This window comes from Drosophila suzukii, chromosome 2L, assembly GCF_043229965.1.
Source record: "Drosophila suzukii chromosome 2L, CBGP_Dsuzu_IsoJpt1.0, whole genome shotgun sequence".
Lineage (NCBI taxonomy): Eukaryota > Metazoa > Arthropoda > Insecta > Diptera > Drosophilidae > Drosophila > Drosophila suzukii.
Genome location: NC_092080.1, coordinates 22,379,063 through 22,610,076, shown reverse-complemented (window position 1 = coordinate 22,610,076; position 231,014 = coordinate 22,379,063). Strand labels below are relative to the sequence as shown.

At 42.0% G+C, this 231,014-nt stretch overlaps 40 protein-coding genes, 1 long non-coding RNA gene and 1 pseudogene across 45 annotated transcripts; 19 read left to right on the top strand and 23 right to left on the bottom strand.

Moving 5' to 3' along the window:
- Positions 1–4,810: 4,810 nt before the first annotated feature.
- On the bottom strand, positions 4,811–5,723 carry LOC108021171 (trypsin). Its single transcript, XM_017089752.4, has one exon. It carries the CDS (start codon positions 5,692–5,694, stop codon positions 4,873–4,875), a length of 822 nt encoding a protein of 273 aa, XP_016945241.4. The 5' UTR covers positions 5,695–5,723; the 3' UTR covers positions 4,811–4,872.
- Positions 5,724–6,366: 643 nt separating this feature from the next.
- Positions 6,367–7,480, bottom strand: Phae1 (Phaedra 1). The gene has a single exon (XM_017089753.4). The coding sequence runs from the start codon at positions 7,288–7,290 to the stop codon at positions 6,478–6,480; it is 813 nt and encodes a 270-aa protein (XP_016945242.4). The 5' UTR covers positions 7,291–7,480; the 3' UTR covers positions 6,367–6,477.
- A 349-nt stretch (positions 7,481–7,829) lies between these two features.
- On the top strand, positions 7,830–9,665 carry Rab6 (RAS oncogene family member Rab6). Its single transcript, XM_017089755.4, has one exon. It carries the CDS (start codon positions 8,171–8,173, stop codon positions 8,795–8,797), a length of 627 nt encoding a protein of 208 aa, XP_016945244.1. The 5' UTR covers positions 7,830–8,170; the 3' UTR covers positions 8,798–9,665.
- Positions 9,666–10,272: 607 nt separating this feature from the next.
- On the bottom strand, positions 10,273–13,677 carry ThrRS (threonine--tRNA ligase). Of its 2 annotated transcripts, none has more exons than XM_017090093.4 (4): positions 13,530–13,677; positions 12,834–12,894; positions 12,049–12,482; positions 10,273–11,991 (listed from the first exon to the last, which is right to left on the bottom strand). In XM_017090093.4, exons 1-4 carry the CDS (start codon positions 13,581–13,583, stop codon positions 10,405–10,407), a joined length of 2,136 nt encoding a protein of 711 aa, XP_016945582.3. In that variant the 5' UTR covers positions 13,584–13,677; the 3' UTR covers positions 10,273–10,404. The 2 variants fall into 2 exon arrangements, with proteins under 2 accessions (XP_016945582.3, XP_016945581.3); XM_017090092.4 differs by having other exon boundaries at positions 13,323–13,574.
- A 682-nt stretch (positions 13,678–14,359) lies between these two features.
- On the top strand, positions 14,360–17,603 carry Patsas (palmitoyltransferase Patsas). The gene is made up of 2 exons (XM_017089692.4): positions 14,360–16,113; positions 16,169–17,603. Exons 1-2 carry the CDS (start codon positions 14,548–14,550, stop codon positions 16,358–16,360), a joined length of 1,758 nt encoding a protein of 585 aa, XP_016945181.1. The 5' UTR covers positions 14,360–14,547; the 3' UTR covers positions 16,361–17,603.
- Ced-12 (engulfment and cell motility Ced-12) lies at positions 16,828–19,831 on the bottom strand. Its single transcript, XM_017089691.4, has 4 exons — positions 19,591–19,831; positions 18,284–19,294; positions 17,673–18,224; positions 16,828–17,610 (listed from the first exon to the last, which is right to left on the bottom strand). Exons 1-4 carry the CDS (start codon positions 19,700–19,702, stop codon positions 17,111–17,113), a joined length of 2,175 nt encoding a protein of 724 aa, XP_016945180.1. The 5' UTR covers positions 19,703–19,831; the 3' UTR covers positions 16,828–17,110.
- A 232-nt stretch (positions 19,832–20,063) lies between these two features.
- On the bottom strand, positions 20,064–21,265 carry Mt2 (methyltransferase 2). The gene is made up of 2 exons (XM_017074023.4): positions 21,123–21,265; positions 20,064–21,058 (listed from the first exon to the last, which is right to left on the bottom strand). The coding sequence occupies exons 1-2, from the start codon at positions 21,181–21,183 to the stop codon at positions 20,082–20,084; spliced, it is 1,038 nt and encodes a 345-aa protein (XP_016929512.3). The 5' UTR covers positions 21,184–21,265; the 3' UTR covers positions 20,064–20,081.
- Positions 21,266–21,277: 12 nt separating this feature from the next.
- Positions 21,278–22,604, top strand: LOC108021212 (probable ribosome production factor 1). Its single transcript, XM_017089814.4, has one exon. It carries the CDS (start codon positions 21,360–21,362, stop codon positions 22,536–22,538), a length of 1,179 nt encoding a protein of 392 aa, XP_016945303.3. The 5' UTR covers positions 21,278–21,359; the 3' UTR covers positions 22,539–22,604.
- On the bottom strand, positions 22,539–24,007 carry Pex19 (peroxin 19). Of its 2 annotated transcripts, none has more exons than XM_017089826.4 (5): positions 23,852–24,007; positions 23,651–23,768; positions 23,281–23,584; positions 23,057–23,223; positions 22,539–23,000 (listed from the first exon to the last, which is right to left on the bottom strand). In XM_017089826.4, exons 1-5 carry the CDS (start codon positions 23,898–23,900, stop codon positions 22,757–22,759), a joined length of 882 nt encoding a protein of 293 aa, XP_016945315.1. In that variant the 5' UTR covers positions 23,901–24,007; the 3' UTR covers positions 22,539–22,756. The 2 variants fall into 2 exon arrangements, with proteins under 2 accessions (XP_016945315.1, XP_016945324.1); XM_017089835.4 differs by having other exon boundaries at positions 23,057–23,220; positions 23,852–24,006.
- Positions 24,008–33,777: 9,770 nt separating this feature from the next.
- prd (paired) lies at positions 33,778–37,018 on the top strand. The gene is made up of 2 exons (XM_017071418.4): positions 33,778–34,362; positions 34,944–37,018. The coding sequence occupies exons 1-2, from the start codon at positions 34,296–34,298 to the stop codon at positions 36,728–36,730; spliced, it is 1,854 nt and encodes a 617-aa protein (XP_016926907.3). The 5' UTR covers positions 33,778–34,295; the 3' UTR covers positions 36,731–37,018.
- Positions 37,019–43,082: 6,064 nt separating this feature from the next.
- On the bottom strand, positions 43,083–43,795 carry LOC108021723 (uncharacterized). Its single transcript, XM_017090559.4, has one exon. The coding sequence runs from the start codon at positions 43,793–43,795 to the stop codon at positions 43,175–43,177; it is 621 nt and encodes a 206-aa protein (XP_016946048.3). The 3' UTR covers positions 43,083–43,174.
- A 3,810-nt stretch (positions 43,796–47,605) lies between these two features.
- firl (firelighter) lies at positions 47,606–51,065 on the top strand. The gene is made up of 6 exons (XM_017069078.4): positions 47,606–47,731; positions 49,012–49,134; positions 49,855–50,008; positions 50,070–50,224; positions 50,283–50,643; positions 50,698–51,065. The coding sequence occupies exons 2-6, from the start codon at positions 49,112–49,114 to the stop codon at positions 50,959–50,961; spliced, it is 957 nt and encodes a 318-aa protein (XP_016924567.3). The 5' UTR covers positions 47,606–47,731; positions 49,012–49,111; the 3' UTR covers positions 50,962–51,065.
- A 370-nt stretch (positions 51,066–51,435) lies between these two features.
- On the top strand, positions 51,436–56,647 carry Rab3-GAP (Rab3 GTPase activating protein). The gene is made up of 8 exons (XM_017089886.4): positions 51,436–51,594; positions 51,656–51,965; positions 52,017–53,810; positions 53,876–54,092; positions 54,148–54,275; positions 54,333–55,458; positions 55,836–56,033; positions 56,101–56,647. Exons 1-8 carry the CDS (start codon positions 51,519–51,521, stop codon positions 56,275–56,277), a joined length of 4,026 nt encoding a protein of 1,341 aa, XP_016945375.3. The 5' UTR covers positions 51,436–51,518; the 3' UTR covers positions 56,278–56,647.
- A 280-nt stretch (positions 56,648–56,927) lies between these two features.
- On the bottom strand, positions 56,928–57,875 carry LOC108006609 (WD repeat-containing protein on Y chromosome). Its single transcript, XM_017070133.4, has one exon. It carries the CDS (start codon positions 57,499–57,501, stop codon positions 57,181–57,183), a length of 321 nt encoding a protein of 106 aa, XP_016925622.3. The 5' UTR covers positions 57,502–57,875; the 3' UTR covers positions 56,928–57,180.
- Positions 57,876–58,010: 135 nt separating this feature from the next.
- Positions 58,011–59,141, bottom strand: RpL7-like (Ribosomal protein L7-like). Its single transcript, XM_017070122.4, has 3 exons — positions 58,988–59,141; positions 58,274–58,922; positions 58,011–58,214 (listed from the first exon to the last, which is right to left on the bottom strand). The coding sequence occupies exons 1-3, from the start codon at positions 58,996–58,998 to the stop codon at positions 58,101–58,103; spliced, it is 774 nt and encodes a 257-aa protein (XP_016925611.3). The 5' UTR covers positions 58,999–59,141; the 3' UTR covers positions 58,011–58,100.
- Positions 59,142–59,338: 197 nt separating this feature from the next.
- On the top strand, positions 59,339–64,817 carry JhI-21 (Juvenile hormone Inducible-21). Of its 2 annotated transcripts, none has more exons than XM_017089670.4 (8): positions 59,339–59,488; positions 59,998–60,262; positions 61,411–61,606; positions 61,856–61,958; positions 62,013–62,280; positions 63,156–63,480; positions 63,572–63,696; positions 64,068–64,817. In XM_017089670.4, the coding sequence occupies exons 2-8, from the start codon at positions 60,051–60,053 to the stop codon at positions 64,339–64,341; spliced, it is 1,503 nt and encodes a 500-aa protein (XP_016945159.3). In that variant the 5' UTR covers positions 59,339–59,488; positions 59,998–60,050; the 3' UTR covers positions 64,342–64,817. The 2 variants fall into 2 exon arrangements, with proteins under 2 accessions (XP_016945159.3, XP_036668773.3); XM_036812878.3 differs by lacking the exon at positions 59,339–59,488 and adding an exon at positions 59,670–59,862.
- Positions 64,520–67,245, bottom strand: PLCXD (Phosphatidylinositol-specific phospholipase C X domain containing). The gene is made up of 3 exons (XM_017089671.4): positions 65,597–67,245; positions 65,171–65,444; positions 64,520–65,109 (listed from the first exon to the last, which is right to left on the bottom strand). Exons 1-3 carry the CDS (start codon positions 66,519–66,521, stop codon positions 64,872–64,874), a joined length of 1,437 nt encoding a protein of 478 aa, XP_016945160.3. The 5' UTR covers positions 66,522–67,245; the 3' UTR covers positions 64,520–64,871.
- Positions 67,246–67,875: 630 nt separating this feature from the next.
- On the top strand, positions 67,876–70,573 carry Plzf (Promyelocytic leukemia zinc finger). Its single transcript, XM_017071120.4, has 2 exons — positions 67,876–68,463; positions 68,522–70,573. The coding sequence occupies exons 1-2, from the start codon at positions 67,951–67,953 to the stop codon at positions 69,422–69,424; spliced, it is 1,416 nt and encodes a 471-aa protein (XP_016926609.3). The 5' UTR covers positions 67,876–67,950; the 3' UTR covers positions 69,425–70,573.
- A 254-nt stretch (positions 70,574–70,827) lies between these two features.
- On the top strand, positions 70,828–71,640 carry LOC108006966 (nuclear protein 1). Its single transcript, XM_017070575.4, has one exon. It carries the CDS (start codon positions 70,977–70,979, stop codon positions 71,184–71,186), a length of 210 nt encoding a protein of 69 aa, XP_016926064.1. The 5' UTR covers positions 70,828–70,976; the 3' UTR covers positions 71,187–71,640.
- Positions 71,641–71,791: 151 nt separating this feature from the next.
- On the top strand, positions 71,792–78,351 carry LOC108021719 (nucleolar protein 58). Of its 2 annotated transcripts, none has more exons than XM_065863879.2 (3): positions 71,792–71,933; positions 76,534–77,251; positions 77,968–78,351. In XM_065863879.2, exons 2-3 carry the CDS (start codon positions 76,574–76,576, stop codon positions 78,292–78,294), a joined length of 1,005 nt encoding a protein of 334 aa, XP_065719951.2. In that variant the 5' UTR covers positions 71,792–71,933; positions 76,534–76,573; the 3' UTR covers positions 78,295–78,351. The 2 variants fall into 2 exon arrangements, with proteins under 2 accessions (XP_065719951.2, XP_016946045.3); XM_017090556.4 differs by lacking the exon at positions 71,792–71,933 and adding an exon at positions 74,738–76,069.
- Positions 78,352–79,130: 779 nt separating this feature from the next.
- Positions 79,131–81,080, top strand: LOC108004945 (endoplasmic reticulum lectin 1). Its single transcript, XM_017068047.4, has 4 exons — positions 79,131–79,418; positions 79,477–79,591; positions 79,655–80,481; positions 80,538–81,080. The coding sequence occupies exons 1-4, from the start codon at positions 79,275–79,277 to the stop codon at positions 81,024–81,026; spliced, it is 1,575 nt and encodes a 524-aa protein (XP_016923536.3). The 5' UTR covers positions 79,131–79,274; the 3' UTR covers positions 81,027–81,080.
- A 448-nt stretch (positions 81,081–81,528) lies between these two features.
- Tom70 (translocase of outer membrane 70) lies at positions 81,529–84,443 on the top strand. Its single transcript, XM_017090282.4, has 3 exons — positions 81,529–81,687; positions 81,888–82,903; positions 83,385–84,443. Exons 2-3 carry the CDS (start codon positions 81,925–81,927, stop codon positions 84,176–84,178), a joined length of 1,773 nt encoding a protein of 590 aa, XP_016945771.2. The 5' UTR covers positions 81,529–81,687; positions 81,888–81,924; the 3' UTR covers positions 84,179–84,443.
- On the bottom strand, positions 84,174–87,090 carry LOC108021524 (sialin). The gene is made up of 3 exons (XM_017090283.4): positions 86,970–87,090; positions 86,102–86,901; positions 84,174–85,253 (listed from the first exon to the last, which is right to left on the bottom strand). Exons 1-3 carry the CDS (start codon positions 87,010–87,012, stop codon positions 84,450–84,452), a joined length of 1,647 nt encoding a protein of 548 aa, XP_016945772.3. The 5' UTR covers positions 87,013–87,090; the 3' UTR covers positions 84,174–84,449.
- Positions 87,091–88,517: 1,427 nt separating this feature from the next.
- Positions 88,518–96,249, bottom strand: dmGlut (Dietary and metabolic glutamate transporter). Its single transcript, XM_017090212.4, has 5 exons — positions 95,848–96,249; positions 91,270–91,451; positions 90,468–90,914; positions 89,781–90,404; positions 88,518–89,245 (listed from the first exon to the last, which is right to left on the bottom strand). The coding sequence occupies exons 1-5, from the start codon at positions 95,885–95,887 to the stop codon at positions 89,045–89,047; spliced, it is 1,494 nt and encodes a 497-aa protein (XP_016945701.3). The 5' UTR covers positions 95,888–96,249; the 3' UTR covers positions 88,518–89,044.
- A 7,742-nt stretch (positions 96,250–103,991) lies between these two features.
- Positions 103,992–110,852, top strand: Wdr81 (WD repeat domain 81). The gene is made up of 4 exons (XM_017089385.4): positions 103,992–105,854; positions 106,042–108,449; positions 108,512–110,093; positions 110,156–110,852. Exons 1-4 carry the CDS (start codon positions 104,215–104,217, stop codon positions 110,388–110,390), a joined length of 5,865 nt encoding a protein of 1,954 aa, XP_016944874.3. The 5' UTR covers positions 103,992–104,214; the 3' UTR covers positions 110,391–110,852.
- Positions 110,853–117,512: 6,660 nt separating this feature from the next.
- Rh5 (Rhodopsin 5) lies at positions 117,513–119,044 on the bottom strand. The gene is made up of 3 exons (XM_017090176.4): positions 118,724–119,044; positions 118,321–118,667; positions 117,513–118,226 (listed from the first exon to the last, which is right to left on the bottom strand). The coding sequence occupies exons 1-3, from the start codon at positions 118,957–118,959 to the stop codon at positions 117,661–117,663; spliced, it is 1,149 nt and encodes a 382-aa protein (XP_016945665.3). The 5' UTR covers positions 118,960–119,044; the 3' UTR covers positions 117,513–117,660.
- Positions 119,045–128,109: 9,065 nt separating this feature from the next.
- Hacd1 (3-hydroxyacyl-CoA dehydratase 1) lies at positions 128,110–129,139 on the top strand. The gene has a single exon (XM_017089860.4). It carries the CDS (start codon positions 128,224–128,226, stop codon positions 128,953–128,955), a length of 732 nt encoding a protein of 243 aa, XP_016945349.2. The 5' UTR covers positions 128,110–128,223; the 3' UTR covers positions 128,956–129,139.
- Nfs1 (Nfs1 cysteine desulfurase) lies at positions 129,125–130,746 on the bottom strand. The gene is made up of 2 exons (XM_017089859.4): positions 130,513–130,746; positions 129,125–130,456 (listed from the first exon to the last, which is right to left on the bottom strand). The coding sequence occupies exons 1-2, from the start codon at positions 130,640–130,642 to the stop codon at positions 129,198–129,200; spliced, it is 1,389 nt and encodes a 462-aa protein (XP_016945348.2). The 5' UTR covers positions 130,643–130,746; the 3' UTR covers positions 129,125–129,197.
- Positions 130,747–130,965: 219 nt separating this feature from the next.
- On the top strand, positions 130,966–132,367 carry LOC108021747 (uncharacterized). The gene is made up of 2 exons (XM_017090577.4): positions 130,966–131,133; positions 131,194–132,367. The coding sequence occupies exons 1-2, from the start codon at positions 131,057–131,059 to the stop codon at positions 132,284–132,286; spliced, it is 1,170 nt and encodes a 389-aa protein (XP_016946066.3). The 5' UTR covers positions 130,966–131,056; the 3' UTR covers positions 132,287–132,367.
- Positions 132,279–133,451, bottom strand: Ada1-1 (transcriptional Adaptor 1-1). Its single transcript, XM_017090579.4, has 2 exons — positions 132,577–133,451; positions 132,279–132,480 (listed from the first exon to the last, which is right to left on the bottom strand). The coding sequence occupies exons 1-2, from the start codon at positions 133,371–133,373 to the stop codon at positions 132,354–132,356; spliced, it is 924 nt and encodes a 307-aa protein (XP_016946068.1). The 5' UTR covers positions 133,374–133,451; the 3' UTR covers positions 132,279–132,353.
- A 1,324-nt stretch (positions 133,452–134,775) lies between these two features.
- LOC108019744 (uncharacterized) lies at positions 134,776–136,306 on the top strand (annotated as a pseudogene).
- escl (embryonic ectoderm development protein escl) lies at positions 136,251–138,632 on the bottom strand. The gene is made up of 3 exons (XM_017090058.4): positions 138,219–138,632; positions 137,972–138,161; positions 136,251–137,573 (listed from the first exon to the last, which is right to left on the bottom strand). Exons 1-3 carry the CDS (start codon positions 138,515–138,517, stop codon positions 136,674–136,676), a joined length of 1,389 nt encoding a protein of 462 aa, XP_016945547.3. The 5' UTR covers positions 138,518–138,632; the 3' UTR covers positions 136,251–136,673.
- A 33-nt stretch (positions 138,633–138,665) lies between these two features.
- dgt2 (dim gamma-tubulin 2) lies at positions 138,666–139,552 on the bottom strand. Its single transcript, XM_017090060.4, has 2 exons — positions 139,249–139,552; positions 138,666–139,190 (listed from the first exon to the last, which is right to left on the bottom strand). The coding sequence occupies exons 1-2, from the start codon at positions 139,478–139,480 to the stop codon at positions 138,724–138,726; spliced, it is 699 nt and encodes a 232-aa protein (XP_016945549.3). The 5' UTR covers positions 139,481–139,552; the 3' UTR covers positions 138,666–138,723.
- A 64-nt stretch (positions 139,553–139,616) lies between these two features.
- Positions 139,617–141,045, top strand: zuc (Mitochondrial cardiolipin hydrolase zuc). The gene has a single exon (XM_017090059.4). The coding sequence runs from the start codon at positions 139,664–139,666 to the stop codon at positions 140,423–140,425; it is 762 nt and encodes a 253-aa protein (XP_016945548.3). The 5' UTR covers positions 139,617–139,663; the 3' UTR covers positions 140,426–141,045.
- LOC108021370 (uncharacterized) lies at positions 140,933–141,499 on the bottom strand. The gene is made up of 2 exons (XM_017090061.4): positions 141,349–141,499; positions 140,933–141,294 (listed from the first exon to the last, which is right to left on the bottom strand). The coding sequence occupies exons 1-2, from the start codon at positions 141,361–141,363 to the stop codon at positions 141,043–141,045; spliced, it is 267 nt and encodes an 88-aa protein (XP_016945550.2). The 5' UTR covers positions 141,364–141,499; the 3' UTR covers positions 140,933–141,042.
- A 314-nt stretch (positions 141,500–141,813) lies between these two features.
- LOC108020998 (U4/U6.U5 tri-snRNP-associated protein 1) lies at positions 141,814–145,534 on the top strand. Its single transcript, XM_036817323.3, has 6 exons — positions 141,814–142,168; positions 142,470–143,428; positions 143,492–144,039; positions 144,098–144,853; positions 144,915–145,140; positions 145,203–145,534. The coding sequence occupies exons 1-6, from the start codon at positions 141,901–141,903 to the stop codon at positions 145,356–145,358; spliced, it is 2,913 nt and encodes a 970-aa protein (XP_036673218.3). The 5' UTR covers positions 141,814–141,900; the 3' UTR covers positions 145,359–145,534.
- LOC108019665 (protein-glucosylgalactosylhydroxylysine glucosidase) lies at positions 145,452–148,755 on the bottom strand. The gene is made up of 6 exons (XM_070999241.1): positions 148,600–148,755; positions 147,780–148,156; positions 146,769–147,456; positions 146,193–146,711; positions 145,637–146,130; positions 145,452–145,573 (listed from the first exon to the last, which is right to left on the bottom strand). The coding sequence occupies exons 1-6, from the start codon at positions 148,689–148,691 to the stop codon at positions 145,524–145,526; spliced, it is 2,220 nt and encodes a 739-aa protein (XP_070855342.1). The 5' UTR covers positions 148,692–148,755; the 3' UTR covers positions 145,452–145,523.
- Positions 148,756–161,217: 12,462 nt separating this feature from the next.
- Positions 161,218–176,523, top strand: LOC118879772 (uncharacterized). Its single transcript, XR_005016114.3, has 3 exons — positions 161,218–161,976; positions 170,084–170,235; positions 173,753–176,523. It is a non-coding gene; the product is annotated as an uncharacterized lncRNA (long non-coding RNA).
- A 10,949-nt stretch (positions 176,524–187,472) lies between these two features.
- Crys (Crystallin) lies at positions 187,473–190,399 on the bottom strand. The gene is made up of 2 exons (XM_017070652.4): positions 190,297–190,399; positions 187,473–189,249 (listed from the first exon to the last, which is right to left on the bottom strand). Exons 1-2 carry the CDS (start codon positions 190,303–190,305, stop codon positions 187,858–187,860), a joined length of 1,401 nt encoding a protein of 466 aa, XP_016926141.3. The 5' UTR covers positions 190,306–190,399; the 3' UTR covers positions 187,473–187,857.
- Positions 190,400–196,500: 6,101 nt separating this feature from the next.
- Positions 196,501–198,491, bottom strand: Or33c (Odorant receptor 33c). The gene is given in 2 exon segments (NM_001328603.1): positions 196,501–196,924; positions 197,749–198,491. Coding segments are annotated over 2 exon segments (1,167 nt in total).
- Positions 198,492–198,846: 355 nt separating this feature from the next.
- On the bottom strand, positions 198,847–201,032 carry Or33b (Odorant receptor 33b). Its single transcript, XM_017078454.3, has 2 exons — positions 200,305–201,032; positions 198,847–199,416 (listed from the first exon to the last, which is right to left on the bottom strand). Exons 1-2 carry the CDS (start codon positions 201,030–201,032, stop codon positions 199,005–199,007), a joined length of 1,140 nt encoding a protein of 379 aa, XP_016933943.3. The 3' UTR covers positions 198,847–199,004.
- Positions 201,033–201,277: 245 nt separating this feature from the next.
- On the bottom strand, positions 201,278–203,560 carry Or33a (Odorant receptor 33a). Its single transcript, XM_017087358.4, has 2 exons — positions 203,209–203,560; positions 201,278–201,902 (listed from the first exon to the last, which is right to left on the bottom strand). The coding sequence occupies exons 1-2, from the start codon at positions 203,475–203,477 to the stop codon at positions 201,488–201,490; spliced, it is 684 nt and encodes a 227-aa protein (XP_016942847.3). The 5' UTR covers positions 203,478–203,560; the 3' UTR covers positions 201,278–201,487.
- Between the last annotated feature and the right edge of the window lie 27,454 nt (positions 203,561–231,014).

The following is a 231,014-nucleotide window of genomic DNA, read 5'->3' as shown; positions in this document are numbered from 1 at the left end:
TCGCGGAACGATTGCAGAGATAGATGTATCAGGGCTTTTTCTGTTGGAAAAAACTACCAATTATTAAAGGGTTGAATGAACTAGAAAGTAAAGTTAATTTACTAATAGTCCGTGAAATATGAACGTATTCCTTGCTCTCATAACATTATTAAGTATGTTAAGCACTTTAAGAGCAAGCATTCCAAAATGTTCTGGAAAATGATATTTATACGTAAGATTCTTATTAAACTTCCATATTTTTTTATATTGTTACAAATTCATAAATTATATAAATTCAATAAAAATTTAATCTGGTGTTCCTTCTTCATGGCCTTCTCATATCTTACTCATTTCCATAATCCATAATCTTCTCTTTACCAATTACAAAACCATTTTCAGTTTCCCAAGCACAGAAAGCAGGCAAGAAAAATATAATAATAAATATACACACACATTTGTGTGTATATATAAAAGACCATAAAGCACAGACATTCATTCCGATGCCAAATGCCGACGCCAATAAAGCCCCCAAGTAAACAATTCCAGGCATTACTCCATTACTCATAATGGCGCAGCCAAATGTCGCGGTCGCATCCTCATCCTCTCCAGCGGAGAAAGGGACAACCCCATTGGGGGAGCAGGGATTCTGGAGACGGAGGAGCACCCGCCCATGTTGTTCGCCAGGTTGCATAAATCTGTTCGATTCATAACACGAAGATTGCGAAGGAAGCAAAGAGATCTGGCCTTGCCCTGACTTTGGTCCGACTCTTTTTTTCTTGTTCTGGACGGAGATGTAATCGTGATTGCATAAAATAAAACACCTCTGGGTAATATAAAGCTTGCCTTCTTATTTTTTTATCATTCTAGGTAGTAAGTTGTTTCCAACTTAAGAAATTTATGTAAATTCTTTAAGTTCCTCATATAAATTCAACAATTTGAATCCTTTATTATTTAAAAATGCAATATCAAGGAAATTTTTAAATTTAAAGAAGTTATTAGGTTCAGTGTTACTCTTAATTTATGGCCAATACGGATAATACTTAAAAACCAGATTTATATTGAATAAAACAGAACAATCAATAAAAATTTGTTTTTACGTGCGACTTAAATTTATATTCATTAAAGAAAGGGTAGAAAAAATGATCTTTCTGTTTCTCTCTCTCAGCAATTTAAAAGAAATCAATTGGATCACTCTCTAAAATATCAAGAAATATTTATAAGCATCATGTTCAACGATCAACCTCACGTTATATGCTTTATTTGTATTTTCTTTAAAATAACATGATTTTGGTACTGAAATCCTCCACTCCTTGAGATCCATTTCTCTGTGAAATTGGTAAAAACATTGGTAATTTTACGTTAGATATATTTATACTTTTGGCCCAGTTGTGGAGTCACTGTGGCATCTCTAGTCCCCCAGTCGGGTTCCTTTATCAGCCTTGTCTTCATCGATCGCGTCGGAGATTCTGTCTGTCTGATCGCAGGTCCGTCCGACGGTCTGTTGTTCAGGTCCCTTGTTCTGGGCCTGTTCCTCTCGATCTCCCTGTTGGTTCCCGTTGAGTCGTCGCTTTGTCTTGACTCCTGGCAGGCAGCTTCGTCGGGGCTCGGAGGCGTGCCTGGCCGGGGCGAATAAAAACAGAATAATATAGAATGAAATATTTATCGCCATTAGAGCCTGATTAGCTGCGGGCGTGTTCTGGCCATCGTTCTCCCGACCACGTTCCTGGCTCTTGGCCGCTTTCCCCACTCCGTGATCAGATGTTCTGGGCCGCGAAGCTCTTTTGAGGGCACTTAATAAGCTTTTCTGGTGTGATTGTGATGGGAAATTGATATGTTCATTCAATTATGTGCTCTGGTCGTGTCAATAAACTGATTGCGATCGTGTCCAGCAACTTGCCGACCAATTAGTTTCCCAACGAGACCTGCCCGATCAATTTGATTGATAAAACGGCGGCCTGCTTAGGAGGAGTGTCTGGGATGAAATGAAATCTGGACGTGCTGAAGCCCACACCAAAATGAGCAGAACTTAAAAGCAAGAGTCATCTTATGTGCTAAGCTCCATGGGGAGAAGTGTTCTACGAACGGTTGTGCAATAAGGAAATGGAAAGTTGATCCGAAACTGGTGTGCCAAAGATAAGAGGTTAAAATTCTTTAAGTCCCTGTTAAGATGCTAACTACAATAGTCTATTTATTTTTGTTTCCGGTAAGTAGATATGTATGTTATCGGTTGTAATAACTAAAATTAAGCAAAACCGAGTTGGTTAAAAAAAGAAAAAATTTATTTTCAGTTAACACAAAATATCTTTAATTTTTGAAGATAATATAATTTAAAGTTATTAAAAATAACAAGGAAAAACACTATAGTCGAGTACCTCGACTATCAGATACCCGTTACTCAGCTAAAGGGACCAAAGGGAAATGGAGATATACAAGCAGCAATGCGAGATTAAAATACGCCACCTACCGGCGGTAGACAGTTTTAAGCGTTATGGGCGTTAGAGTGGGCGTGGCAAATTTTTTTGGATCAATCGATAGGTATTGACGAGACCAATACATTTCAGTTACAATTTTTATTCTAGCATCAAAACTGTAGGAGCCACAGTTTTGGGCGGTTTGTGGGCGTAAGAGTGGGCGTGGCACATTGCTGAAACAAACTTGCGCTGCGTTAGAAGCTCAGGAATCTGCACGCCAAATCTCAATAGCCTAGCTCTTATAGTTTCCAAAATCTCAGCGTTCATCCGGACGGACAGACAGACGTACAGACGGACAGACGGACATGGCTAGATCGACTCGACTAGTGATCCTGATCAAGAATATATATACTTTATTGGATCGGAAACGCTTCCTTCTGCCTGTTACATACTTTCCGACGAATCTAGTATATACTTTTACTCTACGAGAACGGGTATAACAAAAGAAAACGTTATAGTCTTTGGCCTGGACTATTAGATACCCGTTACCCAGCTTAAGGGAGTGCGAGAGGGATGGAGATATGCTTAAAGCAACTCTGCTTTTTTAACTAACACGCCTAGCCCATAGCGCCACCTATATTCTTCTTCTATAGCACCACCAAGCCTATAGCGCCAACTAGCCTATAGCGCCCCTAGCGGCTTGGTGGCGTATTAGTGAAAACGGCTGATTTGCTGCATGTGGTGTGGAATCTCGTTAAAAATTTGGACACTAGGCAGACCTTGCGCTGAAGAAGAAATATAAATCTAAAATCCCAGTTCTTACATTTTGTGCATATCCAAACTCTATTTTAAGACAAATAAATTGTGTTAAAAAGCTTCATATAGGATACTTAAGTTTTACCACTTTGAAAAAAAACAGTATGTTTACTGGGAAAATAGCTTTAAACTGATAAATTTCGAAAGAGCGTATCCTATGATCCACTAAAGCGTTATACTTGCTCTATATGTCGTTGAAAAGGTTTTTTAAATCATATGGAACCTTTTCAATTCAGTTTATTTAAGTAATATTGTATAAAAATAAATGAAAAAATTAACCAAGATCGTCTTAAAATTATTTATTTTAAATGTAGCTTTATGAACTGCATATTAAATCGCAGTGACTACTTGTAAAACGGCTTGGGATCCTCTTCGGGATAGTCTTAAGTTCAGCATTTAAAATGCGAGAGCGATAGTGGAGTACCAATATTTGGGAAACAAGCGGGGCGTTTGCAATGGACATGTCCTTTTTGCCAGGTCTTTTAACTCAAAGAAAGTGAGGCACCTATTTTTGCTTTTCCCTATGATATTTATACCCTTGTAGAGGGTATTATGATTTCAGCCAGAAGTTTGCAACGCAGTGAAGGACACTTTTCCGACCCCATAAAATATACATACTCTTCATCTTGATTTCCCTGAAAACTGAAAAAATTTACTTTTTATAATATTTAACTACTTTTAAGGGCATTTTTATGTTTAAATATTTCGCAAGGAAAACATACGATTTGTTTGCACCTTTTATATAAAATCTCTTTATTGCAATCTAACAAGAAGATAAAAACCCAAAGAGGGCGAAAAAATGTTCAATTAACTATTAATAAATCAACATGGAAAAATCGTACGTTCGCGACCCGTACGTTAGCGACCGTTTCTTAATTCAATAAAAAAAAAACAAATGAGATATTTTCTTGGAACACACTCTATAGAAAGCTACATGAATCCATTTTAAAAGTAAAGTTATTGCTTTAAAATATTTTGTCCCAATTCGCAGATTTTTGCATTTTACTAGATAAGCCAAAGTCGACTTCCATTTTGTGTACGTTCGCGACCGCATGTTTTTTCCCAATATTATGAAAAAGATAGCTCAATAAACCCCATTATGAACACTAAGCAAAGAGCTAACAAAATGGTATCGTATAGCAAAAAAAAAATTTAGAAAACGTTTATTTTCTATTTTTTATTTGCACTAAGTGCGTACGAACGTACGTTCGTGACCTCTGGAAATGCCCATATGTAATATGTAATGTGTAATATCGATACCTTTTTTTATAACCCCTTTCACAACCAAATTCTGGATCCGCCACTGATAACATTTAAATATAGTTGTCACAAAGTATCTTTAATTTCTGATAAGTTGGCTCGATAGGTCTTCATGCCTTGGAAACATCATTAATCTTATCACAGTTATTTTGTTGTAACACTTACGCAGTAATAGACATCGTGTACAATTTTTAGTTAAACACAAAGCCAAGGAATTAAAAGATATGATAAAGGGGAAATTCAAATGTATTAAACACTTAGCGATTCTTAGTTTTCTAAATGTAACCAATTTTTATATTTAAAATAATTTTAAAATAAATACGAATTTTTCTTGATCATTTATTTAATCTACGTGCCTTTGCTCTTTAATAAACAGTTCTTTATTGAATTTACATTTCACAATAATTCATATCTTCTGGTTCGCAGCTATCCAGGAAGTGAATGAGGACACTTGCACATAAACAGACGGCGAGTTGGGCTGACCGCATGGCAGCTTTCCCCAGGACACGATGCCGATGAGGACATTTCCCTGAACCAGAGGACCTCCCGAATCCGAAGTGCAAAAGCTGGTGCCGCCGGTGAGAGGACCCGTGCACAAATTCGTGGTGTGGACATCCTGGCCCTTGGTGCCCAATGCCGTCGCACAAGAGTTAAGGCTTATGATGGGAATGTTCTTCACCTCCTGGAGGGTCTTGGGATACGAGGGGGTGTTAGTTTTGCTGGTGCTGCCCCAGCCGAAGAGGTCAGCAGAGCCAGTGGGCCTCACTCCGGAGGAGGGTAGCTTGACAGGTGCCACTGCAGCGGTCCAAACGAAGGCGGTGGGTGTGTAGATCAGTCCGATGTCATAGGGTACTGTTCCTCCAGTGTAAAGATCATTGATCACAAAGTGGGTGATTTTCCGCTTTTGGGTGGTGCTCGCTGTCCCGGCCACTGCAATGCTTCCCGCAACGAGGGTACTTCCCAGAACCTGGTTTCTATTGGCCAGACAGTGAGCAGCAGTTACCAACCAGTTGGTATTCAGGATGCTGGCAGCACAATAATGGGTTCCACCATACTGCATGGACACTATATAGGGAGCACTGTTCGCCGCCGCCTCTTTACCACCCACCACGCGTCCTTCGGGCTGCGCAAAAGCTAGCTCCGATCCTTGGCAAAGTCCCACAGCCAGGAGAAGGAAACTGGCCAGGGATCGATGGCACCAACTTGTTTGTTGTCTATTCGCAATCATAGTCTTCGCGGAACTGTTTACATCGGCTGTATCGACGCCTTTTTAAATTAATTCGTGATACAGAATTTCGTGCGAGCCAGCCAAGAAAATGATAAGAACTTTCAATCACGGCCCTTGTCTTACAGATAAGAACTTAATATAATTTAATATGAGAGGGTATTTTATTTATATTCTCTTGGTTTGATAAACAGTGTTTACAAGAGGGGGGGATGCGGGAACTACAATATGTCAAGTCTGTCATTTCATAATTTCATTCTAGACTCGAAAGGGATTCCCCTTTAGAACGGTAAGATTACTTAATGAAATGAAAGCAGTCAGTTTTATTACCACTAAAACAAATGAACTTGAAAAAGTAGAACCAATAAAACGCAATTACACCATAATGTGAGCAAATATACACTTAGAAAAAGGAATGAATTTTCAGCGCGGGCTTCATTCGGGCAATTCTTGAAACCCAATCGTTTCAAATATTTCTATTGCTAATAAATGATCTGAAATTAAGAAAGAGAAGAAAAGTTCTTGAAATAAGATCTTCTGAAACATATCAAGTCATTCATCAACGAATCAGTCAAACTATGTGAATAATTCTTCTGAGCCCGAAAATATGTGATCTGTTTGACCCCAACGCTCACCTTCTCCCATTGGAATGATAAGATAAACTTTACAAACAGCTTTTTGTGATATAGTCGATGCAGTGTGAGGGTAAGTCCCACACTTAAGTCGCCAGCCACTAAGGGCACAACTTTGATTGCTTTTATTGAAAAATAGGAGTAAGTTCGGAACTTAGGGCACCTGTTGGTTGGCGGATATCCAGGATATGAACGAGGAGACCTGCACATAGACCGAGGGCGAGTTGGCCTGGCCGCAGGGTAACTTTCCCCAGGACACGATGCCGATGAGGACGTTGCCCTGCACGAGTGGACCTCCCGAATCCGAGGTGCAAATGCTGATGCCACCGGTCAGGGGGCCGGTGCACAAGTTGGTCGAGTGGACATCGCTGCCCTTGGTGCCCAGAGCGCTTTCGCAGGAGCTCAGCGAGATGATGGGCACATCGGTAGCCACCTGGAGGGTCGACGGATAGGAGGCGGTGTTCGTGGTGCTGGTGCTGCCCCACCCGTAGAGATTGGCGGTGCCAGTAGGCACCACTCCCGACGAGGGAAGCGTTACAGCCGCCACGGCAGCGGTCCAAACGAAGGCGGTGGGCGTGTAGATCAGTCCGATGTCGTAGGGAACCGTGCCCCCGGTGTACAGATCGTTGATCACGAAGTAGGTGATGCTGCGCGTCTGCGTGGTGCTGGCAGTTCCGGCCACCTCAATGCTGCCCGCCACGAGGGTACTGGCCAGCACCTGGTTACTGTTGGTCAGGCAGTGGGCAGCAGTTACCAGCCAGTTGGCATTGAGGATGCTGGCAGCGCAGTAGTGGGTTCCTCCGTACTGCATGGACACCGCGTAGGGAGCACTATTAACCGCCGCCGCACTCCCGCCCACCACACGCCCCTCGGGCCGGGCAATGGCCACTCCGGACACCTGGCACAGGCCCAGGACCAGCAGCAGCACACTGGCCAGCGACTTTGTTTGCTGTCCGTTTGCTATCATAGTTTTCGCGGAACTGTTTACATCGGCCTTTATCGCCGACCGTTTAAATTAATTCGCGATACCGAAATTCGCCAGCACCGGGAGATAAGGCTTTCAATTAGCGCCCGTATGTTCTTCAGATAACCGCTTAATATAATTCAAGATTAAGCGGCGCCCCAGCAGTGATTCCTTGGCAAAAGTACGTCAACTTGCAGCGATTGGATGGGCAAGTAACGACGTAAATATCTCAAGAATGCCCATTCACCTTTTGAAGCTTTCAAATTTGAAAATAACCGTTCTCCTTTTTAGTATTTCGTATTCACAGTCACCGCTTAGTATTTTTTAGAAACTTTTTATTATTCTCCCAACCAAATTCCAACGTAATTGTTGTTTATTTTTATTTATTATGTATTTTTAAGGCACATTTCTCAAGTTGTTAACCAATATTAAAAAATTAAGAGTGCACTCAACAAAAGTATTAGTCGATGGCTGAAAAAACATCGTTATCGAACAGTTGCTGCGACTATATCGAATAATCATCGATTTTTGTACCAGCTCTGGTCACACAGCAACTGAGTCAGAAGTTGAAGAAGAAGCAGAGACCGTAATTTTTCCACGACTTAACCAAGCGATTTACCGAGCGAATCGAGCTGCAATTGGCCATTTAGCTAGCCGGAAGCATTTAGAGCGTGAGCATCAGAGTGCAGCAACTTGGAAGCGGTGCCTCCAGAGAAATCGCAGTGCGAGAAGGCCCCGAAAACCGCTGGCCCAGCCCCATTATAAACAGAGAGGGGGGTGGAGAGTGGAGAGTGCGCAGCCGAGGAGTGTGTGTGTGGAGAGTGGAGCGAGAAGAGAGGTCAGCAAACCCGTAATTAAGAAAAAGTAGACACGTACGTGAAAGATGTCATCCGGAGATTTTGGCAATCCGCTGCGGAAGTTCAAGTTGGTCTTCCTGGGCGAGCAGAGCGTGGGGAAAACCTCGCTGATCACTCGCTTCATGTACGACAGCTTCGACAACACGTACCAGGCGACGATCGGAATTGACTTCCTCTCGAAGACCATGTACCTGGAGGATCGCACCGTGCGCCTGCAGCTATGGGACACGGCGGGTCAGGAGCGGTTCCGCTCTCTGATACCCTCGTACATTCGAGACTCCACGGTGGCCGTGGTCGTGTACGACATCACCAACACCAACTCGTTCCACCAGACCTCCAAGTGGATCGATGACGTGCGCACGGAGCGGGGCAGCGACGTCATCATCATGCTGGTCGGCAACAAGACGGATCTCTCGGACAAGCGCCAGGTGTCCACCGAGGAGGGTGAGCGAAAGGCGAAGGAGCTGAACGTGATGTTCATTGAGACGAGCGCTAAGGCCGGCTACAATGTGAAGCAGTTGTTCCGGAGGGTGGCTGCGGCACTGCCCGGCATGGATTCCACGGAGAACAAGCCCTCCGAGGACATGCAGGAGGTGGTGCTGAAGGACTCGCCCAACGAGACAAAGGATCCCGAGGGCGGCTGCGCCTGCTAGAACCGGTTGAGCCGACGACCCAACCCGATCCAACAATCCTCCCCTTTGAACAGCAGGAGCAGATGCAGGAGATCGGCCAACAGCACCGGTGTACACAGGTGTCAGGTGTATGTCCTGGCTGGATCTGCGGCGGATTCCTCAACATCTATACACACATACACACTTTACGTTTAAGTTTATTTATAAAGTAACAAATGATAGCAAAGGCAAATAGACTAAACAACAATTAACGAAATCGGCTAACTAATTAATGTTAATTGAGCAGTGCAGACGAGCTAATCCCGAGCGTAGGCGAATGCTAACTTATTGACACGAGATCAGGGATCAGGATCAGAGTAATATTTGCGAGTTAGCTACCAGACAAGAATATAGTGTTGTGCATTTCCGATACCCCACAAACCAAACCCCAAACCCCAACCATGTACTTATGTCAGGCCAGGCGGTCCAGGATCCTCCGACATTCCAGCTCTCGGCATCTCCAACAGTCGTAGATACCACGCAGCCAGCCTGTGTTCAATGATTCCACCAGCCAGGCAATTAGTTTCCAATTTTAGCCCCGTTCTGTTCTGTTTGCGGCTTTTGTTTCGCCAATTTCGGTTCGGTTTTCTTAGCACAGCGAGCGCGACTGCTAACTGGAACTTTGGATGGCATAGGACTTGGCCACGTGCATCTTATGAATAAATATACACAGATATATAATATGTATTTTTATGACTAAAACTGAAATAGACATGCAGCACGAGCAGAGCAAACACTTAACAATATTATTAACGATTTTTGCTTCGATTAGCGAGAGATCTTTGTGCATTTTTTACGCGAAAAGCAAAAGCTTACAAAATTGATAATTGAATAAAAACATAAAACTATGGATGCAATTTTTAATAAATCAAATTATGAAAATGAAAAGTATACAAGATATTAGCAATAAATTAAAAAAAAAAAACCCAAGCATGACTCATACGAAGTGGGTTTACACCCTCTCTCCATTCCCTTTATTAAAAAGGGTTCCACGATATTTGGGGCGTCGTATCTTATCAGTTTCAGGTTGTGTTACCGCTTAAAATCGTTTCCGAAAGACCTGCGCACCTGTGTCGGCATGACTGGTCCAAAATTGCTGACGAATTCCGATGGTTCGTCAAGAAATTACAGTGTAATAGGCTTAGGCTGTAGATATATCGTAGATATGATTCCCAGTTGGTGAAGCCTAACAATCTTGTAATTAACTGCATTCTTCTATCAGTTTTCGTAATCCTTTTTTTTTAATTTAATCTCTATGGTACAAGTTCTTCAAATAACAATTTTTTTTCTATTGAATAGAATAAAAATTTTTGTCATCGCCAGATGGAATCCTTATGTTTTTGCCAACTAAAAACTTTTAAAAAGTTGTCATCGCCATATGGTCTCCTCTTGTTTTTGTCAACATTAAAAAAACTATATTCCCTAGTTATTATAAGTACTAAAGAATGCGTCACAAATTATGTATGGATTTGGTTTTTATTTGTGAATTCCGGTTTCGTAAGCGTAAATACATAGAAAGAACAAAAAATGCGTACTTGCTTTGCTATGCAAATTTAAAGTATACTTTTGATAAATAGATTGAAATAGTCTTAGAAGTTGTCCTCGTTGGCGATGAACTCATCACTAATCTTCTGCAGCTTGGTTATCAGCTCCGCCACGGAGACCTCGCCATGCACCTTGTTGTCCCGAGTGCGGACGTTCACGGTGTTTGAGGAGCGTTCCTTGTCACCCACCACCAGGATGAAGTTGAACTGGGCCAACTGAGCATTGCGTATCTTCTTGTTCATCGTGTCACCCGCATCGCAGTCCGCCTCGCTCATGAATCCGGCATCATGAAGCTGATCCCGGACAGACTGCGCGTACTGGTCGTAGGCAGGACCGACGGGAACCACCATTACCTGGCGCGGCGAAAGCCAGAAGGGCCACTTGCCCGCAAAGTTCTCCGTGAGAATGGCAATCATGCGCTCCACTGAGCCAAGGATGGCGCGATGGATGATCACCGGCCGCTTCTTCTCGCCATCGTCGGCGATGTAGCTGAGATTAAAGCGAATGGGCAGCTGGAAGTCCAGCTGGATGGTGGCGCACTGATGGGCCCGCTTCAGTGCATCCATAATGGTAATATCGATCTTGGGTCCGTAGAAGGCGCCATCGCCGGGGTTCTCCTTCCAGGGCATTCCGAACTCGTTGAGTGACTCAGCCAGGGCCTTCTCTGCATCGTTCCACTGTTCCAGCTCGCCCAGATAATTTTCAGGGCGAGTGGACAGAACCAGCTGGAAGGAGAAGCCGAAGATGGTGTACACGTGCTTCAGGAAGTCTAGGCAGCCCTTCATCTCGCTCTTGATTTGCTCTGGGGCACAGAAGATGTGCGCATCGTCCTGCTGGAAGCGACGCACTCGAGTAAGTCCAGTCAAAGCGCCGGAGAGTTCGTTGCGATGAAGCACACCAAAGTCGGCCATGCGCAGAGGCAACTCGCGCCAGGATCGGTTGCGGTTATCGAAGATAAGACAATGTCCGGGACAGTTCATCGGCTTGAGGGCAAACTTCTCCTTCTCTGCTTCAAAGGAGAACATGTTCTCGGCATAGTGCTGCCAATGGCCGGAGGTCATCCACAACTTGGCGTTGTAGATGTTGGGAGAAATGACCTCCTGGAAACCGCGCTTCCTGTACTCCGCCTTGATGAAGCCTATCAGAGTATTGTAGATGTGAGCTCCGCGCGGCTGGAAAAAGCATGAGCCCGGCGACAGCTCATGGAAGAAGAACAACTCCTGCTCGCGACCGATCTTGCGGTGATCCCGCTTGGCCGCCTCCTCCTGCAGCTTCTCCCACTCCTTGAGCTGCTTGGGATCGGGGAACGAGATGCCGTAGACACGCTGCAGAGTCTCAGCGTCGGCCTTGCCCTCCCAGTACGTGGAGGAGTTCTTGGTGATCTTCAAAGCCTTTACCTTACCGGTGTGGCGGACGTGGGGTCCACGGCAGAGATCGATAAGAGAGCCGCACTTGTAGACAGTGGTGCGATCGGTGGTCACCTTCTCGTTGAGGATGCGAACCTTGAACTCGTTGTACTTGAACATCTCCAGCAAGTCGGTCTTCTTCATCTCCAGACGCTCGAAATTCTGCTTCTCCTTGACGATTTGCTTTACCAAGCCCTCCATGGTTCCGTAGTCGTTGGTAGAGATCTAATGCGGCAAATAATTAAGCCTTTTTATTTGCTAGGAAAGACTCTTATTACTTACACCCTCGCCTTCCAGGTGCATGTCATAGTAGAACCCATTTTCAATGGGCGGGCCGTAACATAGGTGGCCGCCGTAGATCCGCTCCATAGCCTCGCCCATGATGTGGGCTGAGCTGTGCCAGAAGACGGCCTGGGCCTCCGGATCGTCGAACTTGAGGAGCTGAAGCGTGCAGTTGCCCTCGAGAACCCGATCAAGATCCCAGACCTCGCCGTTCACCTTGGAGATCACGGTGTTGTCGGCCAGACCCTGACTAATGCCGCGGGCCACCTCGTACGGAGTGCTCTCCCAGGAGGTGGCGTCCACCTGCTTGCCGTCAGGCAGCGTGACCTTGATGGGCTCACGAGTTTTGGCTGCCAGCTCGGCCTCGTACTCCGCCTTGCATTTCTCCCAGAACACATTGCGCTCCTCAATGTATTTTGGCCAGGGATTGAGTTCTGGAATGGAATTAGCAGGTATTAATAGATGTTAAAGGTGGTCTTATTCACTAATAATGGAAGAATCAAAAATAACAAAAGAAAGATAACGTTATATATGTATACGTTACAACTATATTCGACTTTCTTCACTAAAAGAGTTTCGCTTAAACCATTTGCTCCCAAATATTTTTTTAAAATAAATCCTAAGTTCTATTTTTTAAATCGTACTGAAACTTTATCGGATAGTAGTTCCACAAATATATATTTTTGGACTTCTTTCTCCTGCCAAACTAAAATGCAATTCCTATAAATATTGTCTTATAACACAAAGGGTTATTTTTTTTTTAGTTGGGCTACTATTATCCTTACCTTTGCGAGAATCTCCACCTCCGGTCGGCTTCTCCTTTTTCTCCTTCTTCATCTTGGAAGCCTGCAAATCCATCGGAAAAAAATCAATAAAACGGAAATTCCAAGTTGCTCAATTTCTGCTACGTATGCAATTAGGCAAACGCTTTTTTTCGGTTTCTACTTTCGACTGATGTTGATGTTCTTTCTTGGTGTTTGAACAATTGGGGACAAGGCAATGAGAACAAGATGCTTTCGGCGATTTTTTGAGAGCGACCTATCTCTTATTTTTATCTTTTAGCGTATCTTCGTTACTTTATGGCTGATGCAATAGCAGAAAACTTTGAAGCACGAAAGTCGACTGGTTGTTAGTGACGTCACAGCAGCCGGCACTGATTCACTGCAAATCACATACGCACACACTCACTCTTAGACAAACAAAACATTTACACGTGCCACGAGAATTTTAAGTCCAATTTAAAGGTAAATTCTTTTAAAGTTAGAAACACCAACCAAAGTTGCGTAGTTGTGTTGTTGTTGTTCTTTCAATTGATGTTGTTTTGCTGGTTTCGTGTGCGTCTGAACTTTCGGCAAAATTCGCTGGCAAATGCGGGCTAAGTGGCTATAATATCTGCCGCCCTGGGGCGCCAGCTTCAACATAACTCGGCTATCTAGCACTTCTCATACACTCGAATGCAGTTCGAAAAGAGTTTAACATGCCTTTTGCTTGTTCAAATCCAAGTTATTCAATTCCGTCACCACGTTGTCGCCCATTTTTTACGAAACAAATTTATCAGAAAAAAAACAGGAGACACGCAGTGTTACCAGATAGGAAAAAAGCTCCACCGCCGAAAGCTAGCGGTGAAGTGCATCACTATAAATTTGAAATGCAACATTCTCACCGTCTCACGAAGAAGTTAAAAAAGTTGGCAGGTTGGTTTTGGGGGTTTCTATAGACGTGTTTAAAAAAAATTTTGTTTCTTTGAATTTTAATCATTGGTAAAACTGTAGTAGTTCATAAATCGGACTTCAGTTAAAACAACAAGACACTCAAATTATAATCAACGAAATACACATTATTGTTTAAAATATTCATTTAAATGTGTAAGTCCGATATTATTAAAACGTTTTATGTGTAATCTAAGAAAAACCATTGCTTTCCAACAGTTAAAAGTAGTTCTTAAATATATATTTGTCCTAAAAATCATTATCCTGGCCTAAATATTTTTTAACAGAACTTCAAAATACATAAATTCTGAAAATTAAATTTGGAAGTGTAGGAAATCTTGAAAATTTGTATGCAAATTTTACAGTATATAATTGAAAAGTTGAAGAAAACATAACTTACAATAAACAATCAAAGTTTCGAGCTCCCCTCGTTAGTAACTCTTCTCGGTTCTAAGTATGGTTCTGAAAAAAACAAAGCTGGGCACACTCTGCTTGGGACATCGAAAATAACGGTCAGCTGTTGGCGCTTTGGCGCCAACTCGAGTTCGAAAGTGGCCCCCATTCGAGTCCTGCGATTCGACCTTATTATTGATTTTCTCGCAGTGCTGACATAATTTCTTTGCAGTCGTGTTTACCTAGCGTGTTTCGCTTAAAATTGGCCATTTGGAGTACAAATTTCGGTCGGAGCGTTACGGGAAAAAGCGACAAGATTGCACACCTACTGGAAAACCCCCTGCATCAAGGCAACGGTGGAACGGCGGACCGTCTGGGCGTGGACTTCGAGTTCTACATGGCCTCGAAGGTGCACCCAAGTCCGGGGGCGGCGCGCAGTGTGTGGGCGTTGCCCCTAACCGCCTCCTCCTCCTGCAACATGGTCGTCGCGGAGGAGGATGGCCATGCCCATGCCGACGACATCCATTTGGATCACCGACCGCATTCGCCTCCTTTGGCGGGTCGCGGAACGGACGGTGGCCATGGCGAGGGAGGCGTGGAGGACCATGAGAACGTGCTCCTCTTCGAGGGATTGGATGGTGCCACGACAGTGAACCTAGATGACATCTTCGACATCATCAAGAACGGAGAGGTCAGTGAGGTGGAGAACCTTGTGGACAAGTTCGGCATGGAGTGCCTATCGGCCAGGGATCGTCATGGCTACACGCCCGCCCACTGGATAGCTCTGAACGGGAATGTCCAGCTAATGAGGTATCTCATCGAGCGCACGGCGCCGATTGATCTTCCATGTTTGGGAACGCAGGGCCCAAGGCCCATCCACTGGGCATGCAGAAAGGGGCACGCCTCCGTGGTGCAGGTGCTTCTACAGGCGGGAGTTGCGGTCAATGCAGCGGATTTCAAGGGACTGACCCCGCTTCATCTGGCCTGCATGTACGGCCGGACAGCCACGGCCGCCTATCTCCTGGGAATGGGAGCGTTGAACAACCTGACGGATATAAACGGCGATACGGCTCTGCATTGGGCGGCATACAAGGGGCATGCGGATCTGATGCGACTTCTAATGTACTCCGGAGTGGAACTACAGAAGACAGACAACTTTGGATCCACGCCACTGCACCTGGCATGCCTCTCGGGCAACATGACTTGTGTTCGCCTGCTGTGTGAGAAGTCCCAGCTGGATCTGGAACCTAGGGACAAGAATGGAAAGACACCCATTATGTTGGCTCAAGCTCATCAGCATCAGGATGTGGTGCGTCTGCTGTACGGCGAGGTAAAGAAAAAGTCTCGCTGGATTCCCTCGGTTTCGGAAAGCTGGGGATGGTTATTTGGCGGAGCCGGGGACTCCAAGGGTCCGTTGTTCCTGTTCCTTTTCTCCGTGCTGCTGTGGGGCTACCCCATGTACATGATCCGTGCGATCCCCATCACCTGGAACATACTGAGGCGCTCGCACTACTGCTTCATCTATTGGAACGCCGTGATGTGGATTAGCTGGGCGATTGCCAACCGGCGGGATCCAGGCTACATACCGCTCAGTTCGGATGCCTACTACCGGGCCATTAAGCAGATCCCATATTTCGACAAGCTGAAGAAGCGGAATGTGATGCTAACCAGGCTGTGCCACAGCTGTAGGTGCCTCCGCCCGCTGAGAGCCAAACACTGTCGAGTGTGCAACCGGTGCGTCTCATACTTCGATCACCACTGCCCCTTCATCTACAACTGTGTAGGACTGCGGAACAGGATGTGGTTCTTCCTGTTTGTTCTGTCGGTGGCTGTTAACTGCTCCTTTACCATATATTTCGCCTGCTACTGCGTGATGATAGAGGGCTTTACGATGCTCTATGTCCTGGGGCTCATCGAGGCGGTTGTGTTTTGCGGACTGGGCTGGATACTCACCTGTACTTCGGTAGGAGCTTCCTCTACCAGATAAATTATTTTTGATACTCAGTTTTCGCTTTCAGATCCTCCACGCCTGCATGAACCTTACCACGAACGAAATGTTCAACTACAAACGATATCCTTATCTGCGTGACAAGCGAGGACGCTACCAAAATCCCTTCTCACGCGGACCCATCCTGAATTTGCTCGAGTTCTTCGTTTGCTTGCCGGATCGGAGTGATGATAACGATCTTCTGTTGGAGGATAACATTTGATTAAGGATCTAGGATCGAGCCCCTGCTCGCCGGCGAAAGTTGCCCGTGCGTGGATAATGATGTGAGGAGGCAGCCAGGGACCCACTCGGGTAGGCTGCCACTTTGGTTTTGCTCCGCAGGCTTTGTGCTTACTCGAACGCTTTAAAGTTCGGACCGAAAGTCAGCAAGTGCGTGTTTTATCATCTACAAATGCAATGTAGTCATTACGGAGGGAAAAGTCGGTGAAGTCATATGCTTATAACCCTGTTTAAAGGGAATAATAACTCAATTTACAGCTAATTAGTTAGCTCTATTCTGAATTGCACAATCAAATGATAAATCATTCAACATTTCAAAGCTGAACTTTCATAACTTCATGAGAAAGGCGTGAATTTCCTTCCGCAATGACATTCAAGCATCGGCCAGCCGAGCTTCGTGCTTTTCCAACTCGTTACCTTCTAGCCTTGGATAAGAATACGCTTCTCTCATTAGTTTTTGTACAAAATTGTTATTTATAAAACGTGTTATTTAATGATCTCTATATTATATACCTACTATAATAATAAATGGTGTAAAAGTTCACTAAATGGCTAGGCAGGGGAAATGCCCGCACCAGTTTGTTCATTTTGTGTTCGGGAATTGCACATGTAATACTAGCAGAAGATCAGATCGGAGAATATAAGTATGTAGTGGGTACACTTTGGCATGTATCTTGGGTGATGGGAGTCTAGAATGAATCGATATTTTGTGTAGTAAATGTGTGCGTTATGCTTAGCTCTCGAAGCAGAAGTCGTAGTTCTCGGGGTCCTCCGGTATGGGCGGTGGGTCCTTGCTGATGTCCACGCCCTCGGTGTCCAGAAGGCGCAGCTTGATCTCCATTGACAACAAGGTATCGAAGTCCTCGTTCTTTTGTTTGCTGACCATCGGCTGACCCAGAAGAGCGTTTATCCCGTCCGTCCAGTAGTTGAATATGCTCTCGTCGGGCGCCACAAAGTCCAACGTGGAGTGCTCCATGTTCTCGAACGTTATGGAAAAAGCCAGATTTACGGCTGATTTCCTAATGCGAGTTTCTTTCATGTGCGGGCATTCTTTGCCCTCTAGCAACTGCTTAATCTCACTAATTGGCAGCTTTTTGGGCAGCTCCTCCATGGTGGGTATTGTCTTCTCATCGCAATCGCCGTAATGAATAACCTTGTGGTTGGGCGAAAGTCGGGCGTACCAGAACTTGTCCTTAGTTCTAGTTCCTCGCAAATATTTTGCGAAATGAGTACCTATTAATATATCAGTAAACAAGGTTTAATGTTGGAAAACAAAATTAAGCAAAGACAATTACCTTCCACCAAAAAAGAAAGGCGCTGCTGCTTGATCAGCTCCAGAATGTGCGGCGATATCTTCTCTTTCAGCTTCACAATAGCCGATGCGGTGGAGTCACACTCCTCCTTCGAAGTGCGCTCTTGCTGACGTAGAGTTGTGATCTGCTGATAAGTAAGCAGAGCGATCTTGTTGCGGAAATCTTCCAGGTTCTCCGGTCTGCACTTAAGAGTGCGTTGGATCTGCTCGCGCACTACGCTGAAGGTTGTAGTGAAGTCCTCCGCAGTGGCACGCATATCCTTCCATGTACGATTCAGAGTGATGACGCAGATGCAAAAGAATTCCTCGAATGGCGAGTCGTGCGTGAAGAACATGGGCTGGAAGTCGCCGGATTGCTCGGCTGGCGGCTCGCCAATGCGCAAGATATCACACAGCACCTTGACCAGCTCGATAGAGGTACGTCCAAAAGGACACTCGTGCTCATCTGCACGGCAGGAGTTCTCCCGCACAATCTTTGCATATTGTTGGGTATAGTTTCGAGCAAAGTACACCATGCAGTCCAAAGCCAATATGCCTGAAAGAAGATTTTTTGGTTAGCATATTAAGTTACCCCAATCAACATTATTTCCTTACCCGGTGGCGTCTCAATAAAATCCTGTGCAGGATTAATGTCGCATTTAAATCCCAGTTTTTTGTAGTACTGAGAAAAGTTCACGTTGCCAGCTCCTGAGCCACCACCACGACGGATGTGATCGTCGTTCTGATTCAAAGCATTGGTATGATCATCGAAGGCGATGCGACGCAGCTCCTTAATCTTTTCGTGGGCATCCTGGTCCTGGGCGTTCATTTTCATGCGCATCCGCTTCTCCAGGAGGCCAAGGGTCAGCGTTTGCAGCACGTACAGCTGGTGGGTCATCTCGGTGCCCAGTCCGTTGCCAATGAGGGCCAGGCGAAACTGCTTGGCGCTGATTGTGTGAGCGATGGTCCTTCGTCGAGATTCGTCTGCTTTGACGAACAGTGCGTTTAGAAGAGCGATGGCATTCTGTCGCATAACCGGTGAGTTGACTTCCTGTAACAGGCGCAGTATGTCTTGCAGCTTGATATCCGCAGCGACCAGGACATGTTTATTGCTGCACATGACAATGTTTTCCAGGTTGGAAAGGGCGCTTTCCCCGCAATTTGTGGGGTACTTCTGGAAGTTTCTCACAATCTCAATGTTGCGGGCCACGAAAGAGTTTTCCGGTACTTCCCAGGAAACAGTGCCATGCTCCATCAGCTCCACGAAACTGGCCAAGCTGTACTTGAGAATATCCTCGTTAGTCTGGCCGGGATCCTCGATCATCTTGATGAGTGTGTCGAGACCCTTTTCCTTGATGAACTCCAGGGCGAAGGTGTGATCAGTGCTGAGGGAGGTGAGCTCCTTGAGGCGCTGCGCCTTCTCCTGGGGACTGCCATTCAGCAGGATCTCCATGGCATCGCTGGCCGTCTTCGAGGGCGAGTACTGCAGCCGCAGTACGGACCCGTTCTTGATCTCATTGCGGTTCTTCTCGGTAACGTACTTTTGGTTGTTGGACTCGCAGAACTGGAGGGCGTAGTTCTGGTGATCACTGATGGACCAACCGTTGCATATGTCCTGGATTTTGCCTGAAAGGGAAAGAGCGATAAGTAAAATACAAATAACTGACTTCCTGGGTAATTATATGCCTTGCATATTAATGGGGATGGGAAATGGGAGGGCGCTGACATCACGATAACACTTGAGCGTATGTATAGTAAAGGGCGTTGGTTATGGGCTTTCCTTTTTCAGCTTGTATCCGCAACTATTCATCCCAATTTTAATTATCTACATGTTCGGACATTACATCGATTTATTTAATTGGGTTTCTTAAATGTTGTTGTCTAGCAAAACCAATAATTTCAGTTATTTCTTATTTACTGACTTGCTAGGGGATGCCTCTGATCCAGATTTATCAACTGCGCCATATGGTTCTCCCGCTCCACGGCTATCTTCACGATGTGTGAATCCTTCACCGTAGTCTTTTTTGGTATCATTTTGGCACTTAACCAGCGATAACTGCAGTTATTATTGTTTTTCTTCGTAAATTAAGGTGAATTTTTTGTTGATTAATCCAGACTGTGTGCCCAGGCGTCAGGCCACGAAAAATGTGTATTATTTTACGCATAATACCGTTGCGCTTTGCGGCGTTATCAACACTGGGCGGGAATATTTTTTAAATTTTAAATAAATATTTTCATAAATCAAATTAATTTTACATGTACAATACAAGTTACTCACTATTTGTATAGTAAATGTATCTTGCTAACTAGACTTTTGTTTAGATATGATTATTATAAAAGAAATGATATTGGTGTAGAAATTATAAATTTTTTTTAGTGAAATTATTTTGTTAGATTTAATCTTGTCTCTTTATTATTTATTTGTCAACAATTTAATGAGTTCGCCCACGACCTTAACATTTATACTATTTCCCAGGAGGCGATACTTTTGCCGGTTCGTTGTCTCTGCGGGAAAGTTGAAGTCCTCTGGAAAACTCATTAGACGAGCCACTTCGCGAGGTGTGAAATATCGCAGTTTAACTTGATGCATGAGGTCTAAGCGTTGCTGCAAGACTTCCTCCGATTTCTCGGTTTCCTGATTGCTTTCATCGATTACCCTGACCAACTCGAAGATTCTATGGGATTCCGCTTGCGAGAGGGGTGTAAATGCAGAGCCCGTGCCCTCAGTGTAGTGGGTATAGCCCTTTGTAAAGCACATCGATCTACTTTGCTCCGGATGAATTATGTCCATGACCAAAACTCTTTTGGTCAAAACATTATCTGGCACTAGGAAATCTGAGGATACATTTTCCTCAAGGATCTCGGAGATTTGCGAAAGGGTCTGATCCTGTGCTTTGCTCCCCGGCATTTCCTCCCAGATCTTTCCGCCAGCGAATGGAAAGTCCAGATCTTTGCGGGCAATGCAATAGTATCGATGTCGGGTATTTGGAACATTAAATTGCGTGGGTGTTAGTATAAACTCCCGCCAATGGAATCCCGCCTTCTCGAGCGCCCCCACGAACTGATTTCGCGCCTGCGAGCTCTCGAAGCCCTTCACGTTCTCCATGAGAATGTACTGCAGATCCTGGCACTCCGGGATGAGCCCACAAAGGTGAGTAAGTGCGTCCGACCGCTTATCCTCCGTGTCTCTTTGCAATCCTTGGCGGGTGTGGGGCTGACAGGGCGGAGACATCAGTAGCATGTTGGGCCGCAGCTTCCCGACCTCCTTTACACTCAGGCTCTGGATATTCCTGGTCTTTACAATATCACTGCCGTAATTGTGAGAGTATACCGAATTGGCCACGGTGTTCACATCCAAGGCAGCAACTATTTCTCCATCCAATTGCGCATCTGTGGGTGGAATCTTTCAGTTTTTAGTTTTCTGTTTGCTATATTAGTTATATATTAAACTCACATTTAAATGCATAATGCATGCCGCCAATGCCACTAAATAGTTCTAAAACTCGAAAGCCCATTTCAATTTTATGTTTTTGTTTACAAACTACACGTTTTAATCTGCACGTTTACCAACACCGCCATTAACAGCAGTTGTGGGCGTTTCGCTGTGAACGGTTTCGTGTCAAACAAAAGAGGAAGAATATCAACACGTGCCGCTTGCATTTTTCTTTTACTGTTCTTGATTTTACGTAAAATGATTAAAGTTAAGCGAAAGCCAGCTCCTGCGCCGGTGGAACAGGACTCGGACAGCGACTCCAGCTTCGATGAAGAGGAACCGCAGGATGTTGAAGTCCAGGAGGGGCCAGTCACCGATAGCAGCGATGATGAAGAAGCTGCCTCCAGCAGCAAGAAGCAGCCCAAAAAGGAAGAAGCTGGTGAGGATGTGGAAGATGAGGACGATGAAGATGACGACGAGGAGGATGAGGACGAAGACGGCGACGAGGATAACGACGACAAGAAGACCCGCATTCCGGTGCTCAACCCCCTTAGCCTGATGCGTAACAAAGAGCAGCGTTTGGCGCTCTACAAAAAGATGAAAAAGGAGAAGCACAAGAAAAAGATGCAGGAGCGACGTGCCCGCCGCAAGGCAGGAGTACCCGCCAATCCGGGCCACACCATAGAGAGCCTGCGAGAGAAGGACCAGACGGAGGTGGCCAACCTCAACGACTCCGACAACGAAGAGCTGCAAAAAGAACTGGAACTGGACGATTTCAGCTCGTATTTCGAGCGCTCCTACGAGCCCAAGGTGCTGATCACATTCGCCGACAACCCGGTGACCAAGACCCGTAAGTTCGGGCTAGAACTATCGCGCATATTCCCCAACGCCCTGGTCAAGATCCGGAACAAGTCGTCGGTCAAGAATATCTGCAAGAGCGCCGTGCGCGAGGAGTTTACAGACGTAGTGATTATCAACGAGGATCGCAGGAAGCCCAATGGGCTGCTGGTCATCCATCTTCCCAACGGACCCACCGCTCATTTCAAGGTGTCCAACGTGAAGCTCACATCAGACATTAAGCGCGACCACAAGGAGATAACAAAGCACAGGCCTGAGGTGATCCTGACCAACTTTACCACCCGTTTGGGTCTGACAGTGGGCCGCATGCTGGGCGCGCTCTTCCACCACGACCCCGAGTTCCGCGGCCGGCGAGCGGTGACTTTCCACAATCAACGAGACTACATCTTCTTCCGCCACCATCGCTACGAGTTCTCCAAGGAGGGCAAGCGCGTAAAACTACGCGAACTGGGACCGCGGTTCACCCTGAAGCTGCGCTCTCTTCAAGAGGGAACCTTTGACAGTAAGACCGGAGACTACGCCTGGATCATCAGCAACAAGCGGCACGCCATGGAGTCCCGACGCCGCTTCTTCCTCTAGTTGTATTTCGAGGCATTGTATTTAGGTATAGAGAACTTAATAAACCAACTGATAATACAGAAATAATAGCTTGATTGAAGAGAGATAATAACCAGTAGCGAACGCCGAATTGTTTTGTCGGGGATAAAATAAAATACAAATTGCTTAGCCTAATAAATGTGCAACACTCAACAGTTAACCAATTGGCACACCACGAGACGACCGTGCTCCGCCAGCCACTACATGGTGGGGCACTGGGGACCGGGACCGCCGGCAGCTACAGCGGCCTGCGGGTCGCCGAAGGGAAGGTCGCCGCCCGTCTCGGCCAGAATCTCTGCTGGCGGCTGGCCGTAGTCTTGCAGTTTGCGCATGTCGTCCAGTACCACGCGGAACTTCTCGCGCTTGACGGCGGCCGAATCCTCGGCCTTCTCACTCTGTAAATGTCCCTCGATCACCTTGTAGAGCTCCATTTGCTTCTGGTATCTGCGGATATGGGGTTTCAATAAATGCTAATCGCTGGGAGTTGGTTCTTGGCATACCTCTCCTTGTCCTCGGCCGACAGCTTGGCGTCGTTCTCTTCGAGGTACTTGGGATACTTCTCCAGCAACTCCCGAATGCTGGGCAGCAGGATCTCCGCCGAGAGCAGGCTCTGCATCATGCCTTCCATGAAGGGTAGGAACATGTTTCCATCTCCCTCGCCAGCCTGCTAAAAGGGGGATTACATTAGCATTTAGGAGGAAATTGTGTGCCGATAGAAGCATACCCCGTCCAGATTCAGGGAGCCGAACATGCTGGCAATGTCGTTCTCCGAGGCGGGAGCGGTCAGGTTCTCGGAGCCCTCTTGCAGGCCCTTGAGTGCCTGCGAAATGCTATCAGAATACTTGGAGACATCCTCGTCGGTCGCCGAATTCTCTCCGCTCAAGGTGAGCGCAGCTGCCTCGGCCATTTTCTTGAAACCGGCCATGATCTGGTCGGGATCTTGGGGCAGGGGCGGTATGTCGCCACTGGGCGTGTTCGGGCCGCCAAAGAGCGTGTTCATGCGATCAGCCAGCACCTTGGCCTGCTCACTGAGAAGCAGGTGCAGGTCAGAATACAAAGTTCAAGTTCCGTGTAGCAATTCCGGTGTGACTCACATGAAAAATGCATCGGGATCCTCGGAGCCCTCGGCTCCTTCGGTGGTCGCCGCATCCGAGGACGAGGCCTTCTCCTGTTTGTCTCCTGCACCACTCTTGTCGAAGTCCTGCAGAGCACCTGGGCGGAAAGTGGAGGACGTAGTGGACATTATGTAAGGCGTCGGAAATGGGCCCTTAAATGAATATCCGGCTTGTACTCACTGTCCAGCAGGTCGTTTAATTCATCTCCGTTCTTCTTTTCCTCGGACATTGTGTAATTTCGGGCTGCTTTTACCTGATTTCGAGGTGGGTGGGAAATGATAAAAAATAAAGACCCGTAGGGATGTAAAAAACATCGATGAATTGACCAATGATACTTTTGGCGATGTTTCTCGATGATTTTCAGTAATATCGATTTGGAGCGATACATCGATGTCTAGCAAAATATCGGCTGTTTTTTTAAACTGTGCGCTTAACATTTGAATGAGAACATGTGCCCGAAAATCGGCAAAAACATGAAATGGACGCCAAAGGCCAAATTCAGAATTCAATAAATCATTTTTTTTTTCGTTTAAAAAATCAAAGGTTTTATAATTCAATGAACGGAAAATAACATTTTTCTCGAAAATTGTGTTGACCTAGAAAAACTTTGTTGTTTTCAAAAACATTTACAAATATTGATTATTAATTTTAATTTTAAATCGAACATTTTATTTCTTAAAGTAAATTAATATTTGTATTTTTAAACATTTTAAAAGCGTTTAACAGTAATTAAAAAGTATTAAAAACATTTTCAGGTGACATTGTGAGGCATAAGCATTATCAGAATCATTCCGAAATTAATTTTTAAGAGACTAGGAATAAATGCAAACTAGGGACATAACTGAAAAAAAAAAAGAATAATCATGAATAATCAATCAATCAATATAAAAACGCTTACTAAACTAATAAAAAAATAATATTAAATTAAACATATAACATTTAATACATAAAAATAAAGTTTCGTTATTTAAGTTTAATATATTTAAAGTACATTAAACATTTTTAATTTAATAAATTAGTATAAGTATTTAAAATAAATTAAGCATTTCAGATAAAAATATTAGTAAAATGTAATATTTCCGTATCTATGTAAATATCAGTGCAGGATTAACTAGGCTTGAATTCAAATAATAAACTTCCATTCCAATCACTTAAATATCCCTCAGGCCGAACAACATGAAACAATCCAAGGACATTAGTCGAAGATTATCTAAAATAATCACCCAAAATATTTACGCTTCTTCTGCGAAACTCTCAGCCAATCTCCCCGGGAATTGCACCTTGCTGTGCGTGGCCGGAGATCGGCGACCAAACTGCGACCAGAGCCCAAACCGCACATACCATGTAGCACTGAGTGGTGAGGGGTCGCAAATCCACCAAGGTCACGGCGCGACGCTGATGCGCGACCAATTCCGAAACCAGAACGTCACACCCATGGCCGGGACACATGGATTTTGCAGTAGGGAGTCCACTCCCGCCTCAAGGTCATCTCTCCGGAGGAACCCCGCTTGGTTTTTCGATTCCTCTCATATGGTCATTTGGCTGGGCTGGGCTCTTTTCGACTTTAACCGCACGGTTTACCAAAAGAGCAAAACGAATCTTCGATTTGGTACGCCCACGCAGCGAAGTATTGTGGTAAATTTGTGTTTTTTTTTCACTTCCACTTGGGGCGGAGTTTTCTTTGGGTTCCCGGTTCCCTGAAAGTACCCAGCATGGGCGGAGCTTCGGCTGAAATATAATGCATAATTTGGTGTTTTATTTGCGGCTTAGGGTGGGACTTTCCGCCTTGCATTTTCTATAGAAATTTGGAAGTTTAACTTTTGTGGGGTGTAATTTGTTTTCTTTTACATGTAGGAGGCCAGAATTTGCCTTCTCTTTTGGTTTATTAGCATAATTCCTCTAAGTTGCCCTGAAAGGGTAATTTTATTTTTAGAATATAAAAAAATTTTCTACCCATTCCATATAAGACACATGGCTTAGTTTTGTTCTCTTTATATGTAAAACAATAGAATATCTCGTCCAACTTATATTTTCCAAGAATCTAAGCAGTTCAAAAAGTCAAGACAACCGTCAAAAAGTCAAAACAAAAGTCGAAAACGTTAAAACCCTTTACTGGCTAAAACAATTGATTTGGGTCACTCTCACACCCGATCCCAATAAACTCGCTCTTTTTTGACATAATTTTTAAGGTTCATCATAAAAATGTTTATTCAGATATAATCTGTTGCTGGAGTTTGAACTTACCTGAACCTCCAGCCTAGGCTTGATGTACTTCCCTAGAAGAGAGTTAGAACGGAACCCGGGATCCTAACCGTCATAAAATACACATCAGCATCCTCTCTAGCATTTCACTTCCTCCCTGCGCGCACACATTTTTTTGGGAACTTTGCGAGGATTGTATCTATAACCTTTCCATACATTGGCTGCGATTTCACGGTCGCTGATCGCAACGTTATTTTTTCCGACTTTTGAGTATCCTTCCAGCGAAAGAGGCGCGATTTTATGATCCACTGATCAGGCAATAATGGATTCCGCGATTGTTCGGTAATGGCAATGATTGCGGTTTTATATGCACATCAATGAGGTTGTAAGTTGCGGCGTGTGACTGCATAAAATGTTTTAGATGGTAAAATAAATAACAAAGATCGTGTAGCTAACACGTTAACTAAAGGACTGCCTATGTTTAAAGTCCCTAGCTTGATTTACTGGTTCAGAATCATTATTTAGTTTTTTTTAGTTGTAGAACGTACTGTATCTTACTTTCATTCAGTATTTGAAGAAAAAGGAAAGGTAAAATCAAAAATTACGAGATTTTAAGCGATCTTAGATAATATAAAAATATATTTCTAGGTCTTAATGTTAATATATCATACAGCTTACTTGAGGCTTACTACTCTCTGTCTGGCCAGGATCGCGTTATCTTTTGATATTTTGGCCATACAAATTGCGATTACAAGGCTGGCAGGCATTCCTGGAAAACTGGCAGTTTTCCTTTGAAATCTCTCCCCGAAAAACCGGCGAAGACAACTGCTCGCAGCTTTCCAAAAGACGCGCTACCCATTTCCATCCACCATTGCGCAATGGGGCGAGCTCTTCATGCTCTGACACCCATCGCTCTCCATCAAAGTGCCCATGCAAATGAGCCCTTGCGTCTGTCGCACGTTTTCCTCTAGGGGATTGGGGCGAAGGGTCGTCTGCTCCAGATGATGTGGGTTGATGTGGCTGCCCCTGGTCGCTGTTCTGTTTGATTAAGCGGAAATTAAGTGTGCGTTACGGTTGCAGCCTCCCAATTCGCCATGCCCTGCCTTTTTATCGTGGGCTGCAGCACATATTTTTTATGTTCCGCGATCGATTTGATATTTTACAATTTTTTGATAGTTGCTGGTATGACACCAGTGAAAACTTTTCATGTTAATGTGGCTAAGGAATTATACCTAATTAAGTCCAATGCTGATACCCAAATTATACTAAGAATTTAATTATATTTATATTTTACTATATCCCATAAACATAGGTATGTCATAGAAGAGTTACAGTGAATTAAGCGAACAGCTCTTACTACTACGAAAATAGTTTTCTCGTACACCTCTACCAATTATCTTTCTATCCAATTTCGGCTAAGTTTTGTAAGCTTGGTATGTACATATACTTTAAATTAAAGTTATAATATTTGCTATAGCTCAAATAAGAACCATAAAATAATATCTGCTGACCATGAGCTTTGCAATCTACGTCACATCCTCAACCATATAGACCTCAAGACTCTTTTGTACTAATGCATAAATAATAACAGGCTCTGGAAATAGTTTTCCATTTGCAATGCATTTTTTAATAGAAAACGCAGCCCAGGGCCAGTGATTAATGAAACAATTGAATAATTTTATTTAAATTCGCATACATCCGACGCGATCCGTGGCTAATGGACAAACGCCGCCGAAGAGAAGATCTCCAATCCCAGAATCCAAAGAAAGAGTCGAAAACCCGCGATGTGAGATGTGAGAAAAACGCCACCAATTTTGTGGACTCTACCCCGAGAAAACTAATGATGTTCTTCGCTGGATATATATGTAGGTTCGATCCACGATCGATGCTGATCGACTACAAAGCAGAGCAATTACAAATCGGAGAACTGGACAACAGGTTGCTGGCTGATGGATGGAGGTGTATGGCGATGGGAAAAGTGGATGTGGATGTGGATAGAGATGGAGATGGAGATGGAACCACTCGACGGGCCCGGGCCGGAAAACAAATTAATCTTGTTGACGTCGCGGCCTCGTCACTTTCTTCGGCAGGTCGAGGGACCAGGTGTTTGATCTCGACCTGATGCTGATGCTGAAGCTGATCTGCTGTTGGACAACGATGGGTTGCGCCTACCTTTGCGCCTTCTGTTTAATGATCAATTTGTTGGCCTCCGTCTCAGATGTGTGCCGACAGCGTTTAGCGCTCGATTGGCTGGGATTGTTTTGTTTGGGCTCCGTTTGTTGTGCCCCAGGCTAATGAGTTTCTCGAAAGTGGGTGTATGTGGCAGGGGCTCCCCTTTTGGCCCCGGGATAAGGAGCATCCCTGCAGGCTCTTTACTTACTGCATGACCAGCGAAATTTCTGCCAGACTGTGCGACGTCGAAATACACAGGAAGATAATCCGATTTACTAAAGAGGGCGTCAAGTCAAGGTATTTTAAAGTTTTTTAATTAAATAAACAAACATACATGTAACAACAAAACTTTTGTACAAACATTTAATTATGTATGCTTTAAAACTCCTTAACTTTACTTGACACGAGTGGGTTTTAAATTAATTTATTGAACATTTTGATCATGATTGTCTTTGTTGCTTGTAAATTATTTTCCTTTTTTATGATATTGAAAATTTCAGGGTTTTATTGAGAGAATACCTTTTCATATCGTTTATTATCGTGGAGTAAAGGGTTTTTTTTGTATTCCAACTCTATAAAGTATATATACTTTTAATTAGGATCACTATTCGAGCCGTACTAGCCATAAAGCATGAGGATTCAAGAAATTCTTGCGCAGCGAACTTTTTTCTAATGGCCACAAACGCTTTTGGCACCCACATTTTAAAAGCTTACAATTTTAAATACATTTTTTTCGCTTGCCAATAGTCACCGGGACGCTGAAAATTTCCTAAATCCGACCATTGTTTTATAAGTTATCACCCATATCTAGCCAGAACATGGTCAGTGACGACACTGCCAGTATATAAAAGATATACGAGTTATTTGTAATATTTATTTAAAGCCCCACTGGGCAGTAGTGGTAGTAGTAGTTTTAACTAATTACGTGGAAAATTATTTATTCATTTAATTTTTTTTTTATTCTACGAAGATTCATTTAATTTTAGGTCAGCTCATATAAAGCTCAACATCTATCGCCCGATTTGCAATAAATAAAAAAATTTATTAAGTAGAAATATTGCTTAGTAAACATTCATTATTTAAAGTAGTATTTAGTAATATTACGTGGTTTTAAAAGTCCACTATAATTTATACTCATGATTACATATGTACACATTAACAATGAAAAAGCAGGGACTGAAACGGTTGAAACATTTGTTGATAAAAATAATTTTTAGCATTTATTATTTTAGAAGACTTTAGTAACAGATTATTCTTATTTTTGATTGTTTATTTTTATAGTTTTCAAAATTGAATTTAAGATTTTTTTAATTTTATTGATTACAGTTGAGAAAAACTTTAAAAAATAGAAGTCAAACGTGACTGCTACTTCTGAGTTTTATTAAAAAACCAAAAAAAAACAGTTATAAATTATTAATAATAGTTATAAAAGATTGTTATTAAAAGTCGCCATATAACATTTTATTGATAAATTGATTGCATTAAGTGTAACCAAACGTACTTATACATACTAGGAAATTGTATGATACTTTTTCAGTATTTATGAATATATTTTGACAAGTAAATTAATAAATAAATTAATAAATTAATACATTTTCGAGTTGTAAAATATAATGTTCTTCTGATTTTATCAGCTATTGAAGAAAATAATATTTATTTCTGGACAATATTGTTTTGCATGAATGTGCATAATTATAGAATCGGAAATAGTATGCTGCATTTCCAGCGGAGTGTTTTCCCTGAGTGCATGACGAATGCCATGCGGTCGGAGTGCCAAAACCATACGATTGTGGGCAGCGGCGCGAAGTTCCCTCCGATTCCGATCGAGCCATATGAGAGATGCTAATTTGAGGACAAAGCAGTTCTGCGGAAGCCACCTCGCGACCCACAAACAACTAATGCCTTCAATTAGCCCGGCTAAACTGGTACCAAGAGCAAGGGTTAATCGCCCGGAGATCGGGAAAGGCCCTCAGCCTTCCGCCCCCTTTTTTACGGTGGGCGTGGGCTGCGTTGAGCCGCAGCATTTTTTCTCCGGCAGTTGGGCCGTGGCTATAACTACCTGGGATTCCTTGGCCCGGTTTAGCGGGTCCCACCCAACTGCCATGCCAAATCGTTTACAAATGTTGATCAATAAAACGTCGGTCTGTAATGCGATTATCCGCTATAATCGGGCGATCAACACTCGAGAACTTTTCCAAAATATTTGAAAAAGTCAACTGGCGATCTGCGGGATCCAGGATGCAGGATGGCCAGGATCCTAAGCTGGTGCGACTTTCCCTCTAATCTCGCATTTTGCCGCTATTTGTTTGCATGCTTTAGCAGGGATTTCGATTTACGATCGCTCCGGACTCCGGAGAAAACTGTGCTGGGAGATTCAGAGGGCTGGTTTTGGGATGGGCCGTGACCAGGGGGACTCTTTTGCGACTCGTATTTACTAAAACTTACTGCGGATTAAGAAAAAGTCAATCGCCGCCTGCCAGTCTGCCGATCCAGTGGAAATATTTGAGGATCAAAACAGGACCAGAGGATCAGCGTGGGCTTAAGACTCGAACTATAACTGAAGTTTAGTACCTACTTATTTCGGGATTTAAAGATAATATAAACGCATAAAAATTAAGTATATCAAAATAAATTATGAAACTTTACTTAAAACTCTAATAAATACTTGTACAAATATACTGGTTTAAATTTATATGAATTAAGAAAAGACAATTAAAGGTCGCCAAAGATTGATAAATGTATGTAGCTATTTTTAAAGAAATCGCGTTTCATAAAATACAGTTACACTGTACAATGTTGAAAATAATCTTTAAGTGGTATTTACTTAGCTTAGCATTTTCGTCACCATTTGAATACAGAGAATAGGTAACTAAGGATAATATACGACGCATTTAGACATGGCATGCCATGGTACATTAAGATATTCTGTCCAGAATTCCCTAATTTCTAGAAATCATGGCTCTAAATAGTTCATTATCTAAGAATCCCGTAGTGCCTTCTACGGGAAGAGCCTTCTGTGGGCTGTGGGCAGAAGAAGAAACAGAAATTCGTTGCACACCACAGCATCCAAATGAACAGCAACAAAAACAACGAGCGCAAAGGGCCTGATAAAGACATTAGGCCCAGGGAACGTGAAACAATCAAGGCCGTTCCAATGTGTGACAACAGACCACATTACGTCCGGCCAAAGCGAATCGATTGCCAAACACAAACAGCAGCAGAAAGTTAGAGAAGAAAAGTTGGAAAAATATCGTTAAGATTCTGAAGACTTGGACATACCCATTAGCCAGATTGAATAATATCGGAAAAACCAAATATCCTTGGAGTGACATCATTTCGGTGCCCTATTTTTAAACCCTGAATAATTTATATAACAACACTTTATTACATTTTATGGTGCTTACAGTTGATAACCTGGAATAATAAAAAACTCAGTTGTTGCACAACTTTTCACTGGCACCTATATTATATGAAAAGGTCAGACGATCACAGCGAAACTAAGAAATCTTTTGATTTTCTTTAAGACTTTATTGCAAATTGTTTTGTTTTCTGTAACGAAATGATTTTCCTTTTAAATGGGGGTTATCTTTAAAAATTTGATTATAAACTTACAAAGATATTTCAATATTTTTATGGGTTACCTCATGTTGTTATTATAATGTTGGCTAATACAACAAATAATAGAAATAATAACAAGTAAGTCCATCTACACATTTTCTAAGCAACAACGGGCAATGTAGATAGTTTTCAAAACTAGGGATTGTCGTAAATTGGGGCCAAATAAAAGGGACAATCCATTCAATGTTGTCGTCGATTATAGAGCTATTTGTTCGCATCGATTGGGCGCACGAGCCTCTCGAAGCAGGTCATCCAAATCAGATGCGATCCTTGTCTTGGAGAGATTCAGTTTCGCAGGTACGAGAGATCCGTTGGCGAAAGTTGACGATCACGAGGAGGATTTTCATTCATAGCACCCTGGGTGGCATCATAAAAAGTCTCTTAACATCCTTATTCATTGCACGGATGTGTCTTCATTTTCCCGCTGGCTGATTCGTGGAAATGCGAGCGAAGCTGACTCGCAGCGTTTATGGCACCGATGCCTCCTACGGCTTCCTGCATCTCTGCCAGGTCCTTTCTTTTCACAAAGTCCCTATCCTGTTGCAAGATCTCCCTTTTCCGAGTGTTGATAGCGCGAAATTAGCGTTATATGAGTTGCCTTTTCAGCGCTCATTGTCTTGCTAAATTGTAAAATCAACAAGGATCGAATCGGATAGGTTTTCGATCGGAGATTGAGGCGCCTCTCTCTGCCTAAAGTTTATACCCCTGTGACTGCTCCAATTGAAATGTCTTCGGATACCATCCTGCCATCAAGGCCGCGTTTCAAGGTCGTGAGGGTTTTTGCTATCCTGCCAGGCGAAAATGTGTGGACTCCTTACTGGGTGCCTGGTACTACGAACTCCTCCCGTTGGGTTTGCTTAACCAAACTCCCAACGGGCAGCCGCACCGAGCAGTAGAAACCCAACCTTTGTTGGCCTGCGGCCTCCGTCGTCCTTGATCTGTTTCTGGATCTGGATACGGATCCGAGCCAGGAGGATGCGCATTCGTCACGTCTCTCTGGGCCAATTTCCTCGCTGGCGTTTCGACCGGGGTCCATCATTAATTCTCACAACACTTGGCGCTCTCTATTGTTCGGTGGTTTCGGGTTTTCGTAGTTATCCCGCTCGGCGCTTTCTTTTCCAGCGGTTTTATTTAACTTCTTTTTGAGGGTCTCTGTGGCGTGAAATTCCATAATTAATCAATCTCACGACAGCCCACAGAATAGGGTCGCAACGATGCCATCACCTTGAGCACCGGAGCATAATGGTTTCAAAAGCGTGACAAGGATATGGATATAGTTCGGATATTTCGAACCCCAATGTTGAACTTTTAATGGTGTAATAGCTAAAACTGGTCAATATCAGATGATTTAATTGCAATCCAATTCGCGTTTAACACTAAAGCGTTATAATCCAAATAATCTTGTCTTGTCCAAAATCGATTTTCCTCTTTTTTCATAAGACATTTTTAAAATAACATATTTTGATCCTTTTAATTCACTATTATTTTATACAAAATCCATTTTTTTTATGTAATTTGTTAATATTTGTACACTTTTTTATGCACTATATCCTAGTACTTTTAAACCACAATATTGTTTTATTAAAACTTCTTTCGACCGGTTCCGATTGCTATCTATAACTGTCGGAAAACTGGCTGCTCCCACGCCTATATGAATGAAAAGCCCTAATGAGGTATCAATAAAGGATATATTACGCTTGTAAAGAGTGTTAAACGCGTATTCGATTGCATTATGAGTTCCAGTGAATATCTAATTTGATTTCCAGGGTCGAGTGGAACCTTAAAGAATATATCGAGCAAAGAACCCCAGCCCAGGAATACCGATAACCTAAGATAACTTTTCCTTGTCAATAGTTTTAGATAATCATTGGGAGATGACTTGGAATAATCAAATTGTTGCCAGACATATCCTTGTAACAAGGTGTCAATAAAGGATATACTACGCTTGAAAAGTGTATAATGCGTACTTGATTTAATTAGGTCTACCTCTTAATACGATATTTTATTTCCGGAAACCGGTAAAACCGTCATGCCCAGGACGGATATCGGGAATATCAAGGAGCCGGTGTAATAATGGGGCGCCCTTGTTCTCGTATACCCCGTCCAAAGTTCTCTTTTCTACTCCCCCATTCCACGACGCTTTCCCAGCTGAGACGCCCCCGGCGACGAGCGAGATGGGTGCTATATAGCCCGATATCTGGCAGAGAGTGCGAGAGCGAGAGGCCGCGGTAGAGAGCTCTGCGATTGGTCCGCGTGGTGGTTACCTGCCAAGTGGCAATGGGATATGGCCGACGTCTGGGCCGGGGCTTCACAGAAAGGCAACGATCTTGGCCGACGTTCGGATGGTGAAGTCAGTCAGGCACAGACTGCGCAACGAGTCACACCGCTCTCGTCTTCGTCTTCGCCTTTGCCTCCGTCTCCTCGCCTTATCAAGATTGCGCCCAAAGATATTCGAACTGAAACTAATCGGTTAATCAACACCTCGCAACGCTTACTTATGAATTTGACAAAGTGTCCAAATATCGTCTAGATCTAAAGTGATAAGATAACCAAGTGATACCCGAACTCCAAGACTGAGTTACCGCCGGTTTTGTGCCGGGACAACTTCGCGGATCTTGGAGCTCCAAAAAATATGACCGTAACCGCCTTTGCTGCCGCCATGCACAGACCCTTCTTCAATGGATATTCTACCATGCAAGGTAAGTGTCTGCTGTTTCTACATATCTTCAAGACACCCGAAGCTTTCTCTTCAGATCTAAGATAACACCAAGTTCTAAAGTTTTTTCAAGTGGAACTTAGACCCGTCCAAACTATATCTAAACTATCTAGAAGATCCTTTTAAGTATTCTTTCATTTTAACATATCTTTGGATTGATAAATCACTCTGAGCTTAATTTAAAAGTTGATATATCTTCAAAGGCCCTTAAGATTTTTAAAGATATATCCATTCCCATCTCACTTTGAGCTTTTTCTTGAATATCACCGATCTCCTGCTAATCTCTCGATCTCTCTCGATCCCTTTCTAAACTCACTGCTCACTTGCCTTCCAAAAACATCTCAGTTCGGTCCAAGGCCGCCGGCAACTCTCTAATGGCCATTAGTTGCCCGGCGGGAGAGTCGCGCGCCTCTGACCTTCGACCTTAGCTCCGAGTTTCCCTCTTCCCGGGAAGTCAATTCCGGACGAAGGTGTCGTAAATCAAGTGACACGCGCTTCCCGCTACCTAGCAAATTGGAAAAGCCTCTAAAATTTCCATTTCCACTTCCTTTTCTGCCATTCCAGACATGAACAGCGGCCAGGGGCGCGTAAATCAACTAGGTGGAGTTTTCATCAACGGTCGTCCTTTGCCCAACAATATCCGTTTAAAAATCGTCGAGATGGCTGCCGATGGCATTCGGCCCTGTGTGATCTCCAGACAACTGCGCGTGTCCCACGGATGCGTATCGAAGATCCTGAACCGCTATCAGGAGACAGGCTCCATCAGGCCGGGAGTGATTGGTGGCTCCAAGCCGAGGATTGCCACGCCTGAGATCGAGAACCGGATCGAGGACTACAAGCGTAGCAATCCGGGAATGTTCTCCTGGGAGATCCGCGAGAAGCTGATCCGCGAGGGAGTCTGCGACAGGAGCACAGCACCGTCGGTGTCCGCCATTTCGCGCCTGGTGCGTGGCCGAGATGCTCCGCTGGACAACGAGCTGTCCTCCGCCTCGGAATCTCCTTCGGGTGGTGTTACCAAGGCCTCCAGCTCCTGCGGCTCGGACGTCTCGGGCGGTCATCACAACCACAACAAGCCCTCCGATGAGGACATCTCCGACTGCGAAAGTGAGCCGGGAATCGCCTTGAAGCGCAAGCAACGCCGCTGCAGGACCACCTTCTCCGCTTCCCAGTTGGACGAACTGGAGCGCGCCTTCGAGCGCACCCAGTACCCCGATATCTACACCCGTGAGGAGCTGGCCCAGCGCACCAATCTCACGGAGGCCCGCATCCAGGTGTGGTTCAGTAACCGGCGGGCTCGCCTCCGCAAGCAGCACACCTCGGTCTCGGCCGTAGCTCCTGGAGTTGGAGTCTCCTCTGTGAGCCATGTGGCAACGGCCACCTCCCTGCCCAGCGTGGTTTCCAGTGTCCCCAGCATGGCTCCGCTGGCCATGATGCCGGGATCCCTGGATGCCGCCAGTGTGTACCAGCAGCAGTACGATTTCTACGGCAGTCACGCCAACATTTCCGTATCCGCCGGAGCTCCCATGACCGGTAGCAACCTGTCGCCGGGAATCACGACCACACCGCCGCACCATCATCAGTTCTATAACCCCAGCGGCAATACCGCGAGCTACATAATCCCGGGGGAGAATGGTAACACCACACCCACCGGCAACATTATCGTGTCCAGCTATGAGACGCAGCTGGGATCGGTTTACGGAACCGAAACGGATGCCCACCAGACGATGCCGCGCAACGAGAGTCCCAACGAGTCGGTGTCCTCCGCCTTTGGCCAGCTGCCGCCCACGCCCAACAGCCTTTCCGCGGTGGTGAGCGCAGGAGGAGTGACCTCCAGTGGGGGCAACTCGGGAGTCGATCCCTCGCAGTCGCTGGCCAATGCCAGTGCTGGAAGTGAGGAGCTATCGGCTGCCCTGAAGGTGGAGTCGGCGGACCTGCTGGCCGCCAGTCAGTCGCAGCTGTACGGCGGATGGAGCTCCATGCAGGCACTGCGTCCCAATGCGCCACTCTCGCCGGAGGACTCGCTGAACTCCACCAGCTCGACGAGCCAGGCCCTGGACGTGACCACCCACCAGATGTTCCATCCGTACCAGCATGCGCCCCAATATGCCACCTATCCCTCGGCCCCCGGCCATGCGCACTCGCATCCGCATCACGGACATCCCCATGCGCCACATCCGCACGCACATCCGCATGCGCATCCGCAGTACGCCGGCGCCCATCCGCACTATCCGCCGCCCAGTTCGTCGGCACACTTCATGCCGCAGAACTTCAATGCCGCCGCCTTTCCATCGCCCTCGAAGGTGAACTACACAACGATGCCGCCACAGCCGTTCTATCACTCCTGGTACTAAACACCAAGCGCAAGGATCCTCCACCTCCAGGAGCAGGTGTCACCGGATCCCTGGAACAAGTCGCCAAAGATGTACATAGCTGGGGAGCAACATAAAAATAACATTTTTGTGTGGGGCAGTACAGACATTTTCCATGTGGGAAAACCTCTGACAAACTCGCCCCCAAAATAGTTCCAATTCGTAGACCTAAGCCTAGAAAATACCATACCAACTAAGGGTAGAAAGATAAGATGATAGATAGCCTAAGTAGCAAGTGCCTTGAAAATAAATATATCTATGCTAATTTGTCCCGTATTCCATGATCTTTCACTCGAAATCCTGGCCATTCAGCAGCCTTGACACGCTTCTGTTCGCAGCGGGAAATGGGAAATCCTCTGGGCCATTAGAGCCTTTAAGTAGCTGCGCTTTCCACGGACCTGGCTGGAGACCTCAACAGTCGCCCCGGGGCGACTCCTTCTTCTCTCGGAACTCCTGGTCAAGCTGTGAGAGGGGTCGCATAGTTTCCGGAAAAAGAGAAAACTCCCGAAATGGAATGCTAAAGATTGCATCGTATCAGGAGAGCGAAGACAACTCCAACCAAGGTGTTAATTGCCCCCTCGATTTCAGAGTAACTTAGAGTAATTGCCCTCGTTCGGACTTACCTCAAATTCACACCTCATCCTTTAGGATCGGGGATCAGCCCATCCTACGTGTCCGAGCGATGGCAATTAATGAAGTCATTATCCTTGAATCCTCACCTCCAGACAGCTCAGACAGCCTAGGGCTAAGTCTCTATTATTTTAATCTAGAAAAAACCTTAAGCGCTGTTTGTTTTCCTCTGGCCAGCGAGAGAAAAGTAAATATTGACTTTACAATCGACTTAGGAATCGGGGAAGGGTTTTCCAGGTAGACCGACAGATTAGCCAGGAAAATTGCACAAAATCCATTTAGATCTAGTTGATTTCGTTCTTCTAAAAACCATAATCAGGGGATTTGCTAGCTCTGTATGGGACATCTCTTCCCATCTCTAGACAAAATCGAATGCTAGTATCGCCAACTGGGTTAATAAACCAATTACGATTTTAACTCGCTACCCACTGAGCTGGAGCGAAAATTCTCAGCCACAGTAGCAAAGAAAGCTTCCATCGGGAAACGATTAAATCGAAAATATTACGCATTAATTTTCGGTAGCGATATAAAATTACCCAGCAAAGCGCGCGAGAGGAAAAGCTCGGCGATGTAACCTCCAAAAACACAGAGGGGCAGCCATGGCGATAATGGAAGTTGGGCCTGTCCAGAGATCATGGACATGCCGATCTCCCTGCTCTGGCATTGTGCCCTCCCCATAAGCCGTGATTAATGAGCTGACAAAGTGTTGAACATCAAAGGCAGGGAAAACAGTAATTTACAACGACGCCACTCGAGATGAAATTTAATTTAATTTTTTATTAATTGTTGCTCGGATGTCGGTCGGATCTGGGCCAGGCAGGTCCCGATCGAGACCGATATTGAGTTTTCGATTGGGATCTACCTGCTGATCCGATGATGAACCAATAAACCCAGGCGTTGCCTGGCACATAAGCAGCGCAAAACCTCAAAATATTTACTCGACAGCAAGGTGGACTAACCCAAGAGGGGGATTTGTGAGCGATTTGCGAATCAAAATTTCCAGTTCCAGGAGGCGGCCAAAGGTTGCGAAAGGATTTGCAGTGCCAGTGGTTGGCTGTCTCACTCACTCTCCCACTCTGTTTCCCACTGCCGGGATTAGGCCGTTTCGGAAATAATCCTTTGCTGCCAGGAAGAATGCAGTAAACGGCGCACAGCCCTCCCTTCAGGTCAACTCGTTTTCGGCCCGTTTACGACGGTGCCATAAACTTTTATTTGCTGTCATTCTTCGTCCTCGTGCGCGATGCTCATCGCTCAGCCAGGACACGAACCCCTTTCCTCGCAGGATAAAGGGTCCTTGCGCAGGGATCGCAGGCAAGAGTTAAGCCAGGAGAGTAGGAAAGGCTTAGCTTTCAGTCAGTCAGTCGGTCAGTCGAACGGAGTCAAAGTCAGGTAGAGTTCCCTAGGTAGAGTCCTATCTCCCGAGTTCCGAACTGCAGCGATAATCCCTGCTAATGAGGTGTCCTGTGCAAAGCAGAGCTATGGACATCGAGATGTGCGAGGCGGATGAAAGTCCGAAAGTCAAGGATAATAGAGAAATAAACGGGGATTACAGGGAATGTAACGAAACAATCCAATTGATTGAAGCAATCATCTTTTCAACAAAATTCATTGAGCCTGACGAAGGAAGTAGTCCAACAGGATACATTATAATATTAATTTTGTTAAATTGAAATAATCCTAGACTCAATATGAACGAAAAATAAAGTGATTATTGTTTCGATCGTTCATACTGCATTTTTATTGCATTGCCGATCAACTAAAAAATCCATTTAATTCTAATTTTTAAAACCTTAAAAGAATGATATACCACAGAGTAGAAGAATGTATGAACAGAAAAAACAAAGCTAGATGTTTGATACAGCCGAGCCGTTTATGAAAGCTTTTAACAGCTCTGCCTCATAATCCGATGTTTATATTAGTTAAATAAAGTTACAAAATCAAGATAAAATCAAGAGCTTTAAAAAATCTTCATTCTGCATTGTAAAATGTATTGGGGCAGTAACAAAGTTGTTTCCATTATTTTGCGGATCCTTAGAAATATTTTACGTACAAATATAAATTTTATTATAAACTATTTTTTGACATCAACAACTAGACAAACATTGACCAAAGGTAATTCAATCTATTGGCAAAATAACTCTAGAGCTTAAGTATCGCCTTCATGAATATAATACTACTCGTACTACTTACTACGTAAGGTAACGAATGCCAAAAAAATAGATCTGCTCTGGATCTTAACGCCTTGACAATTAGTTTGTATTAGGACAACGCCATTTGATTGTAATAAATGTGGTGTACGTACTATAAATCAGATCAGAAAATATAATTATACTTTGACAAATGTGTTTAGTTTAAAGGATCTTAGTAATATTGCAGGCTGATCCCGATATCATGATTGTTACTTCATCAACCCTCTCAGATCCATTTATCAGCAGATACACTTGCTCACCACGACCCGTCCAAACAGATTCCAGCCGTATTGGCAAACATTTCGGTTTGGTCTGTTGGGCCAACTACTCGTACTGTGATCCCTGTCATCGCCGATGAAGAAATATATCGAACAAGGTACTTTGTGAGCCCTCGGCCTCGTCCTCGAGTTATCCCACTGACTTGCAAGGGACTGGGAGTCGAGCGCATGCTGTTAGCGCACAAATTGATTTGTCAAATCGGGGCGCACAAGGACATTGCCATCATTAACGATGATTGCCCAGGACCCTAGGATCCGGATTCCGGACCCGTATCCGGCCGAAGGTCGTTGCGCAGTCGGTGCCAACGACTTGGACTTTGGGCATGGGCATTGTCAACACTTTGCGTACCACCAACTGTTTCTGTTGCTCTGTCGCCGTCTCTTTCGCTTTCCCTATATCCATCTCTCTCGGGCCAAAATAGTTGGAGTTTTATTAATAAACACCTTGCTAGAGGAGAAGCGGGACAGCTGTACGTCCCACTCCCTCTTTGATCTTTCTAAAAACAGTCGTAATCGATTTGGAATGCTTGGCGGGACCTTTTGCTCCTTCTCCTTTTCACCGCCTGGATGGTTGGCAACTTGTCAGCTTCCTTTTGGCATCTCTGCCCAGCAAGTGTCTTCTGTCCAAGTCGGCTGCTGAGCGGTTCCATCGCCCTCGGAGTGCCAAAGTTAACGTGGCCGGAACGGTTACGCTACTTTCCACCAATTAAGCGGAGCTGCTAGCCGAATTGGCTGGCTAATTTAGATTGTATTGGCAATCGGATATGTAAAAGAGGGGGTTAATAAGGTGTGGCTCTGGGGGAAAAGGTGGCCAAAATAACCTTTTTATTTGCATTTGGTAACCTTGAATATTTTGGTTTAAAGCTAGTCCGTTCCGTGCATCATCATCAAAAATTACATCAGATTATCCGAAAATGTACTATCAAATTGCAGAATTTCCACTTAAATATTTATATTATTGCAATCTACACTAATACTACTTCTGAGGAGTAGTAAAAAAATAATTTATGTTAGGAGTTCAAAAACGCTATACCATAAAATTTATTTTTTTAATCAGCAAATTAATAACGATAATTTGCATTTATTAAGATTTTGTTTCCAGTATATGTATACTCCCCTTTAAATTTGTAATATTATATTAATTTTTACTTAAATATTTATTTTTGATGAAATTTAATTCATGTGTACCTATGAGGCATGCACAACTTGTACATACTATCAAAAGAAAAATCCAATCTTAAAGTAATTTAAGTTTTATGTAATTTGGCCTGGCTCACAAGAGCCTAAATGATTATTAAATACGAAGTACTCTTACTTTCTTATACATAAGGGTCTTAATTTCTCTCCATTTACAATAGACACTATCTGCAAGCTCGATCTTAGCTTGTTGCATTTACCTTCCCCGAACAGGTGCCTTCGCAGACCCCAACTCCCTTGCTCACACACAATAGCTCAAAGCCAATTTCATGTACAATACAAGCCATCCAATTGAGCATTTGGCCAAATGGTAATGCGCTAGCCTCATGCCGACATTATTATTAATGATAAGCACAAGTCGCCCTTTAACGGCGGCGGGGAAAACAATGGAGAACTCCAATTTATACACTGCAGAAAAAAGTATAGTTTTTTCAAAAATTTTGATCTCGAACATGGTTAGTCACTAGGTAGCAGTTTAATTCGAGCTACAGTATAAAAACTAAGCTGCCTAGGCTAAAAAAAAGAAGAATTATCTATTTATTATTATTGATAGACTTTAATAATAATAAATAGATAATTCTTTTTAATTATTTAATCAAAATAACAATAATCAATTATAGGAAAAACGTACACCTTCATTTTTCGTCCCTATTGTAAAGGATTTTTTTTAAGAAGTTTAAATCTGCTAAAACAATATGCTAATAAATTTAAGAACTAAAATGATTTAGCCTAATAACAACCATTCTAAAACATTTTATGACTTTAATCAACATTTTTTACCGTGCTCTGGGCTCTTAGTTCGATTTCGATGTAGGAAAAGCGCGGTGTTCTTATCGCCGGATTTTCGGGGGGAACTGGCATATTAATGGTTCATTACGGTGACCCGCTGGCCCGATCCGCTCTCGACCTGGCCTGGACTTGGAGGTGGTCTTGGGTGCCGGCCCCAGCTTCAGAGGCAGCTCCTTGTGGACTCGGTTCGCTGGGGTTTCGATGGCTTTGTTTTGTGCCGCGATTGTTGGCCAGGTACGTACTGGGGACTTCCACTGACGCCTGGCGTGACGGTTTTAATTTTATTTTATTATTATGTATATGGTGGCGCAGGGTGCTTGCAGTCTATGGCAGCTCGCCACCACATCCCCGTCCCTCCGTCCGTAGTCCGTAGTAGTTGGGCATTTTATCATGAACTTGTTTTTATGGCCGGGGTTTCGGCGGGCTGCCTCGTAATTAGTTGTGGGACTCCTGCGGCAGCGCCACCTACTGGCCGTGGCGGGAGTAACGAACGACATTGCCCGACATTTCCAGGCCCCAAAGCTAATGAAGCAACAGCCCCAGTCCCACCTAACCTCAGACCCCTCGGACTTTCAGGCTTCACGGACGCGTGCAAATTCCATTGAAAAAGGAGTTTAACTCCGCTTTTTATTCCTCGACGGCCTGGCTTTATCTGCATTGGCCCAGCAATTTACGTGGTTCGTATTTTGTTTCTTGACTTCTTTGTATTATTTTGCAGTTCCGCAGAGTTTCCTGGAGCCGGGGGTCCACACACATTGTGGCAAACTGAGGTTGGCGCGGCAGCCACTAATTTTGCATGCGGAAATTGGAGTTTGACATGTGCCCATGAGAGCTCGAGTTGAGGAATATTTAAGGAGTGTGGTAAGTAAATTACCGCCAAGCTATCAATAAACTCTGTTAAACTCAGAAAATATTATTCATTGTTGAATTTAAAGTCATGATTTATGCCTTAACAAAATGTTAGTCTTAAAGAAATTGGAACCTTTAAATATATAATTTCTAACATATATCTTAATTTACTCTACAATTTTTATCTTGATGTAATGCTAGGAACAAGGTGTTACAAGTTATTTAAATATATAAATATTATTAAGAGAAATATGATAATAACATTTTGATTAAAACTTTTCACAAACGATCTACTTATTTGTTTTCGACACACCGACGGTATTTATCTAAAAACGATCTTGAAAACTTAAAGAAAGGGTTGATTCAAATTAGTACAAGTATGAACCAATTTGTAGATTACTTTAAATTCTTTATTGAAACCCTCGATTTCTTCAAATAATGGACCCTTAATATAGCAAGCATAGAAAATATATACAAATTTCTTAGCAGATAGTTCAGAACACCGCCGACCGGCAGCGGCGAAGCTCGGATTTCCTCTCCTCCACCGTGTCCACTCCGAATCCGTGCCAAAGTGTGTCCGGCGGCTTGCTCCACCGCACAAAGTAGGTCTTATGGACGGCGGCCAGCTGTGGCTTGGATCTGCTCCCGGGATCCAGACGCCGTCGGAAGGGCCAGAGAAACCAGTGGAGTGGTCCCCGACTTATGGGAGGCATCTGCAGCTGTCCTGGGACCACGGATTGGATCGCCTCCAGCTGCAGAGTGGGGTGCGGTTGCTCCACTATCACGGGAGCTGGTTGGGGACCTCGACTCGGAGTACTGGTTAGTCTGGTGCTGGAATCGAAGACTTCAATCTCGTTCTGATCGCGCGATGACCACGGCTGCAGGCAACTGGATTTCAACGGAGATGGTTCCTCACCAGCCTCCTCCAGAATGGGGGAAACCCGGCTGCCGCGATTACACTTGAAGCAACGAGGAATCCTGGACTTTGATGGTGGCGGGGAAGGATCTGGTGGCGGCATCTTGACCAGGATGAAGTGGTCATTTAGCAGGCAAACGTCCGACACCTTCTCGTACTTGGGCTCTTCGCCGAGGGCGATGGGTGAAAACGGTTGCATACTTTCAGGCCTCTAATAAAATGGAGCCGAGCTCTTTAATTTAAGTTTACAACGTATTATATCAATTACCTTACTGTCATTAATCTGTGTTAACTGTAAATCTAACTATTTTTTAATGTCTTAAGTAATTGGTTTATTTGTATCTTTTTTGCTGCATTTTATGTTCACAAATGCTCACTAACTCGATAGATCCCTCCCCAATACATGTACATTCTGTAACAACTCGACAATAGACTTAAATCACATAATAATCAGATGCCCCTGACTATCCCAACACTGAAGAGATTCCTTTAAGTTTGAAAACTACCATAAGAACTAACATTAACATAAACAAAATCCTATCCTTCCTTAGAAAAACTAATTTATACCATAACAGTTAAGCAAGTTGTCTTTAAATAAAAATAAATAACGTTCAAGTCCAGACGAGCCGAAAGCATTTGTTGCTTGCGCTGTAATTTTAAGTTAGCTGATAGTTTTAAACTGTTAGTTAGCTTTATATAAATAGTTAAATAGATTTGTTTTAAACTTTTTAAATAAACTTTTCTATCAAAACAAATTCCTTTCTGGGCGAATGTACAATGGGAAGCTTTTCGGTAATTTATGTAACTTGGGTTATTATATATTTCTTAACCCATTTAAAATATTTTTTGGAAAAATTAGAGCTGAAAATCAACACTCAAATCAATTCATTTTAAAAATCATTTGTTAAAGGTAATTGTTTTCATATTTTCAGGTTTATCGCAGATCTCTCAATTGCGTTTATAGAGGGCCTAGTTTAGATTTAGGTTCTGATATAGGTTACACGAAATAGGCTGGCATTTTTCTTGTCGGACAGGCACATTATCCTTCGCTTGACTTTTGACACTGCACTTGGCCAAGAAACGGAGGAAGCAAGGAAGCGGCAGACAGGCGCTACCAATGCCAACAATAGCAACAACTGGCCGTATTTTATGCCCCACGAAAACAAAAGTTATATTTATTATTTTGACAGGTAAACAAATCACGAGCTCACTAACACAGACACATACTGAGGGGAAAACAACAAATGCAGGCAAGGAGACACTCACATTTTGGCGCTCCCCCTTTCGCGGTCTTCTTCTTGCTTCCGGTTTCCGGCTTCCCTTCCGCTCTCAATTGGGCGTTGTTAGCCGCTTGGCTCACCAACGGCAACTGAAGCCGCCTTTCAGGCCGCCGTCGAATGCAGCACAGCCACATGCGTGCCCAACTAAATACCCTTTTAAAAAGGGGAAGTACTGACGAATAGTCGATGAATTTGTCCATACTGAAAACTTCAATCAAGAATGTTTAGGATAGAAGCTTTATACATATCTAAGCTTAGGCTACGGAATACCAGCACCAGAAATATGGGCTTTATACACCCGTACACATAATATAATACTAGAATTAACAGTTGATGAAGTGACTTTTATAAACTATGTAATCATTCCTTTCTAAAGTATTCTGTTTTCTTTAAATTAACTAATAAATGTTAGCAAAACCTGTCCAAAAAATAATTTAGTAGTGGGTTTATAGTGACTTTCAAAAGGTTTTGCATGAATAAAAAAAATTATTAAAGCTATTAATTTGTTAGAATTATTAAAAAGAAAATTTGTTAAATTATGAACTTCGTTCACACTAATAATCAATTGTGTATATAGAAACGTAATAAAAAAGTTAGGATATTTACCCTGAAATTATTTACTTAACATGTAAAACCATTGATAGCAAAGAAAAAAAAATATTTCTGTAGTCATAATTTGTTAAAAATTCATACTTCAGTAAACCATATACAAATAAAATAAAGTTAGATCCTTTGGGATAGAGTATTTTTGAATCGACTACCGCCCTATTATTAACTTTCCCTTTTTGTTTTGCATGTTAATGGAAGGACGAACAGACGGATTGATGGTTGACAATTAGCAAAACATAGTGCAATGTTTTTAAACATTTCAATAAAGAACTTGTTACGTTAATGGAACATGTGTACTTAACAATAACTGCTATCCATTTTCAAGGTTAAATACATTTTCTGTGGTATTTTGTTCACATTTTATAATCCAATTTTATTCAGCTGTGTATGTTTAGAATGACATTTTTATTATTATTTTTAAAAAAACGCTTCATCAAGTTTATTCTTTTGCTATGCTCCAATACTTTTACCTCAATTTGCATATTATTGGGTCAAGTAACAACATGGTGCTTGGCGCATTAGTGACTATTTTTGACATGATCGGATCAGATATTTTTGTATCTGGTCAATTCCATAAGCTTGCCACCCTTTTTGGGCCCTTGGATTCCAAACGTATTCTTTAACTTATTCAGGTGCCTGACATGTCATATTGATATTGATTGTTAATGCACGCCACATCGATAAGTCAAATGAAGGCAGAAAATCAAGGTGGTGGAATAGAAGGGAAGGGAGGGTGGATTGGAACCATAATGACTAAACATTAAGCAACAAGCTGGCTGCCAACTAATAACCCCACCCATTAACAAAGGCTGGTATGCGGGGGCAGTACATAATAGACAGAAATTCTTTGTTTACTTTGATTTGTGTTCAGAGCGATGATTATTCGAGTGACAGCTGGGCGTTAAAGTCGCGATTATTCCCCATTGTGACTGAGTAGCTTACATTTATTAAGAGCTCCTACAAACAAAATATTGTTACAATTTTGCTATTTAATAAGTCTATAGGTAAATAAACCATTTTAATTAAACAACAAGTCACCCACATACTAAAATTACAAGTCACAATGGTAATTATCAGTATCTAAAGTGCAACTGCTTCTGCTCTTCTTGTTTTTGTAGTGCTGCTTCAGTTGTTGTTGCACTCGAAATTGACACCAATTATGTGAACGGGTCGTCGATCGCTTGAAATTGAACGCAAATGCGGGGAGAGCCCTTCGATGACCTTCCGTCAATCAGATAATAAAACAAGTAAAAGCCATAAAGTCCAATGTACCGACTATGAGATACCCAAGGACCAAAAATATTGCGAACCTAAAAGGCGTAAGAATTCATTTTTTGTACAACAACCATGTCTTAACTTAAGTATTTCAAACCAATTTCTTCCAGGTTATACGATTAATAAGGGTTTTTGGAGGCTGGAATTTCAATACAAACATATTTATATATTAAACCATTTCTTAACAATAACTGTTTACAATTTTGAATATAAAAAACATGACAAAGAATTTGAAACTTTGCATCTATATACATATACATTATACATTCTGCTGGAACTTTTTATTTTACCTTTCACTTATTATGCACGATATAAATACACCCTTCATCTCAACGAGAAACGGGTATATAAACAAAGAAAAAAAAAATATAATAAAATGCATTCGAGTAAAAGTGAATTTCGGTTCAAAATATACATATACATATATTTATTTTGATTATCAGCCAAGGAAAAAACTGGATGAGAGCATTATCCAGATCCAGTTGACGCTCCCCGCTCTCTTTTCAATTATTACGACCGCTGAACTTGAACTTGGTGCGAACTTAAGCTTACTCATCTCAAAAATAAGCAAAAGCAAAGCATGAAAACGGTAAATCATGCTTAGCCAAGTTGGTTTGAGCCAAGTTTTTGCTTCCCGGTCTTTTGTTTTCGTCTGGACCCCGATGAAGGTCACCTGTGGCTGGTGGTTTTTTTCTGGAAAAGTGAAACAAAGAGGAGACCATTTATCAGTTTGCGGTGGCTCAAGGATCACGTTCCAGATCTCTTCCAATCACTCTGCTCTCTTAAGCCCTCTCTTGGGGCTTCCACTCTTCCCGATTTGAACGTAGGCTTCGTCGCTTTGGAAGGCCTGCAACTGAAATCATTTGGCGTCGAGCAGCGACACCCATCGGTCGTTCCAGTCTCGACTTGGGTTCGGATCTTCTTTACAGTTAACGATAACGATCCGTTGGAAATACTAATACTCGAATTGAGTAAATAATGCTTACATTTAATATAATTTCTTTGATTTCAAGTTATAAACATATTAATGCAGTGCAAAGTGTGTAATTTGTGAAAGTGAAATAAGTTATTGCATGTACCCCAAAAACTATAAACTACTTGTTTAACTGCAGGATGTTAGACAGTAAACCAATCGATTAAATCAACCATTAAATAAATGGACGCACCTGTTCACTGAAAACAACGATAAGATAGCTAGTCAAATTCATTAAGAATAATTACTTTTGAATATCAGGTTTTTTAGTAACTTTTAATCATTAGCTTTTCCATTATACAATCCTCTTAAGCTTAGTGGTATCAACATGTTTTTGACTGCTTGTTTTGATACGTTAACGTTAAAAGCGTAACAACCCTAATAATTATATACAGTTACGTTAATTAAACAATCATCAGATAGCTAATTGATTAGGCAACCGAAAACGCAGGAAAAGTCTTATAGAGACCCTCGTTGCATTTTATGGTTACGGCTTTCGGTTGTTGCAACAAACATTTTGGCTTCCCCATTGCAGCGGGCCATTTGGCCGCCTCTTGCCAAGAAAGTAAAAGAGCCAAAGACTGCATTTGGCCAAAGAGAAGAGAACTTGGACAAGAGCATAAGAGACTTGCACTTTTTGGCATCGCGTAATCGAGCCCCATTCATCAGGCAGTGCAATATGCAAACAGTTATCAAGGGGGGGTTTTAGAACTTGTTTAAATTAAAGGGGTCCTATTTCATGATATTCAAATCGTATTTAAAATTGATAAACTATTATATTATTAATATAATATAATAATATTATCATAAAAATGACATAAATACCTCTTAATTTTTATATTAAAACATCAATTAGTTTATAATTTTAACTTCAAGCTTTTTTTATGAAATTCTTCATATCGAGTCAATTATTGGGTGAGGTCAATCCCCATTCCTACGCCCCTGCATCCTTTTTTCTTTGTGAGCATTTGTCTCTTTTCTGTGTGCCACATCGAAGTGCACGTAATTTTCCATTTAGTGGCAACCGAATCGAAAACGAAAGTGGAAATGTTGCAATGCCGCCGGCGGCTCCATCTCTTCACCTCCTCCTCGCTCGCCCACGCCGCTCGCTCTTGGCCAGCCGGTTGTAAAATCGGGGGAAAATAAAAATAATAACAAGAAAACCGACTCCTCGCCAAGCTCAAAAGCCAAAAGTTGTGAAAAGGAAGCCCGCAAATACGGAAGAGCGACGAGCCAGTCAAACTATCCGTGACTCAAAATCATTATTTTTCATTACAGGCATTGAATCGCACTTGGTTCTGCTTGAATAAGCTGTCAAAGAGCGCCGGATTTCGGAACCCAGGGAAACCATACATTTATCCGAACATATACGGTCATTATGATAGAACGAGAAATTATCCAGTAAGTGCTTACGCTTATCGCTTTATATCCCAACAGAAATGAAACACTGATCAAAACACTGCTCCCTCATCAGTAATTACAGTGAAAACATTATTTTGATGACAGCTTCACATTGTATGTTTACTTCATATCATTTTACTTGTGTCTTAATCAAATTATCTATCAAATAACTTAAATATTTTAAAATGTGCTTTATATTTATTCTACAACTAGACTACTACTAGCTATATGTAGATGAGAAATATTTTGTTCATATAGGGTTGTTTCGAAAATGAAAATAGAATTTAGTTTTAGAAATGGTCAAAATTACCATAGTATTATTCCATAGTAAGCTTAAATTAGAATAAATATCTTGGACATCATAATTCCCATTCATATGTAATTTTCCAATCGATTGAGCCTCTACTGTCGATCGCTTGGCCCCTCGAGTATCCAAAAAGGGGGCCAAGACCCAGTGTCAATACTCGAGGCAGTCTCAGTACTCTTCACTATCTTATGTTGTACTATATTATGGGGACTTGGCAAAGTCCGCCGATCGCCTTCTGCCCGACCGTTTGAACATTGCACATGCAGCGGGCGCATACAAATAGATAAATTAAATCATTTCGGGGTTTGTCGAGCTTCAACTTTGTTCAAATATTTGCCAACTCGGAGTGGCCAGTAACTAACTAGTTGTATATTTCCCTTAGATATTGTGCATTATATTGTTGTTCATTTCAGCACGACCCCCGCTTCAAAGCGCATCTTCGAAGTTCTTCAGGATGTCCTGCAATTCTTGGTGCTCTTCGTGAGAATCCTTCTGGAGTTGTTTGTTACCCTGGTACAGACTTTCTTGCCCAAGAAATTGAAAGATATCAGCGGGGAGATAGTCCTGGTAAAAATATATTACACAACTTCTTAACTTTTTTTAATAATAACAATTTGTATCCCCAAAGATTACAGGAACCGGACATGGAATAGGGCGGGAGCTCGCCCTTCATTATGCTTCTTTGGGTAGCACAGTGGTTTGTGTGGACATCGATGAGAAAAACAATTCGCAGACTGTCCAGAAGGCCAAACGCCTCAATCTAGGCGAAGTTTACAGCTACAGGTATTATATATGTAATTAAATTATATCAATAGAATTTTCATCCTATTTATTTATCCAGCTGCGATGTTTCCAAGCGAGAAGAGGTTATGGCCCTGGCGGATCGGGTCAAGGGCGAGGTTGGACACATATCGGTGCTTGTAAACAATGTCGGCATAATGCCCACCCACCCAATCCTTCAGCAATCAGCCGAGGAAATCCAGCGGGTGTTTGATGTGAATGTGTTCTCTCAGTTCTGGACCATCCAGGCCTTTTTGTCCCACATGCAGGAGAAGAATCGTGGCCACATCATCTGCCTCTCTTCTATTGCCGGCTTGGTTGGGATCTCCAACTTGGTGCCCTATTGCGCCACAAAATTCGCAGTTCGTGGGCTGATGGAGGCACTGCATGCAGAGTTACGAGAGGGACCTTACAGGGATCTGGTAGGATACAAAATCGCATCCCAATAATACAAAACTAATGCAAGCCTATTTTAGATAAAGACAACCACCATCTTCCCCTATATGACCAACACCGGCCTGTGCAAGCATCCCAAGGTGAAGTTCCCCTCGATCCTGGGCCTGCTAGATCCCAAGCAGGTGGCCAGAAGAATCGTGGAAGCCCACCGCTCCGGTCTTATGGAGGTAACCATTCCCAGCTGCCTGCTGCACATCAACAACTGGACGCGACTCCTGCCCGATCATTGCGGCCTGATGCTAAAGGACTTTATCGACAGCGGTGTGGATTCGGATTTAATTTAGGTAACCCTCGATTTAGTAGATCATAGATCGAGTTACAATATGTTGCAGTACAATAAACTTACTTTTGGAGTATGTATTTAAATAAAATCAAAACTATTATGATAGTTCCACCTATTTTAAATACTAGAGGCCCACAGCTTAATCGGTGCATTAAACTGGGTCCTAAACAATTGACCGAATATTTTTCTTTTAGTGTGTGTTGTTTTTAACATTAGAATAAAAATGAAAAGTAACCTCCTTGGAAATAAAAACTTTTATTTTTATTTTAATCCATTCCCTTTTTAGATCGATACAGCGATTTTCCAACTCTTTAATCCGTCTACTAAAAAGAATAATAATATTACCAAAATCGTTTTAAATAATGGATTTCTCGATAAATTATTTTTAAGCGCCATTAGTTCGTTGTGATTGGCGATACCTGTTGCGCTAAAATCGATATTTGTGAATAGCTATAGCACCAGTGCCGGCTATACTCAAAAGCAGTCTCACAAATTCGCTAGAACTAGCTGCCCTGCCACCTCCACAGCAAATCAGCTGTGTGATGAAAACAAAAGACGATGGCTTGTGAAGTAAAACACTGCGGAGAAATCCGCGATTTTAGGAAAGTACAGGAATACTTTGGACTCGGACACGGTGAGATAGCTTTGGCAATAGCTCCTGCAGTGAGTAAACATAATGTATCCATTTTGAGCAGATGACAACTGGTTAAATGCGGTAAACCATGCCATTTCACCCACTGGGGAACTGATTGCCATGGCCCAGGGTGAAAAGCTGGCATTTCTCTCCACCTGCTGGAGCAGCCATGGAAATGCCAACACCTACGTCCTGGGGTGGTGCGGAGAACTAGAGGATCACAACCAAATCGTGACCAGTCTTACCTGTTTGCCAATGACCCATAACCGAAGTACAGATGGAGCTATTGAGTGGACATGCGTGGCAGTTGGCTTAGTATCGGGCATGGTGATCTTCTACACGGACTCTGGCCTAAAGCTCTTTTCTCAATGGTCAGTTGAACAAATAATGTTATCCGCTCACTAACAAAGTACATTCTCAAGCTGCCAAGAAGATCCGGTCATAGGAGTCAAGCTGCAGTCTGCACCTCGCCACACGGAGGCCGATTCCCTGCTCTACATTGTGTATCCTCGCTGTCTGTGCTTCATCCAGGGCCAGGACATTTTGCCCACCTTGACCAACTGCCGGCACAATGTTCAAAGAGGCGCCTTGGAGAGGAGTACGTATCCCATTGCGGATGTGGTGCCATTCCAAAAGTATAAGTTCAAACAGGCGAAAGAGGCCGTCATCAACGATGCCGTCATATCCAGCACACAGCGACCTCCAACATACGACTATATTGTCCAGCAGAGCATTGGCCTTGGTTACTTCGCCAAAGTGCAAGCCACGCCGCCGAGAAGCTCACAAGTTCTTGCCGCCGGAGCGGAGCCCTACTTGGGTTTCTTCCAGGCGGAGGAGGGATACAAAACCATGTCGCTGGGTGAGGTGGCCAAAGATGTTATCGGAATAGCGTACAAGAACCTGCTAGGTGGACTCTTTCGACGCGCTCCAGAGCCACTGCCATCGCCAGAGGAATCCCCACTTCCCGTGCCCACAAAAGTGGCCCCGATGAGGATTCGCTGTCGCCTGTACGACGGAAAGAGAGATGGCTTAACCCTAGCAGTGGCACCAGGTGGCCGCCTGGCTGTTGTCACGGATAATCTTGATCGTGTAATGTTGGTCGACACGCAGCAAGCCATTATCCTGCGCGTGTGGAAGGGCTATCGGGATGCCCAGTGCGCTTTCGTTCCTGTCAAAGAGCGATCTGTGCGCGGGATTAAGACGCACAAGCGAAAGGCTTTGTTCCTGGTGATATACACTCCTAGAATGGGCTGCCTGGACATCTGGGCCTTGCAAAACGGTCCCAAGGTGGCTGCTTTTAATGTCTCGAAGAGTGGCCAACTAATATACAACAATCACAGTGCTCTTGGCACCGGCAAAAGTGGTGGATCTACTGGCGGAAGCAGTCAATCCCGAAAAGCTCTTGCTATCAATCACTGTTTGTTCCTGGACCCCAGCGATGGCAGCCTGAAGGAGGTGCACATTCCCTTTCACTATGCCCTGAGCGAGACCAGCTCCCAGACATCGCGGGATATCCATATGCTGAGGCGTCTGAGAAATCAGTTGAAAACCTTTAATCATGACGATGCCAAGGATGTAGTGCTGGGAGAAATTGGCGAGCTGGCTAGTGAACTACAGACGCTCGAGGTTCGACAACAGTGCCTGGAAACGTTGCTAAAGAGCAAGAAGCTGCAACCACAGGTTTTTCAGTGTATTATTAATGCCTTTATTGAGAAACCTCTTCCCGAGTCGTTAAACTCCGAGGATTTTGTCATTCAAATCGAAAACTATAAAAGATTGACTGATCTATACTTGGCCCTGGGGCAAATCAATCAGCGGGGAGAAAGCGAACCACCTGTGGAGCACCTAGAGCTCTCTGATGCAGATCTTGTCACCATTAACAAGTTGGTTTTGCTGCTGGACGACGGCACCGATAAGGAAAAACCCTCCTCCACGCGCGAGGTAAGCTTCAAGCTGCAAGGGGAGCACAAGACCGAGGAGTTTGTCGATTACCTGAGCATTTTTAACATCGAGAGTCCAGATGGCATCAGGCTGCTGCCGGAAAAAGCCGACAAGTTTGGCGCTGTTAGTATTGATCTCTTCAGCCAGTTTTTTGCACAAGGTCTGTGTTTTGGTCAGTTCAAGCAGTGGATCAACCAGGCATGTCTGCCCAGCAGGGATTTGCTAAAGTTGATTATTTGGTTTTGGCTTGAAAAGCCTTTTAAATACAACAACTGGTAAGGAAAGCCACATTCCAATCCTTCTTAATTTACCTTACCTATTCTCTATATACTTGTTTCAGTGATGAAGTAGTGGATGACATGTCTAGGATCGCTGCTATGGTGCAGACTATATGCGATCTGGCTGGAGAGCACATCCACGACTATGCCTACAATGCTATCTCACCGTGGTGGCAGGAAGTACGTGAACTTCTTTTGGAGAGTAAACAGTTTTCAGGCTTGCTGGTAGCCATTGTCTGTAAAACGGTGGCCAGTAATTTGTGGCGCAACAGAAAAGAGGTAGGCCGTCTGTAAAATCTAATGGAACAAGCTTATTAATTGTGATTTTCTTCAGGGATCTTGTGACGATTCCTCGCAAAACGAGGAGGAGGAGCGCTGGGAACGCATATCGCACGATGAGGCCCAGTGGGGACTACTCACTGGCAAGCTAGAGGACGTGGCCGTGCTGGGTGCAATACTGGGGTACGTCCAGAATCCCCCATTCCGATATATTTTTATTAAATACTTTTCCATGCACAGTAAGCAGCTCACATGCCGGGATCCCGTGGGTCCAGAGATGTCCTACGAACCACCTGACTGCAGCCTCAAGAGCATTGTAAGCAGTGGCAAAGGCATCGTTACCGAGCTGACGGCCAAGTGGCTAATCAGTGCGCAACTTCATCCCAGTAAAATCTTGGAGGTATCGGCCCCGGAAAATGAGTTAGACGAGGAAAGCAAAATTGAGACAAAGGATGATCCAAATAAGGAGCGGCCTAGTGAAGAGGCCGAGTCAGAAGAGGAGTTAGAAATGGCTAAGGAAGTACAGGTGACAAACAAAGATGCCCACGAACCGATTCTGGAGCGATTAGCTTTGCTCCGTGCCCACTTTCCCTTCAGCTTGGAATCGGGCGTGCTTTTAAGTCTCATGTCCTGGCAATACATGGTTCAATGGAGCAAGCAGCTATCTTCGCTGGATCACCTGAAGGCAGCGTTGCTTTGCTTAAACCAATTTCGTACACCTGATTGGGCCCTGAAGCACGGAATATGCTGCATGTTGTGGAATGCCACCCTAAAGTTTCCTCTCCAGGCAGCGGCCAAGCTAATTCAGAAAGTGGGACGCCTACCGGTGGACAAGATGTGCCAACAAGATCTGGAGATGTCGGCGGGAAAAGTTCCGGAGTTCCTAGAACTCAGCCTTGAATTCCTTCAGCATTTCACCACATCTATGGAGCACGACAAGCGGGAACTGCACTTCGAACAGTCTCTAAGTGAGGGAGCCCTGCCCTTGCAGTTCCTCGCTCTCCAGCAGCACCACGCCATGCCGCAGTTGCTTCGTCTGCAGACGGAACTGTGTAGTGTACTCCACTTCGTGTCCTTCTTCCAACTTCGCATATCCAAACCTCTAACCACGCTGTTTGACTCGATGAGCAACAAGGCTCTGCTAGCGGACATCAACAAGGAGCTACCCTACGTTCTGCCAGCACCAGATCTCGTACTCCAGCAGCAGCGCACAGATTTCCTATGTCGCCTAGTGTCTGCTACAATGGACCTAATTAGAGAGGACCTGGAGCAGTTGTACATCCTAGATCATGTCTTCTACATGGCCAAGATCTGTGATCTAGCCGACAGCTGGGAGGTCGACAAACTTCCCATTCTGAGGCGACAGGTAAGAATATGCGACCCAGTGTAGTGAAAAATCTTATTTCTTCCGTTAAACATAAGTCACCAAATTATTTAAGCTTTGCTAATTTATTTTTATACCCGTTACCCGTAGAGTAAAAGGGTATACAGTCATTTCCGTCTGTCCGTATATAAAGTTGATTAGCTGAGTATGTACTGGTATGTGATAGTCCATTTAAATTTCGAAATATATTACCAAATTGTGTTTTTGTTCCGCTCAAATTGTAATTCATTTGTGATCTTAGGAACCTGTGCTTTTTATTTAGGGATACCATTAGCATCCTTTTCAGTTAGTTAGTTCGTTCACAACAGAGGAAACACATTATAATAAAGATATATAAAATATATTTTTGCCGTCTCCAGGTGGTGGAGCTGTACGCTTTCGGGTATGATGCGGAGGCCCAGATGCTGCTCCACGACATCAGTGAAGACGAGGAGCTGGGCCGACTGCTGCTAGAGATAGCCGGCCGAAGGCTTAATCTCTACGCGGAGAGCTCGCAGTCCACGTTTCTGAAGATTGCCTCAGTAGGACACCAGTTGCTGGCCTATTTGGACAACCTGGTAAGTGTTGCCAGCGTTTACCATCCGCAGTACTGATCCATGTCCACCTCTCACACCGCTCACGCAGAAGGAGCCGATGACGGAGCAGAACATTCAGATTGCGGCCACCAAGCCCGATGACATCGATGTGGCGGCCCTGGACAGGCTGTTGTCCCACGCCTACAAATGCCTCTGCCGGCGCGAGTCCAAGCAGCTGCCCATCATTGCCCAGATGTACAACGCCGTGCGTATCCTGCAGAACTGAGGGCGAGGATGACAAAGAAACACTCTCGTTATTCAACGTTATTCGCAAGATTCATTGCGCGTGTTTCATTGGAACTTTTAAAAACTGTTTAGGAAGAACCACAATCAGAATGTCTGACTTTATTACTTTATTTTAACACTATATTATCAAGATCTATGGATACAAAATACGACACCGACATGAAAATGACCACATTGAAGCCTTGACATTTAGGGTTTTATCAAGCACAACCCATTCACTTGATCGTTTATCAGCAAGAACTTGGGAAACTGTATGAATTGCTTTGATTTGAAGTTATATTTAGGAGTTAATTATCAAATTAACACTTAAATATGTCTTATATTTGATTAAATATTATATTAGTTTAAAATTGTGTTTAATTTGTACTCTCCTTAGGTGAGTAACGGGTAACTGATAGTCGAGGCCTTTCCATTTTCCCTTGTTTAATCTTAATTGAACAAGAAATATAATATCATTCTCCATTCTAGCTAAAAACAACATTTTGAAAAATACTTCGTTTAGCGACAAGATAATTCATACTCTAAAGATTTTTAATATATATTGAATTTTTAAAATATATTCGAAAAAATGTAATCTTTGATTAACGTCAAATTAACTGCTAATAATAAGAACTCCGAATCAAAAATTGGTTAGTTGTTTTGAGCATACATTTGGATTTATTTAAAGTCTCTAAAATCTGCGGACAGACCAGTAATTTAGCAGAGAGATATATTTTATTTTATATACTGAATGGGTACAGTCCTCTATTTATAACTATATCTAACAGATATAAAACTAGATCTGTAACGTGACATTTGAAAATCGGCTCTAGAGATTTTAGTATTCGATACCTTACATTAGGAAGCGTTAAAATGTTATTAAAACGACCTCAGAATTTATAACTCATGTTATAGTTGAACAGGGGTCACCACGGGTCTTGGAGGTTCGAGTCCTATATTTAACCTCTACGTTCTCCGCCTGTACGCGTCCAATAGCCTCGGGCGTGGGCAATCTGTCCGGCATTCGGGTGGCGTGCACCTTGAGATGAGTGTACACAGCAATGTAGCTTTGGCTGGTGTCCAGTTCGATGGGTTGACTCTGTCCTGTGCGGCCGGGCAGAGAAAAATGCTTGCCCAGAATGGGTTCTTTGAGGGATCTGGCCAAAAGTTTTTTTAGTCCATTGCGGTCCATCTCCCAGTCCGCATTCTGCAAATTTGAATTCATTTTGATTTGATCAAATTTGAATTTTGAATTCTATGGTGTAGTGCCTAGAATTTTTGAAACAAAAGGATACGACGTTCCGAGTTGCACTAGGTTAGTGGCACTGATTTCGACTAATCGGAAAACAACTTTCCCTCCTTCATGGCAACAAGTAGCTCAATTTGGCATACCTTTCCTTCCCTTCCTCCCACTGCGCCTCCTTCTCGGTTATGAGTTATTTATTATTCTTAGCAAAAAGTTGATTTTCTGGTTTGTTCAATTTGGGAACTTGGCTGGGACACGCAAGGCCAAAAGCAAAGTTGTTTCGTGGGTGGAGTTTACCATGTTGATAAACATGCAGGATAATGAGGAATGTCGTTAGAGACAGTTTCATGTGGTTCCTTAATGGTCTGGGGATTGCTTTATGGGCTAACAGTAAAACCTTGGTAGGGAGCTCTGGCTGACTATAACACTCCCTGAAAACATAAATCTTTTAAGTTGGGCAGATGAGCAAAAACAATTAGTCCGAAGGCTTAGTTTGTTTATAAATGTGTATTGGGCTTAGCTACAGAATGGGTTATTGAGGTTGAACAATCACTTAATGGTCTACTGGCTTAGGTTCTTTACAGGCAGCGGGAAATCAGTTCGTTGATAGCACTGCCACGATCGCCGTATTCGCCACCGCGTTTGTAGGAGACAGAGACCTTCTTCTGCCAACCATTGCTGGGACTGGACAACTGCAAAGAACGACCGGATTAGGACTGCTTTAAAAATGGCTCCTAAAGATATAACCTACCGTGAAGGCGCACAGGAACTCATTGACAGCAGCAAAGTTTGGACCCACTGTACAGATTTCGTGGATGATGTCCTCCAGACAGATCACGCCCTTCTCACCCAACTGCTCCTCCACCATGGTGTTCGACTGGATGGCCGTCTTCTTGCCGTTGATGCGGGCGAAGCCCTTCTTGAAGACCAGCTCGCGAATGGAGCTGAGCGAGGGATTGCCATAGACCACGAAGGGTTCGATCACGCGCAGCAGCAACTGGTTCTCCTTGGTGTTCTCCAGAAAGACTGCGTTGTGGCGCGTGCCCATGCGCAGGGTTCGGAATATTTCCGATGTGGTCTTGTCGAAGATCTTCTTGCCCGCGTGGCGCATCACGAAGAGTAGCTTGGGGTTGCAATCATCGGCGGCCTTGGCACTTTGCTCGGTGACATTGGTGCGCAGGATGGTTTGCTTGATCCGCTTGGCCGTGCGCTCAGCTTTCAGGTAGCCCATTACAAAGGATTCGGCGCGGCGGAACTTGTGGTGATTTTTGCTGGCGGTCCTCTTCTTGATGCGGTCATTTTTCTTCTGCGTAATGACGGACTCATCCTGGAGAATCCTCCTCTTGCGGTGCTTTAGCACGGATACCGTTTTGCCGGGCAATTTGTTGGGAACTGCATATCTAAGGGTGAATTTACGAGGCCTTGTATTAAGTGATCACATGTTAGATGATTATATGCAGCTTACTTGTCTGACATGTCTAGATTTTGGCTTTTAAAACGCAGTCGAAGAAAACACGTGCAATTATCAAAACAATAACTAAAAAGGATAGAGATGGGAATTGGGCGACCGATGGTTTGTTATCGATGACAGATAGATGCAACAGCTGGCGCCGTTTCGGGGTGAATGACTTATGTATTTAAAATTCAGGCGGGAGTTTTAATTTATATTTTATATATTTTATTTATTTAATATTGAACTTAAAACTTGTTAAGATTGATAAAAATGTTCACAATCAGTTTGCAACACCCACTAACGCATCATTTTGTAAACAAACATTGAGATTCCACTTTCCGGTTTTGAGTAATTATTTCTCTCTTTGGATTTCATGACTCACAAACGCGAATCGCTCTCTCTCTGGTTTTGGGGTGGAAATTGTTAATTTTAGTATGAAATGCCGGTCTCGTCTCGATGCCAACGCACAGTCGCTGTTCGCAGTCGAAGCCGTTTTGTTGTGTCTCGCTCGAGGTAAAAGAAATCGCGTCTTACAGCCAAAACAGACAAGATAAACCAAAATAATCAGCCAAACTGCATTCCAAACGTTGCAAAAAAGCCAAGGGGCAAGTGTCAGAAAGCTACAACTTCGGAACTGCAATTTCATTGCCACGCGTCGCAGTTTGATGACGAAATCGTGAAAATTGGCACGCGGCGAAGGCGTCACTAGAAAAACACACGCAACTCTATGGGAAAATATCACGCCAACCCCCAAAGACCGTACTTTAAAGCTTAATGTTTGTGTATCGAAGATAGTGCTGTCTAAAAACATAATTAAAGTTTATGTCTGACAATGAGAGATTACTTTGGTGCCAGCGAAGCAAAGATTGGGTCTTCAAGAGCAATTAGTAACTACTCGTATACCAAAAACTAAACGCGAAAGACAGCCATTTGTTTACAATTTGCGCAACACGTGCTGAACTCTCGTTCAGCGATAGTAAAACTTAGCACATTTAAAATTCAAATACTTTGTTGCTTTTCAGTGGCAATGTCAGTCATCCAGCACTAGAGCAGAACCAGATTCCAGCACTCAATCATGACGGACAGATATGCCAATGGAGTCACCACCAGCCTGGTTGAGCCCACAAACAGACGCTCCTCCTCCGGGAACACAAATCCCAGCGAGGTTGAGGAGAAGATTGTCCTGAAACGAAAGCTAACCCTCATCAACGGAGTGGCCATCATAGTGGGCACCATCATCGGATCGGGCATCTTCATCGCACCCACTGGAGTCTTTCTTTACACCGAGTGAGTGAGATGATTTGCATATTCATACGCCCACATACACACAGCATCATCCTTAATTCAATTTGTCCACAAAAAGGTCAATTTAACCTTTAATTAATGGATAGATTGTCGCATACATTCCTTTGGCACCAATTAAGATAAATTTATTAGTTGTCGATTTTCCCTCGAAGATTCGCCCTCGAAATTCTGCGCAAATATTGCGTCAGCTTTAAAACGTATTTAAACGACTTGTCTCCAGTTACAAGAATAACGTCAATAAGGCGAGCCAACATTCAAATTATTGATAAGGAGGCAAGAAAGGTGTGCGTCATAAGAATAAGGCAGTTGGAAAACAGTTCCAAGGTTACATATGTTTCGTTCGTATAGTACTTATTAAACGACGGAAAAAACAACAATTAAAATATTTATAAATTACCAAATGGACAATCTATTTTTATACCCGTTACTCGTAGAGTACTAGATTCGTCGAAAAGTATATAACACGTAGAAGGAAGCATTTCCGATCACATAAAGTAAATATGTATATTCCTGATCAGGATCATTAGACAAGTCGATCTAGCGATGATGGTCTGTCGCTGTGATTGAACGCTGGGATTTCGGAAACTAAAAGAGCTACAATGTTGGAACTTGGCATGCAGATTCTTGGGATTCCTGCGCAGTTCAAGTTTGTTTAAGCAGGGGGCCACGACACCCTAACGCCTAAGACCCGTCTAGCACCCACATTTTTTAATATTTTCTAAGAATTTAAATGATTTGATCTTATAATTAATACTCATCTACATGCCAAAAATTATTTAAATCGGACCATTCATTAAAAAGTTATATCGAAATAATAATTAATAATTTGCAAATTCAATCGAGATTGCACATTACATGCAGAAAACGCCATGCAACGACGCTAGGTGGCGCTATAGGCGCTATGTAGCGTGAAAACAACCGATTTGCTGCAACCATATCTCCATTACTCTCACACTCCTTTTAGCAGAGAAACGGGTATCTAATAGTCGAGGTTATTTACTTAAGCATTTTCTCTTGCTTTAATTCTAAATAGCCATATATTTATGTATGGTATTCCTATCACAAATTCTCTTATTTCTCTTTGCACAATTTGTTTATTTGTTTTTCACGCTCTTTGTTTATTTTTTCAGATCCGTGGGAAGTTCCCTTTTGATTTGGTCGGCCTGTGGGATTTTATCGACGATCGGAGCTCTTTGCTACGCCGAACTGGGAACAAGCATCACCAGATCTGGCGGGGATTATGCCTATCTGCTGGTGTCCTTCGGACCGCTGGTGGGATTCCTGCGACTCTGGATAGCACTGCTCATCATCCGGCCAACCACGCAGGTCAGTTCCTAAGGACCGTCAATTGAATTACGGAATGTTTATTTGTCTTGATTGATGGATGGGCAGAGCTTTGAATTGGTTGCTGATGCAAATAAATAGAAATTTATTAAGTGGCGGCTACCTTCGACCGAAATTGAATTCAATTACGGGGAAAACAACTTTCTCGAATGAAAACAAAAGGCGGGCACGCGATAGAACAAACTATTTAATCTGGTTGATGTACTTTAAATACATATCTTTTTGTTCTAGACCATAGTGGCATTAACCTTTGCCCATTATGCGGCCAAGCCCTTCTTCCCGGACTGCGATCCACCGCAGAACGCAGTGAAGCTACTGGCTGCCATTTGTCTAAGTGAGTAAGCCAACCCTTTCCCAAGGCAACAACTAACTTTAATTTATTTCCCAGCTCTGCTCACCGCCATTAATTGCCTTTCCGTCAAGGTGTCGATGAAGGTGCAGGACGTATTCACGGTGGGCAAGCTGCTGGCCCTCATCATGATTATCCTGGCCGGACTGTACTACATGGCCACCGGCAGGCTGGAGAACTTCAGCAATCCCTGGGAGGGCACCTACACTGCCCGCAACATTGGCTACGCCTTCTACTCCGGTCTGTTTGCCTTTGGCGGATGGAATTACTTGAACTTTGTCACGGAGGAGCTGCAGGATCCGTACAAGTAAGTGGCTGGGGGCCGAGGGTTCCGTCCTGCCATCATGACAAATGGCTGCGAAAGTGGAATGGGTTACTCTGAGTTATTCGTCCTATTCATTCCTTTTGCGTCATGCGCAGGCGGCAACAAGTGGAAACTTGTTGAGCGTCCTTGAGTCGCGGGTCCTAGAATGTGGTCGAGTGGGCGGGAAGCTGCCCCCTCCTCCCTAACGAATTCAATTTGCTCTCGAAGCGCAGCAATCAATTTAAGTGTTCCACCCCCTCCACAGCCAAGTGGAATTCTCTGAAAACAGCACGTTCCTTTTCGCACATGATAAACTTCAAGCAAGAAATTTACGCTATTTTCATTCGAACATGGAAAATTATATCTAAATGTTATTTAATTGCCAGATGGTATTATTTCTGTCTTTTCTAAGAGTGATAACAACTATATGACAATAAATTTAGTTTAAATATTTCCATGGGCTGTTTAACGAAGGAAATTACTTCCCTAAAGGGACTACACTATTTTGCTTACAGTATTTCGAATCCTGTTTCAAACCTTAGATTTTAAATTTGCTGTTCGCGAAAAACATAATAACATTAAAGATGTTATTGGATTGGGATACTAAATATACTTATTTATAAAATCTTTTAGCTTCAAACATAATTTTGTTGAGCTACCAGTTTTATTTAAATATTAGAAAAGCCCGAAAAATTATGTTTTTATTCAATTATTCAATTATTTATTATTATTAAAGCCTTTGTAATAATGGTATTTACATTTTCCCAATATATATTTATTTATCAAAAATGTGTTGCATATCAGCAAGTGGCATATATCTCAAAAAAATGTTTACTAAAACATAAGTTTTAATAACCTTATTTTTTATCTCTCTGCAGAAATCTTCCGCGTGCCATTTGGATAGCCATGCCCCTGGTCACGGGCATCTATGTTCTGGTTAACTTGGCCTATTTCGCAGTGGTCAACAAACCGGAGATGCTCAGTTCCTTGGCCGTGGCGGTGACCTTTGGAAACCGGGTGTTCGGACCTCTGGCTTTCATGGTGCCCATTTTCGTGGCCTTGAGCACCTTTGGAGGCGTGAACGGGGTGCTCTTCACCTCGGCGCGACTGTTCGCCACTGGTGCTCAGGAGGGGCATTTGCCAAAGTTTTTCCAGCTGTTCCACGTCAAGCAACAGACTCCTATTCCCGCCCTGATTTTCACAGTAAGTTTGCATGTTATCCGAGAATTGTTATATGATATTTGCATATTTATGATAAATATGATATATGATATAATATGATGTTTACCCTTAGTGTCTGATGTCGCTGCTAATGCTGCTCACGGATAATGTCTACCAGTTGATCAACTACTTCAGTTCGGTACTGTGGCTTTCAGTGGTGGCCAGCATAGCCGGAATGTTGTGGCTCCGGCATAAGAGGTTGGTATTTTTATAGGTAATCGCTTTTAAGCATGTTTATATTATAAGGATATTTAAAGAAAATGCTAGAAATTATTAAAGTTAATCAAGGGATGATTAATCCTAGCCAATCTAAATATTTTTAATTTACACATATAATAGTTAACCACCTGAAAAGTAATGAAATTCTTTAGAAGGTTATGGTAGGTTAAGATTTTGGCCACCAGAATAAAGTCCGTATTCCGTCACTTATATAAACCAGCTGTTAATACTTAATATTATTAACTTACTAATAATACTTTAAGTTAGAAATGTGTTGTTCACATATTTAATTTGTAAGTTTAATGAGTTGTCAATCTGTCTAAATAACAAATATTTTTGCACTCTTTCAGGCCCGACTTGCCACGACCCATTAAAGTCCATCTCGCGCTGCCCATTATCTTCATGGTGGGCTGCGTCACGTTGGTACTGCTCCCGAATCTGGAGGAGCCCGGAAATCTCCTGATTGGCGTCGCCATCACCCTGGCCGGCATTCCATTCTACTACGCCTTCATCGCCTGGAAAAAGAAGCCCAAGTGCTACGGACGATTGTCCAACTCGGTTGTGGAGATTTGCCGGGCCGTCTTTAATACCACCATTATCGAGTCGAATGAGGCGATAAACTAGATATGTTTACCCCACCGTAGAACTTCGTGCATTTAGTTCGAAAACACTCGTAATTGATATTTGAAAACTCTAAAATCTTGTTAAATTTTAAACAGTTTTAAGCAAGCCCTGTCCCATTTGTATTATATTTTCACTAGGAAATTGGCATTCCCCTCAACGAAATCGGCACACATTAGAATTTAGTTTGTAACGTATGTATGTATGTATTTATTTGAGCAAGCTCCTCAGTTAACAGGTTTTACACATCCCAAGGCCTTTTTGGCTTACTTCCCACTAAAGTTTACTTTAAAATTTATGGTTAGGTGCTACAATCCTAATTCCTTTTTAACATAATCAGGAAGTCGTTGAAAGCGCTTTTATGGGAACAAACTTTAAAATGTGACATGTTTAGGGAAGCTACACAGCAGTACAATAAGCATCGTTTGGATGTTTAACTTAACCGCTTAGCAAATAAATGTATTACTGCAAATTCAAAACTTGTTTTCAAGACATTACCTTTTAAATGTGACCCCGAAAAAAGAGAATTCCCTCTACATATAAATCCTACGGGTATTATATTCTATAGCCGTCTCCACGATTGTGGTGCCCCGCACGAAATCCACAGACACTATATTGGCATTTGTGCCCAATTCATTACGATAGAGCTGCGAGACCCGCCAATTCACGTTATCGGCCATCTTGCGCAGACCCCCGGTTTTGTCCAGGATGACGTCCCAGGTCTCCGGGGTCAGCTCCGCCATATCGGACACCGGGCGGCTGGAGAATCGACTGCGGGAGCAAAGAGCGATAATTGAATCTTATCGTGTTACCAATAGGTATGTGCACTCACGATACGTCGAAGTCATTAACGTTCCGCAGATAGCCCTCAAGTTGAGCCCACGTCTGCTTGTTTCCCCAGCGCTGTTCCACGGACCCGAACAATACTTCTGGGAACTCTTCCACCATGGCCTCATGGTCGTAGGCCAGAAACACATTCTGCCTTCGGGCCCAAATGTCTCGCAAGGATGCCCGCCAGGTCAGCGAAGGATGAGCAATGAGGTCCTGGAACTGGTCGCGCAAATAGCTGACCAGCAGGCGGTGTACACCGAGTCCCTTGCCAAAGCCTAAGGGAAACAGGAATTGGGATGTATCAATGGTTAGGACTTGATGAAAAATGTTGTGATCCCTTCTTCTAATCGAAATAATACTGATATCCATTGATGTTATATTACTTTGAAAAGAAGCTAAAAGTTTCAAGTATACATCAAATTCTTACCAACTGGGAACTCCTTGAGTCCGAAGATGACAATCTCGTTGGTCTCATGGACAAAGTCCCGAACCTGATTGATAACCTCCTGCAGAGGCCGCTGTTTGGTGATCCCGTGATAGATGAAGAACGGGTCCGGTGAGTTTCGGTAGTACCCAACCCGTATATCCAGATAGCGAACTCCATGCATCAACTGCCCCCTGATATCCTCATCCTGGGTCAGGGCGTACTTGGTCACCAGACTTTCCCTGAGCAGTGGATCAAAATTGGGACGATATGAGCCGGAGTCGTGGGATCCGGGAATAAAGAGATCTCGCAAGCGCATCTCTCCTATTTTAGACTTCAGATCGTTCATCCAGCGAGGAAACCCCTTGAGGCATGTTTTGGCCAAGATGTTGCCCTGTCCATCGATGTAACTGGCCCAAAAGCCGTAGCAGGAGGTTTGAACTGTCACATTCCTGGACAAGGCATAATCATAGGGTAGTCCAGTGGTGAACCACTGGGTGGACAATCCCTGACTTGGTTTAATGGCAGCCACAACATCTGTGGCGCCTCCATTCGCCACCCAGTACTGCTCTTTCTCCTCCTTAGAGCTCGACTGGGTTTCCGGTCTGGTTGTAAACCCACTGATGGGAACATAGCTGGGGGATCCTTCGCCGGAACCACTTCCCTCCTCGCTGCGGAAGGAGGCTAAAGGAGTGCGCTTGGGCAGCACTTTTGTCTGGAAGGTGAGCGCATCCTCCTTCGTCACGAGAACTTGGTCACCCTTGTTCGCCGGGGCATTACTCCAGGAGACCTCCAGAAATCTCTTGCGGGCACTGATGGTCAGCCAGACCTTGAGATTGTTGGGATCCTCGTAGTGGGGTTCGGTCTGAGCCTCCGTCCAGGAGATGAGCAGAGCCACCACCACAAGCTGTACAATTTTTCCCACCATATCTCTGATTGAATTACTGCTGATTCGAGCTGATTGCAACTGACGCTAATCGGCGGTTCGGAATCAGAGCAGTAATATAAACACGACACTCCGAGAGATCAGAACAGATCAACCGCTCGCGTCGAGAGCTCTGGACTTAATGAATTGAGACCCAGACCCCAAAATCCGTGGCACAGGTAGAACTTTATCTAAACGCGTTATATGGGGTACCAATTATAAAAAAAAATTGGAACCCGACAAGGGAGCTTAGCAAGAAAAGTCTGTGTAAATTAACTTCGATGTTTAGACTTCCTAGACCACCTTCTCATTTGCGTACCGCTCGTTAAAATGTATATCTACCCTGGGACTCACAGTAATTTTGCCCTTATGCTAACCGAAGGATTATAATTATTTTCAATGACAGTGTAAATAGAACATTTGACCAAGATCCGATAAGATTCCGAACAATAGAAAATGCAAATTCTCAGAAATTTGCTAGTTATAAAAAACTTATTTATTCGCACTCGGCTTTAATTGGCAGTGTAATGTTCATTGGGCTTTGGTATTTCAGAACACAAACAGATTCGGAGGTTAAATACGCGTACTTCCTATAGGAAGCTAAACAATAGAGCGTTATGATTTCATTTGATTCAACTTAGCTTCACACCGACTAATAAATTAATGTAAAAGGCACACGATCTGCCCGTTTGTGACATTCCAAACCCAACGTCGCCTCTCAACTGAAGCTCAAATGCGAGAATCAAACCGAGAAGAGCTTGTGCAATGGGTTCTTTTTATAAACATTTCCACTTTCCATGTAAACGCTTGATATTTGAGTGCCAAGTGTTAAACAAACAATTCAATACCCATTAATGGTATCTGATATTTTGTAAGTGCTTTTACTTGTTTTACAACTTTTATAACAATTGTTTTAGTTATAATTGGGTTACATTTTTTTATTTTTAGATAGTTATCTTTGAAAGAAGAGTACAATTTTCTAAACATTTTTTTATTTAAAGTATACATGTATCAGGATTACTAGCCGAGCCGATCTGGGCATGTCTGGGTGCCTGGCGCAATTTTATTTCACTATTAGGACTATTGGTTTACAAATTCAATTGATTAACTGAGTGATGGGTATACTTTGTTTGCTTCTAAAATTAACCCCCCTAGACATTTCTTTTTTGAAACAATCACAAAAGAATAATTTTATTCTTAATCTCAACCAACACGATTTTGTATAAGTTAAATTGAGTTCCATTAATTAAGAAGCGGCAGAACAATCAGCATTTTCATTTTAAAACTAACGGACAAAAATACTAGTCAGTATTTGGTAGTCAGTATATTCCGCGAACCTCAGGCTGGTCCTACTTTGTAACAGCTGTTTTGGCGTCCTACCTCAAAGTATTTGATTATTTTGTTTTGATCTCGGTTTTATCAAGCACGAGAAATGCTGCACTCACAGGCGATGCAAACTATACCCACTCTTCACCAGCCGCTGCACTCCAAGGTGTCTAATTACCTAAACAACCAGCGGAGAACCGGACAGTTCTGTGACCTGCTCCTGGAACTGGATTCGGATGATACCCTGAGCCTGAGTGTCCATTTCTGCGTGCTGGCCGCCCAGAGCCAGTTGATAAACACCAACCAGAAGCAGCAGCAGTTCTCCATCCACAATCCTCTGAAGATCACCATCCGAGATTTCAGCTGCTCGCAGTGCCTGCATACAATTGTGGACTTTTTCTACGAGGACATCATGTCTGTTTCCAAGGAACATGAGCCACACTTTCGGCAGTTGGCGCAAATCCTGGCTGTCACTGAACTGCTGAACCTCTACCAGTTGCAGCCCTTGGGCGAAGTGAAGGAAACATCAGAAGATACGACCCCTGGAGAGGGGGAACTAAATCCAGAGCCAGCTTCAAAAGCGGAGGATGTGTTTGAGAACCGACAGAGTTACTTTAAGGTGCGAGTCCTCTATTCAATATTATTTTATATGTGTCACTATCATCTTTGCCTTGTAGTTAAAGAACCCGAGGGCCGTAAAGTCCAGCAGCAAGGTGAACTACTGTATTGGCTGTGACTACAAGTGCTACCAGGTGCAGAAGATGATCGAGCACATGGGCAGCTGTGAACCCTCTCACTTGACCTGCTCCCTTTGCGAGGTGGGCTTCCTAGAATGGCGAGAATACGACACACATCTTCGCAGGCACTCCGGTGACCTACGCAAGCCCTTCTTTTGTCTGCAGTGCGGCATACGCTTCACCACTAGAGCTGCCCTGCTCGTCCACCAGCCCAAGCACTCCACGGAAACACCTCACATCTGTCCTCATTGCGGCAAGGGTTTCAAGTGGAAACAGGGACTGAGCAACCACATTCTGGTCCACAATCCCGAGAAGCAGATGCTCTGCGACGTCTGCGGCTACAGCACCACCCACATGAAGGCCCTCAAGTCCCACAAACTCCTCCACACCGGAGAGTTCTTCGCCTGCACTGTTTCGGGCTGTAAGCATCGAGCCAATCGTAAGGAAAACCTCAAGCTGCACATTGAAACCCACAAACAGGGAAGGGATTTCATCTGTGAGATCTGCGGCTGCAAGTTCAGCCAAAGCAAGAACCTCAAGCGTCATGCATTAAAGCACACCGAGAACGGTCCGAATCGGTACAAATGCCAGCTGTGTCGATTTAGTAGTCATCGTTCGGACAAAATGAAGGAGCACGTTCAGCGGGTTCACACGGAGAAGGCGGTGCAGTTGGAGCTCTCGGAGACGGTGGACAGTTCCTTTCCCGATGACTTCGATTTACCCGTGATAGAGACTTACTCGGCGCCCAACAAGAAACCCAAGGAAGTCAAGAGCAAGACAAAAAGGGATACGAATCCTGATAAACGACTGAAAACTCTACTTCCCAAGGAGACTGTTAAATAGGAATAAAATAAAAGGTTTTTCTGAAATCTTTAAAGAAACAAATTTTTGAAAACCGAAAAAGAATCTATCAGAATCGTGTATGCTGGCTACCAAAAGAGTAAAAACTTACAAGTGGAACATTTTATGATAGCGGAAGAAGCAATCTATAAACTTGGCAAACAAGATTACAGAAAACGTATCATGGAAGGAACCGGTATACAATTTAATAGTATCACATATTGAATGGAAGGTCTTTAAAAAAGTCCGTTACGATACGACCAAAACGTATTTATAATGGTCAGTTTTCCTTGAAGCTAAAAGAAAACTCTTCAAGAACATTCATAAATGATTTCCAACCAATGAATCGTAAACAAACTTGTGATATATTGTGGAAGGTTCTTAAACAACATTGTTAAGGCCGTCCTATTTCTATCTTATCTCAGAATGTGATTACAATCTATTGCGTCGTTTCCAGAGTAAATTTCAGAACGAATACCTCCCAAATGACTAACGAAAACGATAGTTAGCACCTTATCACTGCCAGAACGCTGCGTAACATCTGTTTTTTTCTTTTTATATAAAACCCACTAAACCAAAACAAACTGAAAGCTTTTCGCTTTTTAGAAATAAACAAATGCGATACAGGTGGGAGGGAACTGGGTCAGCCGATCAGGTTCTAGTGCACCCAAATAAAAATGTACATATTAATGGTGACACTTGAATACATTTTATTGTGGGTTTCACTATTTTAAATTTATTAAAAATATGCCAACGATTTAGAAGAAGTTTCCAGAAGTCATCACCTAAAATATTAGTTTTCTGATGAAGAAAGGTGAAATTCTTAGCAGTGTAGTGGCCGATCATCCAGAACTCGTGTTGCATTTAATTCTATATTTATAATGTGGAGAAATAAATGCTGGGTAAATGCACTTTGGGGGTCGTTTGTGTGTTCATATGTTGGGGGCCAAGGTGGGCGGGTGTTATATAAGACTTTTGAGACGTGTATATTGTGAAAAGTTCTTTAATAATTAAAATAAATGGACAAGGTAAAATAATATGTTTGGCGATGTGTGTTTTTTTTTGTTTACCGCGCACTTTGTAAATAACAAAAAATTAAATTGCGCAGCAAAAATGGTTTAAAAGCGGGACTCTCTCTGGTTGAGAGAGGAATAGGGTTGTCAGGGCAAGAGAAATACGTTTAAGTTATTTAAATGGCCTATATTTTAAAAGTTAAGAATCATAAAGGTAAATAATAACTACAAAGGAAAGAAATAATTGAAATGTTCGAGAAACTTCAACTTAAGAGAGTTTTTATACCAATCAAGTACTGTTAAAAGCAAAATCTGGTAACTCTGACGGAGAGAGAGCTTTTGGAGGAGGGAAAAAAGCTCGGTTGCCTATAAAAAGCAGATGCTCGGCCGAAAAAAATTCAATTCCGTTCGCAACGCAGCGAAAAGTGGAAAACAGAGAAAGCAGTCGATTAGTGAAAAGCCAGTCTGCGAGTTTGCAGAGCAGAAAATTACATAGAGAAAAAGCAAGAACGCAGTTAGTTTCGCAACTCCAAATCGCCACTATGTCCAAGGCGCACTTTGATGATGAGTACGAGCACTACAACTTCGACCATGACAAGCACATTTTCTCCGGCCACAGCGGCAAACAGCGCTCCAAGAAGGAGGCCACCGAGCACACCAACCACTTCGACCCCTCTGGCCATTCCCGCAAGATTCTCACCAAGCTGATGAACACCAACAACAACAAGAAGGCCGCCGCCTGCAAGAACTGATGCAGGGAATCGCCGGGGGCGGGGGAGCCGTCTGTGCAGCGGGAGTGCAAGAAGTAACGGGGAAAGGAGAGAGCGAGAGAAAATAAATCTTCGAATTTAAAGGAAAAAAAGAAAATCACAGCCACAGCAATCGAGTCGAGCTGGAAGTAAAAGGAAAAGAGGAGAGAAGAGAGAGAGAGAGAACAACAAAAGCCACCTGGAAACACGCTTTGCATTTGTATTTGTGCATCGGGTTTTCATGCGGCGCAAAACTTTGTGAACTTTATAATAATTTTATTTCGCTTATAATTTCACAAACACAAAAAAAGCATAAAGCAGATATTACTCTTAGCTTCTAACATATTCCTAAACTAATTCAGACTTACACGTTTTAGTTGCTAAGCCTTAGTGCGTTTCAAATTATGAAGTTTGATTTAGGTATTACTTATAAAATAAAGAGAAAACCAAAACTGAATGTTATGTGTGTTTTTATTTTTACAGCGCATTTCCAAGCGAGATTGCTTTCCAACGACGTCGGTGTGCTGGCGTGCATATTTATAGCCTTTTAGTTGAACTCATTTGCACTCAGCTCCTCGATTATCGCCAATGCAATTGCAGCGGAGTGTTTTCTTTGTTTAGAGCGATCGACAATATCGCAAAATAAAATAAAAGTCGAACAAGTACAATAAGTGCATATTCGCAGCTTGACATTTAGTTTTCAAGCGGAAACATTCCCGACCTTCCATTGAAAGTTCGCAATTTACACAGGTAAATAAACTTGCGCACACCCCACATACCTTCCGGTTTAATTAGCGTGCGTGGGTGCACTTATGCATATTGATCATCTTTGTATAGGCTTTCCCAACGTTGAATAAGTTTTATTTTCACGTTACATGTGGAAAATTTACAAAAGCCATGTTATTTACCGCGCACACACAAACACGCATACATACAAACTAAACATAAATAGATCCAACAAACTTCCAGAAAGGTCCACCCTAATGGAATTCGGCCTCTCTGTTTCGCTCTCTTTGCGCCATTTGCCGGCTTTTTAAATTGCGTTGTTGATATTTGTTGTTTATTTGGTAAACAATAAAACAGACGCTCGATCAGGTGGTTTTTCTACATATGTATGTACATATATATAAGCTGTACACATATGCTGAATATTAATAATCAAGTGACAAATATTGGGACAATCGAATTTCATGATGCGTCTGCCTGTTTCAATTTATATTTGCTGTTAGTCATACATACTTATTGAATGTAAACTTTCCTATTAGTTAAAACTTAGTGATGTTCCCAAAATTATTTACAGATTTTGAAAGCTTTAAACGCTACATACATTTGTATACCCTGCAAAAATTTTCTGTCGCGAAGGGCACTATTACAGTGGATCCTATTAATATTCGGTTTTTTTCAACTTCAAACGCGAATAAAATGTATAGGACTAAGGAGGGAAATTTTTTTATTTTTGGTATAACCAAACTTTTAATATTACCTTTTCATAGATATATGTATATATTTTAATACTTTCCGTGATCAGAATGCAATATCACGGACGTTTTCATCTTGTTCATGTGTTCTAGAAGTAACTTAATGTACAAAAAAACCAGAAAAATGTGTTCTGCCATCTCTCTATCGTCCAGAAGTGTCTCAGAAGTTACTTCTTCGCGATCCCGAACGTTTATGTTTTTGTAAAATGTTTACTAAGTGACTTCTACGCTATTTAAGTATATTTTCTTTTTTGTAAAATGTGTTCTTTCGTGTTTCTATCGCGCAGAAGTTACTAAAAAGTGACTTCTGGGCGACAGGCGATGAAATATCGCTCTTTTGCTTGCAGCGGCAATAGGCCATTGACATCAACGTATGTATCATCAATGTGCCGACTTCGACTTTGGCCGAGCCACTCTCTTATTTGACAATCGTTTCAAATCCGAATCTTTAATTTTCTCGTTTCGAAAAAAAGTTCATTAAAGTTTGATAGAAAGTCGATAAAATGTTGATGACAAAACACAATTTTGGTCGATGTCATGTCAATTTAAAGTTGAAGAATTCTTTATGCATGTACATAAGTCCTGGATATGCCCGTAACATTTCATCAATGAAAACGAAAACAATGCAGGAATTATGAACAACAAGGAAGTTATTTTGGTGAATTTTTAATGAATTACTGATGACTGGTACTGCAGGGATTCAAGAAGCTAACTTAGACAAGCTGTGGATAAATAATACATAAACTTGCTGCTCAAACCATAAAAATCAAACGTTTTTACAGATACCGAAACTAGAATTTATGTGTGATTATTTTATCATTAATTTGTAATTCATTTCTACAGCAGCTTTTTGATATAGTCGTCCGAGAGTGGAAGAGACCATGATCAAAAACAGCGAAGCTAGATTACATTATATTGGTCTGTGGTATAATGGTCCGATCCGGTCCGATGGTATATCCTGCAACAGAAATACGATTTTTGGTAAATTTTCATCCGATAGCCTTACAACTGAGATATTGCGTAGACGAACAGAATATATGTAGTTACTACATATATATGCACCTTATAAGGTCTACCTGTTACATACTTTATCCCCGAATACAACACACCCTTCTACTCTACGAGTCAAAGGTATAATAAAACAAAATCGAGCGATAAGCGCTATCGCGGAGGTTTCAAACAAAACAACAAACACAAATAAGCTTTGCCGCCACAGCTTTTTAGAGGAAAACAAGTGAGAGGTCCAAACCATAATGTAAACAATTTTGGGGGTAACAAAACTAGTTTGCCAACGGTGCCGGTAAACAAATGACGCATTAGTGATTCAGAAAAATCTAGAAATGGGTAGAAAATATGGAACAAATGCATTCATTTTAAAGTGTAAAAAGGCGTGTTGTAAAAATTGTGTGGTATCTGTAATCTTGGGAGATTTAAATGGATTGTAAAATGATATTGTAGTGGAACGCTACTAAGTTCTTAAGTTTTTAGCGATATTATGAGCATTGCAAATAATGTTTGTTATTATTACCGACTAAATATTGTGTTTAATCGAAGTTGGTAATAAAAATTTAAGTTGGAATGAGTTATAATAAACCTCTAATTTCTTATGTAAGAAAACTTTTTGCTATGAGCTTGGCTTCTAAGTTTTTATACCCTTTACTTGTAGAATTAAGTAAATACATACATATCTGCTTGATTAGGATCACTAGGCGAGTCGATCTGGCCATGTCCGTATGTCTGTACGTCTATTTGAACGTCCGAATATTGGAAACTACAAAAGCTAGAGTGTTAAGATTTAAAATGATGATTTTGGCGATTCCACTCTAACAATGACTTGAAAGTAATATCTAAAATGGAAGTTACTAAATATATTCTGTGGGTCATCTTCTAAAACGGAAGAGCGTTTCGATGATGATTTTGTTGAAGCACATACATATGATCATATTAGATTATAATTTCATTATAATTCACTCAATTAAATGTTCTTGATCATGTGACTTCTCTTACAGCCATTTGGGGGATGTCACCGGTCTGTAAATATCCCATTGTTGTTGCACAAATATTTGTATCTTGAGTAGAAATAGATTTCTTTCTAAGCCCATAATGAAAGTCGCACGCTTGCCACGATCTATAGATAAATATGTATGTAAGCTTTTCCTAGATCGTGAGTTACGCCTGGCACACGACAGATTATGGACCTCGATGGAGGTCCCCCCCACAAGGTATACACTTATCCAAAAGCAAAGACTCAGAGTAAATGCGACCAATTACGGCTTCCTAAATTCCTCAGCCCGAGATTCGATCTTCTGAGAAGAGAATCATATTGCACACTTTCACCGCGAAAAAAAACGAATTTGTGGCAAACAACAAAGTCAGGGATTATGCATAAATGAATGGAGATGGATCGGTGTCCGTATAGGAGTAGTGGCTACATGGGGATGGATGGTGCTAATTGCTGCGGCACTCGGCGGCGGATGAACCGTTAAATCGAAACTGGAGCACTGGCCCAATAACGATGATGCACGCGGCCCACGGATTAGCACCTTTCAACGAGCCACTACGGATAGATGTTCTAGATATCCAAAAACCTGCCATTAGCACCATCGCAAGGCGGAGTTTTTCTGGAGCAGCACTTGGGACTCTTCGGTTAGTTGTCGATTAAACTCCGAGCCAACTGGCCGTGCGGTTTGTGCTAGAAAACGAGGATTCGGAACAAGTGTATTCAAGTGCCACGCGGATAATGTCAGCCTACGAGGAAATGTCGGCGAAGACGCCACGGCGTCTTTCACCCATGTGGTTTCTTGTACTCACCCTACTTCTATTTGCGACCGCTCTGACGGCCGTGGCAATGATCGAAGCTGGACGGGCGCAGAGAAACTCCGGTGGAGAAAGCGATCTCCTGATTCTTACACGCATGTGGAATCACTTCAAAGACGGCGCCGGAAATGATACGGAAATCGCCACCGTAGAACGCATTGCCAGGGAGGCCGGAAATGCAACTAATCCCAATCAAAATAAGCCGGAGCAGGGTAGAAACTTCTACGAGGAGCAGCAGGCGGTGGTGGTGAATGCGCAGAGCATGGATCCCGTGATGGGACAACGTCAGGATGCCTACGGTCCACCCCAGAGCAGGGAGGACTCCTACGACCAGGATCCTTACTACGATGTTGCCGATGACTACGGGCCGGGGCGTTATCCGTATCCCGAGTCCAGACAGGACTCGGCGGAGGAGGAACACTTTTATGATAAGGACGACTCGTCGGCGATTCCAGATGAGGGCAGGGCGTCGCAGGCACGTCCCTACGACTCATTCTACGCCCCCTGGTCACAGGGACAGAAGCCAGCTCCAGTGGCTACTCACTCTGCACCTGAAGGCAATAATAGGAAGCTCCAGGCAGGTCTTAATAGGTGAACAAACTTTACTACCTAAACATACTTTAATGTCGGTATTCTGAAACGCTAGGGTATTAATATAGGGTTAAGCATTTTCTAAACTCTCATTTTGAGTGGAAAAGAGATATTTCTGAGGGAAACGTATTACTTGCAAAGAAACGAGAAGATTGCTGATATTTCATATCAAATAAATTTCCGTACATAGCATATAAACCATATTATACAGAAGTAAGTCCAAAGACGCAATTCGAAGATTAACTACAGGCCAAACAGTATTTGTATATATCATTTTGAATCCAATAAATATGTATATTTTATAAAAAGATTTGTTTGGTATATTAATCTGACACAATTTCACAATATGGTAAACAACTTGCAAAATACAGATTACTTTAATATGAAATCATCAATCATACATATATTGTAGAAAATTAAAAATCGAATCCCTAAATGCAGCATTATTTTTCCATTGCTTGCAGATCCCCTTATCCCGCCTACGATGAGGTGTACGATTATCCCATGGGCTTCCAGCCGCGACCTCATCCGGAGACTGAGTTGGCCAAGCAATCTCAACCCGCCCCCGATAATGCAGTGGTCCAAGTACAGAGCGAATCCACCCTGGTCACCGTGCTGAAGAGTCTCAAACAGATCTGGGACCTGTACCAGGCTTTAATGGGTGCCTGGAACGCGGTGAGCGAACGCCACCAGCAGAGCACCGAGAAGTTCCGCCAGGAGCAGGCGGCGAAGCAGGCCGAGAAGGATCGGCTGCGCCAGCAACAGCAGAAGACCAGGATTAACTCGAAGAAGCCACCCCGTATGGAGGGAAACAAAAAGAACCAGAACAAGAAGCCAACCACAACGACAACCAAGTCAACAACCACGTCCACGACGACAGCTGCTCCAGATAGCTCTGAGGAGGAGGAGGAGGAGGAAGAGAAGGAGAAGCAGCCACCGAAGAAGATGGAGAAAGTTGAGACTGTAACGCCATCGGCTCCATCCACTAAAGTGGCCGCTCTCAAAGGGGAGAAGGGCAACGTGAGATCTGTTCGCGGACTTCGACATAGACGCGACGCCGAGGCGGAGGAGAAAGCTGATACGGATGTGGGCGAGGGTCGCTATATCAAGGGCGATCCCCTCAAGGGTTACTACGATTTCGTCATCACAGAGGGATCCTACAAGTTCTGGGCCGTCTTTCAGGTGAGTGAATAATCACGCTATATAGTATTTAGAGCAATATCAATCTTGGGAAAATTATGAAAAGGAAAATTCGTATGTTCTTTGAAATAGGATCTTTTAGTCAATTTTTAAGTGGAAAGGAACTTTTTAAACCATGAAGAACATGTTTTACCTAATATTTTAAATACAGACGTAAATTTCTTTCAATAGACCAGCACTCAATCATGACTTTTCCAAACTGGAAATACAAATGAAGAGGAAACACTTAGCTAGAAAAGTTGATATATTTATTCCCCTAATTAAAAATATCTTTTCGAAAAGGCTGTTAGGCTATATTTTATGAAAAATATCTGGCATTTTTTAGCTAGGAAGTTATCTTATATCAAGTTTTTTAATCATGTTTTTCAATAAGATTTTATGAGAGAAATCAAAATTTTTCTTGCACTCTTATCCAAACAAGACTTCAGAAGTCACATTAGCTTTAAATGACTTCTACTAATTATACTATATTAATATTAATTTATTATATTATAAATCTCTAATTTGCGGGTGTTATGACACTTTCAAAAATGCCATAAGTCCAACCATTAAAGAAAATAACGTTAAAGTCAGAGAGCATGTGGGCTTTATGACATGCATGGTGCACGCACCCAGATTTTGTACCAATTTCAATAGGTTGATTTTTATAGGAAATCCATATTTTAATAATCTAATTCCGATTAATACCTAATCCGCAGGTGGGCACAGCACTGCTGATCATCTACTCGACGTTCGCCGCCATTTACTACTCCAAGGTTAATCCGCTGACCAGTGACTACGACTACACGGACTATCTGGGAGGTGTTCGTTCTCTGTCAGGTGGCGATGCCGATTTTGTGGACGATGGCGATTCATCGACGCCGCCAGTCTCGACTACCTCCCGCATCATGGAGTGGCTGCCACAGACGGCGCACTCCATTAAGTTCATCCTAGATGCCATCGACAAGGTGCCTCTGGATCACGACAAGGACCAGGAGCCGGGCTGGTCAGCGGGGAAAACGGAAGCGGCGAGGGGCATGAGATAGGGAACTGAATTCTATAAGCGATATTTGTTAATGAAAATATAAAAATGTTGAAGATAAGCGTGAAACTGCATTTTAATTTGTGATGGGGTTGTTGCGGAAACCTTATTGAAACCGAAATTTATTAAAATTATCTCAGATGGAAATATAACATAACTTTTGAAAAATATTTTTAAATAAAACCAAAAGTAAACACTTTAGTAAGTGTTTTACAGGATTAATTGAAATAAGTAATCTAAGTACCATATGCAATCAACACCCTTACATTTTAAAAGATCTGATCTGATCAAGGATTCGTTTCAATGATATTCTGATCTATTTTTTTAGGACTGAACTTTAATTAATCTTAAGTTTAGGTTACTAAGTAAATAGCAGCGACAAACATAAACCACATAATATTAAGCTGCCCCTCACTATCCCAACACAAAATAGGTACATTTTACTCTGAAAACACTATTAACACCATTGCAAACCCAACCAACATTAACATTAACAAAATCCTCTCCTTCCTTCGTAAAAATAATTTATCCCATACCATTTTAGAAAGCTGTCTCGATATAAAATAACAAAAAAGAGCTGAAAGCCTTTTAGTATTATTTTAAGTTAGCTCATATTTTTACACTGTAAGTTAGCTTTATATAAATAAATAAATTTAAAATATGATCTAAATAACATATAAACTAAATAACATATTACTATGTTAATAACAGGGTTTTTTTGTTTTATGCAATTGCAAATAATTTTTTGAGAATTACACAATTGTAACGGCTAACCGGTTAAAACGGTTATCAGTTCAAAGAAAAACAACATTCCCACAAGAAAATCAATTTCTCTTCTTCTTCTGCAATCAGCATTCACAGTTCCACGGTTACAAAAAACATCTGTTCATTACTTTTGTAGGAAAACAACACGTAGCATTTATAAATATTTTTGTATTTGTCACGAAAATACTCATGTGAAGGAATCGCAAAGAAAACACAAAAATGAAGAACTCATACGTGATAATAACGAAAATAGCATTGCTGCTTAGTCTGATTATTTCAGCGGCGTCCCACGAAGCCAAGGATTTTGACGATTCAATTTTGTATAAAATTGATTTCGAAGTGCCGGAGTTGATTGGTCAGCCAGTAAGTATAACTATTACTTGAATTATATATACATATGGATTACTAATACTTCCATTAGGATTTGGGCAATCAGCTGCGAACTTTCTACACACCGGACAAGGAGAAATACGACTGTCTGATTCCCACTTTGGAGCACCAGAAGGAGGAGGAAAAGTCCGAAAAGCCGGAGTTGTGTAAGACATTCGGAGATTCGCTTCGTAAATTTATAATTTATTTATCATTTAAAATATCCGCAGCTCCCATCAGTCTGCTGCAGCCCATTTTCTCCGCCCTGACCTGCACGTACCGCATCGAAGCCTATTGGTCCTACGAAATCTGCCATGGCCACCATGTGCGTCAGTATCACGAGGAGCGCGAGGGCAAGAACGTCAAGTTCCAGGAGTACTACCTGGGAAAATGGACCGAGGACAAGACGGAGCTGCTGACCAAGGCCTGGGAGGCGGACCTTAAGGCGGGCGTTAAGCCAAAATACAAGAGCCTGAAGATCGACAATACACGATATCCTTATTTCGAGATGGAATACAGTGATGGCACAATGTGCGACATCATTGACGCTCCACGCACCACAATGGTGCGCTATGTTTGCTACCCGCATGGCAAGGATGACATTTACTCTTTTAAGGAAACCTCATCCTGCAACTACGAAGCCATTATCCTCTCCTCCACGCTGTGCACAATCCGTGGCTTTCAAGCCGAGGAGTCCAAGGAGCTGTCCATTCAATGTTTCAACTCCGAGTCGGAGCCACACAGGCCACTGAGCATGCTGCGGTCGGAGCTGAACGAATGGGCGGAATCTGAGGCGGATTTGCTGGTTTCCAAGGAAAAGGAGGGCAAAGCTCCAGGAAAACTGTGGCCCAAGGCGGATGGTGACATGGTCACTTTTAAGTACAGCGGGGATATGGACAAGGTCATACTGGAGCTTATCAGTAATGGAGACCTAGAGATGGACAGCGACTACCAGCAGCTCCTGCTCTCAAGGGCAGCCTCTGGAACAGGGCCCACGCCCATTACCGATCTGACCCCCATCAAGGACTTTATTTCGGGCAAGAACTGCCTAACTGGGGTAAGAACGAATATCATTTAAACCATGAATATGACTGATTATTCGATTTTTCTTAGGGCAATGGGTGGTGGAAGTATGAGTTCTGTTATGGGCGACATGTGCGTCAGTTCCATAAGGACAAGAATAGCGAAGTGGAGCTGTTTCTGGGTTATTTCTCGGAGGAAGATCATCGCGCTTGGTCCAACTCTAACCCGGATAAGGGAGCCCGTCGATCCGGTTTCACGTCGTCCATTTGGCACCATTATGGAAAGGGTACCCACTGCGACCGCACTGGACTTCCTCGCGAGGTCGATGTGAAGCTGACCTGCACACCTGTGACCAACAGCGGCACCGCTGTGTCCATGTATCTGTTAGAGCCAAAGACGTGCCAGTACATCCTGGTCGTGGAGTCGCCCACAATTTGTGATCTCATGCACTACGCCGATTCCCACGGCCTGGTTAAGGCGGAGAATCTGCAGAAGATACCGTTTACCGGAACCGAAAAATCCCCTACTACGGCGGCTCCCCCTCCTGTCCCCAACCCCGAGGAGGAGATCCGTTCTTAGGTTGTCCTGCTATGCTAGTGAATTAATTTTAAATACATTGATTGTAATTTTAAATCGTTATTTTGGGGGAAGAATTTTTTAGGGTGCTTTCGTTTTTGTGTGACTGGCAACCAACAGCTGATAAGCAGTGCCTAAGAACAGCAGCGGTCAGTATTATAGCGTATATGCATTTGATATGATATCATTTGATATGATTTTAAAATTTTACATGAATGCGGCTCAGACAGTAGTTTCTATTAGTTTTATTACACCCATAATAATAATATTTGGATCATGAAAAGGACAATTATTACGGAGAGATTAAAATATTGGTTTTTCGGATTCTCTTAAATGTCTCATGAAATTAATTTCACATTAAATAAATGTAAATTTTCAGTCATTGGATCAGAGTATTCATTTTAATACAGTTACCTAGTGAATAATTCAAATGTTGCTATTAATTTGAACTCCATTGTTCTGCCCACACATGTGGTACCATGCGAACGATACCTTCAAAATCCACTTTACGGCTCACTGGCCATTACGGTCACACCACATTTCCACATTTGTGCTCAGCAGGCTGATGTATCATAGAATCTAAGTTTCTCGAGTTCTAACTGAAAATAGGACAACCAACGATTCGTATTTGCCAAATTCGCAGCAGTGTTAAGTTTCAAAAAGTGTAAGTTCCGTTCGCGGGAGGCAGTGCGTCAGTTGGCCGGCGGATGGGGGTGTGAAAAATCAATGGGGTTGGGGTTAGGCGGTGCAGAAACGTGCCCCCCGCCCGGCATTTAGCGAGCTCAAAAGGCGCCGAGCGATAAGCCAGCGGAGTATTACACAATTTATGACGATCCCGGCACTGACCAAACTCTTTTCTTGCAGTCCACACAAAACACACAACCGCAAGGAGTCCGGCACGATGGCGATGACTCTGAACATTGGCTCGGTGAAGCTGAACAAGTGGCAGCTGGCACTCATCCTGGGAACTCCGTTGGCCATCGGACTGGGCACCTATGCGGTGAAGCGGTGGACGGCTGCACCCAAGGAGGTCGACGGGGAAAAGAAGCGGCCGAAGGCCAAGATAGAGAAGCAGGCCATCTCCCTGGACGGCACCGCACCCGACAAGGAGCTGGAGCGCAAGAAGAAGTCCGCCGAGCTGGGAGAGAAGCTGTCTCCTCTCAAGGAGGCCAACAACTACAAAACGGAGGGCAACAACTGCTATCGGAACGGAAAGTACGACGAGGCCATCATCTTCTACGACAAGGCCATCGACAAGTGCCCCAAGGAGCACCGCACAGACATGGCTATCTTCTACCAGAACCGCGCCGCATCCTATGAGATGCTCAAGAAATGGTCCAAGGTTAAGGAGGACTGCTCCGCCTCGCTGGAGTTCAATCCGCGCTACGCCAAGGCCTACTACCGCCGCGCCCGTGCCCACGAGGCTACCAAGGATATGAATGAGTGCCTGGACGATGTTACCGCCACCTGTATCCTGGAGATGTTCCAGAACAATCAGACCATCATGTTTGCGGACCGTGTGCTTAAGGAGACAGGACGCGTGGACGCCGAGAAGGGTATGCGCAACCGAGTGCCCGTTGTGCCATCGGCTTGCTTCGTAAACACCTACATGCGCTCCTTCATCGCGGATCCCCTGCAGACCATGTATCTTCCGGCTGCATCCGAATCTGACGCACCACCAAGGGGTTTCCTGCGCGCCCACCGCGCTTTTCTCGAGGAAAAGTACGAGGACATCATTCCCGCCTGCACCGAAGAGATCGAGTCCTCTGAGGCAGAGGCACAGTACAAAGTTGAGGCTCTGCTCATGCGGGGAACTTTCCACCTCCTGTGCGGCTCCTACATAGAAAGCCAGCAGGACTTCGATGCTATCTTGGCAAATGGTAATACAATTTTTATTTATTAATGGTTCCTATTATTTGTAGAAGAAAGACATAGTTAGCTTTTAGCTTCGTCTTTAATTTTTCTAAAAATAACAAGTCTAAGATGTAAGATTTGTAGGTTTTTATTTCCTATTCCAATAACAGTACAAGCAATACTTTTTAGTGGAATGACGTCACCATTTTCTTTTGCCTAAAAACGAACACATCTTTCATGGAACAAATTAGATTTAAAATAGAGTTCAATATTAGGTACTGTAGTTGTTTAATTTTTGTAGTCTACATTCTTTTCTAAGATCGATTGTGCACGCCAAAAAGTCGTCCAAAACCAAAAACTATATAAAAAAAACGTCACAATATTTTGTTTTTGCTTTTGGACGACCTTTTGTTAGGTTGAGTTCTAGGCCCTAATGTTAAAATTGTTAAAATTGTTCTAAAAACTAAATATTTTAAAACTATTTCCTTTTCATTCACTGTACCACAGCTGATGCTGATCCCAATCTACGTGCATACGCCTACATAAAGAGAGCCGCTCTTTACATCCAGCTCGATCAGCGCGAAAAGGGTCTAGCCGACTTCGAGGAGGCGGAACGCCTGAATCCTGAAAACCCGGACGTGTACCACCAGCGAGCCCAGATTCTGCTGCTGCTGGAGCAGATTGAACCCGCTTTGGCCGAGTTCGACAAGGCGGTGCGCCTTGCGCCCAACCACGCCATCGCCCTCGTCCAGAAGTGCTATGCCGAGTATCGCCTGTCGCTTCTGGCCGGCGACCAGAGGCGTTTGGAGGGCGTGATGCACACCTTCGAGCAGGCCATTGAACGGTTCCCCAGCTGCGTCGAGTGCTACAGTCTAATGGCTCAAGTTTTGGCCGATCAGCAACAGTTTCCCCAGGCGCAGCAGTACTACGAGAAAGCCATGAAGCTGGCGCCAACAAATCCTGCTCTTATCGTTCACCAGGCTATCATGGTGCTGCAGTGGCGCGGAGACATTGAGGTGGCTGTCCAGTTGCTAAACAAGGCTATCGAAGTGGATCCCAAGTGCGAGCTGGCCTACGAAACATTGGGAACTGTGGAAGTGCAGCGTGCGCAACTTAAGCGGGCAGTGGAACTGTTCGAGAAGGCACTGCTCTATGCCAAAAGCCAGGCGGAGCTGGTGCACGTCTACTCTCTGCGGAACGCGGCAGTGGCCCAAATTAACGTTACTAAGAAGCTGGGCATCGACATGAACTCCGTCTCGGCCATGGCCCAATCCGGACTGATGCCCCAAGGCGTCGTGTAGATTATCAACCTATGAGGACTAGGAGAGCGAGAGCGGAGCATTTAGCCAGACCACCACCAGCAGACCTACTCTAATTAAGTTAATATCGACCATACCTGTTATTTATATATATATAAAGCTTGTTTACGTTTATGCTCCTAGCTATAGCATAGAAATTGTCATGTATTATGGTACATATGTAATCTAGAATCTGTTGCCTAAGGAATCCAGTAAGAAAAAACCAGTAACTTATGTTTAAGCGTAAGATTAAACTAATAACAAGCAAGTGTCCTTATTGTGGCTCCGGTACTGGTAGGTTAAACTCTTGCACATCGCCGGAAATGTAGCTCGCGCCGATTACCCAAATGGCGGCCCTCACACTGCTGACCAGACTGTAATCCGCCTCCAGTTGCTCCAGGTATGGCATCAAAAGTGCGGGCAGGGCGCCCATTCCGCCCGAGATTCCCATCAAAGTGCCGGCATAGTTCGGACTCATATCCAGCGGCAATAGCTTTATGCTGGCATAATAGGCACCCATGGCCAGAACGCTCCAGATTCGTGCCCCGTTCACCTTGATCTGCAGCATATACATGGATCCGCATACGAAAACCAGCCAGGACATGAGCCGGCGTGTCTGAGTGCGAGTGAGGATCTCCTGTTCGATTAGCACATCGCTCAGGCGTCCTGTGGCTAACGAAGCTACCCAGTTGCCTACGTATGGAGCTATGAGCTCTATGGCGGTGGAGAGTTCGTCCGACAAACTACTTCCACGGGACTTCAACTCGTCCAGCACAATTTGCAGCTCCTGTGGCAATTTTTGTTGAAATTCTTGCTGCATGGAGGCGCAAACAAGTGCCCATAGCGGTGTGCTGGTGAGCATGCTCCTCCAAGGGGCTCCGCTGGAGGAAGCCACCTCGGCAGCTTCTACTTCTCTGCGGAACTCCTCTTCGTCAACGTCTTCTCCATCTGGCCGTTCCCTAAATACTCTTTCTCTGCTACTCAACAGCAGGGAGGCGCTCGTGTTGCACTTAATATAATCCCGCTCTTCGCTCTGGATAAATGGGCAGTGATCCGGAGTACTATAGCAAACGATGGTCTGTTGGTAAGAAAAATCAGGGACCGTAATGATAAACTAAATAAATAAAACTCATAAAATAATTATTAAAAAATGATTTTTATGGTAAAACATATATTCTTATTATATCATTTTCTAATGTTGAAGTATGAAAAGAATTCTTACTTCGAGAGCTTACTAAAACTGCAAACTAAAAATTTTTACTTGATATTGGATAGTATTTTTTGGGCAAGAAAAAATCATTCTTAAGCCCCAAATCATCAAAAAATGTACTTTACTTAAAGCATATTTTAATAAACTGAACAAAGTACCAAGGACAACTACCATTGCTACTAAAGCTAAGAATAATATACTAAAATACGTTTTGTACTAAACTTCTGTGTGTTTTGGTTATCTGCCTGCAGTGCGTGAGGATGCTGGATCGTATCCTAGAAGTAAGTGATTTTCACAAAAAAGTTTCGAATGTATAAAATCACATTTTTATCTACTTATCTTTTTCTATTTATCAGTTATTTAGTGATGATTATCAGAAATAACTATTGATAACTAATAAAACAACACAAAGGCTTAATGATGGTTTAAGAATAAATCATTTTTCATTTGAGAACAACTTGTACTTGATTGATGAATAAAACTGATTATATATATTAACTTAATAATAAAACCTTCATTCTATAGCAAACTTTATAAAATTTTTAAAATTCTCAATTTTACTTTTATAATTCAAATTTTCGTTAAGAATTCGTGCACGAAAATGTTCTGAAATTAAGAATGAAATGAGAAAAAGCCCATTTCGTACCTGTGGCATTTTCTGAGTGTAAAAATTCAAATAACAGTAAAAGGGTGGAAAACGGGTGTGAAAAACTTACAAATCCCAGGAACCAGGCCACAGCGCCTCCTCCAACCAGATAGAAGACGACCGGCCAGTCTTGCTCTGCCATAACCAATCCGCTGACTAACTGGACCATCGTGATTCCGATCTCGCCGCCACTAAGAACGCAGCTGGCCAGCAATCCGCGCTCCTGTTCTGGAACCCATTGAGCCAGGAGAGCACAGACGGCCGGAAAGCAAGGACCCTCACAAAGGCCGACCAGCAGACGGACGCCGACTAGAACATACGGACCTCCCCGACGCACTGCAGCGGGGGTAAGAAGTGTCAGCACCGCCGACGTAAGGATAGCCGATCCGAGGACCCATTTTCCGCCATATCGCTCCGCCAGTCGTCCGCCCGGGATGTGAGTGATCATATAGCCGGCATAAAAGGCCATTACCACAAGGGATTGGGTTTGCCGAGACCACATCTCGGAGCAGCTGATCCTTTCTTGAGAGCCCTGATGCACAGGACGATTTGTGATAGTCTCCCTGCTCTTCCGTGGCTTCTTATATCCCTTATTCTGCTCCGGATTCTGCTGCTCCTTGCCTGCTTTCAACCTGCTCCTTAAATGATATTCCGTCTGATTTAGTCTCATGGCCAGTTCCAAACGCCAGTTGGGCAATGCCTTCGGGTTAAGCACCTGTGGTACGTTGGAGACCTGGTCCACCTTATAACCACCGCACTCCAAGACGATCCTGTTCAGCGAAAAGTCCAGACACAGTCGCATGGTGTAGGTATTGATGATAGCCAAGAAGGTGAAGCAGCAGAGCACCCAGCGCTGTCTCACCTCAAGATCTGTGGGAACGGAAAGGTTACCACCAGTTTGTAAGGGATGCGACTAATATTCCCTGGATGATTCTTACATATAAAGATATCGCTCAGCTTCTCCTGAACGGCCGGTAGCATTTTGATCCTTTTATTTTTGTATAGGAATAGGATAAATCGTAGCAAGCCTACTATTCTTACAGTTCTGACATCTTCAAGATTTTTATTTATTTCTTATTGAAGATTAAATTGATAGGAGTTATAATTTTTTTTGTTTTAAGGACCCAGCCCAATATGATTTTACAGAAAGGTAAATAAGAGCAAAAATCATCAGATATTGACACTTTATTATAATTTATAAAAAAAGAAAATACTGATGGAAATTAAAAATATAAATCAGAAAGTCAAATGATTCAAGTGGTACCGGGTATCAACAATCGCTATTCAAACTAGTAATAGGAACTTCATGAATATTAATTTTTGCAAAACAACACTCACACGTATAGGAATCTGTTTTTGGAGTGCCGTTACTTTGCTTCTCTCTCTCTCGCACTTGCTCTCTCGATACCGAAACTCCGCGCTGCCACAAAGTCAAAATTCAATACTTTGCTCATTTGCCAATTTTGAATTGAAAAGGTTTTTTTCGAGTTTATGATTCGATTCAACGACTCGAATCAATGATCCGATTCAATGACCCAATGAATCGATCCTATGTTTCGACTCTTTGATGCGAATCTATGATTTGACTCTTATTCTATTCTATGAATTGACTTTATGACTCGATTCAATGATTCGACTCTATGATTCTTCCTTTCGATTTGATTATTCGTTTCTATGATTCGACTTTATGATTCGATTCCATGATTCGACTCTATGGTTTGACTCTATGATTCGATTCTATGATTAGACTCTATGATTCGATTTTATGAATCAATTCTATTATTCGACCCTATGATTCGATTCTATGATTCGACTCTATGAACCGATTCTATGATTCGAGTCCATGATTCGACTCTATGATTCGACTCTATGTTTCGACTCTATGTTACGACTCTATGATTCGACTCTATGATTCGATTGTATGGTTCAATTCTATGTTTCGACTCTATGATTCGTTTTCATGATTCGACTTTATGAATCGATTCTTTGATTCGATTCTATGATTTGACTCTATAAATCGATCTTTGATTCGATTCTATGACTTAATAATTCGGTTCAATGATTATGGGGAATTTACAATTTTAATTCTGCTCCTTAAATCAATATTTGGGGCTGTTTGGAGCCATTGTAGGGACAAATCGAATCTAATTCGGCACCTAGGACCCCTATGAAATGTTGAGTAAAAGTTGTATGCTCCCGCTTTTACAGTTTCCACTTAATTAGGCTCTTTTAAAATATATATCTTTAGAGTACATGTAATGAGTAATGTAGCTCTCAGCTGCCAACTCTCAGTTCCCAACTCTAAGCTCCCAGAAACTTTAGTTCTACCAAAGACTATAAAATATATATTATATGTACATATAAAGTATATTATCTATAGCTATATTTTACTTGCTCTATGGTATATACATCAAGTTTCTAGCGTCGCTTTAGAGTATTAGAGAAGCTACAACCAACATTATTAAATGACAACGGCGTTTGGTATCTTGGCTTGCTTTATACACTTTATTTGACTAACGTCATAAAAACAGTAATGTCTTAACAGAACAGTTAAAAACACGTCTCACTTTACACATTGATCAACAATCTAAAATGTACAAATTATTTCATCATTTCATTTAAAATACGGCAATACGAGCTTTGTGCACACTAAATCTTAAACGTGAAACGCTTTTTATTTAAATACTAAATAATAATTAAGAGAGTACGTTGCGTGCGCGGCATAACGGATTAGGGAAATGGGTTATCCTAGCTAAAACAGGAATACACATAGAAGAACACTGCGCACGATGGGGAGTGTAAGTAAATTCGCTTAAATTAGTTGGTTGGCGCCTTAGCCAGGGATCGGCCAGATCGGGAATACTATAAAACTAGCAATCTGAACAACAGGCACGGCGCATACAGTATGACAATGCCCTTGGTATCGACTCGTTGCGGATCACGAATCCACGTAGAAAGCATTTTAACTAGATTACAATGTATATGTATATGGCACTTTCGTTGGCGATCCGCCTTAAGAGCTCTGCTCCAGACCCCTGGACTTTCCGGCTTCCGGCTTGCGCTCCTGCGCCTCGAAGTCCACGGTGCGTGGCTGGATTGGAGCGTTGTTGAACGGTTGTACCTCTCCGGATGCCCAGATGCAGTAGATTACGGCGGTGACGCAGAGCACGCCGAAAGCCACCCAGAACACAAGACGCCACTCCAGCAGCGAGGCCTGTGGGTAGCAAAGAAAAAGGGTTGGTTAAAATCCAAAACACAACAGCACATAGAAACACTGGTATTGTAAAAACATTGTAACTTAATATGGTAACCATGAGATCTAGTTTCTGATAATTAACATTGATTTTAGAATATCAGTTTTTGGTTCGCTCTTATTACCTTCCTAATTTATGATTTCCTTAATCAAAAAGATTACAAAACAAAAACTTATAATTTTACAAGTACAAGTGGCAAATGTACTTTCAACATCATGTAAGGAAATTTGCTTTTGGATTCATTACATGTTCTATTACATATTACTACATTATATTGTGTAAAACCGATGCAAATTACTCGTATCTAAAATGAGAAATAAAATTGGGAAAAACATAATGGGCCTCTTGAAAATATCCTATGATTTATTGAGCTGTGACAAAATGTTCTCTGATAAGTAAACTTAATGCAGATGTCAAGCATGCCCGATGAACTTTGACTAATTAAGGTGGCAACCGGAAAATATTTTTACAGATCTTTTGCAATCCTATACTTACATTTGGCGTCATAACGCCCACCAGATATGGCGTAATCACTCCAGTAATTGCTCCTATTCCGTTGGTGATGGCCATCAGGGTTCCGGCGTAATTCGGACTCATGTCCAGGGGACTCAGCTTCATGCCCGCGTAGTAGGCGCCCATCAAACCCATGCAAATGGTGAAGAGAATCACGACGAGGACTCGATCGCAGCCGGCGTACGAGGCGCCCACCATGAAGACGGCCGGACCGAAAGCGGCCAGACCCGTCATTAACTTTCGGGTGTTCGTGGTGCTCATCCAGCCACTGCGGATCATCCAATCGGCGACGAAGCCACTGCCCACGGACACTATCCACATCATGATGTAGGGCAGCGAGGAGTACAGGCCGTTGGCCTTGATCGAGAACTGGAGGACGTCGGCCATGTACTTGGGCAGATCCGTCACCATGATGTAGAAGCCCCAATCGTGACCGATCTGGGCGGCCACCAGAGCGAACATGGGCAGGTTGGTGAGGATGGCCTTCCACGGGGTGGGGGGCAGGTCCTCGTTGCGGCTAATGGTGCCTATCTCCTTGACCAGATACTCGCGCTCGCTGGGCTTGATGAAGGGATGAGAGGTGGGGTCGCTGTAGCAGAGGAAGACCTACGAAAGGGAATAGTTTGTACTAATATTTATTCTTCATAGGGAAAGCCAGGCTATACTTACAAAGATGGCAAACCAGATGCATCCCAGACCGCCGAAGAAGTAGAACACAAACTCCCAGCCATATGCCTCGATAAACACTCCCGACAACAGGTTGCCCATGATGGTGCCGACTTGACCACCACCCAGCACCAGAGCACCCAGCTTTCCACGTTCGTTGGAAGGAACCCAGGCAGCAAGCAGGACACTCAAGGCGGGGAAGGTGGTTCCCTCGCCCAGACCCATCAGAACTCGGGTCACGATTAGCCAGTCGGAGTCTCCCTTTTCGATGGCCAAAGGCGTCAGCATGGTGAACACGGCGGTGGACAGGATTCCAAGGCCCAGGGTCCATTTGCCGCCAAACTTCTCGGCCAGCAGACCGCCGGGAATGTGAGTGACAATATAACCGATGTAGAAGGAGGACAGGATCAAGCCTTGCAGCTCCTCGGACCACTCATAGTTGCCGCCATTCTGGAAAGGATAAGGCACAAGGTTAACAATAAGTTTTGATGGGTATAGTAGATCTGCTATTTATAAATTCGAGTCGATATCCATTGAAAATATTATGGTTTAAAGCAAAACTTATAGGTTTTAAGATTTTAATAAACCAAGTACTGAGTTATATTTATATTTATATCCCTAAACAAAACTTTTGTTGTGTAGTTATACATGATATTATTAACATAACTGATAACTTTGTAGATCGTTTCGTTTCTTTAAGAATGTTATATTTCGATCTCGAAAAACAATGTTGATGGCTTTGCTTCTTTAAGAAGGCTCTATTTCGATCTCTATTGATCTTCTAAATACTATATATTTAACTTACGCTAGATCCCTCATCCAAGTCATCGGGTTCGCAGATCGCTGTATCGGACCCGTCGTCCGAGGAATTCTTCTTGATGACCAGAACCGTGATGGCCTGCGAGAGACAGACGCGCATCGTGTAGGCATTCAGGATGGCCAGGAAGCCCATGATGGCCAGGATCACTCGCTGCGGGATCACGAAAACTGCGGGCGAGAAGATCGAGAGCGGAATTGACGTCAGTGGGTGTCTTCGGGGGCATTAATTAACCTGCCGGGCAACATTTGTGGGCCAATGCGTCAAGCTTTTTACGAGCTGAATGGATTTGCGTCTCACATACTGTTTAGGCAATTTACTTATTTAATCTGGTTAGCGTGCGAATAAATAGTTTGACGGGTGGCTCAATTGGGTACAAATCAATTTGCGCTGATAAACTTCAAATTGCACTTGATTGCTGTGGCCCTATATCAATTGGCGGAGCTACTGGAGCCGATTTCAATAATATCTCAATTTAAACGATAGGTATTCGAAAAAATGGTTCTTAATTGAATAATTTTAATATTACATTAAAAAAAACAAAGTTGCAAAAAGTGGGACTTAAAAAAACTTGATTGCAGTTGTACATTTTAAATGCGACTTTTTCTTGCTAAATTAAAATTACTCAAACAAACAAATTACATGAGAGTTATCATTGGCTATGTAATCAATTCGTTTTTTAATTAATTTTTTCATTGAACTTGGGATGCAATTACTAAAATAACATTAAAAACAGTGTAAAATAAAATCACAATCGATAATCAAAATCCTATTATGTAATTGTGAACAATTACCTTAGAGTCCACATTAATTTATTTAGATAGCTGATTAAGCGTGTCTATCATTAAAGACTAACCAAATATATTCCATTCAGATATTGAATAGAAAATTAAAATAAGCGTGATGACACCTATATTTGTATTTTCAATGGGTGATGGCTGGTCGTTTAGCTTCAAACCAGTTTTAAACTTAACTGATAAAGAAATTTTGCATAGTCTACTGCGTTATTTCATTCAGAAGTCAAAGTATATATTAGGTCTGTTCCGATTTGTTGGCTTCGGCAAGACTTTCGTTTCTGATTCCGAGTTCTGGGAAACTTTATTATTTCAATGACTTGACGTCACTCAAGACCTCTATGAATCATAGGCTCTCCATATTTTAATATATCATGAAAGTTCTAAAGGTAAATACGGTTGGTTCTTAGAAATCCTAAACTTCCAATATATGTACATGGGACTAATCTTGCTCCAAGTTATCTTGCTTAATCTTAATCTTAATCTTGCTTAAGTTATTCACGAACTCTATAAATAATAATTTTTTGACAAACAGTCATTAAATGTATTGATTAAATATTCTATATACAATTTGCTGATATATGACCGTCTTATAATTATTTTGAGCCTGAAATTTATTTGCTGTCATTTATGGACTTCATTTATAAATAATTTTATTGCTTAAGTAGTTACTCAATGGCATTTGAAGAATTCTAGAAATTATAGACCCGCTTTTGAACCTACTTCCTGTCTCGTGAGGTTTACGGCTCGTGATTAAGTTTAGTATGAGCACCCTGCCCGAAAGATTAGGGCTATCTAAACGGCGCTACACACTTGTACTCGCAAGTCCCTCTATCAATCACCAGGGTCCGATCGACAGGCGTAGCTTATACGATCGGCCATATCACAATGAAATTGTTAAGCGGAATTATGTCAGATAAGGCCAAGTGTGGAAGATCTGCGATAAACATTTGGAGTGCAATCTCAAGTGTGTCGAGCAGGTAACCGAGAACAATGACCATAAACCAATGGCGGGAGGCAGTGCCAATTAAGTAATGTTCGACATTTGATAAATTTATAGGGCTCGAAGGCAAATCACTTTGATGGGCGGGCCATCTACGGAATTCGAAGGTCGAATTAATCGAGTTCTCGGACACGCTGGGTTAACATTGACCCATTTCATCCAAAAAAAGATCTAACAAGAACGGCACGCCATAATACGGATAGTCTGCATTCCGAACGAGCAAATAGCTTGGGTTCTTGGGTAAACACAATCAGAATCCAATTCATGACAATATTATTAGATCACCCACAGCCACCGAGAGCTGTTGTTATTGACATTTAGCCACGACTCCGCCTACGTCAAAAGTATATCCAAACACCCGCCTATAAAGTCAAACAAGCGTGTTTGTCTTTTTAATGGGATGCGAAACTCCCTTAGTTTATGAGGGACTGCTTCGCTTTCGCAATAAAGCCCATCGACGTCACTCGCTGACAAGTTTACGAGTATTTTCCCTATACATTAACATTAATAAATCTTTTGCTGCTGCCAAATTGCATAAAAGCAGTTGCCGGAGCTGGTAAAATTAACAATGTGTCAATATTTGACGGGTTACTTATCACAGAAATTCGACAAGAAAATTTATTCGCGCTCGCTCCACGAGTGTCAAATAAAAAACAATTCGTCTAATATGATTACCATGTGATAAGTTGATAACCTGCCATATATGTAAATGGGTGCTAATCATATCGCCGCTCGCCGAGTACGGTAATATTTCACCCACCAATCACGCTTAGTGGCGTTAATATATGACCGCTCTCGATCTAAGGACCATCGCAACCGATAAGCCATTCAAGATTTAATCAGAGTTTAGTAACGCAGCCTTATCGCGTTAATAAGTGGAAAATGAAAGCTAAGTGCAAGCCTCGCTGGGGGAAAGGGGAACTCACTTTCCAATAAAATTTAATCGCATTTCGTAATGTCTATTTGTCACATTCATTTCTATAAAATATATCTGTTGATAAATGTATAACAATCGAATTTGTTAACTATTTTATGGGTTCTAACAAACCACAAGACTATTTTATTTATGACTGACTCACATAAAAATGGTATTCTAGTTGATACCTAGAGAAACTTTCTGGTTAGCTATATAATACAATTGAACTAGTTTAAATTGTGGGAGTTTTTGAAAATGAATACATTACTTTGTGCAGTCTGTTTGATGTAGAACTTGTGTGGTTTTTCCCTTCAGATCTTTGTAGGAATTTATGAGACCTTTAAGAACTGCTTGTTCTGTAGGCTCTCAAAGAATACATATTTTATACTTTGATTGTTGATTATTTTTGTTTTTAATTGTCATTAAATGTGATTAACGTAAGCTTTTCCATTGTCCAGTCGTTTATATCCGTTGCAGTAATGAGAAAATGAAAACAACTTCTTCTGTCTGTCTGTAGACTGTTGACATTTCTGGGTCTATGGCTCTTTGTCCAGTAATCGGGAATGTCCAGTGATAGCCCCGAACGAATAAACACCATTTCTTTTGCTTGCGTTTCCGCGGTCTTGCGAAAATTATGTCAATGGGCCGGGGGGCAGAGGGTCGTCTGTAGCATGCGATTGCTGCATAATAACACACAAGCCAGATAGGAGGTCTTTGCAAGACCCTTCCATATGATAATGAGACTTTGAGCAACTGGGACGGGCAATAGAACAAGGCTATTAGTCGGGGTAATCGCCATAACTCAAAACCAATGTGTAATGCTGACTGCCAATCGGTTGATTTATGGCTAACTTGTAAATTTTCTGGTCATTAGGCTTACAAAAAAGCAGTTTGGGATCATTTCAACCGTTCATTGGGTGAAATTTATAACCCACAAGTGCTTTTTTTCTTACTTCATATTTAATTTATTTTCACTAAATTAGAACGAGGTAGTTTGGGGAGGTAGCTTTTTTTCAACAACCTTGCCCTGCCCAAAAGTTAATTAGTTAAACATTCTAATTGCTGGTTACATGAATATTTATTGAATCAAACCCAAACCGTTCCATCTCTAAAATAAGCTGTCAGTGCCTTACGTGATTTTCGCCTTTGGACTCCCTATATTTCACCATTTATTTTTGTAAAGCTCTCACAGAAGAAATGGTTGCCCAATTCGACGCCGAAAAAAGGCCAGTGGACGGAATTCTTTATTGCATTGACCTTGCCCAAAAAAGAATAGAGCGAGATGGGGCGAGGAAATGGTAAATGGGCAGGGCCATAAACGGTTCTACAAGTCCATGATAACTGTTAACGTTTTAATGGTCGTAATCGGGGAGTTCGAGAACCGATCAGATCCGAAATAATAATGATATGTTGCTTCTAGCCAACTGATTATTCACATGCAAATCGTATGCAAAATAATTACCAATTATGTGGACGCATGCCGGGAATATTAAGAGACCGCATAAAAAGAGAAGCACCAACAAACAAAACCCAAACAAACGTGAAATGCGAGACACGAAGCGCACAGAATACAAAAATTCGGAAGTGGCAAAAGCGTTTTGTCATTGTTTTCATTTATGCATTATACAGCATACACACAATACATTTAGGATTTTATATTGCTGTCGGTCAATGTCGGTTAACTTTAACTCTAACCACTCGGAAATTATATCAAGAATGCCCCCCGAATCGCAGTTCAACGATCCGCCGCACATTCCGCACTCTGAGTTCCGCACTTCCTGATGAGAATGTGAGATAACGCCGAGCGATCGTATCGCAGGCGATCCTTTCTGAGGATCTCGGATAACACTTACACCTCGACAGGCTTATGCCCCATTGCGGCTGTTGAGTCATCTCGGGACTGTTGTTCTGCTGCGTCAACAGGTTGGCCAGTTCCTTCGCCACGGTTACGGGTTTAAGGACAACGGCGGATCCTCAATTCGTACGGTCGCGCACTGAACTCTCCGCTTTTCCTCGATTTTCCCCGGTTTCGAGGCGAGTTTCTATATCGGTTTCTTAATTCCTTGGCGCACGCGCAATTACGAAAACGGAGATGAGATGGAGAGAGAGAGAGAGTGGGCTAACACTTTCGGTGCGAGGCGGCGGTGTTTGCTGTCTCTTTTCGCTTTTAAAACAACTGTTGATCTCCCGATGCCGATCGCTAATTCTCTGGATTCTACCGATCCGCGCACGCCGCCTGCCAAATTACAAATGACAAATTATTCCCGCCGACTTTAGTTTATATGAGAGCAGATAAGCGCCGCTCCGCTGCTGCTGCGCGGTCAGCGTCTCTGCCGCAGCGGGAGTTTTTTTATTAGCTGCCGGCCAACGATCGTGTATCGCTATATTGACAAGGAGTTGACTCGTTATACTTGTTGTACATACTGCCACAATTGAGCACTGAGAGAAATAACTACCAACGGTTCATGTCAATGTTTTCTATTCAGTGTTCGATACCTATGGTGCTTTGAAACACATTGCCCATTCTAACACCCCCAACTGCTTTTTAATTAAATACTTTTACCTTACTTTGGGAAATATTGCTGATATACTAAAAAACCCTATTTAAAGCGATCCAATCAACAACGAGTTATTATACACATACAAAGTTGTATTCCTCTAAAATCATTATAGTTGAATTATAATGATTACACATGATTTTCAGGTCTCGGTTGGCATTAATGGTAGCTAGACCTTTAGAGAATATAAATTGTAAAAGATTGAGATTTGAAAAATATGTTTAATAATAAACAGTTCATGTTCTAAAAAGATTAATATGCCCTTGGCAATGTCGTATGAAATCATTACTGATTTAACAAACACATGCACACAATTTTAAAAATAATCTGATCATTTTGGCAACAATAGTCCATATAGATGTTGAGATCTTGAAGAAGGGCTATATGTAGCATTTTCATTATTAAAGTATCGTGTGAATATTACCACCCATAACTAAAGCAAATATAATTTTTTACTCTGCATGTATGAATGAATGTTTGTAGCACCTCCAGCTCATAAAAACTCTCGCTATCTTGGCCGATCCAATACGATCCAATCGACCATCGGGCCTCCGCATGCGTGGAGCATTCCAACAAATGCAACAACTACCACAACTTTCAGCTGCGCCGCCAAGGAACTATGTTTTATTTGGCCATTTCAAGCTTGATTTCGATTTCAGTTGGTATCAGTATCAGGCGAACAATCGATTCTGCGCTGAATACTTAACGGTTTTCCACCACCGCAGTCACAGTCGCAGTCGAAGTCTCACTTGCACGCGCTGACTTTATGTGGCTCTATAAAAAACGGACAAATCGAAAAAAACCCACCAGACTATGTGCCAAACCGTGCACCCTGCTCCAATTTAGAACTAGCGAAACCGGAATGCACGAAACTTTTGCCAACAATGGCCAGACAGAAAAGACATTTACCAATATTGGTAGCTGCACCCAGTGAAAAATGCGTCTATCAGAGATTTCCCCAACGAAACTATAGTCATTGGCGGACTTTTCTAAGAACTTTTCAGTCAGAGGTCCTTATCTTTGGCATTCTCAGTGTATAAACATTATGTTTTGCACTTAAAATCGATAAGTTTTATGAGTAAGGCCTTATTGTTTCAATGTAATAGTGTTATATAGGAAACTCTCTGATTAGGGCTAGAAATAAATTTCCCATATAGGTATGATTAAATTTGGAACAAGATACGAACCTTATTAAATTTTGCCGTAATAACCTATTCTTAGTATTGGATTTAAAAAAATTCAATTTCAAGTAAAGGTACTTTGTCAGGATATAAAAACCATTTTTTTTATCTCTTAAGTATGTCAGAACAACAACACATATCTTTGTTTACCCATCCTACCATGCAAAATATATAAAAAGAGACTTTGAGAGACTCCAGAGTGCTGATGATAAGTTTAATCATCCTAAAGATATATTACAGCCAAGACTCTCTGTAGTCCGTAGAGTAGGGTGTTTGGCAGAGAGCGACAACTTGTTGTGGCTCCAATAGAATCAGTTTGTTAGTAGTTGCTGCTGTTTTTTGTTGCACGTTTAGTTAGTCAGCAGCGTTTACCGGTTAGAGGCGGGTTTCGACTTTATGCAATGCAATTAACTACAAAACAGAAGGCGGGAAGCTGGCGGTCGCGAGAACAGGGAATGCTTATCGTTTTAGTCGGGTGAACCACCTCAAATTGCCCCTGACACTTCTATTGTACGATCCGTATTCATTTCAGGCCACTCGAATGCCATTTCAGACTCAGTTTCGATTTCAGTTGATTTTCGCCCGACTTTTATATATACAAGTAGATATATCTGCATAACTTGGGGCACACACAAAAACTGACGTCCGAATTAACCAGTTACAGATGCGGTTCAATGCAGCTAAGCCGGGAACTAAATATACATTCATAATTTTGTTCTATATATAAATATTTTATGAGGTGACTGTTCAACGAGTACGCAAAGTACTGACTCGTGAAATACAACACGATCTGAAATACTTACAGATGTCTCAATGAAATGTACTTAAGGGGATTTTCGTATGTCCGCCTTCAAGTTGGCTTAAGATTTGGCACATGCAATATCTGTACTGCAATCATTCCCTTATCGCCGGAAATCTAATCCATTGCCGAGCACCCTCCAAACCGAAATCCAACACAAGTATGCCATGTTTATCAGTCAAACTTTGTCATTCTTATCGATGGCACACTTTGTCCGGACTTAAGATCAGCCAGGTGACAACTGCATATAGGCACACCTCGTCTAGATAACCTGCATTTACTAAGAATCCCAAGCGGAATGGACTGGGAATATTCCATCTCTGGGCTAATTAAAAGTGACAAACTTCAATTAATGTGCACCCCATCAATTAACCGCACGCACATATGATCCATTTCGGACGATCCATGCAATCCGATAGGATCCAAGCTATGCGAGCTGATCTTCAAACTCGTTTTCGCGTTGTCATTTCGAGTTGACTTTACCAAGTCAGCGAACCATGCTGCGCAAAATGAGACGACTCTGCAATTGAAATGTTTGTCCAAATTAATATCCAAATATTCAGAATATATCAACCGAAGTCGAATTTTAAATATATGTTGTGTCCGGCTGGGTCTAGAATCTAGCTAAAACTGGCTCCAACGTCCATGACCGAAAACGCCGTCAGTTTGAACTGGTAATCGGACAGACGGACACTCGGACGGACGGACAGACCGGCAGACAGACACATAGCACTCAATATTTAACTCGCATACCAAATATTTTGCGTTATATACTATACGGCAAATTAATTGAAGCGGCCTGAAAGTCTTTTATATTTGATGTCCATTAATGGGCTATGACGGGCGCCAAAATATTTATATCAACACAACATAATACTCTGGCAGACGGATACATTCAATTCCAGAAAAGAAAGCAGCATAATACAAATTTCATAAATTTTATTTTGTAATGGAATAGGTACATCTTCTAATCATATTTGCCTTATCAAATAAGCAACTAAAAGTATCACGACCATGCTTTATGTTTCTTATTTTGAAAAATGACATCAATTAATTATGATCTGTTTCATAGATAGGGATCGGAATCAAAAATATATTCTAACATTTCAAGAGTATTTCAGAATTCGCATTGGATGGAACCATTATTTTCCTGTCATCTTTACTCCAAAGACCTTTAATTCCATGGGCGCACAAGATATTAAGAGGAAGCCAAGATCCGACACATCTCGGCCAATTAAAGCCTCGAAGTCAAGTGGAAATTTCATCTCTGGATTGAAAAACAGTGTGTGTAGAAGGACAAAAGCCAGGAACCTCGAATCGTTCGGAGGGTATCAATCATGAAGATGTGTACATATGACAATATACACAATTACTTAAAAATATTTTTAGCTCGCTTTAATAAAGACCATTTGAGTTCTGGGCACTGAAATGGCAATTTAAACGGGTTAGAAGATACATTTCCCTAGGAAATATCTTCTCGCAAATAGCACAAATTATCATATGCTATCTTTATTAGTGGGATCAAAGATAATGATGATATAATCTAAAAATATAGCAAGTTATACCTGTCAAGATAAGATTCCGTGTAAGTCCAGTCATTTATACAATCTAAGTTGTGCTAAAAATTCCACAGATGAGAAGTAAGTTTAAGATATGGCTCAAAATAATTCCTAGTTTTTAAGGACAGTTTTATTTTTACACCTGTGGTGGTTTTTACCGATTTGTGATAAAATGAAAATAACTTTAGCTAACTTCGTACATTTCTAAGCACATGCCTCTAACGAGTTTGTAACGACCATAAATCATTCACGCGAAATCTCGACAGGTGATCGACATCGGTTAAGGCGAGAATAGTTCAAGTAAAATGCAGTAAGTAAGCACTTAAATAATTAAAATAGCTACCACAAGCAAAACGAATAATAGAGGCAAGGAAATTGCCACGCAATTGACATTTCGAGGGTCATCGATGATGACAAGAAAATACTCGAGCTCACAGAAATAAAACCGTCACGAGACTTGAATTACTTGGCTAAATTGGAGTGGATTGGATTGGATTGAGTGATTGGTGCGAAGAGATATGGAGTGGGGTTAAGTGATCGAAGGCTGACCACCATTGGGTCACGGGGTTATACGAGTTCTGGGTTTTTTCTGTTCTTTTCCTCGGGCCATATTGCCTTTTTCGAGGCGGTCATAAAACTAAATAAACTGCGGGACGGGTCGGCCAAGGTTGGCTATCTTAAATATGCCTTTTACAATGGTACTAACCATAATATCGGTCCTAATCTTTATAGCCGCCGGAGACTTTATAATGCGACTTTGTACCAAGGCTCCAAGGAAAAGATAAGATTGGTCGGGGAGGACAGGTGGGAATCTCCGCTCCAACTATGGACAAACAGAACTGTCAAATCTGAGGCATAAAGCTCAGCACGTTAAAAAAAAGCCCATTATACTATATAGGCCTGTATATACCGTGACAGGCGAGTCCCATTGATACTGATTTATGGGCGGGAGTACGACCAACTGGGGATCGTTTCAGGGTGCGTCATCCACAAGGTGTTTAATAACTTAATTGACCAAATTAGCTCTGATCACAGGCTGTCGTGTGCGCCGCTTTATGAGGCAAGCGAAAGTGCCAAAACCAATTGCCCTCGTATATAGAGTATTTTTAAAAATTCCATTATTCCCGAAGCCGGGGGCTGGCGCTCTGCTTCGATATAAAATAATATAACTCCATATACACATGTAATAAATAAGCACACATTTTAATTGTTTGCACAACTCATTTGAAGTGTGAAAAGTGGTAAGAACTTTTAGCAGATAAACACGGTCATTCCTCGCCCGTCACCATGCAAAACATTTAATTGTGGCACTTTGCAAATATTGAGTTCGAGTGAATTTCCTAACAACATCTGGACAGGTGAACCTGGAACCGGAGACAAGCCTTTAACACGTGATTCTGTTATTTATACACAATATTTAAGCCCGCTAATTTGTGCGAAACGGAAGTGAATCCGTGCATCGGATTGGGAAAGGTTCGCCGGAGCTTTTGGGGGCACCGAAACCAGTTGGATGCCATAATCTCATTTTTTTAGATAGATGTTCATAACGATGTTGCTACTGTATACTGTATATATGTACTAGTCAACAGAGTAATCTAATAAATTGTGGTCCCCAACCAGATTTGTGAGAAACTCGAAAAACCATTTGACCTTAAACTTGGATGCTGTTTCTGAGTTCTTTTAAATACCCACCGCAAACAGGAAAAACTGAGAGAGATGGGGATAAACACTCTGCAGAAGGCGGCAAATTTCAAAACCGACCAACTCATTGATAAGATTATAATTTCGGACTAGAATACCTGGGGTAGAGGAGCGTGGGAATTTCCATTAGGACAGCAAACACTTGAAATGGGGTGGCAACAAAAAATCATAGTTTATTTAAACTTTACACTCAGGGAAAAACACCGTGCTTAAATCAAGTCCAAACAGCCTTCATTTAAGAACACCAAAATTTTCACATTGAGCCCACTTTGGATTTAAACATCTAATAATTCCCAACTGCTTATTCTTAAAATGCTCGGTATATAATGGCAGTAATTAAGAATTATTCGTCCTTTAATCATGCCTGCAACTTTCTTACTTTATTATTAAATCGTTCTTGTTTTCAGTACAGACTAGATTTAAGAATTAATCATACTTGATTTCATTTTTTTGCAATTTTTTGCTCGGGCTCTGTATTTCACATGCTTGACGAAGTTTTGGCACCGAAAATTCTTGATTCAAGCACAAAATACTTTATTTTTTGTCTGAGTGTGTTGAAGAACTTTAAGTTAATTTTTAGCTTTTTTATAAAAATACGTTAATATATTTTGTACATATTTACATTGTACGTATAGTACTTATGAGCAAGGCATAACAAACATTTCAATATTCAAAAGAAGTAAATTTAATAGCTGCACTCAGAGAAAAAAATAAGTTTTTCGAGCTTGAATCAAGTATTTTCGCCAAGCATGGAAAATCCAAATCCCAAGAACAAAATACAGCTGTAAAGTTCGAATTTTTAAGACAGGAAATACTCGATTTTAGTACGTTTTTAGAACCGTTCGGTCTACAATCAAGTATAAATAATTTTTAAATCTAGTCATGCACTAAAACAAGTACGATTTATTAATAAAGTGATAAAGTTTCAGGCATGATTAAAGGGCGAGTACAATATAACTAAATTGTAAGTTTATATTGGGGTACAATTATATGCTAGAAAGAGAATAAAGTATTGAAATAAGAAAAATGTTGGAATAAGTAGGTATAACTGAATAATATTAATGTTTCAAGTTTACTTACGACTTGCCGCTGACGGGCATTAACACTGTGTAATTTATGCATCTTATTACCGAGCACTTTCAGAATAAACAGTTGGGAGTTTTTAGAGTAACAGGTATTTAAGTTCAAAATGTTCTCAATGTAAGAGAACGTTCGGTACAAACGGCCTTAAAGTGGTAAGCATAAAAAGTAAAAATTAATTTTAAGCTCAGACTGCGTGTATTTGATTTGAGCACGGTGTTTTTTCCTGAGTGCATAACTTTTATTGGCAGACCCGTTCTAATCCAAATACAAAACTTATGTTGACTTATCAAATATATTTGTTAATATTTGGTTTTCCAAATTCCCAAAGTTGGCTGCTGATAGCACGCCCTTTGATTACATTTGCGATTATTATCGGTCAAGTGTTTCTCACATGCGTCGCATGCCAAGTTTACAGCTGCCATGCAGGAAGGTGTTGACATCGGTTGAGAATGCTGAAAACGAACATGTGTGCTCAGCAGTGGCAAACACAAATACCGCTTGTGTGGACTTTAGCAAATTGCTGAACTTTGTTTTAATAATCTGTTAATCAACTAAAGTTAAATATTCTAAATTATATTTATTTTTATGGCATAACAGATAACTTATGTTTTACGGTTAAGTTTTTGCTTCAACTTCGCTACTAAAAGGTTTTTTTCAAGTTAGTTTTATTTACTTTAGTTTTCTCGAGTTAAGTTTGGCTTTTTAATTTATTTATGCTGAGCAACTTAAATTTATCATTAATACGGCCCTAAACCAGAACTCTTGTTTTTTATACACTATTTATAAATTAATTTATCCCGTTTCCATACGCACAGATAATAAAGTAAAAGGGATACCCATTTTTTGTTGTGCAATTAAATTCATGAGAGATAAAAAAAAATTATTGTATGTATATATGCCTATGCGTATATGAAAATCTTGTTTTTATTTCCTATTTCAGTTGGTTTTTGTTTTTAGTTGGCGTTATTTCCCTTATCTTGTATTTTAGTACATTTTGTTGTTTGAATTTTCGCGGCTAATGTTCTAAATCGAAATTTTTAACTCAGCAAACTAAAAAATACCGTTCAGTATTTTGGTACATTTACTTCAGCCACCCACAGTCTGGTCACTTTGTTGAACAGCTGATTGTTTTCGCGAAAAAAAGTCGTAGCGTTCTTTGATAAGATAACAGAAAATCCTCGAAACACCCAACAAATCGGAGAACTTAAGCCCAAAAGCCTATGGCGGCAGCAGATTGAACCCCGCCTAGTCGAAAAATGTGATTGGGCCACGACGGCAGGCAGCAGCGAAACAGGAACGCAGGATCGCCAGTTTTCAGTTGGAGCACCCCCGCAGGAAAATGTGCGACAGCGAGCTTATTTGGCCCGAGATTGGAGTGGACCCTCACCATGTGTGCGAGGCAGGCGGCGAGGGGAGATTCCAAGTGATTTGCGACAAGGCGTGGCTGCAATCGCTGGAGCGGAACAGGCGTCTGACTCACTTTCCCAGTTGGCCTCAGTTGGATCGCAGAGCTTATCCCACGGGCCAGTTGGAGCACCCGTGGACGCGGATTCTGGTGCAGACCTATCGCAAGCAGCCGCAGTCAAGGGTATACCCGCTTCCCAGGATCAACGGAGATGGAGCCGCATCCGACTTGCCGCTCTCCTACTCGCAGGCAGTGTCCTTTGTGGCCCACACCAACTTCAAGCACCTGTGGGAGGAGGCCTACAAGAAGTACAATGGCGCCCATGTAAAGCTCTGCAGATCTACGCCTTCAGCGCCGTCGACAAAGCCACCCAGTGGCCAGGGACAGCTCCAACCGCACGATGTAGTGCTCAAGGAGCTCATTCAGCGGGTCTATCAATGCCCCGTACTGCACTGTCAACTAGATCGTGAGGGGAATGGCGAGTCACCCAATGCTATTTCTAATTCCACAGGCAACTGTCACGCCAATATCTTGCCCGCCCTGGTGGCCATCGAATCGTCCACGCACTTCAGCGTCTTTTTTTATCCGCCAGCCCTGGAATGCAGCTTGTATGATTGCGTCACCTTTAGTCCGGCACTATTAGGAAAGAACTACAACAAGACACTCTTTGTGATCTACCAGATCCTGCAACTGGCCAAGCATCTCCAAGGACAGGGCCTCTTTCTAGGCGATCTGCGTCTGCAGCATATTGTGCTTCGCGAGAATCTTTGGTTGCAAGTGCTCCCACGCCTGCAGTGCAATCTACTTGAGGAGGAGCCAGCGGGGGTTGACTTGTCCCCTTTGACTCCGCTGGACAGCGATGATTTGGGAGAGGCGAGGGATACACAGCAGCCTTTGCCGTCCAGCAGCACCGTCTTCGACCTGCGATTCGCCTACGATCCCGCCCACTTCAATCTGCGCGAGTATGCTGAAATGTGGTGCAATGGTCAGTTATCCAACTTCGACTACCTGACCATACTGAACAATGCCTGTGGCAGAAGTCTGACCAATGCCGCTCATCACCACATCATGCCCTGGGTAACTGACTTCAATGGGCGCGGAGGAGCCACATGGCGAGACTTGACAAAGAGCAAGTATCGACTGAACAAGGGCGATGTCCATCTGGATCTCATGTACTCCCATGCCAGCCAGCATGGAAGCGCGGACGTCACTTATCAACCTGTTGGCGATCAGGCGCCCCACCACGTCTCAGACTTTCTCTCTGAGATCACCTACTTTGTGTACATGGCCAGGAGAACGCCTCAGGCCATCCTCTGTGCCCACGTACGTCCCATCTGGGTGCCAGCAGAGTATCCGGTGTCCATTCAGCGTCTCCAGGAATGGACGCCTGACGAGTGCATTCCCGAGTTCTACTCAGATCCGATGATCTTTAAGAGCATCCACGAAGACCTGCCAGATCTCGAGCTACCAGCCTGGGCCACCTGCCCCGAGGACTTTATTTGTAAGCACCGAGAGGCCCTGGAGTCGCAGTACGTAAGCGAACGACTGCACCATTGGATCGATCTCAACTTCGGGTGAGTGAGTGAGTGACACATGGCCACTGGGAATTGACTGTTATCGGTTTACTGTTCCAAAAATAGCTATGTATACGCTGTCTGGCGAATAATATTATTTATGCATGTTGACTTGCAGCATTACTAACTAAATTATTGTAAACGCAAAAGTTGATGTTTCCTACTAATATTATTTAATCCATTTTAGATACAAACTGAGTGGCAAGGCGGCGGTTAAATCAAAGAATGTCTGCCTTACTCTGGTTGATCAGCACAGGAATCTCACCCAGCGTGGCATTGTTCAACTCTTTGCAAACGCACATCCTCCGCGTCGATACGCCACGCCCTGGTTTAGTAAAACTGCTCCCAGGCTTAGCCAAATATACGGCAGTCCCTTGAAGCGTTTGGCCAAAAGTACGGAGAACTTGCTAGCTGAGAGTGGAACCGGATCATCTCACCTCTCTTTGCGTCTTGGGGATGATGGATCAAACGGCTCTGTTCACAGCAGTTCCGCATCTGCGTCAGCGTCTAACTTCTATGCAATAACCAACTTCATTGAACTGCCGGAGAACTACAATCCGGCACTTTTGCTACACAACCTGGAGACTCTAGAGGCGTTTTATGCCCGAACTTTTCCGCAACAGCGGCCGTCGGCCAATCCCGAGGAGAAAATGATTAGCAGTGATCTTCTTTTCGAGCAAAACTCAGCGGATCACTCCTTTACAAACCAACTTTTTGCCAGTGGTGAAGAAATCCCCACAAAGTCGAAGAATCTTCTAAGACAGAAAAGGAGCTGCCTTCAGCATCTGGTAGGTGCCAGAAAAGAGCGGGACCTGCAAGTCTTGGGATGTCTCATTGTGGAGCTCTTCGCCATGCAACGTTTGCGCCCGCTTCTGATGGGAAATGGTTTAGGTGCCACCTTTGAGGCTCGACTCTCCGCCTGCCGGACGGTGGCTCAGATGCATCGTCAGGAACTGCCCAAACCAGTGCGCCGAGTAGTGCGGCTGCTGCTGTATTTGGAAGATGCCGGAGAAGGGGATCAAGGCCTACCACAACCGCCAAGTCCCGCTCAGCTGGTGGAGCCCATGTTCGCAAACTTGTTGCTCCCATTTCCGAGCCATTACATGGCTGTATATGCTCTTGTCAGATCTCTACATGCTTTTGAAGCTAATGCAGTGCTACTGGAGTTGCACACCCATTTCAGTTGCAAGGGAGGAAGGGAGTGCGTCAGGTACACGGAGATGGATCGTCAGAGAGTGCTCTTCGAACGAAAAATCGCCGAGTGTAAAGTCATGTCGTGCTGTGCACATGTAAAGAGACTTCTCGAACCTATGGCTTTTGCGTATGAGCAATTTACTCCGGTTGAGTTGCTGCTACCACACATCATTGATCTCTTGAGAGACGAACGCACATCGATCTTGACTGCTTGGAACTTGTTTGACCCTATAGCTCAGGCTTTAGGAGTATCGCAAACCCAACAACATTTGCTTCAACCACTACTCAAGCTATACGATGTGGACGGCATCAGTTCCCAGGAGGATGGTGGCTCCAATGGCTCTACTAACAGTGGTGGTCATTTACGCTTCTCCGCCAGCAGTTCGTTTAAGTCCCGAAAATCGGTGAAGCTCTATCACCACAGTTTCCTCCTTCGCCTGATTGTGCGCTTCGGACTTCGCTGTTTTCTGCATCATTTTATAGCACCTCTCATAGAAGCAGTTGGTGGCTACAAGGAACCGGAGCAGGGGAATGGCTATCACTACCACAGTGGCGGAAGCAGAAGGACAAGTAAGAATCTCAACTTTGCCTCGGAAGAAGAAGATCAGCAGGCAGCTGAACCAGAAGCTAAACCTGACATCGAAGAGCTGTTCACATTCGAGGACGATCATGACAGGGCGTCCACCCAGGACAGCAAATCAATTGACTCGTTTGACATGCGTCCCATCAATAGTGCGGCCAGTGCGGAGGAAGCTCGAGAATCTGATGGATCGCCGGATAAACTGGTTATCAATGAACTTATGTATGGAGCCAGACTATCGCCCGATAAGCTATCTTTAAGAGAGGGTCAAACGCCTCCCGCTTTGGTTCCACCAAATATAGGACCACGCTCGCCCACAATCGAGATTCCTATGTGCCCAACTGCCGGTGGCATTCGTCGCAGTTTCCAGCTGAGCGCCATTGACTGCGATATCGGCTCTCGCAAAAGTGTGGACAGCTTCGAGCTGCTCAACCAGGCGGTTGAACAGCTGCCTCCTCAAGCAGTGGAAACTGAAGCGGAGGCCGAGGCCTCGGACTCTCTGCAAGCATCGGTGATCTCCCGGTTGTCGGAAGCCAAGGCCGTGCAAAACAACCGAATCAGCGAGATGAGCGCCGAGAGTCTTGTATGGCTGTCACATCGACTGGGACCGGTGCTCACCTCTCGGTTTATCACCAGAAACCTTCTGAAATTACTGTCGCTATGTTACGTGGGCCAGGAGAACCTGCTGCCGGAGGTGGACGACGGTGGTTTTAGTTCAAGCTCCGATGCGGCCAACCTCAACTACTTCAGCATTGCCAACGCGAGAGTCGTGGGTGATCGGAGTGCGGCTCGAGTTCTGGAGTGCCTCATGTCCATAGCGGGTGAGTTAAAACTATAGCTATTTATAAATCACCTTCTAACCCTTTTCTCTTCTCCATTACAGCTCTCTATGGGGAAAACTTTCTTTTGCTGCAATATTTCCCTCACATCAGCGAGCTCATTGGATTGTGCTCCAAACGAATCACTGGCAGCCTCGAGGGAGCTATAATCAGTTCTCTGCAGCTGCTGAAATACATGGTTCCATGTTTAACCGATGCCAGCATCATGGAGCATCTTCAGCACGTACTGTTGGATGCGATCCTCCTGCCCATACTGCGCCTGCTGAGCTCCACAAACCTTCTGATGCCCAGTGGTTACTTGGGACGCTCGCTGTTGGCTCGGAAGTTTCTGGATGCGATTTATGCATTAAGTGTTCGCTTGGGATCGGATATGACCCGGGAGCACCTTTGTCAGACCCTGCTCAGTCCGTTTTTCCTGATCTTCAACAAGGCTTTTGGATTGCCAAATGACTTTGCCTGTGATCTGGCTAATCTTTCGCTGGCTGGAGGTGCATCACAGCAGGAACGTGCGCTGGAGGAGTTAAGAGATGTGTTTGGACCGGAGCTGGCGCATACGGCTTATCTTACTTTCCTACGATTCCTGGGCGAGGCCAACATGAAAAGAACCCTGAGCAACCTTGAATTTGTGCTAACCTTGTGTCACGAGCACGAGCAACCAAGTGACAATGGAAAGAGTAAGGATCAACTGTCAACCAGTGTGAGCTCTGGACAAGATGTGGATTCCGTAGATGCCAGTTGCGAACTGGCCGCCAACAGCTTTGGCACCCAGGTCGTAGGGAATCGCCTTCAAGTGGCCAGAAACAATGTGGAACTCCTCGATATGGTTGCTTATAAGCTTGACCAGATGCCCAGAACTCGGCACTTAAAAGGCAACTGGTTGGCCTACTGGCGCAATGAAACGACGCGCAGTGAGAAGGACAATCAGACCCTAAATCTCAAGCAAATTCGACTGCAGTCCTTCGTAGGTCATACAAACTCTGTGCGAGCTATATATGCCCTGGACAATGAGAACAGCTTCATTTCCGCCTCAAAGGACAAGACCGTCAAGCTGTGGTCTTTGCGCAGCGAAGGAGATGGCCGGAAGACCACCGCCTGTCAGTTCACTTACACGGCGCACAAGAAGTCTATTAACTCTCTTGGCTTCTTGGAATCATTGCGTTATGTGGTGTCCTGCGACTCGGGCATTCACCTGTGGGATCCGTTTATCGGAAGACCTCTTGGAATTCTAGATGCTCCCCGCCACAGTGCTGTGACAGTGGTCAAATGTTTACCCTCTCATTCCCCGCTGGTTATTGCCGGAACAGCGGAGTCCACTGTCAAAATGGTCGATGCCAGGAGTTTTGAGTACGTGAACGAATGGCGGGTGTGCAATGCTGCGCTGCCCAATGCTACTGTTCGTTGTCTGGCTGTGGCCCCTTCTGGAAACTGGCTGGCAGCAGGACTCTCATCCGGGTGTATTGTCCAGCTGGACACGCGCACTGGTATGGTGATCAATTCTTGGCGGCCCATGGAATGTGATCTGCTGCAGCTGGCGGCACCAAATGATCAGTTCCTGGTGAGCTCCGCTTTGGATCATAGCCTGGCCGTGTGGCATGCTCTAGATGGAATCATGCACTACCAGCTCAAGTAAGTTTTAAGATAAGGTCAGATCAATCATACATAGTTGCTTAAAGTAATATTTTTTCTAGGCCTCCACCAGAACCCGCTCATTTCCTGCAGAGTGTTGGCTCTTCTTTGGTCTACGCAACCACTGGTAACCGTGTAGGCGTCTACGCAGATGTGGCCCACTCCCACGCCTTCAGCACGATCACCAAACTTCGCTCGGAGACATTCCGCGGTGTGCTCACCTCCCTGGCTGTATTGCCCTTGAATCGAGCCTTCCTCGCTGGCAACGAGAGCGGAAACATTGCCCTGCTTTGCTAGATTGCTAGGGTTAATGTTTGTACCATAATTTGATATTATATTCTAGTTTATTTTATATCCAAAGGCACCAAATATTATTTTAATGCAGCTGACACAGGTTGGACGTCGCTAGAAAACCAATTACGAATAACCCAATGAACTTATGTATTGAGGTAGTGTTTGCAATGCTACATATTTATTTACGATCGCACAACTGGCACCGTCGGATAGTGGAACATTTATAGCGACGTTCCTTAAACATAAAGAAATTAGTCTTATACTCGATGCTATAATTATACAACATAAAAGCATTCCAGGTCCACAATTCGTATATATATATATTTATGTCTGTACAATAGAAAACAAATTTGTATTTACAAGTGACTACTTAAGCTGGAAAGAGGTAAAATATTTATATAGAAATATACGAACACAATAAAAAAGTACAAGATCAATTTTATTTGTTATTGAATTAGACAAGCATATACTAAATGATTATTAGTATTTCCTAGTTATAAAATATGAGGTTTATGTTAAGTAAAAACTATTTAAATTTATTGGTTTGTTCCTTTTGCAGTCCGATAACATTTTTAAAATCCATTTTATAATTTTTAGCTTGCAATACTCAAAATATTTGCATTGAAATGGAGGATAAAGAAATCGATAATAAGGTAATTTAAAAAAGAAATATGCCATCAATCTTAATTAACATTAAACGGAAGCCTCGTTCTTGGATTACCGAGATGATTCATGCTCCGTGCTTCGCGATAACGACTTTCCATCGCAGTAGTAATCGTAACCCTGAAACCAGTTTGCGGGACGCGATCAGAATGATTTGCTCGTTCAATTTTTCGCTGAGTGCTTTTTTCTCGATTTCCTTTTTCGCATCGCCTTGAGTTGGGCCAATGAACTTGCTGGGAGCAGCAGCAACCACAGCACGGCAGCAACATCCCAGCAGCAATATCACAGCAGCAACATCACAGCAGCAACGGACATTGCATTCGACGGCTGGGATCTCCAGGGTCTGGGCGGGATGTGGGGCGAGTGCGAGTATCTGGGAGATCGTCCATTCGGAGGCGTTGCATTTATTTTTGGGCGATGCCGATGCCGATGCGGAGATGGGGACGTTGTCGTCTCTTTATGGCAACTTTTTTGCATTGGCGTTTCTGTTGTGCTGCTGTTGTCGCTGCACTTTTCGAAGTCTGGAGTCAGGTCGACTTATGCGTAAGGCAATGATTCTGGGCGCTTGTTACAATGAGGATTTGCAGAGGACAATAGTGCGTCTAACTCCGGCGGCACCACTGCCACCCACTTTTGGCCACTGGGAATGGGACTCTCAGCCAGGTGGCTCTGGACGGGATTGGACTTTTCGGTCGACCCCAGCGAAGTCACCTTGAATTTAAGGAGTCCCATCGATGCAGTGCGTAATCTGCGGGGGGATAATGAGGTCTTCCCCACCAATTCTCTTCCACTCAGCAGATGGCACCAACTAGTTGGGCCTTCGAAGGGGTTCTCCATATGTTGCCAATCAGCTCTTTCTTACTGCAAGGCAGTGCTGAAATTACGCCGGTTATAAGGCGAAGGTGCCAAGAAAATGCTTTTTGGTGTGCGAAGATCAACAATCCTTTTTTGATTTCAATGACAACAAACTTGAAGTAAGTGAAGCGAAAGCTTATTAGATTTTTGCAATAATTATAATAATTTTAAGTAATGTAATGTTTTTTAAACACTAACATTTTAGTAAAATAATTGTAATTCAGGCTCAAGCTAGATCTAAGAATTACAGTCGTGTACCACTTTTTCCCATAACAGTTTTTTCCACTATTTTATAAATTATATATAAAATAAAAAACGTGTTTAAATTAAATTGGTTGAAGCTTACACACATAAGATGAAAAATTCGAAACAATTGGCAAAAACACTTTTGTTAGTTTAACAATTAAAACAAAATGTATTTATTGTGTGGCGGTTTGGACATTAAAAAATGCTTTAGTCGACTAAGTTCGCTTTCGGCAAAATACATATCTTAGAATTTCGTGAATTTAAAATAAGAAACAATATTTTGACCGCTGACCAACGGTTCCCCGCGGATGGTAGCGGTACTACTGACCATGTAAGGCATCTTTCACCTAGTTACTAAGTAATTTACAACTTTTCAAATTGTATTGCGATTCGTAAGATTATTAGGATGTAGAAAGGTATTGATGAATAATACCAATTTCAATTCACGCAGAAACCAAATCTTCAAAAATGTGAGTGATAGATAGACATCCCATTATGGTCGTTAGTCATTGAATAGAAGTTACAGGAAGATTTTTATTTGTCAGTCAAAAATCATGACCGTCCCAAAAAAAATGTTTAAGAAAACTTAGGTCATTGCGGGTTCTATGATTTTTGTCTTCGATTTTTTGTGTTATCCGAAGTGTATGATTTTTTCGATCAAAAATATTAAAATAATTGTTATTTTTCGGCATCTGCCTGATACTTTTCCAACGTAGCCTCATGGTCTTAACCCGGGGTGAAGTTCTGCTTTCGATCCCTAATCTACAACAAGGATGCGCGCTAACTATGAGGTCATTAATGGTCTCTCGCAAATAGTTGATCAATCTGCGGTGAATTTTATATCTTTCGACAAAACCTAAGAAAGCCTAAGTACGGACTTGTTAAGGCAAATGCTAAACCTCTAACCGAATGAATCACTTCTAGTTGGTAACAATGTCTGGCGGTTGCAATGTGGACTCCGTGGTTGGTATAGAACGGCTCCTGTAAAAAAGCCGTAACAATAGGTTTGAATTGTCACATTCCTCGACTAGGCGTAATCAAAGCGCAGTCGGGTGGTGTGCCAATGGGCTGAGTGTCTTCGACTTGTTTGAATGGTGACTTCGACCTTGGAGGGTCCTCCATTGTCCACCCAGACCTCCTCGTTCTACTTTTTTTTGAAGCTGAGGACATCCTGCTTCGTCGCCGTTATCCGCTGAAGCAATACTCCATGAGACCTTCATGTATCTCTGCTGGGCACTGATGAACAGCCAAGCCTTAAGACTGGTAGAGTTCAAGTTGTATTCGGACTGCGCCTTGGGTATCATCAAACACCAAATAGGTTCTTATCTATGCATATTATTTTTGGCAGCGGACAGTTAAAAGAATAGTCTGTCTAAATATATTCAAATCTGTGAGATTCCTAGAAAACACTCTTTAAAATGTATTTTTACCGTCAGATTAGGTAATAAGGAAAATGATTATAATAAAATATATTTGGCTTTGATAAGACTCTAAGATGATTCTGCAAGGTGTTTTTGGAAATGAACAAAAATAAAAATGAGGACTACTATTAGCGGGTTCAAGATTGAGTTGCAGGGCTTTGAGAACAACTTTTTTCTTGCTTACATTCTTGAGTACCACACTTTCTTTTACATTCCACCCGAGTGGACGTATTTTATGCAAAAAACAAGAGCAATTCCCATAACGACCCATTAAAGGCATATTATATTTTGTTACACTTTCTAACGAAAACAAATCCAAAGTTTTTACGAAAAAAAACTCCCAATCTTCATTGTCATCTCTTCAAGGTTAAAAAAAAATTAGTAACTTGCAAGTGTTTTCCGTCTCGAAAACGTACGTATGACACGCATCTATGCCTGTACACTGTGCAGTTCAACAACCCGCCCACTCAAGGCCGCAGAGCATCGGTCGAAAACAGTGGAAGCGGAAAGTCAACACCCTGGCCACTAGGCCACAACGTCATAATCACGAGAACAGTGAGAACAGAGGCAAAAGTAACACAAATGCCAACGGCACGCCACGAAAATATGTGGGGAATTCGAAATTTGTGAGAATCGCGCTGCATGAAATTTCACTCAGCTGCCCGAACAGGCAAGCAGCGCAAAAAGCAGACGGCTTCGTTATGTTAGGAATGCCACTGGCCCGTGGAACGCTCGACCAGGGTTGCCGCGCGGCCGTCAGCTGGGCGGCCACCTGTCGCGCCTCGATCCCGTCCGGTGGTCTGACAACCCTGATCTCAGCTCTATTCGAAATATGCGGTCGGGAATGCCGCCCCAAAATTCCGACATACCGACCAGAGGGAGCGGGATGGAGCGAGAAGCGTTGCCAGAGCTGCCGCTGTCGCAGTCGTGGGCCCGGAACATTTTGGGACCACAAAATGTTACCAACATACAACCGAAAATTTGTACCAGGCCCCCAGAAACGGAAGCGTACGGCCGCAGTTCGCGTGCTGGTCCACCCCCCACAAGTCAATCGCACACTCTGCGGCGCATAAAATGACTACAAAACGTTACCATACACTCGAAAAACCGCCCAGGCGACCAGGAAATGCAAATGGATGGCGGAGGGCGCAGCGGACCGAGTGTGTGTTTATAAATTCAAGACAGTTTATGCCATCAATTTTATAACTCACACCCCCGGCCGGGGGCGTCGAGTCAATAAATTCTCGTCGGCCGCATACGTATTTTATAGTCGCACATTGCAGATCTGACATAATAACTAAGAGGCGCGCAGAATGCGTAGCAGCTGGGCCGCTGGTTGTTGGTTGCCATCGCCATGGCGGAGGCCTTTTGTTTGGCTTTGGGCCTGGGGCTTGCCGCTGTAATTACGAGTATCTGGATCCACACAGCTCTTTTCTCGCTCTTCGGGGCGTTGCTGGAATTCTATAAAATCGAATTTTTAACGTTCAAATGTTAACAGAGCCGCAGGATAGGACAAGTGGGTGCAGTCCGAAACCCAAATGTCATCTGCTATTGATTTCCGTCATGTTAATGCTGTAAGCCTGCTGCTAGTTAACAGGCGCCCACCCCATGAATTGGCATTATTAGGATTGCCAAAATCATAGAAAGACGATTAATGTCGAGAGACGGAGATGGAGATGGTCGGCTGTCGGTTGTCGCTTGTCTGCAACGAGAGCAAGCGAGATGGCTGAGGCCAAAGATGGTGCTCTGTGGAAAATGGGAAGGTTGCTCGGTAAAGAACTGGTCATTGTCTTCGTTCATTAAAGCCCTGTCTTTTACAAGCTAAGAATGATCCCGTAACTTAAATTTGGAGTAGAAATCAAATTATGTTTTCTTTTTATCTTTCTTTAACTTATAAATAGTCCACATCACACAGAATTTGAAAAAATAGGTTGTATTTTATCCTACACTTTGGCAAAACAAAAGTTACTTACGAAAAGTGGACTTTACTTACATCTATGTACTTCTACTTTTCTAAAATATTATTGCTGTATTTACAATATATTGTTTAATCATTAATTGAAGGCAACATTAAAAATCAACTGTAATTTATTTAAAAAAAAAAAAACAAGAAACTTCATTCAATATTACTTACTACATTTTAAATTACATTACCAAATCCCCTAGCTTGTACTACAAGTCAGAACGATTCTGTGCCGTAAATTCGCTACCGGGGTTCAAGCTGCTCGCCGAACGAGTGTGGGAGCGAGACAACCGTAGAGTGCCGCCCATTCAGGGGCAATTTAAACTCGTATGGATTTCAGTGCGAGAAACGCAGCGACAATAATGGCCGACCGACCGCCTCGCCGGCGCTGAGCGCCTGTTCGCAAACGATTAAATTCAGTTTAATCATCCACTAAACAGCTACGATACCGTTTCGTTCGTTATTATTATTATTACATGCAACAAGTCGGGCGGGCACACAATAAGAGGAATGTCGAAAACGACACACCAGAAAAGTCCGGGCGCAGAAAGGCAAACGATTCGAATTGCTCCGAGGCGACAGCACTTGAATTCATCGCGCAAATTGGATTATCCGGGGGATATTACCCGTAGTACCCATAGTAAACATCCCATCCCACATCCATAACCATTCAGATGCTGAATGCACATCTGTCCATCTCTCTAATCCCGCACTCTCTACGCTCGTCTCGCTCGCACCTGCGAGCACCGCTTCTAACAGCGTTTCTATTGAGTTTCCATTGGAAATCTAATCGCTCGCTAGCCACGCGGCATGCTGCTAAATCTGCTGGAGACCTAGTAAAAATGTTTGTTGTTTCTTAAAGAGCAAGAAGAAGCCCCACTTTGCGCCACTCGCTCGCACCATTGCGGTCTGTCTATATCGGCGGGGATACGGGGTTCCCCGAATCGCCCCCGTGGAGCGGGAACAACTGCAACATTGTTGCCATGCTCCTCGCTCCGGAACCCGGATTCGACGGCCCATGGCCCCACCACTCCCACTCGGCCAGCCAATCACGCTTTCAACGGCCGCGTTCAAATGTTGTAAACCGTTGCTGGCGCCTCTGTTCACCTGGTACCGTGTGGAACATTCGCTGAATTGAAACGCCGCTTTTCGTTTTCGGATTGGTTGGATTGTGCAAGCAACAAAGACGCACAACTTCTTCAACCTCGCCGGTGGTTGGACTGGCCGGCTGGACTGCCACCTATTGAAATCGCCGTTGCCGCCGCTTTCGTTTAATGGTTCTGTTTCTGTTCCCGATTGCCGAGTGTGCGCTCTATGAGGCGGTCGAACGAGGGTATTTTCGATTGGAAAAAGGGGGCCTTTGGGGAAATCCTGAAAGCAGGACTCTACAACAGGGGGCGTAATGCCCACTCTGCTTTTATTTTGCGGGCATAACAGGGGTATAGGTTTAAATTAAATGGAAATCGGCTCAATGGTGCTTAAAGCATTGAAACTCCGAATTCTTTCTGATTTAACACCACTAAAAATAAAGGTTTTTAAAAGCAAGGGAAACCTTAAATGAACTTTTTTAATTGTAAATGTTTAATTGGTAAGCATTTTTTAAGACATTTAGGACAGTAAATCTACTTGAACATTCTTCCTGTAATAACTGTGGAGTGTAGAGTATAGTGACGAACCATTCGTTTCTTGAATATTACTTTTCCAAAAATAAATATTTTTCAAAGGTTTAAATGCAGAAAGTTGCTGACATTTATTGATCATATTTCTGTAAAAGTTCGATAGTTAAATTCCAGCAAAGTCAAATCTTACAGCTCTTAGCGTAAACCAATATTTTTTTCTCTTCTAAAAGTTGGATGTTAAGGTATTTGGTTATCGGATGTAGAAAAGAAAAAATAAGGGTTAAGTGTCAACAAATACCAAAAAAAATTCGATCGTCACCTTACCCTACACTTCCCTACGAATTTTCCCCAATACATCTTTAAAAATAAACTATTTAGTACTTTTTTGAATGCCATCTTTTTTTGGTTTGTATTTTTTGGAACTCTTTCAGTTCATTGCGCCTTAGAACTAATTAACTAAATACATTTTCTCATGGTTTCAGAACGTTTATCCGGTAGTTGTCCCATTAGTTTTGCACACTTAGAGCCAATGTATCGCCGCTGACGCTGGCCACACTCTCCTGGCCGCCTGATGAGCCGGATGTGGCCTGTTTCTCGCGGATGCCCAACCAAGGCAGGCGGCGCTCCAGCTCCAGACGATACTTGGGATGGCTGGTGGCATAGACCCAGGGATCCAGACAGGACACCGACTTGCAGGCCAGACAGGGTAGCATCGAGACGAAGGGCGTGATGAGCTGCTGCTCGCCAAAGCATCCGATTAGGGCCACCACCGAATAAGGGGTCCAGGCCAGGATGAACAGCATGTAAATGATCAGGGCCGCCTTGGCAATCCGCAGCTCCACACTCATGCTATCTGCATTTGCATTAGCCGACAACGACTTGACGTTCATCTTTTTGGCCTGCTCCGCCAGCATCTTCTCGTGAACGCGTACGTGATTGAAGAGCTTGTAGTAGGACACCAGGATCATGGTCATGGGAATCACATAGGACCACACGAAGATCGTGCGCACAAACAGCCGGTTATCATCCGTGTTGGTCAGGTAGTCAAAGGAGCAGGTGGTCAGGAAGCCCTCTTAAATATTAAATTATTCATTATTATTATTATTCATTACATTTATAATTATTATCTTTTTTAGCTCAATTACTTTTACAAGCTATCTACTCACCCGGCCGAAAACGTCCCCAGATCTGAAACAACGGCAGTACCGAGAACGGCGTGGCCCAAAACCAGGTGAAGATTATCAACAAAACGATTTGTCCATAGCTCAATCGTCCGTCAATTGGGTTGGAAATCGTCTTGTACCGATCAAATGCAATAAAGGCATTCGTTATGGAAGCCCCCATCCCGGAGATGCCTCCGTTCAAAGCGTATATATCGCAGCCCAGATCTCCGCCCACTATATAGCCAACTGTGGCGTTGAGGAGATAATGGGGCATATTGGTGCACATGAACAGATCGAAAACAGCCAGGTTAAGAATCAACAGATTGGAGGGGGTTCGCAGGGACTTCGATCTACAACAAGACAGGGCTCACAACATACTCCTTTCGTTAAAAATTTATTTTCTTACGTGGAGAATATCCAGATGACCAATCCATTTCCAAAAAGATTTAATAGCATCATGACGACAAAGGCCATGTAGAACCCAGCATGATAATAGATAGGCGCTTCTCTGAATCCCCGCCAATGGGAGTGCACCAGGTGTTGGTACTCCACCGGATATCCATGTCCCATGGGGAAAACTCCTCCATCTCCAGAGCTATCGTTCACAAGGGCCTGTGGCCCACTTGGGTCGTTGAGGTGCATCCTGCTTGATCCGCTCCAATATTCAGTTTCCTTTGGAGCCCAACATGCTGGCCCTTGACTTGTGTCACCTATGGCCTGGGGCAAGTGCCGTCAAAGTGCTTTTATAGCTAGCCAAAGAATCTAATTAAGGCGGATTAAGAGGTGCCATTTTGACCTTGAGGTGCGTGTGCATACCTTAGAAGGATAATCCCAACGTCTTATCCTCAACTTAAGACATTTTTGCGGTGCTCAAATTACGAATGTGTACGTCAGCGAAAAGGAAATGTAAAGGCAGTAGTTAATATTAACGTCTGAACCCAGAAAATCAACATGCACTGAAGGAAAAAAGCCAGTCTAAATTTAAGACCACAGTTCTTTACAAACGGTTTGTAATTGAGGTGTTCTCTACTTTAAATCAAGTTAAAGCTACAACGCGGCCCAGCGGTCTGAAGGGTTGCAACTTTGAATTTGAGAGTGTGCAAATATATTTATTTTCACAGTCTCTTTAATAAATTTCGATTTAGAAGGCTAGCTGGCCTAGCGGTTAGTATGTTTGCCTCATAAGCTTGCAGTCGTAAGGTCAATTTCTGGAGAAGACGATATGAGTTTTACAAAATTATCCCTTAGTGTAAGTATGTAAAGTCAATGTATGAGATTAAAAGGTTCAGCAAATAAAATTAAAATTAAATATACAAATTGGTATTAAAATTTTAAAGTCATGTTTTTATTATTTAAAAAAGCTATATAAACTACTCTTAAATTTAAAAATGCAATACTCTATTACAATATTATAATAACATTCTTCTTCATTCGTCTTCACTAATTTTTATAAACAAACCTTCTTAGTTTAGGAACATATTTTTCACTCAAGTTTTATTTTTTATGCTCATACAATGTAAAACAGTACAATAATATTAGTATAAAGTTTGCTTTTCCGGTTTGGGTACCATTTATCTCAAGATGTTATATAATTAATATCACTGTGGACGGCATCCTCGTAGTGTCGAGTCGCAATGAAAGTGTGCGGAAGGCGACTACAATACTCGTAAATAGTCGCAAAACTGTAAATCTTATACGATAGTCTGTTCTAAGCAAGTAATAGAGCTATTCAAAGGTGTTGTGATTTTCTTCAATTTTCGGTACCTTGAATTTTTACAACTTTCTGAAAAACCCGGCATTTTAGCTGGATAAAAGCTGAAAATGGCTAAAACTCACATGGCCACAGTTCCTAAACGTTATATGCTAGAAATGCTATGCCATTGAAGAGAGAATTTTAAAATCTAAACACTTTAACTTGACATAATTGGGCTTACCAAAATCTGTACCAAATTAGAGATAAATTAAACGTTTAAGTGAAGTTTCTAGAGATTTTTTAAAAAACTCAAACAGATCTTGTAAGAACTTGAGATTTCTGAACATTTTACGTACGCATCGTTTAAATCGTATATGTCCTTTTCTACATAGTTTTCTGTATTGCTGCGTGCTAATGAATAAAATTTAGAAAGTTTATTTATATAGTGCATAGTATAACAAATTTTAATTAAAAAATTTGAAATCACAACTTTTGTATATTGAAGTTATTTGTGTTGCTTGTGCTTAATCGCTTCTTGAAGGCGAATATAGGGGAAGTGAATAGCTCAGTTGCTCATCGCAACATAAAGGAAAGACTGTTGCAACTCGCGAATCTATAGTAAAATTTATTTTTCCAATTTTTACCAATTTGCCTACAGGTACAGATTACGTCCCCAAACTTAGAAACTTTTTATCATGTCACCGTTCTGTGAAAATCGTTTTCAAAGTACCAAATTTTAAATTGTTTTTATGTTCTTTTTAGGGACTAATAATAGCTAAGCTATTCGTAGCTCAATGGTTTTTGGGAAACATTGATGTTTAAAAGAAATCCGACAGCTGTTTGCAGTCTAGTCTATAGACTATAGTTAAACCTGCACAAATTTTCCATAAAAATGAAACCAATTATCCAATCAGTACTCGCTGTCTGAAGTCCAAAATCTACGATATGCAACGATAACTTGTCTCACTTTTCTATTTATTGAAAATGAAACCAATTATCCAATCAGTACTCGCTGTCTGAAGTCCAAAATCTACGATATGCAACGATAACTTGTCTCACTTTTCTATTTATTGAAAGGTTAATAATAATAAATTAATATAATATTTAATAAGTTAAGTTTTTTAAATAAATGTTTGGTTATCTTTATTTTTATGGATGTATGTATACCTCATCTGCAGCCATTCTAATAAGTATGTATTTATAAATGATATCTGATGTATGAATGTAAAACGTACATACATATATTTGTATTTGACGTAATATATTTGTCTCTTATTGCGTGAGCTTGAACCCACATTGTTGTTTTCCCCAACCAGAGACAAGGGCGGGTAGAAGTCGCAACGTTTCTCCGTTTCACATGCGATTACACGATTCGAATTGCTCGCTCTACGGTACGACGACCGGGCGGAAGCAAGCGAAATTCGAAATGTAACGTCTCTTTCTAGTGCTTGCAGCCACAAAAGCGGGTGCGAGCGAACACTTGCACGACATTTTCCGACATCGGGGTACCGGGGCCCAGGAAGAGCCAGCAGGAGGATTTCGGCATTCGCCTCGAGCAGCGACATTCACATTAATCTCCGTTTCCGCGGGTTTTGGCAGGCTTCGACCTGTTTCTTTCAGATGCATAAAAGCGCACCGGCGCCCAGCACGCATAGACGGGGGCCAGACAGGGACGGCACTACGGTGCACAATCCACCCCCGGCTGCTGTAGCTGTCTCGCTCCCGAGACCGGAAAGAGAGCGTCCTGCTCGCACACTCTGCGCGCCTGGTTGGTTCGGCGCTGTCATTTCACAATGACCCACCTTCACGACTGACAGCGACGGCAAAAAACGCGTCGCGACGCGTCGCTTCGCCTCGCGCGATTTCTGCCGTTTCCGTTTCTGTTCTTGCGGCTTGGCTGGCGTTGTGTTTGTACAACGTTGACGGTGTTTTATTATATCAACAACAAAAAACAAAAACAGCAACATTTTCATTAGGCGGCCAGAAAATATCGTACACATAACGACAAGAACACAACATCGACAGCAGAAACAACATGGCAACTCAAAAAACCCACGGGCAAACAGGCAACAAAAACAAGGAGCAACAACCACGGGGCACACTTGATTCGCTCCGCCTTTGTTGCGAGGCGGAATTCGAGTTCATTGTAAAAGAGTGAGTGTGTTTGTGCCGCTCAAGTATTGAGAACTGTGCGGGCGTAGGCGGTACATAGAGCACCCTTCTCCTGGCTAGTAATCTTAAAATTGAATTTCTAAATTTGGTTTCCCAAAATCGTTTTTCTCTCATATAGACAGAAATTTATATTTAGTATCATTTCTTCACGAAAGAGCCAAAAATAACCCTATATATTATTATGACCATATGTATGTAAATTCTTCAGAATTCTTTAAGTAACTTGTAAAAATGCTCTGTGTTCCTTGTTTCAATGAAGTTTATTTCCATTACCAAATCCTCGAGTTCTAAGTAATTTCCCCTTATCATTATCACCAAAAAGCCAAAACTAACACTATATATTATTATGACAACATATGTTTATATTTTGAGAATTCTTCTAGTAGCCAAACACCTAAAACTTTTAAAAATGCTCTCTGTTCCTTATTTCAATTTTTACTTAACTTTATTTTATTTTTGAAGCTCTTTTAATTACCAAAACCTTGGATTGTAAGTAATTTCCCCTTATCATTATCACCAATAGGCCCTAGTGCGTAGCGCACCGCTAGAGCGAGACGTCTGCTGACACACACAGGCGCTCTCGCTCTGGCATTCTCATTCTCGTTCTCGTTTAGCCTCGCCCGCTAATATTAACCTTCGGCTGCTTGAGCTCTCGCCTTGACCGTAATTTCGGGGCCGTTCCCATTGCCAAGTGAAGGACGCACCTTGAAACTCAAGGATTTTGCGAATGTTGCGAAATTTCGCAAACTTTTTCGGCAATCAGTAGGTCAAAGCGAATTTTGGCAAACCGCTTGTGGGGCAGGGGGTTTCTGTTCGGCGGTGTCGATGACATAAGCAGCTCGTGTATGTATAATCTCCAAGTGGCATTGAGATGCGCCGAAACAAGTTCCCCGGGTTTCTTCGGGGAGGGGCAGGAGGCATCGGGTGGGTAGAGGCGGAAATATTCACTCGATGCGTGGCGGGTAAATGAACTCTCGCCGGATTTTCCCCAACGCTGTATTTCGGGTGGGCCGGCCACCAGCTAAACGCTTTTGGGCGCCTCATAGCACAGGTTTTGATTTGAGCTTTTTTGGAAGCTAAGGTTAAGGTTATTCGCTAATTGCCGCTACAATAGCTAACCACAGTCAACCAACCACCCAACCAGTCAGTGGGTGTGGCTGTCTACGGTCGGTGGTGCAATGGTGCGGTTTCGGGTTCGGTGGCGGTGGCTCGTGGTTCGATGGTTGATTGGTACATCGGCAAGTGTCAACGCCTCGCTTGTCCGTCCCGGCACTCGATAGTGCGGTCAGTCAGGCCCCAAAATCCAGTTTCGGTAACAGGCGCGCACGATCGCAGAGCAGGTGGCCGCCGCCCCGGCATTGGCGTCATCGCCGTCAGCGGCGCAAATCACATCCACTCGATGCTCCCCCAGTTCCCATTTGTGTTCGGCCAGGGCGTGGCCTGCCCGTCGACTGGCCAGTGGCTCTCTGAGGGGGAATGGGGCTGGCCGATGGGGGGTTCTCCAGGAAAGTGGAAAAGTGGGCAAGTGGGGCTTCGCCACGCCGTCGACTCAACTTGGCACTCGTCCAAAACGGCCAGGCATGAAGTAATTTAGAGCGTCGCCAGTGCCACGGTCACTTGAACTGGCCCTTTGCCTGGAGCGTATTTGGTTCAAGGCCTTTCTCATGGCTCACAGCGAAGTTCAAGGTGAGGGTGGGGGCTACCGGCTAGTCAGATATGGATGATCTATAAATAACAATGTTTGTGGGGAAATTTCAAATATAACGTCCATGAAAAGCAAAAATATTACAAATATATTCATAGAAATCTAATACAATCTTATTTTATCATCAAAACATATGGCTGCTATGGAAACTAAAATATAAAAACTGTTATATTATGAAAATTAGTAATTAAAAAAAGGGTTTTAAGAGTTTTTAAAACAATATTAAAATTTATAAGAAATCTATTACAATCTTATTTTATCATCAAAACATAAGGTTATATTATAAAAATTAGTATATAAAAAAGGGTTTGGAGTTTTTAAAAAAATATTAAAAATAGTATGATATCTATTACAATTTTATTTTATCATCTAAACATATAGAAGTACTATAAAATGTTATATGATGAAAATTAGTAATTAAAAGAAGAGTTTTAAGAGTTTTTAAATATACTACAAAGGAAAACTAATAAGTAATGAACAAAACTATTCCCATAAATGAAATAAAGTGGCTCTAAACTTAACGCCCACTTAATGTGCGCCTGTTAAGCAGCTCCCGGTTGGAGCAGTAGGGTTGCTGTCCGCAAAAAAAGCCAAGGCAAACATCAAAAGCTGACCACCACACGCTGGCCATCTGGCCGACTGGCCAACTTGCCGTCCAAGGCAGAATCGCCGGCGGACTCTTGGAGCAGCGCCAGCACACAAACTGGTTTCCCCTCCCCGCAGATGCTTCTTCTTTTTCCTGGGGGTACTCACACACGCAAGGCAAGTAGTTTCGTTTTTTTCCCCCGATTTGAGATGGGGCGACGTCGCTGTTTGCGCGCAGCAAATGCTGCTTGCCTGTTATGATTCATGTGGGAAAACGTTGAACGCCCACAATAATGGACGCTTTCAGTCCGCTTCTTTGCCTTTTGGCTGTTAGCTAATCGGCGGTGTTAGGCGATAGTTTTCGGCTTTGGCGCTCAGTGGGGCGCGAGTGCTGCCGACTTTGCTGCGGGCCCAGTAGAAATTTGTGCAATAAGCAAAATGACGGGCACAAAACAAAATGTCCGGCCGGAGTGGGCGCCCGCAACTTCCGCCGACGGCGACTGTGACGGCGCTCTACATGGTCCGCCGCCATCATGCAGTTCCTAGGCCAGCGCCATCTTATCGCGAACGCCGAATACCCACATACCATGCCATACAGTAGTTCATAGTCGTAGAACCAGCGTTTGGGGGCAATTTTCTGTTTTCTGTTGGCCTGTGATGTGAGCAAACAAAATGACTGCTCAAAATTGAGCAAAATGTTCGAGCGATTGCGATTGCAGGGGCGACTGTTTGCATTAGAAATTGCGGTTCAAACAAACAATGTTGCTGCCCCTGCTGCTTCTTCTTCGCCGCCAACAGTGTTGCACAGAGTGGAGCAGTGGAGCAGTGGCGGGGAAGAGAGCGAGACGGCAAGAGGGGCGCAGGGCTCGCATTTGTGGGCGTGTAGCATTGAGTTTTCCCTGCCTTTTGCCCTGGGCCACACGCTAGGTGGCGCCCCCTGTTAGCCACTCGCTGAAGCAGCCACTTTGATTCGATTGCCCTTTTCCAGGGAAATAAAAGAGGAAGTCCAGGTCCAGAGCGAAAGAGAGAGAGAACAGCTCAAGTGTTTGCTCAGCTTAAAGAGCTACTCGGTAATCACTAGTTTTGGCCTTAAACTGCCGCAATTTGTCAGCTTTGGCAATTTCTTCGCTCACACACACACACGCACACACCGGCGACCAGTCACATTGAAAACCCCTGCCATCGCGACACTATCGTCGTCCCGCTCGCACCCAGCCGAACGCCGCTCTGCTCGAATTCCCAGCCATATCGCCGGCCTGCTCGTTCTGGGCGCCTGGTGAAAAAGAGGGAATTCACTTTTGGCGGGGTTCTCGTTTTTCCAATTTTGTCCAATCGGCCTTTGTGGGCGCTGCTCTGTCGGAATTGCCGCTCCGCCCGTCCGACGAGTCCGGGGCAGCGACTGCTGATAAGGCGGGCATGTTGATAAGGCGTCGGCTTTTAGGGGAGTAGTTAGTAATTTGCGTTAAATGGGCAGCAACGGCAGCACCGGCAGCAAATTAATTCGCACGGTAGGCGTGGTTGCGGGCCTCCGCCCACATACAAACAACAAACAGCACGTACCGGCGCTGCTTTCGGAACAAAAGTTCCAATTCCGATTGCGATTCACAACGAAATTCGACAACGGCGACAAGCGATTCGCTCCACTCTACGGCTGGGGAACGAAATCGCCCCACACACGCGATCTGGCAGGTGGGGACGTGCACCGGCCCGTGGTGGTGGCGGACTTTTTCAGACACGTTCGGTTTTCGGTTCGGTTTCCACCAGGCGACCAGCAGGCGCAGCTGGCTCGCTGGCTCATCGCACAAACCGGCCGTCGCTCGCCGAGAAACATCAGCTGCCGCCAACAATGGGGTGGATTATGGAAAATTTTGATCAAAACTCAAAGTGGGTGAGGCCAATGGGATGGTATGGCATTTCGTTGTTTTATTGTCTTGTTTTCTTTTCTATACCTATAGAACCGCACAGAGGGGAAATTCTCAAACACGTTTCATTTACCTGGGTATAAACGCCCTTTAATTGTCGGTAAAGGCGTACATTTCAACAGCGTGTTAACATTTTCTTTGCACTTATAGTGAACTTGTATACGTTAAACTTACCCAACCTTTAGCCTCTTCTGTATACACATTGAAAAATAACTATGTACACTCAGGGAAAAAGTAGGATTATTCGATGTCAAATCAAAAACGAAGGATATCATAAGTTCGGAAAGCGCGAATTTGACCTGTCCAAGAACGAAAATGTCAAATCAAGCACGAATAATTCAAGACTGAAATTATAGATTTGAGACCGAACGTGCTTGATCCAAAGAATCGACATGGGTGCGTCACAAGATGGTTTTAAGAACGAAAAATTCGTAATAAAAGAACAAAATTTGTAATTCATTTTTGAACTACTTGTACTTAACATTTCTCATTCAACAAATTAACTTTAAATTAACATATTTTAGCAGTTGAAAATGTTTTAAATTCAAGCACGCTTTTAAAAGACCGCTGACTTAGCCAGGCACAAGTACTCTCGGCCAAATGGCTAGTATGCCATGTTTTAAAACGCAAATACAAAAAGAAAAAAACTTACATGCGTTCAAAAAATAATCTTGTAAGAACTTTTAAGTAAAAATAAAGTCATAAACAGCAGCGGCGAGGATTCGAGCTCGGGACCTTTCCCTACAAAATGTCATTGTGCCGGCGCTTTTAACAGCTGAACCACCTTGGAGACTTGCCGTTTCTGATTGAGTTTTTAATTTAAGAACAAATGATTTTTATTATAAGAACGTTCGATTTAAAAATTTCAAGTAGGTCCCGGGAAATTTTTAAGAACGTTCGTTCTAAAATTTTATGCCTATAAAAAACAGGTTATGCCTAAAAACAGTTTAACCATTAAATTTTAAAATGTCCAAAAAATTGTATTCAACAATTAAAATTGTTGTTCTCTTTTTTTAATTTTTTATCTCCTTTTATTATTATTTACCATATCTCATTTTAATAATTACTTATTTAAATGTGCGTTATTTATGGACACTTACTTTGCTCATTTAGTTAAACATACTATTCTGATTACCTGTCTGCGCTGGGAATTCAACCCGGGCTATAATAACATGCACGAAATGGGCTGCTTACGAAATTTCACATGCGCCACCTAGGTTTCACGTTATGTGACGTGAAATTTCCTAAACAGCCGTTAGGAATGATCGATAGGTGGCGTTTTTGTTAGTTGAGTAGGTATCTGATAGTCGATGTCGTCGACTATAGCGTTTTCTCTTTTTTTTTTGGTAATCGTAGGGTAATGATCGCTACTGAAGGGTATTACCTTAGTACCCAGGGGCTGTCCGACAATGAACAATACAATTCAATTTGATCTGCTGTGGAAGCAGATCTGGTTACAGTACCCTTTCTCATTAGATATAGTCAGATGTTTGAAACTCAGTTTGTTATATTAATATATCCTAAAATAATATTATAACTTTAACTCGAATGTCAATTTAACTAACAAAATTGTTATATTATGTAAATGTGGATGTCAATATAAAACTAATGGAAGAAAAATATTTCGTTATGAGGCGAGGGTATAAAAAAGTCGGTTTCATTTCCAGTTTTCCAATGCATTGGGGATTATTTGGTTGCCGGCAATGCGGTCATACTGAATCAATCAGGTGAAAGCGACTTCGGAATTATCGCGCGACAGAGCGATAAGTCTAACGACTGATTAGTTAACCAGAGGCGACCGTCGAGGTGAAAGTTCACGCAGCTCCAAAATGTCAGCAAAGGCAGTCAAGTCCATCAAACCCGCGTCCAAGGAGCCGTCGGCGGTCACCAAGCTCTACCTGTTCGCCTACAACGCCGGGCAGGTGGTCGGATGGAGTTACATCCTGTGGCAGCTGGTTAACTACTACCTGCTGCAGGGACCCGAGTTCCGGGCAAAGGTCACACTGTGGGAGTACACGCGGCTGGCCGTGATCATCTTCCAGAACGCCGCCTTTGTCGAGATCCTCAATGCGTCCTTCGGTCTGGTCAAGTCCAATCCGGTGGTCACCGGCTTCCAGGTGTTCAGCCGCATGATGGTGGTCGTCGGCGTAGTGATGGCAACGCCAACAGGGAAAGAATCGCCCGGTCTGCCCATCGCCCTGCTAGCCTGGGCCATCACCGAGATCATCCGGTATGGATACTACGCCCTGAACATCGTCAAGGTGGTGCCCCATTTCGTGGTGTTCCTGCGGTACACCACCTTCATTGCCCTGTATCCCATTGGCGTGACCGGTGAGCTGCTGTGCTTCTGGTGGGCCCAGAGCTATGCCCGTGAAAACAGCGTTTGGAGCGTGGTGATGCCCAACAAGTGGAACGCCACCTTCTCCTACTTCGGGTTCCTGTGGATCGTCATGCTGGGCTACATCCCCATCTTCCCTCAGCTGTACCTGCACATGTTTGCCCAGCGTCGCAAGATCCTCGGCGGAGGTGCAAGCGGAGCACCCAAAAAGAAGGCCAACTGAACCTTGACCAGCGGCGAATGCAAATTATTGCATCATTTGCATATCTTTGGCCGTCGTACTTTGGAGCCGTTTTTGCTTTTTGGGGTCTCTCTTGCCTCACCTCTTGCACAAGCACATTCGTTCGGACAAAGCTTAGTTTTAAGTGGTTTTGTGTACAAATAAACCTAGATACTCTTCCAACTAATTTATTTTTCCATCGCTTTTAAAGTGTGGTGTAACAGTAACGGCTTACATATTATTTATTAGTGCTGCGACCACTGAATGGTCTTTAGGTCGATGCCCTCCTGGACCATCTCCCACAGCGGCGACATCTCACGCAGACGCTCCACATGTTTGATGCACTTGTCTGCGGTGTAGTCCACCTCCTCCATTGTGGTGAAGCGGCCGATGCCGAAACGAATGGAGCTGTGGGCCAGGTCCTCGTCTGTGCCAATTGCGCGCAGCACGTAGGAGGGCTCCAGCGAGGCGGAGGTGCAGGCTGATCCACTGCTCAGAGCCACATCCTTGAGAGCCATCAGTAGGGATTCGCCCTCCACGTAAGCAAATGACAAATTCAGACAGCCGTTGTAAGTAGCTGTGGCATCACCATTTCTGATGACATGCGGCAAGGCACTCGTAATCCTGTCCAGCAGGCGATTGGAGAGAAAGTCCACCCACTTCTTGTCGTAGTCCATCTCCTGCATAGCCAGTTCTGCAGCAGCTCCCAATCCCACGGCCAGCGGTGCTGGAACCGTTCCGCTCCTCAAGCCACGCTCCTGTCCGCCGCCGCTTTGAATGGGCTCCAGACGAACCCTGGGCCTACGACGCACATAGAGGGCGCCAACACCCTTCGGCCCGTAGATCTTGTGGCCCGATATGGACATAAGATCAATGTTCATGGCGTTCACGTCCAGCGGGATCTTGCCCACCGCCTGGGCGGCGTCCGTGTGGAAGAATACTTTGCGGGAGCGGCACAACTTGCCGATCTCATCGATGGGCTGTCTGACGCCAATCTCATTGTTCACCGTCATGATGGACACCAGCGACGTCTCCGGCGTGATGGTCTCCTCCAGCTGCTGAAGGTCGATAAGTCCGTTGGCCAGCACAGGCAGGTAGGTGACTTTGAAACCCTCGTTCTCCAGAGCCCGGCACGAGTCTAAAACGCACTTGTGCTCCGTCTGGGTGGTGATCACATGCCGCTTCTTGGTGCCGTAGAACCGGGCCACCCCTTTCACAGATATATTATTTGACTCGGTGGCGCCGGATGTGAAGATGATCTCCTTGGGGTCGGCGCCGATCAAGGTTGCCACCTGTTCGCGAGCCTTCTCCACCGCAGTTTCCGTCTCCCAGCCGTAGGCGTGGGTGCGGGAGTGGGGATTCCCGTAGTAATTCGTCAGGAAGGGGAGCATGGCGTCCAGCACACGTGGATCCATCGGCGTTGTGGCCTGGGCATCCAGGTACAGTGGTCTTCCTTCGGTCTGTTCGTTCTTGATGTTGAACCGCACCTGCCTCTCCCGGAATTCTGTTGGCAAGCCAGATTGGTTATTGATTATGGTGCTCGTTTGAGGACCCGCTTACCTTTCGATGTGGCGGCCGGTTTTGCGGCTGTCGCGGAGGAGGTGGCTTCGTACCTGACCACTGTAGTCACTGCATTTGTGGCCCGCGAGCGCAGCACCTGCGCCTGGATTCGTCCCAACACTTTTTGCATTGTGATGGAATCCTTATTATGCTTGTGTTAAAATTCGTTATCAACGCGGATTTCACAATCAGTAGGACCACGCTGGGCGGGATAAAATATACCGAAGGACTCGAAAATATACTTAAATAACACAATAATCACATAAACGTGGAAAAACTTATTTATTTTATAAAATGCCTATTATCCACCAAATAAATAAAATGGTTTTGACTATTTAATCATACGGAATAGTTACATATATGTTGCTTATGGCATTAGCAAAGCAGCTGTTCTGAACTTCAAAATATTTAATACCAGCTTCTGGTATTTGCATTTCTGGTATTTTAACGGCACATTTTATTTGTTGTTTTTGAAGCGGATAGTACTCAGTTGAAAGTGAATTAAATTCACAGTTTTTAAAAAGATATATAAATTTATTTAAACATGGTCGTGTGCCGGTTCTTCCAGCAAGGTGCTTGTCGCTATGGGACAAAATGCCACAATGAACACTTCGATGTCAAGTGAGCGAATGGAGGTTGATTCACCATCAACATGAAATCCTAATTCCTCTTATTCTTTAGGCAATATCTCAAAGCCGACATGGAATCCAGCTTGAATGGCAAGATGTGGCCTTTCTCTGCCTACGGACCCTTTAAGGACAAGGCAAATTTCCCCAACTTCATCGAGGACCAGTCCTTCGAGGAGGTCCGATACCTGTGCTACGAGGCCAAGCGTCAGAGCCAATTCGAGCAATTCGCGCAGCAGTTCAACCGCGAGGTCCTGGAAGCCACCAATAAGATGAAGACCATGCTGCAGATGTCGCCACAGGTTCTGGAAATGATGATAAAGATCCACGAGACGCCGGAGGGCGGAAATGTGTCGGCAGCTCCGCAGCAGCCCAGTAATCCCTTTGCTGCAGCTGCTCCGGCGTCGAATCCATCTGCATCCATCTTTGCGAAGCCCACGTTGAGTACCGGAAACATCTTCGGTAATGCCACAAGCCAAGTAAACAACGCAAACAGTATGTTTGGTGGTGCCATGGGGAATGCGAATCCAGGAAACAGCTTTTTAGGCGGAGGAGCTGTGGCAGCAGGTGCAACAAGTGTCTTTGGCCAACCCCAGCAGCAGCCACAACAGCCTGCAGCTCAAGCCTTCCAAGGAGGCAATATTTTCACCCAGACGCAAGCTCAGCCAGTGAATCCCAATCCTTTTGGTGGCTTCCAACAGCAGCACCAAGCGCAGCAGGCAGGGATCTTTGGCCAAGCGGCTAACCCCTTTGGCCAGGCGGCACAGCAGCAGCAGCCACCTCCTTCCGGATTATTTGCTCAGGCAGCAGCCACCGGTTTCTCAAACCAACAGCAACAAATGCAACAGCAACATCAGCAGCAGCAACAACAGCAGCAGCAACAGCAGCAGCAGCAGCACCAACAGCAGCAGCAGCAACAACAACAACAGCAGCAACAGTTGCAAATGCAACAGCAACATCAGCAGCAGATGATGCAACAACAGCAAATGGTACAGCAGCAGCAACAGGCCCAGATGACCAACGAAGTTCAATCCTCTGTTTACAGTCGCCTTGAAGATCTCAACGAACAGGAAATCGAAGCCTTCAAGGCGGATCAGTTTCTACAAGGTGCCTTGCCTTTCAAACCACCACCTCGGGAACTTTGCTGATCCAAAACTAGCGTATAATGTATATAAGTCTACTTAGATCCGATATTTCTTAAGTAAATCTAATAAACTAATGCATCATCATGTTGAGTCGTTCCATGTTGATAGCGTAGACGGCGTGGGAACCGATCAGGTTGCGATCCCGGAAGGCCAGCTGGCAGTCCTTGAGGGTGATCACAATGTGCTCGCTGGGCAGACTGTAAAATGTAATATAAATGTTAATCATATAAATAAAACAAATGGGACAGAAGAGCTAGCTTAGGCTAATGTCAATGATAATAAGCAATCCTTACACTTCTTCGCAGGCGGAGAGGAAGGTCACATCGTCGTTCTGTCGCCGCATGAAGTTGGCCGTATTTAGCTCCTTGTCCAGCTCCAGTGGCGTGTCGTCCACCTTCTGGCGGGTGACGGTGTTGCGCAGCGACGGGTCTCGCAGCGGAGCCCCCACATCGTAGTAAAAGTTTCCTTCGCCGCTGGTCTTGTAATGCTTTCGCTTCTTGATGATGGCCGAAAGCAGATCCTTGAGCAGGACCTGCACTGCCATGGCCACGTACTCGGCGACATTGTCGTCCACGGAGACCAGTCCAATTTCCCAGGCACCGATCAGAAAGCGTCCCATTATAAAGCCGGCATCGGGCAGGAAGAGTTCCTGGGCGCAGTATCGCTGTGACTGGAGCTGTTGTTGCATGGGCTCCGAGGATCCGCCGACCGCAGGAGGTGGCCGGATAATCTGCATGTTGTCCTCGCCCATAAAGTCCAGGACTTCGCAGAGTTCAAAATTCAGACGCTCAGCGAAGGTCCGGGAGCTTCTCTTGCGCCGCTTGCTCCGGTTGCCACTGCTGCTGGTTTGCACAGACGGTGGATTCTCAACAGGAGAGAAGGCATCGATCTTGTTGAGCAGCGCCAGCAGGAACTGGTTGTGCAGGTGCAGTTTGTCCGGCGAAAGGATTTTTCGCGACTCCGCATCGAATTCCTCCTTGGACCATCGGCTGCGGAACCAGTTCTTCATGTTGGCCCGGTAGCGCTCCCAGTTGTCGCCCAGGGCCACCACTAGCGCCTCCTTGGTGGCAAGCACTCGGTCGGTCAGCATTTTATACCCAAGCAGAAAATTAAAAGATTTTGCAATGAAAACAAATTTTATCAGCTGCTTAGAGTGACCGTTTATTAAAGTACATTAAACACCAAGGATGGCTTTAAATAAATTTACCAAAATTGTTGTTGTTTATAAAAATTAAAGGTTACTTATGTTAATGCCTGTTTACACTAGGGAGAGTTATGAAGTTATGCGCTTTTTTTTAAATAGTATTTTCTAATAGGTAAAAGTTACATTTTCCATTTTGACTACAAAAACTTTTCGAGTAATGTATTTTAAAAGAAAGTCATGAAAAAAACAACATTGTTTTCTAAAAAAAAGTAGGGATCACTTTTGACGGCAGTATACGAACCCTGCAGTGCCATTAATCGCAATTTAAGCAGAAAATCACTGCAAAAAGATCATTAACAAGCACCTTTTTAGTAGAGGTTTTGTTTGAAAAGTGGTGATTAATTTAACATAGGCATGTCCTACGATCTCACTGCACAAAATTGAACTATCGCAACAACAAAAAGGGTTGCATACTAAGACTTTAAAATTTGAAATTGGTTTGAAAGAAAGATCAGTGAAAGTATACAGGAAAAAATTAAGGAACTTTGATCTGATGGCGACGTTGGGGATAGAGGCACAAGTTCTAGTTGTATTCTTACTGAAAGTAAGCAAAAATTCATCCGAAACTCCGTTTTAAAGTTATACCCAAAACAAGATTTTGGGGGACTTTTCAAAATTCAAGTTTTATTTTCTTTGTCAGTTTGCCCCAACATATTTTTAGGCTCCCTGAATTTTAATTAATTAATATTAGAAAGTTTAGGTTTACCACTTTTGGAAAAACTCGCACCTTGGCGGGAAAGCATCTATAAATAGTTAAATTTGGAAAAGCCGTTTGGTATGCTTTCTTTTCGGATTGACCTTAATTTAAGGATTAGTGTGCTAAAAGTTTCTAAACAGGCCTATACAAGTCCTTAAATATCTGCCTTCTTATATTTTTATAGATTTAGTTTATTAAAGAAAGTTTTAAACCACCACGCATAGAGCAGTCGAAACTTCATTTTGAATATTTTAACGACTCGGCTGAGTAATGTTTTAACCAGATCTAAGAAAGTTTCGGCAGACTTGACGGTCAGGAAGGATTGCGATTAGGCGGACCAAACAGTGGATTTGGCGGATCCAACAACGGGTTTGGTGGACCCAACAACGAATTTGGCGGACCCAACATGAATATAGTCCAGATACTTACGGTACACGCATTTTCAGATTTCAGATATTAAAATCAGAAAAATGGAAAACCCATTTTCATTGTTCTTATAAACAAAGTGAACAATGTAAACATACTTAATTGCAAAGAAATCAATATGACGATTTACTACGTTAGCATATCTTTATATAAATAAACACATTAAATTTATTATTAGGACGTAGATATAAATACAAGTTGGTTATAGCGCTCACATGTTGGTCTAATAAAAATGTCATAAATTATGCTGTCGAAAATAATATTCGGCGATGGAAATGTATACATATGAGAAAATTCGCTCATCGTCATCTAAGTGGAACCCGGAAATCTATACACTTACCGGAACAGTTAAAGGAGTGCCAAGCATTGAAGTTGTACTGAATCCCACGGGCACTGAACACATCTACCAAAGATAAAATCGAAATCACTTCGGCTTTGAAAACACTTTTTAAGGTGCCGAGGAGTAAACAATAATATGTATTCAATTAGAAGTGCGATAGACTTAAATCGTTATTTTTCACCTGCTTTCCTTTACACACCTGTATAAGTGATTTCGAAACGCTAATAATATCTTTGGAATTTCCTTTCTGCAATATGAAGTACTATCCCCAAGATTCTTTCAGGCCAGAACCTTTGGTTGAGGGTGGCGGGCAGACCGTGGCCATCCTGTGCTCCTCAGGAACAAACGGATTACCAAAGCCCATCTGCCTTTCAAATAAAAGTAAGATACTATCCTTCGGTATCAGTAGCGAGCTTGTACTGTATACGTCCAGCAGTAAGGATTGGTTAACAGGTCTTCTGTCCTTTATCGCAAGCGTTATGTTTGGTGCTACCCTCATCAAAAGTAGACCCGGTGAATTTTGTTCAACTGGTTAGGAACTACAAGGTCAGTGTTGTATTCTTGCCTCCTGAGCATCTTTCTGCCCCGAAGCTAGGGAATCCGTTAGGAACTTGTCTTATGCCGGAGGATCTAATTTCCTGTCCACCGAGTTCATAAGCTTTTCAATAAAGCAATACTCACTTCGAATTATGCATTAACGGAATGTGGAGTTATAGCAAGAAATGTTACAAACAGCAAACTTTCCTCTGCTGGCAGACCTTTTCAGGGCGTCATAATCCGCATTGTTGATGATTTCGGGAAGAACCTGACGTATAATCAAGTTGGAGAGGTATAAGCACACACGGGCCGACCCTGGAACGGATATTACGGAAAGAGCAGTCGCTTCCAGGACTGGGGGGCTGGTTTCACACCGGTGATCTGGCGATTTTTGATATCAATAACTTTTTGTACATCGTGGATCGTAAAAAGGAAGTTCTTAAGTACGAAGGGATCCGTAACACTCCTGAGATCGAGGACGTTATATCGGAGCTGCCTCAAGTGAAAAACGTGTGTGTTGTGGGCATTTACAATGAAAGGGTAGGCGATAAAGCTGGAGCTTTGGTCGTGTTAAGCAAAGGATCCGTTGTATCTGCTCAGGAGATTGTGCATCACGTGGCCAATCGGTTGCCGGCAATTCAGAAGCAACTCCATGCCGGAGTCCCATTTACCGAAAAGTTGCCGGCAAATGCAAACGGAAAGACTTTGAGTAAGACAGCGCGGGATGAATTCATAGCAAATCCCAACTAAAGTTTCCACGGAGTCGCTTTCGACATTTAAAAAATATTTTTATTGTGTAATAAAAATGATGTTATGCTATTTTCGTTTATATAATACCTGGGATATCTGCTCGGGACAAAACTGCTCAACTGGGTCGGCACCTGAGCCCACATTCGCAAAATAAATATTCCTAACAATAAATAAATTGTGAAAAATGTTCCCATAAAGAAAAAAATAACCACAATGTTAAATGTTAATTATACAATTCTTGCATAAGCTTTGAAGATATAAATACTGTGCACATATGTATAAGACATGGTTATACTATAAACTACCCATTTTTGAAAGATACATCACTGTTAAGAGAGGCCTGTTCGTTCAAAAAATTATATAACCTATTTGAAGATCTTAAGTCGTGTTTCCTATTAAGAGAAACTTTACTAGCTTAGAATAAATATTAGGATTCCTAATTGACGCGATCCCACCGCCAAACTGTGCTGTCGTCGCAGACACAAACCAAAATAGAGCCATCCTTAGAGAAAGAAGTCTGCCGAATAGTCGAGTTGCTTTTGGGGTGAACCAGCTGGCTGCACTTAGTCAAATTGGGATCGTTGCAGTCCAGTTCCCAGACAAAGGTGGTGCCCTGTTGATTGCCCAGGGCCAGAATCTTTTGCCAGGCGTTAAAGGCGAAGCGCACAAACCAAATCTCGCACATTTTGTAATCAAAATGATGAAGTACCGTGGTGGCCGACTCCTGGGGTTTGATCTCGTGCCAAGGGGCAGAAAGTTTTCCCGGCTTCCAGCACACAATGGAGTTCTCGCAGGATTTCGAGAAGACAAAGTCCCCAAACCATTGAACGCAATCCACATAGTTGCGGTGTATATCCCTCGTAGAAAAGTCCGGAAAGTGCTCTTTGATGGTGGGGAACGGAGCCGTGTTTTTGTTGGGGCTAAATCCCGAGCTCAGCTCGATGGCCTCTTTTATGTCAGGCTTATCCAAGCGCCACAGTTTCAGCGAGTGATCCATTCCACTAGACATGATGCGGTCACCTCGCAAATCGAAGTCCACGGACAACACTTCATCGCGATGTCCTTCGACGCCTCCAAAAACAGCAACACATACGTCCGACTGGATGTTCCACAGCCGCAGAGAGTGATCCTTACTGCCTGACAGAAGTAACTGCGGCCTAACCGGATGAAACTTGAGCTCGTTGATGGCGTGCCCATGACCAATATAGTTTTTGCTGCATTGGTGTTTCACGGGATTGAAAATCCGGATGACGCCGCGGTAGCCAGCTGCAGCCAGGACAGGATCGCCGGTTACCGTGTCGTAGGACCAAGCGCAGGTGTAGAAACTTTCATCGGTCTAAAAAAAAAGGAGACATAAACATATGTTCATTTTTACTTGAGTAGCTCGAAAAGATTCATTAAAATTAGTCTTTTGCGACTGTTGTCTCAACAAAATTAAAGGGAGTAATAGAACTTTAAAACGATAGAGCACTGGTGATGTGTTGAACTGTTATCTCATTAGTTTTAATGATATCCTTAAAAACTATGTGTTGATATTAAACGCAATATTAAGCAAAGCCTTAACCATTTTAAAAATGTATGTAAAGAAAGGCCTAACTCGTTTATAAGACGTTAATCACTGTTGTTTATAATGACCATTTTAGGGAAATAAATAAAAATGTATACTCTTAGCTTTCTTAATGAAAAGCAAACCTTGAAATTGTTACTATAGAGTACAATGGCTTGAGTACCTACATCGGGATCTGCGTAGACCTGCAGCAGACGGATGCCTTTGCAGGACTCGTCGCCGTTGCTCCTCTCGCACTCGTATATGGAAACCCGATCCTTGCCAACAGTGGCGAATACCTGGGGCTGACCTCTGTCCAGGAACGGATTGAACTGAACGCCGAAGATCTGGTGGTTATGGTCCTCGCGGACGTGGGAGCTGCAATGTTTCAGGGATGTAAGGCACACAAATCTAGCTATCCCAAGGGAACCTCACCTGTACTTGTACAGCGGTTGGACCATTTTCGGAGCCTTAACCCGTCGGCACAGGCGGTTCAACTTCCGTGTGTTAGGCGATTTGCTTCTGGTGGTGGTTGTAGTCGTGCTGAACAAACTGGCGGAGTCATCCCGATCGACGGAGTTGACTTCGTTCTCATCCTCTTGCTCCAAAAGATTGCCGGCACTCGAGGAGTTATTGCTCAATACTGCCTCTGGTGGAGATTGGGCTAGAGATTCTTCCTCCGCGGGTGGCTCTTCACTGGATGTACCCATCTCGAGAGGATTAGTTTCTGTCATGGCTGGTTAGCTTCCGCCAACTTTTAAGCTTTTTTTTGTTTACGTTACAATTATTTTCCCCAAAACAAACTGTTTCCCGCTAATGTGACCGTGCTAAGATTATACCATGTAACACCGACGTTGCCACTCTGCTGGCAGATAACACCTGTTTGACTAACAATTCTAATGTATTTAAACCTAATGCACATAGTTATAATTTGTATAATCTACTTCTTGGCGGCGAGCAGCTCGTCCAGGTGCGCCTCCACTTCCTTGTGGGCTTTGACACTGTTTTCGGTGCGGGATGCGGCCTCGTGGACAAAGAAACCACGCAGCAGCTCCGCCTTTACTTGAACCAGTTGCGCCTGCGCCTGTTGCAATTTCAGTTCGTTGGCCAACTGTGGTCCCAGTTTTAGCTCGGCGGCGTCCTTGAGCAGGGAGCATTTGCGACCCAAAAGCGCCACCAGTTGCTGAAGCCCACTGCGATGCTCTTCTTCCAGTCGCAGAATCTCCTTTTGGTCGTCACTCAAGTCCGCATCCAGGCCTCCAAAGGCATCCGGAAACTCTTCGCGCATCTTGTCGCCCAACTCCACTATGGGTTGCAAAGTAGATCGTAGTTGAGCGGATAGTTTGGTGCGCACCGTCTTGCTGTCCGTATAGCTCAAGGGCGGAAAACTGCTGCCATTCTGCAGGCCTGTTGGATAGCTAACAATGTAATCATTGCTTTTCGGATGAGTCGGCAATCTCTTTACCCAGCACTTGCTCCTGGCCACCGCTTTCAATCTCACCCAGTCGCGCATAGTTCCCAATGGATACCAATTTGAGGGCTCTTTTGATTTCCGCACTCTGTTTTGGCCCCAAATCCAGGCGACGCAGCTCGTCCAGCACTAATTTCAGCTTGAGCACCTTCTTCAGCTCCGCATCGCGCGCCTCCCGCAGGTCATCGGATTCTCCGGGCAAGAGCGTGGTGGAGGGATCTTCCATGTCCAGCTAAAAATGCCCAGAATTTGTTTGTTTAATTCGAATGGGCAAGCGCATGACCGAGATATGGCAACGCCACTTAAAAGGTGTGGCCAGAGGCCAGCACACAGATAATATTTCGAGGATCAGAGGTAGACTTTTATGGTCACTCTAAGATAAATATTTGAAAAAGGATACTTTTGAATAATGTTAAGTTCTCAATTAATTATGGAACAAATCCGAGATCATCCCATTGTGGCCACCATTAGCATTGCCGTCGGCGCGGTTCTGGCATCCGAGGTAATGTGGAAGGCGGTTTTGTACTTTCGGGACAAACGGGAGAAGGCACGCCGCGTGCACGAGGTGGTCTGCTTCAATGAACTGGGCGAGATCTGTGCCGCACAGCATCTCCGTAACTGCAGCCCGGGATCACCGGAACCCGTGGTGTTCCGCTGCCACAACAAGCACTGCACCCTGAGAAATGTGGGCAAGATCGTGGAGCAGATCGACCGGGCGGAGCACTCCATTGACTTGGCCATCTACACCTTCACCTCGCTGACCCTGGCGGAAGCTTTTAAGCGAGCCCTGCAGCGCGGCGTGAATATCCGGATTATCAGCGACGGGGAGATGGTCTACTCCTTCGGATCGCAGATCACTACGCTGGCCCGCTTTGGAGTACCGGTGCGCGTCCCCATCACCACGTACATGATGCACAACAAGTACTGCATAATCGATGGAGTGGAGCGCGTCAAGGAGATTCGCATGCTTAAGAAGCGCAAGTGGATGCGTCCATGTTACAGTATCGCCATCATAGGGTCCGTCAACTGGACTCGCCAGGGATTCGGTGGCAATTGGGAGGCCTGCGTGATCACCCATGACGAGAAGGTAACGCTCATGCTCCAGGCGGAGTTCAACCGCATGTGGAAGGCCTTCGAGAAGGACGAGAACAAAATAATCCAGAAGGAATAGATAACCTTAACGGTTAAGACTTGGCAGCTTTTTACCAAATGGCTCACCACATTACCAAACAGTTCCTTTAAACTTTTAAATAAGTGTAAAATAGATTTGATAATAATTCACGTTGAATGTAACTATTTAGCAATGTTTAAGAATCGTAAAACAATAAGCTTAACAATTTACATAGCCATCGAATTACTACCAAAAATAGGTAAAAAAAACAGTATATCTAAAATTAAGAATACTTTTAAGCTTTGACTATTTTCACTATTCAGTTTAGCTTGTCTGTTCCATACCATTGAAATATTTTCGGAACTAGAAACAACATGTGACATCTGTGATTGTCACACTGGAATTAATTATGATTTAAGATTTTACTATTTTTATAAAAGCTAGTTTTTGTTATAATCTGATTAGGTATTAGGTATATTTTCATTATCATTTTGAATTTTTATAGAAAACTATTATTCAAAAAGAAAATTTATAACCAACTATTACCATTAATTAAAAGCTCTTAGATAGTTCTGTAACAGCATATATTGCATACACGATTTTGCAAATTTAAATACATAGCACTGATTTCATTATATTTCTATTGTTTTCTTAAAATAAACCCATGTAGCTATAAACTATTTGTCTTGTTGTTTCAATTTGTCAACACGACGCAAGAATGTCTCCTTTAAGCCATTGAGTCGCTCTATTTCTGCCCGGATTTCCAGGTATTCCAGGTAGGACACTCCAGACTTTAATAAAATTTCGTGTTTGAGAGTAAGCACGCGGGCCACTTCTTTTTGCTTGCGATGCAGAGCAGTCAACTTAAGCGAAACGGTCGAGTCCTTGGGATCCTTCGACTTCTTGGAGTTCTTCGATTTCTTTGACTTCTGTGGGTAAAAAATTATACAGTGCACGTTTGATCGAGGTTTAGATTTTCTTACTTTGCCTATTTCCATTGTTTATGTTTATATCTCCGCGTGGTTATTTGTTGATATGTGCGTTGTGAATGGTGAAATGGGAAGATGAAGAATTAAGGCGGCAGTTTTGTTTATAACTCTGTATGGTATTTCTTTATTATTGCTTATTTTCGCTTTATATGTGTTAATTGTAAATAGGAAAGATAAAACTACTGTAATTGCCTAAATAATATTATTTTTAAATCACTTTTAATTTTTACAATTTGTTTTATTTGGTTTCTGCTAATCAAATTGAAAAGTTTGTTTATGTTTTACATTTATATTTCTACATTTTCTTACTCGCAATTACATACGATTTTTAAAAACGGAGTATATTTTTTAGTTACATATATGCTGACCCTTTTTTCGACGACCATGTTTGTGAATGGCAGATTGTGAAGCATTACTTCTTAAAATTTCACTTAGTATTTTTTTATCCACGGCTGATATATTCCCGCTTCCCACTTGTGGTCACACCGGCGTCGTTTATAAAAAAATTGTGAAATTTTCTCTATTTTGTTGGAAAAAATAAAAAAAATGGGTTCCTCGTCGTCCGGAAAGAAGCACAAGAAGGACAAAAAGAATCGGCATCGGTCGCGCTCGCCGGAGCGCCAGCGGCGGACGACCGAAGACGAGGACGTGACCCTCGACCTCACGGACGACTCGTCGTCGCGTCACAGACACCACAAGCACAAGAAGCACAAGGAACACAAGGAACATAAGGAACACCGCCACAAGCACCACAAGCACAAGGAGCGCGAGCGGCCCAGCGAGGTCATCTCCCTGGAGGAATCGGACTCGGATAGTAAGTGTTTGCCCGCTTTTACCCCAAGTGCAGGCCAGGCTCAAGGGCAATTGCCGCAGGCGGCGGATCCGGCGGAAAAGCGATATTCTGATTGACGGACCGTCCAATGCCCGGCAATCGCTTTGGTCCTGCACCTTTCCTTTTCCGGAAGTACTAAACCCATCGTTGCGTTTCTCCGCGTTTCTCCTTTTCTTCCAGGTGTTCCGCTGCTGGAGCAGATTGTGAGTGGGCGAGCAGAAGTGGTTGAAGCGATGGTCCCTCTGGTGATTAGACAGTTCTAACCGGTGTTCCCTATTTGCAGGTTCCGATTGCGTGGAGGTTCCGGTGCAGGAGCAGGCCAAGCAGGTGAAAGATGCCAGGGAGTCCTCCAATCGCGACCGGGAGCGGGATTCTGGACGAGAGCGTGAACTTCTAAGGCAAAGGGAACGTGAGCGCGAGCATGAGCGGGAACGTGAGCGGGAACGCGAAAGGGATCGGGAAAAGGAGCGTGAAAGGGAGCGGGAGAAGGAGCGCCTCAGGGAGCGGGAGGAACGCGAAAGGGAGCGTGAAAAGGAACGTCTCAAGGAGCGCGAGAAGGAGCGGCTTAAAGAGCGTGAAAGGGAACGGGAACGCGAACGAGAACGAGAACGGGAGCTCACCGCTCCCCCACCGCCACAAATCTCCAGGCATGCCGAATACGATTCCCGGCGAGAGCGCGAGATTGAGAGGGAGCGGGAGGCCCGCAAGCGATCGGGCAGAGAACGCGAACGGGAACGCAACCGGGAACGCTCCCGATCCCAGTCTCCACAGCAGGCCTCACGGAAACCAGCCGCCAGGGAACGCGAGCCCTCTTCACGTTCCTTCTCGCCCATACCTGAGAACGGCGCCGGCGATGTCCTTTCCATTACGGAAACCAACAAGCTTCGCGCCAAGCTGGGCCTAAAGCCACTCGAAGTGGATAGTGGCCCAAGCAAAGTGGCGCCGCCTGCAGCAAACAGTAGCCAGGCTGAAAACAAGAAATCGTCTGGCGAGGCCGATCTCTCATCGTACAAAGATGAATGGGGCGAGTTCTTGCACAAGCCGGCCGACAACCTTAAGGAGAAAAAGCAGGCAGAAAAGCTGCGCGAGAAGCTCAAGCAGCGCAAGGAAAAGCGCTTCTTGGAGGAGCGCCTGGCTCGCATTAAAACGCTGGGAGAATCGGACGAGGAAACAGATAATATATCCAAGTGGGTGGACAAGAACAAGCGAGTGGTCAACGAACGCGAAGAGGCCAAGCGCAAGGTAATTACTTTTACGTCCTCCTAAACCATTTTATTTTAATTTATAAAATGTTTCCAATCGCAGGCCAAAGAGCTGGAGGAGCTGGATGAGGCCTTTGGTGTTTCGGAGCTGCTCGAGAAAGAGAAAACCAAAGCCCGTCAGCGTGCCTATGGCGATAACAATCTAAAGGGCCTGCGAGTGGATCACGATATGGATGATTTCGGCGAGGGACGCACGGTTATCCTAACACTCAAGGATCAAGATGTGCTTAACGAAGAGGAGGGTGATACTCTAGTCAATGTGAACATGGTCGACGAAGAGCGCTACAAGAAGAATGTGGCCAATAAGAAGCAGAATCCGCTCAGTTATGGATACAATGTGTATGAGGAGCAGTACGATGAATTGGGTAATCCCATAGAGCGTTCGGTGCTGGAGAAGTATGATGATGAAATTGAGGGCCAGCCGAAAAAGCGAAAGAACTTTGTGATTGGCGAGAGTATGGATGAGGAGCGGGAGCACAGACGCAAGCTTCTGGAGATTAAAACCAAATTAGCCGGCAAGCGTTTGGAAACTTTGGAGGATACCAACTTGCAGCTGGCATCCGACACATACAGTACAGAAGAATTGGCCAAGTATGTTTTTACACTCTTAATAAGAAATGTTTTTTGTACTCACATTACATTTTTGCAGATTTAAGAAGCCAAAGAAAAAGGTTAAGAAACTTCGCCAAAAACTAAAAGCCGACGATCTTGAGCCCTTGGTGGAGGCGGGAACTTCAAATTTTGGTAGTCGTGGTGGACGGTATCGTGATCACGAGGATGAAGAGATGGAAGTGATTAAAACTGAAGTTAAAGTGGAAGCAGAGGATGACGATTTAGAACGCGTTTTGGCGAAGGCTCGCAAGCTAAAACAGAAGGAGAATATCATCAAGAAGCCCTTGCCCGTCGGCTTCGAGAATATTCAGCGGGAAATTAAACCTGAACCCGTTGAGGACACCAGTTCAGGTGTGGTTCTTACCGGAGTGGATGGCAACATCGTATTAAACGCCACAGCGGAGTTTTGCCGCACTTTGGGCGACATTCCCACGTACGGTATGGCCGGCAACCGTAACGAGGACTCCAACGACATGATGGACTTTGATAAGACCGATCAGCCGGAGGAGCACATGGACACTCATGACGATGAGCCTGCCATGAATCACGGAACCTGGAATTCAGTTAACCCAGATGAAGTGATGCAGCCCGCCGATTTGGATAATCTGGGAGATGATCTAGAGGATCGTGCCATTTTAGACGAGGAGCCCGACGTAGGAGCTGGCGTAGCGAATGCTTTGCGGTTGGCTCTGTCTAAGGGATACCTCGAAAAGGAGGAGAAGAATAGGCCAAGCAACACCAAAATGGCTCATCTGCAGGCCAAAAACTATTCCATTGAGGATAAAGCTGCTGGGTAAGTTAAAATATTACCTGGAAAGGGCAACTGAACTTAATTGGGAATCTTATCTTTTCAGTGAGGACGAAAAGGTTGGGCGCCGTGATCGCTTTCACTTTGGGCCCATTACGGACTTCAAGGACAAGGAGACCTTCAAGCCCAATGTCAAGCTGGATTATATCGACGACAATGGTCGCATATTGAACCTCAAAGAGGCTTTCCGGTACTTGTCACATAAGTTCCACGGCAAGGGACCGGGAAAGAACAAGATTGAAAAGCGTCTGAAGAAAATGGAACAGGATGGGGTGAGTACACCATTAATCAACAATTATGGTCGGAAAATTAATTGCTAAATATTTTCTTGCAGCTAATGAAGACCATGAGCTCGACTGATACACCATTAGGAACTCTGACCATGTTGCAGCAAAAGCAAAAGGAAACCAAGACCGCTTATGTGGTGCTCAGTGGCAACAATAAAAACGCGCCAGGGGTCAGCGGCAACTCAATAGCCAAGTTCAAGTAGAGAAGGAAGAAGGAAAGACAAGCGATTAATTTACCAAGATAACCATAACCAAATGCAATAGATACTTCCTAATCCGCGTACTAAATACTTAAGTTTTGAACTTCTATTTGTGCATCCGGCCCAAATATGTAATTCTCTTCATATTTATTCAAATACACTTTGGATTTATCTTAAAAGGCTGATCTGAATGGGGGGATCCTCACTTCGACGAGTCACTGAAAATTTGAAATGTAGCCATCTTTACAAGAAACTTATTGAATATGACACATTATACTTACAATTAAAGGATCTGCCGAGCACAGTTTTCTTTTGACCTTGAACCATCTGGAAGCCCTGACCAATCCTATCTGAACACTCAATGCTGGAAGACCGATTTCTAAAGGTCAAGCTACACTTAGCATCTCCATATGGTATAGAGCTTATATGGACTTCGTCCACATTTGGAGGCGTCATAGTTATGCCAAAAAACATTAAGAATTGGTCGTCGTTAGTTCTGCCAAAATCCAGGGCTCCGTAGCCGAAGATTAGGGCTTGCAAGAATCCGCCAATGCCGGTGAGGAAGTTCGCCGATCCCTCGAAACCAAGGGGGGTCTCACTCCACACCTTGAACTCGGGTCGAACATAGCTCTTGTAGCCACGCTCGAAATACTCGTTGGCCTCTTGAATCTGAAGGGACCTCATATAATTCGCAGCGAACATGGACCACGTCATTGCAGGACCCGATTCTCGGGTTGCGTTTGCATAAAGGCGAAGGTCATTACTGTGTGTGGTGCTTTACGGAGAGAAGAATGGGATTACTGGATTAGTTACATAATCTAATTAGGTAATCTTCACCTGGTATCAAAATTTAACGGATATCCGAGTAGAATGGTATCCGCCTGCTTTACAATGGTATTAGGGATATAACCCTGGTGCTGGGGATGATAGTCCAGGTTTTCATCTCGTAGTATCACCAAACGATCGCTAACCTCACGCCATTTCTCCAGAAGTTCGGTGCTGGTGTTACCACATGTTTTACCCAACCACTCGGCGAAATTCAGTGCAATTTTGGACACAGCATTCGTGTAAACATTATCATTTACGTCCGGATGATCCTCATCGGGTCCCATTACGTCTAGGAAGTGGCACTCATTTTTGGAATCGTCGCATGAAGCTCGGCTCACCAAGAACTCTGCCACTTCACGGGTTATGGGCCAAGCGGTGTCACAGGCCCAGGCATTATCGTGGGATTGGGCGAAAAACTTTTGCAGGGCAAAGGATATATCGGGGGATATGTGTATCTCCTGTTGTGAAACTTCGGGGCAGCATGGGTTGGTTACCTCTGTACCAGTGTAAGCACTCTCCCAGGGAAATCTTGAAGAAAATAAATAAATGTAAATATCATTATACAAATTGTAGCCCGGTTCTCACCTTGCTCCCTTGTAGCCAGTGGTATTCGCATGGTATTTTGCTGCCTCCAGTTTTCTGCTGCGATAGTCCAGCACTTGTTTTGCATACTCGTAGCCAAACAGACTGACTACCGGCAGCATCCAGATCTCCGTGTCCCAGAAGTTGTGCCCCTGGTAGTCCGCCTCCAGATTGCCACGCCCCAAACCAGTGGGACTCAACCCGTAGAAGGGTTCATTTTTCTGGTGGGTTTCGATTGAAGGAAGAGAACTTACCAAGTAAAATATGCCTGCGTTAACGATCTGCGAGAGTTCAAAAGCATCACCCCTTATTTCAATAGAGAACTCATTGTCCCAGAAGCTGTTCCAAGATTCGGTGTGCTTCTGGAAAAGTTTTCTAGAGCTTAACTGGAGCACATCTTGCAGTTCTTTTCGCGCAACAGTTTCCTCTCTATCTATGGTGATAATAACTCTGTAGGTAAACTCATCTTGCCAGGTGGGCCACTGCAGTTGTAGGGTATGGTCCAAGGGTTCACTAAAGAGGACAAATATCTCCTGAGGATCCGGTTGGAATTTCTCGAGTTCCAGCACCTTTGTGCGTCCTCGAAGTGTGCGATAATCTCCACTGGAAGAGCTGCCATTGTTGACAACGACAAAGTCGAAGGCATCGCTGGAGTTACCGGGAAAATGAGTGAGTTTCAGGAACTTTGGAGCTGAAAATATTTATATCGATTTAGTGAGCAGTTAAATGGTAATTCGGGAAGTCGAAGTTTTATGGTAGATTTGGCAAGCTAAAATGTGTCTAATATTGTATTAACATCCAAGTATTTACAAATATCTTGAAACACTCCAAAATGTATAATATTTCACGGCTTGTGATGGTGGTGCTTATCAAGGATAAGCTCTCTCCGAATGTGAAAAAAATGGACAGAGGTTAATTTATATACAAAGAATAATCCGATATTTTTAGTTTTAATTTACGAATTTGATTTGAGCTGAACTCATAAAAATAATTTTATATTTTAATTTTACTCACAGTTAACTTTCGAAAGTCGGTTGGCAAGTCTCTTGGCTACTACTTCATATACCAAGGCACGATTGTAAAACTTGTGCGGATAGGTTCTCTGCTCAACTGAAATCCCAAGTGTTCTGTAGGTTGTGAGAACGCGGAAGTAGCCATCCCGAAGATCCGTCTCGTAGCTAGTTCCATTTACGTCCACATCGTTACCAGTGGCACAACCGAAGCGATCACAAACTTCCGCGCTGATATTTAGCCAGTTGGGAATGCGAGCCCGCTTGCTATTTCCGCCGGCTCCGTTGTAGACTCCGTTCATGAAGATGGCATCTCCGAAGACTGTATAGCCCAGGTGTCCATTGCCCAAAGTTGGCATAAAATTCAGGTCCGAAGGAAGACTGTAAAGTGTTATCTATTATTATCAAGTGCAAGAGTAATATATATGAAGTACAGCTTTGCCATATCTTTGCTTCTGTCAAATGGAATTTTTTTTTCAATTATCCTTTATAAATGGTTAATTATCGTGATGAAAATATGAAATGGTTTTAAGACTATAAAAAAAACTGGAAACGTTTTACATAGAATCTCTTAAATGTATCATTATGTATGGTTACTTATACTCAATCAATTAAAGACATTTTTTAATGTTTTAGTATGTCTTGAAGTATCTTGATTTTAGCCCATTGACATAAATTCTAGGAATAATTGACTAAACAAAATAAACAATGACCTTAAAAAAAAAATTTTTTTCTGACTGTTAAAAATTCATGATTTTAAAAGTATTTTTTCTGCAATTCGGCCACTTGTAGCTTGTTTTTGCAGAAACTTCAAGTTTAATTACCTGTTTGTTTTTAGAAGATATGTTTCCGGCGTTTCGGCAAAGCAGCTTTGCAAAAGCGCTATATTAACGATGAAAAGAATAATTTGTATCATATTTTAGCGATCTACTTAGCAGTAAGGTCCGACGTGTACTGATTTCGTTTTTCACTTCAGTAAATTGCAAGGCTCTTGAAGGTGATAAGAACGATGATAATAAGATTTAATCTCTGAGCGGAGAAATGGGGCGATTGAGCTGAGTCGTAAATCAGTTGAATTGAAGTTTTCTCTGCTCACTTTTCTTATTATTGTGTACTCTCGGTGCTTTCCCTAGTTCTCAAGTGATTGCTTGTCAGTTAATATATGGACCTTAGGGTGAGTCGATTTTGAGATCTTCAAATCGTAGGGGGGACGCAGTCTATGGACAATTATAGGCAATATTGCCAAAGAAACTATGTCTTCAAAGAAAAGCTGGACCGTCCGCACTTGCAAGAGAAAAATACCGTTTTTTGATGAAACTTTTGGAACATTGGTATGGACGCGAAATAAGTTAATTGTAAGCATTTAATGACAAGTTTCTTTCACAACCATAGTTTCTTTGGCAATATTGCTTATAATTGTCCATTGATGGCTTTCGCCCCCTACGACTTGTCACTTTTTTTTGTCCCATACAAATCGAACCACCCTAAATAAACTTAATAGCTTAATAAGCTTAATAATTTGTTAAAAAGTAAAGTACCCAATCGACAGGTTCTATGATAAGGAATTAAAAAAAATAACGGAAACTCTTCGTTCTTTAAGTTTTGGAACCTACCTTCTTATCAACTAGTCCTCGTACTGTTACTAATCTATGAGTAACGGTTAGGCTTACTCGCTATCATATCATTTAAAATTTATTTCAACAAGTTAATTATAATCTTAAATATTTTAGTATAGCTTGTTTCCTTTAATGATGATAATGTATTGATATCTTACCTTCGTAAGCTATCATACATTTTAATTATAATACATTTTCTTTCTGTTGATTAACTCATTTTGTACAGCTGCCTTATTATACCTGTTCATGACTAAGGATGGAAAGTACTCATGAAGTATGGCTAGAAGAGAAGGTAGCCTTTCGGCATTGATCTTAGTTTTTCTACCGCAATGCCGATAATATTGTCCCATGTCCAAAGGCAATTGGCATTCTTCCCAAGCACTTGAAAACAATAAAAAAGTAAAACACGAGGAGGGAAGTACACACAAGTGCCTGACTTTTTATTGCACAGCACTTGGAGATCTGAATGGGAAGACAAGAAATCGACTTGGATGGGCCAAGATTATCAAGACGGAGATTAGACCTGACCCAAAGAGAAGATGCGAGTGCTGAATGGAGGCACAATCATGGGAAATCTTCTAATGTAAAGAGGAAAAACTCAAATATAAAATAAGAATAACAGTCATTAAAGATTGACTACTGTCAGGTGGCTAAGGCCAGACCTCTGTGGCTGGGTGGCCCTAGACTACATTCTTTTCACTATTTCTGTCGTTTTTATGATATTTTCATAATTCCTAGTTACAAGGTAATTATGGTCTTTGTTGTCGACTCTAATTACCTGGGAGTCAACGTCTGCCCTTTCCCACATCGGATGTCGGCTGTAGCCCTTGCTGAGCTTTACATCTGGCTGGATCGGCCTCCCACCCGATCTGAGTATATCCGAAATATTCAACGCCATCTTAGTATTTGACAACCAAGCGTAACCAAGCCAAGAACCGACTAGCTATAACCGATATGCGTTCGTGACTGAAACCCCCTTTGATGGTTCTGTTACCCCAAGTATGTGGCGGTATCAGTACACTACAATTGCATTTTGGCATAATTAAGGCTATTTAAGAATATATTTTAGTCATACAATGTTTGAAAATGTTAAAAAATAACTATTATAAAAAACTATTTTGAAATATAACACCCTGTTATTCAACATTTAATACAAAATTAAATCTTTTGAGAATGTAGATACAAACTTATGCCCATATTTTGATTTATATCAATGATAATTGCATAGATATAACTATAGAAACTCAATCAGCTTAAGAATAATATATCATAATGCTAAAAAAAACATTTCAAGATATCACTACATTTATTTCCTATAACAACGGCCTAATAGTTCTGAAATCAATTTTCAAGAGTGTACTTGTATCTGTTCCTTTATCTGAATCTTGCCGGCCTATAGTTTTCTCTCCGAGGCTCCGAAGTTCGGTTCAGCTGAGCTCGGCACTAATTTTAATGGCGTTACGCCGCGATAGGTTTTCTGCTCAAGATCCATAAAGAAATGCTCAGGTGTTCGTTCCCCATTTCGTTGGTTCGGCCTGGTAGAGTCTTCTGCGGCTGTGGTTTGGGTTGGCACGAGATCTCCATCGGCAAGTATCGTATGTGGGGCTCCTCAGTGATTTACCCTTTTCTACTGTATCATCCCCCGCAACATATGCCTGTACTATTTGGTACTTTTAAAGAAGTCAAAGTCGAGGGCTCTATCGCGATGTTGTCGCTTACCGAAGCGTAACTGAAATATTAAAACAATTTTTTTTTGTTTAGTTTAGTTTTTGTTTTGGCTTTTGTTATTGTCGGCCATTTTGCTGGCGGTTTTGGTTTGGTTTAGCGTCAGATTTTTGTTTTCTTTCTTCTTGTTTTATTTGACGTGTTTTTGTTCTTTTTTTTTTGCCAACCTGTTGGCCGAAAAGTCGCGTCGAGAAATTTACGCAACGAAGCGTTGCCAATGAGTTTCCGCTTTTGGAGGCATTGGGCTTAGTTGTTGCCATCCGATGTTAATATTGCCATGCGATGACCAGAAGTGAAAAAAATTGTATTGTACAAATGTAGTTAAATCGAGGCGATTTGGATTGCAAAAGGGGCGATACTTTGTAAAGAGCAGACTTGGAGAAGAAAGTAATTTTCGAAAACATTTATATACCATTTATAATGAACAATACTAGATGAAACAGCTGTATATAACCCTGGTGCAGTTTACTTTCAAAAGAAGTTTGACCAAGTTTGATATCAAAAATTATCATGTTAAAAAAATCGTACAAATTTGTCCTAATTCGTAAAACATAATTTGTTTTGTTAAATTTGAATTTTTGTATCGTTAAATTTTTGGAAAAATCCTGTATAAGAAAATCCAGTTTTTCACCTACAACCCAAAAATGGTTCACATCGGAACATTTGTTAAAAAGGTGTACAAAAAGCCAAAGAAGGACTCAACGCTAGGTGGCGCGGTGGAGTAGTGCGCTATCTCAGGCACAGTCACTTTTTTACTTGCGTATCTGCATCTCCCTCGCACTCCATTTAGCTAAGTAACGAGTATCTGATAGTCGTCTCTCTCATTTTTATATTTTTTTTATAATATGAACCATATAAGCTAAGCGGAGAGGTAGAAAACTTCTGTCGAGGGTTGAAAACGGAAAGAAAATGATTTCGAAAGACAACTAATATGAGAGGAAAAGGCATTATTTTATAATTTCGACTCGGTGGCGTGCCCAACTGTACAGTTCTGTTTTCACACTACTTTCTAATCGAATAGGAGTTATGAAAACATTTTTGAAATGCTCGTTTTTTCCCCCTACCCTCGCTACCCGCTGTGGCTTAAATCATTGCTCCCTTTTTATATTTTCTGGGGCCGAGTGTTTTTCTGCCTAATTTGTGAGCAAGTGGGGTGCTCTCCCCAAAAAATGAAACGCGTGTGAAAATCATGTTTATTGTGCGGCCACCCAGCCATTGTTACACACAATGTACAATGTGGCAAGAGGAGGGACACATTAATACAGGCAGCCAGCAATCATTTGCTTTCCCCGGCATGGTTTGGTTTTGTTTCTGGTTTTTTTTAGGTTTTTGGGACCAACTTTTGGGTGTTATCCAACTCCAACTGTGAGCCGGGAGCTGCCTAATTGTTGTAATTTGCCTAGATATTATATTTATTGTTTGCCAGATAATTATGATGATTATCTATGAAACGGAGTGTTTAAAACGTTTTCCGCTGGCCTGGGAACCAATGACCAAAAAGAGCTGAGAGCTCGAGACCCAACCAACCCCAACCCAAAGCATTTGCAACTCAATTATGGACGAGCGCGGCTTCTGGCTCATCTTCCCCAGCTGCTGCTTCATTATGCACCTGACCACTCGTGCAATTTCTAGCTGATAATTTGCATTATTTTGTGCGCCCAGGTGGCTGCAGCCGGAGCAGCACCATCCACGGTTATGGGTTATGGCAGTGGCGATGACGATGGCGATGGCGATGGCGATGGCAATGGCTACGGGTTCTGCCTTATTCATGGATGATCTCACGCGTTGAGCACTCGCTTTAATTACACTGCACATGTGGGATAATATTTAAATATTATTATAGTTTATTATTTCTTCTATAAATAATAATTTAATTCCTTGCCTATAAATGAGATACATACGAATGTAAATTCTTTTAATAATCGCATTTTGAATAAAATTAGAAAAAGGAAAATATATTTTATGGGTTACAGATTGTGTTATATATTTCAATGATAATTTCCAAATAAACACACAAATTCTTTTCGATTTTAGTTTCTTAATGAAATGCATGCTTGTTAAAAATTATAATAGGACCTACTGCTGAATTATGTCGATATCTGCGTTTGTTCCCAGGGAAAAAAAATACATTTAAATTCAAAAAAGAATACTGTTAAACTTCTAATAAATTTTATAAAACAAAATAAAATATGTTCTCTATCTTACAATGTACTTAAAATGAAAAAAAAATGTAAAATGAAAATAATCTGTATTGTATTAAGAAATGGAAATTTAAAATAATATAAATTTTCGAAATCTATAGCTGCTATAGCTCATGACCACTGTTAGCATTTAGTTTACAATTACTTGTTAGCATTATATAAATAAATAAATAAATAAATTTTCGAAATACCAATGTGCTGTAATATTTAAGGTATGTTGTCTCAAAAGCCTTGACTAATTTTATATAATACAAAATGTGTTTCAGTAACAATTGAATTTTGTTTGGAAAATTAAATTTGTTGTAAGCCTTTAAATTTAATGTTTGTTTTTAAGTAAAATGTTGTCTTGAAAACATTTCCAATAGCATTTTATTTCCTTTGGCAACTTCATGATTTTGCAGATTGGTGTGGCTTTTTTCGCTGACTGCGCTTGCCATGTGCAGTGTCTGTGACCTTTTCGCGGCTGCACTCCAATTCAATTACCAGCCGCACAGAGAAACAGATAGAGACAGGTGGAGAAATGGAGATAGAGAGGGGACCATGGTGTGCAAAGATAATTATCATCATGAGGCGCAGGTTGCAGGTTTCGGGGATTGATATGCAAATTTTAATTTGCTTCATTTGTAATGCGTAAGTCATCCACCAAAAACTAAGAGCAAAGGAGAGCTGCAAGTACAACTGGGTGCGACATGTGGAAACGCTTGGGTGGCTGCCTAATTAAGGCAGGTCAGGAGTCGCGGGATCGTGGGAAAGGTATTTCGGTGACCCGGTCTCCTGGAGGACACCGCGCACCAAGCGGCGTATGCGTTATGCTTCTGACACTGCGACTAAGGTCTTCCATCCGGTGAAGCCCCCATCTCCCAAATTCTAAATTTCCTCCGAAGGGGTTGGTTAAACATTTGCTGTAATTTTACAGCTGCTGGTTGATTTAATGCTTAGACAGCCGCCAAGCGTAACCGCAGGCCAAAAGTATCTGCCGAAGAATATATCTTGGCTCGCGCGCTCACTCACCGTGATTAGGGTTTTGTGGAAAAACAGATTTCAATTATTACACCTGTTGTTGCTCGGTCACCGAACACCCCTCCCAAGATTTCCAACTTCTTGGCTTTATATCTTTGCCCGCTTTTGTACATTTTCATAAGTTACTTGGAGCGTGCTTCCTGCTACGCAATAGTATACTCAGAAAAAGCGAACTTGGAAAATCTTTTAAAGTAGTGCAATGGAAATGACTTTTTTAAAAGAAATTGGAAATAATAAATACGATATTTGGATTCTGAAGTAAGCTTAAAATAATGAAATATTCATGATCTTCATTTAGGTCATGATATCACTTTTTAAGGTGTATACAATTTTGGATTACGATAGATACATTCTCTTTTTTAAACCCTCTAAGATTTTTGTTTTAACCTCCAATAACTGACTTAAAATAAGGCAGATGGTACTCTGAATAACTATTAAATAAATCGATATCTTACGTATTTTAAGGGCTTTTTAAATAATTGAAACTTCAGGACTATATTTCTTGAAGTGCAGTATCCATCAGCGCCATTCCGTGGCCTTTTGGAGATGGAGTGCCGATAGAGTGAGAGGAACTCCTCCTAGATGGCCCCGCGATATCCCATTCAGCTGGTCAGCAGCTTCCATTGATGAGGATCTGCTGGGGCCATCGGTTCATAAATATTTCTCGCTTCTTTCTCAGGTAATCACAGGCTCTCGAGTTACCAGTCGCCATTTAAGGTGTGATCGGGCTGGGATGGAACATGAATCGACATCTACATCGACTTCAACCGGTAGCCCAGGTCCCTCCATTGGCCTCAACCTCAACACGTTTACGCATCACTGCCGCTTCTTTGAGTCGGACTTTGTGGAAATTGATTTCAGATTTTTATTGTTTTAGAGCGCTTCATATCTCACGTCATCTCAGCGAGTGGACGACGCTTATTGATACAGCCATTGGCCAATAATAGAGTTGTTATTGCACTTTAATTGAAACTATGTTTAAGGCGCCGTCGCCACTTTTTAACACCTGGCAGCAAGTCTGGGCAGAAGAGAACATATATTTGATTAAGTTTAAAGTAAAAACGATAACCTTTTGGCAAATATTGTTAGAATTAAGTGTTTATTACTTAATCAATAAAGAAAAAACAACTTAAGGCCTTATGACATCTTCTTGGTTTTTAACTTACTGATTGGACTTACTTAAAAAGTCATGAAAAGCTAGAGGACAAAGGTCTACAGGTTTAATTGGTATATTAAATGTTAAATAATAAAGCCTTAAAAATAAGTAGCCTAGTATAACTTAGATTATTTTACAAAACGTTTTGCAGTTACATTTGGGCAGCAGGTTAATTAAAGGTTTATTACTTACTTTGTGTTTTTACTTACTTTTGAACTCTATAACATTTTTTTTTAATTTTTTTATTTTTCTAATATTAAAGCCCTTATATAGTTTTTGGAGTAAGCTAATACAAGGATTTTGTTGCCAAGTGTAAGCATCAGCCAAGAATGTGCTTTATATTTTGTGCTAACTGTACTCATTCGGACTGCGTGTTTAGCACATAATTTTTCCTCAGTTTCCATCCACATCAGCGGAAAACTGTTTGCATTTTACATCGGAGTTGAACTCAGATCCGTACCATATTGCATGTCGGTTGGCTCTTTTAAGAGATAACAGTCTAAATTATTATCATAGTTGTAGGGTCGCTAGCTCTATCTTTCTTTCTCGCTTCCTCTTTGAAGCCATCTCTTTTGCACTCTCAGACTTTGGCAACCTGTTGATGTGTTCTGCCTTTTGCACTTTTTTGATTTTCTGCTCCGTTGAGTTTGATATGTTGCATGAAACATTGGGCTCCGCTTGCATCCTCCGCCAAACTCAACTGTACCCCGGAGGTTGGGTTAGTGGATCCCCATTAAAATGTGGAAAACTATAACGACTTGGAAGTACATGCGGCAAACACCCTGAAGGAAAACACGTGCGACACTTGGTTCGGACTGGAATCGGTCGAAAACTCTCTTTTTTATTTCGCTATCGTAGATCTGTCAAAGGCAGCCGTCCGTAACCAGAATTTCATACGAAAGTATACTGAAAAAAAAATTTGAAAATACGGTATATTTGATATTCTGTATCAAATCAAAGAATTTTTGAGGGCCCTAAAAATTGTCAGTTGAATCTTTCAGACTGTATAAAGTATGTGGCGTTTGGACTTGACTTTGAAACCAGATTTTCATACTAAGGTATACTGGTAAAAATATTTGAAATTAGGGTATATTTTATATTTTTTATCAAACCAAAAATGTTGAACTTTTCACACCTTATAAAGTATGTGACGTGTGGGTTTGTATGACTTTCCTTTTAATTTATTGACTATCTGAACACATTTTGTTACTAAATACCAGGTAGTTCGATGTAAAATTCAGGGACTTTAATTGAAACGATTTTTAGTTGATCCTATCCAACATATTGATTGATTTAATCTATTTTTTTCACCGTGTACACTGTACAACTAAAAGAGAGCCCTGAGTAGTTATGACTTGGTTATTCTGGTTTCAGTTAGGTCGTAAAATAATTGCCGACTACTAGAGCTGCGATAGAGCGCGACACATATCATTGCCCTGATGAACGGACTTGGACCTGGGATCAGAAACAGAAGAAGTGCTCTGTAATTATGATGAGGCCAATACAAGAAACGACCCTAAACGCGGCGATTGTTGTTGTCTCCCCGCCGCTTCTCCGCCCCCTTTTTTTTTGAGTAATTAAGAAATCCTCTTTACGGTTCAGTCTCTCTCCCTCTTTCCGTAATATTTTTATTTTTTTGGGTTTTATGTCCGGGGCTGTGGCAAAAGTTTCACAGAATTTGGATCGTTTTGTCGCTGATGCGGCCTGTTTTGATGACTTCACTTACAGTCAAATGGTCTTACATACCGGTACATGTGGGTTATTATTTCTAGTATTTCGGTACCAGAAGTAGGCTGTTTTTACGTTTCGAAAATAAATGAAGGTTCTACATTGGGTTGCCACAGGGTAGTTAACTGACCAAAGACACATGGGTATAACCGATGGCGGAAGAGTTTTAAAATTGAATCATACCTATACTTTTGGAATATTTGAAAGTACATATTGAAAAATATAAATATTATCTCCTACAGGTTATATGATATACATTCAATGCACCATCTAGTTCCGTCCTATAAATGTGCAAATATACTAACAGTCTACTAGGTACTCAAAAGTCGAAACTTGACTTTTGGTAGCCCGCCAACTGGTCACTGGAACCTTAACCCGACTTCTGTTCTTTTCTGTGCCATGTTGATCTGAAATTAAGCTTTAGGCCCTTTTTTCGTGTTGGTTGTTCTTGCTGGGCGGCCAATTGCTTTTGACCCCAACCCGAGTTTCCCCACTTGGCACATCCGTTAGGTTCTGGAAATGATTTTCCTGTTTTGTAAATTTCGGTGAAAGTTCATTAGACTGTTAATTGCAGTGAGAGACGATGGCGCGGAGAGAACTCCATTTGCAGGATTGACTGATTTGGCTCCATAAGGTGAAAGTTTGTTGATACTCGCAGTACCGTACCCGTTCCCCAAAAGCTTTCCCAAATGCAATTTGCCAAATGTCTTTGCCAATGATTGCAACAAAGCGGCAACGAAAGCTAGCTAAAAACAATAACGAAATCAGAAAATTGCACAATTGGCCGAAAGCAATCGACGCTGGCTCAGCTGACTCATTTTCGGGGAAAAACTATATCATCTACCGCACAGAAGACACCCCTACAAATGTGCATATGCTTAGACAACAGAAATGGGAAAACAATATTATAAGCGGAAATTTTGTTCTTTTCCAAATGAGAACTTCCGCAGGCGAGATACTTTATATATTGTGCTAGTTTCTATTGGGGGAACCCATGAAAATTTTCTGCGTTTTGCGCCTCGTCATTTCCTTATCGTAAGGTGAAAAGAAAAATGTCACCAGCAGCAGCCGCGGCATAATTAATTATCCCTTTTTCGGGGCTACCGTTCCGATACAACCTCGATGTCATGCAGGCGCTCGTATCCACCAGTTGGGATCGGACTCCGATGTTCACCCCTATATAATCGAGTTTTTGTACTAAATGCGAGCCGAGAACCGACGGCCATAAACATTATCGCATGTTCTACACTTAGATCATCAGCTTCTGCGGGGGTTATACTGCCTATCTATATAGTATTGTGTGTAGGTACAGGTACATCGCAACAACAACAGCAACGCATCGTCACGGTTCGATGACAATGTGAAAAATAAAATAAAAAAAGAGCATTTCAAATACAAATGAAACACATGAGCTGCGAATAGCCCGAGTTTTGTGGGCTGTTGTCTGGCCAAAATGATAGTTGCGTTCGTTCACCACGCTAGCTGTGTATATTATGTGTTTTTCTAAATATAAAAATGTACATGGGTTTTAGAAATTAATGGGCAGTAAACATCATTTACTTACAAAGCTCATGGGAGGTTTTAATTTTACTTTCTTCCCTGTTCATTACAAGATTTCGATTTTTTGTTAGTAAAAAACATAACCCAGTTACATTAGCTAAGTATTTACTGGATAAGAAAATACAAGAAACTATTTTAATATATTTTTTAGTTTTGAATTGAAACATGTTCTGAATATACTTGAATCTTGTCAATATGTAAAGTATTCGGTGTGATACTGAAGTCTTTAAAGCAAAATTGAAACCCATTTCCGTATAGAGCTTAAATTGCCTTTTTGGTGGAAATGATTTGTTTAGCAAAAAAGAATAATTCATAGAACAAAAACAACTATAATTGCCTTCCTAAAATTCATGGATATTTGGTGAAAGGGACACTCTTTAAAATTCAAGTTAATGATTCATAAATGATGACAAGGATGTGCACACCATAATCTGCCCAAAGGAGACTGAATAGTATTAAGAGAAAATTGTTCCCCTTTGAATGCCAAATAAATACAATTTTTCCAAGTAAACGATCGAATTCTCGTTTAACTTAAAGATGCACTCAAGACGGATTTTCTTGAGTCAGCTGGGTGGAATCACATCATTAGACGAATAAATGTGTTTCGCCAACTTCCTTTATTATATTTTGCCAGAGATCATTTGCAGAACGCTCGTATTTAGGCTGCTGCTTAGCCAAATGGAAAGCGGACCGCCGGGCTTCTGGCCATGTTGCTGCTGCAGTTGCATCCTCGATCCACGGCAGCAACTGCAACAGCAGCAACAGCAGCTGCAGTTTGTTGCTGCAACTAATTGCATTTGGCTGGGATCGCCGGCAACAGCTTGGATTCAGATCCAGCTATAGCTACATATAGCTTCGGATCCAGCGTCTAACGGTTGCGACCGCTTCCGTTAAGCAGCATGAAAAACGACAAATGAAGTTTTTCTTTATTTTTCTGCATGTTCTGCCGCTGTTGTTCTGTTATTTGCAACGAAATCAAAGCATCGAACACCCCATCGCAGAGTTAACAGTAGCGCGAAAAGCTCCACTTGAGTGCACTCAGGTGAAAAATAAATAAAAACACCAAATATGCCCAGTAATTTAGTAGCTCTTAATTTAAAAACAGTTCTTACCATATAATTACGAACAATAATCATCCAAAAATATTAAGGTTCTGATAAGGTCTTTGAGCTTGAACCGTAGTCTTCTTTTGATACGGTTCATAAGTTACCTTTCTATACTTTCGTATTAACTCCTTAGAACCACTAATTTATAAACCGAGAATCATTTTGGGGACTCCAATTCTTCTCTGTGCAAAACCACAGGCAATATCAAACCAATAGTGTAGGGCTTATACTCTCGGTACATTGACAGGCGGAAGTTTGAACTTATTACAATGTAACAATCTCTGCTGGAACCTTCCATAACGATAATAGGGATCGATTAAGGCCTCGTGCTGGGACTTCCGATGCGCCCAAAGGAAGCTAGTTCCGCTTAGAATGGCGTATAATAATAAGGAGTTCCTATGGAGGCTGCTAAGAAGATTGCTCTAAACGGTTTGGTAATGGCCAAACAAATTAGGTCTGATCGGCCAGCGGAAGTCTTGACCAGCGAAAATGTCATCGACAGCACACTGTGGGAAAATTGCAGAATTGAAATTGTAGTATCATATCTTATAATAAATATAGTTTTTATACCTGAAAAATGGTTCTACAGAATTATTTTTATGATCGTCTTTTTTCTTGGCATAAATGTAATGAAGTCCTAACAACAGAAGTACGTTATTAGCAATATAAAGTAAACAAGAAATAATCTTAAGATACTGGTTGAACAACAAAAAAATAGTTGTAGTCTGATATAAGAATTTATTCGTTTTTATATAAAAACATTTTGTTTTAAATGTGAAAGTACCCATTAATGTTTAACTGTTCTAAAGAACGCTTCAAGCCGTTTATCAATATTTTCAGTGTTCAAAATACCCTAAGAGTAAAATGAGAGAAATTCCTGGCATTTTAATATTTTAAAGCTGTAATATTCACGATCTGAGCAATTAAATTTAAATCATAGAAACGTTAAGTTAATGATGCAAGTATGAGCCATTGTAATAGCATAATAGGATGCCTTTCCTGTGCGCAATGCTGGGTTCGATGAGATACTACATCGGAAGAGTCGACCCAAGAACGACTTGATTCCAGGTGACTCACAGGTACAATGATCATTGGGATCGAAGAGCGCGGCTCTCTTAGACCCGTGCAAGCGAGAAGAAAGACGGGTAAAGAGAACGCGCTTCGGAGAGAGCACGAGCGAGATAGACGTATATCGCCACAGCAGGTAATTACACCTGTGCTAATACGGTCCGCTGGTTCGCCTGGGTGGGAGCGAGACAGCTGGCTGGCCGGAGTTTTGGAGAGTTCGTACCGCCGCGAGGTTACAAAAACCCCGTGCCATAGTCGATAGCTGGCAAGTCGCAAAGTGGAACGCAGAGGCGAACGAGCTAAGAAACTCAGTTGAAAACAGTTAAAGCGCGGTGCCAGTCACTTTTTATAGAGAGGGCCCCTGGCAGAGGCACTACCTTCTCACTTACTTACTCACTTGCTTACCTGTCGTGTTGGCCACGTTTGTGGCGATCCGATCAGTGCACCGTCAGCCAGCGACGCGCACACACCGAACCACTCTGGAAAACAGCACCATTATCAACAGAAGTGTTAGATAAACTGATAATACTACGGAGCCAACAAAAGCACTAACGTGGCGTTAACTCTATTAACCTAAACTCACACACATAAACCAACGGCTAAAAAGCTGGCGAAAAACAGTAAAGACAATAACCCAAGTAAAACAAAAACGAGTCAGCGGCAAAGTGTCAATAAAACTCTCGAATTCATTAACACAACTCAAAACGTTCTATTAGTAAGCACTTGCAAATTTCAACCAAACAAAAAAAGCTGAAAAGCTAAAGTTGAACGGACAGAGACGGAATGAGAGATAAAAGGAGAGGGGACTAGACACAAATTAGCGTGGCCAACAGTCAAAAGGTCTAATAGAAGCGCGTGTATGCGAGTAGATATGCCCGTATGCACCATATAGGCCATATACACCGAGACCCCAAAGCCATGATCGTAAAACTACATCAACAAATGTTCGACAAAAAACTCTGAAAAAACGCCACAAAACCAGACGAGGCTGCCGCCATGTCCTTGGCCTGTAAAAGGGCAGGTGAGTTCAAAATTAACAAAATTTTTATATATCTAGGTGTTGTTTTTTCTGTGGTTTTGTTTTTATGATTATTGGGTGCATCATCATTAATCACCGCCACAGAGCGGAGCAGCCCCAGGCTGGAAAACCTAATGGACCTCTGGTTCGAGCGAAGAAAATCTATTGAAAACGATTGTCTGCTGAGAAAAATTGAAAACTAATTGATCTGGCCACAGTCGATTCCATTCATTGGCCTGCTCTGGATGAATGGTTTCGAAAGTTCACCTTGGCAATAGATGGGTTTTGTACGAGAGATGGAGGCATGGGTTTCTGTGGCTTACAGAAACTGTACAGTACTCTTGGATAAGAACTTTACAAGGGTTTGATTTAGAGGAAAGGAATAAAGGGACTTCGTTTTTTTTTTCTTGTAACTAAGATTTCTTAGCTACTTCTAGCAGTCTAAACAGAAAGATACCATAGTCAACCGAAAAAACCATCTGGTTAAGACAGTGCTAAGCTCTCTAACTCCATTTACAGAGACTCAATTTCTTTACGAACCTAACAACCCAGCCCAACAAACTGCTAATAATTTTGTAGCCATAATTCGAGCTGTCAAAGAACCGAAAAATAGAAATGGACGGGGAAAAAATCCCTCCGTTTTGTGCTCAATCATTTCACATAATTTGTAGCATAGCATTCGAATGGCTTGGAAAACATTTAGCGGCGCTTTAAACAAGTCAATAAACGATTAAAATAATGATTTTTCAAAACCCCCAAAAGAAGTCGAGATCCCACACACACAGCGACACGCTCACAAAAGGCAAAGCGGCCTACAAAAATATATTACAAAAGCACTCTCGGAAAAAAAGAAAAAGGAACGAAAATGTTTATAACCAACAAAAATGATATAATAAAAGGCAACCTCAGTGAGCTCAGTGCTCAGAGTGTTGGCTATAATTGCGAGTTCGAGTTTGGGCCATCGAGTGACATCATTTTGGGCAACTTTTATATTTTGTTTTATAATATTTCGAGTGTCGGCGAGCGGCTTTCGGGCCAGAGATATTGCCAAACAAGTTGTACAGGCGGGAGTGTGTATATTGTATATTTCCGAGAGCTTTAATTGCTATGACTTTATTAGGTTATCAGAGCCACCGAGCAGCGTCGCATCGCCGCATCGTCGAGCTAAAGCCGATCTTGATGCCTGAGTTATGTCTCATTAGCAACACGTGTGAGTCGAGTCTCGGCCGGATCGAAGTCGAAGACGAGTGCTGGAAGAATTGCCAGCGAAAGAACCCACGATTCTCCCCGTCTGCCATCCCGCTCGCACTGGCTCCATCTGTCCCGCTCAACACACACAGTTGCAATATCAATTACAGCATGCCACAGGAGCAGTAAGCAGTGAGCAGTAACTGGTTTCGGTGAGGGTAGATAATGCCTGGGTACATCGGCTATACTGAAAGGCTAATTGTTCCTCTGAATATGAGTAAATTTATTTCTCACTTCTTGGAAGTATTTCGGTAGATACTGCTAGTCCAATTGGGCTTGTAATATCAGGAATGACTGATTAAACATCCCGTAAAAAATAATACAGATATCCGTACATAATATATGTTGAGGAAGGTATAACAATGAAATCAAATTATTTACATATGAATTATTTCATTTCTTATATTACTTTTCTTCAGTTGTGAATGGTCTAGTTCCAGAAGATTTCAAATCACTAGAAATGGCTTATATCTTCTGTAAACCTTTCTAGTATGCTTTATTGCTAGTGAATATTTGGTTCATATTTCTGTAAAAGCAAGATACATCTTATAAAATGAGTTCCTTATCCTTAGGGTTCTTTCAATTAGATTTGCTTTCTTTATATACCTTTATACACTCCTGTTAGAGCACCGTCAAGTCGATCACTTACCCTCTCAACTTGGCAGTGGCTGTCGCTGGGACACCTTATGCTCCTTGTGCTCAGAGGTTTCATGTTGCATTTGCCTTGACTGCATCCTCTCGGAAAATGACCCAGAGCTATCGCCACGACCAGTACCAGTACGTACTGCCTACTACCTACCACTGCTAAAATAAGAACCACTGCCAGCGACGTGCCCAATACCCATTGCCATAAAGTTGCAGCAGGAAACCGAGTCAAACCGGCAGCAGCGGCAACAATTTGCAAACTCATGATGCAGCCTTAAAAGGCCGCCTCATCCGCTCGGGCAAATAAAAAGTGCGTGATTTGTGTGATGTGCCAAACCACCAGAGAGAAGAGAGTCTCAGTCTACAGGTCTCAGACCCGGGCTCTGGGTCTTGCGGCCGACTCTTTCGAATCTTTCTCGAGTCCCTGGCAATCCATCAGGGCAGTCAGGGCCGACAGTTTGCCGGAGGTCTGTTGACCCCTGAGTGCTCTTCTTGGCCCGGCAACAGCAGTTGCGCATGTCTAATTGCAGTCAAGTTGGTAGTGAGAGGCTCTCAGGGTTCACGTCCCGGGGTCCGTGAGAATTTGCCACCTGTCAGCCGGCGATAATTGCCAGCGGGTCAGGCAGCAGCAGCAGCAGCAGCAGCAGCATTTACGGCAGCAACATCAACAGGTAACTTGAGCACCTGAATAGCGCTTAGCCAGAGTCTTCAGCACACAAATCCGACATAGATTCTACTTATAAGTGCAGCGGGTAAAAGGCTAAAATGAATAGCTGACATGGATTCCACTTGAAACTGTCGAGGTGATAAGAATGAAAGTTCCTTGTGAAATGTGACATTGGAATATTTTTTCATTACTTCTGGATACCTTCTAGTATCTATGATACATTCTATTTCACAGTTGACAAATGAAAGATTCGAGCTTTGATTCGCTTACATCATTATTTTCAAGCTAATCGCCTGTCAGAGATTTTTGGGGAAGTGAACAAAACCAGAATAGTGGCCCTGCTTCCGCTTAAATCGCTCCCCGTCCATATAAAGAACTTATAAGAGAGTTCCCAACCCGACACAGCAGCTACAACATTTTTATTAGGCTGACTGGCCAAAGGTTCCCATTCAAGTGGCTTGTCACTTGTTGTTCTGTTTTCTGTTTTGTTGGGCACTTCTAAAAAAGTTGTTGGGTTTCCTGGAATGGCCCCGGCTCAGACAATCTCTCCGGCTGTCCCCGTCTTATTTTATGTTATTTTTCTGTATTATTTTTATATATCGTATGTGTTTGCCTGGGCTGACGGTAGCTGACCTTTTTGTACAAGTTGCTGCTGCTGCTGCTGCTGCGGTTGCCAATGTTCCTACTCGCTGCTCTTTTCGGGCGAAGTTGTAAAATGTTGTTCAAAGCGCCGCAGAAACCGTTGGCGTTAATGATCGCCGCTGGGCATGCGACGAGGATGGGGAGCAGAAAATGTTTCCTAATAGCTGAAGGAGCCCAGGCCCAGACCCAGGCCCAAACCCAAAACCAAACCCGAACCGGAACCCGAACCCTCCTCAACCCAAGGAATCGCAATGCTGAACGTTTTTTGGCTACCGGTTGCGTTTTCACGCAACAAATGGCAACATTTAAAAGTCCATTTCGCCTGCTCATCTCCTTGGCTTCGGCCTCACCTTCAGCTGGGCTCATCTTCATCCTCGTCCACGTCCGCGTCCACATCTCTGGGCACAGGTGCACAGCGGGCAGCAGTCACAACATAGCTCTGGCTCATATATCTTGGGCCTGAATGGTTCGCCAGAGGAGAGCAGATCTGGGGAGCTTTGCGGTGTGGAGCTGGCTCAATTGATGCTGACAGCGAATGAAAGGCTCTGGCTGAGAGTCTGCAACTGAGACCTCGGTCAGAACTGCAAGCCCAGGGCACAGTGGTCTGAAATAAACTGAAATCGGATTGAGATGGGTCCAAAATTGTACAACCCAATATATAAGCTCTTCAAAAAAAAACAACATTTGAAGAAAAACTTACATCTTTTGCGGTTTTACGGCATTTTTCAACCTAATACTAAGAATTTTTTATACATTTTTTGAAGTTCTAAAATATTGCATATTACTGAATCTAACTTTACCTTGCAAGGCGAAAGCATATGTACTTAACTTAAGAGAAAAAACTCATTTTTTCCAAAATTCATTAAAACATTTAGGTTTCTTATTTACTATCTAATAAATTGCAGCTTTTCTGTATTTACTAAGCCAGAGCCGAGTATCATATATAAGTCAATATGCCTCCGAATCGTATTCATAAAATGAGGTTTAATGGTGTTGGAAATGGATTTTTTAATAATCCCAGGTTGTTAGCTTGTACCCCAGTGGTTTTATGGGTTTCCCCGGGACACTGTTCCTGGCTAAGCTGCTCCAGCCGTTGGGCTCACTTCCTCGCCAGATGTGTAAACCAGTTTTTTGGGTGCCCATTCGAATCGAGCGATACAGCAACCACAGCCGACGACGATGACTTCGACTCCCCACAAGATCAATTCTAGCAGATTTCACTTTTTCCTTGGCCCGGCTCAAAGTTGGGATGTCAGTTTTTTCCTTTTCTTTTTTATTTTTTCTGTTGTTTTTTGAATTTTCTTAGTTACCTGTGTGGAAGGTGCAGCTTGAACGGTTGCAACATTTGCTCCGACTGCAGTGTGTTGCCTGCCTTGTCGTCGTTTTGTTGCCAGCCTCCCCGGATTCCTGGATCTCGGCACATTGCATTTTTATCTCAATGAGTCGGGGCGAACATGTTGTTGTTGCTGGTTGCATGCCACAAATGTGCGATTGGCATGTCAAAAGAATTATGTATTGATTTTTGATTTCTGCCTAAAAGCGGAAGTTTCTCCTCTGTTCGGAGTGCAGTGTACACAGCTGGGGCTGCCCGCCCCGTACACGAAAACTTATTAAATTCAAACAAATTAAAATCCGGGCTTAGTGGCAGCAGCCCATTGAACATCTATCGATGGATGTCTGCTATAAGAGGTGGAAACGAGTTTCTCGGCAAGTGGGCGCCGCTTGGCCGCAAAATGAATGACACTAAACGCTCTTGACAGCAAACATTTGTCCGCAACAGAGGTAGTTAATTAGTTTTGCACGAAATTATGTTAGTTAATTGATTAACTATCGAACCGACTAGTGAAGAGGGGCCCAGGCACAGGTACAGGTTCAGCCAGAGATCGATCTGGCCGGTCGGCCTGGCTTAAAGGCCCTGCCTTAAAAGCCAGCGAATATAAATGGCTGTGTTTTCTCCTCGCTCTTTTTTCTGATTTTTGCGAGGAGCACGGGCTGCGATCTCTGGGCCGGCTGCACCCACGCAAGAGATCCGAAAACCGAAAACCGCACAATCCAGGCTGGTCGAGATCGCTGGGTTGTGCGCTGTCTAAATATGGACATGGGCGGCCTGAAATTTCGAGGGGCCGAAACACCGAACCCAGTCATTGCGATCGGCCGTGGAGGAGTAACCAGCCATGGACTGGTCCAGTGGTCTTGGGAGTCAGTGATCCGCGCCAGCAGAAGCCGATCCTCAGCCCCATGATTGCCCCTCTTCGGAGGTGAAATGGTATGTTGCGGATAGAGTTGCAGAGAAATCGGCTACTAATGGTAGGGAAGGGCGACCCTATATGGGAAGGATCTTGAAGCAATAACAAATCTAAATACTGAGTATAAAAGTTTTAAAGGAAAAGGTTGTGTAATATAACATGAGAAAGGTACATGATGTTATCTTAAAATGTGGGGACTAACTGGTTAGAACAGCCACATTGTAAAATAAAAAAGCTATTTCCCAAAAATAATTACTTTAATATTACAGCAACTTAAAACTGAGACTAAAAATAATATAATCAGGTCAGGTCAAAATTCAAGAACCCTTTAAAAACTTAAAGATACAATATTTAAAGGCAAAGCCAGATCGAAGGGCAAAGATCAGATGGGGAAGTAGTTTAAACCAGGCGCTAACACAAAGCTTTTGAAATGCGAAAAGAGAATGTTCCAAGCTGGCCCACAGATCGAACTATTGTGCTATATTGTGCCGGAGGAGAGGGCCAGAGAATGGCAGATCTCGAAGATAAAAGTGGCTTAAACTATGAAAGCCATCAATGCGCTGAAACGTTTTACGAGAATGGTATAAAGAATCGATACGACTAGAACGCGCTAGTGAGTGGCAAGTTCCGTTTCGATTAACTTGTGAAGATCGTGCCAGCCAACACGTAACGCCGAGGAATCAGAGTTGTCTTTGTTTTCGGCTTTACTATATGCTATACTATTTATATTTCCTCACCTCAAGGCGCTCTGTAGGCCGTAAGCTGCTCATCAGCTTTGTTGAGTCGCTAATGAAGATCAGAGTGGCCAAATGCGGGATGACTTTTTGTGTGTGCCTTGGTAATTAATAAAAGTTTCAACAAATCCGACACGACATACGGCTCAAAACAGATACAGAAAAGTTGAACAAAAAACGAAAATCGCCTAGATGGGGTAGGGAAAAAATTAGAGCCAGTCAGACAATGGCCCTAACCGTGCCAAGCTGCTTTGCCAACGCATTGAAAATTGTGCGCATTGTTCGAATGACTATACAATGTGGTTGCTCTCTCACTGTCAACTACTTGAAACCAGAAAGGCAGCGGGCACAAAAAAAACTAAAATAAACGATATAACAGACACAACAAAAATCACATACACGACTTTTTCGTAACAGTCACGTTTTTTATTTCATTTATTTACTTTGCTGACAAAACAAGAAAAGTGCTGGCCAAAAAAAAAAGGAGCGAGCCGAAAAAAAAACGAAAATCGAGCAGAGCTCGCGCCCAAAGTTGACGCATCGTGCCAGCAAACAAATCATAAATATCATGAAAAAAAATTCACTGAAAATGGTAGCCGACGTGAAGAGGCATAAAATCAGAAATCAGAAATCCAACAGATCTGATTAGGAGAAAAAATAATAAAAATCAGAGATAAAAGGTGGTTAGGAATAGTAGGAAGTGGCAGCTATTTGGGGTGGGATTATGATGTTGCAGCCGATTTAATGACAGCTTCAGGTTATGTCTGCCCCTGCTGCAATTAGTTGCCTTCGTCTCTCGTAGAGTCTGTCCCAGGTGGCGTATACGCAATACGCTCATATATCATTCGCTGGCAGCACAGTTGTTGTTGCTCCCCGTGTGAATGATGAGTGTTGAGTTGCAGGTAATAATTGCTACTGGTCGTCATCGGGCTTGTCGTGAGCTCAGCGCAAACATATAATTAAGATTGAGCTGAGTTCCCGCTCGAGATGAAGTCTCCAAAAGGTCACTCTCTCGATCTCTTCCTCTCTGGTTCTCGGCTCTTAAAAGGCCATATTTTAACCAAAAATGAAAAAAAGAACTGCATAGCTTGGCACAATTATGAAATATTTTGCAAAACTCAAAAAAGAAACAACTCGAAACCGGTTCGGTCGGCATAATGAAGGATAATGATGATGATGATGACGATGCGCCCAAGCGAGCCCCGATCTTCAAGATCCCCGAGATTCAAAGCTTCAGTTCAGTGCAGGCCAACCGACGACTAGAAGTGGAGAAAAGATTTATGCCCAATGGCCGGGCCAAAAGGAGCCGGGCATCCACAAGATGAAGATGCCACTTGCCACTTGCGGCAGGCTCGACTTTGCAACTGCTCTCGCCCGCAGGCCGCTTTATTTGTCAAGATTAATTACAAAAATTTGCGTTAAATCATAATTTTCAATGTTTTATGAGCCAGCCGCCCGCCTAGAACACTGAGCACTGCCGGAGAAAAACACCTTTCCTTGATTTACGACTCATTGTTGGCTGTGTTGGCCATGGCTAAAAAGTAAAAAGTAAAAAGCTGTTGACAAGCCCATGCTGGGATTGCTGTTGGCATTTTGCCTGGGAATGACATTTATCTGAACCTGCGGCAAAATGCAACGCAGATTTGTTGCCGGCTATTGGTGCTTGATAAGATTTGGCGAGGAAATATTTGGCAACTACTTGGGCGTCGAAGTGATAGAGTGCCAATAAATATGGCATTTCGTGGGATAGGTATTTATTTATTTATCGCTGGTCATGTTGGGTTGGGGGCTTCAATTTAAGGAGAAGTAAATTTTTTAGATTATTGCATTGTGTACTGTTACTATCCAATAGCGAAATCTAACCACAATACAATTGTATACCCGATTTTACACACCCAATTGAAACAAAAAACGCATTTCCTTTACAGTGAAATTCCTGGCACTCCATAACAACATCATCAAAGGCCAGAGCGCGTTCGCCCGGTTCCCAGGAGTCCTTTCAGCGGAACCGCGATGAAGTACAGAATTACAGAAATTCAGAGCCCCCCGCCGGAGTCAAAGTGCCGGCCTTTGCTGTAAGGTAAGCCAGGCCAGAGATGCTGTTTATGGTTTTAATTAAACCGGGGCAACATCGGTGCGCCTCATTAGCGGCAATTTGTTGGGCATGCCGCCATCAAATCGAACGGGTAGCCTTTTCACGGAAGCCACGCGGTCCCCAGATAACCCGGTATCCAGTGCTCGGTATTCAGTATTCAGTATCCAATAGCTAGTACATAACCGATACTGGGATAAGCTAACACCGAAGTTTGAGCCCAAGAGTTCCAGTTCCCGCCGGCGAACCTGCTAATTATGCATGTGTGCTGTGACGGCCTCATGGGGTTTCTCGGTCTCTCGGTGTCTCGGTTCCCCAGTTTCTCGGGGCCTTAGCCTTATCTATCAAAGCGTTGCGGGGCATAAAATTCAAATTGACGCTACGGCCAGTGAAAGCGTGTGAACTGAACTTGAGACGTGGCATAGATAAAGATATACCACATAGACCAAGCAGCCAACAGAGCTATATAAATTAAACTAAAACCGCAAATAAACATGAGGCTTTCCATGGGGCACAAGTGGGGAAAAGATAACGAGGCAGACAAATGGACGCGTGACAAATAGAAGGGGTTACTATCAAGAGAACGTTTTGAAGAAACTAAAAAGGGAGTTCATTTAGTTTCCAAAATAGATAGAAAAATATTAGGAAAGAAACACTTAGATTATAGTAAATGTATCTAAAAAGATGATAATAAATCAAAAATCTTTTATCATTGGTATCAATATTTTTACTTAAATGCTTACTTTAATTTTCGTGGCTCACGCACTTCATGTCCCCCCAAAGTGGGCCACTTTTTCATGCATATGCAAACAGGGAAAGACAACAAACACGAAAAACATTTAAGAAAAACAGCAGACTCAACCAAAGCTGCTGCCACAACAATCACCGGGCTTAACCCATAAATCTACACATGTTTACATTGGCTTAGCCACTCGAATTGGGGCTGTTCGCTGAGGCCGGTGCGCTTCCATATCAGTTGACAAATTTGTCAACTTGCCTGGCAACTTGAATGACATTTTCCAAACCAATTTGCCCCCTCCCCCCGAAAAGGGGAAACCACCCAAAGGAAATCCAAACAATGGACAAACAGCGAACAACTCGAGTCAGCTGCGGCGCTTTCAATTCATGAAATGGACAATTGTTGTCTCGCTCCGCTGACTCGATTGAACGGGCCCACAGAAACAGGTAACAATATTGGCCATCAGCAGGAACGGTAGCAGTCGACAACTGTAATTACTCCGACTGCGATAAGACAGCCCGAGTTGAGGACTGAGTTGCACAAGCCTGTCTTATCAGCCCATAAATTGCAATTGGATGAGTCAATTGGTTTGACTTTAGTGAGAAATAGTAGGTTGAAACTAGGTGTCTAGAAAAAAATGGGTACAGATGGCTTAACAAATTGTAAACTCATAAGTAATATAGCCAAAAATGTAAGAAACCTCTCAGTTTGTAGTTACACTTGCATTGTATCGTATTAAGTATGCATGATAATATTATAATAAATTTGTATATATATCAAACAGTTGTATATATATAATAACTAGGCATCCTAAACTAAATGCCTTCACTTTTAAAGCTTTCTGTTCCTTAGATATGTGGTCAATAACCACTTATAAATATGTTTAGCTCTGACTTGCCACTAATAATCCTTTGTTTCCTGAATTTTATTTGTTTTCCCAGTGGCCATAATCAAAACAAATTATTAAAGTGCAATGCCCATAACCCTAAACATTAATATCGGCTCCCATGGGTAGAACATAAATCGCGGCCATATCTTTATCTCCTATCTGCTATCTAATGCCATCGATGCAGCTGCTACTGGCCAGAAGTCGAAGATAAATGCGACCGCGAAAACTTTGACAAGCGATTAACTTTACAATTTATCGCCCGGCAATTTGAATCGTCGTAAATCTCGGCGAGGCAGGTCCCCGTGTATAGAGAACTGGTGCCCCGGCTCATGTTGCGTCATTAATTTAACCAGTTGTTGCAACAAGCTTAGCGCACCCATTGGGTCAGGTTCGAGGCGCTCTCTAAGAATCGCCCTGATTAAAACATCAGGCTCCGGCTGGAAGTAAAGTTGTTCGGCCAGTCAGGCCCCTCCTCATCCCATCGAGCTGTTTTTATTTATGCATGTTTAAACATATTTAATGTCATTACGGGCACCTCTCGCCCATCGCCCATGCCACAAACACGCATTTAATTATCTGCCCGGCTCCACATGCCCCATGCGCATTAATTTAATGAACGCATGCATTTCACATTTTTATCATGTCCAATTGGTGGCGGGGATATGGGGGGATGTGGCGGATCTGGGGGATATGGGGATCTGGGGGATCGGCGGTGTATCCCGGTAGCTGCCCGGCCTGTTCCAATATATTTATTGCATCGTCGCCTTCGACGATGTTGCTCTGGTTTGCTGCTGTTGTCGTCGTCGTCGCGTTTTTAATCGCATTTAATATTTCATTTTATTAAGCCAATCGTTAAGTCCAGTTGGCGTTGCATCTGCATCTCCTCCGCGAACCGCCATCTCCGCGAAATGATGTCTGCTGATCGTCTGGCGAGCGGTGGGCAATTTGCTTAATGCTGTCATAAGGCTGTCAGTTTATCATTTGCATTGCGGCGCCTTTGGCGACATGGAGATGACACTTAATAAGCAGCCAACTTACTGGCCACCACTTGGGAGTTGGAAGCTGGCAGAAATGGACGAAATGCCAGACATTTCGTTACTGCCAAGTGGCTGCCACAACTCTGCAGCTGCAAAATGAAAACAAACCGCATTCCAGTGAGCCAACCAAGCGAAGTGTAGCAGAGCAGTTGTCAATTGCACCACCCTACAAGATCGGAACAGAAAAAAATGCAATGTTTTTTTAAATATACTTAACTATAAAACCCCACAGTTACAGACTAGAAAAGAATTTTGCAGTACTTTACCAATAATCGAGATAACAATATCTGAAAATTAAAACAAAATATAAAATCTTTATTAAATATAATATAATAGTTAGTAACACGGAGTGCAACCTGAAGCGGGTTCGATAAGGGGAGCCTTATTAAATTAACTCTACTACAGCTCCAGTTAAACAAGCAGCCAGCTGGAAGTTCAGGATCCCACCCCAGTTAAAAGTATTTAAGCTACGCTCATGGTTTGGGGGCAAAAAGGGGTAACGCAACTTATAGAGGCAAGTTTTTGTAGCTCCTGCTTCCTGTCGTTATAGGAGCTGCATGTTGCAAGCGGATAGGATGCGAGGGCAGTTCGAAAATTAATAAGATATTAGTTGAAATTGAGATAGTCAAGAGATAGTTAACAGTTTATATTATATTAACCAAATATATTACGTTCATACCACCATTTATAGAATTTAGAAGCTGTATTTGAATTTCTAAGTCTATAATGTAATATTATAGTTTTATAAGACACTCTTTACACCAACACTTATTAAGCTACCCTCGCTTCGTATCCATTGATACTTATGTCAATTACCATTCTCCGTTCGCCTCTTTGCAGACAAATGCCATGGACTCGGTTACAATTTGGACTCGTCTTGTCAATCAATTGGGATCGAGTTGGGGCCTAGAACTGGAAATGGCCAAGGATGACCGGCGAGCGCTTCCTGTTTGGGTAAGTTGGTAAGTCGATACTCGGACTGGCCTGGTACTTAATTAGCCACACGACAGAAAACCGAAAGCACACGACCCCGACCCGTGGTGATCTCAAAGCTGACGGAGGCGACTAATTTATCAAACTGGAAAGAAAAACTGAAATACCTCTGCGCATAATTAAATCAAGCCGAGAAAAAGAAAAAAGCCAAGCAGAAAGATACCCAAATGCGTTTTTAAGCCGTTGCGCAACGCCTCTTTCTAACAGTTTTCGAGTCTTTTTGAGATTGCCTTTTCAAACTATTGTTTGAATTTTTCCTTTGGTTAATTGCCGCTTATTAATCTCGGCTCGGTTAATGGTCTCACAAACGAAATTCTAATTAATGAAATATTTTTTGGCCTTTTGCTTGCATTGTCTGGCCATTCCACCTCCCCGAAACCATAATCAATCATAGCCCTAGACCTAAGATCCCACAGATGATTGAGTTTTGGGGGAATGTGAGCTTGAGTGTGTTGACAAATTTGTGAGTTGCCGGCAGATTGACAGGAAAATTGAGTAATCAATCATGGGCTATCAAACGAAGCCGCCACCAAGCGACCTTCGGAAGGTCTGTTTAGTTAGTCAGACCGCCGAAATCCAGTCTTATCAACCGGTGATGCACGTCTAGGCCATTATTTAAATGCTAGTGTCGGTTTACGAAATCACGTTAGTCGAGAATGTTGACAAAATCTCAAAATCAGCGGCTTGAACAAGTTGATTCAGGTTTGCCTTTATTTTTAGTCGCCGTATCTCGCATGCGATTGAAATGAAATATAAAATTACATTAAATTACCGGATGTAATTGCGGTGGTCGTGCCAGTCGCCTCTCTCTCAGCCTGGTCAATGAATCACGGCCCGGCGCACACGAAATGCGTCGAAACAAAAGACTCAGGCAACGAACTCGACTCGAGCACCGAGCACTTATGTCCAAATCAGGGAGAACAGCAACCCACTCAGAGGAGTAACCAAAAAACGAAAAATAAATAAGAAAGAAATACCCACATAAAGCCCAGCTGAGTGGTATCTTATCAGGGCTAACGATTTTGTCAAATGACAATTTTCTCGGCCTCATTGAATGCCTCTTTTTCACGCCATTCATTGACTTTTGTATGGTCCATTTAGTTGTCAATTATTTTTGATAGCCCCGGCTCAGGCGGCTGATAAGAACCTGTGACTAGCACAAGACTTGTTTAACAAACCCGGGAAAAAGAAAAAGAGGAACAGAGGATCCAATCGGATCTTGGCTGTGGATTCGGCTACTGCCTCTCTCCGTTTTGGCCACATTTGCATATTGAACGGCAGTTTGTCTTGAGCCTGAGCTTTTAGTTATGGCCAAGCATTAAATTTAACTATTAAGCCATTTTCGGAGGCCAGTTTTGTGGAGCTCGACTTTCCAAACATTGTCCCCTGACAGTTGTTCCCTATGGCAGTTTTTTTGCCGGAATTTATGAGCCAAACAGACACAGAAAGATAGACAGAATGATTAACAAGAAATGGAGAGGCATGGGAACTTTGGATTGGCACACAAAAATGGTGAAGTGAAATGTTCAAAGTTTTATTGCCTCAAACATAAGTAAAAGGAAAATAAATGTGAATGAAGGATTTATTTGTTAAATCAATGGGAAAATGCTGGCACATCGAATGGAAGTCTAGCTGACCAAAAACAATTGCAAGACCCAACTTAATTTTATCATAAAAATGCGAATTACACCCAGATGAAATTCATTTCTTGCAACTCAATCAAGAGGCATGCAACGGAGGCTGCTGACCTATATATGGTTAATAAGAACCAACTTACATGCCTGCATATATATGTAGGAATGCTTGCAGCAAGACCATACAGATATCCTCGTTACGTATTCCCCATATTGATATCTCTCCACCTCCGTTGCATTTGGGTTCGTGCAACAATTTTCGTCGAAAACAATTTTCAGAGCACGAGAGGAGGGGGAAAGATCAGCGCAGAAAATGAGAAATTTTTGCAGTGCATATATGCCACGCACGTAGAAACCAAACCAAACCAAACCAAACGAAACAGTAACAATCAGACAATCATGCACATAATCATGCCATCAATATATGGCAATTATCAATGAAATTTATAACAATCCACGAAATGTAACGAAAACTTAACCGACCAATAAAAATTTCATCTTTCAAAAAGGAGCCCAGGCTCCGCCGCCTGCGACTGCAGTTCGTCATCCTCGTTCTGCAAGCGAAGAAAAAAGTCTGAAACATGATCATGATCGAGCCGATGTTGCTGTTTTAGCCCCGTTCGCTTCGCCTTGTGATCTGCATCATAAAAACGTGCCAGATTGATGCGTGATTGAAATGCCAATTGGTTTCCAGTTGGACTCGGTCGCTCGGTCTTTCGGTTGGTTTGTCTCTTTCTGGTTGGAGTGTGCGTGCTGTTCCCGTTACCCTCCCAATCTGCATTGTCATCTTGGACAATTAGAACAAGCCGAGATCTCAAAGATACATTTATTTCGAGTGTGCTTTTTTTCACAGATCCATACCTTTATAAGAAAAGAAAAGTGGGAGGAAAGAGTCTGACAGGCAGCAGAACCCAAAGATCTTGAAGAGGAAGAGCAGAATCAATCCGCTAGATAAACAGTTAGAGCCACGGCCAAAAGGGGCGGCTGGGGAAAGGGGGAGGGGCTGGGGTTTCCGTTGACCACTTACCGTTGGGAGAGGTTTTTGTCGCCATGACCATGACTTGTGGTCCGCATCCGTATGTGGGTCACACGCTCTGACGAGGGTTACCACGATTTCTTGACGGGATTCGTAATGTAACGGAAGCGGGAGTCACATTACCCACTTCAGCTGGATTGTTTCTGTTTACCCTCTGATTCGACTACTGTGATTTATTTTCAAGAAAACTAATTTAACTTGGAACTATTTGGACAAGCATTTTGAAGACCTTTCTTTCTCCTGTTTGATATATCACTTTTTGATTCAATACCTATTAATGCCCTATAATATAAATAAATGTATTTAGAAGGTAATACAGAACTAACATCCCAAAATTAAAAATAATAAATTACAAAAAGAAGGCTAAACTTTGAGTAACTCCTAGTTTACAGAGTGTTACCCATTCGACTTGCTGCCATTTCATAAATATGCATGTTGTAGGTCTCTCGATGGCGAGCTGTCGCAGTTGGCTGATGAATGGAGTCTGCTGGCGCCACCGGGAACGGCCAGCAGAACTATCAAACTCCTCCGGATGGCTGGCCATCTAGGGCAACTTGATCGACTGCGTCTCGGACTCGGACTCAGACTCGGACTCAGGTTCAGGTCCAGACTTGGTGAGGAAATATCAATGCAATAGCATCTGGCTGGGCGACTGCCTTGGCAATCTGCGATGAACAGCTTCTTTTACAGCGTCTGCAACTTCCTCTCTTATCGCTGGCAACAAATTGGCCATTTCAATTAATGAAACGCACTTAAACACTAAAGAGTTTTGTTGGCCGCTGTTTGCCACTCAAGTGTTGGCGCTAATGAACATGCTGGATCGTAAAAGATCGTCCTCTTCTTTTTTATTTTCCGGCCGCTCCTTGTTCCTCGTCCCGCTCCCATTTGCATATTTTGTTGTCGAGATTAAGCGCGTAAATTTGTCGTTAAAAATCATGTTTGAGATCGGCCTCAGAGACACACGCGATTGCTCAAACACAAAAAAAAGGGGGGAAAAATTAAATCGAAACACAGGCAGCTGTTGATTTTTAACTGTTTCGGCTCCAGTTTGTTTCTCGTATTTTGATTGCGGGCCGCTCGATTTGATTGATGGCTGTCGCCTCACGGCGCATGCGCGGCATGTCTATGCCACTGACGTACTGATTTACCGTTGCCTGATAAGCAAACTAACGAAAAAGTTCGAGATCCGAAAAAAACGAGTGGCAATTACCTCAAGTGGAGCAGCATTTGGCATTTGCATAAATTGGCCTAAAACAAAAAAAAAAACGGGGAAAAAATCAAGCCAAATGAAACGAAACGAGACGGGCAATGAAATCGGAGCTTTCTTCGTGACTGGCGACGCTTTCCCAGCGATCCGATCCGAGTTCCGAGTTGAGAGTGCCCCTATAATGAGAGGTCCCAGGGGTCACAGATGTCCAAAGCAATTGGATGTTACAATTTGCTTGGCCAACGACAAGTCAATTTGGGGTTACTAGCCCTCGGGAGCATTGGTTAACGATCCAACAACTACGCTTTCCGAAATAACTTTTAAATAACTTCATTATTTTCAAAGCCCTTATTTTACTAAAACCTAAAAGCCTTTAAGATAATAAAAACCGATCATAATAATTTAATTTCCAAAAGATGTACTAACCATGCTTGGGACTTTATCCAAGGTTCAAGTCTTTCCCATCATACGAAATATTAAATAAAATTAATTTTATACACCTTTCATATTTTTTTGCGCTTGACTCCTCCACCCAATTACCAAGTGGAGCATGGAAATGCTCTTAATCTCTCACTACCTAATTAGTTTATCTACCATTATAATTTTTAATTGGCTCTGCCCGCCGCAAACAAGAAGGAAAATGCTGTGTAGAAGAAGTGAAAAAATTCAATTGTAATTTTATGCAACACGCAGCCGCAAAATGATTTTCACAGCAAATTATGCGGCCAACCGCAGTTGGAGTCGAGGAACATGCAACATGGATTTCCCACGCATGCCCCAATGAATGGAATTGAAGAGGGCCAGAAAATATACATAAGCATATTCAAGTCTATAGCGCAGAAGCCACTTCCGCGAAATGAAGAAAATAAATTTGCGTTTTTGATTAAATCATGGGATAGATCAAAGCCACCTTATCAAAAGTTGGCCAAGCAGGTGAACTGGTCGGGGCTACGTTTTAACCAACGTGGGACAGAATATGTTAGGTGTTCAGGCCTTAATTCCCTCTATGGGAGAACTTAAACTTTGTGAGAATTAAGATTCTCAGAATGACGGAAGTTGTGCTCGATGAAAGGTAAAGATTACGTTTCAGAGTTGATGTTCCTGAGTTTGTTTATTGATTCTATTTTCAGGACTCTACATCTTAAATAAAGATTCAAGCGGGACCCCAGAAAGTAATTATGTAAGTAAATAAAACAAAAAGTGAAATCAAACAACCAGATATACAATCTTGTAATCTCGGCACAGTTAATGGCACTGGAAGAATTCACGGGGTAATTTTTATACAACCCGTGATCTCTTAGTGGCATCTATGGTGCGGGAACAAAACATCCAAGTGAAACAAAATTCAAATCAATCTATGGTTAAAAATGTGTTAATGTGAACTGCATTAAATCGGTAGCTTTTTGTTTGTATGAGAGTAAATTAATAATTAGAGTGGACTCATTAGCACCTCAAACTTCAGAGTCAGCCCAAAAACAATCTAATTCAAAAGTTCAAAATCTAAGCCAAGGAAAACCTTTCCCAAAAAAATTGGAAAAAAACGAGAACGAGAAGTGAGTGGAGCGGAACGAGTTGATGGAGAGTTTATGGGGCCGGACATGGAGGCAGCCTTGAAAAATCACCTTTCACACCGCCTAGAGTTCCCGGTTCTCTCTTATTTTTTGCCCACAATTAACAGTTCAATGAACCAGGCCGTCGACTCTTCGTACCCGTCGTCGTGTCCCTTGAAGTTCCAGCCCAGCGGATGAAAGAAGAAACGAACACACAAAGTACCAATCTCCCGAAGAATAGCACAAAACCCATGGATAATAGCCCAATGGAGCTGTTGGGCATGCCATCACTACAAAAAAAGGAAAATAAAGACTCACATACAGATACAAAAAAAGAGCGAGTGAGGTACAAAAAAAAGATAATTAACTTTTTTTCTTTTAGCACTAAGTATGCCAAAGAGGAAGCACTAACAACAGCTACAGCAACAAATTACAACACATTACAATGGTGGGGGGTTCGGCCAGTGTGAGAGAGTTCCCTTAAGAAAGGGGTAGCCCGTCTCTTTCCGTCCGGTATCCCCGTCCTTTTCCCCCGCTAAACGCTTCAATGATTTTGTCATGCATAAATTTCGCAGGTCTGCTGAAATTTCTGCACTCTGCCAGCCAAGAATCAAATAAATTCCGGCACAGAACTCTTTTTCCCTTCTGGCCAAGTTCCGCTCGAGCACTTTCAAGCGGGAAAAGGGGCTTGTAATGATGATGCTTCCTGTTTGTCGGCCGCACATATATTTATGGAACACCTTTCGCGTTGATAAGTCCCAGACGGAGCTACAATTGAAACTTGTACTTAATTATGTCTGGTACGCCGACCCGGCTTTTCTTTGATGTTTTGCTGAGAAAGAATTTGGAGAATTGAGAAGGAATTTTTGCAACTATTTACTTGATATTAAAAGGTAAACTAATAGGTAATATAAAAGAATGTGGACAAATTATAATTAAAATGTATTCCTATAGGAAAAGTTTATTTTTTCGTCTAAAATGAATTGGTAAACAGGTTTAGAACTAACATAAGGTTTTGTATTGTGGAATATGCTTAAGCTTACTTATAACTGTGACAATTCTAAACATACATTTTTACTAAAACGAAAAAGTAATCCTAACTTGATCTCTAGATCATGTTCTTTTAAAATTAAAACAAATTTAAGTAATATTTTTGTAATATACCCTAATTCTATTGGGATTTTTAAGTTGTATCAGATGACTTTTGCGAATTAGGTAAACATATTAATTTAAATTTTCTAAGTGACTGAAATTACACCTAAGCAAATAGATGTAGCCATACCAAAAAAAGAAACATTTTATTCATTTTTGCTCATAGGGTAAATAATAGAATAACAAAAGGTTTTTTAGTAATCAAGCTAGTTCATAACTTCCTTAGATAAAACGAATAACAAACGATATCAATGTGGGTTACGAGCTTCAACAAAGTTGCACATTTTTCGTGGTAAATATAATGATATTGTTAATACGATCTGCATTCCATTGTTCTATTATATCAGTTACGGAAGAAAATCCAGCCAGATGGCACGGAAAACAAATTGATTGGCGGCAAATGGTTTAAATTTCTGCATAATTCAATCCGCACGCGTTCTGGTTTTAGTTTCGGCAATTTTCTCCTCCTTTATTTTCCCGTAGACACAGCTGCAGAAAATGGTCAAGAAAACTTGTCGGAGAAAGGGGGCGACGAAGGAGGGGAAGTTGTTGGGTCTGCTCCGATTCGCAATCATTAAATAGACGACAGGCGAAATCGAAATTGCAGTGCCAAAGTTGCCGCCTGCTGTTGTACCAGTTGCAATTTTTTCTTAAGCAGTGATGGGAAAATACATTTTCTTAGGTACGTACCTGGTACCTACTTATTAAGGTAGGAGGTACTAACCTTAACCAAAAATGTACATTAAATAATCGAGTCTTTATTGTAAAAATGAATTAGATTGTCTAGATGCTCTCAAAGTCTGATTGAACGCCCAATATAATTATTAAAACTATTTCAGATTTAGTGAATCAGAGTCCCAAACAGACTATTTATACTGCGATGTAAGCAAAGTACCTATTGTAAAGGCTTTTGAAAAATCCTAACAACTTTATATTCTATCATTTTATTTCGCTTTCCCAATCGTTTGAAACTTCGACTTACCTCTGGTCTCTATTATATAAATTAAAACTTCGTTAAAGCAGAAAGCCAAATTAAATAAATTAGGAAAAATAGCAATTGTATTTTATGTTATGTATTATTTTTAAATACACGTACACTTAATTTCTTAGTACTTAAAGTTTTTATTAAATTGGTAGGAATCATGATTAATTCACTTCATATTATGAAAACAATAAATATATAATTATCCGTTTCTTTTTTTAACAAGATGGCTTTAATCAAATTTGTACCTACTCAAGCTTTGAGATTACAATATTCATTTGTACCTTGATCCTTCCCACCACTAATGGCAACTTGTTGTTGCTGGTGTCGCAGGGTTGTTGGGAAAATTTGAAAATTACCTTTAATCAGAGCGAAAATGAGATGGCTAATTTGAGTGTGCCGGAATCGGAATCTGGCTGGAAAATGGAAAATGCCGACTGTGGGAATTGCCGTTCTTGTCAATTCGGCCAGTGGGAAAAATTTTTGGCGTGGGTGGGCGACAGAGACAGCAGCTGTGCGTTGGAATGTGTCCCTCTCTTTCCCGCTTCTTTGATCTTAACTTGATGAGAACTGGACCTGGTTCACATAAACAAAAGAAGTTGCTGGCTGTGTTATGCAAAATTGGTACACGGTAAGAAAGTGGACTGTCCTTTGAACATTATGTCCAGATTATTTGATAGCATAAAACACTTGCAGATTTAAGGATAAGATTCCCATTTTAAAAATTATTTGAATAAAAAAAATAATCCATTTTTTGTTCGTTTATAGCTTTTTTTAGAACCCTCGACAACAATCAGAACTATCAGACAAATATTATTAAATGTTCAATTGTACAACTCAATATGCACTCCATATTATGCAGATTAAAGGTCTTATAAACTTGTTAAATTTTTTAAAAAGTTTAGAATATAAATTAAAGCTGTTACTGTATGACACTTCTTACAATTTTGTTGAATGTGACTTGAATTTTCTTTATGTGCAGACAGAAAGAGAGGCAGCTAGCACGCGTTCCGCTCGCCTGTTTTGATCTATGAGCTGCGATTACGAGGCGCAGCTAAAAGCTGCACAAATAAAGCGCGGCGATCTCCACAAGTTGATCCCCAAGTGAGGCAGCTGTTGCTTTTTCTGATGCTGCCAGCAGTTGCAAATGATGATGAGGCAGCGGCAACAATAACAACCACAACAACGCGGCTCAGGCCAGGAGGCCATGACAAGCGACAAGTTGTCGTTAGGCCCAAAATTAGATGCATTTTGTATGCCAGGCATAGATCGAGGGCAATAGCTTACACTTGGAAAAACACAGAGACACTGCTTATCAGAGAAATATTTCAGATTAAGCAAGGGAAAATATAAGAAAATAAACCGAAGAAGTTCGACTTTTAAAATAGTACGAACGTAACTCCAAATATATGAGTAAAAAAAATTTGCTAACTTAAAATAAGGGGTTGTAAGGGGTCGAATATCGATATATTCGATTTTTTTGATATATTTTTAGTTTCAATAAAAAGTTGATTTAGTACTGAAATAAATTATTTCTCCAGCACTAAAACTGTAGGCTCTACAGTTATGGGCGGTTTGTGGGCGTGGCACCCTGCTGCAGGAATCTCAGGAACGTGCATTCCTAGTCTTTACTTTCTAAAAAACACCGATATATCGATATATTTAAATATTTTCAAAAACTTACTTAAAATCTTGATAAAAATTTGAATTTAAAGTTTTATATAGTTTTTTAAAAATATAAATATCAAAAAAATGGAATGCTACTGGAACCATATAAGGCATAAAATTCAAAACTTTTTTGCAGGTTTGTTATAGACAGAATTTAGAAAATTATTGATTTTAAGGAGTGTGTTTTTTTTGGTGTTTCCATTCTCCTATGTGGGATAGAAAAGGGTACAGAGCGCGAAGGCTGCAGTTATGGGCTTAGGGTAAACATTTGGCGACGCATCAATGCAGCTGGCCAAGAGCAACAACAACAGCAGCAGCAACAACACCATCCAAAACACCAACCAGCAACAACAACATAAAGCTGCGACTGCATCTCAGAGCCTGTGGAGTGTGCAAATATTTTAGCAGCAATTTTCAGCTTAAATGCCTGCAAAACGAGGCGCATCGTGTGCCCAACAGCTTTTGGCGGCTCAGAGGTTTTTCTTTCTGTTCCCCTCAGCATCGGTAATATAATTATGTCCAGAAGTTTACAACGACAGTAGGAAAATACATATTTTTCATTTACATCAGCAGCTGTTTATTAATTTATAGAGCTGTCAGAATTGGTTAGCTATAAATATTTGACTTGGTTAATTTTCACTTTTAATTTATCGGTAATTTTAAAAGTCCACTACTGAAAAAATTGATCATTTTGCTCAAATCATATCTATACTGATACAAAAAAATATTTGATATTACAACTGACCAATCTTAACTCAGCTATCTGATCAAGTGGCTTACCATTTTTATTTTATACCAAGTAAAGCTCTTTTAGCGATTAGTTGGCATATATTAGATTTGGCTATATTAAGACTATATTTAAAGGTTGCATTTAGATAAAAAGTATAAACAAGAGTTACATTGAACAAATTTGAAGCTGAACTTGCTGATCATTTTAATTTAATTTTGAAAACAAGTCTGACATTAAAAAATATATATAAAAAGAGATTTTATTTAACATGAAAAAAATTAAAAAGAAAATTAAAAACATTGTGACAAAGAGGCTAAGCAATGGGCACATTTAAAGTGAAACTCCTTATATCATTTATTATCTTGTAAAGAACCAATGTCTTGTATAACACCCAATTAGTGGAAACCACACGCAAGGGGGGTTGCTGAATGCGATTACCTGCCAATTAAGTAATATCTAAAATGAGTTATAAAAACTTCATAACCAGATAGATCGATTCGCAGTCGCTCTCTAACGTTCTGAATCTCTCTCTGGGCTTCGGGGAATTTCCTAGCGTTAATTATTAAGCGGCGTACACGTGATGGCAATGACTCTTGCTATCGGTTCATAGAGATCAATGCAAAACAGATACCCAGTTTCTCAGACCTCTCAGCACTCATATTGCGTCAATGAGTGACGACATCGAGGCGGATCTTGAAAGATTCCTTAATTTTAGTCCAAAGTTCGGGTTTGTTTTGTCCCTGAAATTGTGCAGCAACCCCGTTCCCGATTCGAATTCCGTTATGCCCCCGTTTTTCGAAATCCGTTGCGTGTTGATTGATTTTATACGAATTTCCGATACACATTTATTAACAATTCAAATTGCAAGTTAAAGTTAAAAACTCAAGGCAAAAACAACGTCAAAAGAGAACGTAGTTTGAGAGTCAGCGGATGTAAAACTGTTTGGTTTAAGTCATTGCTCCGTATCGGCTTAAGCTGTGACACTAACCTATGAGGTGAGTTCAGCTGTCCACCACAAATGGCTGGAATGAATTTTGATTCATAACATTTATTTTCATTTTGGCTGTAAATCTTCATAAATATTTGATTTTCGTCGACTTTTTTTTTTATCCCTTTACTTGTCTTCAAAAATATTTGATTTTCTTCGACATCTTTTTTGTTTTCCCTTTACTTTTCTTGCAATGTGTCTAGAAACTAAAAGACTTGCAAAAAATTAAGATTTCTTATCTGAGGCTTTCGCAAATGAAACCGACTTAAAAACAAGAAGGGAAGTTAACTTTGCCAAGCCGAATCTTGTATACCCTTGCAGGTATAGTTAATAAATTTAAAAATACAAAAAATGATATTCCCATTAGCATAAGATATTTATTTCAGAAAACACCGAAGATATAATTTGTTTCATATTATTTTCCCACCAATTTTCCGATCGTTCCTATGGCAGCTATATGATATAGTCGTCCGATTTTGATAAAATTTAATTCCAAACTCAAAACTAATTAAAAAATGTTATTTCCAAGCTTAGGAGGTTTTATGTTAAAAAACACGAAAGATATAATTAAAAAAAATTTTGTCCGATCCGGCTGGTTCCGACTTATATTTTACCTGCAAAAGATATAAGACTTTTGGGAAAGATTCAGCCCGATAGCTTTAAAACTGAGAGACTAGTTTGCGTAGAAACGGACGGAAAGACGGACAGACGGACATGGCTAGATCGACTCGTCTAGTCATGCTGATCAAGAATATATATTCTTTATGGGGTCGGAAACGTCTCCTTCACTGCGTTGCAAACTTCTGACTGAAATCAAAGTACCCAGAGGGTGTACAAATTAAGTATGATTATTATATATTGCAGTGTTCAAATTTATGTTTGTTACGATTATTGTTATTATACAGGTACGACTATTATATGGACCAACTAATTTAAGTACTTAATCACCATGTTTTGTATCTGACCAATTTCCATTTAATACTTTTCTGAGGCTTGCCAGGCACGCAAAGCTTCTTCGTTTAAATCAAATACAGAAAATGAGTGATAGTTGTAGGTGAACAATTTCCCATATCCACGAACAAGGTGATTCGGTGCAGTTTCATAGTGAACAGTGAGTCCAATTCGGGAGCCCGTGGCATTTCATCGGATTTCATTAAAGTCGAGAGACCGCGGAGATGGGGCAGCGGCCAATTAAAAAGCTGAACTTTCTTGGTGTTCCCTCTCATCATGGTCAAAATCTTTTTTTTTGAAACTGCAACGGAGTCTGGAGGTTGAAAAGGATTTTCGGGGTGATGGCTGAATGTTAAGGGGGTCGCTTACTAGCTTGTCCGCTTCGTTTTTTTAGCTCCTCGGATTCGGTTTTTGTGTGCTTCCTTGTTTGTGTCCCACGGACCTGACATTCGCAGCACAGGCAAACTGTTTTTCAGTTTTCCGGCTCTTGTTTTTCTTTTCCCGCTTTCCTTTCTGCCAATGTCAGCCCATTGTCGAGCCGAAGGGCTTAAGGGAGCCAGGCTGCGCTTTTGGTGAACTTTTAAGTGATTTCCTGGCGAAGGACTCACGGGCCCAACATGCACGACAGCTGCAAGTAGCTCACCATGACTTTGGATGTCACTTGAGCTGGGGCCTTATTTAATTTGCAAAATTTTGACGTAAACCGGTGTTGATGCTGATAAATTCTGAGTGAACCTGGAGGAAAATCTGCCTTAAAAGTGCAAGTCTTCAATTTAAAAATTACTATTAAATGTTTATAAAAGTATGCAATGAAAATAGAAACATCGACTTTCGTTGCGGCTTTAGGACTTGAAACGTATTGTTGCATACTTTTAGACATAAAGATGAAAAGTGATTTCAAAGCTCTGGTGATTTCTGAGGTAAAGGTAGGGAAAATGCAAGAAAGATAATATTTCTATCCAAAGATGAAAAATATTTCTGATTTTTAAAAAATAACCTGAATATTTTTTCTTTGATTATTATCTACTCGTTTAAAAGCAAGTATGTTCTGGCAAGCAATAAAGAATCCTTTCTTGGCCACTTGGAAAATTCTTAATCGAACTCCTTCCCACCTGACCGCAATTTTCATTGGCCTTCGACGGGTTTTCATTACCTTTTGCCACTTTGTTATTGCATTGGAGTCTTAAAAACCTCATCCAAACTCACCACCTTACCCCCACGAATCCACTCAAGTGCAACTTTATTTTTAAGTGTATGAGAGACAAACTTTATGGAATGGAGAAGGAAACTTTTCCAGCATTTTCTCTCCGTCCTCTCCAGAGTGTTTATTATTAAAAAAATTTGTAGCCATTTGCTGCCCTAAAGAAACTTGGCTCCAGGCTTTATGGCCAAGCTGCGTGCACACGTGTCCATGAAGGTTGAATTGTGGGGTAAAAAACTCGTGTGGGAGGATGAAAACTCATGTGGAGACTGCAGCATCCATGGCCAAAGTGTCAGAGTCCATGAAAGGCGATTAGGGTCAACTGGCTTTGGCTAGTTGGCCAGAAGGAGTGAGCAAAAACCCCAAACGAAAAATCCTTGGCCACCTGTGGATGGTTCTCAAATCTGCCGGGCAGTTAGCCACACTTAATTAGAAGTTGCCATAAATTAAGTTACGAAAACGTTGTCCTTCATTTGTAAAAGAGCGTGCAGATTTCCTACTGCAGCCTTTCCTGTATATTCTGGTTTCTTTTTTTTTTACTTTTTCACATTGATGCAGTTGACTAACTATTAAGTTACACAAAGACAATTAAACTTAGGGCTAAAGTTAGCTGGAAGAAAAGCGTTAGAGCTTGGGTTAAGTTCTTGGCAAAGTTTGCTGTATGCGTTAGTTGAAACAAAAAGCTGAGAGAATCACCAAAATCCCCGATTCTAGGCTAGTAAACACAAGATTCGATCTAGTTTCTTAAGGGCTAAACATATTCGTGGTCCGGTTGGCAGATCGCTGAGGTCGCTGTTTGAGTTTCGTTTGAGTTCAGTTGAAGATTTGGTGGGTAGGTCCTGGTCTCTGAGGCTTACCAGTTCTTTGAGCGACGTTCGGCGCTGTTGGAACGCAGCTCCTCACTCTCCCGTCGGCTGTCCTCGCGGTCATCCAGCCTGTCCAGCTGCCAGAGGTCGTTGTTCAGCAGGCGACGTCCATTGGACCAACTGAGGGCGGCTCCAGCTCGGGCGGCATTGCCATTCAGCCGGGTGGTAAGCAGTCCATTGAGGTTTCCCGATTCCAGGAGCAGAGGCGAGCTAATCAGCTGGGCCTGAACGGTGGCACTCGAGGGCTGGCTGAGGATCAGGGGCTGGGAGCTGCGATCGATGGTGATGCGTGCATTGGGCAACTGGCGCCAGGCCTCCAGATCGCGTTCCCTGGTCAGCAGGGTGGTGGTCCTCGAGGAGCTGGTGGTGGCGGGCAGGCGGGAGGCCAGCAAAGTGGGTGGGTGCGAGACGACGGTGGCCTGGATGCTGGGCAGGCTTTGGGCCAGAAGAAGGGTCTGCTGGTCGATCAAGCGCTGGTTCTGGCTCTGACGACGCTCAGCTTGCTGGCGGCGATCCTCGCGATCACGCTGCTCCCGATCCCGCTGTTCCCGTTCCCGCTGCTCCCGATCCCGCTGCTCTCGCTCCCGGAGTTCACGATCACGGAGTTCGCGCTCCCGGAGCTCCCGATCCCGCAGTTCCCTCTCCCGCTGCTCTCGCTCGCGTTCCTCCCGATCACGCTGCTCCTGCAGGCGCTGGAGGTCCCTCAGTTGCTGTTCCTGCTGCAGGCGCTGCTGCTCCTGCTGTTGAACCTGCTGCTGGAACTGCTCCATGAGCTGCTGGGCCTGGTTACGGGCCTGGGTCTCCGACTCCCGACGACTCTGGGCCTCCAGCTGCAGTTGGCTGGCCTGTTGGGCCTCGGCCAGGGACTGGGCCTCTGCGATGGCCTGGGCAGTGAGACGGGTCTGCAACTCCTCGAGGCTGTTGAAGCGGGACGACGATGACGAGGAGGCGGCGATCCTTTGCTGCTGCTCATCCAGACGCTGCTTGGACACGATGGCATTGAAGCCACTCACATCGTCGGCCGTGTACTCCACGATGCGACGGGTGCCATCGGGCTCGATCAGGGAGTACTGACCCTTGACCAGGTCACCGTCGCGCTTCTCCTCCTGCCGCTTGTCGTCGCCGGTGAGGGAGTCCCTTACATCGTAGGCGAAACTGTACTGGGGACGGGTGTCGTAGTCCTCACTGGAGTTGGGTGCCAGAGTGGTGGCATCGTCGTCGTCTCCGTTGTCATCGCGGCTCAGATCCCCGCGCAGTTGCTGTTGCTGCTGCTGCTGAATGCTGGAGGATTTGCCGAGCTGGCCAAGATCGATGGGGCGCAGGAAGGCCGAGTTGGCCACGTTGCAGGTCAGCAGGCTCAGGCAGAGCAACAAGTATGTCTGGAAGCGAAGAGGATTCACACAGGACTCGAGTTAAATAGATGTCCGTTATAAATCACATTCTATTGGCCTCATCAATTTGTCATTCCACAATGGTTTTCCATTTTTTACTTGTTAGTTGCAAAGGGTCATAAATTAAAAACGACAACGAGCGATTCATGTTGCTGAACAAAAAGTGGTGGGGATTTGTTGGTCTGTCGGACTCTATTGGCTGTCAAGTGTGCAAAAAGAGACAGCTTAGATGTCTGGAACAATACTACAAATTACACTGATAACTAGCGGAAGTTATTTAATATTTGTATTCCAATTATAATATTTGGTTTAAATAGGAATCGGTCTTTATATATTATCCTAAACCATATTGAATTAAAAATTGTTCTTAGCATTTTCATTCCTTTTTTTTGACATTTTGTAAGTGAACCTATTGTAATCATTTTGATATTTAAAGAAAATGAATTATTATTTAAAGAATGTTTTTTTAAGGGGTGTACTTTCTGTGGAACACATATCGAAAGAAAATAGTCAAAGAAAAGCAACTGTTGTTATAAAAGTTCTATTGAGTATCAGCTTGGCGTCGATAAGATGAGTATCAAATTAATACCTTCCAAAGTATTACATTTAAATTAATTGGCTTAAAAATAAAACCACATATTTAAATTCTAGACCCTTTAGTATAAAAATGAAACTGTAAAGTATAGGCTTTATATTATTCTGATCTTTTTTGGGTGCATTAATTTTAAAACACTTATAACTCTGAAGTATATATACACACAAGATTAAGAATCCGTTCTATGAATTGTGTTCCTTCCCCTATTTCATAGAGTGTCTGACCATCTTTACCCCAACTAAACCCTGTAGATTTCCATTTGGCTTATGCTGATTCTCTGGCAATTTAAATTGGCCTAATACGCTTTGCTCTTTATCGTTTTATATTTTTGATTATCCTGATTTATGGCCCCAACTTCAACTTGGCCGGATTTACATGGCAGCAGAACAACAAGGGGGCTCGCAAAATTTATGGCCGGCAGCGGTTGACGGAAAACTTACCCGTTTCATGGCTGCTGACGTTAAGTATTCGACTAGTTGGTTGCTGGTTATTTGTTTGGCTGCTGCTGTTTGCTGCTGATGGCGAACTGATGCCACCTCCAGCGCCCACTGGCCGTTTTATAACGCCGGACAAAAAGGGCCATCGCCAGAACCTGACCACACCTGATATGCCGGTGCCCAGCTTTCAAATTTGTTTAGTTAAGGTTACAAATGACCTTCCCGAGGCGTACAGATACAGGTGCAGATAGATCGGAGCCGCAATGCAGAGCATTCACTTTTTAGCCACCGCTTCACTGGCAACGCACTAAAAATCGTCACCCACTGGCCCAAAACGATGGGCTAGATGGGATAGAGGAAGGAAAACTGGGTGGCGCTTATGAAAATGGTCAGCAAACATTGCCTGCGGAAATTGGAAATAGGCCTGCACCGGAGACAGTCTTTGTTGCGCATTGGTCTCATGAATTCGAAATTTTGTAATCCCTCATCCGCCCGAGATCCGATTGCAAAATGCTGGAAACAAGGCATGAAGGGAAAAAAGGGGGAAATTTGATAGCTGCCCACAAGAAAAAGAGGCGCCAGGCTGGAACGGTCACTCTAATGGACTTCCCCTGTAACCAGGCACACTTTATCGATTATCTCGATTCATTATCCGACAGGTTTTGCATCATGCGTAGTAACCAGAGCCCTGGCTCATTTGTTGTCTTTTGCGGAGATAGTAAAAAGTGCAGACCTCGTCGGCGGATGTGGCTTCTGGGGGGCTTTCCTGCTCTTACGCAATGCAGGTGATTTATGATTAGTAGAGAGGAATTTCAAAGATCAATATATTTTTGGATATGCCACAATTTCTGTAAGAAGTAAAGGATTGCAGTAGTGCTCTATTTAAGTGTGACATTAAGAACTTAGACACCTAGAACGTTAATACAATAGCAATACAAATCAAGGTCTGAAAACAATCGTTATTTGAGATTTTATTTTTAAAGCCTAATATGATTTGGTTGCATTTTGTTTTTCAATTTGGTATAGTTGTGGAAACATTGTGGATGGAAAGTGTGTTTTTCATAATTTAATTCATAATTTCTGCAAAATTAATGCATAATTTCTTTCTAAAATATTTAATGTCTTGGGGCAAGTATAACATCATTAAGGTAGTTCGATAAATATCTTATATAAACTCGAAAAGCATTTTATGAAAATAATCGAAATACTAATGATACCTATGTATATTTAAAGCTCTCTTAAAGACCTGACCTTGTTGGTTTGATTTACATAAACCATTTTTACAGAAATATTTTACAAGATTAAAGCGTTCAGCCTTAATGTACTCTTCTATGAGACACTCATATATGAGTTAGACATATTAATGGGGCCAAGTTGAGTCGGTTCAGGATGCGGCACTGGGACAACCAAGCATGCTAACTCTATCAGCTGCAAAAACAAAAGTAGCGCAACAACATGGGCTGGAACATCTGTGTCAGTGCGTATGAAAACAAAAAGAAATCTCCAACGTGGCCCAAACAAAGGGAGCCCCAACAATAACAGGAGGCGAGCCAAAGGAAACCGAAAGCAAAAAAGGCAACTGGCTGGAAAAAATTGTCATGCATGACTAAAATACAAGAGCAAGAGCTGAAGTGCCAGTGCACAGAGAAAACACAAATAACAAGTTTGGTTCTCTGAAAAATATAACTCTTAGATAGAACTCAACCTTATTAATGATTGTATTAACTAGAAGAATTACAGTTTGCAAACTAAGTATATATTTTGTAGTAAAAGGGGATGATGGTAGGGGAAGTAAACTTATGTTGCAGTATAAATTACGTTCTAAGAACTTGATTGGTTTAAACTTGAGAGCTAGCTTATTCGTTTTTATGGATATTAATATGTTTTTTTTTAAGTAAAGAATAATGTTAACTACAGATTGTAGTATGTGTAACAATGACTAGAACTACATCCAAAAATCTTGTTTGTTATAAACTTGAAGTAAATTTAATTATTTTTAAGGATCTTTTATTGTTCAAAAAAGAGTGTAGTAAAAGATCTAAGTAAATTTTTATTTTTAAGATGAAATTAATTAATTTTTCCCAGTGCAGAAACTGCGAAAAAAGCTAAAGGCCTGATCCGCTCTGTTATTCATGCCGTGGAGCATAGTTTTAGGCGCCGCCAGTTCGGTTGTCCAACATGTTGGACACTTTTCCAGCATCCCCCATGCAACACCATTTCCCACCCTCTTCCCCCTCGCCGGCTTTGTTTGTCTTTGATGCGCGTTTTCCGCTTGTTTTTCTCGCTGGACGGGGAAAATTGAATGCTCAACAGCCGACAGTCGGCCACGTTGTAATTGAGTTGGCCGAGTGGAATGGGAAAATAGTTTTGCCAATTCCGACACGAATCGCAATGCAGCTGTACACGGAAAATCCCTATCCCAACGCCAAGTCGGGCCAATTTGCCAGCGGGTAATTAATCATTTTTCACTTTTTCACTCGATACAGAAAATGCGCTCAACGATTTCTCACAATTTGCAACTGCCAAAAGGCAATTAGAGTCGACACATTTACTGTATTAGCGTTCATTAAATAATCAATTGCTATTGCCACTGCAATTCCAATTACGTTTTTGTGTTCAACAGTAAAGCTTGTATTTATTTGAACTAAATTGAAGGGCAATATGGTTGCAAATTGGGTTTTAAATCGTTAAAGTTATTCGGTTCCCAAAACTGAAATGGAACATGGGAATGCAAACTGGTTTGTTTGTTAAATTGGGAATAATTGTGTTTTATTAATTGCATTTTTGGGAATAATGGGGAATTGTTAGATATCAAAATGGTTCATCAATAGATTTTCCTATTGTGGCTTGTGCTGAATATTAGTTCAAAAATCAACACAATAGAGGCAAAACAAATATATTCCCGTCTTGTTTTCCAAGTGATTTGCGCCAAAGCTGAAACTGTGGCAATTGCATTTCTCTGCATTAAAATGGAATATTGCATATATTATCACCGAGCATAAAACTTTGTTGACTTTTCGAGAAAATGCAGATGCGAAACAAACCAAGCAAAATGCAACGAAAATTGTGATTGCTTCGGATCGGCATCTACATTCCGAATACCGCAGGGCTTGGCAATCAAATAGTGTTTTTCGGTCAGGGGGGCAATTCAATCTACGGCCAGCAAATCTGGCTTTATTTACAGCAGGGCCATGGCTTTTAGGCCCGGTGTCACCAATGCCAAAGCTCTGATTGAGTGGAAGCCTCTTCTGGGCCTTTTTAGACAGACAGCCCCGGTTTGGTTGAGTGTTTCAATTTATTTTTCATATTTTTGTTTAACCGCTTTTTGTTTTACTTTCCTATTTCAGGCGGGCGCAATTCCCCCGGTTCGCGTTCGCAAAATGCCAAAAGTTAAAATAAACAGTCGGGCGGCGGGAGGACCAGGAGAAAGGAGAAAGGAGCCAGCAGCCAGCAGCCAGGACAACGTGCAGGAAGGCAGGAAACACTTGAAAAAGTGTGCCAACAATATTTCTGCCATCTCTCGGCTCGGTGTCTGTGTGCTTTTGTGCTATTGAAAAGGAAATGAATGGCAGGCAGAAAAAGTTAAATCACCTCCAGCAATTGGGCCTGCTGTGGCTCCCGACTTTGGATGGGTCTATTGGGTGGTAGGATTGCACGGGTGGAGAGCTGTATTTCGAGTGCTGCTCCCTGGGGTGGCGTATGCGCAATATTCGCGCCGAGGCCTCTAAGCTGCGGCCTGAGCACCGACATTTGTCGCATTTTCCACTGTTCTCTGTGTGATTTTATTTTATTTTATTTTTCGCATTCTTTTTCGATTTTGTTTTGTCTTTCGATTTCTATTTGCCGTGGGAAATTGCTTTCAATAATGACGCAAAGTGTTGCTGGGGGCACATTTTAATGGTTGGTTGTTCGCAACGCGTTTGACAGACAGGACAGCGCCATCTGAAGGCGACAAACCGTACTGAAATACACGGAGAAAAATGTTATTGAGGGGCCAGCAAATAGCTTTATGTATTTTTAAAAATAGCCACACAGAGAGAATTATTCAAGTTCATTGTTCTTGAATTGAGAACATTCGTTCTTAAAAACAGTGTAAGTACATTTTGGTATCTATGTTCTCAATATTAGAACGAAATGGTGAGAAGAGAAAAGTTAAAAGTAATCACTAAAGACTGGACTAATAGTTGAGATATACAATATAAATACCGCCATTTCAACTTGATTCAGGCAAAATAAAAATATTTTCAACTTAAAAAATTTCATTCTATTTTTAAGAACATTTTCTCTGTGCAATAAATGTGTTTTTTATCTTCTAACTTAAAATTGCCTATTTGTATCATACTAAAGATATTCTATTTTAAGGTAGGTATATAAATATTTATTTATTTATTCCCAGGTTCAAAGGCAATTAAAAATTTACCTATAACCAATGTTACTTATTGCAGCTATAGCTACTGTGGGCTTAAGCTACGTTTAGTAAATAATAATTTACATTTTTACATTTTGACTATGTCCAGGTTTTAAATGAGATGGTATCATTTAATTGCATTTAAGAATGGCATGGAAGCTAGGATATTTAGGGTGTTAGGAGTAAGAAGTTCAGACGGGTTTGAGGGTAGGAACTTGTTTCTTTACGATTTTCTCTGCAATTGTCAAAAAAATCTTTCGCCTTTTACTAAGGTATATAAATACAAGATTTGAATAAAGCATAAAACAATTTTCTTTTGATTTAACATTTTGAGTGTTTAAAATCAATTCCTATTTTACTGATCAAAGATTGTAAAGTTTTATATATTATAAATCATAATTTATTATATTATTAAGAGTATATTAAAATATTTACCAGTGCACCCGCCAATACTTCAGGCAATTTGTACGCACTCATTGTGGCGTCGGCATCAATAAATTGCCACGGGCGCGGTGCGAATCCTTGCGTGTCCTTGGCCACGCTTCATCTCACTCCACTTCTTGCCACGAGTCCTTGGTCAAGTGTGCGCCTACATTTGTCGGCGCCTCTTTCCTGGCCACTTATGCAGCCCGATGTCCGTTGCACTTTTCCGGCATGCAACGCCAAGGGCTTTTCCTCATTTGCATTTCGGACAAAAAGCTCGAAGTCCGGTGAAATATATTTTAATGTATTTTTCGTTTCCACGGCAGCATATATTCGTTGCGAGGGAGTTTTCCGTTTCGAGATGCTATCCATGTCTCATCTTCACAACATCCAAGTCGATTCATTCAATCACATTCACGGCTGCTTCGTTCAATAAAAAGGATTAAGTATCTTGCCATAATTAAAATAAAGGATTGAACACCCTAGAACAGGTTTTATTAGAACAATTTCGAAAATTCGAAGTTTTTGGAATCCAGAATGTATTTTTTAAGCCTACCTATTAAAATATTGTAAAGTAAGGGTATTCCCCACAGTTTCATAAGCTTTATCAAAGTAACAGCGAAGTGTAATGCAGTGGAAACATTTCAGAATTCAATTATTCCCGCTTGGTAAGAGTTTTAGTTAAAAATCAGCCATAAAATGTGCGTATGAGCTCGGGATGCTTAAAAATTGAGCATCGATTCGTTGGGGCTTTTAAGTTTGATTAAATTTCGACAGATACCAACAACTGAAGCATCAAAAAATGCGTTTGGATCACGTACACACTTTGGGGTGCCCCAAAATGGTCCTAAATATTAGAGAGGGTCTCTTGTCATAAGTCAATAAACAGACAAAATGAAAATGGTCGAAATGGGTAGACTCTGCAACTCACAGTGCTGCAAACCTATGAATTTAAAATCATAATAAAACAAATTCAAGGACGATTTCCAGACTTTGATAAATACAATTTACATGCATTTTTTTACATATTTTTCGTTGATTGGCATATATTTTTTAATTTAATTACAACAACAATAAAGCGACCAGGTTCATTGAGATTTATGAAAAGCTTACAATAACAAAATACACACGCTGAAATCAGAATAAAAGTTGTGTATACGTAAACAATTCATTTCATTTAATTTTAATGTGCCATTGTTGTTCGGTCGAACAATAACAGAATATCAGAGTGGCAAACTGTTTATTTGCGTATCGCGACGGGGCCAATTAATGAATTTTCATTTTCGCGCATTGATTGCTCCACTTTTGGCCAATTTCGGGGGGCAAATTCAATAACAATACGGTGGCCGGGGTAGCCGTTTAATTAACCATTGGCTCTATATACCTTTCACCCGCACCACAACGGCGAACAGGGAGTAGGCCATCTTCAGAGTGGCGAAAAAGGCATTTAAATTCAGCTCGATGAGCCCGCCCGCCTTTATGACTCGCCCCCTGGACCCCAGGGTCAGTTGGGTGAAGACGAGCAGATCGAACCGATGTTCCCGGGACTGATCGTACCACCTGCTGGAGAAGATCGCGTACGGCAGGCTCTGCACCTCCTCGGCCACCTCGCTGGCAAAGTAGCAGCTGGGGAAGAGCTGCATGCAGACCACCCCGAAGAAGACCAAGTAGTAGACCAGCGAGATGGTGTCGCCCACAAAGAAGAGCACGTAGGTCACGGTGATGCACAGGGTGGCACCACAGCCACCCAACTGGAACAGCTGCACCGGGCTGACGGTCTGAGCCACCAGGCTGTGGAATCTGAAAGATTGAAAGACATAAGATTAAGGATTACTATAATTAAATTTTAAGAATTTGAATAGAGCAGGAAACGTAGTGAGGATGAGAACCGGAAGTGTGTGTAAGGGCGACTACTATATATCTCTGCTAAACAGAAAAGCTGAACACTAATCGAAAGATATCGTTCAAAAGTTATTCCAAAGACTAGATTAGGTTTTTGCTAAAAAAGGAAAAGATTCAAACCTTTTTACTTTTGCTTTTAATGAAATATACCTCTTAACAAGAAAAAATAAAGTGAAGTTCGCACTCGAACATTAAAAAGTTATTATATCAAGATTTATCAAGAATACTTATTATATATTCGACCAAATAAGAAGAATGTGTAAGTTTTTCCTATTCGGCATAAGGTATAAAACGTATACTTTTTCGTAAATTCCTGGGTATGCTAAAAGCTTGAATATTTATCTAAAGCTTGCCGTTTCTGAAAAAACTCAGTTCCGGTTACCTAAACAAGTAATAAACTTTCTGTTTATCGCTTTAAATATCTACAATTTCCTGGATCAGGGGTCTAGTGCACTTTTAAATGATTGTTGATCAGATGTGAGAGTTCCAGTGTCATACATTTGTGATCATAACTGTGATTTCCACCAAGCGCCCTAATTTGTTGCCAAATTTGACGATTCATATTATTTCCTTGACATTAACATATAAAATGTCAATTTATCGCTTTTAAAATGTACTTCTAATTTGTTAGGGTCAATTCTAAGCCTCTAAGAACTCTAAAAAGTATTTATTATAAAGTGGAAAGTTGAAGTGTTTAAAGGGTTTTTAAAATTGGTTTTTACCTGACCAAGAGCTTATGCTGCTCGATGTATTCCAGCAACCGCTGATGATTACTGGCAGTTTCGTCCTCGAGGAATCCGAGTTGAGCCATCCGAATGGACCACAAATGAAGGTGCCCGCTTAGAAGACACAAGGTCAACGGGGTGTAGGTGTCGTTTCCCAGACCCTGAAAGCCTTCGACAAGCATGCTGATAACCTGATAGCCCAGGGCCGATGCAGCCATCCATTGATTCCTCTCCAAGTCAAAAGGGAAATACGCGGGGTATATGAGCTCCCAATTTCCGTTAATGATCTGAACGAAAATACCTAATAAGAACAACACGTACACCATACCGAAACTTATGTAGAGACATCGCGTAAAGCGCTTCGCATGACAGTGCACGTGATCCTGGTAGTATCGATGCTCCTGTTCGCTCGATACGAACTTATCCAGTTGTCCGATCAGAGATTCGATCTCCACAATCTCAGGCAAGTGATACAGGTGGGCCACATGCTTGAGACTGCAGGCAAGACAGGTTATGGACATGGATAGGTTCTTCACTAGTTCAGCCGCAGAAGGATGCAACAGAAGATGCAGCAGAAGGTGCAGTGGGAACCACAAGGTGACCAGGATATGCAGCGCCGCCACATAAAGCTGGATGGGTCCTGCTTGAAGACTCCTTGACTCCCTGAAGAATGTAGGTACTAGCACTCGCATGCAGAGCCAGAACGGACGATAAAAATGAACACTATCGATGATGACCATTGTTCTCCTAATGGATATTCGCTGCTGAGCTGGCAGCTTTTATGCAGTTGCCTTGGTAGATGCACTGCCAGAAATCACAGGAAATGCGATGACCTCTTATAATAGAATTTTATGTTTCAGTGGTTTAATTTATAGGCCAATATTTTGTTTTCTCGCTAAAAAGCTTTTTTAAAGAAAGTATTCTGAACTCAAAAAAAATGAGGTTTATAAACAGAATTATAAAGGTATATGCAACAGATACATTTTGGACGTTTAGTAAATATGATTAAAAAATTTAGCGGTTTCTGTGTAACTCCCAAATACTTAAAAAATATCATACTGGATTAAATTAAATACATTTCAAAACTGGCTTTATTTAAGCAGGTCATTTTTAGGTGCATTATCTACCGCTAAGCGGCATTTAAACGCAGCCAATGCAATTTTCATAAAGCTTCCGCTAATGGCCCCATTAGTGGTAATTAAAATAGAGCGAGTATGCAAATGAGTGGGCCAATGGTCCCACGGGCTCACTCATTATCGCAGCGACATGGCCAGTGTGAAGAAGGAGTAGGCCAATCGTACGGTGGCGAAAAAGGCATTCATTCCGATGCCAATCATTCCACCCGCCTTGATCTGCACCTCCGTCAGCGTTAGTTGCATGAATATCAGCATGGTGCGGCAATATCCCCGATCCATTCCCATCCAGTTGCTCGAATATATCGCGTAGGTCAACCTGCTCATCTCTACGGATATCAGAGTACCGTAATAGCAGCACGGAAACAACTCCAGTATCATGGAAAGGAAATACACACCGTAGTAAGTTACGGCAAAGTTGTTTTCCGCGAAAAACAAAATGTTGACGAGCGTTATGGAAATGTTGATGCCACTTGAAATAAACTGACCAAGTTGGGATATATTCATGGTGCTGCGCAGCAAATCCACGATTCTAGAAAGGCAACAAATTAGGTGAGATGTATTTTATAAATAGATGAGATGAGTTTTTGTAACTTTTATGATAAAAAAAATTAAAGTTAAATTGTTTATCTATTCCTTGCGATAAGTAAAATGTATATGGGCATTTCCAGGGGTCGCGAACGTACGTTCGTACGGACTTAGTGCAAATAAAAAATTGAAAAAAAATCTTTTCTGAAATTTTTTTTTTTGCTATTCGATAGCATTTTGTCAGTTCTTTGCTTATTGAGCTATCGTTTTCATAATATTGGCAAAAAACATGAGGTCGCGAACGTACACAAAATGGAAGTCGACTTTGGCTTACTTTAGTAAAACGCAAATATCTGCGAATTGGGAGGGAATATTCTAAAGCAATAACTTTACTTTTAAAATGGATTCATGTAGCTTTCATTCGAGTCTCTTCCCAAGGAAATATCTCCATTTGTTTTTTTTTATTGAATTAAGTACGGGTCGGTGTTGTTTTTTTAACAGTGATTTGAAATTTTTTTTGCCTTCTTTGGGTTTTTATCTTCTTATTAGATTGCAATAAGGAGATTTGGTAGAAAAAGTTTAAACAAATCATAAGTTTTCCTTGCGAAATAATTAATCATAAAAATGCCTTTAAAAGTAGCTAAAAATGAAACAAAGTTAATTTTTTCAGTTTTCAGGGAAATTTCTTTAACAACACAAATGAAATATGCTTTGGTTTCACTGAATTGTTAAAATATAGCCATTAATTTGTGAAAATACTCGAAAAATTCGATGATTTTGAAGATTTTTTGGTTTAGGTCCTGGTTGACCATTTTTCGGATTTGCCCATATGAAATGAAATTAAAAGCATGGCTTAAAGATTATCATAGACTAAAATACAAGAATATATTACTTCATTATTTTTCGGTGTTCCTCAATGCTTTCGATTAACTGCTTTCCGATTACAGCATTTGATTCCTTTCGATCTTGTCCTATTCTACTTAAACGCATTGCCAATAGTCGCACATGTCCAGCTACCACACAAAATGTCATCGGTGGATAGGAATCATTGGCCAGGTTTTGAATAATTGCCAAAGTTACTCCGGCTATTTGGTAGGATACACTCAGCCAAAACCGTAGCTCTGAGGCCTGCACATCGTATGGAAACCAGGCCGGATATAGCAACTTATGTCCACCACCGAAAAGAACCGATGCTATAGCCGAAACATTTGACAATCCATAGGCCACGAGGAAACTTTTCCAAATCAAATTCGCCTCACGTTTTGTGTTTTGATTAAAAAACTGGCGTTCCTCAGGACTTAGGGCTCGCTGATCCAGCTCTTTAAACAAGACTTCAATTGTTTTAATCTCTTCCAACTTCAGGCGGAAACAAACAAACTTAAAGCTTGCGAAGAAGCAGGCAGCTGTGATTGGTAGACCTTTGCAGACAGCACCGAGGGTTCTTTCCATAAATAGGCCGAGAATTAAATGAATTGGATACCAGAAAGTGACGAAAACTGTGATCAAAATATCCAGCAAGCGATTTAGGATGAATTGGCTTTCCAAGCCCAAAAGACGCCAATATAACCAATAGGCTCGGTAGATGTGTTCACTTCTGATAACTGGCGACTTTAAGTCCATGTTCGAAACAATTGTGTAGGTCCTGCGGAATTTCCACTTTTATACTTGGACTTGGAATTAATTTCAGTCCACCTATGTAACGCCCACCAATTTAGTGTCACTGTGGCAGACCTATAATTTTGGTTAACAATTCACACCTTTCCTTGGGTAACAATCGTCTTGGAAATTTTTTTATTTATCAGAAATCCTTTACCTAGACAGTTTTTATATTATTGAGCCGATTATTCTTGAGGGCGGCAGTGTAAATAAATATTTATGGGTTGAGAAATACAATTTTATTGATTAACGTTTGGTGTTTGGGTGTAATATTTAAAATTAGATAAATGACACGTTAATTTTATAAGTGCCTACAAGAATTCTATAGTTATTTAATGATATACCTATAACTTTTGTTGTTAGGCTTGGTTCAATGTTTATTTGTTTTGAGAACGGCTTTTAAATGTATTCCTGTACTCCTAGAATCGAAACGACATGGCTAATGTGAAAAAGGAGTAGGCCATACGGCAAGTGGCGTAAAATGCACTCATGTCGATGCCAACAATACCGCCAGCTTTAATATCCACCGGAACAATCATGAACTGCATTAGAATTATTAAGGTTCGTTTGTATTCCTTATTAGTCTTAATCCAGTTGCTTGAGAAAATGGCGTATGGTAATTTGTCGAACTCCATCGTCATCAGCGTTCCGTAGTAACAGCTTGGAAATAACTCTATAAACATGGCCGCAAAGAACACAGCATAGTAAGTCATCGAAAACTTGTTTTCCGCAAAGAAAAGGATGTTGACCAGCGTTATTGCAATGTTGATTCCACTCGAAAGGAACTGACCCAGTTGGGTAAGATACAAAATTCTGCGGAGCAAGGAAACTATTCTGAAAAAAACAAATTTCAGTTCATTAAATTGCAAATATTTAACAATAACAAAAACAAGAAAGGAAGTTAGCTTCGGCAAGCCGAAGCTTATATACCTTGCAGCTATAATTATTAAATCTAAGAAAACAAAAAATTATATTCCCAATAGTATAAGATAATATGTTAAAAAACACCGAAGCTATAATTTGTTTCATATTATTTTCCTACCAATTTTCCGATCGTTCCTATGGCAGCTATATGATATAGTCGTCCGATTTTGATAAAATTAAATTCGAAATTCAGAACTAATTAAAAAATGTTATTTCCAAGCTTAGGAGGTTATATGGTAAAAAACACCAAAGATATAATTTTTTAAAATTTTTTTGTCCGATTATTCCTATGGGAGCTATAAGATATAGTTGTCCGGTCCGGCTGGTTCCGACTTATATACTACCTGCAAAAGATAATAGACTTTTGGGAAAGTTTCAGCCCGATAGCTTTAAAACTGAGAGACTAGTTTGCGTAGAAACGGACGGACAGACGGACAGACGGACATGGCTAGATCGACTCGTCTAGTCATGCTGATCAAGAATATATATACTTTATGGGGTCGGAAACGTCTCCTTCACTGCGTTGCAAACTTCTGACTGAAATCAATATACCCTCTGCAAGGGTATAAAAAGCAAGCAAGAATGTTATAGTCGAGTGCCGCGACTATCAGATACCCATTAATCAGCTAACCAACTTCAAAACAAATGTACTTTTTACATTTTATCTACTTTACATCTTACACTTTTCTTTTTCATCTACTGGTCCGACTTGTACAATTTTCGGCGTGCCGGTTTGTATTGACAAGTGAAATGACATAAAATGTATCTTATCTGGGCGCTACAGTTTTGGGCGGTTTGTAGGCGTTGGATGTGCAAAACTCTCTAAAACAACATGTTTAATCCCAACTTGTTAGCTTTATCTTGAGGTCTATCGGCGGTTTGTGGGATTCAGAGTGAACGCGGAAACATTTTTTTTATATATTACAACTGTAGGGGCCACAGTTTTGGGCAGATTATAAAAAATTTTCTGAATCAATCTTGCGCTGCACAAGAATCTCTAGAATCTGACAGCCTAATCTAAACTTTTTAGGTTTTACAGTTTTTTAGCTCACAGCGTTGAACCGACATGGCTGCGGTTGGAAACGGTTCCTTCTGTGTATCTGTGTATCTAGTATATCGTTTTAATCTACGAGTAACGGGTAAAAAAATTAAAAGGTGTACAGTATGCCAAAATTGTTTAGATGTAACAGAACTTTTTTGAAGAGTTCTATCTTACTGCATTAGCTTCCTGTGATCCTTAATTCCTTCGATGAGTTGCATTTTATTTTCAGCCATTGATGTCTTCTCATCCTGCCCAATTCGACTTAATCGCATTGCCAAAAGTCTCACATGTCCAGTGACTACACAAAATGTTATTGGGGGATATGAATCGTTGGCAAGGTTTTCCAGAATCAACATACTGGACCCAATAGCCTGATAAGTGAAGCTAATCCAAAAGACTAGTGCGTTGGCTTGAACATCATAAGGAAACCAACCCGCGTACATTAAATTACGGCCACTACTAAATAAGCCAGCAGCGATGGCAGTGATTACCGCAGATGTAGCAGCCACTAAATAGCCTTTCGAAAGTGTTTGGGCCACACTTCGTGGATTTTGATCAAAGTATCGGCGTTCTTCGTCACTATCAGCTCGCTTATCCAATTCCTGAAGGTATTTTTCGATGACCCTAATTTCCGAAAGTTTCCATCGAAAGCAGATAAATTTAAAGCTGCAGAAGATACATTCTGCTGTGAAATGCAGACTCCTGAAGACTTGAACGACCGGCTTATTATACAGTCCAAGGATTAAATGCACGGGGTACCAAGTGGTGATGAAAAAGGTGATCACAAAATCCAGTAACCATCGGAATTGATAATCGCCCTCGACGCCCAAAAGTCGCCAATAAAGCCAATATGTTTTATAGAGATTTTTACTTTCGACCTCCTTACAGGTTGACTGCATGTTTAAAACACTTAGTCAAGCGATGCGGCAGTCTTTGCTTTTATAGAGTTTATTATACCCGTTACTCGTAGAGTAAAAGGGTATACTAGATTCGTCGGAAAGTATGTAACAGGCAGAAGGAAGCGTTTCCGACCCCACAAAGTATATATATTCTTGATCAGGATCACTAGCCGAGTCGATCTAGCCATGTCCGTCTGTCCGTCTGTCCGTCTGTCCGTCTGTCCGTATGAACGCTGAGATCTCGGAAACTATGAGAGTTACAATACTGGGATTAGGCACGCAGATTCCTGAGATTCCTGCGCAGCGCAAGTTTGTTTCAGCACAGTGCCACGCCCACTCTAACGCCCACAAACCGCCCAAAACTGTGGCTCCTACAGTTTTGATGCTAGAATAAAAATTTTAACTGAAATGTATTGTTCTCATCAATACCTATCGATTGACCCAAAAAAAAGTTTGCCACGCCCACTTTAACGCCCACAAACCGCGAAAACCTGTGACGCCCACAATTTTCATGCTAGATAAAAAATTTTAACTGAAATGTATTGGTCTCGTCGATACCTATCGATTGATCCAAAAAAAAATTTGCCACGCCCACTCTAACGCCCATAACGCTTAAATCTGTATACCGCCGGTAGGTGGCGCATTTTAATCTCGCTTTGCTGCTTGCATATCTCCATATAGCTGAGTAACGGGTATCTGATAGTCGAGGTACTCGACTATAGCGTTCTTCCTTGTCTTTTTAATGATACAGTCATGTGAAAAATGATAAGGACGCCTGCAAGTTACTAATGAACTTTCGTTCCGTAAAATGATTCAAACAGGAAAAAAGAATTTCACAGAAAAGTAAAATAATTTCATAAAGCAGAAGCAGCACAAGGAAGCTTGTAGACAAAAGTCCCAATAGTCCGAAACTGTAATACTATATTACAAACAATTTTTAAACTAGTTTGTATCTCCTAGTAATGTAACGTCTACTTCAATATTCGCAGCCGAGACATTTGTCAACCCCTGATTAAATTTCATTCAAATCCACTTTAAAACAGTTAAAACATTAAACAAGAATTATAAGCTGTTAAAACAGTTCAATTAATTTTAATTTTTAAGAATTTTGTTTCGATTTTTTTTTTAAACATTTAAGTAGTAATATTTAAAGTAGTCATTTTATAGGCATTTTACTGAAACGTACAAGGTGTCCTTATTGTTTTTCGCATGTCTGTATCTGTCTCGGGTAGGCGTAATTGTTGTCCTCGTAATTATATTTAATTACTCATACAATTATCACTTAATATTTAAGTGTGAATTTTGTGTGACGCAACAATAAAAAGCTTTACATATTACTTAAAATATAATCACATAGGTGTAGGACTAAACTAACTGATACTACTGTGAAAAAAATAATTTTTTTTCTAAAAATTATATGGAGATATGATATTTTTGTAGATCAATCGATAGGTGTTTACGAAACAGGTATATGTTAAGATATTTATTCTAGAATACAAAATTAGAGCACACCATCACACCAGATTTTAATTTTTTGTTCGCACACTCTCCTGGTGCACTTTGTCACTACGTGGTCTTCCGTCCACGGTGATAGCGTCGAAATCGCTTAATTTTACCTGTTACATACTTTTCCCCGATTACAATGTACACTTTTACTCTACAAATAATGAGTATAAATATGCCATATCTCGTTAACGAGTATTTATTTAAATTATTTAAACAATTCATAAAAAAAAGGCATAATCTTTTATCCTAATTTTAAATATAAATCGAAATGACATTGCTTGGGTTATTCTTATTGTTGCTATGAAAGTTATTATGCTGATGCCAATAATTCCACCAGCCTTGACGTCCACCTCTATTTGCATCATCTATGCAAATATCCAGTTGCTCGAAAAAATATGCATTTTGCGGGCCATTAAGCACCATGGTGACTAAGGTGCCCTAGTAACAACTTGGAACGAGATCCAAAACCACGGTTATAATGTACTCAGCATATCAGATGCTCACAAAAGTGTTTTCAGCAAAGAACATAATGTTGAATTGTAGAATATTGATTGTCTGGATACTTCTATACTTGATCTATCCCTATATTATCCAATTCCGCAATGGGAGTGTAGGATTATTTGGCTAGAAGTATAAACGCTCTTCTTCACTCATAGTTCGCTGGTCTAATTCAGTAAACAAACCCCCGATTTTTTTTATTTCCGGGAGTTCTATAGAAAGTAAATAAAATTGAAGCTGCTGCAAAAAGATGTTGCCGTGATGGGAAGATTTCTAAAGGTGTTCGCCTTCCAAAAGGGGCCAATCAATAAGTGCGTTGGAGACCAAAGGGTAACGCAGAAGCTGATAAGAATATCCAGTACGAATCAAAAAGGAAAATCGTCTTCAACACATAGAATTCGCCAGTAAAGCCATTAGGTTCTCAAGAGATTATACAAGCGGCCAGGATAATTATATTTTTCAAACAGTTAAGTATGACATGGGGCGGTTCATGTTTTTATTGCCAGTTTTGATTCAATTAATATGTAACGTTAATTACGCTGTTTGGCGTAGGGGTAGCAATTACCTATAATTATAATTAATTGGTGCCAAGCATTTTACACCTGTTCCTTGTAACAAAACACCCAAACACCTAAAGGGTTTTTATATAAATAAACATAAAACGAAGGCGCTTGACTTTTGAGTATAAGGCTCAATCGATTTTGAATAAAACATACTTTTTTTTTGCTGAAGCAACGCGTACTAAATGGGCAATAAAAAGTGCAGTTAAAAAGTGGAGAAAAAGTTGCTTTTTAATCTCTGTTGCAACTGCACGGACTAAGTTGCCTTAATTTGACATTAAAATTTTTTATCTGCATCTGCTGGAAAATAGTTGGAGAACAAGGGGGAAAAATTCTTTTTTTCGTGCTGGAAAAGTTCTATCTTTTGGCCTTTTTTATGTTTCATTATCGTTATCGATGGCTTCTGTAAAAGTGTCACCGAAACAGCTACTAAAAACGTACGTTAGTTTACACAGACGATAAAACGGCATCAAGCTAATTTTTAGACACACGGTTTTCCTAGTGCTCTACTACCACTCTTTAAGAACTTTAAAATTTTTGTTAAGGCAATACTATTTTCATCAATCCAGGGTTAATGGCAGGAAACGTTCATTTTGTAAGTAATGCCAAAATGAACAGCCATGGTAAATGGATGTAAACGGCGACCACAAAATATTGTTTTCAAAAACACCAGTCACAAAACCCTTTCGGAAGTAGTAGCTTCATTGGGACTTTATATAATTTGATTATTTTTAATAAATATATTACGTAACCTAAATGACTTTATTTGACATACTTTGGTAAAAATATTACATACTTAAAAAAAATCAAATATGCATAATTAAGAGGAAGCTGCAACTTTTATGGCCAACATTTTGTATGTTTTGTTTATGGTCTGACTAAAAAGGTATTTTAATAAAATTTTATTATTTTTAATAAAAACATTATGTAACTTAAATTACATTATTTTTAAAATGTTAGTCAAAATGTTACATACTTCCAACAATAAACAATATGCTCGCTTTGACTGTAGGGTATAATTAAGAGGCAGCTGCAACTTTTTTTGCCAACTTTTTGTGCTTTTTGTTTGTGGTCTGACCCCTCCAATGGAAAGAAAAGTTACAAAAGTTATTTGATTTCGAATTTTTTGAAAAGTTTCTCTTCTCTATATGATTTTTTGGCTTCGACTGCCCTCTGAGTAAGTGTGTTTCTGTGCGACTAAATTAATGAAAATCACAACTGTGTGCAAAATGTAATTTAATCTTATTTTTTCCCCCAGTTGGGCTCGCGGGCAACTGGCGCGTGGCCTGCGATAAACTTCCAGAAAAGTGTGAGTGGCAGTGAGTCGGTGGAAGTATTCTGGCTTTATCAGGCGAAACTGACAGTTTTCAAATTTATCAAGAAGCCGAAGGCTTTGAGAAAGGGCGGAGACCCATCTGTGCAGGGTGTTCAATTTGTGATGGGCAAGGTCACACGGTCTTGACTTTGTCGTACTGTTTGTTCTGTAATTTATTAGATTTCACTTTGCTGCTTTGCATCAAACGGGAGGTTTTTATTACCCTTTGGCAACTAATTTTGCAACTACAAGGTAAACAACAAAGAAATCGAGTAAACATCTAAATATTCATTCAGAAATTGACGCAGATAGTCATTTTAAATGTTTAAAGCCCATAAAATACAGCGCTTTTATCGCTGGATAAGCACACAGTAATGTGGTTACCCCGCTCCTCTGCAAATCCGCAAAAAAAATCAAGGCTGTTAACTGCGAATCCGTTCCTCGGAAAATGTGGAAAATATCAAAGCAATAAAACGCAGAACATATCCAGAATTTTGTCATGTCTTCGCTCTGCTCAACCACAAAAAGAAATGCCAAGGAAGCAAAGGTCAGCAGTGTCAGCCAACTAAAGTCCTCAGCCATTTTTCACTTTCCATAAAAATGACAAAATAATTCTTGATTTGCTTTTCTTAATTTTATTCCTTTACAACGCATGTCTCCCAATGTGGAAATAAAGTGAATATTACCCAATTTGAGTAAGCGTCGAAAGTTTTACCAAAGTCCCTAACTTTGAATATTTCTCTAGATAAACACTTTATAATTTAATATACAATTCCCACAGTCTGGGAAATGATATCTCCCATGGCATTGACCACATTCAGTCTCTGTTTACACTGGACTCGAAGGCATTGTGTCAAGTATTTATTGCTTTATCGCTGTTCGTTATGTTGCGTTCAACTAATTTCAAACGATTTTTCACAGCGGAAATATTTACCAGAACTGCGCCAAAACTGGTGTGTGTTTCTTTCGCTATATGGTTTTATATTTTTTTTGCGTTTCATTTTGCTGACCACTAAGAGGTCGGGGCTTAGGGTGCTCCAAAATCGAGAGTGGGTTGTCGACAGCATGGAACTTGCATGAACCGCCAGCTGCGTTCAACGTTTGTTTACTTAGTCTACTAGGGGTCTGTGGATGGACTCGGGTCTGCTCAGTGTGCTTTTCTCAGGGGCGCCACCCAGAGGGGCCTCAGATATTTGCTCAGCCAATAGTCAAGTCATGCGTGAGTGTGTACATTTCCTCAAAAAGAAAGAGATAATGAACAAGGACCAACCAACTCAGAAAGTTACTATTTTAACTTAAACCTAAGTTTTTTGGTTGACGGTATTTTAGATAATATTTTTGGTCGTACAAAGATTTAGTTTACTAAACGAATTTTAAACGTTTTATTGCTTTCAGGGCATTTCTATGGCGCGAACTAGCGGATGAAAGCAGGACTACTGACCTTGCTAGGCTGAAACAAACTTGCGTTGCGTAGGAACCCCTAGAATCTGTATGCTTAATCCGAAATTTCTAGCTTTTATGAATAGTTTCCGGATGGACATGTCTAGATCTACTTGGTGAATACAATATACCCTTTGCTCAACGAGTCAGAAATAAAATTGGTTTAAAAAAATGTAATAGGTATCTAATTCTTTCAAGGTTTATTCAACGATTTATATTATAAATAAATATTAGAAATAAGTCTTCATGGGATATTCTTTTTTAAAAATGATGTTATAAAGTATACAAAGAAATGTCCACTTTAACTTAAATACCATTTTAATGATTTCTTAAAATTAAAACCAGGTAATAATAATTGTGGTTTGTTAAGGAGACCTTCTTTTTGTGCGCCCCTGTCTTCCTAATGCTCAGTCGCTCAGTATGTGTGTGTCTGTACTTGCGGCCACTGCTAATCGTCTAATTTTATCATGTGGTTTTCCCCATTTAAGTGCCGCCAAGTGTTGAACGATTTGTGTAGTTTCCCTAACCAGAGCCCCGCTTTCCCCGCTTCTTGTGGCAGTGGTTTCCATCCTTTTTTTTAGTGGCTATTCGTGGAATTTTCGGTATGGCTCTGCTCGGTTGCTGGCGTTCTTTGCTTATCATTAAACTAAGTGCCTGCACATTTGACCTTTACACGCCCGCTCATTAGCAGGTGAATGTGAATGACACGCCCAGTTGCACCTGAAAGCCTTCTGTCGTCTGCCAAAGAGATGCAAATTAATTGGACCCGTTCGCCGGGGGAAAGGGAGATTTACAAGACACAGCGGTCACGCGCATTCCATATTTGTTGTGTTCTCATATTGCGCATACGCCCGGGTGGCAGCAACACACGACGGCAATCAATCAAATGCCTAGATTACGCAGCCGGCTCCTAATCTGGCCGAATTCGGTCTGGCTTAGTCGCATCCATGGGGCTGCGAACACTGTTTCCGGCTACAATTTTGCATAGGACGCGTTTCGCTTGCCAAACAAAAGTTTTGCATAGTCAGCTTGTGTTTGCCAATGGAGCAACAATGTTTGGGTCCAAGGATGGCTTCGCAAAGTTTGCCAACCCACGAAGTAACAGTATGAACTTTGGGCAACGCGCAGACTTTACGCCCTTAATTTAAACATTTGAATGTAGATAGGTTTCTATATTGGTTTAGATAACAATGTAACTATTAGAAACCGTTTGTTTAACGTGTTTTTTATACCACATTAAGCCTACAATTTCTTTAAAAAGTACCTTTTGATAACCCAAACTTAATTGAGTCTGAAAATAGTCTTGGAATTACATTTTTAATGAAATAAGAATTATTTAACATTTTCCATTTGACAATAATATAATATATTTGATCAAAATTCAATTTATCACGCATAATGGCTTGAATCGCACTTTACCTTCTTTCTTTTGCCAAATCCTACTCTGTTATTGATTGCCACACCTGGATTATGGCTTATTCAACACGTCTCGATCAGCTGTTGCCCGGGAACATAAGTGCATTTCAATTTCGCCCTGTCAAATTATGAGCTCCCTGGGTGCCATCTCCTTCCAGCTTCCTCCAGCTTCCTCCATCTCTCTCTAGCTCTCCTTGGCTGTTTAAGCGGCTTTGCGGACCAGTTTCATTTCCTTTTAGCCAGCAGCGCAGTTATTACACGCCCACAAATGCTGACATTTCAATTGTTCCGTTGGGCTTAGCTGTGCTGTCAGTGCCAAATATTGTTTGGGTCAAGTATTGCGTTTTGGCCATTAGTTGGCAGTCCATTCACTGGGTTGGCAGAGGGGAAGGACCTCGAACTGTACCCTTAATTCCTGCTCCTTCGCCTCCGATATATCCGTGACGACATAGTCGTCATCGCACCCGTAGCTCAGCCTATAAAATATGAACCAATTGACGTGAAATTGATTGTTCTTCTCCAAGCTGTGCTTCACTCTGTTTTCCCTCTCCCTCTTTCTCCGTGTTGTCCTCTCTTTCTCCTGCCTCCCCCAGTATCTTGGGGTTTTCCGTTCTCGCTTTATTAACTACAACCACCATAAACTGCAGGCGATGCCAACTTCTACACTGCCATTCGCCTCTCACACCTTCATTTCACAGTCAGTGCACTGCAAGAAAAATGTTGCTTGATACACAGCAGATAACAACTTATTTTGTATCTTAAAAATAATTAATTTAATAAATATGTCATGGCAATATTCACATGATTATTTATTATAATTCATAAAACTTTGTTAAGCTGTTGTTTCTTTTTTCTTGAGATTGCAATGTCTTTTCTTAAATGTATACAGTCAGGGCCCTTAACAATTTATGGTGACAATCAATCAAACATTTAAAAATAGTTATTTATGCCGCCTACTTCAGTGTACGACTTTTTATACCCGTTACTCGTAGAGTAAAAGGGTATACTAGATTCGTCGGAAAGTATGTAACAGGCAGAAGGAAGCGTTTCCGACCCCATAAAGTATATATATTCTTGATCAGGATCACTAGCCGAGTCGATCTAGCCATGTCCGTCTGTCCGTCTGTCTGTCCGGATGAACGCTGAGATCTCGGAAACTATGAGAGCTAGGCTATTGAGATTAGGCGTACAGATTCCTGAGCTTCTTACGCAGCGCAAGTTTGATTCAGTAGACCGCCACGCCCACTCTAACGCCCACAAACCGCCCAAAACTGTAAGTCCTACAGTTTTTATGCTAGATAGAAAATTTTAACTGAAATGTATTGGTGTCGTCAATACCTATCGATTTATCCAAAAATAAATTTGCCACGCCCACTCTAACGCCCATAACGCTTAAATCTGTCTACCGCCGGTAGGTGGCGCATTTTAATCTCGCTTTGCTGCTTGCATATCTCCATTTAGCTGAGTAACGGGTATCTGATAGTCGACGTACTCGACTATAGCGTTCTTCCATGTTTTATTCTTTTCTTTATAGTCAATAAACACACATGAGGAAAACATTTATCTTAGAATTTAATGGCTTTTATCGCTAACGAAGGAATTACTTACTTATTTGTAATTTTCCTAGGTTAAACTACATATTACAGATATTGTTATGTTATTGGTGTGGCTATTTTTTATTGCTTTTGCATATCTTATATTAAATTTGTAAGATCTATCGCAATTTTTTTTCCAGTTTTAAAATTAGTTTAGTCTGGCCATCAAAAAATTTGTTGAAACATTTAAAAAACATAAAAGCACATTTTGTGTTAGTAATCTTATAATTTCGTTCACGGCTTTTAGCTTTTATAGGTAAGAAATATTTTCTGAAATGAAATGAGGCGTAAAAATAGTTGCTTAAATAACTGCTTAGTACATTAAGCCTTTACACGTCCGTTAAAAAAGTCATAAAAGTTGGGACCCAAAATGGTCCAAATGGTCCAGAGATTTTTAAATTTTCCATATCTCAAAACGAAGTACTTATTTCTCTGAGTGTGGTTTCATCCGTGCCTTTCTCCCTGCCCCTCCTGCCGCATCCCCGCTCGCTTATCGCTCATTTTACACGCTGCCAGCTATGCGAGGCGTTGCCGCAAAATTCCTTACAGTTGGCATATTTTACGTGCCAGGCCAAGGGCTCAGAGTACGCCGGAGAATGGGCCGTGGCAAGGATTAGGAGTCGTCCGGATCCGGGATCCACGCCCGACCTTCACAGCTCTTCCAGTTCAATCGAAGTATTCGAATGGGATTTTGCGGCGTGCTCTTAATTAATGTGGTGACTTGCGGTCAGACAAAAGGTCCAGAGCATCATCAATACATGGCATTGGGCACCAGAAGTTCAATCATTCATCGAAAACAAGCAGATCAGGGGTGGGCAATGAATGCAGGTGTAAATTATGGAGAAAGTTTGGAATTTCGACAATTAGTGAGCGATTCCTTGGATTTGTGCAAGACAATTAATTATCTGGCGAATAGTTTTAATTGAAGTGAAAATAAAATGTAGCTTATATTAGTTTAAATAATATTAAAAGTAAGAAAATAAGAGTTATAAAGTTAACACAGTACAAGTACAATTTTTGAATAAAAAGTAACCATATTTATTAATTATTTAATAATTAAGTGAGAAGTGTTAATATGTATCAACGTCATCAACGTCTCATTATTATATTAAGGATACAAACAATATTTCAGAAAAATTGTTTTTGTTGAAGTTAAAAGAAAATTTAGCTTATATTAAGAGCAAAATTAGTTTAAATAATGATTAAGGTAAGAAGATAGAGAATAACATTTAATAAAGTTAACAAGGTACAATACATTTTTGGGAATATTTATTATTTATTTAATATTTAAGTGAGCAGTGTTAATATCTATCAATAACAGTTATCAAAATTTCATTATTATATTAGGGGAAGGAAAAATATTGATTGGTAGTATTTCAACCACGATATATGTATATGGTAACAAATTTGTTCACACTAAGTTAAATAGCCAACCTTTTTAAAACCAACTTTATCTGAGATCTGAATCTCAAATAAAGTATATATATTAGAATCATAATTTTAAAGCGCTTTATTTTTCGTGTGAGCCGGTTTTATTAATGATTTAAAAGTGTCGGCATATTTGTTGCCTTTGTAAAATCTGAATAAATACTCTTCAAGCTTATCATTAGCTTCTGTTGGGCCTGGCCCACACATAATTCTTGGACGTGGGCCATATGTCAGACATTCCTCACCTGTCCGTGGCGCAACGACTATGGCCATTTATTTGATGTCGCTACTTACCTTTACACACACGCTTCATTTCCATTTGTAAGCAATTTTTCAGACCCACAGACGGAGTGAAATCCTCGCACGGAAATACGATTCTCAGCCAGAGTTTTCCACCAAGAAGGCCTCTTGGTTTTGGACCATTTGTATGCGCGCTGCAGCATCTTTGGGTTGGATGGTTGGTCGGATGGGTGGAAAATGGGGGGAAAATCCACTTCGGGCCTGCAATCGGCTCGTTTCGAACCCAAAACACAACAATGAAATGCCGCATCGAACGTGTTCGAAGCACATGGCACGAACCACAACCGAGAACGCAACTTTGAAAAATGTTTTCGAAAGCGTCGGCGGAAATTCAGTTGTTTGGAAGCCACTGCAGCTAACGGTACCCTCGGCGGATTTTCCAATCGGCCAACTTTTCAATGTTTGTGCTAGGCTGTTCAAGAAAGTCGTGTGAAAAACAAAAACAATAGAGTGTGCGTGTGTGTGTCCGTTTGGTTGTGACAAAAGTGAGGGATAATCCTCGATAAATCTAGCGCAAGCCCAACTTACAAAGGAAAGAAAAGTGCCAGAAATATAAATGGAAAATGTAACGAACAAGCGAAAACTTGGACGGTGAAAGTGAAGAGCTGTGCATTTTTATTCAAATCCAACAGCAGTAACGACTTTAAGAAATTGTTACCTTTTGTTTTGCCTTCTGGCCACTCGCCCTGCAGTTTGTATGGCTTCAAAAATAACCATAATGTGTCCTTGGCCAACGGGCAGCTATTTTTAAGCGTGCTGCTGTTGTTGCTAGCAACCCCCACATCGCGAGACATAAAAAGTGAAAGCCAACTGCAGCGGCGAGATTCTCATCGGAAAATGCTCTATATATTTAATTTAATTGAACAAGAGATGTCCGCCTGAGAGGCTGCCAGAATCTCGGTTCTCCGATTGACAGCCCACAAAGGCCAGTGTCCTGGACTCTGATGGATGGCCCCGTGTGACTTGTGTTTACTCTTGAATTTGTTCTCCTGCTGTTAGAACTTTTCCCTATTGTTTTTGCCTTTTTATTGTTTGTTGAAAATGTCACAACAATCGAGGGGGAAAAGCTAATTCGATGCGTTGGCTCGTTGTCAACGTCAACGCGGCTGGCGATGTGCTGACGGATTTGTTTTCCGATCAGACAGGCGGCACACGGCGTATGCGCAATTTACAACGAAATTTCCTACGTTTAATAATTGATGTGAGAATTGGATTCCCAGCCGAATATGCCCCGGGGATAATTGTCAAGTAACTTATTTATACCAGCTTACTCAACCAGAAGCCATGACATCCGATGGATAAATCAATAATGAAAGGGGTGTGCTAATCTATTAAGCAGCTCGGTGTAAATCGTCTTGTACAGCTCACTCACTCGATAGAGAACTCATAGAAATCATCAACGATGCCACGCAACTTCAGGGGAAATTCATTTGAAAAGCAAAGGAGAATTACCTGCTAGGACAATCAATGCATTTCACTTCCCCCGAGCCGGAAATTAAATTTCTAGGTAAAAAGGACAAAGGAACCACGACCGAATGCACATGTGGTTAATTGCTTGTCCTCAAACGCACACTTTGTACCGCATTACGTATACGCCATGAGCAACCTCCGACCTCAAAAGGGGCTCCATTCGTCTGCATACGGGGCACGTGCTTAATATTTTCAAGTCGAGCCCTTGCCGGGCACGTTCCTCGTCGTAATTAATTTATGCAATAATTTTTCATTGCCGACATAACTTGACTATTTTCCCTGGCTACCCGAAAAACGCAAAGGGAGAAATGTTTCAATTTTAGAATTCGTTTGCTCCTTTGGTTTGAGCCATAAACTGAAGTTGACACACAGTCCCGATGGTCTGACGCTTATAGCCACTAAATTGTGCGTTGGACAATTGAAAGAGTTTCTGGCGGGGCGACGAGCAGAGGGCGTCCGAAAGTTATGATAAATGACAAAAGACAGGGCCCATAAAAGCCTGGACAGGGGCCAGCCGAACTTTTGAGCCGTCACGAGAGGGAAATGGCCATGAATGCCGGTCATTAGGTTAACTGGCCGGGCAGGAAGTTGGCCAGCGCTTACACCACTATTTCCTCCTGATCCTGTCAACTCCCACACTCCCACACCCAAATCCCCTCCATTTTCGTCATTGTGTCCGGCACTTTCTTTTTCGGACACTTCACTTTCGATGATTGGCGGCGCCACTCGAAGGAAAACCGGGCACAAGTGGCAACAGTAACGGTTAGGGGGTGGAAAACAAAGGGGGAGTGCCTGCGACAGCTGCGCTTTTCGTGCGACTGCGGGAAAACTCAAGTAACGGGGCAATCCGGGGGCTCGCACTTGACAATTGCCATCAAGGACGAGGAAATGCCACGTTCCTTTTGTACTTTTATGTTCAGGCACGCCATGGGGTCCAGTGGACGGGGGAAAACTAATCGAAGAGGTTATTGACTAAGCCGATAGAATTCTTACAGAACCTTATGAACTTGGTTGAAAAAATGTAGTTCAATCTTCATTAAAACTAAGGAACAGATTAGTTCCTGGGTAGATGTAAATGTCATGGGTGAATTTATTCTGCCACTACTTAGTTCTACACACAAAGAAAGAAATCATTAGATAATCAAGGAAAATCAATAAGAACCTTAAAAGTTTATTTTAGTCCTTTTTATTTGTTTTGCGGATTTGTAAACATTAACATCATACAAATAAATCATTAGATAGTCAAGGAAAATCAATAAGGACCTTAAAAGGTTATTTTATTCCTTTTCAATTGTTTTACGGTTTTGAAAACTTTAAAAAAGGATTAAAATAAATTTTAAAAAATAAACAGTACAACCAAAAATAAAATAAAACAGCTTAAGCAAGCTTTGCAGAATTTATTTGGCTAAATTTGCAAAGTTTACTTTTGTTTTTTTCAGCTGATAGATTTCACAAAGCCGAGTTGGAATACAATAAATATAAATTTTACCTTATTTTTTTCGGCTTCGTTTCACAACGTACGTCATCGATTGTAGTGTGCCTTGAATTTTAATACGGCCAGTTGTTTGGGAACCCCTTTTCCCCAAAAGTAAAGCATTCCTCTCACCTGCGGGCCTTTGGCTTATTGGTTTTGGGGGACTTGCGGCACTAAATGTCAAGTGCACGTGCTGTACAATAGCAGCTTTTCCTGACCGCTGCCGAACACTTTCCCCGCCCTGCCTGCTTTTCCCCCCCTTTTTGCCCAAAAATCGGCAACGTGACGTATGAGTGATACAGTCAAACATATTAACTGACTCTGTGTGAGTGCGTGTGTATTTGGGGTGCTTAATAAACACTGCGCAGCCAGCATGTGTCAAAGTAAAACTTTACGACTGCCGGAAAATGACTCGCGATTCGGCAGCTGCTCGCTTTCATAACTAACAATAAACTAACTGCGATCAATCAAAATCAAAGTCGGATTTTACAGTCGTAACCAACTGAGGAGCCATATAAATCACACCAATTTTCGGATGCTTTAACTCGGCGGACAAGGCGAAAAACCGAGCTGTGTGCAAACAGTGTAGCCGAAAAATAATTACAATTTGAGCGGAATCCGAGAAGGGAAAATACACAGAGCGGAACCCGGAGGGAAGCTGAGTAAGTAAAGCGGAATGAAAATGCTGATGACCTTACCCTACGCGTCGTTTCTCATGCCCAACCCCAATCCCCCGCAAAACCCCTAGACCGAACACAAAAAATACTGGGAAACTGAATCGGAACAAAAGCCAAACCAATGCAAAGTCATGCATAATGCAACTGCGAGTCAAGGATAGTTTTTGGCACTTTCCTAGCACACAAAATGCTGGCGTCGGCCCGACTTGTTCCTTGTCTCGTCCTGCACTTGGCCCAGTTTTAATGCACTTACAATAGATATAAAAAACTCGAAAGGGGCTATTTGTACGCCCCAAGTTATCAGTTAAATTGCAGTTCAATATTGACAATGGGAGAAAATATATGAAAAGTAGATATCATTTAACTAGGTTCCTCGGATAGACATATAACCAGCATGGGAAAAATACCATAATTAATATCATTAGAAATAAGTTCGTGTTGCCTTAAAGATTTTAAAAAATGTTATTCTAAATAATAGATTAAAAAGAATTTCAATCTTAATAAACCACAATTGAAAAATATTAAAAACACAATATTTTGTTTATCTGAGGGACTGAATCTACATAAAGAGGTGAAGAAAACAACACAATTTTCTCCAAAATCAAATAAAAATGTTTATTTTTTGGCCAACCAAACCACATAAAATGAACCATCGATATAAATACGTAATATTCAAAAACAAAACAGACAATGTAAACCACAACGAATAATTAGAAATGCACTTGTTTTCTTTTTGTATACAAAATTCAATTGAACAGAAAGTTAACAAATCAACATTTTATCAATAGTTCCCGAATGAGCGTTTTTCCAGAGTATCCATAACAAAACAAAATAGACCTCACACCTGCTATTTAAATTGATCTCCCATTGATTATTCTCAGTATTTAATTTGCTTAAAATATTCACACTAATAAAAGTACATAAAACGTGTGTTCAATTTTTAACGTTTTTCCAAGTGTTTTTCATTTGCAATTTACTTTTGATTTGTTTCTTGCGCGGTATGCAAAACAGCAAAAAACCGAACAAGACCCAGAAAAAACATTTCTTTACTGCGGTTATCCAGTATCTGTGGGGTGTATTTGTTTTGACAAAAGATCTTGATAAGGGGGTATAAGGAATAGCTGCTAAAAACAGCAAATATCATCAGATTAGAGTAGCTTACTTGCGTACCAACATACTCATTTCAAAATAAATCAATCCTTGTAGTGGAAAGTTTGTATATATTTCTAAAGGGTACTTGTTAGCCGACCCTGGGACTTGAAGTGCTGTTTGCTTAGCTGTATTTCAATGGCTGTTTTTGTTTATTTTTGCGCAACGCTCCAATTAGTAATTTTGCGCATCTCTGTAAGTCCCGCACTCCGTTTCGCCTGGCTCACTACTTAATTATCAACAAAAACGTATTAGCAAAGGCTGAATCATTTTTCAAACCTGGTCAAACAGCAAATGAATGGATTTGGCTGGCCCGCTGGCCCTCGGCTCCTGTTAATCACCTGCCTCCTGAAACTGAATCCGAGGAATACCGAGCGTGGGAGATGGTATATTTCACTTTCCTGCGCCCTTTTGAACTTTTGCACTCTCGAACAAAAGCGCAGAAAAGTTTCCACCTTCTGGCCCACCAAGACTTTTCCGTTTTCTTCTGCTATTTTCATTATGCATGTGAGTGGCGCAGGCCTTCCTCTGATTTATTGTGCAGCCCGGTCCTGGCGGAGAAACTTTTGATTTTTCATTGTGATTATTTTATGATAGTTTAAGCGCAGACTTTGCAAAGCCCAAAAACTTTTCCGCACACAATAGCCCACATCTCCGAAATGAAATCGGTATGTCGAACGCTGAATGCTGAATGTGAATGTGAATGTGAATGCTGAATGCAAATGGCAGTGAGTGCCAAGCGAATGCATAGAAATTTGTAAGGCTGTCAGTACGTGAATGAATGTGTGCAAATGTGGAATATGTGTAATATGTATTCGCACTCAGTACCAGCTGAATGGAGAGTTCTTAAAATGTTTTTTATTTTTTCCCCCCAATTTCCATTGATAAATCGTTTCCGTTTGCCAGCGCAAGGGTTGTATAAATATTTCTTCTTTGCCCCCTCCCCCCATCAGCGCTGAAAATTTCGATTTTCAAGAATATTATTTATCTGGAGCAGCCACGAATTGAATACATTTTCATAGACTGAATGCATTGAGTGGCACTCGCAACAAGAGCGTATTACGTATACGCCACGATGTCATCGTTTGGCCAAAATTTTTGCTGATTCCGCTGTACCAGAGATGGTAATGAGAGCACGTGGTATACCGCATTTGCAATTACACATTTAAGCTGTGTGTCATGCATATTGAGAGGCTCATTAAAATGTAGTATGAAAATGCGGACAGGAAGTGAATGCCGGCGAAACTATGTGGGCGAGGAAATGAAAAGGGATGCTCGCCAGACCTATGAATCTATTTATACTTTTCAGCTAATGACTCTTGCTTCAGAGTTGAAAATATGACTTTCTCCTCTATTTCTCGGCATACAGGTGATTAAATTGCCGCCTTTGGGGCTGGCATCGTTATTTCTGGGCTGCCAAGGACGAGCAGAGCTCTCGAGAACCAGATCCACGACACAATGGCGCGTTGCATACATTTCAGGGCATATTTCATGAGCTGTTAATTTCGCGCGGCGGAAAAGTCATGTGTGAATGCGGCAAAGCGCCTTTTAATTGAAAATTCACAAGGGTTGGGGGGTAGGAAATGCGGGAAAGAACGAGGGGAATGTGGCGCTTAAATATTTTGTTTTCATTCTTCCGTTTCGGGAAAAGCGGCCAACAATGGAGGCGCCGCTTAAGTGGGCGTAGATTGTCCATGTAAATGCCAGAGGCAAAGTAACAGAGAGTGAGAAAGAGCATGAAATAGGAAGAAAGAAGGGGACAGAAAGAGCTGGCTAGAAAAGGAGGTTAACAAGTTGAAGCTGTTTGCTGACGTCCCATCGTCGCTTCTCGCCTGGTCTGGAAATTATGTGCGAAAAATACTTTCACACCAGTGAAAATTTTCAACAGCATCGCAGAGGTGCTCGCTGGCTCTTACAAAAATAAGCTAAATAAAGAACAGGTTTCTCTTCAAGAAATTTAAAGCTTTTGTAAAAATGCTGACGAGATTATGGCTGAAAATACATTACATTTGTCCAAGAAATCAAATCAATTGCAGATCAATCCCCATTTGATCGATAGTAACAGTTTTTCGATCTTGAATTTAAGTTCACATAAATTAAGCTATGTTTCGGTTCCTGAAATAATGTGGATATTTCTTCTTAAACTATTTATTTTCTATGCATAATGTCGCACAACCATATTCATTTATAAAAGGCTTTTGCAAAATATATATGTTTTGATTTATTTATAAAATTAGCATTTAGATCGATCCAAAAATGAGGTGAAAAGGCAACTCTGTTGCTCTGAAGAAGGGGCTAAATACAAGAGGGATTGGCCGGGAATGATGTCCCTCAATCAAGTTGTTCAAAAGTGAGCTTTGCAGTGAGTAAAGGGAATTATTTATTTTTTACGTGTGTTCATAAGCATCTTGAATAATATTGCACAACAGTATGCTCATTTTATAAGAATTTAGAACAATAGTCTTTTCAAAAGATTTAAAAACATTATTAAAATTTTAGTAAGGATAATAAATCATGTATATATATGATTGTAAGAAATTTGTTCATAAACAGCATATGCTTTTAACTGGTACAGACAGTAAGATCGATCTAAAAATGAGCTGAAAAGACAACTCTTTTGCTCTAAGGAAGGGGCTGAAGACAAGGAGGATTGGGCGGATGATGTCCCTCCATCAAGTGGTCCAAAAGTGAGCTTAGCACGCCCGTCTCCGCCACTCGAGGAAGCAACATGGCAAGGCGAAATTAGACGAGTTGCCATCGCCTCTCGCACATTTGGCCACGTTGAACCCATCTCCTGAGTGAAAACTGTTTCCACATTCACTTTTCCCGGCCGCCAGCCGCCTTCCGAATCCATTCCCCGCATTTCCCGCTGCAGGCTACTCATGTCAAAAGGCCTGCTGGCTAAATGGGGCACTTGCATTGCCTGCAACCCAAAAGGCGCATGATAAGCTCGGTAATGTGGGGAAAGTCTTTCACCCCTCTCCCCTCGCTGCCGTGGCGCCAACACTAATATCACCGGGTAGCCAGTTAGGTAAGTTGTTTTTCCACCTGGAAAACTTTAAAACAAAAAGGAAGCCATACAATTAGGAAAATAATAAAATGCACGTGTAGAAATCCCAGTCGTTTGCAACTTCAAGAAATAGTTTTTGCACATGTTTTTCAACTATTTTACCCATTTGGCAAGCGCAAGTTGAAAAGCAATAAAAATCAAAAAGGCTAGCTTAAATTTTATTTCCGTTATTGTCTCACAATGATTTAATAAAGTTTTCTCCAGCAGATATGGGAGTTAAATGTTTTTGAATATGTTTAATTGCTCTTATTTGGCAATTATGTTTATCTAGTCTTTATCAACTGCTTGATGAATAGCCTGTAGATTTTCTGTACTAAATTTTAAAGTTTGTTTAAAAAAGTTCTTACCAAAGCAAACTAACAAATTTAAAGCCACTGATACAAAAGCATACAGCATGTCTCAATTTAAATATATTTAAACATATATGTTTTGCTTTGTTTTTCATCCATTGCTGTTGTTGTTAATGTCAAATAAACTTAACAATTATTGATTTAGTTGTTCATTTTTATTTGTTTAAGCTTCGACTTTGGTATCCAATTTTTTGTAATGACCTAATATTTGTCTAGTAAATATGACTACCATCGGATATAAACTTTCCACGTTGCTTAATATTTTCGGTTCAGTTTCAATGTTTAATATACAATTTTGAATTCAGTATGCAGATATTTATATTTTCTACTCACGATGTCTTGTGGAATAGAGGATAATTATTTTTGATTAGTTTATTTATGCGGAATTTATACAAAATCTGAATTCGAAAACGCTTTAAAGCCACCCATTTAGTTTTGGCAACATCGACTAAGCAAATATGTTATTTGCACGAAACTGTTTTTTAATAGCACACCAAACTTTGTGCTGTCCTAAAAAAACTCCGCAACAAACACATGTCACGTGTTTTACTTGGCCAGCTCTCGCTTTCCCCAACCTTTTACTTTTGCCACTGCCACTGGCCTCGGCGGGATCAAATGTCAGCGTGGCTCGAGGATTTTCCGGCTGTAAAGAGGATGTGGCTGTGGATGTCGCCGGACACCTCGTGGCTGTGGCCTCGAAGCCCGGGTCTTGGCTGTGTCATTAATTGCCTGGCCGCCATTTTGGCTGTCCACCGGTTTTCCCCTAACCCCTAACCCTTATCCCATGGCCCACAGCCCGTAACCCGTAAACGTAACCGTATCTGTATCTGTATCCGTATCCGTGTCGCCTGCAGGCCAGACTCTAGTTAAACAAATCAACGCTTTTCATGGCCACTAATGCAATCAGGCCGCAATAATTTTAACGCTCAGCGTACTAGCAATTTGTCATTTTCCAATCCGAGCGTTGGGAATGGATGGGGGCGGATGGCCGGGAGGGGGCGTGGCAGCAGTCAGCCAGCAGCTTTGGCATTTTCATTTCCATTTTTATGCGCTTGTCATCGCCGGGTTGGAATAGGAATGGGTACGGAATGGGTTGGGGAGGGCTTAAGTGCTGCCATTTGCAGCTAGAAGCGCCTTAGTTGCCTTAGTCTCATTTGAGATACACCCACACATAGATACACACACTCTTAGACGTTTACGTGTGTGTGTGTGTCTGTATGTGCGGACACACGTTGAGATGCTTTTTAGTTGATGGGATTGCTTTAGTGTCTCCTTCGCTTGCTTTTCCTCCTTCCTTAGCACTTAAATGTGACCAGAAGGTTGCAGATCTCCGCAGATAAATATAATGCCAAAGACACACATTTTTACTATGGCAACTTGATTTACTAAATAGCATTGTAAATTTGAAGAAATCTCACCCTGTGAGTGGAAAAAGCTATTGATATTTGCTTTGTGCCAGCTTTAAGTTATTCCTGTTCTATTCTATTAAAAGGCAACTAGTAATAAAGCTTAAATATGCCAATGGCTGGGTATATGGTCATTAAAATTTTTGGTATCAAGTATTTGATCTACCCTTTTATATACTATTTCCAACTCAACCGAATATTTGTTAATATATTTAAATTAAAATTTATTTAAAGACAATAACCACTAATGAAAAATGTGTGAGTAAACTAACCAGCCAAAAGTTTTTTAAAAACAAACAAACAGTATAAGAACAACGCTGGAGGCCAAGTTGTCTATCTCCCAAGGACTCATGCAAATGAATCAATATCTCTGCTTTTCTGTGGTGACCAAGTCAATTGGTATACAATTATGTCGAAACCGATAAAACACAGAACTTCAATTTGATTTCCCCGGCAGCAGCAGCAAGGCAAAGCAAAGCCAAGTCAAAGTTATTCCTTCTTCGGTTTATCCTGCCTTTTTTTTTGGTCTGTTTGGGCTGTGGTCATCCAAGCGCTCAATAGATAACACTCTGACACATATGGCCAACACACACACCCACACCCATAAGAAGCTAACACACACTCACTAAACATCCATTAAACACTTCATAAAATGGTCATTTCTTGTTCCCTCGTTTCTGGCGCTTCCGTTGTCTTGGCCTTTCTGTTTCGTTTATTTTGTCATTTTATGGCGGCATACTTTCGGGCGTTCGGAGCCCCTTTTCTGGGCGTTTCTGTATATACTTTTTGACCCTTCACCAGTCACCCGGTTGACGGGAATTTTTGGTAGTTGCCACTGACTGAAACGCTAAACATCAGTCAATAAATCGATTCCCTGCATTATTTATAATGAGTGCGGCACGCAGAAGGTTAGTTAGCAGCCGAGAACCCAACAAACAAACCCATCGGGAGTTTTCCACTCCGGTTCCAAGAACCTATTCCTTTGTCTATCGCTACAATCAGTGTTTTTGGTATTTCTGTGGTGCCTGGGCTGCCGAGGTTCGTTAATTGTGTTGCCTTGACTGATTACTTTTATTGATTCCGATTGAAACGACCAAATCACGAGAAGAACAACATTAACGAAGTTGTTTTGTGGTTTATTTAGAGTTTATTTCCCTTGGAATAATTAAAGACAAGCTCAGTTCTCAATCGTCATTAGATTACTTGAAATAGTATGGATAAATTCATATCTGGTTAACTATATTTCATGCTCTGATGACCTTTGTGCCTAAGTTATATTTCATACACTCGTATGAGACTTGCATCTACCCAGAGCACTTAATAATAAGTTGGCAAATTTATTCAATATTTCTCTAAGACACACATCAATTTCTGTTTATATTATTCTTCACCTTTGCCCAACATCTGCTTGGCAAATTGTATTTTATTTTATCTGTAAACATTTGGCTGACTGGCTGGCATTCGCCTTGTTTTCCTACCATTTTAAATCGTTTCAACTCGGCCGAAACTCAATTAGAGTTTGTTGTGATTCCATTTGGAAGCCGGGCTACAAATTCTGATACAACAAATTTCATCTGGGGCCTTTGGTGTTGGCTTTTCGATTTCAAGGCTCTTGACGCTCTTTGCGGAGCACTTTGGCAGTTTTGCCTGGTAATGGGAAAAGTTTGGCATTTCTTTTTTGCCGCTGCCATAGTTCGGGTTTCGAGCGTGTGAAATTTGGTAATTGGCTAAAAGCGAGATTGAGTTGCGAGACTGTGGACCTGGTGGCGGTAATGTGTAGACAATTGGCTCAGCATTTAAATTGCTTCTGCAGTGGCTCTCGATGGGTCCCTATCCCATCTGTGGTCGAGCGAGTCATACATTATGTATGACATGATTGGCGTATTTGTGGCGGCATCAAATGGGATTACGGCCTTGAACTTTTTCATCCCATCCGCCCACACAAGGGCTTCCCCCACCACTCGATACCCATTCCGATCCCAGCCTTCTTGGCTGTTCTTGTCATTGATTTATTGGCTTTCAGCTCTCAGTCTCTGTCCTCCAAGTCATGTGTGTGTGATTGAGTGGGAGGGTGGTTGGTGACGGGGTATGGGGCGGAAATTTCATTTAAACTTGTTCTTCGCATATTACTTTTATCTAGCAGCTCGCACTCCGCACATTGTTTTAAGAGCCCAGGACAGGGTGACGTCCTTCTTGCCGCAAACTCAAACACCGCCTAGTCTTGCATAATTAAACTACGGCAAGACAGGTGCGAATAGGAGCGGGAAAAAGCTGGCAAAAGTTTTTGCCATGACACACTTTTTGTTACGACACTAAGCGCCTTTTGGCCCTTTAATTATGCAGTTGACAGGCCACCACCCAGACTTTGTTCGTCCTCCCAGCGCGACATTTCCCATATTCCCCCATTAATGCCCAGCAAATTGCCAGCGATTGACATAATTTATGTCAAACACAAATCGGGTACGGTGTCCCGACTCCCGAGGGATCAATAAAAACGCCCGACAGGGATGAAATACTAGACCTGACAGCCAAATGGACAAGGCCAAAATCCCTCTGCGAAAAAAAAAGCGAAACAATAAAACAAAAGGATTTTCACCCGCCCCACGCAGTGTCCAATCATCTATGTAAAGTTTCCCAAAAGCTGGTCAAGCCGGCGTCCTTGGGACTCGTTCAGCATTGATCGATCTGCTGTAAGCAGGGAAAATGTATAAAAATATAAAAATGCTTGTGTCAAGTGCTGACAATCAATTTCGTTTTGATTTCACCAACCCATCGAATGAGTTTGTTCATCAATTTGGCTTGATTTCAGTGAGCAAAATAGAAAAATCGCTGCTCTGACATTGACGAAATACAATTGCGATTGGTTTGAGATTTGGCGACAATTTCATCAAATCAAAAAATACTTGCTCATGTATGACAGGCTCGAATAGAACATTTTTAGCGAATTTTGATCGATTGGTTTCCATTTCTGTTGTTTGAAAAAGGGGACACATCAGATTGGTAAATAAACACAATGGTTGTAGTCTTTACAAAGAATGGCTATTTATACTGGTGTGTGTTGTATACTACATACCAATAGTAATAAAGTAATAAAAACATATTTAAAACGAAAACTGTAAGTAGCATAAAGGGAGTTTATTAATACTTTTATCGTAAACTTGCCCATAGTGATCGAACCACATATTTTGAAAACTAGCGTTTTGGCAATTCAAGGAACTACACAGAATATTTCTCTTCAAGTACATTTTTCCTGAATTGACAACATTCGTTCTTAGAAACCGTGTATGTAACTTTTGCTATTAATGTTCTCAATCTTAGAATGAAATGGTGAAAAGAGAAAAGTTAAATTGATATTATTTAACAACTTTTTGGTAATTTCACACTTTTGACCTGACCACTAGTTTAGTTGTTGAGTAAGCAATGTAAGTACCGCCAATTCAACTTGATTCAAGCACACTGAAAACATTTTCAACTGCAAAAATATCGTTTAATTTTTATAAGGAAGTAGTGATGTTAAACACTAAATTATACTTGAAGACACCTAGATTTTAATGGGTCAACATTAATTCAATTAATTACATTCATCATTAATTGCTTGATCCAAGGCTATAAAGATGTCGTGTGATAAATTAACTGGAATAAATGATGTGTTTTATCAAATTTAAAGAGAAGATTACTACTTCTGTTACTCGAAAAGCTACCAAATAATACATTTTCCCCCGACTAATTTCGGTACTAGTACTAGGAAGCTAAAACAATAAATAATTTCCGATAAGATCGCATTCCGAAAAACAATCCATTGTCGTTGTCCTGTCGGAGAGTCTCCGTATTTCATACCCGGCGACATCGAACGAAATGAATGAAGAACGTTCAGTCGAGACGAGCCGACGTCATCGTCCATCACCCATCAGCGTCCATTCCATCACTCTGCCATCAAATCGCGTCACTATAGCTATAGGATGGGAGTTCCCAGCCCCTATATAGTATACTTCATACCGCCCACTGTCCGCCCAGTCGCTTAAAGCAATGAACTTTAAGTAATTTGCTTTTACTGCCTGACAAGTGACGAGTAAAACAAAATGTGGCGTTTACTTTCCTATTTTTTATTTCAGCTGCAGGACCTCCAACCAAAGTTGGTGGATTGCGGGGGCGGTCGCGTCATGTTATCAAAATCAATTTGCGGGTCCGAGAATAACGAGGGGGGACGGGCTCAGTTTGTCGCCTATTTCGGTGCTCTATTTTTGAGTCTGCAACTTGCTCCTCCCGCCGTGCCATTTTATTGTGCAATGTTCCGGAAGGCTGCTTTGTTTCAGCAAAATGCGCCATAAACAAGAGCAGCGTATAAAAACACAGCAAAAGTGTTTTCCCCATTTGCGAGATATATATCTCGGCGAGCACTCTTACTCACATACAATGTTTGTCAGATGATTGAGTTGGCCCAGCTGCAATTTATGCGGATCACACTTTCTGGTGTTCCTGGTCCCCGAGTGCCTGGATTGAGAATTTTTCTACTTTTCGAGCTTTGCTGTGCTGTAAACGCTAGATTAGCCTGGGAGCTGCTTAGAATTGTTGGGGATTTCATCCGGAATAAATGGTCAAAAGCGATGATAATCTTACTAGTTAGCCATGCAATTGTTAGGATGTCGGACCTTAACTTATGCTAGTTTTATTTCTTTTAATAAGGTTTTAAAGTTTTTAACTAACTTCGACTTAGTTATAAATTGGAGAAAATGTTATGTGTTGGAAAGTCAAACTATTATTACGATTACACGAAAATTTCCTGGCAAAATATATAATATCCATCTGATATATCAACGAATACTTGTGTGTCAAGGGTGTCTCGGTTTTTGGGGACAGCTTGGAAACCAACCAACTAAAACTGTGGGTGTTACAGAATCTATAGAGCTTTGGAATAAATTTAGACTGATTTTAGAATAATTTTTTTCAAAGTCTGATTTTTGGTTGGTTTCATTTCGGAGATTTGCTTTTCTGATGAAAATTGGTTGGAAGAGATTTCTGTGATACCGCTGTATATGTCAGAAAAATAAAAGGATGTTTATGTTAACAGACTTTATGTATTTGGTAGACAAATATACTAGGTTAATATTTTTTTAATAAACCACCTTACTGAAAGCATTCGATTTAGTATTCTTTATTGGAGAGGTTAATCTATGTTGGTTCCTATAAAAAACAATATACTTAGCTCAATAGTTTTCAATGTAATACAAATAACAGACATTTCTATTAATAGGGACCACCATTTCCGATATTACATGTTTGCCCTTTCTCAGGCTCTTTTGCCCCTATTTATGTTTTCATGATTAAATGACCGCAAAAATAAAAGCTTATCAAGGAAATTTCACATCGCATCGCGACCCCGTTAGCCCCCCATCTTTACCAGTTATTCGTTCCAATTTAAACAAACTGACAGGTGAAAACGGGACAGACGCAGAGTTTCGTATTAGAGATTGTTTTTGGTAAGCTGCTTATTACAGCTCAAAAAATTCTCTCGGCGTGCAATCCTGAAAAGTCGCAAAATTGTCAAATATTTTTAGAAAAATAAATGAAATAGAGGTAGGTCCGAACCTTTTCCGTTGTCGTTGTTGTTGTCGTGTCCCAGAATGCTCAATAGAATTACACATTTGAAAAAAAAACACCGGCAATGTCCGAGGTGAGCTCGTAACATTGTTTTAAAATGGCAAACGCCTTTCGTATTTGGGTCGAAAAGCACTCAGACAGGGCCCAGGAAAAGTGGAGTGCCTCCGAGAGGTTGCCCTCTTCAAAGGAGAAGGAATTCCACACGTCCACAGTGGGTTGTGGTAGGCGTGGTGGTGTGGGTGCGATTGTGTCTGTGTTAGCCAGGTGACAGAGTAAGCGCCTTAAGCTGCCTCAGAGAGCACCACACTCCACCGGGAAGGAGAACAGTTGCTACATGGAAGGGGAAAAAGAAACCTACAAGTGCACAAGTTACATAGAAAAATATACTATGTACGTAAGTTAGTGCGGTTCAACACGCAGAAAAATCAAGCTGAACCTATTTATTTAATATAATTAGATACCTAAACCGATATAAAACCCTTTATTTAAAAGAATATTATATGTTTTTAAATCTCGAGAGGCTATCTTAAAAATTGTTATATTTACTTGGGTTTGAATGTTGGATTGATTTTTAAAAGTTAAGCTTAGTTTATATTTTTATGTATCTAAAAATATAAGAATAAAACCGAGATTGTAATGCGACACCTACCCTCGATCTCATTATAATTATGTGTGCGGGAGATAGATTTAAGCGATATGGGCATTTTATCCGCGTTCATATAAACGATTTTTTGAAGTTTGTCAATCGATAGGTATTTATGAGAACATTATAGCTAATATTTTTATTTTAGCATTACAACTGTAGGAGCCACAGTTTTGGGCGGTTTGTGGGCGTTAGAGTGGGCGTCACCCTGACGAAAGAATCTTGCGCTGCGCAGGAATCTCTAGAATCTGCATGCCTAATCACAGCTTTTATAGTTTCCGAGACTAAAGCGATCATACGGACAGACGGACATAGCTAGATTGACTTGGCTAGTGATCATGATCAAAATAGCTTCCATTTACCTGTTAGATACTTTCCGACGAATCCAGTATACCCTTTTACTCTACGAGTAACGGGTAAAAAGACAGACCTTATACATTATGTAAAAGCGCAATGACATTCATTTGCTTGGGTATGGCTAAAAATACGTAAAATGTATTTATATACCTAATATAAAAATATTTTTCCCAACACACCCCATTATCGCCTCAGTGTCACCCCTCCCCTATATATTTTATATTTCATTTTACCTGCTATCTGTGACCATCTTCTGCACTCTTGACATCCTTGGCTGAGCAACCTAAATTTAAAACTTTTCTATATATGAGTGAAAACTTTCCACTAAATTGAATTTTCTGTGGGCTGGAGTGAAAGAGGAAAAGCGGATAGGGCTGCCGCTTTCCCGGCATCTGTACTTAATTTCCACTTCCGGGGCAGATTGTCTAGCAAATTGAGTAATTTAAATAAAGCGCAGCACAAATGCGCCTGACAGCCTCTAGCCAAGCTTCCCCTTTGACCCTCCTCCCCGGGGGAATCCCCTCCTAACAATGTGCCGGCCATGTTAGAGTGGAGTCAACACACACACACACACTGGGGCGGGGAAAAGCCGATACAGCCTCGGATACAGAGATACATTCCATGGCATTGCAGTTACTACCATCTGCCGGTGCCGGTGCAGTTGTGCTGACGCTTGGCTATTTGATACAATTTGCCATCCCGGACGTTGCTCAATTTTCGGGGCAGTCAACTGTGCAACGTGTCGTCGGCAGAAAGCGAACGAAAAGGACTGGAAACAATCTCATAGATGCATATCTGCAACTGTGTCTCTTTTGCGGCCGGAGAGCAG

Bases quoted from the DNA above. Each gene is read 5' to 3' on its own strand.
- Rab3-GAP (XM_017089886.4), top strand. From the start codon at position 51,519: ATGGCTTGTGAAGTAAAACACTGCGGAGAAATCCGCGATTTTAGGAAA. The intron at 51,595-51,655 runs GTGAGATAGCTT...CATTTTGAGCAG, and splicing joins ATACTTTGGACTCGGACACG to ATGACAACTGGTTAAATGCG. The intron at 56,034-56,100 runs GTAAGTGTTGCC...CCGCTCACGCAG, and splicing joins TGGCCTATTTGGACAACCTG to AAGGAGCCGATGACGGAGCA.
- LOC108021723 (XM_017090559.4), bottom strand. From the start codon at position 43,795: ATGCAACCGTTTTCACCCATCGCCCTCGGCGAAGAGCCCAAGTACGAG.
- LOC108021524 (XM_017090283.4), bottom strand. From the start codon at position 87,012: ATGCTACCGGCCGTTCAGGAGAAGCTGAGCGATATCTTTATAT. The intron at 86,902-86,969 runs GTAAGAATCATC...CCGTTCCCACAG, and splicing joins GCTGAGCGATATCTTTATAT to ATCTTGAGGTGAGACAGCGC. The intron at 85,254-86,101 runs GTAAGTTTTTCA...TCTTACCAACAG, and splicing joins TGGCCTGGTTCCTGGGATTT to ACCATCGTTTGCTATAGTAC.
- Plzf (XM_017071120.4), top strand. From the start codon at position 67,951: ATGCTGCACTCACAGGCGATGCAAACTATACCCACTCTTCACCAGCCG. The intron at 68,464-68,521 runs GTGCGAGTCCTC...TTTGCCTTGTAG, and splicing joins ACCGACAGAGTTACTTTAAG to TTAAAGAACCCGAGGGCCGT.
- zuc (XM_017090059.4), top strand. From the start codon at position 139,664: ATGTTAAGTTCTCAATTAATTATGGAACAAATCCGAGATCATCCCATT.
- Rh5 (XM_017090176.4), bottom strand. From the start codon at position 118,959: ATGCACCTCAACGACCCAAGTGGGCCACAGGCCCTTGTGAACGATAGC. The intron at 118,668-118,723 runs GTAAGAAAATAA...GTCTTGTTGTAG, and splicing joins GTCATCTGGATATTCTCCAC to ATCGAAGTCCCTGCGAACCC. The intron at 118,227-118,320 runs GTGAGTAGATAG...TTAATATTTAAG, and splicing joins CTGGGGACGTTTTCGGCCGG to AGGGCTTCCTGACCACCTGC.
- Or33a (XM_017087358.4), bottom strand. From the start codon at position 203,477: ATGTACGCGGGTTGGTTTCCTTATGATGTTCAAGCCAACGCACTAGTC. The intron at 201,903-203,208 runs GTAAGATAGAAC...TGTTTTTTTCAG, and splicing joins GATCACAGGAAGCTAATGCA to AATAGTTTCCTTGCTCCGCA.
- Ced-12 (XM_017089691.4), bottom strand. From the start codon at position 19,702: ATGATACCAAAAAAGACTACGGTGAAGGATTCACACATCGTGAAGATA. The intron at 18,225-18,283 runs GTAAGGAAATAA...ATCTTCTTTCAG, and splicing joins TTTTATTGAGACGCCACCGG to GCATATTGGCTTTGGACTGC. The intron at 17,611-17,672 runs GTAATTGTCTTT...ATATATTAATAG, and splicing joins CCTTTCTTTTTTGGTGGAAG to GTACTCATTTCGCAAAATAT.
- firl (XM_017069078.4), top strand. From the start codon at position 49,112: ATGATAGAACGAGAAATTATCCA. The intron at 49,135-49,854 runs GTAAGTGCTTAC...TGTTCATTTCAG, and splicing joins ATAGAACGAGAAATTATCCA to CACGACCCCCGCTTCAAAGC. The intron at 50,009-50,069 runs GTAAAAATATAT...GTATCCCCAAAG, and splicing joins TCAGCGGGGAGATAGTCCTG to ATTACAGGAACCGGACATGG.
- RpL7-like (XM_017070122.4), bottom strand. The intron at 58,215-58,273 runs GTAGGTTATATC...CGTTCTTTGCAG, and splicing joins AGTTCCTGTGCGCCTTCACG to TTGTCCAGTCCCAGCAATGG.
- LOC108020998 (XM_036817323.3), top strand. From the start codon at position 141,901: ATGGGTTCCTCGTCGTCCGGAAAGAAGCACAAGAAGGACAAAAAGAAT. The intron at 143,429-143,491 runs GTAATTACTTTT...TTCCAATCGCAG, and splicing joins GCGAAGAGGCCAAGCGCAAG to GCCAAAGAGCTGGAGGAGCT. The intron at 144,854-144,914 runs GTAAGTTAAAAT...TTATCTTTTCAG, and splicing joins ATTGAGGATAAAGCTGCTGG to TGAGGACGAAAAGGTTGGGC.
- Pex19 (XM_017089826.4), bottom strand. From the start codon at position 23,900: ATGTCCGAGGAAAAGAAGAACGGAGATGAATTAAACGACCTGCTGGAC. The intron at 23,585-23,650 runs GTGAGTCACACC...CCTGCTTCTCAG, and splicing joins GATCCCGATGCATTTTTCAT to TGAGCAGGCCAAGGTGCTGG. The intron at 23,224-23,280 runs GTATGCTTCTAT...TCCCCCTTTTAG, and splicing joins GCTCCCTGAATCTGGACGGG to CAGGCTGGCGAGGGAGATGG.
- JhI-21 (XM_017089670.4), top strand. From the start codon at position 60,051: ATGACGGACAGATATGCCAATGGAGTCACCACCAGCCTGGTTGAGCCC. The intron at 60,263-61,410 runs GTGAGTGAGATG...TTATTTTTTCAG, and splicing joins GGAGTCTTTCTTTACACCGA to ATCCGTGGGAAGTTCCCTTT. The intron at 61,607-61,855 runs GTCAGTTCCTAA...TTTTTGTTCTAG, and splicing joins TCATCCGGCCAACCACGCAG to ACCATAGTGGCATTAACCTT.
- Nfs1 (XM_017089859.4), bottom strand. From the start codon at position 130,642: ATGCAAAAAGTGTTGGGACGAATCCAGGCGCAGGTGCTGCGCTCGCGG. The intron at 130,457-130,512 runs GTAAGCGGGTCC...GCTTGCCAACAG, and splicing joins ACCGGCCGCCACATCGAAAG to AATTCCGGGAGAGGCAGGTG.
- Mt2 (XM_017074023.4), bottom strand. From the start codon at position 21,183: ATGGGCTTTCGAGTTTTAGAACTATTTAGTGGCATTGGCGGCATGCAT. The intron at 21,059-21,122 runs GTGAGTTTAATA...TTCCACCCACAG, and splicing joins CATGCATTATGCATTTAAAT to ATGCGCAATTGGATGGAGAA.
- dgt2 (XM_017090060.4), bottom strand. From the start codon at position 139,480: ATGGAAGATCCCTCCACCACGCTCTTGCCCGGAGAATCCGATGACCTG. The intron at 139,191-139,248 runs GTAAAGAGATTG...GCTATCCAACAG, and splicing joins TGGCCAGGAGCAAGTGCTGG to GCCTGCAGAATGGCAGCAGT.
- LOC108006966 (XM_017070575.4), top strand. From the start codon at position 70,977: ATGTCCAAGGCGCACTTTGATGATGAGTACGAGCACTACAACTTCGAC.
- dmGlut (XM_017090212.4), bottom strand. From the start codon at position 95,887: ATGACTCAACAGCCGCAATGGGGCATAAGCCTGTCGAGGT. The intron at 90,405-90,467 runs GTAAGTATAGCC...TCCCTTTCGTAG, and splicing joins GCATCTGGTTTGCCATCTTT to GTCTTCCTCTGCTACAGCGA. The intron at 89,246-89,780 runs GTAAGTATAGGA...TGCTACCCACAG, and splicing joins TGGGCGTTATGACGCCAAAT to GCCTCGCTGCTGGAGTGGCG.
- LOC108021171 (XM_017089752.4), bottom strand. From the start codon at position 5,694: ATGATTGCGAATAGACAACAAACAAGTTGGTGCCATCGATCCCTGGCC.
- Hacd1 (XM_017089860.4), top strand. From the start codon at position 128,224: ATGTCAGCAAAGGCAGTCAAGTCCATCAAACCCGCGTCCAAGGAGCCG.
- LOC108021212 (XM_017089814.4), top strand. From the start codon at position 21,360: ATGATTAAAGTTAAGCGAAAGCCAGCTCCTGCGCCGGTGGAACAGGAC.
- LOC108019665 (XM_070999241.1), bottom strand. From the start codon at position 148,691: ATGATACAAATTATTCTTTTCATCGTTAATATAGCGCTTTTGCAAAGC. The intron at 147,457-147,779 runs GTGAGTAAAATT...AAATATTTTCAG, and splicing joins CCGACTTTCGAAAGTTAACT to CTCCAAAGTTCCTGAAACTC. The intron at 146,131-146,192 runs GTGAAGATTACC...CTCTCCGTAAAG, and splicing joins CCGTTAAATTTTGATACCAG to CACCACACACAGTAATGACC.
- Tom70 (XM_017090282.4), top strand. From the start codon at position 81,925: ATGGCGATGACTCTGAACATTGGCTCGGTGAAGCTGAACAAGTGGCAG. The intron at 82,904-83,384 runs GTAATACAATTT...ACTGTACCACAG, and splicing joins CGATGCTATCTTGGCAAATG to CTGATGCTGATCCCAATCTA.
- LOC108021719 (XM_017090556.4), top strand. From the start codon at position 75,402: ATGTCAGCCTACGAGGAAATGTCGGCGAAGACGCCACGGCGTCTTTCA. The intron at 76,070-76,533 runs GTGAACAAACTT...CATTGCTTGCAG, and splicing joins CTCCAGGCAGGTCTTAATAG to ATCCCCTTATCCCGCCTACG. The intron at 77,252-77,967 runs GTGAGTGAATAA...CCTAATCCGCAG, and splicing joins AGTTCTGGGCCGTCTTTCAG to GTGGGCACAGCACTGCTGAT.
- prd (XM_017071418.4), top strand. From the start codon at position 34,296: ATGACCGTAACCGCCTTTGCTGCCGCCATGCACAGACCCTTCTTCAAT. The intron at 34,363-34,943 runs GTAAGTGTCTGC...CTGCCATTCCAG, and splicing joins TGGATATTCTACCATGCAAG to ACATGAACAGCGGCCAGGGG.
- LOC108021747 (XM_017090577.4), top strand. From the start codon at position 131,057: ATGGTCGTGTGCCGGTTCTTCCAGCAAGGTGCTTGTCGCTATGGGACA. The intron at 131,134-131,193 runs GTGAGCGAATGG...CTTATTCTTTAG, and splicing joins AATGAACACTTCGATGTCAA to GCAATATCTCAAAGCCGACA.
- escl (XM_017090058.4), bottom strand. From the start codon at position 138,517: ATGACAGAAACTAATCCTCTCGAGATGGGTACATCCAGTGAAGAGCCA. The intron at 138,162-138,218 runs GTGAGGTTCCCT...GAAACATTGCAG, and splicing joins CAACCGCTGTACAAGTACAG to CTCCCACGTCCGCGAGGACC. The intron at 137,574-137,971 runs GTAGGTACTCAA...CTTTTTTTTTAG, and splicing joins AGGTCTACGCAGATCCCGAT to ACCGATGAAAGTTTCTACAC.
- Or33b (XM_017078454.3), bottom strand. From the start codon at position 201,032: ATGGACTTAAAGTCGCCAGTTATCAGAAGTGAACACATCTACCGAGCC. The intron at 199,417-200,304 runs GTAATATATTCT...TTGCCTTTCTAG, and splicing joins GAACACCGAAAAATAATGAA to AATCGTGGATTTGCTGCGCA.
- Phae1 (XM_017089753.4), bottom strand. From the start codon at position 7,290: ATGATAGCAAACGGACAGCAAACAAAGTCGCTGGCCAGTGTGCTGCTG.
- PLCXD (XM_017089671.4), bottom strand. From the start codon at position 66,521: ATGGTGGGAAAAATTGTACAGCTTGTGGTGGTGGCTCTGCTCATCTCC. The intron at 65,445-65,596 runs GTAAGAATTTGA...TGTTTCCCTTAG, and splicing joins ACTCAAGGAGTTCCCAGTTG to GCTTTGGCAAGGGACTCGGT. The intron at 65,110-65,170 runs GTGAGTGCACAT...TTGCTCCCGCAG, and splicing joins GTTAATGACTTCGACGTATC to TCGATTCTCCAGCCGCCCGG.
- ThrRS (XM_017090092.4), bottom strand. From the start codon at position 13,469: ATGTTGAAGCTGGCGCCCCAGGGCGGCAGATATTATAGCCACTTAGCC. The intron at 12,483-12,833 runs GTAAGGATAATA...ATTCCATTCCAG, and splicing joins AGGTGGAGATTCTCGCAAAG to AACTCAATCCCTGGCCAAAA. The intron at 11,992-12,048 runs GTAAGTAATAAG...TTGCCGCATTAG, and splicing joins TGCACCTGGAAGGCGAGGGT to ATCTCTACCAACGACTACGG.
- Ada1-1 (XM_017090579.4), bottom strand. From the start codon at position 133,373: ATGCTGACCGACCGAGTGCTTGCCACCAAGGAGGCGCTAGTGGTGGCC. The intron at 132,481-132,576 runs GTAAGGATTGCT...TACATTTTACAG, and splicing joins CTCTCCGCCTGCGAAGAAGT to TCTGCCCAGCGAGCACATTG.
- Wdr81 (XM_017089385.4), top strand. From the start codon at position 104,215: ATGTGCGACAGCGAGCTTATTTGGCCCGAGATTGGAGTGGACCCTCAC. The intron at 105,855-106,041 runs GTGAGTGAGTGA...AATCCATTTTAG, and splicing joins TGGATCGATCTCAACTTCGG to ATACAAACTGAGTGGCAAGG. The intron at 110,094-110,155 runs GTAAGTTTTAAG...TATTTTTTCTAG, and splicing joins ATCATGCACTACCAGCTCAA to GCCTCCACCAGAACCCGCTC.
- Patsas (XM_017089692.4), top strand. From the start codon at position 14,548: ATGGCCTCGAAGGTGCACCCAAGTCCGGGGGCGGCGCGCAGTGTGTGG. The intron at 16,114-16,168 runs GTAGGAGCTTCC...TTTCGCTTTCAG, and splicing joins GGATACTCACCTGTACTTCG to ATCCTCCACGCCTGCATGAA.
- LOC108004945 (XM_017068047.4), top strand. From the start codon at position 79,275: ATGAAGAACTCATACGTGATAATAACGAAAATAGCATTGCTGCTTAGT. The intron at 79,419-79,476 runs GTAAGTATAACT...TACTTCCATTAG, and splicing joins CGGAGTTGATTGGTCAGCCA to GATTTGGGCAATCAGCTGCG. The intron at 80,482-80,537 runs GTAAGAACGAAT...GATTTTTCTTAG, and splicing joins GCAAGAACTGCCTAACTGGG to GGCAATGGGTGGTGGAAGTA.
- Rab6 (XM_017089755.4), top strand. From the start codon at position 8,171: ATGTCATCCGGAGATTTTGGCAATCCGCTGCGGAAGTTCAAGTTGGTC.
- LOC108006609 (XM_017070133.4), bottom strand. From the start codon at position 57,501: ATGAATTCAAATTTGCAGAATGCGGACTGGGAGATGGACCGCAATGGA.